Below are 261,955 nucleotides of genomic sequence, written 5' to 3' on the forward strand. Positions count from 1 at the left end.
ATCTTCTGTTAGTGGACACAGGTTGCTTCCAGAGTTTGGCTATTGTGAATAGAGCTACAATGAACACAGGAATGCAAATACCTTTTCTGATTAGAGTTTTAGAGTATCCCTAAGAATTGTATTGAGTAACAACTTGTGTGAGTAACTAGATGCTGACTTGTCGAAGATAAGCAACACAATCTTTCTTCCTAAGGAACTTAAAGTCACTGAAGCAAATCCGTCTAAAGCAGAGCTTGTAGAAGCCCAGAGGACGGGCAGCCTGGGAAACCTAAGGAGTCATAGGTGACCTGAGCATTGGTCAGAGACAAGAACTCTATGGAGATCTCATGGGTAAATTAGCATGAGAGCTGGAAGGATAACCCAGAAAGTAGAGAATGTCAGAAGAACCTGGCAAGCTGCAGTAGAGTTTGTGTCCCAGCCTACAGATGAGACCAGTGCTATAGAATCATCACTGCTCTCTATTTAGAAAAGGGGAGGAAGCATTTATAGTTTTGCTATTTTTTCCGTCCCCAGCGTGTATTCTTCCTTTTGGTAACAGCATTTCAATTTTCCTATGAGAATTATCTCTACCTGCATTGCATGAAGATTTGATGGGACCAGTTCATCAAGGTACCTGCCCTTCCCATTGTACAATCAAGCACAAGGGGGAAAAAAAGAGACTTTCTCAAGCACTGTTTTAAATGGCAGAAGTCAAAACACAGTTACCAAAAAGCAACAGGAGTTGAAACTCATTATTTTTACAGCTGAATCCCAGTGAGTTCCCCAAATAAAATTTGCTTCCCCTTCCCTGCGAACTGCCTGGTTTCTGACTTCACTGCATCAGGTTCTCAAGTCTTCTCTTGAATTCTGTGCATCCTTTCCCTGCAGTTAGTCTTGATGGGGGTATAACTAGGTTATAGAGCATTTGACTGCCTTAAGCAGCCATTTTTCATTCCTTTAAATCAGTCCTGTAGTTGGGTTTTGTTTTTATTTTTGTTTTTAAAATATAATCAAGGCAGGTAAGGACAGAATAAGATCAGTGACCCTAGAGCAGTTGGAGAATCAAAAGAATGTACAGAGAATCCAGACTGTCAAAGCCATGGGCTGCTAAGTATCCTGTGAAGGTAGTGGTATTTGCTTTTTGAGAATAGGAAGGAATTTAGCATAATCTTGGACAAAGGGGAGAGAGAAAGAGATAGCAAAGTTGAAACACAGAAAATGAGATTTTGTTGTAAAGTCTCAGAGATGACTGGCAGAGAGGCAGGAGAGTTGGAATATAATGACACTTTCCTATGGAACTAACTCATTCCCACTCTGAATAATGCTTAAGAATCTTGTTTCAAATAAGCATATACCTGGACATTGCTTGCTTTAAGATTAAGGTACCAGATGGGAGCTCAATTTCTAATTTTTTGAGAGTCGTCCATACTGTTTTCCAAAAGGGCTGAACCAGTCGGCTTTCCCACCAGCAGTGAAGGAGGGTCCCTTTCTCGCCACATCCGCGCCAGCACTGGTTGCTTTTGTTCTTTTGGATGTAGAGGCAAAAAAGTATAGTCGAAGTGACACCTGCACTTGTTTGTTCATTGCAGCACTCTTTACAATAGCCAGAATCTGGAAAAAACCTGAGTGCCCGAGAACAGATGACTGGTTAAACTTTGGTACATCTACACAATGGAGTACTATGTAGCTGTTAGAAAAGATGAAGTCATGAAATTTACATACAAGTGGTACAATATGGAAAGTATCATGCTAAGCGAAATGACTCAGAAAGGTAGGAACATAGAAAGATTACATTCATCGGGGGAACATAAAGTAACAAAATAGGAGGCTAACACCCAAGAATAGGCGAGATACGTACCAGGAGGTTTACTTCATGGCTTGGAGGCCAGCCACACATGCTAGGGGAAATGGCAGCTCAGATAGAGAAGGGAGCACCAAGTAAAGGATGGGAGACGCATGCTGAAAGTAGACTATAGACCAAACATGATTGCCACTCAATGCCTCTCTTGCAAACCACAATACCCAAAAGGAGAGAAAGAGAATAAAAGGGAATGCCCTGCCACAGAGGCAGGGTGAGATGGGGGGATGGGGGTGGGAGGGATACTGGGATCCGTGGTGGTGGAAAATGGGCACTGGTGGAGGGATGGGTACTCGATCATTGTATAACTGAAACCCAAGCACAAAAATTTATAAGTCTATAACTGTACCTCATGGTGTTTCACTAATAATAATAATAATAATAATAAGATTAAGGTACCAGAGACTCATTATAATTCTCTCAGAAGAGATATAAAACAACTCACCATAGCCAAGTTGTCAGACCCTGCCCCAGGCTGTTTCATTCAGGACACCACTAAGGAGGGCGGGTGAGAACCTTCTCCACCCCAAAGACCCAGCCCCAGTAGCCGAGAACCTCCAGAACTCCACCACTGCCAAAGACCCAGCCCCAGTAACCAAATCCCTCCAGAATTCAACCACTGCCACGCTCACAGCCACTCTACATCAGCTCAAGTTGATTCACCCAAGAGTGAACCCATTCCTGGACATCTCATACCTCACAACTCCACTCATATTCCAAGAGTAGCACACCACATTTGATGGGGTTTAAAGTAGAAGGTAACCAATCTTAGAGGGAAATATATTTTTACAGATATCTGTAAAATTGAAATGCAGTTACGAGGCTTTGACAACATGCTAGTGATCTCTTATAGAAGGACTTAATGGACCCTAGATGAAATACAACAATCTTCACAACTTTCCTCTAAGGAAACATTTTTGGAACATTTTCAGTAGTTTTTTCATAACAAACAATACAAAATAAATTATTTTGGTTCTGCTTTGGGGCATGGTTGGGGTTCAGGATGGAAATATCTGAAATATGGTGGTGTAAAGGTGTAATGGTGGTGGAATTGATGTTTGAATATTAAATGTAGTCAAATACTGTGAACTACTGTACAAAAATAAAATTTTAAAAAATTCATGTGCCATTCTAGTCCCTCTGGCACCAGTGCCTAAAAATAATGTGAAAAGATCAGGTTCTGGTTAGGAGGGACACACTTAGGAGATGTTTGAATCTAAGGGGAGCAGAACTGAGGTGTTCATGGCCTAGCTCCCAGAAATAGCGACTTTTATCTTACCTGGCTAAAAAGATTCCATGTATGTGCTTAAATCAAACTATCCTGATTACACAGAGGGGCCTAATGAAACCAAAAGATTCTAGGCATGAGGGTCAGAGTCAAGGATGGTGAAGTCACAAGCAGAGGTTGAGCATGAGAGAGAAATTTGAAGATAGTACCCAATGGGGTTTGAGGAATGAGAAAGTGTCACAAGACAAAGGATAAAAGCAGACTCTATACGTTCAAAAGATACGGAAATAATTTCTCTCTGAGAGCTTCTGAGGGACCTCAGTTCTGCTGATACCTTAATTTTAGATCAGGGAGAATAAGTTCAGACTTCTTGTGGTCAGCAACTATGAGTTTCAAAAGAAGCATAGGCACACACAGGACAAGAGCATTCAGTGGCCGAGAAATGTTCTCCTGGCAGGCCCAGGGCAACAGATGGACGAAGGGTCAGAGGAACGGAGAAATGGGACCCCAGGCTGGTTGGTAGTCAATTTATTTCTCTCTCTTCCCCAGCATATTTCGATCTCTCTCCGTAATTACAGCATAGTAATTTCTTCTCCTTTCTCTCCAGCATAGTAATTTTTCCTCCTTCCATTTCCTTGTGCAAAGGATCTCGCACAAGAAAATGGAAGGACTCAGGAAGTTTAGTGCCACTGAATTCTCTCTGGGTAGCTTTACTGAATAAGAATGCAATACAGTGCTCCCAAGATAATTTGACCTTTTCCTTGGCAACATAATAATTTCTCCTCTTTTCCCTGTCATCATCCTTTCTCTTCCCTTTTCCCTTGTCTCCTTTCATCTCTTCCTCTTACAGAATAGTTATATGGAAATTATGAAGAGTGGGGATACACATAGGTGGGGTTGTACATTGTCAAACAACAAACAGATATCGAGCCTTCAGGGGAAGTTCTAGGGAACTAACTCAAGGACAAGATCTCGTCTGAGGTTCAGCACTCCAGATTACTAGGAAATCTGCTCAAGGGCGGAATCCCATCTAGGGCGTATTGCTTTCTCCTTTCCTCAGCTACTAACCTAGTTAAACAATCATAGTAAATTTACTTTTTACTAATATTGTGGGTTGGAGCGATAGCACAGTGGGTAGGGCATTTGCCTTGCAAGCAGCCGACCCAGCAGACCCGGGTTCGATTCCTCCGCCCCTCTCAGAGAGCCCAGCAAGCTACCGAGAGTATCTCACCCACACAGCAAAGCCTGGCAAGCTACCCGTGACATATTTGACATGCCAAACACAGTAACAAGTGTCACAATGCAAACGTTACTGGGCTTGCTTGAACAAATCGATGAACAATGGGGAGTACAGTGCAACAGTGCTACTAATATAGTACAGTGGGTAGGACGTTTGCCTTGCGTGGCCGACCCGGATTTGATTCCTCTGTCCTTCTCAGAGAGCCCGGCAAGCTACCGAGAGTATCTTACCTGCATGGCAAAGCCTTGCAAGCTCCCCATGACGTATTCGATATGCCAAAAACAGTAACAAGTTTCACAATGGAGATGTTACTGGTGCCCCCTTGAGCAAATAGATGAACAATGGGAGGACAGTGCTAAGGTGCTATTTCATATAAGCACAGAGATGTTTTAAGCTTGAAGGCTGGCTCTTTCTGGAGACATCTAGCTATATATCCCAGACCTCAAGCCAGGTTAGTCTTTCTTAACTCCAGGAGGGTCCTTATTCAGTTACTTCTTTTTGGGTCATGACAGAGCTTGTTCCATGACTATACTCTTAACTTATTATACTTCTTATGGCATTTAGCTTGTCCTCTTTCAATGCCAGAGAAGCTTGCAGCTTGCCCTGGGTCCATCCTGTCCCTTGCTGGGAGCCTCCTTTTGGGGGTATTAGGAAGTAAGGGCAACTGAGGCTTATGTCAAGAAAATATGCAGGATGCCTAGGAGTAAATATTATTTGGAGTCAATTGACTCCCATGTTACAAAAGCATAGCATCAACTGTCTTCCTGTGTCTATACAAAAAGAACGTTGCTAATAAACCATGCAAAAGACATAAAGGAAAGAGAAAAGCAATATAGGATTATTAGTGCTTGATGGAATTGGGTGTGCCTCAGGGGCACTGTTGTGGGAGTAACTCAATAAGCCTAAGCTCCCTGAGGAAGGAGCAAGAATAAACTAATGTTATGCAACAGAAATAAGTTTGCATTGTTTTACTATACTAAGTTGGAAGCAATTTATTACAGATTTAATATGAAACTAGCTTAGAATCTTTCCCTGGTACCAGTTGGAAGACCTATTGTGCATACATGTATTTCCCAGGAATCTTGGCACCTGGAAGGGAAAGGCTATAAGGAAAAGCCACACTAAGTTCTGCAGGTTCTCACAGCTGTGTAAGTTAGCAGATACTAATAGTAATGGAACACCACACGAATTAACGAAAATTTAAAAGAAACTAAATTTTGTTTTGTGGGTTTGGGAGTTATACCTGCTGGTGCTTGGGGGCTACTCCCAGCCTCCATAATCAAGAGTTACACCCAGTGATTCTTCGGGGACCATGCAATAGTGGGTATTACATCTGCAGTTCCTGCTTCAAAGCAAACAACTTCTATACACTGAGTTATTTCTCTGGCAAAGAAATGATATTCTAAACCCAAATTAGACATAGAATTGTACTATTTTGCAATCAATCCCCAGTGTTCCCAGAAATTAAATTTGGCACAATTTTCTGTTTTTGAGAATTGTCCTCTGATGATACCAGTTGGACTAACCCCTTTCTCATCTCTAAGTGATCAGAGACCAACAATGCACTATGGATTGGTTTCTCTTCTCAAGAGCTTTTGAATAAATGGTGACTAAATGGTTAAAACCCTAGTACTTATTTCTCTTCTTCCACCTCTTTCTTCTCCTCCTCCTTTAACAAGAAAAGTGCATTTTTTTTCTGTAGAGCTCAAAGCAGCTAGAACAGAGGTTACCAAAAATTTTGCTTCTAGCTGGCGTACAAAACAGTGTGGAAAGCTACAGATCACCCCCAAATTTATACCTCCTCATCTTCAAGTTTCCTATTCAATTACCTCATAAGATAAGGGTAAAATATTTGAAATATACTAAATGGATTATTTTGCAAAGTGATCTCCTTCAGAAATTCTGGGAGGTTGGCAGCAATGATGCCAGAATGATTTGGGGGTTTTCCAAAACCACAAGTCAATAGAGAGTAACTCAAGAGAAGAACTAAAAAAATCATAGGAATTACAACAAAAAATGGCCAATAAAACATCTCCTTGAGACTCAAAATACAAAACACAAACAGCCACACAAACAACTCACTATCAGAAAGATGCAGGGGGAAACAGCAGGAAGTGATGTTGCAGATGGTGAACATACAGAACCTCAACATCACCAACAGGCCAATTTGAAGGAATTGGAATAGGAGGCTTTTCCCACACTATCGGGAGTGAAAGCAATGGATCTCTCACAAGGAAATGGAAGGACTCAGGGAAGTTCAGTGCCATTGAATTCTCTCTGGGTAGCTTTACTGAATAAGAATGCAATACAGAGCACCCAATCACAAAAAAAAAAAAAATATGTGTTTTTACCTAGTCATAGAGTTGGGCAACCATCATTTCAATCAAATTTACAAAGATTTCTCTTCCTCGTCAATAATCCCTAGGGCTAGAATGATAGTACAGTAGGCAGGATAGTACAGTACGCCTTGTAGACAACTGACCTGGGTTTGATGCCTGGCAGCACATGTGATTTCCTGAGCACTGCCAGGAGTGATTCCTGACACATAGCCAGGAGAAAGCCCTGAGCACTGCCAGGTGTGCCTCCAAAACAAAATTAATTAACTTAAAAATCTTATCCACTAGCACTAGGAAATAGAAAACAATTTCTTCCCTGCCTCAAAATCTGGCAACCACAAATTTACTTTCAGATTTGCTTATTCTGATCTTTCATGCAATTGCCTTCATATAATTGATCTTTTTTCTCTGGCTTCTTTTACCTAAAATGTTTTCAATGGTCAATGCTATTTTGTAGTATGTACAGGACCTCATTCCCCCTTTAGACCAAATAATTTGTCCATAAATAAAACACCTTTTACTTACTGGAGTCCATTAATAAGCAATAATGAATGAAGATTCTAATTTCTCCTTATCCTTGAAAACACTTGCTATTGTCTAAAATTTTTAGTATTGCTATCTGAATAAAGAGGTGATACCATGTGTGGTTTTGATTTTCATTCTCTGATGCAATTCTTAGAATAGAACACTATTCGGATCTCCCAAAGAGGAATTGAAAGAGCTATGCTTGGAATATCACGTTTCACTCAAATGAGAGAAAGAATCCGGAGTTCCGACCTCCGTTGACGATCAAGAATCAGGGACGCTGTCTCGTTTGCCAAGGCATCGAAAATCAGATGGGCTGGACATGTAATGAGATTTAAAGATGACCGCTGGACTAGAGCTGTTACCGACTGGATTCCACAGGATGTCAAAAGACCACGTGACCACCCACCTACCAGATGGTCAGACTTCTTCATCAAGATCATGAACGATGGGTTTGAGACTCTTCGTGTTCCTAGAGCGAACAGACGCCATTGGGCTACACTAGCATGCAACAGGAACAAATGGAGACGTTACTGGCGCCCGCTCGAGCAAATCGACGATTAACAGGAAGTCAAGTGATCAAGTGATCAAGTGATGAAATTCTTATTCAAATTTCAAATCCTTTGCTCAGTTTTAATTGGGTTGTTGATTTTTTAACTATTGAGTTGTAAGTGTTCTTTGTAAAGTCTTTTTTTTTTAACTACAAGCACATTTATTTGTTAATCAAAACAATGATCCTGATTAAACCAATATTTTTTTGGAACCCAAACCAAATATATTATTTTTTAATTTTTATTAGTACATGAGGAACAGTTGTAGACTTACAAATTTTTGTGCTTGGATTTCAGTTATACAGTGATCAAGTACCCATCCCTCCACCAGTGCCCATTTCCCACCACCACTAATCCTAGTATCCCTTCCACCCCCCAGCCCCCCCAGCCCACTCCACCTCTGTGGCTGGGCATTACCTTTTGTTCTCTCTCTCCTCTTGGGTGCTATGGTTTGCAAAAGAGGCATTGAGTGGCAATCATGTTCAGTCTATAGTCTACTTTCAGCATGCATCTCCCATACTGGGAGGATCCTCCCAACATCCCTGATTTGGTGCTCCCTTCTCTATCTGAGCTGCCATTTCCCCTAGCATGTGTGGCTGGCCTCCAAGCCATGAAGGAAACCTCCTGGTACTTATCTCCGCTATTCTTGGGTGTTAGTCTCCTATTTTGTTACTTTTTGTTCCCCCGTCGAATGCAATATTTCTATGTCTGTCCCTGTCTTTCTGACTCATTTCACTTAGCATGATACTTTCCATGTAGTACCACTTGTATGTAAATTTTATGACTTCATCTTTTCTAACAGCTACATAGTACTCCATTGTGTAGATGTACCAAAGTTTCTTTAACCAGTCATCTGTTCTTGGGCATTCAGGTTTCTTCTAGTTTCTGGCTATTGTAAAGAGTGCTGCAATGAACAAACAAGTGCAGATGTCACTTTGACTATACTTTTTTGCCTCTCTGGGATATATTCCCAGGAGTGATATTGCTGGGTCAAAAGGGAGCTCAATTTCTAATATCTTCTTTGAGAAAGTTTCTGTTCATTTCGTCACCCCATTTTTTGATGGGGTTGGATGTTTTCTTCTTGTGGAGTTCAACCAGTAGTTTGTATATCCTTGATATCAACCCCTTGTTGGATGGGTATTGGGCGAATATCCTTTCCCATTCTGTAGACTGTCTTTGTATTTTAGTCACTGTTTCTTTTGAGGTGCAGAAGCTTCTTAGTTTAAGATAGTCCCATTTGTCTATCTCTGTTTTCACTTGCTTGGCCAGTGGAGTGACATCTTTGAAGATACCGTTAGCTTCAATGTCGTGGAGGGTTTTGCCAAGCTTTTCTTCAATGTACCTTATGGATTCCGGTCTGATGTTGAGGTCTTTAATCCATTTTGATCTTACTTTTGCACATGGTGTTAGGCAGAGATCTGAACCCATTTTTTGCATGTAGCTGTTCAGTTTTGCCAGCACAATTTGTTAAAGAGGCTTTCCTTGCTCCACTTCACGTTTCTTGCTCCCTTGTCAAAGATTAGATGATCATATGTTTGGGGGGAGATGTCAGTATATTCAGCATTGTTGTATTGGTCTTCAGCTCTGCCTTTGTTCCAGTACCATGCTGTTTTAATTATTACTGCTTTGTAGTAGAGTTTGAAGTTAGGGAGGTTGATTCCCCCTTTTTTCTTTTTCCCAAGAATTGCTTTAGCTATTCATGGGGGCTTATCGTTCCATATGAGTTTCAGGAGTGTTTGCTCCAATTCTTTGAAGAATGTCATGGGTATCATTAGGGGATCACATTGAATTTGTACAATGCTTTGGGAAGTATTACCATTTTGACAATGTTATTTCACCCAATCCATGAGCAGGGAATATCTTTCCATTTCCTCATGTCCTCTTTTATTTCATGAAGTTGCCTTTTGTAGTTTTCTTTGTACAGGCCTTTCATTTCCTAAGTTAAGCTGATTCCTAGGTACTTGATTTTCTGGGGTACAATTGTGAACAGGATTGTTTTTTTCATGTAGCTTTCTTCTCTCTTACTGTTTGCGTATAGGAAAGCCATGGACTTTTAGGTATTGATTTTATAGCCTGCAACTTTACTATACAAGCCTATTGTTTTCAGGAGTTTCTTGGTAGAGTAAACCAATATTTTAAAATAGATTCATGCAAAATATTTGTGATAAAGATCACAGACTAATGAAGAAAAAGAAACACAACCTATAACAACATCTTAGTAATGTCTTATAAAAGGACTTAATGGCTACGTGGTGAGAAAAAGCAACTTTCACCAACTTTCTTCTAAAGAAACAGTTTTTGGGCATTCTTTTAGCAAATTATAACAATCAATATAAAATAATTTATTGAGGGCCTGCTATCAGAGCGGGCTTAAAGAATGGTTGGGAAAAGTGGAAATAATGGTGATGGGAAGGTGCAATGGTGGTGGAATTGGTGTTATAATATTTAATGTCTGTAATAACAAATCATCATGAACAACTTTGTAAAACATAGTGGTATATAAAGTGTTAGGGGGAAATAAATTTTTTTTTGCTTTTTGGGTCACACCCAGCGATGCACAGGGGTTATTCCTGGCTCATACACTCAGAAATTACTCCTGGCGGTGCTCGGGGGACCATATGGGATGCTGGGAATCGAACTCGGGTCGGCTGCGTGCAAGGCAAACACCCTACCCGCTGTGCTATCACTCCAGCCCCGGGAAATAAAATTTTTAAAAAATTTTAAAAAAGAAGAAAAAAACAGCCTGGAGATTTATTTGCTCATTGAACCAAGCTTGTTAATCCTTGAAGATAATTTCAGTCCAAAAAGATTTTATTCAACTTTTTCATAGACATGAGTGCAGGTGATATTCTTTGTAATGCATTCCACCACTAACTTTCCATTTTTCAATCTTTAACTGTGCTTTTCTTTCCATCCCATTTCTGGTGTTAAACCAATACGCCATCCATAAAACTGCAGACAGCCTGAGTTTTTCTGGCATCCGTTTCCTCAAACTTCTCTCCCAGATTACATGAAAACTGTGTTGTTTTCAAAAAGCTCTCAGTTTTTACAGCGAGATTATTGCCAGCTAAAATAATGACACACTCTAGCTTGGCCATTACACCATTTTTTGAAGAGCGAGTCACACTTCTAGTTCCTTCAAATATTTGTCAAAACTTTTTTCTGTCCACCAAGTGTCATCTTCCTACCAGATCCTGAATGCTGGCCATGGTGGGCATTGGTGGATGAGCAAAGGGTTCTTGGGATGACCGGGTATAGGTAGCAGAGTGAGGCCAGATGCAGTCTCTTTTCTTTTCTTTTTTAAACTTCTGGAGAGGTTCTTTAATTTTTTCTAAATTAAATTACTTTATGTTCCCCAGTTGAGTGCAATCTTTCTAGGTCTGTCCCTCTCTTCCTGAGTCATTTCGCTTAGCATGATACGTTCCATGATTACTTGTATGTAAATTTCATGACTTCATTTTTTTCTAACAGTTACATAGTATTCCATTGTGTAGATGTACCAAAGTTTCTTAACCAGTCATCTGTTCTCGGGTACTCAGGTTTTTTTCCAGATTCTGGCTATTGTAAAGAGTGCTGCAATGAACAAACAAGTGCAGATGTCACTTCGACTATACTTTTTTGCCTCTCTGGGATATATTCCCAGGAGTGGTATTGCTGGGTCAAATGGGAGCTCAATTTCTGATTTTTTGAGAATCGTCCATACTGTTTTCCAAAAGGGCTGAACCAGTCAGCATTCCCACCAGCAACAAAGGAGGATCCTTATCTCACCACATCCGTGCACCCAAGAATAGCCGAGATAAGTACCAGGAGGTTTACTCCATGGTTTGGAGGCCAGCCGCACACGCTAGGGGAAAAGGCAGCTCAGATAGAGAAGGGAGCACCAAATAAAGGGTGTTGGGAGGATTCTCCCAGGATGGGAGAAGCATGCTGAAAGTAGATTATAGACCGAACATTATTGCCACTCAATGCCTCTTTTTTAAACCACAGCACCCAAAAGGAAAGAGAGAACAAAAGGGAATGCCCTACCAAAGAGGCAAGGTTGGGGGGGGATATGGAAGGTGGGAGGAATACTGGGATTAGTGGTGGTGGGGAATGGGCACTGGTGGAGGGATGGGTACTCGATCACTGTGTAACTGAAACCCACGCACAAAAATTTGTAAGTCTAACTGTACCTCATGGTGTTTCGCTAATAAAATTTTTTTTTAAATGCATCACAGCAAGGAGTATGTGTACCAATAAAACATTATTTAAAAGAAATAAATTAAATTACTATAAGATACACATTTACAAAGCTGTTCATGGTCAAATTTCAGTCATACAATGTTCCAGCACCCATCCCTCCACCAGTGCACATTTCCCACCATCAATATCCCTAGTTCCCTCCCCCACAACAGTCTATGTGGCAGGCACTTTCCTTCTCTCTCTCTTTCTCTCTCATACACACACAGACACACACATTTTTAAAACAGTATTTTAGATTCTGTAGAATCTCATATTAGACTTATTTTCTCCCATTCCTTGGGTTATCCTTTCATTCTCTTGATAATATCCTCTAAAGCACAGAAAATGCAAATGAAGTCCAATGCATCTATTTTTAACTTGGGTTGCTTGTGCCTGTGGTGTTAACTTTAAGAATTCATTGTCAATTCAAAGTCACAAACATTTAAATGAATTTGGTCAAGAATGAGGGCAAATCAATCCAACAAAACCTAAGGTAGAAAAAGGACCCTATTTTCTACACACCATAAGTCAATACATATAACAGAGTTAAGCCAAAAGCACCATTAGAATCAGCCCAGAAAGCACCCAAAGCAAAAGTCATCCCATGCCCACAGCCCTCTAATAGCAATACAACCCCTCATCACATGGTTGGCTTAGCAGTCAGAGAAGACAGAGGAATACAAGAAAAATACCATCAAGAGCAGAGTTATTTCTGGCCTTGTTTTTCACATCTTAAGGAAAAACGTGGGAATTCTAACTGAAGGGTTAGGAGAGTGAGACCCATCATTGTTACTGTTATTTGGCATAGAGGCAATCGACGAACAACAGGATGATCGTGATCATTCTAACTGATCGTTCTAACCCAAAAGCTTCTGAGTATGGTCCATTTTCTCTGCTTTGATCAAAATCAAAACCAGGAAACTGGTATTTGTGAATTCATATTGCATTACCTGGTCTGTGTATGTCCACATTACAAGCTTAGTAAAACTTAGGGCTAACAGCCCACTCTGCAGAGGTAAGCAGGGTGGCCCTTCAGTAGAGGTAGCAGTTGCGTTAGCTACCTGCCCTGCACTTGGTTGTTGCCTCTGGGTCTGAGACCACCCGAGGAGGTGTGGCACGAGCAGCCAGAGATCAACGGTCTTTAATGTTTAACTTGGATCTATTTGCTTGCTGCTGAGCCCAAACACTTTTTCATGTCTGTATTGATCTAATCATAAATTCAGTCTGCTCATTCTGCACGTGACACTTTATTCTGAAAAGTTGAAATATATAGCAGTGTTGAAAGAATTTTGAGGGACCCAACCCCAGTGAGCAGGCACTAGCTGCTTGCAAAGAAAGCACCTTCCCCCCTGTACTATCTCTTTGACCCCAAAGTGAAAAGAATTTTAAAGTGTACACCTAGATTGTATCCATTAATGTTTTATTATACTTTCTATCCACATTTTGAATTTTGCTTTCCTGGTTTTTTTTTTTTCACTCTGGTATTCTAGGTCCTTGTTTGAAAGATGTCCCCATTTCTGCCATTTCAATATCTCTGTTCCACCCTTCTGGACACCTTTTTCCCTTCTGGTTGGTTCACTTTTCTGCTGGCAAAATTCAGGGTCCCCTTGACCTTCTATCATTGTAACTTCTTGTGGATTGTAAGATTTTTTTTTTATTTTCTGTGAAACAACATACCACAAAAATGCAAAAATTACTTAGTCTGCTCCTGAGATGAGCATTGGTCTATTTATGAGGGTCACAGGGGGTGGGGGCCGAGTATGATTTTGGGCTACATCTTATAGGCCTCATTCACTAACTATCTAAAAAGCAAGGAAGCAGAATAAAAGCCTGTTTTAATCTGCTAGTCTGTAACATTATCACAGAAAAGGCTAGAATAACACTGAGATTACATTTTTTTGGCGGGATTAAATTTCAAGATCAGACCAAAAATGGAAAATTAGTTCAGTTGCCCCTCAAAAACCCATTGTCACCCCCAAAGAATAATACAAAGCATAATTAAAGTGTCTCTTGAGAGATTTATGATGTCAATGGCCACAGTTACATGTTTGCCTAGAATCTTAGAAACTACATGTAAAATAATATTATCTGACATATATGCTACTTCCCAATTTGGATACCTTTAATTAATTTATTCTTAATTGCTATGGCTGTAATTAAGGTGAACAGAAGGTGGTGAAAGTGGGCCCCTTAACTCATAATTACCTTATTTTATGGGAGCGGCTTTCAAATGTTTCCCATTTAACATGATATTAGCTGTAGGTTTATCACCAGTGCCTTTTATTCTGAGGATGTTCCTTTTTAATCCTATTTTATTGAGTGTTTTACCTTGAAAGGCTGTTAGATTTGTCAAACACATTTTTTATATGTAAGTATACTTTTTTAAAAAAATTGATACAAGGTAGATTTTGCTGAATGAAACTTGTTTAGGAAGATGTGAGGGGAGAGAAAGAGGAAAAATATGTGTTCAAGAATGAACACAGACTACTCCAGGGTGGAAATAACCAAGCAAAGAAGCATAGAGACCAGCAAGTGAGATACATATTCAAGAGAGAACAAGAAGAGCAAGCCTACATTTAAGCATATTTTTAAATAATTAGAAACAACACCGGGCTGGAGCGATAGCACAGCGGTAGGACGTTCGCCTTACAAGCGGCCAACATGGCTGACCCGAGTTCGATTCCTCCACCCCTCTCGGAGAGCCTGGCAAGCTACCGAGAGTATTCGATATGCCAGACACAGTAACAACAAAGTCTCCAATGGAGACGTTACTGGGCCCGCTCGAGCAAATCGACGATCAACGGGAGGGCCTTTACCTTTACCAACACCAAGAGATTATCTTGTCCTTGGCTGGAGCGATAGCACAGCAGGTAGGGCATTTGCTTTGCACATAGCCAACCCAGGTTCGATCCCCTGGTATCCCATACAGTCCCCCCAGCACCGCCAGGACTAATTCCTGAGTGCAGAGCCAGTAGTAATCTCTTAGCATCGCTGAGTGTGACCCAAAAAGAAAAAAGAGAGAGAGATTATCTTGTCCCATACCCCTATTTCTTATATAAGCAAACCAGAGAGAGAGAGAGAGAGAGAGAGAGAAAGAGAGAGAAGGAAAATAAAGTTTTGTTTTCCACTGTGATTGATATCATCAATCCTTTCTAATATTATTGTTAGAAATAACGTCTGTGGAACTTCTTAGAGAAAGATAATCTAAGGATTCCCAGAATTTGTCAATCCTGAAAGGGGAGGAAGTGGAGGTAGTTGCATTGCCTTCCATAACCTGTACCATTTCACCCTCAATAAAGAGCGCTGTGATATTCAAAGCTTCTCACCCAGTTGTCTTGTTCTCAAAACTTTGTTCTTTTGTGGATTATTTAAATTTAATGTGTTTAAAATTTTTATAATAAAACCAATGAAACCCTACAAGAGGCATTAAAATCATTGCAAAATAAGATGTGATAAATAAGCAAAAATAATTTCTGCAATGAACTACGAAGAGATACCACCTCATCCCTGCTACAATAGTTATGATTCAAAAACTGAAAAAATAATGAGTGTTGCTGTGGATATGGAGAGAAAGTAACTGTCACTTATGGCAAGGGAAATGCAAAGTGGTTTGGTCAATAGGTTGAGCAATGGTGCAAAGCAATTTACTGAGCCCTCAATAAGTTAGGCATAACATTATGATCCAGCAATTCCACATATTCATGTGCCTGGAATATGTGAAAAGCAAATTCCACAATAATCAAAACTTCACAAATTTGTGGCCCTTCTTTCCTTCCTCCCCCCACCCCAACTTAGAAGGATTTTCTGGGGTCAGGAAAAAGTAGAATAGTCTGGCCCAAGGCTTTATAGTTTGGAGGATGTGAGGACTCTCCTCTCTGCAAGAGTCAACCACTCAATGCCTCTTTTGCAAACCACAGCACCCAAAAGGAGAGAGAGAACAAAAGGGAATGCCCTGCCACAGAGGCAGAGTGGGATGGGGGCTGGGGTGAGGGAGGGATACTGGGATCCGTGGTGGTGGGAAATGGGCACTGGTGAAGGGATGGGTATTCGATCATTGTACAACGGACACCCAAGCACAAAAATTTGTAAGTCTACAACTGTACCTCATGGTGTTTCACTAAGTAAAGTAAGTGAAGTAAAGGCCCTCCCGTTGATCGTCGATTTGCTCGAGCGGGCCCAGTAACGTCTCCATTGGAGACTTTTGTTGTTACTGTGTCTGGCATATCGAATACTCTCGGTAGCTTGCCGGGCTCTCCGAGAGGGGCGGAGGAATCGAACTCGGTCGACCGGCCATGTTGGCTGCGTGCAAGGCAGACGCCTTACCCGCTGTGCTATCGCTTTGGTTGAGTGCTATCGCTTCCGTGTTTCACTAATAATAAAAAAAAGAGTCAATCTTGTTTCATTCTTTGTTGATTCCGGTTGGGTCCAGATAGAACTTTAGGAATAGCTTTGTACCATTATGTACCATTATGTATCACTGGTGAAATGATCCAAACAGAGCAATGGAGATCTCCTTCACCTATCACCTCATTGTCACCTTTCTCCTCATTAGCATACTAAAGAACACAAATGGGGCTGGAGCAATAGCACAGTGGGTAGGGCGTTTGCCTTGCACTGATGGCAATTCCCAGCATCCCATATGGTCCCCCACCCCCAGCACTGCCAGGAGTAATCCCTGAGTGCATGAGCCAGGAGTAAGCCCTGTGTATCGCTGGGTGTGACCAAAATAAATAAATAAATAAATAAAATAAAAAATAAAAAAATGAACACAAGCCTGGTGACATTTTCCTGACCATTTTCTCTGCACATGATACACAACTATGTATATTCATTGCATATTCAACAGTGTGCGTATCTACCTTTCCCCTCATAAATACACAGGAGTTCTCTGAAAAACTACTATATATGTATAGGTTGGGCTGGAGCGATAGCACAGTGGTAGGGCGTTTGCCTTGCACACAGCCAACATGGCCGACCCGAGTTTGATTCCTCCGCCCCTCTCGGAGAGCCCGGCAAGCTACCGAGAGTATTCGATATGCCAGACACAGTAACAACAAAGTCTCCAATGGAGACGTTACTGGGCCCACTCGAGCAAATCGATGAACGACGGGAGGACAGTGATCGGTGCTGTATAGGTTGTTCTGTCTCCCTAACCTTCAACAGCCCCCATTTGCTCAATAGCCTATTTTGGCTAGACTAGTTTCCTAGCATAAGTTGTTTTCTTGCTAGTAAGCCCTCCTTTCTGTTGTGCTCCAAGGCTTTTAGATGACACCAGAGAAGAGAAAGATGGAGAGAGGAGCTGGCAGGAAGAAGAAAGCAAGTGGGCTGGTGAGTTCAGGGGGTGTGATCTAGGGAACTTAATAGTGTTATTTCCTGCTCTCCTACAGTGCTCGCACCAAAGAAATATGACCCAACTGCAGTTCAAGAATTTGAATTCATAGAGGAGGGATGAAAGTTTAAGACTTCCAGAAGTCACATTGTCTTCTGTCCCCAGGGATCAGAGGCAGAACCTTGGGATGGAAAGGAGGCAGTGAATAAGGGATTTTCCTTAGACTCTTTTTTATTCCCTGTCTTTTTCAAAGATTTTAAATTTTACAGTAGAAATTTAACAACAAGCAGCACAGTGGAAGGATACTTTCTTTTTTTGGTTTTGTCTTTGGGCCACACCTGGAAATGCTCAGTATTCACTTCTGGCAGTGCTCAGGGGAACATCTTTGGTGCTGGGGATAGAACCAGGACCAGCTGCACGGAAGACAAGTGCTTTACCTCCTGTATTATCCTCCAGTCTCTGAAAGAATAGTTCTTGATTGTTCATTATATTCAACCATTAAAATTATAGCATTAACTTATCAAGTATCATCTTGTCCGGATTTGTTTTTCTAATCTATATTTCTCTCAGTGAGGTATTCTCCAAGTTGGCCTTTCCAAATGAAGATCTTTGCAGTTCTTTTAGTTAATGGTTAGCACTTTTCTGTTTTCCTAGAGTTAGGAATTGCAAATATCAGTCCTTCGAGAACTAATGTTTCAGTTACAGGATTAGGGCTAAATCTCTGGTCCCTGCAGCTCGGAGTGGGTGTGGAGAAGAGAATTCAACTGCAAGAAAGATCAGGGTAAATCCAGACCTCATTGTAGACCTCCTCCGTAAATTTGCCTTTCCGTGAAATGCTTAAGATACAGAAAAGTTCTGCTGAGACACGTACTCTTCCTTGAGCCCTTCTCCTTCCCCGCCTTATTCTGCTCATATTCTCCCTCACGTCTCCTGAGGGTCCAACAAGAGGCAAAATGAGCCAGAGAGGGAAGAGATGAGGCAGGTAGGCACAGAGTCTTAACAGTATTGGACTGGGTTGAGTCCACAGCTGCCCATATGTGTCAGGTCCTGCAGTCATTACATGGCCTTCATTTTCTCCACTGAGATCACGATCACGACCACCCTGTTGTTCGTCGATTGCCTCGAGCAGGTGCCAGTAACGTCTTCTTCGTCCTAGCCCTGAGATTTTTTTTTAAAGTGCCATATTCAAGGCTTTTTCAGGGTTAGGAGAATGAGACCCATCATTGTTACTGGTATTTGGCATATTGGGTATACCACAGGGAGTTTGCCAGACTCTGCCGTGTGGGCAGGTTACATTTGGTAGCCTGCCAGTTTGTCCAAAGTAGGAATGAGTTGATAAGATGTCGCGCGGCCTAGGAGACTCTGCATTGTTCTCTCCCGGGAGCTGAGTGTGATAAACTCTGGATCCTGGCCGTTGTTGGAGTTACACGGCACTTGGTGGGTGTAACTGTCTAGTTACTGGCAGGTCCAGTCCCAAACCGTGCAGGCTTGGAGATCTCAGCCCCGGGTCCCACACACCTGGGTTCCTCTGCCAGTTCTTTTATGCGTGAGGCTCATCCAAGTGTGATTATCCACTGAGATAAAACTTACTATTCTATATCAGGCATTTATACCCAGGTCTTTGCTTTAATGCAAATGCAGGCGTTCGAAAAGGCTGAGGTTCAAATACATGATAATTTTAAAAAATAACTTTGGTCTTATGAGAGCAGCTTGGTGAGGGAGGGGGTACAAAAGAGCCCATCTGCTCATTAAAATTCCAAGAGTAGGAGGAGGAACAATTACTTTAGGGCACTATCTCTCCCCCACATCCCTGCAAACAAATTAGCTTCAAAACCCACACAACGGGGAAAAACAAACACCAATAATGCCTAGATGTTTTATCGAACATGTTTTATCTGCTTAATACTATCTGATCACTACCACTTTCCTAGTGTGTTGGAGATCAGCCTACAGCTTATCTAAAGATGTTATTTCTGCCCACTTTCATTACTAAAAAATAAAAATTCTAGCTCAGGTAGCACAGTTTAAGTGTATATACCGATAGCATAGCGGGTAGGGCGTTCGCCTTACACGCGGCCAACATGGCCGACCCGAGTTCGATTCCTCCGCCCCTCTCGGAGAGCCCGGCAAGCTACTGAGAGTATTCGATATGCCAGACACAGTAACAACAAAGTCTCCAATGGAGACGTTACTGGGCCCGCTCGAGCAAATCGACGATCAACGGGAGGGCCTTTACCTTTACCTTTTTACCTTTACTTTACGAATATCCAGGCACCCAAGATCCTCCACCAATGCCTTTGTGTTACTTCAAGTCCACCTTCTCATACCCTCCTCATCCCCTCTCCCGCCACACACACACCTTGGATGGGACTGGAAGGCATCATGTTAAGTGAAGAAAGTGAAAAAATCGGAGGGTGGACAGATGCTGAATGATCTCACTCTTGTGTGGTAATTTCAATTCCCTACCTTGTTTTGGTGTCAGGGTTTACACTCAGCAAGTTGGGTTGGTGCTGGGGTTCAAATCCAAGACCTCACACATGCAAGGGATGCATCCAACTCCGGGGTTACACCCCCAGAGAACCTTTCCTCCCTCTTACTGATGTCTTTATACACTCTCAGGTTCACTGTGCTCAGGGAATTGATCTTGGTTCTTTTCATAGCTGTCTTTATTCATTCATGAAGATTTTACTGAGTTGCATCAGGAACTCTGGACGCCTGGAAGAGTCGAACAGCCCAGCTACATCTTCAGGTCTGCGGCCATATATTGGAGACACAACAACTTCCCCTACACTGGCTTTAGGCACCAGCTAGGACACTGTACTCTGAGGTCTGGGTGTTTGTGAAAAGATGTGAGGGTAAGGATCAGCCTTTCAAACACTTGTTCTGAGATAATGGATCAACAAGAGATCTGCTAAAATCAGGTGGAAGAAAACACAAGTAATATCATCAAAAAGGGAAAGATTTTGATGATAGGCAAAAAATAAATGAATAGAAAATCATCAAAGATATAGGGAAGCAGTAAATAGAGATATTAACTGACCAATGATGATCGAAATACTCTGCTTTTATTTTCTTTAAAAACATAACTAGCAACCCAGAGGTGAGCACTAATATTTAGTCAACATCAGGCATCTTCAGATTCTCCTCTGCTGGTGCGACTGCTTTGTTTTGTCCTTCTTGTACTTCCAAATCTTTGATCCTACCAGGGAAAAGTGTGAGCAAGGGTTTGTCTATCTATCAATAAAAACCTTCTCATCAGTTGATGTCCAGCCCTTCTCTGCAGTTCTCTACTAGAGGGACTTCTTTCTTCCAATAACATCAAAAACCTTGTTCATATTTTGAACCTGCAACCATCACATTTATCTGCATTATGGTTACTGGATAGAAATTCTTTTTTGTTTTGTTTGTTTGTTTTGTTTTGGGGCCACATGTGATGGTACCTCAGGGGTTACTCCTGGCTCTGAACTCAGGGATCACTCCCTGAGTTCAGAGCCAGGACCATAGTGCTTGAGGGACCATATGGGATGCCAGGATTGAAACTGGGTGGGCAGCGTACAAGGCAAGCACCCTATCCACTGCAGTATCATTCCAACCCAGGTTACTAGGTAGAAAATCTGTTCTCCGATACATAAAAGATCCTACAAACAAGACCAACATCTTGCCTTGCTTGCCTTTTTTATTATTTTTTTAACTTTGCTTCATCTTTTTATCTGAGTAAGAAGAAGAATACTTTCTTCATTCAGGAGATTTTTGATGTTATAATAATTACCTGAAAGAACATAAAATGAGTCTCCTGTTGTTATTATATAAGGTGTTTCATGTAAGGTACATAAAAGGTCACCAAAGTTAATATAAAAAAATATATCTGAGCCAACATGCTGCTCCCCCTTTTCTTGATTTGGTCCTAATACCAATTTTCCAGTGGAAAAAAGGTGTGTCCAATGTTTTATATACTTTTGACTCACTATGTTGAACTAAAAATGGATAAGAATCTCGTTGCCTTATAAGATTGTGAGGTTCGGATGCATTTCTGCCAAAAGCCGCTGGGTTTCGAGATTTGTTTCTGAGTCTCTGGGATCATGGCCATTAAAAAGCCAGAGAGACTATTTATGGGTGGCAACTCGGGGTCTCGTTGGGGCAGGGAGGAAAGCGGGGGGTGAAGCCATGAGACCTGGAGTTGTCTTGTCACTGCGGGCCCAAATCTGACTGTCCAATGGCCTCTGAAGGATGGTGGCCACCGAGCCATCAGGGGGAACAGGCCAAGGCACGAAACCTATTCCCACCTGGGGTAGCCTGGCGCCGGTAACCTATTGCAGGAACTGGACGCATTTCTGCCAAAAGCCACTGGGTTCCAAGATTTGTTTCTGAGTCTTTGGGATCATAGCCATTAAACATCTTTATCAGGAACCAGAGAGACCATTCGTGGGCAGCAACTTGGGGTCTCGTTAGGGTGGGGAGGAAAGGGCCGGCTCCAGCCCCATCCTGTGAGGCCCAACATGTCTCATCACTGTGGGCCGAAACCTGACTGTCCAATGGCCTCTGGAAGATGGCGGCCACCAAGCTACCAAGGGGGAGCGGTGGAGGTACAACACCCTTTCCCCCCTGGGGTGGTCCAGCACCAGTAACCCATTGCGGGGACCAGACGCATCTTTGCCAAAAGCTGCTGGGTTCCAAGATTTGTCTCTGAGTTTCTGGGATCATGGCTGTTAAGCAGTTTGATCAGGAACCAGAGAGACCCTACCTCCAATTATATAGCTGAACCAGAGGTGGTTTGTGGGTGTGTCTCCACATACCTAATTTTTGGCCGTTTGCTTTCTTGGTAAACTTGGCCCCAAGTTTTTGGGTCTGGCCAAAGGCACAGCAGCAATTTTGGGGTATGTGGAAGTCTGAAAGCACCATCAGGCTACTGATGCACTCGCCTCACAGGTACAGATTGATCTGCTGGTGGCACCATACCCCTGGCCTTGCTTGCCTTTGCACCTCCATAATGTCCTGTCCTTTGTGATCAGTCTAAGCTTCCCTGGGTAGGTCTGCACCCAGCATTGGAGTAGGAAGCACCATGTCCTGTGACATCACACATAGCAAAGAGCCTAGAAGAACGAGTTAGTGCTTTAATCTGTTCAAAGAGCTTAATAACAGAATTAAAGGGCAGGAATGCAATTTATAATAGCAGAGTAAATATAGGATATCAAGAGAGACAAGATCAGTGTATTCTAGGGCCAGAGCAATAGTACAGCAGGTAGGGCATTTGGCTTGCATATGGTAGACCCAGGTTCAATCCCTGGCATCCCATTTAGTCCCCCAAGCACCGTCAAAGAGTAATACCTGAGTGCAGAGCCAGGAGGAACCCTTGACCATGGCTGAGTGTGACCCTCTCCCCCCAAAACACATAAAAATATCAATGAATTCTAATATATATATATATATATATATAAGAAATTACTTGACAAAATGTAAACAGAACAAATGCAAAGACAGGAGTGACAGAGAAAGCAGTATGTGATAGCAGCACTGACATGAATCTGTTCTCTAATTCTATTAAAATCAATTAATAGTCACAAGGTCAGTGCCTAGATTTCTGTGAAAAGTAGTTAAAGGAGAACAAAGAGCCTTTGGAGGGATATAAAGATAGTAAATTACCAGATAGTAAAGCATGGCCTTTTTAGCCACTAAAGAAATGCAAATTAGAGCTGTTAAATCTCATTAGACAACAATTAATTTTTTATAATTATAAGAAATTAATTTTGGACAGGCAGTCTTTCTTGTTTCTCCAAAGCCAGGGCCAAGAAAGCAGTGAATGCATTTGATCTCTCTGAGATACATTTGGAAAATATGTGACAAGAATAATCATAGTTTCCCTGTATTTTCACTCAGCCGTAACTTTGATAGCAGGTGTATGAAAGAAACTGGGGCTGGAAAGATAGTACAGTGGGAAGGGGTTTGTCTTCCATGTGGCCAACCTGGGTTCAATTCCCAGGATCCCGTCTGGTCCCCTAAGGACCACCAAGAGTAATTGCTGAGTGAAGAGTCAGGAGTAAGTCCTGAATGTTACTGGGTGTGGCCCCAAAACAAAACAAAAAAGTGAAGAAAATGCATCAAAGAAATAATGGCAAGAGGGAAAAATAATCCTGCTGACTGTAACGTTAAAAATCAGCAATGCATCCTGTGCAGACTGAAACTCTGAAACATTTACAAGCTGACAAGTTACCTGGTTACTGTTTCCTAGATGCAGTAGGAAGATGTTAGACTCCCTAATTAGTGTCAAAGGATTTTCGTACTTTGGGCAAAAAAAATTGCAGCCAGTGTTCCACGTTCATTTGTGTCAGCTCCCCCTGATTTCTAGGGGTGATGGAAAGAGGCCATGGTGGACATCGCATTCTGTGGGCTGTGCTACAGAGTGGGAGCATCCAATTGGGGGAAGGGGGCCAAGCACTTCTGCTTTAAACGGAAGCAATGGAGAGACTGGCTCATCTTTAAAGGGTGTTTGTTGCTCACACGTCTCTGACAAATGAGCAGGGTTGAAGGAAGTCAATGTTTCTCTTTCCTCCCAGAAAAAGAAACAATGTTGCTTTTTAGGGATTGTAGTCATGACTGAGTTACTTAGTGAAGAGGTTGCAGCCACACCAGGAGGTGCTCAGGGACTTCTCCTGGCTCTGTGTTTAGGGGATCTTGTGATGCAGGGGATGGAACTTGGGTCCTCACTCGAGCACCTTAATTCCTATACCATATCTGCTGTCCCGGAACTGCGATTGAGGAATGTAAGAGACAGACAGGAGGCAGGAGGCGGTGGAGAGTGAAGGAAATGTTCCCTTGCTGGCGGGTGTTTTTCCCTTTGTCCCAAAGATCAAAAGTAAATAACCTGGATCAGGAGAACTGGGACGCTTGTAAGAGGTAGACTCAGGGTAGTGAGCAACTGAAGAGAAGGGGAGGTGAGAAATGAGTGTCTGACGGGGATGGGAAAGAAGTTGTGCAGCCTGAGGAACCAAGTTCTTTCTGCAGAGCCGCAACCCTCCCCGCAGGGCTCCTGGCGCTCCCAGTTTTGTTCTGTTCTGTTTTTCTAATTTGGGGGGAGCAGGGGGACACACCCAGGAGCGCTCTGGATTTACTCCTGGCTCTGCAGTCAGGGATCACTCTGGGCCGACCTGGAGGACCAAATCGTGTACCGGTGATGGATGGAACCCTGGTCGGTCGCGAGCAACGCAAGGGAGCGTCTTACCGCTGTACTACCGCGCGGTCCTCGCGCGTCCTATTTTATGCCCCTTTTCTTTCGGGTACCTGTAGGACCCAGGGCCGGAAACAAGAGTGCTCAAGAGCGGAGAGGGTCGACCCTTCTGTATCCGGAGTCAAACGGCTCCAGCAGGCGGGTGCTAGGGGTCAGAGGAGGAGGAGGAGGAGGAGGTGGAGGAGGAGGAGGACAGGGAGGAGGAGGAGGACAGGGAGGAGGAGGAGGACAGGGAGGAGGAGGAGGAGGACAGGAGCAGGAGGAGGAGGAGGAGGAGGACAGGGAGGAGGAGGAGGAGAGGGAAGAGGAGGAGGAGGACAGGAGGAGGAGGAGGAGGATAGGGAAGAGGAGGAGGAGGAGGAGGAGGGGGAGGAGGAGGAGGGGGAGGAGGAGGAGGAGGGGGAGGAGGAAGAGGGGGAGGAGGAGGAGGGGGAGGAGGGGGGAGGAGGAGGAGGGGGAGGAGGAGGGGGAGGAGGAGGAGGAGGAATCCCCACGCGGTGGGGACGCGGTGTCTAGACTCCCGCAGCTCGGGCCCTCTCGGTCCGGCGCGCCGGGGAGCTAGCTGCGGGGCAGCGCGCGGGCAGCTGACTCGGGCGCCGCAGGTCTGCTCCAGGGCCGCCGAGAGGGGGGTGGGGGTGGGAGCGAGGCAACGCTCCCCGCCGGGCCGGCGGCCGACTCCCGGCTGCGCTCTCGGATGCGCAGCCCGGTGACAGCCGGTCGCCGCGGGGACCGCGACGAGAGGTGGGCGGGCGCGGCGCACCGAGCCGACCTCCGGAGGGGACTCACCCTGGCCCTCTCCTCTCCTGGACGAGAGGCCCAGGCGGAGGTGGCCAGAAGAGGGCTGGAGCGAGGCCCGCGCTTTCCCGGCCGCTGCCTGCGCTCCCACCCGCCACCTGGAGCGTCCGCCGAGCGCCCGCGCCGCGCGCATCCCCGGGCAGGGGAGCGGGTCCCCAGACCGCCGCGCGCATCACCCGGGCAGGGGAGCTGGTACCCGGAGCGCCGCGCGCATCCCCCTGGCAGGGGAGCTGGTACCCGGAGCGCCGCGCGCATCCCCCTGGCAGGGGAGCTGGTACCCGGAGCGCCGCGCGCATCACCCGGGCAGGGGAGCGGGTCCCCGGAGCGCCGCGCGCATCCCCCTGGCAGGGGAGCTGGTACCCGGAGCGCCGCGCGCATCCTCCGGGCAGGGCAGCGGGTCCCCGGAGCGCCGCGCCATGGACGCAGCGAACCTCTCCCGCGCCGCTGCGGGCGTCGCTCTCTCCCCGGGCCCCGCAGCGAGCAGCAGCAGCCCGGGTCCGGGCGGGGAGGCCCCGACGGCGCCGGCCCGAGACCCGCCCTCCTCCGTCTTCACCGTGCTGGTGGTGGCACTGCTGGTGCTGCTGATCGCGGCCACTTTCCTGTGGAACCTGCTGGTGCTCGTCACCATCCTGCGCGTCCGCGCCTTCCACCGCGTGCCGCATAACCTGGTGGCCTCGACGGCCGTGTCGGACGTGCTGGTGGCCGCCCTGGTGATGCCCCTGAGCCTGGTGAGCGAGCTGTCGGCGGGGCGCCGCTGGCGCCTGGGCCGGAGCCTGTGCCACGCGTGGATCTCCTTCGACGTGCTGTGCTGCACCGCCAGCATCTGGAACGTGGCGGCCATCGCCCTGGACCGCTACTGGACCATCACGCGCCACCTGCAGTACACGCTGCGCGCCCGCAGCCGCGCCTCGGCGCTCATGATCGCGCTGACCTGGGCGCTCTCGGCGCTCATCGCCCTGGCGCCGCTGCTCTTCGGCTGGGGCGAGGCCTACGACGCGCGGCTGCTGCGCTGCCAGGTGAGCCAGGAACCCGCCTACGCCGTCGTCTCCACCTGCGGCGCCTTCTACCTGCCCCTGGCCGTGGTCCTCTTCGTCTACTGGAAGATCTACAAGGCGGCCAAGTTGCGCTTCGGCCGCCGCCGCCGGGCTGTGCTGCCGTTGCCGGCGACGAGCGCGCAGGTGAACGCGGGTTGAGGAATGCGGGTCCTTCGGGTGCGGGTGGCGAGGGGAAGGGACTCGTCGGCAGGGAAGGTTGGCAGGCCTCTCTTGCACTCTCGGGTCGGTCGGCAGCGAGCTGTGAGTTCTCCGGGAGCTTCGGGTCAGCTCCCCAAAAAGCTCCCCAGAAGGGGCGCGTGAGAGCGCACGCCAAGAACTCTGCTCCCGGCCCCGCGAGGCTCCCGGGGAGGGTTTCAGTACTGGTGCTCAAAGGTGGAACCTGGTTGCTTGAAGCTGGCAGCCTTTCCACTGCCCGACTGGTGGGGACCGGCTGGTGCGAGTATCTGCCCCTTCTCCCCTTTCCACTCAAGAGTGTGTGTTGGGGGGTGGGGGGTCTGGGAGCGCCGCAGCCACCAGCTTCCTAGTCCCTGCCAGACGGAGTGGGGCTGCAGTGGGCTGGGAATTCGTCCTGCACATGAAGACCTTTCTGTACCCACTTACTATCTCCATTTGTTTCCTCCTCAACTCAAGAACAAACTGGCAGGCTACCGCGCGGCAGAGTCTGGCAAACTCCCCGTGGCGCACCCAATATGCCAAATACCAGTAACAATGATGGGTCTCATTCTCCTAAAGAGCCTTGAATATAATCTCAGGGCTAGGATGAAGGAGGCGTTACTGGGGCCTGCTCGAGGCAGTCAACGAATAACAACTCAAGACCAAGTGAGTTCTTCTTCTGGCATCCGGAAAGGGTATCCCCCAGTTCTATGCCCTGGCTTCCTTTAAGGGAGTGAGAGTTCATGAGTGATGAGTAAAATTAGTGTGCCTAATCATCCTTTTTACTTCCCCTGGCCTCTCTAGCCCTGAGTTGGAAGCAGATGGAGCTCAGGCCCGGGCAGCAGTTGCTTCCTCTCTGTGGGCCTTATTTACTCTTCTTGTTACAATAAATTTCTCTGTCCTAAGTCAAGATGCATGAGATGAACCAGGGGAAACTTTGGTCCCAGGGCCTGACCAGCTGGCTGGAATAAGAAAAAAGATGGAGGTGGGACATTTCCTGACAATCTAAACAATGACCTGAAGATACCCCTGGGCATCTAATGAACTGGAGACACCACCTTGCCCAGAATTTCTCTGCTTTGCATTTATTATTCCATGCAGAGCTTTAGACCTTTTGGCTAGGCCCTAATAGGTGTCAGCTCTAGCCTTGCCTTGGAAACCCGCGGTGTTTCCTTCCGGATTTTCACATATCCAAACTGCAAGTGAATAGTCCTGGGAAATTTTAGGATTCATCACCTTTTGCCGACACAGCATGTGGGCAAAGGAGGGGGAAACAATATGGGGAGAAAAAAGGCTTTTTATTTTTTAATTGTTTCCCGTTGGCTTTAGTTTCTGAAAGCGAACTCACACATGTACTTAGGCTACTCAGTTATATGTGGTGGTTTGGGGGTGGGGGTGGGAGGCAGTGCACACCCTTTAGTGCTTAGGGCTGACTACTGGCTCTGCCGAGCGCTCAAGGATCTCTCCTGGTGGGGCTGGGGGGGACCATATTTTGTGCCAGAATCAAATCCAGGTAAGCTGTGTGCAAGGCAAGCACCCCACCCACTGTACTATCTCTCCAGCCCATCTGTTATATATATATATATATATATATATATATATATGTATGTATATGTGTATATATATATGTTTTAAAATGTCAGGCTTCCCCCTTCTCTCCATTAAATGGCAGAGGAACTTTGCAGCATAAAATAGGAACATCAAGACTATAATTAGAAGTGTTGGTAGGGAAGTGCTGTTTTCAGAATGAATGATGTTCTTTTAAAGGCCCCTTAGAAATGCCTGGGGATGATTATAGCTTTTCTGTCTGATTGTTGAGGTAGGGCTGACTTTTAATAGCTACATCACTCCAATGTGCATCCAGAGAAATCCTCGGGAAATGTATGCCAGAAAGCCTTGCCAAGACTGAGTTTAGTGCTCATTTTCCCCCAACTTTTTTATACCAGACAGGAAATATAAAGGATCTGGGACTGAACCAGAATCGGGCCAATCCAGCAGCCCAAATGAAAGTTGAAATAGCTCTGGGAAGAAGGGACAGTTTCCTGAATTAGCCCTTTCCCAACAGTGGGACCTGTGTGTGGGAACAGGCAAAGCTGCTTCTGTATTAGAACCCTCAGGTTATTAGGTTTTCATCCTTCTTTTCATCTTTCTTTCTTTCTTTTCTTTCTCTTTCTCTCCCTTTCTTCTTTCCTTCCTTTCCTTTCCTTTCCTTTCCTTTCCTTTCCTTTCCTTTCCTTTCCTTTCCTTCTTTCCTTTCCTTTCCTTTCCTTTCCTTTCCTTTCCTTTCCTTTCCTTTCCTTTCCTTTCCTTTCCCTTTTCTTTTCTTGGTTTTTGGGCAACACCCAAACAGCCAGCTGGCTCAGAGCTTACTTCTGGTCTGGCTCTGTGCTCAAGGATCACCCTGGGAAAGTGAGCTCAAGAGAGCATATAAGATAGAACTTGGGGTTGTCCGCTGTGTGGAAGGCAAACACCTAACCAGGTATATTATCTTTCCAGCCCCTTAAGTTTTCCTTTCTAATCTGCATTATTGCTCTAAGCTATGTCTTAAAGTTTTAACCAGAGGAGGCTGATTATTGGAGCTAGTTCCTGGGTGTATTTTCTTTTCTTTTTTTCTTTTTCCTCTTTATTTGGTGGGCATTTGAACCTTCCCCTCCCCACCCCACACACATAGATGTCCAGTTCTGGGGTGAGGCTACTACTGAGTCTTTGGAAGTTGCTCCCAGAGGTGCTCAGAAACCAATCTGAGCCAGGGCCTCCCACAAGCAAAACATGTAACCAGCCCTTTGAGCTGTCTCCTGGCTGGAGCATTCTTTATGAATAACAGCATGCTCTCATGAAAATTTCTGGGAAACATTACCAAATCAGCTTCTGCAAACTTGCTGGCCATCGACCGCCAAAATAAAAAAACAAAAAACTAAATAGTATCTCCCTAACACTCTCTTTTTCCTAGAGTCTAGGGGATGGGAGTTGATTTTCAGTCCTGCAGACACTCCGCACTACTGTCTGTGGGTGATAGAAGCCCTCTGGGTTTCTGAAGGCCTCCAGTGGCCTGACTGTGTGTGAATCCTGCCTCTCTTAAATTTCCATGTGAAGATGTTATCATAAAGGGGTTTTAAACAGTTCCTGGATGGGAATTCTTTCAGCCAAGACCCAGTCAGTGAAAATAGAGAAGAAAACAAATATTTCCTGGGAAACAAATATTTTTTTCCTCCTCTAGGCACCGTCTTTCAATGTTTTCATCCGCCATCTTATTTAATCCTATCATTCAGCCAAGGTGGTTTTATAGTTTCTAACAGTCATGATAAGTTAATGTACACTCAGTAACATATAACCCCCAATTGATTGTTTATTTCATTCTCACCCACAGCACATCCTGGGTTGGCCTCCTACCCTGTGTCCTTCTCAAGGTCATGGACCAGGGCCACATGTCATGTTCAGTTGTGCTGTCTGGAGCACATAGCTTCTAAGTTCTCTGTGGAAAGTGGAGGAGTGGGGAGGGAGAGCGGGAGGGAGGGAGGGAGAGAGAGAGAGGGAGGGAGATATATATATATATATATAGAGAGAGAGAGAGAGAGAGAGAGAAAGAGAGAGAGAGAGAGCGCAGCTTTTAACTTGTTTACCCTGAGGTGAACATAAGTCTACTTCCTGGAGTTTGGGGGATACACCTGGCTCTTTGCTCAGGGGGCTCACTCCCATGGTGCTCTGAGGACTATGAGATATTGGGGCTCAAGCCTACACCTCTTGTGTGCGTAGTATATGTTCTGCCCATTGAACTACCTCTCCAGCTTACGTGTCACTTCAGTTCATGGTGTATTAGCAGCCACTGGCTGAAACATCCAAGGGATTATGGCTATAAGTGCTGCCTGCCTTTGCCACTCTGTACTTGTTTTCTGAAAATTAATTCTTTCAGAGTCACCCCATTATTGATTGGAGAAATTGAACCGTGTACCACCTCTAAAATTCCTTTCTTCTCATCACTGTTTTTCATAATTCCCTCATGTCTCCAGGAATTTGAATTATTTTTCTTTTGGAGGAGAAAGTTGGAACACACTCAGCAGAGCTCAGGGACTACTCCAAGCTTGATACTTGGTGGTGGTCGGGGGGGGGGGGGTCACTCCTGCCTAGAGTTCTAGGAGCCCGTGTAGTGCCAGGGATTGAACGTGGGCTTACTATATGCCAAGTACGTGCCAGCCTTTTGAACTGTCTCTGAAGCTCGGGAGCTTAACTTTTCAGCTTCATCCCCCTATTGCTCAGGGGTACCTCAGGCTTCACCAGACCAAGCCCACCGTCACCCTGTCAGGGTCGGCCCTAATTATAGGTCTCAAAGCCACGCACTTGGTTTAGAGAGATAGTGCAAGTAACAGAGCTCACACCTACCGTCTGTGAGGCCTAGAGCCTGATCCCTGCCACCTCCAACACCACTGGATGTGGCCCCTAAATCAAAACAAAACAAAAAAGGTGTGTGAGAACTCACCTTCCAGAAGGGCTGGATCCAGATATGCACAGAGGCATTTCTGTCAGTCTTGCTCGGGAGGGCAGGAAATTCCTACCTGCCCTGCTTTAGTTCCACCACAAAGATTGCATGCCTTCTAAACCTGTAGTCCGCTCCCCATCCACTCCAGACAACACCACCACACTTGGTGCAACTGCTTTTCACTCCCCTGTGTACTTTACTGATGACTAGGAGGAAGAAAAAACAGTCAGTAGAGATTATCATTTTTTTTTTTTGTGAGGGAGATGAGCCATACCCATCAATGTTCAGAGCTTACTCCTGGGTCTACACTCACCAGTCATTCCTGAGTGGTGCTTGGGGGACCGTGTATAGCTTTTGGGGATTGAACTTGAGATGGCTACGTACAAGGCCAATGCTCTGCCCACTATACTATATCTCCAGCTCTGAGATGATTTGCTTTAAAAAAAAAATGTAACATCCAGGGGCTGGAGCGATAGTACAGAGGGTAGGGCACTCGCCTCGCAAGTGGCTGACCTGGGTTTGATTGCCAGCATCCCGCCTGGTCCCACGAGCACTGCTAGGAGTGATCCCTGAGTGCAAAGTCAGGAGTAACCCTGGAACAATACCGGATATGGCCACAAAACACCAAAAATGAACATTAAAGGTTTTACCCCACATTCTCAATGACTTGATGGATTTCTATGTGTGAGTGGTACTGGGGGCTCCTTAATTCTGAGCAAAGGAGGCCCAGTCCTGAGAACAGTTTTAGATGATTTTGTAGTTGCTACAGTTTTGGACCTGGCAGGGAGAAGGGTCGGGGCAAGGGTGATGGTACTTTTGGCCATGCCAGTGGTGGCAAAGGGATTGTACATGTTGCTGTGGTTCTAGGAGTCTCACAGGGTGATAGTCTGGTGGAGATGCTGGTGATCCACGTCAGGGCCTCTCACCTGCCAGGCAAGCATTCAATCACTAAATCACATGGTCCTGGAAATGGTTTGATTTTCATTTCCTTTGAAATTAGAGGATAAATGAACTTAGTGGTAATGAATATGTAATAATGAAACCAGACGTGCTTATATTAGTCTTCCTAATAATCTGCTCATAAAATATCATTTTTAATATTTTTTAATGGAGAAAGGGGTCTGCAGAGGCAGGATGCCTAGGGCTCTTGAAAGCCATCCAGCAGCCGTGATGGATACGCTTCGCTCACTCGCTCTCTCCAGAAACATGTGCTGGGAGACGCCCGCACAGCGGGTAAGAGCGTGGGGCCCGGAAACAAGGAGGTGGAGGTTTCAATTCTTTTTCTGCCCCTTATTAGCACTTCAGCCAAGTGATTTGATTTTCATCTGCATTTCCCTAAGGCAAATGGAAATATTGCCATCTGCCCCGTAATGTTCTTGTGAAAAGTAAACGAGACACAAGTGTATATGCAATGTCTGAAACAATAAACCGAGGCTGGGTGATTGTTCAAGTGCTGGAGCTCATCCCTGGCATGTTCAAGGCCTTAGATTCTGTCCCTGGCACCACATGGGCCCCAAGAACCACTGAGTACAGCACTGGTGGTGTCTGAGCTCCACTGGGCCCAAGCATCACTGAGAGGGCGGATCCCAGCACACCGCCACCTCTTGCCCCGAGCATGGCTGGGTATGGCTCCTAAAAAGATAATTAATAAACCATAACTTATAGCCACTGTCCTATTTTTACAATAATTGTTTAATTCTTTCCAGCAAATTACCAATAAAATGTATTATTTTTTCCCTCTAGTTGCTATGGCTCATTGTCGTAAGGGGATGGGTTATGTATTGCTTGCATCGCATCTTTTTAAAAAACTTAGTGGCTTAAAGAAACAGATTTATTTTTTGTGCTGGGGACATGACACCTCTTTACAGGTAATAGAACAATAAATGTTAACACACATGTCTGTGTATTGGAAATGGCCAAATGGGTGCTTCTGGCCTGGGGTGATGCATGAGAGGGAGGGGTACCAAGATATCACGTGGTGCTAAGACTTGTCTGGGCTGGACACTATTTCTACAGTTTCTCTACAGGAGACCTCTGGCTCTGGGTCAAAAGCCTCCAATGAACTGCTGGACGGGCATTACAACATGGCATCAGACTTTCCACAATCCACGAGAGTGAAGCAGTGGGGAAACTATAGTGCTTTCTGATGGACCTGTGTCAGAAGTCTTATATGACCACTTTCCCTATATCTACATCATAGGCCATAACACAGACAGGGCTCAAGGGAAAAAGAGTTAGGCTCCACTTTTGAAGGAATGTCAGTGGACCCATGGATACATTTCATATCCATTCTAATTAGACACTCCGATAGTGTTTTAAATTCCTTTCTGGTCTTTTCCTGTCCTTGTCTGTGTCAGATAATACGACCATGTTTCAGGTTTCAAACACTGAACAAGCCGAGCTCTGATTTCCACAGATTCATTTTTGTAGAACACAATGATAGAACTATAAATACAACAGAAGGCTTCTAGATGCTTCTGCTAGAAGTGATAGCCAAGAAAGACAAAATGGTGTATTAGGAAGTGTGTGTGTGGCAGAATAAATAAAATAAATATTGTGTCATAATATATGTGACCATTTGGATCTAAATTTTTTTCCATTTATTTATTTACTCATTGGGCTGGAGCGATAGCACAGCGGGTAGGGCGTTCGCCTTACAAGTGGCCAACATGGCCGACCCGAGTTCGATTCCTGCGCCCCTCTCGGAGAGCCCGGCAAGCTACCGAGAGTATTCGATATGCCAGACACAGTAACAACAAAGTCTCCAATGGAGACGTTACTGGGCCCGCTCGAGCAAATCGACGATCAACGGGAGGGCCTTTACCTTTACCTTTACCTATTTACTCATTGATTTTTTGGGGGGGAGAGGGCAGGGCTACACCCAGTGATGCTCAGGGCTAACTCCTAGCTGTGCGATCAGGGACCACTTCATCACTCCTGGTGAAGTTCAGGTGATCATATGTGGTACTGAGAATCAAACTTAGGTCAGCTTCATGCAAGGCAAGTGCCCCACTGCTGTACTAGCTCTCCAGCCTGGATTTAAGTTTTAAGTGATGCTATTTTAGAAATATTTGGCTCCTAAGCTAATATTTATTAACACTAAAGATTTGTGTGTGGTTAGCAGACAGTATATAATCCCAGAGCAACATGTATAAAGTCCTTTATGTTCTGTCACTTGTTCAATGTTTTGTTCTCTTTATTCCAACGACTAAGCAGTAGTGGGCTTGTGGGTGGAATCTTGTATGGGACCTGGGTTCAGTGTGAACTCAGATGTGGGGGAGAGGGTCTGGAAAATCATTACCCTCATTCTGTCTTTTGCTGAAGGATTCATGGTTCAGATGCATTCCCATGCCAGGATGCAAGGCTATTTTGTCTGAGTTAAATTGTGTCATTAGAAACAATATCTGGAACATGGTTTGGTTCAAGGTTGACAACCTAACTGAGAGTTTCCAGAAGAAGTAGGGTGAAGATGTAGGGTTTTCTAGAAACCGCTCCTGACTGCCTCCTCCTTATAAACTCCTTATCTATCCTTTTACACTATTATATTATTCTGTCTCTTCACCTCTACTTTCATTTCTCTTTTCTCTCTGACTGGGTTGTTGTGGATGAGTGGAAGCAAGGTGAAATGAAGGGGAGGTAGACCAGGATGGTGCAAGAACTGGACATTATCATACTTGATCTTGCAAGTCACTGCGTCTTAAATCCCTGTTGTTCTTAGAGAACATTGAACTTCTTGGCAAAAGAATGTGACCCAAACTTCATGGCTCTGACTTTTTGGTAGGTCTCAGAATTCTTTCACAATTGAATAGAAGTTGGACCAGGTGCCCAGAGACATATATAGTTGCTGCCTGAAACATTCCAGCTTGCCAGGGTATTCTGGACACCAGTTGCTGGGGATACCAGCTTTCCTCCCACACTGGGTAACCTGATGGGTGGAGCCCATAGCACCTAGTAAGCTGGGTTCTCTAAAGCTGGGTAATTTTCTTCCAGAGAGTCACAGTCCCCGGGAGGGCAAACAAATGATACCGATGTGAAGGGCAAAATTCTTCTTGCTTTGGTGCACCCCACTCTAATCTAGGACCCCAGGGAGATGAACCTAAGGATGTTGAGGTCAAAAGGTGACCTTCCAGTGGCCAATCACTTCTTAAAAGGAATAATTTTATTTGAATTTTATTTTTGCTCGAGCTTGAGCGGGCCCAGTAACGTCTCCATTGGAGACTTTGTTGTTACTGTGTTTGGCAAAGCCTGGCAAGCTACCTGTGACATATTCGATATGCCAAACACAGTAACAACAAGTCTCACAATGAAGACATTACTGGGCCCGCTGGAGCGATAGCACAGCGGTAGGGCGTTTCCTTTGCACACAGCCACATGGCCGACCCGAGTTCGATTCCTCCGCCCCTCTCGGAGAGCCCGGCAAGCTACCGAGAGTATCTCGCCCGCACGGCAGAGCCTGGCAAGCTCCCTGTGACATATTCGATATGCCAAACACAAGCTACCGAGAGTATTCGATATGCCAGACACAGTAACAACAAAGTCTCCAATGGAGACGTTACTGGGCCCGCTCGAGCAAATCGATGATCAACGGGAGGGCCTTTACTTTACTTGACTTTTTTTATTTTAAATTTTACTTTTTTGTATAAAATTGTTCATGATGATTTATTGCATTCAATATTCCAACACCAATCTCACCATCATTATACCTTCCCACCACCATATTTCCAATTTTTCTCAACCATCACCCAAGCCTGCTTTGATAGCAAGTCCTAAATAATTTATTTTATATTCTTGTTATGAATAATTCACTAAAAATGATCAAAAAGGTTTCCTTCGAAGAAAGTGTGTAAATATTGTTGTATCTCACCCTGGAGCCATTAAGCCCTTGCATAAGAGATTACTAAAATGTTGTTGCAGATTATGCCTTGTGTGTTAGTATTTTCTTACTTGAGATTGGTTGCCTTCTGCTTTACATCCCATCCAATGTAGTGTGCTACTCCTGGTATATCAGTGGTGTAGAGTTTAAGATGTCTACATTTGTATCCACATGCTCCAGAAATTCTATTGAATGGGGTGACATAGTTGGAATTACATTTTAACTGGATGGTGACTTTGGGGTCCTGAGTCATCTCTGCAGTTTGTGATCTCTTTTGAAATTTATTTGTGTGTCTCTGGATTATGACTGGTTAGTGAGTTTGTATGGTGCCAGAGGCAATTCATGGGCATATCTGCCAGGCTCCAGTAAGAACAAGGGAATGGGGGGAGGTAGCCCATTCCTGACTTCTTGAGAGCCTGGAGATTTTGGTCACAAAACCTGCATACCTGAGTTTTTTCAACAGATTCATTCCTGTATGAAGCTCATCCCAAACCTGTGGAGTCCAACCATGAGGATGGTGGCAAGGGAATGATTTTAGATCAGATGATATTAGAGCTGAACACACAAATGTAGCCTACTTTTAATGATCACACTGGGTTACCTTTTCATCATTAATTCCATGTGGGTCTTTAGGCATCCCATAAGCAAATAGATGTTTCCAAATACAAAAATGATATGCCCGAGGCTTTAGCAAAGCTGTATTCTGCTGTGTGTATACATGCGATTAAAGGAAAAATAATTGGTTGCTTTGACTTTTGTTTTTGTTTTCAAGCCACACCTGGAAATGCTCAGGGCTTACTTCCTGGCTTTGTGCTCAGGAACCTCAAGGAACCATGTAGGGGCCAGGGACTGAAATTGAGTCGGTCTTGTGCAAGGCAAGCACCTTACCCACTGTACTATCTCTCCATCCCCAGAAAAATAATTTTTCTCAAGCCTAGCAGTGCCCTGAGCTTTATTCTTTTGTGAGAAAACTTTTTTTTAGGGGGTTTGTTTCTTTTGCACACAAGAAATAGCTGAGAAAATTTCCTGTTCTAATTTGTCCGACAAGCAAGGCAGCTTCTTTTTACTTTGAGGGTTATTTTGCTTAGTTGTCTCTTTAAGGCGCTTTAGAGAAATATGCCTTGGATCTGGGTGATGTTTGTAAACCTTGGGCAGAGAACATATTTCTCAGGTAATCCCAGTATTGACCAGCCGAGCTCTAGTTAGAACTGGGGAAATCCAGTTACAGTCCAGATTGTCTTTGACCATTACAAGAAATTTCAGTACCCTCTGTCCTCCTCTAGCTGTTGTTAGAAATTGATGATTCAGAACCAGAGCACTATGGAAATAGGCAGAATATTTGAAATGGGGACTTGATGTGGGCGTCCCAATGCATATTACCTAGAGCACAGTAGGTGATTAATAGATGTTGAAACATATATTTTATGAAAGATTTGGTCTTTAATTAATTTTTTTTCTTATTGGGTCACACCCAGCATCGCACAGGGCTAACTCCTGGCTCATGCACTCAGGAATTACTCCTGGAAGTGCTCAGGGGACCGTATGGGATGCTGGGAATCGAACCTGGGTCAGCTGCATGCAAGGCAAATGCCCTAACTGCTGTGCTATCACTCCAGCCCCTTTAATCTATTTTTAAAACATTTTTATTCAGGCACCAGGAATTGCAGTTATACTTTCTATAGATACATCATTCCAATGCTACCCCCATCACCAAAGTGCCCACTTCCCTCCACTAGTGTTCCAAGGACCCCTCTCAACCTTCCCACCCCTACCAATGAAAGCTCAGTTCTATAGACAAAATCTTTAGTTCTTATGACTTTGAGTATCTGTTGTTCCTTTACTATGTTTTTCTTTTTTCAGGGGAGGGCAGGGGCACACTTGGTGATGCTCAGGGGTAGTCCTAGCTCAACACTTAGAAATTAGTCCTGGCAGGATCCAGAAACCATATGGGATGCTGGGGATTGAACTTAGGTCTGCTTCATGCAAGGCAATTGCCCTACCTGGCCCCTCTGTTTCTTTCATCATATTTTGGGTAGCGCTCTCTCTCTCTCTCTCTCTCTCTTTTATTTTGGAGTGGTAACACCTACATATATAAATGAATAGAGCTAATTTCCTGGAATTCTACAAAACCATAAATACATGATAAACACAATAAAGTAAAAAATTTTTTTATAAAACTATCTTTTTCAAGTATGCAGGATTTCCAGATATATATTATGAATAATTTTGTGCTAATATTTTTAAGATTTTAAGCTACTAATCTTAAATATTCTTAAAATTTCTCTTATTCTTAAATTTTTAAGATTTATATAAAATAGATTACTGTCACTGTCACTGTCCTCCCGTTGTTCATCGATTGGCTCGAGCGGGCCCAGTAACATCTCCATTGTGAGACTTGTTACTGTGTTTTGCATATCGAATACGTCACAGGTAACTTGCCAGGCTTTGCTGTGCAGGCGAGATACTCTTGGTAGCTTGCCGGGCTCTCCTTGAGGGGCGAAGAAATCGAACTCGAGTTGGCAATGTCGGCCACGTGCAAGGCAAATGCCCTACCGCTGTGCTATCACTCCAGCCCATGGAATAAATCCTACAAATGTAAATTTAGTAAGAATGAAGGAGTAAATTAAAATATAAGGGAATAGACCTATACAAGTAAAAAAGTGTTTTTATCCTAAGAAAGGAATATAGCGTTTATGTTAGGAAACATTACAAATGTTGTTAGGTATTTGCACTAATAATTAAAGGATTTTAATAAAAATACCTATGGGTTTAAAAACTGATCAGATGTATAACAATCAATAAAAATGAAATGTTAATTCATTATTGCAAATGTATACTATCCCTTAGCAGGATAACAGTAAACAAACCTTTCCCACTCTCCTATGGCAACTATAAGTGTTATGAGCCGATGCCATGCTTGATGCCAAGTGCTGAGGAGTTTATCTTGTCTTTGAAAGAAGCTCCTCTAATATTTTTTGCAAGACTGGTTTCAAGGCTGTGAATTTCCTAAGCTGTTGCCTGTCCCTGAAACTCTATTATTCCTCCAGATCTGAAAGATAATATAGCTGGACAGAGTATTCTCAGTGAGGTATTCATTTAATTGAATTTTTGTACTGTATCTCTCTGTTCTCTTCTGGCTTGAAGAGCATCATTTGGTAGATCTTCTATGAATCTGATAAGCTTTCCTTTGTAAGTTCTGTTTTTTTTGATCTTGTCACTTTCAATATTCTGTCCCTGTTAATGCATTTTGTCATTCTGAGCACAACGTGTCTTGGAGGTTTCATGTTTGAGTCTATTTTCACAGGAACTCTTTGGACCTCTTGAATCTTAGTGCCTGTATTTCTCAACTCTGGGAAAATTTTAATCAATGATTTCTTTATTGTTTCTTCATAAAACTTATCTTTCTGGTCTCCAGAGACTTCGATGATTCTTATATTGTTCCTCTTGAACTCATCCCATAATTCTCTTGTGTACTGTTAAATTCTTTTCGAACTATTTTTTGTTTTCTGTTGTTTTCTATAAGTTTCCTGCACCTCCTCTTGGATGCCTTGAATTTTCAGTTTCTTAGAGCTTCTATCGAGTTTTTTTTTATATCACCTCTTAATTTCTGCTTGTGATTTTCTCATTTCAGTACTCATACTTTTTGTGCTTTGTTGACTACTTGTGCTATAATTTCTTTGAGCTCATTAAACTTCCTCACCATGGTTTCACTGAAGTCATTGTCTGAGGATTTGTACTGATTGGTGCTGGTTGAGACTTATGTGTATTGTTTTTGCTCATTGAGCTTGATAGGCTTCTACATGTCTTCCCATTTGGGTTTGCAGTATGCCGGCTGTGCTTTGGGTAGATTTTTTGTAGTTAGCACGCCCAGGACACTCTGAGGAATTAGGTTGGGAATGTCACTTTTCCTTCCCTGCCCATCTTCACTCAGTGATAGTAAGTCTAACTGTTAGCAGCGTGAAATTTGTTGAGGAGCTGTCATGTGGCCACATATGCAGCCATGGCAGAGGCTGGGTATGGAAGCTGGGAAGAATCTCACCTGAGTGTGCAGTGAGCAGAGGTTCTGGTCTTTAATTTGAGACATAAAGGCTCAGACCCTATGGATCTTTTTAGTAAACTTACTTTCTAGGTTCCATCCCCACAAGCCAGGGATATAGAACCAGGCCTTCTGAGCAGGCACCTTGGTTCTATTTCTGTTCTGGTGGCCTAGACTGGAGCATTTGGTGCTTCCAGCCTTGGGTATCTCACAAAAATTATAACAGAGTTGGGGGCTGGGGCTATAGCACAGTGGGTAGGGTGTGTGCCTTGCACGCGGCTGACCGGGGTTTGATTCCCACCATCCCATATGGTCCCCTGAGCACCACCAGGGGTAATTTCTGAGTGCAGAGCCAGGAGTAACCCCTGTGCATCACTGGGTGTGACCCAAAAAGCAACTATATATAGGTATATATATACACACACAAAAAAAACAGTAAATCTGTATATGATCACTTTTATGTATTCAACAGTGTATATTCTTGCCACCAAATTATCAGATTTTGATTCAGTGATAGAGGTCTCCTAGGCTGGAGAGGTAGTCAGAGAAGTATGCAAAGGGAAGTCAGGATGAAGAAACCAGGGAGAGATATAGGACCAAAGGGAAAAGACGGGGGGACTCAGGAATGCCTCCAGAGTTAGGCTAGAAGACTAGAAATTTCCCAGAAAGCCAGAAATGTCTGGACTAAAAGAATACCAAGCATAAACATGATCCTTAAACTTCAGTTTGTGGGAACCCATTCAGGTCAGTTCTATTGTTGAAGGGTGCAAAACAGCACAGAAGAGTGAAGAACATGCTCTGAGGTTCAAATGACTCAAGTTCTATGCAACTGGATAGCCTTGGAGAAGGCAGTTCGTCTTCATCATTTGTTCTTTATTCCAGCTATAAAAAGGGGGACATAATAATAGTATCAAGAGTTTGGTGTAAGGATGAATTAAAACAATTCCTCACAAGCGCTGGCATAGTACAATAGTCACATGGGACTTCTTTTTCTTGTTTTCTTTTGATTTTCTACGGAATATTACATTTTGAGTGGAATATAACCACAAACCAAAAAACCAGGACTGTCCCTGACTGATGTATTTTCCTTGAGGCTGTTTCTGAAGAGGCTCCTGTCTTCCAACATCACTATATATGGGGTGCAGTAGGCTCAAGGGACAGTTTGAGAAATAGAAGCTTCTGGCAAACAGTCTATGGAGAAAACTGAAAGCTCCTGGTACCACAGTAGTGGGGCCTGAATTTGAAACCATATTAATCAGTGTACTCAAAAAAAAAATCAGTGGACTCACCTTTTCTATTTCTCTTCCCCCAGGTTACCTTGAAACTTAATGTATTCCATTTCCTTACTTCAACAGCAAAAAAAAAAAAAAAAACAAAAAAAAAAAAACGACCAGCAATTCACAGTGCTCAACAGAATTCAGGAGCTTGGGTGGTCATTTAGGTCAACTGGAAAAAGGGGGAAGTGCTATTAATGAGCTTAATAGGAGGAAGACTACACATCACCTTTAATTCTTCTCACGCCTTGATAGTATTTCTCCCTTCCAATAACATACTCTAAATATTCATGAGGCAACTTCAGGGTGCCATATTTTATCACCTGGACTTCCTTTGACATTCTGGAAGGAAATAATTGGTGGGTATCATTTCCACTTAAAGGAAAAGCCTGTGTGTGGGCACCAGACACTGAGAGGCCTTTCTGGGGTGCAGTTTATTCTCTATTTGGCACCACTGTCCTTTTCTTTCTCTCTTGTGGTGGGCAGTGCAATGATGGGGTGTATTCTCATTGAAGGATGGCTCTTCTTTGACTGCATCTCCATGATCTGTTTTCACATTAATTAGTGATTTTCCAAATAAAGAGACTTAGGGGCAGGGGAAGGGGAGCAGGTGTCAGAAGGTACAGAATTGGAAGGTGATGTTGGGTAAGACGGGGCTTGAGTTAGCCTGAGTCAGGTCAGCTGAGAACATCCCTGTGAGGGTCGACAGTGGTGAGGCCTCAGGACAGGTGCGAGGGGTGGTGGTGGTTTGCTTCCACTGGCATTTTAAAAAAATTTTTATTAGTGAAACACCATGTGGTACAGTTGTAGATTTATAAATTTTTGTGCTTGTGTTTCAGTTATACAATGATCAAGTACCCATCCCCCCACCAGTGCCCATTTTCTACCACCACTGATCCCAGTATCCCTCCCACCCCCCTATCCCCGCCATCCCACTCTGCCTCTGTGGCAGAGCATTCCCCTTTGTTCTCTCTCTCTCCATTTGGGTGTTGTGGTTTGCAAAAGAGGCATTGAGAGGCAATCATGTTCGGTCTATAGTCTACTTTCAGCATGCATCTCCCATCCTGGGAGGATCCTCCCAACACCCTTTACTTGGTGCTCTCTTCTCTCTCTGAGCTGCCTTTTCCCCCAGCATGTGCGGCTGGCCTTTAAGCCATGGAGTGAACCTCCTGGTACTTATCTCAACTATTCTTGGATGTTAGTCTCCTATTTTGTTACTTTATGTTCCCCCGATGAATGCAATCTTTCTATGTCTGTGCCTCTCTTTCTGACTCATTTCACTTAGCATGATACTTTCCATGTCTGTAAATTTCATGACTTCATCTTTTCTAACTCCACTGGCATTTTGAGGTAGAGGAGGAATGGGAGATAATCCTTGTCTAGGAGCCTTTTGCCTCTACATTTTCAGCAGCATCTGGGCTCTGACTGGCAGCTCCCGGAGAAGGCGCAAGAAGGCCAGTCTGAGGGGTTTGGGGAGACCTTTCAGCTATAGAGAAGTGAACCCCAAGAGGGGCCAGAGAGGATGCTGAGTGCCAGAGGCTCTTTAGGTGGGGCTTATGAGTATTGCTCATGAGTATTTTTTTTTTTGAGAAAAACTTTGTTTTTTCTCAAAGTGAGGCAATACCGCCCTCTTTCAGCCAAGCATCATCAATCTCCCCATAATTGAAATGGCATCAAGTCAGCACATAAAATTATATAAGAAATTATATAATTTCTTGCAATATTCATGTTTTCAGGCTGCTTTCCCAGCTGTAAACCCTGTAAGGATCATGGCTGGATCTGTTCTCCCCAGCCCAACCCCCCTGTCCCAGCCACCTCAAGGGAGTGAATGGGTGTGTGCGGGTACCAGGGTTTTGCGTTAGGCTCCAACACACACCCCCAACTCATTGCCATGGTGGGCCAGGGGATGCTGGTCCCCCGCCTTCATGGATGGGAAAAGGGTTCAGTCAAGGAAGCCTGAATCTGGTCTGATGCCACCAAAGCTGATCTCTTCACTGCCTCCCTCCCTGTCAGGATCATATTATTTGCACAGCAGGGACTTCCCTTTTCGTTCCTTCCAGAATGGCCAGAATGTGTTTTAACCCTCAGCTCAGAAATGTTCGTATCTAGTATTTGTGGATAGTATGGGCTGGGGTGATAGCACAGCAGATAGGGCTTATCCTTGCATGCGGCTGACACGGGTTCGATTCCTCCGTCCCTCTCAGAGAACCTGGCAAGCTACCGAGAGTATCTCACTCGCACGGCAAAGCCTGGCAAGCTCCCCGTGATGTATTCGATATGCCAAACAGTAACCAGAAGTCTCACAGTGGAGACGTTACTGGGCCCATTGGAGCAAATCGATGAACAACGGGAGGACAGTGCAGTGCTACAGTCATGGTATAAATGCATCCTGAATAAAACTAGAGGTTGGTATCATTGACCAAGACTTGGAATAGCCACATCACTCTATTAGCCGAGGTTACACTTGAATATTTATTTATGTTTATTCCCTGTCATCTACTTATTTTGTGGCGCCCAGCTCTGTCTTAGGGCCTCAGACACGCCAAGGCTGCATTGTACTGCTGAATCACACTGCTGATTTGTAATTGTCTTGCTCCCAGGTGAGGGAGACGCCTCGTGAAGCTGAGGTGGTGTTCACGGTCCGCCGCCCAACCGTGGCCTTCCAGGCGAGCGAGGAGTCGTGGCGGGAGCAGAAGGAGAAGCGGGCAGCGGTGATGGTGGGCATTCTCATCGGGGTCTTTGTGCTGTGCTGGATCCCCTTCTTCCTGGCGGAGCTCATCACCCCCCTGTGTGCCTGCAGTCTGCCCCCCATCTGGAAAAGCATATTCCTGTGGCTTGGCTACTCCAACTCCTTCTTCAACCCCCTGATTTACACAGCGTTTAACAAGAACTACAACAATGCCTTCAAGAATCTCTTCACCAAACAGCGATAAACACAGTGCCCACGGAGAGTAGTGGAGAGACATGTCTGCCTGCGTCCTGTACTAGTGATCAGCATCTCGGACCTCGATTTTTTTTTAATTTTATTTTTTAGTTTTTACTGAATCACCGTGAGGTACAGTTACAGACTTACAAGCTTTTGTGCTTACATTTCAGTCATACAATAATCGAGTACCCATCCCTCCACCAGTGCCAATTCTCCATCACCAATGTTCCCAGTATCCCTCCCACCCCCCCCCCCCATCTCCTCACTGCCCCCCCCACCTCTATGGCAGGCACATTCCCTTTTGCTCTCTCTCTCCTTTAGGGTATGTGGTTTGCAATACAGGTATTAAGTGACCATCATGCTCAGTCTATAGTCTAGTTTCAGCACACATCTCCCCTCCTGAGTGGGCCCTCCAAACATCCCTTACGTGGTGGTCCTTTCTCTATATGAGCTGCCTTTTCCCCCAACATGTGAGGCCAGTTTCCAAACCATAGAGCAATCCTCCTAGTCCTTATCTCCAGTATCCTTGGGTGTTAGTCTCCCATTCTGTTGCTTTATATTCCACAAATAAGTGCAGTCCTTCTGTGTCTGTCCCTCTCTTTCTGACTCATTTCACTTAGCATGATACTCTTCATGTATCCACTTGATCCACTTATATGCAAATTTCACGACTTCATCTTTTCTAACAACTGCATAGTATACCATTGTGTAAGATGTACCAAAGTTTCTTTAATCTGTCATCTGTTCTTGGGCACTTGTGTTCTTTCCAGATTCTAGTTATTGTAAACAGTGCTGCAATGAACATACAAGTGCAGATGTCATTTCTACTATATTTTTTTGCACCTCTGGGATATATTCTCAGAAGTGGTATTGCTGGGTCAAATGAGAACTCAATTTCTAATTTTTTGAGAAACATCGGACCTGCATTCTTAACCCCTTTCTCATGCAAGAACCGCAGCGCAGGTGGACATTGCCAGAAACACCTCAGATTCAGATGTGGTTGATGTCGAATGAACTTTTAGTTGTTGCACATTCAGAAAACCTTCACTGTTACCAAAGTTTTTTGCAACCCCATGTTCAGTGATGAGATTCCGCCAACCCCCGCCCCCCATGAAGTCATGACACACAATTTTTAAAAGAATGCTGGGGGTCTAGGGCCTTCCAGTGCTGAGTCTTTAATTATTTGCAGCCCATATTTCTGGGCTCTTAGAATGAGAGTCATACAGCCAGACTGTTGGAGCAGCAATGCCCAAGGGTCCCTAAAATGATGTGGCAGTAAATGTGTGGCAAGCCTGTAGGTGGTCCTGGCCTCACGCATGTGGCAGACATTACTAATCAATCCCAGATCACAGCATGTTTCTCCACAGAGCAGGAGCACTACTCCAAAATCCTTCATTGCAGTTACTGCTAATTGGTTATCACTGACATAACACTTGAAGGTTACTTACTTTTCCTTTGTCTAACGCCATCTTCCTCTGAGGGTCTCTCATCTCAAGATCCTAGGGGCCCGTTTTATTCTACCTGGGAGATCATCTGCCTTGTGCAGCAGCTCTCACTCACCCCTTTATGGACCTAATTTAACTTAGGTTCCCCAGTCTCCAAGCAGGGGACCCCACATTGTAAGAAAAGGGTGGTGTGAAGTGTGACTTAGAACAACAACACTAGACCCATCTCTAGTGAATCAGAGGTTCAAAGAAGTAGTCTGGTAATTTATGTAGATTTTCTGTCAGGAGGGACACTCTGGAGTGCGTGGCTTGCTCATTAGACTAATCAAATGGGCATTTCTGGGGGTGAGGTGAGACCCAATAAACAGGTTTTTAAGCTCTTCCCAGGGGATTCTAGCGTGCAACCAGCATTGAGAAACCCTAGTGAGGTGATTTCTCTGCTTCTGTACCACAGGATAAGCCTTTCCCCGAATACATTACTATATTGGACCTGTCTAAAAAAATGTTTTGGAAGCATTTTCAGACTCAAGAGAATCTCTTTCTCTCCTCTCTGTCTCTGTCTCTCTGTCTCTGTCTGTCTGTCTGTCTCTCCTCCCACACCTACCACAGTGAATCTTGGCTTCCCCAAATTTATAAAGAAAATGCAGTCCAGGAATATAGGAACCCTTGTACCTGCATGAGAGGATCACTGATCTAGTTAATCCCGGCTACAGTCTCCCTGATTTAGGAGGCAGGCTGGCAACTTATTAGGCGTTTAAATTTAGAGGAACTATCTTTGCCACTAGGGCTCCTTATCAATGCCTGAGCCTGCACAAAAGAGCACCTGAAATTTATGGGTTATCAGAGAATATAAGTCCACAGCACATTTTCCAAACGTAAGGAAACCAGACGGGTTTCAGAAATTAGATTTTCTTAAAAAATACATTTCAGAAAGAAAAAAAATGATGCATAATCCATAAATGAGGTAACAACCTCAGCTATGGCTGGGGCTGTAGCTTCTAATCAAACATGATGTTCCTGCAGAGGAACGTATGAATATTTACACCACGAGGAAGGGATTGAAATGGCTTCATGATGGTGCCAGCCAACTGGGTTACATCAGATTTTATCATCAGTGAGGTAAAAAAAAAAAAAACTCGTTCCCCTTGAAAGTATGTTTGAAACCATGGGTAGGGCTCTGTCTATGTGTGTGGCTCCATCTCTGACTATGACAGGAGGTGCTTTGAGGGGGCCGGGATAGCCTCAGTGGCTTAGGCCTAACCCCAAGGTAGCTCTCTGGGAGTTATGTTTTAGAATTAGAATTTTGTTTTATTGAAAAATGCTTCAAGAAAAATCTGAAACCAACGTATGCATTTCATGAATAAAGGTAATCTAAGCATCTATTTGTTTGTGGAGATAAAAGTCTCTCTCTCTCTTTCTTTCTCTCTCTCTCTCTCTCGTGGGTGGGGTGATTGTCACACAGATCTCAAGGGGTCCCAGAGGACAGATATTATTCTAGATTTGATCAGTGGCCCTGCTGGCTTCAACTGCAGACCCTAAGATAAGCACACGTAGGGTCTTGTGAACCACTAGGACACACTTGGTGGCATTTAGGGGCCCATTAGATGTGGAGAATTGAAATAGGGTCCCACACATGCAAAGCATGTACCCCTGTTCTATCACCCTGGCACGAAGATACATTTCTTAAGTCTGAGTCTATATTGACTGTCCTCCCGTTGTTCATCGATTTGCTCGAGTGGGCCCAGTAACGTCTCCATTTTGAGACTTGTTGTTACTGTGTTTGGCATACTGAATACGTCACGGGTAGCTTGCCAGGCTTTGCCGTGAGGGCGAGATCCTCTCGGTAGCTTGCTGGGCTCTCCGAGAGGGGTGGAGGAATTGAACCCGGCTCGGCTGGGCTGGCTGCACGCAAGGCAAATTCCATAAACCTATTTTGAAGGGAAAGTGGGTTTTGGTCACACACCCAACTGTGCTCAGGGCTTGTTCCTGACTCTGTGCTCAAGGATCACTCCTATTAGGGCTCAAGGGACCATATTGGTGCCAGGATTCAAACCAGGGTGGCTATCTGCAAGGCAAATCCCTTAATTTACTTACTATCTCTTTGGTCCTTTCATTATCATTTACTTTGCTGTTGGTTTGGGGCACCATCTGATGATGCCTTGGGGTTATTCCCTATGAAGCTTGGGAAAGCTTGTGGTGCTATGAATGGAACCTGCTTTTCCATATACAAAGCGCCTTGCTCCTCTGAGTTGTATTTCTGGAGTTCTATTCTCATTGTGATCAGGGGAAAAAAAAACAGAACCAAATTTCTGTCTTCTCTGGAATCTCTGTGGGACCCGTAACCTGCTTATTTGTGTTTAATGTTGCTGGCCAGTCTGTAGTCTGGCTCTTTGTTTTTAGTTTTGTTTTGGGGCTGCGCTCAGCTCCGGGCTTACTCTTGGCTCTACACTCAGGGATTACCCCTGATGGGGTTCAAGGGACATGTCAGCTTTGTGCAAGGCAAGCACCTTAACCCCCTGTACTATCTCTCTGGCCCTAACTCCAGATTTTATATAGATTTTCTCTCTCCCAGAGTTTGGTATTGATGATATACTTTATTATCATATTCTATGTATTTGCTACAAGCCCTTTCAAATGCTCTGTGCACTCAAGACTGGGGAGAAAGAAATCAGGAGATTCAGGACAACCTGGAGGAAGTAGAGCAGGCAGGTAATTATCCGTCATCAGTGGGTTCTTGCCACCCAGCGCTGAATTTTAAGTGCATGGGGCTTTGGGGGATTCTCTCTTGACTGCGAGAAAACACTAGATGGTGTTAATGATCTTCTCTGTGCCTCCCTCATAAAAGACACAATCTGGAATACATTTTGTGAGTATTCCTTATGTGCCCATCGTGTGCAACGTTTGTACTCACTCGAAGATATGAATGTTCACTGACTCCTCCATCTACCCTGCAGGATGGCTTTGTCCTCAGTTAAAAAAAACACCTAAAAGCCAGAGGCTGTGGCTCTGTGGTAGAAGATATGTCTGGATAAATAAGGCTCCAGGTTGAATTGCCAGTACTAAAAACTAGACCAAACCCCCGAAAAAGATTATATTCCAAAAGAGTAAGTGGCTTGTCTAGGATTTCACAGTGAATTCAAAGCAGAATAGGACCCGAGATTAAAGTCAGCTGGTGTCCCAATGTGGGAAAGGTGAAGGGATCTAATAGATAAGTGACTGGCCCCAGCTTGGCAGTATTTGCTTGCATTCTGCAGCACAAGACCTTTAAGCATAACTTTGGGCCTGCTCCATCCACTTGTTATTCTAAATGGATTCCAGACAGAAGACAGGGAGAGGTTGGGTGTGGTGGTGATGCTGTGTGTGTGTGTGTGTGTGTGTGTGTGTGTAGCCCAAAAAATTCGCCCCCCCAATTAAAAAATATACACCTAAAACAAACATGTGAGACAATGGTTATACTCCGCTTTTTCCTGCTCTTAGCTTTGTAAAAATACTATATAGGGGCCAGAGAGATATTACCAGGATGAATGTACATGCCTTTCATGCTGATTCTGTTCAATCCCTGGCACCACGTATAGTTCCCTGAGTACCAACATGAGTGATTTCTGAGCACAGAGTCAGGAGCAAGCCCTGAATACTACCACTTGTGGCGCTAACATTAAAAAAAAAAAGAGAAAGAAAATGAATACAAATGGTGAACATGGCCACTGAATACAGTGCAGCATGTGGCTGACCCTGATTCAATCCCTGGCATCCCATATGATCCCCTGAGTACCATCAAGAGTGACTCCTGAGAGCAGAGCCAGGAGTAATCCCTGAGCATTGCTAGGTGTGGCCCAAGAATCCCCCACCCCCAACACACACACACACACACACACACACACACACACACACACACACACACATGCTGAACATGAAATTATTGACTTCCAGTCTTCACTGCCCCTGAGCAGATGCTTTTACTTAGTGGGTGGAATGTTTGTCCCTTTCCCTTGACCGTGGAAGTTTGCTCTTCTGTGGATAGTTGGCAGAGCTCCATCTGAATGAAGGTGTGAAATGTGCTTGTGTGGTTGGACTCACCCTCTTCCACTTCTCTCCTGAGAAGAATACACCCTGTTGTCCCACAGATGAGGGATACAAGGAAACACTAACCAACTTGCAGCTTGAGGCCAAGCTCTAAAAAGCTCAATTTGAATTCCAGCCAACAGACATTTTTGCAAGAATAAAGACTTGTCCTATAGATCACCCAAATGTTGTATTAATTCTGTCATCATTGAGATCATAGTCGAGACTAGCCCCTTACTGATTTTTATGATAGTGACCTAGGATTTCAGAAATACTCAGGTACTATCCTTGACTCTGTGCTCAGGGATGATCCCTAGTGGTGCTCAAGGGGTCATATGTGGTGCTGGGAATTCGAGCCAGGGCCATAGTTGAAGTAGCATAAAAGGCAAGTGCCCTACCCACTGTGCAATCTCCCCAACCCCAGTTTCAGGTATATTGCTAACTGGATTATTACAATAGTTAGTTGAGATTTTTCATTTATGGGGGTAGGGTTACACCTGGTGGTGCTCAGGGGTGATTCCTGGCTCAGTGCCTAGGGATCACTTCTGGCAGGCTTGGGAGACTGTATGGGATGCTGGGGATCAAATCTGGGTTAGCTACATTCCTACAAGGCAAGTGTCGAACCTGCTGCATTCTCTCTCCAGCCCTATTGAGTTCTTTTCTTCTTCTTTTTTAAAATTTTTATTAGTGAAATACCATGAGGTACAGTTGTAGACTTACAAATTTTTGTGCTAGAGTTTCAATTATACAATGATCAAGTACCCATCCCTCCACCGGTGCCCATTTTCCACCACCATGGATCCCAGTATTCCCCCCCCCCCCCTTCCTCCCCACCCCCGTCCCACCCAGCCTCTGTGGCAGGGCATTCCCTTTTGTTTTCTCTCTCCTTTTGGGTGCTGTGGTTTGCAGAAGAGCCACTGAGTGGCAATCATGTTCGGTCCATAGTCTACTTTCAGCATGCATCTCCCATCCTGGGAGGATCCTCCCAACACCCTTTGTTTGGTGCTCCCTTCTCTAGAGCTCTTTTCTTTTCACCCTTGCCTCTGTAGGCAATCGATGTGCCACCAGGGTTCCCTATTCCTTTATTAAAACCCTCCAGTGGCTTCCCAGGCAGGTCTGCTTCTGCTCAAACTCACCTGCTGAGATGCTCCTTCCCCTCGGCCCTTACCTTGCTCCTCCCTCTGCCGACTCCCAGTGTGCTCCCACAAGATCCCTATGACCCACTCCCCATCTGCGAGAGGGCCCCGACCTCCTCATAAAATTGGGACCACCAGGGCCTGGAGCAACAGCACAGCAGGTAGGGCGTTTGCCTTGCACAGTCGACCTAGGTTCGATTCCCAGCATCCCATATGGTCCCCCGAACACCGCCAAGGGTAATTCCTGAGTGCATGAACCAGGTGTACCTCCTCTGCATCGCCGGGTGTGACCCAAAAAGCAAAAAAAAAAAAAATTGGCATCACCAGGGGCTGAGCAATAGTACAGTGGGTAGGGCGTTTGCCTTGCACGCGGCCGACCTGGGTTCAATTCCCAGCACCCCATATGGTCCCCTGAACACCGCCAGGAGTAATTCCTGAGTGTAAAGCCAAGAGCATTTGTGCCCAATCCATGTCCCTTGCTTCATCATCACTTTGAAGCATGCCATGACACAATTCGCTTATTTACCTTGTGTGGATGTTTCCCCCCGGATGTCCATGCAGCTCTGGATAAGAGGATTCTTTTCTCTGGTTATTGCCACAGCCTGACTCACTAGTAGAAGTTCAAATATGTTTCTGTAGTCGAATCAACAGGGTCACAGATTTCCCTCCCACCCCCCAGGAATAAAATTATGGAGGCAGTGGTCTCCATCACACCTTCAGCTCTTCCCTTCTCATGGTCAAGCTCATCATATCAGGAAGCTTTTCCTCACAGTTTCAAAACGGCTACGGTGGCCCCACCCGCTCATCCTTCCTTCCCCACCAACTTGTCCAATCCGGAGCTCCCTCAACTGTGTTTCATTTCTCAAGTCTCAGCAGCAGGCAAACCCTCCCTGGTGGCCAGAACGGGCTTCAGCGTTCACGCTTGTAAACCAGTGGCACACAAGAACTGGACTCCTGTGATTCCTTCACCGAATATGCAACAATTCCTCTGGAGTCCGGGCACAAGCCCTAGAGCTGCAGAGTCAGTTCTGCTGATCAGAAAGGCCCCCACCTGCCACCCCCCACAGCACATATAACAGGCAAAGCTCCTGGAGAATAGGGATGCTCGCCTTGGACCATGGCTCAGGTGGATCCCCATCTTTTGTGTCTAGAAAGTCAGAGGAACCCGGATGGATCCTCACAGGATAGGACAGCCGTGCAGCAGCCCGGGCCTGTGTACCATACCAAGTCCAATTCTCCATCCCATCAGCTCCCTGATGCCCCTACTCTCCCAGTCAACTGCAGCAGCTCATCCACACCGCTGTATCCCCGAAGCTGTTCCGACACCAAACAGCCCCCTTCTCACGTCCGTATTTCCCCCAAGACCCAACGAGAATTTAACAGAATTTGAATCTGACGGAAGGGCTTTAAATCTCAAAGGAAAACATATCCCTAGTTCCAAGAATCTTCTGTATTATTCTTTTTGAGAAAAGAAAACTAATTTAAAATTTAAAATCTTTATTTTTCAGATAATACATGTACATGGTACAAAATTCAAAAGGTACAAAAGGTATACAGTGAAAAGTTAAATCCCAACCCTCTTTCCAGAGGCAAGCACGGCCGCCTGGTTCCTAAGTATCTTCCCAGAGATATTGTGAGCATAAACAAGCAAGTATGTTTGATATACTTACATGGGTGCAAACAAAGAGACACACGAACACACCCCAGACATACCCCTCTCCATTCCCTTCCTTTACAGACAAGTCTTAGTTTTCCAAATCTCTTTCCCGCCCTTCCCTTAATCATGCATCTTGGGGCTCATGCCATGGCCATACGTACACAACAATTCCTGATGTCCTGAGAGCTAACACACACACATGATCTAATCTCTGAAACCACACATGATCTAATCTCTGAAACCCTTCTCTTAGCTCTTCCTCTTCCTGGGGAACAAAACATCTGTTAAGTGTACTTTCCCTGAAAGGCTGGAACCTTCTGGTTCCTTTCTGATTTCAATATTCAAGGTTAGAGTGTAAGACACCCACTTTGAGGGAGATTTTTCTACAACTGCTGAATGAAATTGCCTACTTATTGTCAAATTAAGTTAGGTGAAAGATTTACTCAAAATTTTGGTCCTCCAGGGATGCAAAGTTACAATCTGGGGACTTCTCTTTTTAATCCAGCCAGAATTTTCTGATTATCCACCCTATTTACTGAGAGTCAGAAAGGCATCTGCTTTTGTTGTTATAATCAGAGAGAAGGGCAAGAATAAACTTTGCAGAGGATTGAGAAATTCAAAACAATGAGATGTGCTATTAAGACACGCAGCAGAGAAAGGCAGGCCACGGTCAGGGCTGTTGCTGGCCTGGTCTGGTATGAGAAACAAGGTCAGTGCCCAGGCTCTTGGAGAAAGTGGCCCAGGCAGAGGAGACAGCAAGGGTCATGCCAAGGGCAGATGTGAGCTTAGCATGTTGGAAGAACAGACATAGGGACAGGGAAAGCTCCTCATACTCCCACACTGTCAAAGGGGCTGCAGACGTCCCCCCTCCAATGCTTCTAAATATTTATTGTAGGGGACCATTAGGACAATTTTAGGGAGTGTTTTCAGCCCCCACCGTGTGCTGTTAAGAATGACTGAAGAAAAAGGAACCAAAAGCCGGCCTGAGAGACTTGGAAGATGCATCAGACATTTTGACTGGCCAGTGCCCTGCCTGAGGGACTACGGGGACGTAGAGACCACATCCCTGAGGCCTTCCTGGGACTGCTCTGAAGTGCAATGTCCTGTCGTGAGGCCAACACTGGGCATGAAGCCCTCATACAGCACGTCCTTAACGTGCTCTTCCTCAAAGTCTGTTTCAAGCCGACTGTCTGCATCTTGGGCTTGGGCTCGTTCTAAGTGACTGTTCAACTTCTCTTTGACACTCATCATCAGTCACCTAGAGGGCAGGGCAAGGCCCTGCTAAGCGGAGAGAAATCAAGGGGGCAAAGATGAGCAGGCCATGGCATGCTATTCAGAGTGCCCTTTCAGGCAGGCCTTACTGGTCACTGCATAATTGAGGGGTCCTCAGTGCGAGAGCTGAGGTCACAGCGAGGGCTTTGGTGAGGTAGTAAGAGAGCTGCAAGGCTTCCCTGCCTTCTGCTTCTGTTTCAGGAGGCCCACAGGTGTTTGCCTGGAGAAGGTGTCCTTTATATATTAGACCCCTTGTTCTGCTGTCAGGCTCCCAATGGAGACTGGCAGGATTTACTTTCCACTGAACATGGGCTATGCATGGGTCAGAACCCGGATCCACCATATACTTCAGACTCACCCAAACGCTCAGGTGTGACAGACCTGGACTCTGTTCACTCCGGGAGAAAGGGATGAGCCCCCCTGGGTATGACTGTGACAGCTGTTCTCTAATAGCTGACCCTGTCACCATGAGCCACTGAGGCCAGGCTAAGGACATAGGTCCCCAGTGTCTTCTCAGATATCTCGTCATCCTCTACTCTTGCTCTGCTCAAGGCAGATGTGGTTACGGTTCTCACTAAAGCAGCTCCTTGTGCTTAGAAGTAGCACAGAGGAAAGAGGGATGCTCGGGACCAGGGCTGGAGGGTGGGGGAGAGGTGGTGACCCTACTGACAAGGGCCTGAGCAGCTTACACTGAGCAGGGCTACGGTTTTGCTTCTGGGGAAACCTCATTCCTCCAGAAGTGCACGTTTTACACAAGTTAAGGATTCTGGTCCACCCCCATGCCTCCCTCGCTTTTTAGATCTGGAAAAGCAGAATACACAGTACTCAGGAGGCACAATGATGTGATGCTGGGAGGCACCCCGTGGCGGGGGGTTCTGAGATAATCAGGGTCTGACTGACCTCTCCTCAGCCTATAAGGCCTGACGGAATCATACTTGGTGTGGTGACAACATATGAAGGCACCGTCGGATCTGTGGGTGATCTGTGGCAGATGGGGAAAACCCAGACTGCCCTCTAGGGGGATTCAGGATGTGTTCAGGGAATGGACAGTAATGGATTATCCGTATTAGGCCTCTTGGATCAAAATAAAGGCAAAATACATCTGCTGGCATCTCTCTCCACTAAACCCAAACGGAACTCCTTAGAAACACGGCCCCAACTCCATGCCTTTCCTTTCCCAGGAAACAGGATTGGATTCATCTCGCCCAACACAGAGCGGTGAACAGTACTCCAGATCGTCTATGACTTGTCCCTGAATCTCTGGGCAAAACCCTGCATCCTCCTATCTACTCATGGAGTACTTAGACAGGGAGCGGGTCTCTGAGCGACTGACTCCACAAGGTCACAATGGATTTTTGCCTGAGCTGGAAGTGATCTGCAGTCAGACTTCTGAGGCTTCTCCTGGCCCCCTGTTCTCTGGCAATCAGTCACCAAATTCACCTTCACAGATCCCTTTCAAAGCCCTCACGTGACCTAGGCCCAGGAAGGAGTCTAAGAAGAAGAGGGTCCTGGCCCAGGAACAGCTCTCAAAGCCTCCCAGAAAGAGGGGGAAAGAGAACTACCGGCCCCCATGGCTGCTTTCAATCCAGCATCTTTGTTTATTTTTTTGCTTTTCGGGTCACACCCGGAGATGCACAGGGGTTACTCCTGGCTCATGCACTCAGGAATTTACTCCTGGCTCGGGGGACCATATGGGATGCTGGGAATCGAACCTGGGTCGGCCACATGCAAGGCAAACGCTTACCCGCTGTGCTATTGCTTCAGCCCCCAGCATCACTTTTCAAGTTCCTCTGTTCAGCCCTATGGAATCCCATGCATTAGGGAACTGGTAACTGGTGACTGCTTTGCTTTTTCTGGTCTGACACGTTCAAGCTTCTGTTTTATGGTCCAAACCTGCCGAGTGCTATGTGCGCGGTTTGTGGAGAATGAGAGGCAAAGGCCGGAGCGGGAATTTGGTGAACACGACTCCTGGGGGGCGTCGGGGGGAGGGCTGTCAAGGCCCCTTGAAGCCTAGTCCCAGTCATCTCTCACACTGCTCTCCAGAGCCCCTGATAGAGAACCGGTCAGCCACACCTCTCCCTAGAGCAAGCCTGGCCCACACCCAATTTCCTTTGTCTATTTTGTGCAGCTGGGCATGGGACCCACAGCCCCAGGCCCCCGAGCTCCTATCTTGAACCCCTTTTGAGCTTTTCACTCCTAATCATCTCTTCATCCCAACTGGAACTTCTCACCGACTTCTGCCTATACTGACCCTTTCTCGGTCAGGGGGAGCCCAAATCCTGCCTCCCGGGGGAAGGCTCCTGCTGCCCAGCTCTGCTGTCCCCGCCCCTCGACTGCAGTGACTGCCCACGTGCCACATCCCTGCCCTTCCACAGGGCCTGGCCATGGGAGACACACAGCTCCTGCGCCACGTGGCTGTGACACAAACAAGAACCAGAGCATTTAGGGGCCGTCCTTACCCAAAGGCCCTCAGCATGAAGCCCTGTTTTCAACTTTTTTTGGGGGGGATGCTGTGCTCGGGGCTTACTCCTGGCTCTGTGTTCAGGAACCACTCCTGGCGGGGCTCGGGGTGGGAGGGTCAGATGCAGTGCCGTGAATCCTGCTGTAGCATGGAAGGCAAGTGCCGTCCCTCTGCACTCTTTCCCTGGCCCTGTGTTCAACATTTGATGACGGGGAACTTGAAGGGTTTGCAAGGATCTAGCCAACAGCACTGAGCTTGCGTTGCAGTGGCTACCCCGGGGAGGCTCCCTGAGTCGGGACCTCAGGGAGCCAGAATGAAAGGCACTGTAGGCGAGTGAAAGCCCCACAACCAGCACTCGTATGCCCGGTCTTTCAGCGAGAAGAGTCCCAGGTGGCCAAGTTCTGGGGTCAAGTGGGCTCTCTCTGCCCCCACCAGGACACTTGCTGAGTGGGCACCTGGGAGAGGGGTGGGTGGGCAGGGGCTAAGTTTTACCTCCCTTAGTAAGTATTTCTCGGTGGGCTGCTCAATTAATAGTTGCTGAACAAATGAATTTCTCTTTATTCAAAGAGTCCATACAAATACAGGTACCTTCATATACGCAAACGTTTCCGGAGAAGTAGAAGCTGGATGGACACAGACAAGAAACACCCCTTCCCCGGCTTTTCCTGATAGGAGGATGGGTATTCTCCGAGCCTCCTCCCCAAATTTACACCGTTGGACTCCACCCACCGGCATGGAGATGCAGCGGGAGCAAATGGGAGAGAGAAAACATCCAGGGCTGTGAGCTCTTTCCACCTGTATCTCACTCTGGAAGCAACGCTGGACCACTATGCGGTCTGGGAGTTGGTATGTGGCATCTGGAAAGAAACTCAAGGATGTGTGTGACGACGGCCGGGAATGTTCAGGAGGCCATGGCCTTCACCTTGGCAAGCAGCACCTCATTCTTGCGGCCCTCCTGAAGGGGGAGCAGAAAAAAAATGCTGAGAGGTGATGGCACGGGCATCCATACGAGACCCCAGTCCCACAGGAGAGAGAGAGGTTTTTGTTTGGGGGGGTTGTACTTGGCAGTGCCCTGCAATCAACACTGCTGCGTGAATATTCTTTGGGTTGGGGGCACTGAGATAAGAGACGCAAGAGGAGTAAGATTTGCTGGAGAGGCTCCTAGCTCGATCTGGTGGAGAAGCATAGAGAAGCATCCCTCAGCCCCTTTTATTCACTATCCTACAGACACATGGCAGAGACTGTCAAGTTACCCATGGCGTATTCAATATGCCAAAAACAGTAACAATAACGGGTCTCATTCCCCTGACCCTGAAAGAACCTCCAATATGGCAGAGTTGGGAAGGACGAGTAAGGAGAGGCTCCTAAAATCTCAGGGCTGGGACGAATGGAGACGTTATGGGCGCCCGCTCGAGCAAATCGATGAACAACGGGACGATAGCGATACGGTGATATGTACACACATCTAATGCGCTCAGGACAGAGAAATCATTCACGGGGAAAAGGGGTTACAGGAGGGACATGAAGGCATCAAAGCATACATTGTTCTGTCACATCTGCAAGCCCAACAGTCACAGCCTCCAGAGAGGAGTGCAAGGCCGGCCAAGCGATCCGGCACCATGAGCTACAGCTCCTTGCATCTGGAGTGATAAAGGGGGTGTAAGAATGTCTGTGTTTCAAAGACAAGCTGGGTCTGGGATCTGTGAGAAAGGGAAGATGGCGTCTATGTAATACTAAGAGCTAAAAGGCAGCTTAAGGAAGAGATGTTAACCCTTCCCAAACCAGTCCAATCACACGAGTGATGGCTCGCCCATTTTCATGGGGCCTGTGTTCCTGCCCGCTTGTGGGTCAGTCTCCGGGGCTCATCCTAACAGTTCTGGTTGGGCACCAGCACAACGCTCAGGGATCCCTCGTGGTAAGGGGTCTGGGGACCATATTGGGTGCCGGGAACAGAACCTGGGTTGGTCATTCAACCGGCAAATGCTTTACTCGCTGTACTATTTGTCATGCTGGTCTCAGGAAAAGCTTCTGACCAGCAAACTCCCTTCCCGTTTGCTCACTGCTGCCTGCGTGGTGAAAGGTGTCATTAAGACACCCTGGCTTCCCATGACCACAAAGCTATCGTGACGCTTCGTTCTGGACCATAAGACTGGTGGCAGGGGAGGAGGAGAAGGTGCTGCTCTCTCAAAGATGTTCAGGAAACCTCGATCGTCTTCAGGGAGACAGACAGAAGCAGAAAGCAGATTTCTGCCAGATTTGGGTCATCGTGGAGACAGTCTGAGGAGTGATAAAGGCAGCCCCAGGAGACAGGATACAGAACAGTGCTAACCAGCTAACACTGAAGGTTAGGAATAGCCTGAGCTTTAAGCACTGTAGGACTGTCCTCCCGTTGTTCATCGATTTGCTCGATTGGGCACAGTAACGTCTCCATTGTGAGACTTGTTGTTACTGTGTTTGCATATCCAGTAGGTCACGGGTAGCTTGCCAGGCTTTGCGGTGCGGGTGAGATACTCTCGGTAGCTTGTGAGGCTCTCCCAGAGGGGCAGAGGAATCGAACCTGGCTCGGCGGGGCTGGCCGTGCACAAGGCAAACACTCTACCGCTGTGCTATCGCTCCAGCCTGAGCTTTAAGAGAAAAAGAAAACTTGACTGGAGCAATGATACAAGTGCAAGAGCACTCGCCTTGCACGTGGCTGGCCCAGACTTAATCTCTGGCACTTCATATGCTCCCAAGTCCACCAAGAGTGATCCCTGAGTAGGCCTTGAGCACTACTGTATGTGTGTGTGTGTGTGTGGGGGGGGGGTGCTCCCATCTTGTTTTTCTCGGAAGTGGGAAAACAAAGAGAACTTGATAGCATTTTGTTCTATTAGGAAAGTAAAACAAACAAACAAAAAAATATTTTAAAAGTGAGTTCCTAAGCACAGATCTTGCCTGTGTGAGGCTCTGGGTAAGATTCCCAGCAATGTTCGTCCTCTGAACACTAGCAGATATGGCCCTGGTTATCGGTGACCCCCAGTAGTACTGCACTGCCAGGCACACAGGGTTGAGCGTGCTTCCCACAGTGAAAAATAATAGATTTCTTTAGGGACAAAAAAACCCCCTACAGCCCCTATCTCTGTCGTGTGTGTGTGTGTGTGTGTGTGTGTGTGTGTGTGTGTGTGTGTGTGTATTTAGAGATGACTTAGAATAAGGCAGGTAAGTTAGCCTATTCTATTGCTGTATTATGTTTTTTGTTTTGTTTTGTTTTTGAGCTGCACCCAGCATTGCTCACACTTACTCCTGCCTCTGTACTCAGGGACTACTCCTGGCAGGCTCAGGGGACCAGACAGGATGCTGGGCATCAAACCTGGGTCAGCCCAGGTCATGCAAGGCAGGAACCTTGACCCCTGTACTCTCTCCAGGAACTGCTATACTACTTCCTAACCCCTCTCTTTTTCAAACTTTACAAAAACGGAACAATAAGATGTCAATAAATCATTTCAATCATTACTGCACCTCATGTCTTAAAGGAGGCCAGAACGGTCAAAACAGCTGAGAGGCACCAGGCCACATCTGTGTAAAGTGCCTTAGGGGTAAGCAGGGAGGTCACGGCAGCGCAAGGCCCTGAGGATGCTCTGAGCATCCTCTCAACCCACGAGGGCTCATTACATTTTCTGGAATCTCCCAGGGAGCCTTTCAGGAGATTACAGGATGATATCGTCTTCCTGTCCAAAAGAAATACAGAGAGGGCTGTTTCGGCATTTCTTCTAAGAGAAAGGGGGAAAGGTGGCTTTGCTGGCTTCCCTGCCTGCTAATGCCCGCTCAGTGCCCACTAAGGTGCTCATGCAGCCCTGGTGGTGAGCTCAGCTGGCTGGTGCTTATATAACCACAGTCAGCTTCACAGAAATGTACCACTGGCGTCCGTCAGTGCTGGGCGGGAGACTTTCTGAGAACTGTGCTTCCGAGCACCGTCAGTGGGCTGGCGACTGAGATTTGGGTGATTTCAGATGCTGCTTCCTGAGGTACATTTGTGAGTACCAGAATCCCCCTGGGGGCAAGCCAGTCAATAGGATGTTGTATCCTGGTGTTTGGCTTACAGAGATCCTCCAATGGCTCTAACCAAAGAGGAGGCTGGGAGTCAGGAATGAGAACATGACGTGGCACCTACAAGGAGCCCCTAGACATCAACGAATATGGGGGGTCTGGTAACCCACCAAAGGGAATTGCTGAGTTGCTAGATACCAGGGCCCGGACAAAGGTGCTGTGCTAGGCATTGAGAATGGTTAGGCCTGGGGACCAGGCTGCGGTGAGAATTCAGGGTTTGGGGAGCAGATGCAGCAGGTGGGAGGGCAAGCAGGGGTGGCAGCAGAGGCTTCTGGGAGAAGACCTTCCTCTGGGATGGGGGTGCTCCTGTCACTTTTTTTTTTTCTGCCACCTGGGACTGCAACAGCACAGCAGCAGAACGGCTCTGGCAGAAGGTCTGAGGTGAGGACTTGAGGGGCAGTAGGCAAACTCTGTCACCAGCATGTCCGTCAACGTCCATGATGGCCCCAGGTTACCCCAGAAAAGCTTGTAGAAGAAATGTCAGGTTTGGGGATGCTGACACATGGCTGTTAGTTTAAAATTTTCTGCCAGGTAAAATGTAAAAACAAACAAACAAACAAAAAAACCTGAAGAAGCTACAGGACCACTCACTACCACCCTGTGTGATTTTCTTTCTTTTTCTTCTTCTTCTTTTTTTTTTTGCTTTGCTTTTTGGGTCATACCTGGTAATGCACAGGGGTTACTCCTGGCTCTGCACTCAGGAATTACTCCTGGCGGCGCTCAGGGGACCATATGGGATGCTGGGGATCGAACCTGGGTAGGCCGCGTGCAAGGCAAACGCCCTACCTGCTGTACTATTGCTCCAGCCCCTTTTTCCCCTTTTTAAAAAGTGAATTCTTTTCAAGGAACTCTATCTAGCTGCCTGAAGAACATAGTACATCCCTTCTCCCCTTTCTTCTGATTTGCTTGGGAGTGAAGGAAACTTAGGCATGGGCAAGCTCCTGGTCCTGCCTCTGATGTGACTTTCCTGGTGGGGCAGACACCCAGGAATCCAGATATGAAGACATCTGAGGGAGTGCTGCCCTGGGCAGGGAGGTGTGGGGTGGGGTGTCCCTCAGCCTTCTGCTTGAGATGAGCTCTCCCAGCCTACCCTATGCTCAAAGGGGGACAGCTATACTATCCTCCTCAACTTAACTGGCTTTTGTTTCTTCTTCTAAAAGGGCAGTGCTGACATGTCCAACTGTATCTGACCTGTCATTCTCTCCTCTGGACCCTTTCTCTTCATGAGTTATTTAGATTAAAGGGGGAGAGGGCGGGAGCAAGGGGTCGTAGTTTGCTCCTTGCCAGCTCACTCAATAAACTTTCCAACTACTTAGCCCTAATCCTTGCCAGAAGAAGGAACAGAGAAGCAGAAAAGATAAGGAAGGCAAGCCAAAAAAAAAAAAAAGTCTTGAAAATATATATAGGAACAAAAGTATTGGTATGGAATGATTGTTGTTTATTCTGTAAGCCAAACACCAGGATACAAACTATCTCTAAGTTCTCCTCTATTTTACTTTATTCATTTGTCTTGGGCCACACCCAGTGGTGCTCAGGAGTTACTCCTGGCTCTGCACTCAGGAATCACTCTTGGTGGGCTCCGGGCGAGGTGGAGGGGAACCATACGGGATACCAAGGATTGGCTGCGTGCCAGGCAAACACTCCACTCCCTGTATTATCACTCTGTCTCCATAAGTCACTTATATTTTTAGCAACCTCTAAGCTCACTTAATACCACATGGATTCATGATGCCCAAAAGGAGAGACACTAAGAAGGAAGGTTCCAACCACGGAGGCAGGGGGTGGGGGTGGTGGGAGGGATACTGGGGACATTGGTGGTGGAAAATGCACACTGGGGGAGGGATGGGTGTTTGATTACTGCATGACAGACACTCAATCATGGAAGCTTTATAAATGTATCTCATGGAGATTCAATGAAAAAAGAAAAGAAAAACCCATGTGGATTTAGGGGAGGAAAAGGAAAAGGATTCTTGAAAATAAAGCTTCTGAGATCTTAGTAGCATTATAGCACTGTCCTCCCACTGTTCATCAATTTGCTCGAGCAGGCCAGTAATGTCTCCATTGTAAGACTTGTTGTTACTGTGTTTGGAATGTCAAATACATCAGGGGGAGCATGCCAGGCTTTGCCATGTGGGCAAGATACTCTCGGTAGCTTGCCGGGCTCTCCGAGAGAGGCAGAGGAATCGAACCTGGGTTGGCCAGGCCAGCCTTAGTAAGTGACCAAATAAAGTCCAAGTACAGATTTCTGAAAAATCTGTTAAGGGGCAACAATTCAATCAGCCTAATCAATGGCCGAATAAATAGCAATACTACTACAAAGAAAAAGAGAAAAAAAAATAAAGTGGGAACTTTGCCAAGTTAAAAAAAAAAATGAATGTACAGAATTGTGTACCTTCATGGATTGAGCGTATGGATTGAATTATGTTCTCCTCCTAAAGAAATGATTGAAATCCTAACCGAAACGTGGGCTTGTTTGGAAGTCGGGTTGTTGCATATGCCATTAAATAAGATGCATTAGTTAATCATTAAAAAAAAAAAAGAAAAAGACAGGGGCAAGCACAGTTCTGGGAGAGTCACTGTGAGAGTCACTCACAGAAGAGTGTCACTCTGCCCCAAAGCAGAAAGGAGAGACAGGTAGAGACAAGATTCTGCCACCTCACAGGTGCCAGTTGCAGGACTAGATGCTTTCACTCCTCACCTGACTCCACAAAGCCCTTGAGGAACCTGAGGCCGGGCGGATGGAAGACGGCTACCAACTGCACGGGTGGCAGGTGGTGACGCAGGGTTCCCCCCCCCCCCCCCCCCCAGACCTGCCAGCCACTGAGGTGGTTCTCCCACCCCAAAGGCCTCCCCAGGGACCTCCCCATCCTGTGTCCGGGGAAGGCGAACGTTCACATCTGAATGGATGGCAAATGCTCTTTCTGGGAGGCCCTTGTCATAAAGAGATGGCACCAAGTTTCATGTGCGATTAAACGTTAAGAACATGAAAACCAAGATGTTACATCCTTCAGCACACTCAACGAGAGACCCCCAGAGCAGAGCAGTCCTCAACTCTCCACCTAGAAGCCCGGCTCTGGCGTCAGATCCGACTGCTCTTCCCCGCCAGGCCAACGGGGGAACCAAGAACTGCTCTGGTTACCTGCCGCGGCTGGTTCCTCTTTAGGGGAACGAATTTCAACCGCGAGTCCACGCTGCGCTTTCCAGACCTGCCCAAGCTTCCCCTTACCTCCTTGAACTCTTTCACAGTCTTAAAGTATAGCCTCTGCTTCTCTAACAATTCCAAGTACTGGTCATTCAGCTGGTCTCTTCTCATCTTGTTCTCTTGCTTCTTCTTTTCCATCTGTCGAAAGACGCAGAAAAGGCATGTTCTGACCAAAGGCGGTTGGCAACGTCAAAAAAGTAACTAATTATTGATATTTTCATAGACTTCCTTTATGGTACTTTCCATCTGTGCATCTTTTTCTGAGTCTGGTTTATTTCCTTGCATGATGTTGCACGGAAGTACTATAATTTATTAAGCAATTCTCCTACCATTACTAGATTCTATTTTGCTTATTTATTCATTAAATACTTACTTATTTTTTGGGAATGAGTGGTCACTTCTAGTAGACAGTACAGCTGTTGCTAAACATCCCACAGCATACAGGGAAGCCCCATACGAGGAATGATTTGATCCAAAATGCTAATGATATTGACCTCGAGAAACTCTAACTGAAAGAGAGACTGAGCTAGCGGTAGGGCGTTTGCCTTGCACGCAGCCAACATAGCCCACCTGAGTTCGATTCCTCCGCCCCTCTCGGAGAGCCCGGCAAGCTACCAAGAGTATCTCGCCCGCACGGCAGAGCCTGGCAAGCTCCCCGTGACGTATTCGATATGCCAGACACAGTAACAACAAAGTCTCCAATGGAGACGTTACTGGGCCCGCTCCAGCAAATCGATGATCAACGGGAGGGCCTTTTGGGCTGGAGCGATAGCACAGCGGTAGGGCGTCTGCCTTGCACACAGCCAACATGGCCGACCCGAGTTCGATTCCTCCGCCCCTCTCGGAGAGCCCGGCAAGCTACCAAGAGTATCTCGCCCGCACGGCAGAGCCTGGCAAGCTCCCCGTGACGTATTCGATATGCCAGACACAGTAACAACAAAGTCTCCAATGGAGACGTTACTGGGCCCGCTCGAGCAAATCGACGAACAACGGGAGGGCCTTTACCTTAACCTTTTACTGAAGCAAAAATATTTTTATTTTTTACTTTTAATTTTTTAATTTTAAGTTTCTTTAAAATTTTATTTATTTTTTTGCTTCTTTTTGGATCACACCCAGGGATGCACAGGGGTTACTCTTGGCTCTGCACTCAGGAATCACTCTTGGCAGTGCTCAGGTGACCACATGGGATGCTGGGAATCGAACCCGGGTTGGCTGCGTGCAAGGCAGATGCCCTACCTGCTGTGCTATCGCTCCAGCCCCTTAATTTTTATTTTTTAAAAGAAATTAAAAAAAAAACTTAAAAGAAATTTACTTAGAGAAATATGAGGGAAGAGAGAGACAGAGATCCATGTTCAAGAGAGGTCAGGAAGGTCAGACTTTGATTAAAGACACCTCCCAAGGTATCTAAGTGCTTATTAATTCAACAAATGTTGAGTGAGTAGCCTGCGGCCCAAAGGTGGTACTAGCCGGCAGCTTCCCTTCTCCCAGAGTGGGCACCTTCTGGAGAGAGAACTAAGCATCCAAGGAGCCCCGTCTGTCATCAGTCCTGGGAGGAAGGCGGACAGGGCGGGGTGACTGGAAGAACATGTTCTCTTCCAGCCGGAGGAGCTCTGCAGAAGCTCCCTGGGAGAATGACCCCGCCAGGAAGTGCCCAGGAGCATGTTGGAGGAAATCACAAGCAATGCTTGGCCTTGACTCACTGCTCTGTTGACGCCTAGACTCTCTTTCTGAGTTACACTTTGGAAGGGATTTCAGAGTCAGAAAACACAAGTTGAAGCTGGACTGGCTCTCCCTAGGAGTGGGTCTCTCCTTGCTCCAGGCCACGCACCTCCGCTGATAACGCGGTTGCAACCTGGTCCCCCTAAGTCCCCCTAAGTCTCATTCCATGCATGTGGCATGGTTTTCTCTAGACAAACACAAGTCATCCATTCCTATGCGTGCTACTCTGCAAAGCAGACAGGTTATTCCATTCGAGGCACCCCTCAACACTCACAATCTATCTGGAATCCCCTTGAAGGAAGAGTCTACTGCATGGGTTTATTTAGCCAGAAGTTGCGGAGTGCCCACCCTGCACCAGGTGCTGTGGGAGCCATGGGTGACAAAGACATAGATATGAGGGTCTGCTTGGTCCTGACTATCTCCCATTTGATGCACCAAGCAAAAGTGTTGGAGAAGAGAGAGACTATACGGGCCAGGTCTGTGTCCCCCCCAGAACTGATTTCCCAGTAAACAGGAAAAGGAAATCAAAGGGAAGAGCCCAATATACTCCTGTTGTTCTTTTTCTTTCTTTTTGGGTTATGAGTGAAGCCGCATGGAACCCAGGTAATGAGGCATTTTGTGGACTGGACTCTGGGCCCAACTGGACCCGGGAACAGAGATCCCTTGCCTGCTTCCCCGTCTCTGGAGAACCAGGGGTCATACCCAGATGCCACTCCCTGCTGGTGCCAGGTGATCTCCTCATTGCCACCCTCCAGAACTCACGGCTGCTTTTCCGGGAAGGGAGCACAAAATGGGGCTTCCGTAGCTATGCCGCTGGACTCCACGCCAGGCTGTTTTCACTTGGGGTGCCCCGGGGGGTGGGGGGGTGAGAGCCGTCCCCGCCCCAAGGGACCCAGCCCTGGCAGTTGACCTCGACTACCCACCTGCCACCACACTCCAGGCCGCTTTCTGGACTGTGGCCGCTTTGCGGCTGTGTGACACATTTTAAGACACTTTCTACCCTTTTGCCATGATTACCACACCATGTTTGATGGGGTTCAGACAGTAGACAATAAATTTAGAGAAAAAATATATATATGCCTTTCGGAGAGCCTGGCAGGCTACCGAGGGTGTTCTGCCCACAAAGACAGAGCCTGGCAAGCTCCCCATGGCGTGTTCGATGTGCCAAAAACAGTAACTATAACAGGTCTCATTCCCCTGACCCTGAAAGAGCTTCCAATCATTGGGAAAAATGAGTTAGGAGTGACTGCTAAAATATCAGGGCTGGGATGAACAGAGACATTACTGGCACCCGCTTGAGTAAATTGAGGAACAACAGGATTACAGTGATTCCATGATTGGGTCACTCCCAGCGATGTTCAGGGGTTGCTCCTGGCTCTGCACTCAGAAATCACTTCTGGCAGTGCTCGGGGGACCATATGCAATGCTGGGAATTGAACCCAAGTCAGCTGCATGCAAGGCAAATGCCCTACCCACTGTTCTATCGCTCCAGTTCCTCCTGTTGTTCTTTACCACAAAGGAGAACAGCTCCCTGAGAATCGGTGGTGGTGGTGGTGGGGTGTGTGTGTGTGTGTGTGTGTGTGTGTAGGGGTGGTGTCTTGAGATTTGGGCTGTTCAAGGTTTGCGCTGAGCCAGGTCCTCCGGCTGCCCAATGGCCCCGATTATCAGGAAGTGATTCCAACTGCTCCCCACCAGGGGCTGCCCGGCCGGGCACCCGATAATGCGCACCAACCAGGTATGCACGGCTGCCATCTAACTGCGCTGCTGTGTGCTAATGGTCTTGTCACCTGTGACACAACGTTTCCTCCCTGTTCCTCTGACATCAAGTCCCTCATGGGGAGACGAATGCTTTCCTTCGGGGGAAGGGATAGGCTGAACGCCTGCCCTCCATTTATCTTTCGTGAGTGAGACTGCAGGCAGCTTGACTATTTGTTTTGCCTTTGGCGAGTGGGCTTGTAGAGTGACAGGCCTCTGTTACAGGTCATTCTTTACGTGTTTACAGCCTGGCACCACTCGCTGCACCTCTGGGCCAAAGACTGTGAGTGGAGAGACCTTCGGTTCCCAGAAAGCTTTCACTACTTAACCTCAGCTGAGGAGTCCTCTGGTGTGATGCGTTTTATAAACAGGGCTGAAAGCAAGACACATCTGCCTGTTAGGAGAGATGAAGTCATGAAATTTGCTCATAAATGGATAGACGTGGAGAGTATCATGCTCAGTGAAATGAGTCATAAAGAGAGTCATAAAGAGAGGGACGGACATAGAAGGACTGCACTCATTTGTGAAGTACAGAATAACATAACATGAGGCTGACACTCAAGGAAAGTAGATACAAGCGCCAGGAGGACTGCCCCATAGCTGGACGCCTGTCTCATGAGCGGAGGGGAGAAGGCAGCTGGAATAGAGAAGGGATCACTAAGACAACGATGCCTCGAGGAATCAGACGGGATGGGAGATGTGCTGAAAGTAGATAATGGACCAAACATGATGACCTCTCAGTGCTTGTACTACCCAAAAGTAGAGAGTATGGGGAATACTGTCCGCCATGGAGGCAGGAGGAGGGTGAGAAGGGGGGTATACCAGGGATATTGGTGGTGCGGAATGTGCAGGTGGAGGGATGGGTGTGTGACCATTGTGTGATTGTACCCAAACATGAAAGCTTGTAACTATCTCACGGTGATTCAATAAAATTAAAAAAAAAAAGACATCTGCCATGATTGGCTAGGATTTCTCCGGTTATGGCAACAGGAAACTGTACCCTCTCTGGCTCATGACAGTTGGTGGCTTTCCATCACTACTGATACACTGCCCGAGGTAGGAGTCACCATGGGAAGGAAAATCCACATTGCCCCCGGGAGGAAGGATGCACTGTAAAGCTATTTCTACAGTTCCTACACCCCCTTCCAGTCTTTCTCTTTTCTCCTCTGACTTCTGAGGGCGAAAGCCTCTGAGCTGAGCAGAATTCAGCACAGCAATTATTTATACTGTCCGTTGTAGGAGCTTCCTGAGAACAACAACAACAAAATACCTTCAAGATCCTAAGGGATAAAAGTCAGGAACCAGTGAAGAAGTGGTCTGGGCTAGAAGACGAAGCCTGGGAGAAAGCTGGTTTCCTCAGCGACCAACAGGGGTGCACCACTCTCCCCTGGACCCCTGCAGGAGGTGCAGCACGGTGCTTGGCACATAGTTAGTATTCTAATCCATGGAAACAGCTGCTCAGAGCAGAGGCTGAGCCACAGTGTACACAGCTGTGGAGAGGGGCTCAGCCTGGCTTTTGTCCTCCAGACTTTGAGCTTGTTCCCAGAACCCCTAGAAGCCTGCTCCTTCCTTGGCCGTGGCCATCACCCACCGGAAACGCATGGGACAGGTATAGAAAAACAGTCAGCTGACCTTCATTCTGCTCTGCTTGATTCCTTCTACGATCTGTTCCATCTGACGTAAAAACTGGTCCCGGGCAGCAGGGGACGCCATGGCCCTGGAAGAAAAACCAGCAGAGGTGAGATCAGCGCATGGGACTCGGAGAAGGAGCAGGCACCAAGGAATCAGCCCCGAGGGACGAGAAGGCACAGGGACCCAGGAGAGACAGAGTCTAAACTCCCAGGAAGGCCAGAAAATGAGATTGGTCTTATAATTTTTTTCCCTCCTGTCTTCCTATAAATTTCTTTTTTTTTTTTCTTTTTGGGTCACACACTGGCTATGCCTAGGAGTTACTCCTGGCTTTGCACTCAGGAATTACTCCTGGCGGTGCTTGGGGACCATATGGGATGCTGGGAATCGAACCCAGGTTGGCCACGTGCAAGGGAAACGCCTTACCCACTGTGCTATTGCTCCAGTCCCCTCCTATAAATTTCTTAAGTAATAAATATTTTTGGAGAGTCAAGGAAGAAGTAACTCATAGTAGCAAAAGTATTTCTCTTCTGGGGTGCTGTGGATGGAACCCAGTACCTCGTCCATATAAGGCATGCATATTTATCGGTAACTGCCTTCCAGGCATCAACATCTACATTGAAAGGTGGCACGCTTCATTACTGCTTCAGAAATGAATTCCATTTACAACTTCAAAATCTGAGGATTTGAAGCCATGGAGGAAGGACAGGAGGTAAGGCTTCTGCTCTGCATGCAGGACCGAACATGGTCCCCTGAACATGGCCAGGGGTCACCCCCTGAGCACCCCGGGTGTGGGCCAAACAACTCCCACCTCTTCAACCAAATCTGAGGATTTGGAGATACTGTGAAACACAGGCAGATTATCTCTGGTTTTCCTAATGCCAGGTTGAGAGACCATATGAGAAGTGGCAGCTCAACCAGCAGCTACTCCACCATCCTAACATGCTCTCTCCTCCTCCAGTAGCCGCCGAGGGGCACATGGCAGACAAAAACCATGGCAGGGCTAGAGTGATAGCACAGTGGGTAGGGCGCTTGCCTGGCATGCAGCTGACCCGGGTTCAATTCCCAGCATCCCATATGGCCCACCAAGCACCGCCATGAGTAATTTTTCCAATTTTTTTTTTTTTTTTTTTGCTTTTTGGGTCACACCCGGCGATGCTCAGGGGTTAATCCTGGCTCATGCACTCAGGAATCACTCCTGGCGGTGCTCGGGGGACCATATGGGATGCTGGGAATCGAACCTGTGTCGGCCATGTTGGCTGCGTGCAAGGCAAACGCTCTACCTGCTGTGCTATCGCTCCAGCCCCCATGAGTAATTCTTGAGTGCATGAGCCAGGAGTAATCCCTGTGCATTGCCGGGTGTGACCCAAAAAGTCGAAAAAAAAAAAAAAAACCCACAAAAAAAAAAAACCACCATGGCATGCCAGAAGTCAGGACTGAGACTTTCAGGAGATGCACCAAGAGAGGAGAGGGGCGATCTCATTGCGACAGCATTCCTGCCACAGATTCTCTCAGTTACCCAGAGGAAAAAGCAGGAGGACCATTTTCAGAAATGTCAAGGGGTCATATGTCACTAATTGAAGCTGAATCTCATCAGGGAGCTGCGGGCTTTCTGTTTGATTTTCATTAGAAATGGAGCTTAAAAATCTAGAGCTTGTAATCCATTAAGATTGCAGTCCCTGGACACCTCCCAGGGGACAGCTGAGATGGGTGTTCAGGAAAAGTCAGTTCCTCAGCGAGCAGGCCGGGGCCTCCCCAGGCAGTGGGAGAAGGGGGTCGCGCCTCAGGAGGCCTGGCAGGACTTGGGCACAGATGAACTTGCTATTCCATCTTTTTGAGAAATGAATTCGTATTGAAATTAGGCCAACTCGTGGAAGACAAAACGTACCATGAGATTAAAAAAGAAAAAAAATTCCCCCCCGTCCTGGGTCTTAGGCCCTACCTAGCACTCCTCAGGCTCAACACTCAGTGATGGCTCCTGGCAGGCTTGGGGGACCATACAGGATGCTGGGGATCAAATCTAGGTTGGCTGGGTGCCAGGCAAGCGCCCTACCTGCTGTATTAATGCTCCAGCCCTGAGATTTTAAAAATCTTTAAGGAATTATAAAGAAAGGACAGAAGAGAGTACAGTACGGAGGGCACTTGCTTAGACAGAGCAAACTCCATTCTGATCCTTGGTACCGCTGATGGCCTCCTGAGCCCACTGGGATTGATCCCCGAGCCTAGAGCCAGGAGTAAGCCCGGAGCACAGCTGGGTGTCACCCAACCCTCTTACCTCAACCCCAATGAGTTTATTTTGTCTAAATTTTATTTTTTAAATTCATTTTTTGGTCTTTGGGCCACACTGGCAGTGCTCAAGGGTTTCTCCTGGCTCTGTACTCAGGAATCACTCCTGGCTGTGCTTGGGGAGGGGGAGGGGGAACGACCTTCTGGGATGCTGGGGATCAAACTTCAATCAGCCACATGCCAGGCAAGTGCCCTGCCTGATATATACTCTCTCTCTGGCCCCTAGTATCAAAATTTTAAAATATTGCTACATGCTCAACAACAAATAATATTAACCTGATTTTAGCAAGACAAAAGTAATAAAGGTATTTTTGATAGTTTGGCCAAGTGAATCATTTGTATGCTATTCCCCTCCCCACCACCCCCAAGGTAATTTCTTGGTGCATTTAAAGTTCACTCTAATATCACTGTATATTTGCAAGAACGCAAGGAGCAGGGACAGCAAGCTGCGTATGTACTTGGCAGTGGGGGTCTTCGTCACAGACCACCAAGTCCCCATACACCTCACACTGAAGGGAGGACTGACAGTACTTACTGAGAGAAGTTCTCATGAATTGAGTTCAGCAGGCTAATCTGGGAAGAGGCAAGAAAACAAAGGTAAGCCAAGTTGGAAAGATCCCTCAGCTACTCATCCACCAAACGCTGATCTCTGGAGACAGTTTCTGGAAGGTGCACGTGCGTTCTCAGTCCCATCATGGTCACGGTCCTGTTGTTCACAAATTTGCTCAAGCGGGCCCAATAACATTGTTAGACTTGTTACTGTGTTTGGCATATCAAATATGTCACGGGGAGCTTGCCAGGCTTTGCTGCGCGGGGGAGATACTCTCGATAGCTTGCCGGGCTCTCCGAGAGGGGCGGAGGAATCGAACTCGGTAGGCCATGCAAGACAAACGCCCTACCAGCTGTGCTATCACTCCAGCCCCTCAGTCCCATAATTTTCTTTTTTCTTTTAAATTTTATTGAATCACCGTGAGATAGTTATAAGCTTTCCTGTTTGGGTTATAATCGCACAATGATCAAACACCCATCCCTCCACCAGTGCACATTCCCCACCACCAATATCCCCGGTATACCCCCCCTTTCCCACCCTCCCCCTGCCTCCATGGCAGACATGATTCCCCATAATCTTGCTCTACTTTTTTTTTGCTTTTTTGGATCACACCCAGCGATGCACAGGGGCTACTCCTGGCTCTGCGCTCAGGAATTACCCCTGGCGGTGCTCAGGGGACCATATGGGATGCTGGAAATTGAACCCGGGGCGGCCGCGTGCAAGGCAAACGCCCTACCTGCTGTGCTATCACTCCAGCCCCTCTTGCTCTACTTTTGAGTCCCGTAATTTCCCACACAGCATCCTACCTGCTGACAACCCATGGCCATGGAAAGCAGGGAAGAGGGTTTCTGAGTCTAAATCCCAAGAGAGGACCGAGTGGGACTGGCAGCTTAGAGGGTCAGTCAGGGACAGAAGAAAGAACGCGGTGCCCATCCCACTCCTCCCCACACGATCTTCTTTGTCAGAGTGGCCAGCTACAGGGTAGATCTGGATTCCAGGCCGTTCCTCTGGAAACTGCCCGAGCCCACCGAGCAGGAGCCTTTATCAGCCCTGGTGGCCAAGTCCAGGGCAAGGCACGGAGTCGAGAGTGCAGAAACCCAGCTCCTCTTCCTGTGTCAATTTGTAAGCCAAGGGCTAATAAATTATAGCTCTGTATATGTGAGAGTTAGACTCAGTCTATAACTGAGAAATGATATTCTTTCAAAAACAATGATTTACTTATTCTTTTTTCATTGAGGCACCCTGGTTTACAACAGGACTGAAGAAGCCATTGTGGGGTGCCCGCAGTGTCCACACTAACCCCCTTCCAAGGCGTCAAGACCCTTTCAACACTGTCCCAGGAGCCCTGCCTCCTTCGGTTGTTTCTTCTGATTTTAGGCCACAGCTGGCAATGCTGAGGGGTTACTCCCAGCTCTGGGCTCAGGGATCACTCCTGGCAGTGCTCAGAGGACCATGTAGGGTGCTGGGGAGATAATCTTGGTTGGCCAGGTGCAAGGTACATGCCCTCCCTGAGGAGTTAGCTCTCTGGCCCCTCCTTGCCCCCTCTGTTCCCAGCCCCGTTGGCCACATCTCAGTGCTGTTTCCGTTGAGATGGTCTAATCCCTTTCCTTAGACTCCACATAGACGCGAGATCATCCTATGTTGGTCTTCTGTTCTCTGACTAACTTCACTTAGCAGGACATCTTCCAATTCTAGGCATGCTGCAGAACACTGCAAAGTTTCCATTTTTCTAGCATTTCACAAACCTGGGTTGGAGCGATAGCACAGCAGGTAGGGCGTTTGCCTTGCATGCAGCTGACCCGGGTTCAATTCCTCTGTCACTCAGCCTGGCAAGCTCCCCGTGGCATATTCGATATGCCAAAAACAGTATCAACAAATCTCACAATGGAGACATTACTGGTGCCCGCTCAAGCAAATTGATGACCAACAGGAGGACTGTGCTACTTCACAAACCACCGAAAAAAAAAAGAAAAAAAAAAGAAATACCATTCTTATCCCTACGGGGGTGTTTGAAAGTAAAATACTGCAGCCATACGTGATTTTGGAATAAAATGCACAGTGTATTTTGAATCAGATTTCTAACTGTGCTAAGGTGGCATAAAACTAAGAGGCTCCCACTGCCGAGATGCTCTTTTTTGAGAGGACGTCTACAACTTGAAACATTGCTGATGAAGGAGGGTCGATGACATTCACAGCTTTCTCAGAAGGGCCTGGCCTGACCCTAAGTTAGAGTGGGCAAGTTTTTTCCCCCTCATCAGGGAGAACCCAAGGCCAGGGAGAGTAGCAGAACTCTGTCCTAGGTCTGACGGAAATTACTAACCATGATTAAGTCATTTAGCAAACTCCTCTTCTGTGCCCATTGTAGCGTAAGCCTCTGGATAGGAAAAATAACCAAAATTCAATTCCTCCCTCGAGGAATGACCTCCGGGAGGAAAGAGATTGGTCTAGCTTGACTGACAAGAGGCAATAAAGGTGACAATAATTACAGATGCCTCCATCTGGACTCAGGTAGAAGATCCATGCAATACTGTTCTTGATTACTGGAGAGATTATTAAGAGCACTGTTGCAAAGTGACAAAACGAAATTAATTTGTCAATCCCTGGTGAGGGGGCAGGCTGGAACTCATATGTATTGAGAATTGCTATATTCAAGGGACTATCAAGTCACTCTCTCCACCATAATCCTACGAAGCAGGCTGTTAAGTCCGTTTCATCCATCTGTGGGAGACACGGTGAGACTAAAATTCCAGGGCTCTGCCTGATTCCTAAGTTCCAGCTCTCCTTACCGCACTGTGCTGTGCAAACACCGAGTTGCATACTTCACCCCAATCAATTGCCTTGCAATGCGGGGGAGCTCCAGATAGTAACTGGGTTTGAGCTGAGGTTCAGTAGAATAATAAGGGGAGGGGGCCAATCCCACATGTTCACCTCTTTTCACCCCTGCTTTGAATTTCCCATTTCTTTTAGTTCAGGCCTACGTGGGCCACTGGTGACCACAGAGTATTTGTCCAGGGAAACTACTAGCCCTACTTCATTTTTGCTAGTTCCTTCCTTCCTTTGAAAGGCAAACCAAAGTCTCGTGGACAACTCCAGCACCGACTCACTGTGAATGAGGTGTTTCTCACAGGGCACTAGAAAACAGCTGCCCAGGGGCCTGCTGTCCCCTGAGGCTCTCCAGCATCCAAGGAATCTGCCACTTCCTGACTTGTGTCTCAGAGCTGGGCAGATGTGTCTAGGACTTAAAGTGAATGTAGCCCAGAGGCCAACGTCACTTGAAATTCCAGGGTCAACAGCGCTGGTAGTGGTTCATCTGATTAATTTTTGGGGATGGTGGTGGTGGGCTTTATAGTCTCTGGGTCTTGGCCGTTGATGGGATTACACAGTGCTGGGGGGCAGTTGGTGGGTGTGATCCCCGCCTACTGGAAGATGGAGGATCTGGGTGGAGGATGCTCAGCCCCAACTGAGCAGTCTTGGAGATCTCAGCCCTGGGACCCGCATGTCCCCCAGTGCCCTGTAATCCCACCAATGGCCAAGATGCAGAGACTATAAAACCCAGCTCCTGGAAGAGAACAGCGCAGAGTCTCCTGCCCCCATGCCTGGCTGTCCTTGCTGGGGCCCCTTGGAGGGGGCGAGTTGAGTTTCCCTCCCCACCCCGACCAGAGCCCCGGCAGCCGAAGATCTCCAGAACCAGCCCCCACCATGCTGAGACCACTCTCCACACGCATGAAGGTACCGGCAGAGGAGCAAAGGCCTGCGGGTCCTGGGGCCGAGATCTCCAAGCCTACTCGGATTGGGGCTGAGCATCCTCCACCCAGATCCTCCAAATTCCAGTAGGCGGGGGTCACACCCACCAACTGGCCCCCTGGTGCTGTGTAATCCCATCAACGGCCAAGACCCAGAGACTATAAAAACCAGCTCCTGGAAGCGCAGCCGGCCGCATTTGCAGCCACACGTTATCTTTTTTTTTTTTTTTAATTTATTTTTTTCTATTAGTGAGACACCACGAGGTACAGTTGTAGACTTACAAATTTGTGTGCTTGGGTTTTAATTATACAATGATCAAATACCCATCCCTCCACCAGTGCCCATTTCCCACCACCACGGATCCCAGTATCCCTCCCACCCCCCCTCCCCTCCCATCCCACCCTGCCTCTGTGGCAGGGCATAACCTTTTGTTCTCTTTCTCTTCTTGGGTGTTGTGGTTTGCAAAAGAGGCAATGGGTGACAATCATGTTTGGTCTATAGTCTACTCTCAGCATGCTTCTCCCAAGCCACACGTTATCTTATTATCTCATTCTTGCTTTGGACAACCTGGCAGGCTACCGAATGTAACCTTCCCACATGGTAGAGTCTGGCAAACTCCCCATGGCATAACCAATATGCCAAATACCAATAACAATGATGGGTCTTATTCCCCTAACCCTGAAAGAGCCTTGAATGTGGCTCTTTAGAATCTCAGGGTAGGACGAAGGAGACGTTACTGGTGCCTGCTCGAGGCAATCGACGAACAACAGGATGGTCGTGATCGTGCTGGGCTTGGGCCACACCCACACAGTGATTAGGGATTACTCCTGGCTTTAGGCCCGGTGGGGTTATGCCTGGCTGTGCTTGGGGCACCATCTGTGGTGCTGGCAACCAAGCCTGGGCCGGCTGTGTGCAAGTACCCTCACCCCTGTACATATGTATCTCCGGTCCCCTGATTAGGTTTCACATATTTTAAAAACTCTCACAGGAGCTCTTACCTCTTTTTCCAAGTACACTTTTTTATCGTCCAGGGTATTATACAAAGTGAAGAACTGCTTGGTTTCTTTGTGCACTGCTGAAACTGTAAACGCAAAGATATCAGCACGCAAGTAAGAACATGTGGAAGGAAGGAACACAGTGACTACAGAGGGTTCTCAAAGCTGAAAATCGCTCTCATTCACAGCCTAGTCCTGCTTCAGCTTTACTGCCCAGAAATCTGTCTTTCTTCCCACAGAGCCCCAAGGACTACAGATTGCTGATACTGGGTGATAAATAAAAGAGATATGTTTTGGAACAACTCCTTAGTAACATCTATTTGGTATAAAGTTATCCTATTAAAATGTTGGGCTGGAGCGACAGCACAGCGGGTAGGGCATTTGCCTTGCAAGCAGCCAACATGGCTGACCTGAGTTCGACTCCTCCGCCCCTCTCAGAGAGCCCGGCAAGCTACCGAGAATATCTCGCCCGCAGGGCAGAGCCTGGCAAGCTACCCGTGACGTATTCGATATGCCAAACACAAAGTCTCACGATGGAGACATTACTGGGCCCTCTCGAGCAAATTGATGAACAATGGGAAGACAGCGACAGATTAAAATGTCAGGCATGAGTGATATTTACTCTGAGAAATATGCAAGTATGACATTACTTGCTATTGTTTAAAGCTTTGCAATAGGCAGATGCAGAAGATTAAGAGGCTTAACTTATAGGCGGAAACTATTTTCTGCTTAGAAATGGAAACACTGACAAGGAACCGAGGGGCGGGGGTGTTGGGGAGGGCAGGGGGACGAAGACTGGGGACCCTGATCACCTGACTCAAATGTGTGGTCTGTTTCAGACAACCTGATGGTTGGTATGTAAAGACATGTTAAGGAAATTATAACTCTGGACTAAGGTAAGGGTCCTAGTCTAGCTAGAACCAGCAAGAATTCCCAAGAGGCCAAGAGTTGATGGAAAAGTCTGAGATGGGTATTTTGTTGCTGTCGCCACACCCACCAGACTTACTCCTGGCTCTGAGCTCAAGATCACTCCTGGTGAGACTCAGGGGACCATAGGGGATGCCAGGGATTGAACCTGGGATGGTGGCGAGCCAGGCCAGCGCCCTACACGCTGTACTATCTCTTTGCCCCCACGGTGGATTTTGGAGAGCTGGAATCTGTCAGGTAAGAATCAGAGCACAGTGGCATTCTGGACTTGGGGACGAGCTCCCAGGCCAAGACACTGGGGACATTGGTGGAAGGTATTCAGGGAGACATGGTGAGTGGGAGCTCAGAGGAGGGGGTGCTGGATTAGGAGACTTGTTTTTTGTTTTTTTTTTTGGCTTTTTGAGTCACACCCGGTGATGCACAGGGGTTACTCCTGGCTCTGCACTCAGGAATTACTCCTGGCAGTGCTCAGGGGACCATATGGGATGCTGGGAAATCAAACCAGGGTTGGCTGCATGCAAGGCCAACGCCCTACCCGCTGTGCTATCGCTCCAGCCCCTGGATTAGGGCCTGTTTATAGAGCGTATAGGGCTGGAGTGATAGCACAGTGGTAAGGCGTTTGCCTTGCATGCAACCAACATGGCCTACCCAAGTTCGATTCCTCCGCCCCTCTCGGAGAGCCCGGCAAGCTACCGAGCGTATTCGATATGCCAGACACAGTAACAACAAAGTCTCCAATGGAGACGTTACTGGGCCCGCTCGAGCAAATCGATGATCAACGGGAGGGCCTTTACTTTACAGAGCGTATCTGAACTGGGTCTTGCGGGACTTTGTCTAACAGAACAGGGGTCCTGGGTGTTGGGAAGAAGAATGAGGAGGGGTGAAAGCACACGGTGTGGGGGCGAAGGAGATAGCTTACAGGGCCGGGGTTCAAGCTCTGAACGTGGAACGCCTGGGCTTGATCTCCTGTACCACATGGTCCCCTGAGCCCTGCTGGGGTGACCTCCCAGCTCTCAGCGCTGGGTGTGGCCTGTAGGACATATGCGCTCCCCTTGACCGCTGTCCCCCAGAGTCCAGGGTATGTTCAGAGGTCACGTGTGGGTGCTGAGGGCCAGAGACTGGGCTCAGAGTAGGAATGGGGCTTCCAGGAAGACACGACACTCTGGGCATAAGGAGGAGGAGCCTCCACCAGTACAGCCCAAAGATGTGGGACTCCTACAAGTTTGGCACTCATCAGCTAAGGGAGGGTGGCGCAGTCAGGAAGAGGGCTCTGGGGAAGGGGCCCTGACCAGCTAACGGTCATTGAGTGGAGCGGGCAGTAAGGCAGTGACTGCCCTGAGGGGCCAGCTGGGTCTGACAGCAGCTGGGAGTCCATGCTGGAGTGATGCTCAGAGTCTGGCGTGGCACATGCAGCACTGGGCCCTGGAGGGGGAGGGCCCTGGGGTTTATTGGTGGCCGCCCCCAACCCCGCACCTCCCCGCCCTGACCAGCCCCAGAGCTTGTTTGCGGTTGAGGCACGTACTCTGGCGGTAGAGTTCAATAAATCTCTTCTGATACTGTATTAGCTCGGCTCGGCTGGGCACTTCATCAATCTTGCGATGCAAAATGGCGATTTCTCGATTCCTCCGGGCCTGCAACGCAGAAGGCAGGGGCGACAAGATTACTTGGAGAGAGGCACTGTGTATTCTCCGGGGAGGCGAAATACCACCCCCTTCGGCCTACGGAGCCCAGACACGCAGCCCGGAATGCAGATACGAACCGATGCTGCTAGCCTGAGATTCTGTAGCCCCCAGAATGGGTCCAGCCACAGAGGCACGACATGTAAGGGTCCAGAAGGAAGATTCTGTGTGGGAAGAGTTCTGCAGACAGCTCCTGTCAGCTCAGTGGGCCCCTAAGGACACTTGAGCAGGGGGGAACAGGGAACTAGAAAGGTGTTTCCACTGGTGGAGGGATGAGTGTTTGATCACTGCATGACTAACTCAAACATGAAAGTTTTGTAACTGTATCTCACGGCGATTCAATAGAAAGAAAAGAAAAGCATTTCTGATGATAAGATGCCATGCCATCCTGCTGCCTCCAAAATCCTCTTCCCCTCCCCAGTCAAATGTCAGCGAGCCAGATGCCCTCTCTGCCTCTCACCCCGCCTCACTGACCCTTTCCTGATTCCTTTAACCCATCAGCGGGGCTTCCCCAACACCTGCAAGAAGCTGCTCTTCACCAAATAAAGGGTGCTGGGAGGATCCTCCCAGGATGGGAGATGCCTGCTGAAAGTAGACTATAGACCGAACATGATTGCCACTCAATGCCTCTTTTGCAAACCACAACACCCAAAAGGAGAGAGAGAACAAAAGGGAATGCCCTGCCACAGAGGCAGGGTGAGATGGGGGGGATGGGGGGCCAGAGGGATACTGGGATCCGAGGTGGTGGGAAATGGGCACTGGTGGAGGGATGCGCACTTGATCATTGTATAACTGAAACCCAAGCACAAAAATTTGTAAGTCTACAACTGTACCTCATGGTGTTTCACTAATAAAAATTAAAAAAAAAAAAAAAAGAAGCTGCTCTTGCCAACGTCACCACAGACCTTCTCTAAGAAACAGCTAAGGGGCAATTCTCAGCTTCCCCCCATTTCAACTCCAGCCTGACTTCCAGTAATATCTCCTGTCCCTTGACAGAGCCCCCAAGCTCCTCCCTTCCCAATTCCTGCCACTGCGACCCAGCCACTCTGTCACTGTAGATTCCTCCTTTCCGCTGCCCATCCTTCCGTGTACAATGACATGTGTCCATTTTTGTCACTGTCCACGTATCCTTACAAAGATCACTGGTTTTTATCAACCTGCATTTTCATGTGCTCACTTACAATCACGGAGGGCTAACTCCCAACCCTCACAATCTTGATACTCCAGCATCAGACCCAATACCTAGTCAGTCCGTGGTCATTGACAAATTAACTTTCTAAAAGGCCCTGGACACATTTATTTATTTAACTCATTATTATCATATTATTATTATTATTATCTTGGATTTTGGGCCACACCTAGTGATGTTCAGGAGTTACTCCTGGCTCTGCACTCAGAAATTCTTCCTTGGTGATGCTTGGGGGACCTTATAGGATACCAGGGATTGAACCTGGGTTGTCTGCATGCATGGCAAACATTCCACTCTGGCCCCAAACAATTTTTAAATTTTTGGCAGCTCTCTGGACTTTTTCTCATTCTGTGTTCAGGGAACACTTCTGGCTGTGCTTGATGGACCATACTTGCTGTCAGGGACTGAACTGGGGCAGGCTGTGGAAAGGTAAATACCTTATCTACAATACTATCTCTTTGAAACCTAACTCATTTTTTTTTCCCCCTTCCTGGACACACACCTAGAGTGTCAAAGGTCTTACATGAGATAAAATCCAGACCCTAAACACTACCATTTTCAAATTCAGGGCCTTAAAGTGGGGGAAATTTGTTAAAAATGCCTGACTTCAAATGACTTCATCAGAAGGGATTAATCTTCTAAGATTAATACAGTGTGCTAGTATCAAGTCAAAATTTGTCTCACCAGAATTGACTCAAACAACTCACCAAAATAAGCAGGATACAGAGATGAGAAAAACAGAATCTCGCTGACTCCCATAGCCGTATGACCATTTTTACTTGCTACCCAGGGAAGAGAACGGGCCAAAGGCAAAATTCAAGGTAAGTTAACTGTGGGTTTCTGAGCTGGCATGAGTCAGACCCTGGCAATGTAAGAAGTTTACAGTATCATTCTGACCCTGTGAATTTAGTGTTAACTTAAAAGTCGAATACTCCAGGGCCAGGGATGCTCACAGGGATGGCGCAAGTGTCTGCCTATGTGAGAACTGAGCACCGGGCAGAATACTGTCTGGCGAGGTCCTCCCAAATGCCAATGGGGAAACTTTTATTCCACCCCCCTCAAAAGTTATCAAATAAGACAGAATGGGCCCTAAATTTCAGAGAAAAGATACCAGACAAGAACATCAGAACTTGAATCCTGGTGCTTTCACTTATCAGCTGTTTGACGCTGGGCAAATGTCCAGACCGATTTCTTCCACAAGAAGAATCTTCCTAAAGAAAAGGGAGTAACACCTGTGCCCCAACTGAGACAAATGATCGTGTAAGAAGTGTACCAGTGTTATGATGAGCCTCTTGAAGCACCGAGCTCTACCTCAGAGAGAAGACTGGTGAGCAGCAGCCCTGGTGACAAGTCTCGTGCTTCAATACTGACACTGGGCGGTTCTGCTGCTGCCTCTCACATTTGGTCAGAAATACTTCAGTGCTCTTGTGATTACTAACAGCTTTCACTCACCTGTAGCAACCGGATCTTATAAAGCTTCTCTTTCTCCATGTTGTACCGTCTGTCTAGGTCTTCCTGAAAATCGGAAAAGAACATGATTATCTGGGAATAGAAAACTTTTATCTTTTGACCAAGTCATTTAAAGTCAGGTATTTTTTAAATCAAATCCCCCCATTTTAAGGCCCTGGATTTGAAACTGGTAGTGTTTAGGGTCTGGGTTCTATCTCATGTAAGACCTTTGACACTTTTTCTCATCACTTGAAAACAATGGCCTTAGGGTATCATGACTGAATCCAGCAATCTTTTCAAAAATTTGTTTGTTTCTGGGTCATACCCAGTGGTACTTGGGATCACTCCTGGTGATGCTCAGGGGACCATAGATACTGCCAGGGATTGAAACCAGGATCAGCAGTGTGCAAGTGCCCTAAACTATCTCATTGGTCCCTAAATCCAGCTTTTCTTAATTTGGGGGTAGGTGTGTCACATCCTGTCATGTTCAGGACTCACAACTGGCTCTGTGCTCAGGGGTCTTCTGGTGGTGCTCAGGGAACCATATGGGGTGCCGGAGTTTGAACCCAGGTTCAAGGCAAGCTGCATGCAAGGCAAGCACACCACCTGCTGTCCTACTGCTCCCTGAATCTAGCATTCTTAAGTGAACCATCCTCTGAGTCTACCTGCCTTTCCTTCTCCTCCCCAATGTGGCCCCAAAATATTACGGTGAGGAGATAAACATTGCTGCAACAATCTGTTCCACGCCTCTGGGTTTGGAGATAGCAATTCGCCAGGGCGAACATTAAGTGGGCGCGAGAAGGCAAGGTGGGAGACCCCAGCCCGGGGGACAACCAGCGCGAAGAGAGTGGCGGCTACTTACATTATGGGTCAAGGGCCTTTGGCGGCCCTGCGGCTCTCCGCTGGAGGGCGCCTGAAATGGTGAAAAGTAACACAGGTTCACTGAGTCAGGGCAACGAAACAGAAGCAGAGGGCCTCGATGCCAAAGGGGCGAGAGTCACTAACCCTGTCTGAACACGGACCAGAAGGGGAACGGCTCTGAGGGAAGCCCCAGGTTTTCATTTGCTCGGAGATGTCAGCTACACACAAGCCAGACTGTGACTGTGTTTGGATGTCAGGAATGATTTCCCTAACAAGATGCGACTGCTGACAGACAGGACAGTAAAGTGAGTCGACTGGCTAGAAAATTCCCAGTTGGGAAACCACGCACACAGTTCCTGCAAATGCTCTTTTCCAAAGTGATAGCTTGGTCCTGTCAGTCTGGGACACGGTCAGTCAATTCCCCTGCGGCCTTTTACCAGCAGAGGAAGCAAAGGGCAGAGATGCGGATCCAGTAAAGCTGCGTATTAAAAAAAAAAAAAAAAAAGAAGCCCTCCCGTTGATCACTGATTTGCTCGAGCGGGCCCAGTAACGTCTCCATTGGAGACTTTGTTGTTACTGTGTCTGGCATATCGAATATGTCATGGGGAGCTTGCCAGGCCCTGCCGTGCGGGCGAGATACTCTCGGTAGCTTGCCGGGCTCTCCGAGAGGGGCGGAGGAATCGAACTCGGGGTGGCCATGTGGGCTGCGTGCAAGGCAAACGCCCTACCGATGTGCTATCGCTCCAGCCCAAAGCTGTGTAATAGAGAGCTGAGAAACGTGTGAGGGGAAAGGTGCCAGTCCTGGTCAGAGCCCCCCGACTCTGGTTAGTCCTCGAGCAACCTCCCGTGGCGCCAGTGGCACAGCGACCAGTCATGCCAAGGGCTCCTTCGGGGCCTTCACCTTTTCATCTCCGCCTGGTCCCCGCTCAGCTTTCAGCTTTTCAATTTCCCGTTGCAGCCGTGTCATTTCCTCCTTTAAAGGCAACAGATTTTTGTCAAAAACAGAAACACTTACCAAGCTTGGGCAAAGGAGTAGGTGAATACAGTGATCTAACTTAATCCAGGGTCTATTTTCCACATTTTGTGAGTTTATGCTTGACAAAGTTCATGAGGACTGACCCCAAATACTCAGCCTGAGAAAAATCGCTCCACCCATTGTTCTGGTCCCTCAGTCTGGAGAGCTTAAAAAGACAGAGGAATTTTGCTCCATGGCTTGGAGGCCAGCCACACATGCTAGGGGGAAAGGGAGCTCAGATAGAGAAGGGAGCACCAAATACAGGGTGTTGGGAGGATCCTCCCAGGATGGGAGAAGCATGCTGAAAGTAGACTACAGACCGAACATGATTGCCACTCCATGCCTCTTATGCAAACCACAGCACCCAAAAGGAGAGAGAGAACAAAAAACAGAGGCAGGGTGGGATGGGGGGATGGGGGGTGGGAGGGATGCTGGGACCCGTGGTGGTGGAGGATGGGCACTGGTGAAGGGATGGGTACTTGATCATTGTATAAATGAAACCCAAGCACAAAAATTTATAAGTCTACAACTGTACCTCATGATGTCTCACTAATAAAAAAAAAAAGGCAGAGGCAGCACAGGAGTCTCCAGGATTATGAGAATAGCTCCAAACCTTGTTTCTACCCTTCCTTGTCTAGGTTTATCCACCTTCTGTGGGACCTGCTAGCCTGGAGGTCCCCTCGCCCCTCCTCCACGTGCCCTGAAGGAAGGTCAAGCTTCTGGATGGTTCCAGTGCCAGAGTGACTCTTCCTTCCTTGCTGTTCATACACAGCAGGCAATATCTTATCAGGAGAGCCAGAGCTTCCCGGCCAGCAGGAACTCAGGCTATGGACATGTCACACAGACATCCTGGGTGTTCAGGACTGTGCTGCTATCACATGTGATTTTTTTCTCATTATGTAAGATAGTTACATACCCTAAAACTCTTAGTGTGTGCTCTCAATTTGGGTGCATGGCACACAGGGTTACTAACCTAACTCACGTATGATATCCTGGAGGGTCCCAACCACAGGCTCCAGTCAGCTGACTCAGCTCCTCGACGTCTTACGTTTCCTGACTACCCCTGGACAGGATGCCCCAGCAGGACAAAGGGAAGCAAAGCAAGAGATTTTTCTAGGAGCCCCAATGGAATGTCTGTTCCCACCACGCGACACTTACTCGGCAATGCGCTTTAAACTCCTGCTCCTGACTTTTCAGATTTTCATTCATGGCTACAAGTGCTCTCAAGCTCTGCAGGATACTGAAAGGAAAACAGTCCAAAGAGAACACGTCAGGCCGCTGTGATTTTATGCATCATAGCCAACACCAGCACCCCCATGCTAGGAAGGGACTATCTTTTAAATTTCTGTTATTGGGGCTGGAGAGGCAGTACAGCGGGTAAGGCACTTGCCTTGTACATGGATGAGCTATGTTCGATCTCTGGCACTGCATATGGTCCCCCAAGTACCTCCAGGAGTGATCCCTAGTGTAGAGTCTGAGCTACCCCTGGCCATTGCCAGGTGTGGCTCCCCCCAAAATATTTCCACTGTATCTCCCAAATACATCTTATCGGGTACCCACACGTGGTAATGATGACCCGTTCACCGATACTATTCATTTACGTGCATGAAGCCAGAAACTATATCCAAACCGATATTACAGAGTCAAATGCAGACACTTAAGGAGCTTCAAGTTCCAAGGATGCGTTCAGTAATAACATTGACTCAATGGTACTCAAGGGTTTCGAGAGTATCTTTAGCCATTTTAAATTTCCAATCTAAAAAAGAAAGAAGCTGCTGAGGGTTGTTCAAAGCTCTTACTTAAAAATCAAAAGTTCAGGGGTTATGACAGTACTTAATACAGTATTTGCTTAATGCGGGATCAGGGGTTTTTAAAGTATAATTCTTCCTCCAAAATCTGTAGGTGTATCTTTGCTAAAAATGTCCATCCAGCCCACAGCTGCCAATTCTGCGCCTGAAACTATTCATGATTTCACAACCTCATTCAAGCAAGTGACACAGGAAATTTTGTCAAAGAGGCTGGCACTAAAACAGTTTAAAACTGAGTGATTCTTATACAATAATCATGTGTATTTAATTTAAATTGGAAAAGAAAATTGTTTAAAATGGCAAAACACAGCTACCAGCCAGCAACTGTTCCTCTGCAAAGAAAAAGAAAGACTGTATTTTTCAACCCAAGAAGTCATGGCTAAAATGTGTGTGTGTGTGTGTGTGTGTGTGTGTGTGTGTATGTGTGCGTGTGTGTATTGTGTGCATGAGAGAGAGAGAGAGAGAGAGAGAGAGAAGCATGATAACTTTTACTGAACAAACTTTTTGATAACTTTTCACAGCGGGTAGGGTGTTTGCCTTACACGCGGCCAACATGGCCGACCCGAGTTCGATTCCTCCGCCCCTCTCGGAGAGCCCGGCAAGCTACCGAGAGTATTCGATATGCCAGACACAATAACAACAAAGTCTCCAATGGAGACGTTACTGGGCCTGCTCGAGCAAATCGACGATCAACGGGAGGGCCTTTACCTTTTCTTAGGAAGATGTGAAGAGAAAGAGAGGGAGCACATTTCGAGAGAGAAAGACTCTCCAGAGTGAAAAAGCAAGCAAAGAGATAGAGGCAAGCAAGCAAGCAAGAAACCTGTTCAAGGGAGAACATGGGCTTGAAGAGCCAGCCTTAAATGTGTGCTTTAAAAATGCAGAAAGAGGGGGCTAGAGCAGTAGTACAGCGGGTAGGGCATTTGCCTTGCATGCGGCCGACCCAGGTTCGATTCCCAGCACCCCATATGGCCCCCCAAGCACCACCAGGAGTAATTCCTGAGTGCAGGCCAGAAGCAACCCCTGTGCATCACCGGGTGTGACCCAAAAAGCAAAAGCAAAAAAAAAAAAAATTGCAGAAAGGCATGGTTAACTCCAAAGAGATCTGGGGTGTGTGTGTGTGTGTGTGTGTGTGTATTTTACCACAGTCCCTTTAGTGCTTGAACAGGTTATTATTATTATTTATTATTATTATAATTTTTGGGCCACATCTTGCAGTGTTTAGGGCTTACTCCTGGTTCGACACTCAGAATCATTCCTGATGGGGTTTTGGGGACCATGTGCCATGCTAGGGATTAAATCTGGGTCAGCCACTTGCAAGACAAGCTTTGTACCCACTGTGCTATCTCTCTGATTCCTTACTTTGTTTTTAAAAAACTAGAAAGACTCAACAAGACACCAAAATCAGGTTGTCCCTGATGCCAAGGGGGCCTCGGAGACGGGTATTCACAGCTCAGCACGGGGGTGATATGGGGCGTGTTCTGACTCAGCGGGTGAAAGTGACCTGCTTGGGGCCAGAGGGATGACGGCTGGCTCTGTAGTTCTGTGTTCAAGCCCCAGGAACTGGCAAAATCACCTTCTTGAAGGAAACGTACGGAGAAAAACCCTTACCTTGGGTCGGCTTTGGATTCTATCTTCTCGAGGGCGGCTTGCTCTTTGTCCAGTTTCTCACTGTAACTCTTCAACTAGAAGAGAATGGAGACGTCACTGCCAGAGTCCCGGGAGCGAAAAAGCGTGACGTGTTTCCGCTCTCCTTCCCACCTGGCTCATATCTGTGCCCCACATCTGACAGACTGAATTCAGTTGTACATGGAAACGACAGACAATGGATACAGGAAGTGGCCGAGGAACCCCACAGAAAGGTGAAACACATCCTGCTGGCTCATGACATCCTGGCAACGGCCTGAAGTCACAGAAGCAAGTGGGTAGAAGTCAACAGTAAGGCTAAAAGCAGGCGTCTTCCGGAAGGAAGGGGAAAACCAAGTGTGGCTATTGAGAGACAGACCTCCAGTGTTTCAGGTCCTGCTGTGGCAATGTGCAGGAGCAGGGACAATCTCCCTTCTGCATGAATATTTAGTGCGTTTTCTGAGTCAGTGCAGTTTAAATCTATTATGTTTTGCTTTTTTGGGGGTGCACCCGGCATTGCTCAGGGGTTACTCCTGGCTCTTCCCTCAGGAATTACTTCTGGTAGTGCTTGGGGGACCACATGGAATGCCAGGAATTGAATCCAGGCTGGCTGTGTGCAAGGCAAATGCCCTAACCACTGTGCTACTGCTCTGGTCCTGTCAGTACAGTTTAACTTTTAAGAAACTTTCAGCTTAGTTTATAAAGCTTGTAGTTAAATGATATAAATAGAATGTAGAGCTTCCTTTAGAAAAATGTAAGACTAAACTTCTAGGGGGCTGGAGAGATAATTCATGTGGTAATTCATACTCAACATACGTGTGGCCCAAAGTTAGGACCCCAGCACCTCATGGTCCCCTGAGCGCTTCCAGGTGTCAACCTGGTAGCCCCGAGTGTCTCCAGGCTTGAGCACTGAACTGGCAGGTCAGTACTCAGCATCACAATATGTAAAAATATTTTGTTTCTTTTTTTAAAAGAAGATGGGCTGGAGCATAGTACATCAGGTAAGACATTTGTCTTGCATGTGGCTAACCTGGGTGCGATTCCTGGCATCCCATATAGTCCCCTGAGCATGACCAGGAGTGATTCCTGAGTGCAGAGCCAGGAGTAAGTCCTGAGCATCACTGTGTACGGCCCAAAAAGCCAACCAAACAAAAACCAAAACAAAAAGAAGGAACCGCCACTTTTATGTTGACTGCTAATACCTGCTAGGTAAGGAAAACAAGGGGCAAAACTGTAAGCTTAGTGTCCCTCCGATGTGTTTAAACAATGTATACATTGAATGTATAAAAATATGTGGAATGCCAGGAACCGATGCATACTTGGTGACTTGCATATGCATCAAATCTTTCTGAAAAGATTCATAAGAAACTGATTACACTGTTAACCCCTAGGGAGGGCAGCTATGTGGCTGGGTAAGGCAGTGCATTCTTTGTACTTGCTGATTTCTGGGCCATGTGAACGTGTTATCCATTTAAAAGAATATGGTAAAATAAAGTTCCAGAGGACTGGAAAGATAGTACAGCACTAAAGGAGTTTGCCTTGTACGGGACTGACCCAGGTTTAATCCCGGTAGCCCCTGGGAGAAACGGGGTGACTCGGAATATCCGTTCCCGGAGGCTGATCCCACCAATCAGTGGCGCCTGCCCTTCCAGAACCACCCCAAGAAGCAGGTCGCATAAAATGGGCCAGAAGCCCCACATATCTGACAGGCAGAGACGTTAGGATCAAAGACGGTCCAATGATTAAAACCAAACACAAACACAAACAAACAAAAAAACCAATATGAAACTAATATCCAAGGCCAGGGAAAACGGGCCAGGCGGACTGACTGGTCAATGATTAGTCAACGATATAGGAGATGGAGGGTAGTTAAGACAGAGGAGGGTCCATTATGACCATACTAGTTGGCAATGATCACTCTGGACAAGAACTGAGTGTTGAAAGTAGTTAAAGGGATATACATGATAACCTTTCAGAATCTGTATCGCAAACCATCATGCCTGAAATGAGAGAGAGAGAGAGAGAGAGAGAGAGAGGAGAGGTGCCAGCTCTAGAGGCAGGCAGGGGTGGAGGGTGGCCTGAAGGGATGAGAGGGAAACTGGGGGCACCGGTGCTGGGCAATTACACTGGTGGATGGATGGGTGTTGGAACACTGTATGACTGAAATGCAATCGAGAACAATCTTGTAAATGCTCTACCTCATGGTGACTCAATAAAATAAAATAAATAAAAAGATAAGCCCACCACCAAGAATGAAAGAGTAAATAAGAGAGGATGCAGACTCAACAAATGAATTTTGATGTGGAGAAAGAGTTCACAGATCAAGAAAAACTTTAGGCACCATGTGTTTAGCGTGACATAAGAGGATACTGAAATTGTTTTTGCTGGTTTAAAGAGTCAACCTCCCGCAGGCCTGACTCAAACTGTGACCGCCAGAACTCTGGAGTGGATTGGCGAGAGGCCGGGGCTTGAGGTCTGACCTCTGGAGCACAGCAGGCAGCCTCCCTAACATGTGTCCTCAGCTGTTCTGGGTCTTCTTCCCATCCGTGTCCTGATCCGCTTGTTTGCCCTGAGTTGTCTTGGAAGGGCAGGTTTTGTTGACAAGGTTTTGTCGACAAAACCTGTTAACAAGGTAAAGTCTGGGAGCACTGCAATGAAATGTTCAACTGTTTTTTTTTTTGGGGGGGGGGTGGAGCACGCCTGACAGTGTTCAGGGCTTTTTCCTGGCTCTGTGCTCAGGGATCATGCCTGGCAGGCTCGGGTGTCCATTTGGGGTGCGGGGGACTGAACCCAGGACAGCCCTGTGCAAGGGTCAGTGACCTACCCGCTGGACTATCGCTCTGGCCCCTCAGAAGTGTTTTTTTCAGTTGCTTCGGGAATCGCCTTGGAAGGCTGAAGCTCAGAGATGAAGTTTGTTACCGATTCAGGAGCCGGGTCTTCAGTTACTAGGACCGAATCAAGCTGCTGTGTAAATTGTTCAGCACTCTGCCTCACACAGCTCCCCGCTATTCTAGCTGGGAATTGGCCAGGCTGGGGATGAGCTCTCTGAGAGCTTTCTGGAGCCTGAGGGCCAGCCCTGGAAGCCTGGCACTGCTCTGCCCGGCTTCTCCGCCTTGGTTTCCTCATCTGCAGAACAGAGATGGTCACTGCCATGCCAAGGTTACTATGAAGAGCCAAAGAAACTAATCCCAGTGACCTGCCCGGCGCATGCCCAGAGAACAACGCCAGCTGCTACTGCTATCTGTGGACGCACGGGGAAGCTGCCCCTGAGGGACCCTTGACTTTTCAAGCACATGAAAGGGCCTCCACAAAGACTTGATTTAGTGTTTGGCACAAAAGGAGACTTTACGGCCACCTAGGATTTATATCCGAAGGCATATAAGTGTCTCAGGAAATTGATAACTAGACGCCGGCTCTCTAATCTCTTCCAGATTCTTGTCCAAGGACTGATCCCTGACTTGGCAAACGTCATGCCAGGGTCTCTGCAGCACTGAAATTCACAGAGCAGCAGGGATCCCCCCCCCCCCCCCCACCCCCAGGAGCCCACCATCTGATACACAGGAATGCAGTGCCGGAATAAAGCAAAGAAAGCTGATCTGCCCAAATGCAATACAGGCATCTTTGGAAAGAAGGAGAAAAAAAAAATTTTTTTTTTAAAACTCTAATTGTCATTCTTATGCCTGCCCTTTCAAGTATGCTGACAATAACCGATGAGAGGAGGTCAGAATCCAAAAGCCTTGTCAAGTTTACAGCAAGGCAGGAAACTAAACACACACGACAGAAATCAGAATTTTTTTAAAATGGGCAAACTTCAGATAAAATTAAAATAACAATAGGGCCGGGCTGGGTTTGGGAGAAAAATGAGAAGTGCTTTGACATGACCCCGAAGCATTAGATGCGACCCAGGCAGGGAGGCCTTCCTGAGCACAGACCCTCTCCCCTCTACTCAAACCCTGACATGACACGAGAGTCACAATGAAGAGAGTGTTCAGATTCCAAGGAGGGTGGCGCCCTACAGACGCGAACAGGAGGGAAGCATTGAAACTCCCCTCACAACAGCACTGGGAGCAAGGCCTGGGGTCCTTCACCTGGTTTCCTAGGCGATCAGCAGTGAAAGGCAAAGAACGCTACGATGCGAAGGGACAAGGCATTCTCACCAACCGGGTCAGAAAACGAAGCCACGGCTCAGAAGATGCCCACAAGCCCCTTTCCCCTGGGTGATCCCCTCCCCAGCACCCAAGGACAAAACTAGTCACGGTAAACAGCAATTTGTAGTCAGCCATCCTGTCTGTGCCCACACCCCGTCTGTGGATTCAACTAGCCAGAGACTAAAAAAGATATATGACACAGTTGTGGGCTGGAGCGACAGCACAGCGGTAGGGCGTTTGCCTTGCACGCAGCCAACATGGCCGACACAGGTTCGATTCCTCCGCCCCTCTCGGAGAGCCCGGCAAGCTACCGAGAGTATTCGATATGCCAGACACAGTAACAACAAAGTCTCCAATGGAGACGTTACTGGGCCCCCTCGAGCAAATCGATGAACAACGGGAGGACCGTGACCGTGACCGGGACACAGTTGTAGTTTGGTGGTTGTAGCAATACTGAACACGTTCAGACTTCTTGTTAACATCCCTTCAATAATAAATACAGCATTTCAACAACTTTCATAGTACCTACACCGTCTAATTGGATATTACAAATACGCTACCCATTTAAAGGATTTAAAGTGTGCAGGGAGGAAGTGGGTTCTCCATGCAAACACTCTACTATTTTATAAAGGGGATGTGGTCATTCAGGGTGGGGCATTCTGGGTGGGGGCTGGGAGGGTGCACAACCCCCCCCACCTCCTTGGATACTGGGGAAGAAATGTTTATCACTCTGCAGCTGTCTCATTTTACAAGACGAAACCCAACTCTCAAGGAATTCAGTATTTTGGACCTAGGCAAGCAATCTGCTTGAGGGGTAGTGCCCCTTTTTGTAAATGACCGTTCACATTCTCCTATGTGGACTTCCCCTTGCCCATTTCTTTTCATTTATTTATTTATTTATTTATTTATTTATTTGCTTTTTGGGTCACACCCGTCTATGTACAGGGGTTACTCCTGGCTCTTCACCCAGGAACTACTCCTGGCAGTGCTTGGGGGACCATATAGGATGCTGGGAACTGAACCCGGGTCGGCTGCGTGCAAATGCCCTACCCACTGTACTATCACTCCAGCCTTTCAGACCCACTTCTTGCAGGAAGAAATTTTCAACCCTCCCAGCCCACAGAGATCTCTCCACCAAAATCGCCAAGGGTTTGAATGCCTGGATGGCTCGGGGACACGTACTCCTGAGGGACTGTCTCCATCTACAAAGGGAGGGCACTCTGACTCCCCACCAGACTGTGGTCCCCGGCACTGCATTCTTTATGGAGGATAAAACAAAAGAATTTGGGGGAACGCCCCAAGAGGGAGGTGGTGCTGCTCACCTCTGTCAGGGTTTTCTTCGATTCGCTGTATCTAGCCTGCAAGTCACTGTGATTTGTCCGCAGCTGGAAAGATAAAAGCAAACAAATAAACAAATGAAAAACACAACAGGGTCTCTCAAAGCTGAGTAGTACTGTACGGTGCATATATACCATAGCTTCTTTATCCAGTCATCTGTTCTTGGACACTTGGGTTGTTCCTAGATTTGGGCTGTTGTGCTGCAATGAACACAAGGAGTTTAATGTCTTGTTCTGGATAGTTTTTCGTCCTTCGGGATTAAATATCACGAAGTAAAACTGCTGGATAATTTGGAAGATGAACTTTTTTTTTTATTTTTGGGGGTAAAGTGCTACCAGTGCTTTATGGATCTTGGACATTAGCCCCTTGTCGAATGAGGGCAGGACTATGGGGAGTATCATGCCGAATGCAGTTAGTCAGAAAGAGACGGACAGACACAGTGATCTCCCTCATACGTGGGATATAAGAAAACACGGTAAGGAGACAATGAACGCCCAAAGGCAACAACAGAAACTGGGAACAGGTCTTTAGTAGGAAGCGTATCATTCATTCTATGGGGGATGGGGAGGTGGAGGGGAACAGGAAGGGTGGACAATGGGACAGTGGTGGGGGAAGTGGACATGCTGTTGAAGAGTGTGGTGTTGGAATATCTCATGCACGAAACCCCGCCAGTATCAATACTGTAAATCATGGTGCCTGAAATGAAACTGAAAATCACAACAACACCAACAAACATGCTCTCATTGGAGCCTTACAAACAACCCAGAAATAAATGGCGTCACTATTTTACAGATAAGAAAACTCAGGAAGATTTAAAGTAAGTGTGGAAATTTCTGAGGGGTTACCAACAATCAGTGAAGGAGAAAGCCCTCATTTATTTTAAGTACCAACTCCATGCCAGGTGATATGGTACTAATCTGCATAAGTATTATCACTGAATCCCTGCAGTCAGTAGAAGATGGTGTTCTTCTTTATACATGAGGAAATAAAAAACTGAGAGGGGTTAAGTTGCTTGACTGAAATTTCACAGCTGCGTAGCTGGCAATTAAGAAAGCCAAGGTTCAAATTCAGGTTTAACATCTCTGTCCGTCTACCCTCAATGCAGCTGCCCCCATGCTTGTTTGCAGAACACAATTGCATTTCAGCCTTCAGAACTCTAGCCCAGACCATGGCTAGTTGGCAAACAATGCCAGAGAGAAGAAAGGATTCAGAATTTCAAAACCCAGAGAAAGAAGATGAATTTCCTTTCCTCTTCCAAGTTACATACATGAAAATGTGCCTCCTGAAAAAGTTATTTCCCTGCTCCTCACTGAAATGGTTCATACCCTAGGCAGAGGGGTAAGGGTGGAGTACGTTGGGATGGGAGATGTTTGCTGAAAGTAGATAAAGGACCAAACATGATAACCTCTCAGTAGTGCAAACCATAATGCCCCAAAGTAGAGAGAGAGAGAGAGAGAGAGAGAGAGAGAGAGAGAGAGAGAGAGAGAGAGAGAGAATGGGGAATATTGTATGCCACGGAGGCAGGGGGAGGGTGGGAAAGGGGGGGTATGCTGGGGATATTGGTGGTGGGAAATGTCCACTGGTGGAGGGTTGGGTGTTTGAACATTGTATGACTATAACTCAAACATGAAAGCTTGCAACTCTATCTCACAGTGATTCAATTAAAAAAAAGGGGGAAAAAGGCTGTGCACACTCCTGGCAGGCCCGCTGGGAGTCAAGAGAAGCTGAGGGAGAGGTGATGCGGAGGGCAGGAGGGAGGGCCTGGGTACCTCCCTTCCCCAAGGCAGCAATCTGGACAACGCAACGCAGACCTTCATGCAGCCGCAGACCTTCATCAAGCTGTTTGTGTAATTGGTAGGTGAGAGCATTTCAGTACAAAGTTTGTTTTTCTCCTGAAATCCTGGTGACCAAACTCCTAAAGCTCATTTGAGTTTCCTCAAAGAGCCCTTGGCAACTTCACTCCTGTACTCAACCCCACACTGACATCTGCCTCACGATCTGCTCAAACGACGTGCGTGGGAGCAGACGACAAACAAACATGACAGTGACTTTTCCTCTAAGAGCTGGCCGGGGACACGGTGGACTGGATTGTGAGTGGAGTTTCCCGGGCAAAGACAGGCCCCGGAAAGCATCAACTTGTTTACAAGGGGGTTTAAGGCAAGTTTCTCTGACCAAGACATGAGTAGGATCCTGGCTGTACGAAGTAGAACTTGGCGAAAAAGGGAAGACTTACTCCTTTTAATTTGACTCGTAAGAGCTCTCCACATTTGACTATTTTTCATAAATCAAAGTCCCACTCAGAAGCTTAGTGTAGTCCACCCACCTCCACCTCCAATTCTTTTGCCTCCATTTTTTCCTTCACCATGGAAGATGATGAGGTCTAGGGAGACATATACCCCCAAATTCAGTTGCTTAAGATCTTTGATTCTGTTGTGGATTCCTCTTTCCTTCCTCAGCCTCAGGGTTCTTCTCAGAACCCTCTCATCAGTTCCAGGTCTCTGCAGCACAGGCTCCCGTCGGACCCTGGGCTGTTCTTTCCTGCTGTGTGTGCTTTTACTCATTCTCCTGTGGTTCTTCAGGACTAACATCCTCACCATGATTCTGACAGCTAGCACCACCGGGGCATCTGGGCTGTTTTCTACCACCTTGTAAGACAGGTCCTTGTATTTAGAGAGTCTGGGTTCTAAAAGAATCCAGAAGACACCCCAAGAGCGTAAGCCACGTGCCTGACAAGAGCAAAACTGCAAGTTCAAACCCCAGTGCCATCTGCAAGCACTGAGGTGATCCTGGTGGCCTTGCCATTAGGGTTCCCCAGGAAGGATTGGCTGCAAGATGGCTTGGTGACTTAGGGGGTCCTCTGGCCAAGTATGAAGTTCTGAGGTTCTTAGTTCCCACTGCAGTGCATGATAGAAGATCTGAGCGAGAAACAAAATAAGGTCTGTATTCTCTCAAATACTAGTGTTAGATGTTAGGATGAAGGAGACGTTACTGGGGCCTGCTCGAGGTAATTGACGAATAACAGGATGATCTGTGATCTGTGACTAGGGTTAGATGTATAAACTCATAAAATGGTGATTAACTTGACAGTCTCTAGCAAAACTGAAACTGCATATTTTTTTGATCTAGAAATTCTACACAAAGAAGCCAAGCATAAATTGAAACTAGAAGAAAACTGGAAAAAACTACAAAACTCTAACAAAGGGCAAGTCAGAGAAATTAAGATATACACAGTGATGAGAAAGAAGAGTAATGAGAAAGAATGAAGTAGGTTTACAGAGTTTATGAAAATGTGAAGGCGGTTTATTTATTTTTATAAAGTTGTTCACAATATTTGATTACATTTCATATTCGAAACCAATCCCACCACCATTACACCTTCCTACTACCGTATTCCGAATGTTTCCATCCCAAACCCCAAATCCTGCCCCCAAAGCAGAACCAAAATAATTTATTTCATATTGCTTATTAAGAATAATCTGCTAAAAAATTATCCAAAAAAGGTTTCTTCGAGGAGAGTGTGTGAAGATTGTTATACTTCACCCAGGAGCCATGAAGCCCTTCTATAAGAGATTAATAACATGCTAAAGGTCGAGTCTTGTGCGTCTGTCTGTCTATCTATCTGAATAAATATATTTCTCCCTAGGACTGGTTGCCTTCTACTTTAAACCCCATCACATGTGTTGTGCTACTCCTGGTATATTAGTGGTTTAATGTATGAGATGTCCAGGAATAGATTCACTCGTGGGCGAGGCTGGTCCGAACATGTGGAAAGTAGCCGTGAGCAAGAGGCTGATTGAGTTCTGGAGGTTTTCGGCTGCCAGGGCGGGTTCCGTTGGGGCGGGGAGAGGAACTCACCCACTTCCCTCCAAGTTGCCCCGAATGAAACAGAAGCCTGTTTATTTAAAGTTTAATAAATGCTAATCTTGCCCCGTGACCATTCTTCAGATGTTTTTCATAAAGGGTCAGAGAGTAGCTGTTTCTATGTTCTATGGTCTCACTATAACCCCTCAATGCTGCCACGGGAGCTTGAAAGCAACCACAGAAAATATGTAAACAAGAGGTGTGCATACATATTCCAATGAAACTTCATAAATAAAAATAAGCTGTAGTTGGATCCAAGCCCCTGGGTCCAAGCATGCTGACCCCTGTTCTAAGACCAGCTTGGACTAGTGTAGACCGACCACAGAACTCTTAACTCCTTTCCCAGGCCTTTCCATTTTGAAATGTGGTTTTATTTTACTTGAGTTAAATGATTAAATAATAATAATAATAATAATAATAATAATAAAGACCATACCAACCTCTTCCAGATGTTTGGTCTTCTGCAGAATCTGCTTGTTCAAGGAAATGACTTTCCGACGATGCAGCTGGGAAGCTCCTAATTTTTCTGGACTTTCTTCAGCTGACAGTTCAGACTGCTGTGGGAAAGAGCCAAGGACACCCCGATAATTTCATGAGTCCACCTTAGTTCATGTAAGACAGATCCCTCCTGCTCTGACCACACAGGTCACCGCTGGGCAGCTAGTGACTAGTAAGCCAGGAAACCTGTATAAAACCCAGCTCCGGAGACGAGTCAGACACAATAACTGAAAGCCCTATGAAGAGAATCTGCATTTCATTCAGAGGCACAGGGTTCCGGTGATGTGACATAGGCCACAGGGCATTATCAAAGCGCCTCAGAGCAAGGAACACCATGAATATATGCGGATCTACATCAGGTCATTCCGCAGTTATCAAGATTGAACAGATTCACTTTGCTCAAAGCATACTGAATATATGATTAGAATGTTTAACCCAACCTCCAACTTATTTCTCCCTAACCACAGACCCGTTCTCTTTGAACAATTTGTTTCTATTCTTTTGTTCACAGAGGATGGATCTGAGAAGAAAGGAAGTTGTTGAGAGGCCAGTTACTGATCTGTGATAATGAGGAGGGCACGGAGAAGACAGGCTGACAGCTTGCAGAGACTGCCAGAACCACACAATGTACAGTTAGGAGTATGGAGATGACTTCCACATGGGCTAACTGTGACAAGAAGGAGGGCACAGAGAAGACAGGCTGACAGCTCGTAGAGACTCATAGAACCGGACGATGTACAGTTAGGGTATGGAGATGACTTCCACATGGGCTAACTGTGACAAGAAGGAGGGCACAGAGAAGACAGGCTGACAGCTCGTAGAGACTCATAGAACCGGACGATGTACAGTTAGGAGTACGGAAATGATTTCAACATGGGATAAAGTTAATGCAACAACATTATTGAGAAACCTTGTTAAAAAAGGAGAGTCTTACTGGACATATTGAGTACAATCTTGAGAACCAAGAACCAAGTCTCAGGCAAAAGAAATATGGCTTGCAGGATAACTGTGTTTACTTCGCTGCAATACTAGACTTGAAACTTTTTTGGGCAAGTGGAAGTAGATTACAGTTAACTACTCATTATGGTCATATTTTCTTTTATATTGCAGTATATCAAGTATTCCAAGACTATTTGGTGATGCACCTTTCTTTGCATTGTTGGGGGGTGGGGTGGGGGAAGGGGATTTTTCTCCAGGTAATAGCACAAGCACCTTAATCCCTGTACTCTTATCTTTCTGATCCCTACTCAGAGTGTTTTTTGTTTGTTTGTTTTGTTTGCTTTTGGTCAAGTTCTCACAGTGGAGACATTACTGGTACCTGCTCGAGCAAATCGATGAACAATGGGAGGACAGTGCTACAGTGCTGTGCTTTTGATCTTGTTTGGGGGTCACACTAAGTGGCACTCAGGGCTAACTCCTGGCTCTGAGATTAAGGACCATTCCTGATACCCAGAGTATCTACTTTACTATCTTCTGGTCCTCTCTGTAATTATTATTATTATTATTATTTTGCTTTTTTGGGCCACACCTGGTGATGCTCAGGGGTTACTCCTGGCTCTGCACTCAGGAATTACTCCTGGCAGTACTCAGGGATGCTGGGATGCTGGGAATCAAACCTGGGTTGGTCCCGTGCAAGGCAATCACCCTACCCAGTGTGCTATCGTTCCAGCCCCCCTCTCTGTAATTTTAACAGTTTAGATTTAGGGCTGGAGAGACAGTCCAGGTCAAACCCTGGTTTGACCTCCAGTACAACATACGGTTGCCTGAACTCACCATGAATGATCCCGAAACACTACTAGGTCGGCCCAAACGTCTACCCCTCCCTTCAACGACCCCCCTCCCGCCACATAAGTCTGAAGTCTGAAAGATTTACTCATAGGTAAAAGTGAAGGAAAGTGAGGGGGGAGGAGAAATCTGGTGGTATAATCACCTTTATGTTGGTTAAAAATTTTCTTGAGCATTTCAGCAGCTTTGCTAACAGATAATGAGGTTTTGCTGCTCAGTAACTCTGGAGGTAAGGGGACAATCAGAAAAATAAAGCTGCATAAAATGGTGAAGAACATCGATTTCTATCTCTGGGCTGGTTGGTGGAAATGGACGGATACAGACAAAGGATGCATTTGGTATTCCAACAAAGCTAGCCTTGAAACCTGGGATTTTGGAAAATGTCAACCAGTGTCCTTTAGCTTGGCTAGATTTCTGGAATTTGAAATCAACCTTTAAAAATGCAACTGATTTCAGACATAAGGTAATTATAACCTTTAATCTGAAGAAAGAGAACTGTTTCTGGTTCCCTTTATTTAGAGTTAAATAAAGGGATTTATTGTATAATTACAAAATTATTTAAGAGTAGTGGGAAAAAAACAGTGATAAGGTAAAGTTCACTTCATTTCAATTTACAAATCTCTTGTCAAAACAGAGTAATGCCAACTGATTATATGCCCTCTATTTTGAATGTATCAACTGCACTGCACTGCACTCCTATTGTTCATCGATTTGCTTGAGCAGGCATCAGTAACATCTTCATTGTGAGACTTGTTGTTACTGTTTTTGGCATATCGAATATGCCACAGGGAGCTTGCCAGGCTCTGCCGTGCGGGCGGGATACTCTCGGTAGCTTGCTGGGCTCTGAGAGGAACAGAGGAATCGAACTCGGGTCGGCCGCGTGCAAGGCAAACACCCTACCCGCTGTGCTATAACTCCAGCCCATCAACTGAACTATAGTATAAATTTGGCCACTTTTGATTTCTATATATTTAACGGCTTACTTCCCCCCCTCCCCTCCCCCGTCTCTCTCTCTCTGCCCAAACACACACCTTAAGAGTTACTTTCAGATGTAGATTTAATGTTCATCCCAAGTTTGGTTTATGTGTTACCTAAAGGACCTTGGCATTTGTTCCCAAAGAGTCACTGGCTTATCCTCAGCGCATTTTAGTTTATGTTCAGACTTACACAAGTTTTCGATCTCACAATTTATTGACACCTGAAATAGAACAAATACCCCAGACACCCCTTACAGTTTGTCTCTATTAGATGTCCAGATTTTTAAGACATGGGGCTGAGTGCTTGCTCCTTCTCTCTCCTCTCTCCCCACCCCACCTCCTGGGTCTCTCTGTCTCTGTCTCTGTCTCCCCCCCACCCCTTCCTTCCCTCTCCATTCCTCTGGCATGGGGCTGATGGTTCCCCAATCGAGGTTTCCCCACCAATCAACTCGTTTTGTAGACAAGTTCCCAAGAGCATTTCCCACCCAGCTTCCAGAGCCTTTTACCAAAGAACATAGTAGTCAGACACCCAGTTTGTTTTAAAACTGGAAGTCTGCACATTCTCTTTACCTTCCAATATCTGAGTGGACATGAGCACTTAAGCTTGGGTTTCTACTCTGTAAGTGGAAAAACAACAATGACAACAAAAACTGAACTTATAACTTCACTTCTGGGATCTTTCTTTCAAGAAAACCAGCAACTCTCTTGATATTTGGAAATATATGGCTCATATGCTCTCATCACCACTACTCCCTACCACTGCATATTATATGACTACCTGTCTGCCTACTTAGGTACCTACCAACCTACATACCCACCGGCCGACCAACCTACCATCTTTCTTCTCCCTCTTTCATTTCTCTCTCAATTAAAATCTTACCTAGGTGGTCCTCAAGACCCTTTCTGGACGTCTCTGGGGCCAAAATCTCATTCATAACAAAACTAAGATGTCATCCTTTTCTCTTTGTTTGGGTGGGGTGCGCACCTGGCAATTCTCAGTGCTCTTGGCTCTGTGCTCAGGGATCATTCCTGGTGCGCTTGAGGAACCATATGGAATGTTAGGGATCAAATCTAGGTTGGTCACTTGCAACGCAAGTGCCCTATCTATTGTACTGCTACTCCGGTTCCAAGATGTCATTTTAAAACCTTTCACTCTCATTACTGAGTAGTGATAATTTCATGTGACATTAATGCTAGTATGTGATGCATTGAATTTCATTGCTATTATTTAAAAACAATTAAAACTACTGGGACCCCGTAATTTTTAGGAGTTCTTAAAAGGTACTAAAACTGTAACACTTTGTGAACTACTACTTTAAAGACACAGGATCACCTGGAAATCTACTTACTTATCCGGACAGTCCAAGTGATGAGTCGGCCTACCAATCCTTTGCCAACACTGACAGGAAAAGTTCTCTCAGACTGCACATTTGAACTGGACAGCTGATTCAAAGAACCACAGAACCACACAGAGAAAAAAAAATGCCTGCAGTGCACGGGAAGACTCTTCGAGTCTCTATACAAGCTTGCTAGTACATCTACCAAGTTCCATACATACGGGACCTTGAAAAAGTCCTTTTTGGAAAAATGAAGCCAAGCTGCTGAATCGTCCCAGGTCGATCAATCTCGGGGCAGAAAACTCTGAGGCATCTTGAAAGGGAATCTGCCTGCCCCCATCCTGAGAAGGCTTCAGAGTTCTCAACCCACCTTGGATGATTTGGTGGCTTAGCCATATATATATATATATTTTTCAAGATTAGTCGTGGAGCTGGACCTTTTATCTATTAAGAAGGCAGAGTATGACTGCTCTAGGCTTTGGAAGGGAGAGAAATCCACCTGACCCCCGTTCCAAGATGCCTCAACCATCACCAAGTTTAAATCTCCAAACAATGACTCGAGTAACACCATTGTGAGATGACAGTGATCACAAACTGACTTACAGGGAGGTCTGAGCAACAGTACAGTAGGCAGGAAACTTGTCTTCCAGGAGGCCGACCCAGGTTTGATCCCTGGAATACCAGAAGCTTCCCTGAGCCTGTCAGGAGTGATCCCTGAACGCAGAGCAAGGAGTAAACCCAGAATACTGCTTGTGTAACCAAAACAAACAAAAATCTATCTGTCTCTCACTGCTAGGTAAAGGTAAAGGTAAAGGCCCTCCCGTTGTTCATCGATTTGCTCGAGCGGGCCCAGTAACGTCTCCATCGGAGACTTTGTATTCGATCCTTATCACGGAGTCCCTTACATTTGTGGCCGCATAAGCATTAATAGGCACTAGTATCAAGTGGGTGACCATTCCATTAATTGACATTTTCCCAGTTCAATAAACTTGAATAAGAGGCACATGAAAAGACCTACTTTCTCTCCCTCTACTGTTTCACATCCTGTATTTGTTTTAGTCTGAAAGTACTGCCATGCAAGTTTCATTTCTTTTTTTCCAAAATGGGAAGCTATTTTTGTACACAGAAGATTATTCTAGATCTGAATATAATACTGAGGGGGAGACACTCCTGGCTTGGTGGCAGGGAGGCCCTCCATTCAGTGTTGGCTCTCCACCTGGACCTCCAGCCTCCAAAGCATGTGCTCCTGCCTAGTGAACTCTCTGACCCAAAGAGGATTCTGAGCTTAGTCAACAGAAAGCTGAAGGCTGTTTCTCAAACAGACTTGTAAAATCTACCAATCTCTATTTTTAATTACCCTCCCCAAAGCCAAAAGAACTAGGAATGATGACGGCAGACACGGTTCCTGAAAACAGTACGGTCCAGCTGACATTCTGTTCACTAACGGTCATAAAAAAAAAATGGCCAGGTTGGATCTTGTTAAGGATACGATGTGACAAAAGTTAGAACAGTGGAAAACAGACGGTACTTTGCATTAAATCCATGACAGGAAATAAGAAAAAAGGATAAATCCTCGGGGCATTTAAAATTGATTTTTTGCTTAAAAAGTGCATCTGTCTTAAGAATGATAACCATCTATAAATAAGCCATTGGTGTTTACACTGGAGCCAGGGCTAGAGTGTTCATCGGATTATGTTCAACAATTTCAGATGAAGAACGTGCTTCCAAAACCACAGTGTTTGATGACCACAGTAAGATGACTTCAACCGCGGATCTAATGTTTTCTAATAATTGACACATATTCGTAACTCCTATTCTTCGGGGAGCCAGATTTAAATGTCACTTGGTAACATTAATCTGGTCCAAAATAGGAGAAACGAACTACGATTACACTTAAACTAAAACTATGTACTTTTATAATGAAAGAGACCCAAAAGGTTATTCAGCTATCGTTCTGCCCAATATAGGAATCTCTCCTCTATCACCCCAACCCCCCAACAGGATATGGTCACTAAACTGTCAAAAATGAAGGATTCCTGGGGCTTGCGATGGGGCTCAGAAATCAAGTGCGTGCCTTGCATGCAGGAGACCTGGACTTCATTTCTGGCACTGCAAGAAGAAAAGAGTCAAGAAAGACAAAAGGACCCATAGTTCATAAGAAAACAAGAAGTTCCTTATACTGAACAGATAGGAATTTAGCTTTTGGCATCTTGATAAACCCTCCCTCTGAAAAGAACCACTTCTACAGTAATTCAAATCCCACATAGGAGCGAAACATCTCATAACGACCTTCCCTTTCTTCCTTCACTGCCTCAGGTTGACAGCTCCCTCTCTCTTCAGTCTGTCATTATTATTATTATATTATTAATTATTATTATTATTTCATTATTTTTCACTAACCCTACCCCTCAGAACTTAGAAAATCTTGAAATAAGCGTATTGGAGACCTTATACCTTCCTGGCTTATGGGAGTCCCTCCACACCTACATTCTGATTCCAGTTTGAAGTCTCTGTGTTTCCTTTGTTCCTTTTAACTCACCTTTATTCAAACCCTACTGAGCACACGGGAAGCACTGGGGATGTGGAGAAAGTGAAAGATCTGATCCCAGTAGCCTCTGATTGGGATTCGGAGATAAAGGTTCTCTGTTCTCTGAGCTTTCAGTCTGTCAAGAAAAACCACTGTCACTCAGAAGATGGGATCTCCTCCACATTCTCCCCAAGTTTAACTTGGGGGAGAAAGGAAGAGGGAGGGGGAATTCGGAAAGCCCTTCTTGCTCCTTCTCCTCCATCCCTTCCTTCAACAAATGGTTACGGAAACTCCACCTCAGTAAGCACTGAGGATATACACCAACCCCAGTGCTCTCAGACAGCAGTCAATCTAGTCCTGGGAGGTTGACAGAGATTAGTGAAATCCTGCCTCCTTAGCAGTGCTATGAAAAAGACACCCCAAAGGGCCTTTCACGGAAGGGAAGTCACCCTCAATGGATAGCAGGGGATCCACGATCTGCCGGCATCATCAGCCTCTGACTGGGATTCAGAGATTAAAGGTTCCTGTTGGGGCTGGAGCAATAGCACAGCAGGTAGGGTGTTTGCCTTGCATGCTGCCGGCCGATTCGGGTCTGATTCCCAACATCCCATATGGTCCCCCGAGCACCACCAGGAGTAATCCCTGAGTGCATGAGCCAGGAGTAACCCCTGTACATAGCCAGGTGTGACCCAAAAAACAAACAAAAATAGTTCTCTGTTGTAGAGAAGTTTATGAGTTCAGAATGTGACTTGTCTGAAACCCATGGCTTTACATAACCCGAGAGCTAAGAAGGGAGGATTATGAAAATGTACCAAGTTTCCTCACCCTCCTGATGCCAGCCTGAGTTTCTCGACAGGTAGGCCACAGGTAGGAGGTTCCCAGAGGGCAATTCGTTCCTTGCACCACACTGCTTCATCCACTGCACATGCCAACTCCAGTGCAGCTAGAGAATGGTGAAATAAAAAAGCTGTGGAGGATTTGGAGTCAAGCTGACCGAAACCACCTGGTTCCACTCAGGCCTGAGTCCCTCATGAAACAGACAGATCTTTTGGCGGCTAACCTTCCAGGACCTTCTAACTTAGCTGAGGCCCTCAAGTGCGAGGTTTTCGCTCAGTCTCCAGCTTTCTTAAGCTCTTCTTTTCCCCTTCCCTTTAAGTGAGAATAGGTTTTAAAAAATCATCCATTCTACTAATGACTGGCAGCTTGCCGGGCTCTCTGAGAGGGGTGGAGGAATCAAACCTGGGTCAGCTCGGGTTGACCCTGTCCGAGGCAAACGCCCTACCCACTATGCTAACAATTTAAAATCACACAAATTCTATGACTGGGATGTATCTTTATCTTGATGGACTGACTCCTAACTGTAGGCTGCTATGGACAGCATGTATGGCGGGAGGGAGGGAGGGAGGGAGGGAGGGAAAAGTGGTGGCTGGGGGGGTGGAGAGGAGACAGGGGAGATGGAAAGAGGGAGACAGAGAAAGAGGGGGAAGAGAAAGGGAGAAAGACAGGGAGAGGGGGAGAGAGAGAGAGAGGAGAGGGAAGAGGGAGAGGGAAAGGTGGGGGAGGGAGGGTAGGAGAGAGTGAGGGAGGGAGACAGAAAGAGAAAGACGGAGGGGGAGAGAGTGTGTGAGAGAGAGAGAAAGAGAAGGGGAGAGAGAGAGAGAGAGAGAGAGAGAGAGAGAGAGAGAGAGAAAGTCCGGGGCGACTGGAGACACCATCCCGTCTAAGGTGTCAGCTCGAGCAGAAAAGAACTCAAGCAGGCGGCACAAAGTTTCTCCCAAATTTTGGCACTTTTCTTCATGCATGACAATTCTTTACAACAGAAACTGGAAATACCAAAACACAGGGAAGGGAAACACAGCAGAAAGGCTTTCACCTCAAGAGGAGAAGTGGACGAGTAGCCACTGATTCTTTGGGACCAGTTCCACTCAATTCAGTAAGATGAGTTTCATAAGCAAAGGCTTTATGAGGACTTCAAACAGCCTCCTGCGCCCCCTGGCTTGGGAATAGTGACCCCTTCATCTGGGGCACTGCCATCTTTCTATGATTTCTTGTTTCACAGGGCTGACAAGCAGGAGGCCCCCTACCTCCAGGTCAGAACGACAGGCCCAGGTAGGAATACATGACACGAACCATGTGGAACACAGGATAGTTTGCTCCTTTAGACTTCAAACACAGATATGGTGAGAGCCTGTGACCCTGAAAGAGGCTGAGGCTTTTTTTTTTTTGCATATGAAAGACCCTTTAATTCACACTAGCACTTCTTAACATCTTAGCACTTCTTAGCATCAGGCACTTGGATTTCTTAATTCTTTCTTTCTTTTTTTTAATTGAATCGCCATGAGCTACATTTACAAAGCTTTCATGTTTGAGTTTCAGTCATATAATGATGAAACACCCATTCCTACTGGAGGCAGGTTTTTTTTTTTTTTAAATTGATGAAAGAGGGACAAATTAGAGTCAGGGTCAAAGAGACATGACAACACAGGTACCCATGACCTGCACAGTCACAGACACCCACTTGCATCCCTCCCCTGCTCTTCCCCTCAGAGAAAGCTAGGAAGGCTCCTTCTGCTGATAACACTATCCGGGTAGTATCAATCACTAACAACCAAAAATCTCCTATAAAGCAGGAATGTCTGGGTTAATAAGTGACTAAATTTAAGGGAGATTTTTTTCTGCTTCCTGAGTCATGAAGTGGAATAAAATTTATCATTGTAGAGGGGGATAAAAAACCTATGCCAATCAAGTGGCTGTCTGAATTCTCTAGACTGACTCTCTCTTGTGTTTGTACATGAGCATCCTGAATCAGACCCTCACCACTGTCTCTTTGAAGCTATAATCACCCAGCTTTAATCACCCAATGAGATCCCCAGGTATTTTTGAAAGATATGATTTCAGGATAGCGCAGAGGCTTCTAATTAATTGCCAGAGAATGCTTCTCAGACTCAAAAGGTCAGATGCAACAGAGCTAGAACTTAACTGGTAGATAGGAAATTTCTTCAAAACCTGTTAAGAAAAAAAAATTAATTCCTTCCCATGATGACCCCCAAGTTTATCCACTATGGAAATAAGATCATGATGTTAGCAGTGTTTTACCTAGGAAGCTATGCTCTAAAGAGTCTGATGAATAACGTATTTGTTCTGAAGCCACGCCCAGCAGTGCTCAGGGCTTACTCCTGGCTCTGCCATCAGGGATCACCCCTGGCAGGCTGAGGGGAACAGATGGGGTGCTAGGGACTGAGGTGGACCTGGGTCAGCCCTGTGCATGGCAAGCACCCTGCCTGCTGTACTCTCTCTCCAGCCCCCGATGAGAACATTTGAAAGTAATTACTCTGCAGTTATAAAAAGTCACTTCCACAACCCACGTAAAAACATTCATAGCTTTCAGCAGCGTAGGTGTGAATGAGTGAGAGTGGCTGGATCACACTATTTTTGGCTTATTCCTATGGATAGTTCCTAACATGCCTTGGACTCTTGTTTCTACTTACCCCGTGGGAGGCAGTGGGCAGAGTCTAAACAGGCCCATATCACTGAAAGCCCCGAGGCAGACAATAAAGATGCTAAAGGAGGTTACACCTGTGGCCACCCGCAGACACTCCACCTTGCCCAGGAGACAAGTTTCCAGATCAGACAGTCCTGGAACTTATCAGCTCTGTGGTACTGGACAGGCTACTTAACCCCTCCCATCTTTGGCATCCTCAGCTGCAAAATGGATATGATGCCACACTGCTTTGCCCATCACGACGCAGTATTTTGTGACGCTCCAGCAGTACAGAGAAGAGTATATTGTTGTCGACAGCACAGCAAGGAAACGGAGATTCAGCTGCATATGAATAAAGAGAATGGTGGAGGAATGCAGGGAACACTAAGCAAAAGGACTGTGCATGGTTTGGGAGTTAAATAAAATATTGGAATACAAAGCACCACAGCACTTGGTAGATTTCTCCTGATTTCCCCCTAACACGAGGATGTCTCTAGGTTTATAAAACGTCCTCAGGTCAAGGACATGTTAACCAGTAATAATTTAGCTGACAAATACTAAGGTCATAAAAGTGGTGTGTGACTGTTTAGTCCTGTGCCCTTACTCTTTCTTGCCCGTCTAATGGCACCTGGACTTGCCTCAGCCCAACCTCCCTCCTTTCCTTCTAGTTCCTTAGAGAAGAGGAACAGATTATCAGTATTTTGCTTTTTTGCAGTCAGCCTTTTTTTACTTATCGGCAAATCACAGTAAGAGATACTTCTCTGTAAAAATGAAGGCTCAGATGCAGGATGCAAGGTAGAGACCAACTCTTAAACGGACCGTGGCTCACCCAGCACATTTGGGACGAGTCCTACATTTTTGGAAACAAAGGGAGATAAAGCTGGTGCTCTTTGGCCCAAAGCCCACCACACTCATGAATTATATATCTGGAAGCTTCTCCACATTCCTCTTCCCTGCTGCTTTACAGGAACCATATTAAATTGAGTTACATATCTTGGAGACTTGCTTTGAAACACATATTATTTATCAAGTTACACTGGCTAAAAGAACTTGTGAACTTGAAATGAAAGAAGAGCCTACATATGTTTTTTACTTCATTTTTATATCCCAATGCCTTTGGATTTTCCAAAACCAGGCAGGATATCTAATTCATTCATTGGTCACAAAATCACTTTCACATTTTCATCCTCTAAAGCCATCCTTATTCCATTTCTCCATGAAGCAAAAATGCACTCTCTGATCTGCGTCTGACCTGGGTTCTTTTCACACACCACCAATGGCTTCCCTCCTGAGTATGACTCCATCCACCCAATCTCTTCTTTCAAGGGTAACATTACTAATACCCCGAGGACAGGGACGTGAATTTCAGAATTTAACCACAATAAGATGAAAGAAGAAAACAAACACGCTTGGGGCGGGTAGGCGTTTGCCTTGCAGGTGGCAGACCAGGGTTCAATTCCCAGCATCCCAGATGGTCCCCTGAGCACCACCAGGAGTCATTCCTCAGTACAGAGCCAGGAATAACCCCTGTGCATCACCAGGTGTGACCCAAAAAGAAAAAAGCAAATAAAAAAAAAATACATGTTGTGGTGGACACCGCCCTCCCTCCCCCCCCACAAGCAGCCTCGTGAGTTCGGCCACTAGCACTCAGATCTTCATGTGACCCCTCCTCTGAAAGGTGGGCAAGGCCAGCAGACAACAGTAAAGGTGATGGGGTGTATGTGAAGTGGATATACGATTGCGTTATCCTAGACTGAAACCCCTGTCTTGGGAGGAGGCGTCCAGTCTGGTGAGAAGGACTCCCCCTGACAGGTTTGGAAGGCACAAGTCATCATGAACAAGCCAGCAGGAACTGCTGAACTCAGTCCCAACCCAGGGTAAGGAACTGAAAGCTGAGAACGATGACGGGAGCTCAGAAACCGGTCCTTCCCCGCTGAGCCTCAGAGGAGACCTGGCAGCCTGGGCACGCGCCCCCCCTGGAGCCCATGTGAGTCAAACCATGCTCCCCGTTGTGCTGCATCCAACTGCTGACCCACGGGGGCCATGAGGCAGTGCAGGTGTGTGGCTTACTGCCCTGGCCTCTACGACAACGCTGCCAAGCAGCACCGGATAATCAACCACCAAAACACACCATGAAAGGAAAAGCAGCCCCTGGCATCTGGGTCCTGTGTCTCTTAATAAGGTCTTGAGACGCTGCCAGGAGTTCACCTGCTCTCGATCTTGGGGTTAGCCAATTCCAAAGATCATCAAGGCTGTAGCACTGTCCTCCCGTGGTTCATCGATTTGCTCGAGCGGGCACCAGGAACGTCTCCATGGTGAGGCTTGTTGTTACTGTTTTTGGCATATCAATACACCACGGGGAGCTTGCCAGGCTCTGCCGTGCAGGCAGGATACTCTTGGTAGCTTGCTGGGCTCTCCAAGAGGGACAGAGGAATCAAACCCGGGTCAGCCGCGTGCAAGGCAAACGCCCTCCCCGCTGTGCTATCACTGCAGCCCATCATCAAGGCCAGAGATGCAAGATGTATGAGCACACTATGATTATGAGAAAATATGGAGAAAGAGCCTGAGTAGTGTTCATTGTGCCAATGACTCAACATCCTAAGATGGCAACTTGCACAGCTGATTTAAATGTCAATTTCCCTGTTGTAAAGAGATTTATTCAGCAATCCATTCATTGCATATTACCTCCCTAAAGCATTCAGCAAAAAGCAAAGTCCCACTTTTTTCTTTTTCTTTTTTTTTTAAAGCCCCACTTTCTTGACCCTTCCCCTAAATTACCAAAGACAAAAGCAAATCTTTTAAGTCTTTTTAAAACGCCTCCTTATAGAGATGCCCTCTGGCTTCCCTCACTACAAGTAGCAATAAACTCAGCTTACTCAACTACAGGTCTACTCCTAGGGTCTCTGGCTTGAGTGCTTCGTAAAACAATAGGAAGCAAAGCCATTGACAATAACACGGTAAAATGACACAACTCGGTCACAGAGCTTACATAAAAATGCAAGCTTGATTTAGACAGGAAACACAAAAATACAATTTCTTCAAAGGAGTAATGAAATCATCTGATAAATGGTCTGAAGAGAACTGAATAGGAAGAGGAAAAAACAGGCTGGAACCACACTTCAGACATAAAAATTGGCTCTCCAGAGGGTAAAGATTTAAAACTTTCTGTGATTCGAGAATAAAACCCAAATTAAGCTAGCACACATCAAAAAAAAAAAAAAAGATTTAAAACTAATTACTAAAAAGGTAAGTAAAAAAGCTAGTTACTTCAATGATCTGCCCTGTCATTTGAAAACAATAATAAAGAAAAAGACGGACCATTTTAGTCATAAAATCTTCGGATATAAGAGACACCTTGTCAGAACTTTTTTTTTAAGACATCATATTGTATCATTCCTATTTTGGACAAACTTGCAGGCTATCGAATGTAGCCTGCCCACAGGGCAGAGTCTGGCAAACTCCCCGTGGCGTACCAAATATGCCAAATACCAGTAACAATGATGGGTCTCATTCTCCTAAAGAGCCTTAAATATAATCTCAGGGCTAGGACGAAAGAGACGTTACTGGGGCCTGCTCGAGGCAATCGACGAATAACAGGATGATGAAATGAAATGAAAATAAGAGACATCACACAAAAAGGGAGAAAAGACTGAGCAATACTTGCATTACAGTGACAAAATACTTGAAGCTAAAACAGAGTATTCCTGTTTGCAAGAGAAATGCATATTCAAAAAGTAAATAAGTCATGACAAATGAGTCACATAGAGGGAAACAAAAGTATTAAACAAAATTATGGAAGCGCGTTCAATCTTCTCAGTGGACTGAAGAGGTGCCACTTTAATAGGTGACACCAGGGCAAATAAAGATGAAAAACATTGATCAAGATGACACAGCTGGGAAATACCGGAAACAGTTATAAACCAAGGTATGACTCTACAATGCTGTAGTGTCCTCTGTTAGAGATATATGATGACAGCAAGTAGCACAGTGATGGATATATGGAGATGAGCACTGAAGACAATATACAAATATAAAGTAATTGCAATATAGGAATGGGATTAAAGGCGTTTTAACGTTGAAAAATCATCATCTTGGGGAACCAGAAAAAATAGTACTGTGGGTAAGGTGCCTGCCTTGCATGTGGCCAACCCGGGTTTGACCTGTGGAACCACATATGGTTCCCTGCACTCCAACAGAAGTTATCCCTGTGCATAGAGACAGGAATAAACCTCAACTACAGCTGAATGTGACCCCCCCTAAAAAAAAACACAAACAAATAAAAACACCCTCATCTTGGGGCCCTGAGGAGGAGTACCTCAGTGGCTCCGAGCATATAGCTGCCCAGCAAGCATATGGCCACAAGTCCAGTTCCAGTGCCATCCCGTAATGAGCGGGATCCTGGCAGCGCTGTGCACTGTGGTGCCCATCACTACAAGTTTCCGGCTTCACTGCAGCCAGATGTGGGTAAGGGTGCAATAAAGGGGTGCAACCTCTATGGTACATATCTTTAATTAAAGATATGCAAGCACTCACCAACCCCAGACAAGAGCTCATGTGTGAGCCCCTCAGGGACCCCCAAAAGGGACTACAACTGGACCGTGTGTGTGAGCACCGTGACCAAAAGAGCACTGACAATGCTCAGTGAGAAATCTAGCCAAGTATAAGAGCATTCCAACCTGCTATGTGATTCCCCAGTTGCATCATGACAATAAAGGGGGGGGGGGGGTGAAATAAATAAAACAAAAAATTCAAAAGATGACCAGTCAACGCGAATGACAAACTCTCAACCTCCAATTCCTGAGAATAGACAGCTGCTCGGAAGGAAAGCATCTAAAACTACTTCTAACGCTACCCTTTTCTGGCAGAATGTCATTGAGTGGGTAGCGATCTAGGTAGAGTCAAGAAGGCCTGAGATGCCTGGAATACCCATGAGCATGTCAATACTAGGTATCACTGTAGCACTGTCCTCCCGTTGTTCATCGATCTGCTCGAATGGGCCCAGTAACTTCTCCATCGTGAGACTTGTTACTGTGTCTGGCATATCGAATACGTCGCGGGGAGCTTGCCAGGCTCTGCCGTGCGGGCGAGATACTCTCGGTAGCTTGCCGGGCTCTCGCAGAGGGGTGAGGAATCGAACTCGGGTCGGCCATTTGGCTGCGTGCAAGGCAAACGCCCTACCGCTGTGCTATCGCTCCCTAGGTGAGAAAGGGAAAGTTCAAGGGACTAAAGGCTCCGAAAGAGAGTCAGAAATGTAATGCTAACTGGAGAACAGAGGTAGCAAGCTCTGGGCTCCCAGGCAAAGGAGAAGGCTGGGAAGTTAAAAGCGTTATGAGTGACCACAGGAAGTGCTCCGAGCCCGCCCTCTCTTACCAGCACCGCAGCCACTCCGAGCTGTCGACACCGGGTGCGAGGTAAAACCCAGCTATGTCTCCACGAGATTCTAAGTCCCAAGGACAGATCACATCCCTTCCTCAACAGCCACGCACCTTTAAGCCTTTCAGCATTGGGGCTGGAGAGATGGTACAGCAGGTGGGGCGCTTGCCTTCCAAACATTCCATCTGGGTCCCCCCCAGCATCACACATGTTCCTACAAGCCCCTCCAGGAGTGATCATGAGTGCAGAGCAGGAGTAAGCCCTGAGCACTGCTGGGTGTGACCACACCTCCCACCTCCAACGCCTGGGGGGGGAAAGAAATGTTTCTGAAGAGCACTGAAAGGAAGGCTGGAGAAGAGTTAACACGCTCAGAAGTTTCTTGAGACAGGGAAGGCAAAGCTGGCCGTTTCAACAGACCTCAACATTTTAGGGGGGCAAACTAGTTTGGCGGGGGAAGGAGGGATGTGAAAAAAAGGCTCTGTAAATCTAGCTTTACTGATTCTCTCTCTCAGCCAGACGAGAATCAGTTATGTGCAAAATGATTAATCGCCGTCTCCCTGAAATATTCAAGGTCCTGCTACCTATTCTTAGGGTGGAAAAAAGAGAAAAAAAGAAAGCACACTGAAATATGACTTTTGGGTTTTTGCTCATTCTATGCCCTTTTAATAAAGCAGAACGAAAAATTTTGCCTTGGGCTTGGCTGAGTTATGGGGTTTATCTCCTAGGTGGCAAAGCTTCATTCCTCACCCCAATCAGTGTACTGGGCACAAGTCATAAGAAGTCTGAGAGAAAAGGAAAAATGTCTGTGCTGTACCTCAGGCATCAATTTATCCAACGCAGTAATTGCTCCGAGAGACAGGTCTTCTCTTCATATTTATAGAAAAATAGGCACCACAGAACAAAATTAATGTAGCTAATGGGCAAATGCTGAGGGCAGAGCACGGCAAAGCCTGGCAGGTGTGTCTGGCCCATGCAGTCGATGCAGGACCATCGGATTCCATCACTGTGAGGGGCAGCTGGCGGGTGGCATGGTGAAAAATCTCTGAGGCATTGCCTGCAGCGCAGACTCTAGCCGAGTCCCCACGTACCTTCTCTGCGTACTCAGACACGATCTGCTTGATCTCGGCGGAGCAGAGTCCCACGATTTGGCCCACGGAGCTGGCGGTGAGTCGGCTCTGCAATCACAGAGAGGGGTGGGTGCTCGGCCCTGCACCCTGGGCAGGGCAGCCCAAGAGACCACTGTCTCCAGTGGGGGCCTAACTGCACTCTGGCTCAGGTACTCACCCAAGAGACAGGAAAAAAAAAAAAAAACAAGTCTTGGGGTGAAAGTTAAGCTACCGCTGAATCTCCTGAACCTCTACTGATTGTATGGGTTCTGCTCCGACTGTGGATACTGCTGGAAAATATTTCTCCTTTTTTTTTTTTTTTTTGGTTTTTGGGTCAGACCTGGTGATGCTCAGGGGACCAGAAGGGATGCCGGGTATCGAATCTGCATTAGCTGCATGCGAAGCAAGCTCCCTACTCACTGTACTATTGCTTCAGCCCAAAATATCCTTTTTCAACTTTGATATACACCCCAATGCTTCTCTCCCTGACAGTCACTAAACTCTATTTTTGGGAAATGTGGTGGGCACAGAATTCAAAGAGAAATGGGCAAACAGGAGAAAAAGAACTCCCAAATGCTGAAATCTCTCTTCAGTCTCCCTGTTCTAAAAAGAAACTAACCTTTCAAAGCACTAGTTTCAGCCTTTTGGACCAGCCTTGAGCTGGTCCGAAAGCAAATGAAATGTGAGGCGTTTTAATTTCTATCTAGCAAGTTCCCAGGAAGACAGAAGACCAGGGCTCTGTGGTATAAGTGTAGCTGGGGGTCTGGGGAAGATGTTCCACACAGGCCCGTGATACACACCCAGCGGGAACATCTGCTCCCCCGGGGCCCTGCCAGTTTCTCTCTGAGAGGAACACTGGGACAACGGCAACACTGGGCAACCAGAAAAAGCTTCCCACAAGAAAGGGCCCAAGGAAGCGGAGCACTGAGTGCTCCCTCTGGGAGGCGCCTCTGCAGAACAGAGCAGGGTGGTTCTGGGTGGCTCTCTTCACCTCACCCCCTCCCTTCCATCACTTCCACCTTACCTCTTCACTCGCCATGGCGGTCATCTTGGTCATTAGTGACTGAATCTGCTGCTGAAAAAGGAACAAGGAGGAGAACAGGTGAGCAGAGCTGGCCAGTATGTATGAATCAGTTTTTTTTTTTTCCTTTTTGGGTCACACCCGGCCATGCACAGGCGTTACTCCTGGCTCTGCACTCAAGAATTACCCCTGGCAGTGCTCAGGGGATCATATGGGATGCTGGGAATCGAACCCGGGTTGGCTGTGTGCAAGGCAAATGCCCTCCCTGCTGTGCTATCGCTCCAGCCCCCTGAATCAGTCTTAAGGATTGTCTTAGTGGATCTCCTTTGATAGAGGGCCTAACGGGAGGGGACAAAAGGAAACCGAGGAAGAGGATGACAGGCCAGTTAACAGCAGCCGGTAGTGGGAGGCCAATGGGCTATGCTGGGAAGTTGGGATGGAGGTGAAACTGCCCCCCCGAATGACTGAAAGAGAAATGCAAGGGGACGGCCGTGGCCACACACCTCTTCTGCAGCCCGAAGCTCATCTTCATCCTGGGCATCGGCTTTCTCTGGAACCGTGGGAAGGGCCGCTGCTTTCCTGTCTTCGGCCTGGAAGAAAAGAAGATGACCCACGCACTAGAGCACAGGTGTGGGAGAGAGACAGAGCAAGGACACCCATGCCGAGAGGCCAAGTCTCTGACTCAAGTCCCTGAGAGACCGAGTGGATCTCCTGGCCCACGCCCGTCTCTCCTTCTGACAGAATCTATCGATCGGTTCCCACGTACTAGCGAGACTCACCTCACACACTCTGATAAGGCCTTCTCCCTATTTAAGCCTCTTCAAATACAGGCAACTGGCTGAAGGTGAGTCCTTTCAAACTACCAGCAGAGACTAGCTTATATGTGAGTTAAATAAACATTACAGGGGGCTGGAGTGATCGGACAGCAGGTAGGGCATTTGCCCTGCACACAGCTGACCTGGGTTCGATCCCCGGCATCCATGCGATCTCCTAAGCACCGCCAGGAGTGATTCCTGAGTGCAGAGCCAGGAGTAACCCCTGAGCATCGCTGGGTGTGACCCCAAAAGCCAAAAATATAAAAATAAACAAACAAACATCACAAATAAGGACGAATTAGTTTTCTTCACACATCTAGAAAAGGTTATGCAGTCGGTGATGTGTGTGTGTGTGTGTGTGTGTGTGTATGTGTGTGTGTGTGTACTGCATCTTAAATGAAAACAGAATTCTTGCTGCCCAAAGTTTGAAAGCCACTGGTTTGAAAATTGAAAATATAAATGGTTTCATCTGGCAACTAAGCTCCTTATTCTAGAGCCTGTCTCGGGCTTCAGATGCGACCGCTGCCCCTAGTCTGTCACAGCTCCTGTTTCCACCCCCTCCCTACAGTCAAATAGCCGTGACATCAGAGTATGCTACGACATCTTTCTCAGACTACCCCAACTGTAGGATGCGTCTGTAGAATCTTTTATTATTGACTCGTGAACAACCAAAGTGTCTTACTGCAGGTAATTTGTATAGGGGACAACAGGGCCATCTCAAATGTGCCATCTGAGCTCAGAAAGAGGACAACTCCAAAGTGAAAACCATTTCAGGATTTTTTACAATTACAATTGCGTGGATGTATTTCAAAAAAGAAACACATGTGTATATGTGTGTGTGTGTGTGTGTGTGTGTGTGTATAGGTATATATACATGAGTATATAGATGTGTGTGTGTGGCGTTTTCAGACTGAAATTTGTGTGTATGTGTGTGTTTGAGCCACACACAGCAATTGCTCAAGGATCATACTTGGCTTTGAGCTCAGGGGACCAGATATGGGGCTGGGGGTTGAGCTCGGGCCAGCTGTGTGCATAGCAAGTGTTTTCAATGCCCTGTGCTACCTCACCAACTTCAGGCTTAACTTTTACATCAGGTTAAAACTATTTGATATAGCACATTCTTACTACGTGAATTCAAATGATCAAATGTCACATGACTCACTCCAATTCAGAAAGCACTTTGCTTTAGCGGAAATGACCATTAGGTTTCAAAGGACTAAAACATAAACATAGGGGAAAACAATGAGAAAGCAAAAAAAAAGAGGAAGTTATCCTAGTCAGCACACGGCTGCCTGCCTGCCATGAGCCGATAATACTATTAATAAAGATGCTTAGTAGATGTCTGCTACACGATGAATCATTCTCCATCCTTTACATTTTGTTCTTCACAACAAGAGCCACATGAACAATCATCTTATCCACTGAGAGCATCTCCCTAGCAGGAGAGGGATGCTGATCACCCTCCCCCCTGACTCCTGGGACTTGGGATAACAGGAGGAGACTCATGGGTGGTATCTGCAGTGGAAGGTTAAGGAGGTGACAATAAGGTTTTCAAGCCAAAGGCCGACAGAGAGCAGGCGAGCTTCCCTCCTGCACCAGTAATGCATTACTCCAACGGCAGCGGCTAAGAACGCGGCCTTTGATGCCACGTGCACCCCGGAGCAGATTCTTATTGCACCTTGGGAGCTATGTGATGTAGACAAATCACCGGGTCTCTTGGAGTTTCACATTTCTATTTTTTTTCTTTTTTTCCAGTTTGAGTCACACCGGGCAGTGCTCAGGGGTTACTCCTGACTCTGCACTCAGGAATTACTTCTGGTGCTACTTGGGGGACCATACAGGATGCTGGGCAAGGCAAACGCCCTCCCTGCTGTACTATATCACTCCAGGCTGAGCTTCAGCTTTCTGATTTGAAAAGCAGTCATAGGGCTCTTACAGAACTGTTCAGAGAAGTGAAAAAAAAGAAAGGAAAATCAGCATGCAGAGGCAGAGGCCTAAACAAAGGACCAGGAACACAGCAAAGGTCTGGCACAACAGGACTTGTATGTCTGCCCTGTTGTCTTAAATCAAGGGTCAATGATAAACAGGAATTGGTAAGTTTCCAATGAACAGGTCAGCAATAACGAATCCATGAAAGGAACCACGGAGACTCCTGTGTGATGCTTGAAGCACCCCACTCTGACCTGGCTGATGTGCTACCCTCGCACCTGCTAGGGTCTCTCACCAGACGGAGCATGTTCCAGGCCCTGGGGATAAACCTTCCATTCCTACCTGCACAGTGGTATGAAACTGTGCACCAAGCCTTGCAGTCACCCTTTGCTTCTGACCATGTGCTGAGGCTGCGTGGTGGTGGACATGTGCCGCTGTCCTGGGCTACCTGACACCAGAGCCTGGAGGATCCCTGACCACTGCACTGGGTATTGCCCCTTCTTCCCCAGCTGCTCCGTGTTGGGCAGAGGAGAAGGAAATGGGCCTTCCCATCTCTCTAACACTCTCCTCCATTACCAACGTTTTTGTGTATGTATGTATGTATGTATGTATGTATGTATTGAGTCACCGTGAGAAAACACAGTTACAAAGCTGTTCATGACTAGGTTTCAGTCGTACAATGACCCAACACTCATCCCTCCACCAGTGTTCATTTCCCACCACCAATGACCACAACTCCTCTCCTGCCACACACCCCCTCCCCCAGCCTGCCCCCACGGCTCTATGGCAGGCACTTTTCTTCTCTCTCTCTCTCTCTCTCTCTCTCTCTCTCTCTCTCTCTCTCTCTCTCTCTCTCCCCCCTCCCTCTTTACTTATGAGCATCATGGTCTGCAACACAGATACAGAGAAGTTATCATGTTTGTTCCTTTCTTACCTTCTCAGCTTTGCTCGGGCGACTAAATCCATACCTCCTGCAGGCCAGAAATAAAAAAGGAGTTTCATTACTATTACAAAACCACATGCATTTGGTCCAGCATCTTTTGGTTGGATTTTTGACATGAAGCGTACCAAGGACAATGCTGCCTGTCTGGTGACTTGAGAAAATGTTTTAAGCGTCTGGGCCATAACCATAGTCCACTGCCTGTGAATTCAAAGCCAGTCTACTTGCCATATAAACACCGTTAATGGAAACGCAGATAACGCAGAGTGCAACATCTCCTTTAAAAGCCATCATTAGTCTTTGAATCGGAAACTGCACTTCACACCTACAGTTTAAGCTAAAAGGCTTAAAAAATGTCGATATAAACACAGGCGGATGTGTTTACTCAAGCTAAGCACGCTCCCTAGGGAGTAGATTCAGCATCAAGTCTAGTCCATTTGAAAATTTCCAAACATAATTCAAGTGTGATGCCAATAATGATGTGTGCTCACTTCAAGCGGTCTTAAATTCGAAGAAATCCACAAATGTGCTTTAGTTTAAATAGTTCTTTCGGGTTCTAATTAATATCAACACTTTTTTTTTTCCAAAAAAAAAAAAAAAAGAAGAAGCAAGGAGAGCAACACAAAAACCATTCAATCTTGAGCTAAAGCATAAAGCTGAACACCCAGACTCACTTACCTTTTAAATCAAGTTTAAATGCAACCAGGAAATAAGAAAATCAGGAACAAGAAAAAGAAATGAAAGATGGCATGACCTTCGCTTACTGGGCCATGAAGCTGCCTCCTATGCGGAAGCTGCCTCCTACCTGGCCCCACACCCCCATCCCCCAATGCTTCTCCCCATTCCTGAACTGCCTTTCCACTGGTCTGTCTGACCTGTACTGAGGAAACTTGCCCCATGAGGAAACAAGGCTTCCTCTACACTCACCTTCCAACCTGCTTGGCACACACCAGGCATTTCTTCTTCCTTTTCGACTCACTGCTCAGCACTAAAGCTGCCTCCTTTCCAAAGCAGCTGCCCCCACCCCAACTCCCACAGTGGGCCTATTCATCCCTGCATTTGAACACGTCCTGTCTCCGCCCTCCCCTCTTCCCATCCCCCCATCTCCCCAGGAGACAAGCAAGTCCAATGGCCTATTTGGATGTCTGCACACCAAGCGCCCTGAGCCAACTTTCTCACATCTTCTATTTCCAAAGGATATGAAATAAGTAAACTGAAAGATGAGAGAAAATGCAGAGTTCCAGCAGCCAAACGTACCGACTGGCCTTGCTGTACACTGTCATCTCAACGGAGAAATCAGGAGAAAAAAACAAAACAAAACAAAACAAAACAATACAAAACAACAAATGACAAAAACAACAACCAGCTGCCACACAGGCTTATCTGCAGGACCAGAGTCCAGCAGAGGGAGCTTAAAACAGGAGAATCCACAGACATCCAGTGATGGATCTTAAGGCAGATCCTGAGAACTGGATTAGACAGTATCAATTTGATTTTCCTAGAGTGGAAAGACTGGAAACAAACCACACCAAACCACCGGCACCAACAGCAAAACCCCACAGCAACCCCTTCTTCTCTGCACCAAGGGTGCTGAATGCCAGTTAGGTCTCCCCCATCACACAGGCGCGTGCTGGGTTTTCGCTGGCACAGCAGCTTAGATAAGGAGATGGAGGACAGAAAGGATCTATGTGCCAGTGGGAGAATCACTGTAGATGTGGCCTGTTTCTGGAGCCAGCAGCTGTGACCGAGGGGTCCTGATTTCAGCAGGAGTGGCCTGGCCTCTGCCTCCCCATTCCACAGACCTCCGGCCCTTCTGCTGACCGTGGAGGGAGCCCGCGCCACGAGGTCTGGGGGAGCATCCCTGGGAAGGGATCCCTGAGGTCAGTCATCCTCAGGTTGGTCCCTGTCGGGGGAGAAACTACCATCGATGGCATGGACCAAACAGCCACCTCCCAATTCAGAAATCTCTTTTATTTGGGGAAGGAGAGGATGGGAGCACACCCAGTGATGTTCAGGGCTCACGCCTGGCTCTGTGTTCAGGAGTCGTGCCAGGGATTGAACCTGGGTTGTCTGTGTGCTAGGCAAGTGCCTTCCCTGCTGTACTACCATTCTCGTCCCCAAAGTTAGAACTTCTAAACCAAGAAAAAAACTGAACTGTTACCAGGCCCTGGTCTTGGAGAGGGAGCTGCTGTGTTAAACATCTAACCCTTCCTCACCTCCAGGGATGTGAGTTTGCACAACAAGGAAAAAGGAAGGTACGGACATCATAAACCAGAAAACCCCACAACATTCTCCTTAAGGGAGCTGGCCCTGAAATGTGGCTATATTTGGGCCATTTATGTGACCCGCATATAAGGGTCTCCGTAGCCCCACTTCACTGAGAACAATACAGGCTCCCCACCGTCCCACTTCTAGCGGGGGCTCCGTTGGAAAGAACCCATTGCTGTGTCCAGAGAATGCAACCTAGCGCTCCATACTCAGAAGATGCCCATCTGAGGTTGTTGTTGCTGTCTTGAAACTCTTAATCAATCAATCAATCAATCATTACTTACTGGTTCTTACCCAGGAGCCCCAGAGCTTTCATTTGGTACTGCTCCCAATAAGTTGTCTAGCCAGTTAGGTGATTCCTGATTCAGTAGAAGAATCCAATTCACAGTGGCAACCAGGTGTTGCCATGCCACTAGCTGATGGTGAGAACTAACAACCTCCTTTGAATAAGGTAGGCTACATGTTTTCAGGAAGGGCCTGACCCCACACTACAACTCAAGACCAAAAACACAAAACCATGCGACTGTTGTGTTTCCATTTTGAAGATCGAACAGGGGCTGGAGTGATAGTACAGTAGGTGGGACACCTGCCTTGTGTGCGGATGAGCCGGGTTCAATTCCCTGAATCCCATATGGTCCCCTGCATACTGCTAGGAGTGATTCCTGGGCTCAGGGCCAAGACGGCTGGGTGTGCCCACCCATCCCCACCCCATCGCCAAACAAAAACAAATCGTTTAAAAAAATAAATGATGGAATGATGAGCTGAGTAACTTAATTTCCTCCTGGTTCTCTCTAAACACCCAGCGGCGAGATGCTGTGGGATGCTGCTGCAGGGAGCGGTGAGCAGCGAGGCTGTTAGTTCCAGCTGCCCACCACAGCTGGGGTGAGGAGGCAGAGCAGCACACAGCACACAGCCCCCGCCCGAAGGGAAGCCCCAGGAGACATACTCACATCAAGGAACCAGTGACCCTACGTAGGAAATGCAGGACATCAATGACCCATTCATACCCAGGTGCAACCAAAACATTCGAAAGTATGTTCTCCCGTGGTCTTAAGTAGAAACGGAGGAGGAGGAAGATAGCTTTTCAGACATTCTTAGGAAGTAACAGAACTGTTAAATTCTTCCTGTCCCTGCCCAGGCCAGTACTTCACAGGAAACTAAAACTATCACCGTAACAAGTAAAACTGCGGTACCTTCTTGCAAGGTGTTAAGACTTCCTAGCGAGTAACAGGGACACTGAGGGCAGGCCAGACTTAAATGCCCAAACACTCGGACTCCAAGAGGAGGGCAGTAGTGCCAGGGCTCTGTTCCAGGCTTCCGGGGAGAGACTTCAAAGGCCAGGCAGCTCTGCCACTACCCGGACGGTGACCCACAAGGAGAGAAGCGGGAAGACGCTCCTGCTGTGGAGAGGTCTGGCCGCAAACGTCTCAGGTGGGTCAGCACCCAGTTAATCTCAACGGAGCAACTGGGACCCACTGTCCTTTTCAATGGCTGCACAACACTGACCCTTGGGTCTTGGGTCTCGCTCATTACCTGCCATATTCTAAAAGCGTAGCGTGGATTCGAGATCCTTCGTCCAGCAGCTCCTCTGCTCCCTGCTGGCGCTTGTATTTCCGACGGGGTTTGTAAACGTCCTAAGAGAGTGAGGAAGAGAGGTGACTGAGTGTGAGAAGGTTCTCTGTCCTCTAGGACTGCTGGACACAGTTTCCGACAGGGTTTGTAAACGTCTTAAGAGAGTGAAGAAGATTGGGCTGGATTGATAGCACAGCGGGTAGGGCGTTTGCCTTGCACGCGGCCAACCCGGGTTCGATTCCCAGCATCCCATATGGTCCCCTGAGCACCGCCAGGAGTGATTCCTGAGTGCAGAGCCAGGAGTAAACCCTGTGCATCGCCAGGTGTGACCCGAGAAAAGCAAAAAAAAAAAAAAAAAAAAAAAAGAGAGAGAGAGAGAGTGAAGAAGAGAGGTGACTGAGTGTGAGAAGGTTCTCTGTCCTCTAGGACTGCTGGACACAGTTCTGGGTCAAGGCTTTTCCCATCAAGGTGCGGGAGTCAACGCCTCTGACTTTCAGAGACCGAGGAAAATATTTCCACCCTACCTATAGCTTGTCAAGTTTATTTAAACGAGGTATTTTGTTGTTGCTGTTCAATGACACTTAAATATTTGATACAGATTAAAGGTACTGAGGGGTGTATAGTTTAAATGTCAGTCTTTGGTTTTTGGATTACACCCAGCTGGGCTCAGCATTCATTCCTGGCTCTGAAAAAGTGTTAAGTTTTCCCTGAGAAAAATTTATAAAAATATAAAACGGATAAACCTTCACTGACTTGCTAAAACGTAATTTAGTTATAATCACAGAAGCAAATTTTGTCATAAACAGAGAACATGAACAAAGATACACACACACACACACACACACACACACACACACATCTCTAAAACAAATTCCATAGCAGGGATGAAGCAGGTGCTCAATAAATGTAGATCTATACACCAGATGACTTAGCCATTCTACTCAAATAAAAATCCTTCTTGACTGCCAACTTGGCAGTCAGGTATCTCCTCAGAGTTTAGGGTGTTAAGAAGACACTATTAGGGCCGGAGCAATAGTATAGCGGGTAGGGCATCTGCCTTGCATATGGCTGACCTGGGTTCGATCCCCTGCATTCCATATAGTACCCTCAGCACCGCCAGGAGTAACTCCGGAGTTCAGAGCCAGGAGTAACCCCTGAGTATTGCTGGGTGTGACCCAAAAGGCAAAAAAAAAAAGACACTATTAAGTTACCATTATTATTAAATTACTTATTATTAATAGCTGCAGGTCATAGCTAATAAGGTATTTTATGCTATACCTTTATGCTAATAAGGTATTTTAACTGTTTGACTCTAAATCAAGTCTTTCCTACTACCAGAGTTCAACACATCTCATTTTTTTTATTTATTTATTTTTATTAGTGGGACATCATGAAGTACAGTTGCAGTCTTACAAATTTTTGTGCTTGGGTTTCAATTATACAATGATCAAATACCCATCCATTTTTACCTGGACATCACAAGCATCAGTATTACTACCAGATATCTCCAGACAGAGACATACTTAATTCAATCAGAACTGTTCTCATTCTAAATAATGTGGATAAACTTTATCATTTACTCTTGTAACAAAAGATTTCAAACATATAAAAATAACCTCTCTGCAAAACATACTACCTAATCTCAACCACTCTGTGGAAAGATGCCACAGGGATGTTTTTATATGAAGTACTGCCCCCAAGTGTTCCCTAGTTGTCACTAGTGTCTCCATGAACAGAAGCTATAAATAACGACAGATTTAGAGGGAAATGAGAAACATAATGAACCCACATGACGTCAGCTGCTGCGTATGATTTGATTTCCACCGAGCACTACTATTAAAGCAGGACTATAAAATCGAACTTAACTGCTATCTTCTCAAGTTACCATTGATAGTGTCAAGAACCCAAGGCAGGAAATTGGATTCTTCTAAAAAAAGAACGAACTCCAAAACAGTAACACAGCGAAGACAACAGCTACAAGGACCTTTTATTCTGTCAGACACGACAGTGCTGGCCTTTGTGTAATTATTTCTCAGAGTTCAAAGCACCTCAGGTGTGATTTAACCTTTCTCATTTCCTGAGGAAGTGACCAGGCAGAAGCAAGGCAGATGCTACTATCTCCACTTTACTACAGAAACTGAAAAGAAATCATTTGTCTAGGATCATTAGGAATGCCCTGTCCTCAAGCACCACTCCCGGCAGAGCCTGGGGACCCTATGTGGTTCCGGGGATGCTACCCGGGTCTGGAGTGCGCAGGGCTAGCACCCCATCCTCTCGCAGGCATTTAGTCACTGCCCAGCCATTCCAGCACGGCCCTCTCTTCTGACTCACTACACAATCTGATGTTGCCCTGTATCACTGCGATGAAAAGTAGGTCATTAAACGTCAACTATAAAGAACCGAAGAACCTATTTACTCTCCTACTCTCTAAGTAAAGAACCTATTTACTCTCCTACTTTCTAAGTAGGAGAGTAAATAGGAATTGTGAACACTAAAACCTGTTTATGTCTCTGCTTTTCAATGTTACCCAGGCATATGATCGTGAGAAAGAATTTTTTCATCATTTCATTTCATCATCCTGTTATTCGTCGATTGCCTCGAGCAGGCCCCAGTAACGTCTCTTTCATCCTAGCCCTGAGGTTATATTCAAGGCTCTTTAGGAGAATAAGACCCATCATTGTTACTGGTATTTGGCATATTGGGTACGCCACGGGGAGTTTGCCAGACTCTGCCCTGTGGGCAGGCTACATTCGATAGCCTGCAAGTTTGTCCAAAGTAGGAATGACGAGTAGGAGGGCCGCTGCGGTGAGCCTTGAAGCCTAGGGCGCGGGCCCGGGTGGAGCCGCTGCAGGTGCAGATCTTGGTGGTAGTAGCAAATATTCAAACGAGAACTTTGAAGGCCGAAGTGGAGAAGGGTTCCATGTGAGAAAGAATGAGAGAAAGAATCCGGAGTTCTGACATCCGTCGACAGTCAAGAATCAGGGACGCTGTCTCATTTGCCAAGGTGTCGAAAATCAGATGGGCTGGTCACGTAATGAGATTTAAAGACGACCGCTGGACCAGAGCTGTTACCGACTGGATTCCACGGGATGTCAAAAGACCGCGTGGCCGCCCACCTACCAGATGGTCAGACTTCTTCGTCAAGATCATGAATGATCAGTTTGAGGCCCTTCATGTTCCCGGAGCGAACAGATGCCATTGGGCTACACTAGCACGTGACAGGGACAAATGGAGACGTTACTGGCGCCCGCTCGAGCAAATCGATGACTAACGGGAAGTTAAGTGATTAAGTGATTAAGTGATGATCGTGAGAGAAGCTGTTTCCCTCAATGGACTTACTTCCCTATCTGTAAGATGAGGGTTGGATCAACAGGTCTTGGAGGACACTCCTACTCTCTCAACCCATGTTCTTCTAATCCCTCAAAGAGGGGGCCAGGGAGGAAGCTCAATGGGCTGAGCTGAAGCTTTACGTGCAGGCGGCCTGAGCACTGTCATATACTCGTAGGAGTAACCTATAAGCACCGAACAACAAACCAAGCCCAAGCCCCCACCCCAAAGGGAAAAAAGCAAAACAACAACAAAAAAAAAATCTAATCTGGCAACTTAATTCCATCAATTAATCTGAAACTAGTCTAAAAACAAACATTTCGTGCTTAGACATGATGTACTCGTAAAAAGATATACAGGGGCTGGGGAGGCAGGACAACAGGTAGGATGCTGGACCTGTACATGGCTGACCTGGAACCACATAAGGTGGTTAAGCCCTTAACCACCTCAAGCCCTGTCAGGAATGGATGTTCAGGAGTAAATCCTGAGCACAGCCAGGCATGTTCCCCAAACAAAAATGCTACACAAAACAAACACTTTTTTCCTCGTTAGTCGGGACAGAAATAATTAATGACTAAGACTTAATGCTAGGCAGGTGCGAGGCATATTCTGCCTAACATACAGAACTGCCTGTCTGACCATCGCACCTTTGGAACTATCCTTGATCTCCTGAACAGAGGACGCTTTGTTTAAGCAAAGGTTTAAATACCTGGCCCACGGGTACAAATACAGTAAGAGCTGTGAGAGGACTCCTGAGTGATCTGTTCAGAGGGCTTAGAATCCTGCTGGATTTGGATCCTGGACCTCAGCAGGAACAATGCTCAAACATCAAGGTGATCCTCTTGTAGTCACAGATGCCTACACGGGTCTGGATACAAGCCAGGCTCATCTGTCAAAACAACTCCTCTGGCACATACCGTGGTGCCAGGGTGGGCAGCCGAAGGGTGCAGCCCTGCAGAGTTCTGTAGCAAGGCCCAGAGAGCTGGCCCCACAGGGTACCTCTCTGAGCAAACGGAGCAGGAAGAAAGAGCCACTGCCAATGTGTCACCCTAAACTCATTCCCACGGGGCAGACCACACCCAGTTCAGCAGGAAGTAGCCTCCACTGACTCTGAAAACTTGCTACAAGAACCATGTCCCGAGGTCCCCAAGAAAATGTCATAATTATGACAAGGACAAGGACATAATGAGGGGTGGCGACTGGTGATCATTTCTGTCGGGAACAACATGCCTCACAAATACGGCAGTGAGTTGGGGAGCGCAATTTTCCCGAGAGACAAGCCCAGATCTTGAACCTCCTCTACTTTCATTTACATGACTGCAGGGGGGCCAAGTCATCTACTCCAGGAGGGCTGCTACAAATCCCACCTAAGGCCTTCGTCATCTGTGCCGAACAGTGTTAATAAAAGGATGTCAACGTGCCATGCAGCTTTATCCCTTCTCGTCCCACTCTCCCTCTACCCCCAATTTATTTTTCTTTCATTCATTCATTCATCATCCTGTTATTCGTCGATTGCCTCGAGCAGGCCCCAGTAACGTCTTCTTCATCCTAGCCCTGAGATTATATTCAAGGCTCTTTAGGAGAATGAGACCCATCATTGTTACTGGTATTTGGCATATTTGGTACGCCACGGGGAGTTTGCCAGACTCTGCCGTGTGGGCAGGCTACATTCGATAGCCTGCAAGTTTGTCCAGAGTAGGAATGAGATAATAAGATGTCATAAAAAGATGTCCTGATAAGATGCTGCGCGGCTGCAAATGCGGCCGCGCGGTTCCGGGAGCTGGATTTTATAGTCTCTGAGTCTTGGCCGTTGATGGGATTACACGGCGCCAGGGGGCCAGGTGGTGGGTGTGACCCCCGCCTACTGGGTTCCAGGGCCGAGATCTCCAAGCCTACTCAGATTGGAGTCGAGCATCCTCCACCCAGATCCTCCAAATTATTTTTCTTAGTGAAGGAAAATGGTTTTTATTGTGTGTGTGTGTGTGTGTGTGTTGGAGAGAGAGAGAGAGGGAGAGAAAGAGAGAGAGAGTGTGTTCAAGAGAGAACATGGGCCTCTTCAAAGAGGGAAAAGAGAGTCCCTCCATTTAACATTTGGATGGGCTCTCTGGAGTGTAAAAAAAAAAAAAAAAAAAACCTAACACAGACTGGTCTGAGCGTATGTGAGGTCACAGGATTGACCTCTGAGAGAAGCTGCTATTCTATTCTCTTGGCTCAAATCACGCCAAGATAGAACTTTTGTATGGCTCAGGAACGAGGGTCTGAAGTTGGCCAGTACTGGTCAGCGGGGACTGCCCATCGGAGCCCTTCTCAACCTCGAGCCTCCTGGACCTTCATCACCATACTGAAAAAACACACCAAGGACACTTCTCCATTTTCTGTTATCTGCAGTATGTGTCCCTTGCATTTCCTCAATTGGGAGAGCTCACCATTCTCCCTCATGAATATGCATGAGATTCCCGAAAAACTACTAGAAAATGTGAAAGCTGTTATGTCATTCTAACTCTGCGAAAGACTGGAGCATTTCTTCAAGGACGGGTAAAGCTAAGAAGTCAATCTGAAGACTGTTCAAATGTTGACTGATTTTCACTATTATTTTTCTTTTGGCGCCAGACCTGGCTGAGCTCCGGGTTTACCCCTGGCTCTGCACTCAGGGATCATTTCTGGCAGGGCCTGGGGGACCATATGGACTGCCGGGGATCAAACCCAGGTCAGTCATGTGCAAGCCAAGTGTCCTACCCACTGTACTATCTCCCCAGCCGTGTGTGTGTGTGTGTGTGTGTGTGTGTGTATTTAAAACTATTTTTAAGGTAAAGGTAAAGGCCCTCCCATTGATCGTCGATTTGCTCGAGCGGGCCCAGTAACGTCTCCATTGGAGACTTTGTTGTTACTGTGTCTGGCATATCGAATACTCTCGGTAGCTTGCCGGGCTCTCCGAGAGGGGCGGAGGAATCGAACTCGGGTCGGCCATGTTGGCCGCTTGTAAGGCGAACGCCCTACCACTGTGCTATCGCTCCAGCCCAAAACTATTTTTAAAAGAGGAAATATCTAAGCAAAACAAAGTAAAGACATTGTGGTGGACACAACGGTATCAAGTAAATACATGAGAAAGGACGGTCACGGTCCTCCCGTTGTTCATCGATTTGCTCGAGCGGGCCCAGTAACATCTCCATCATGAGACTTGTTGTTACTGTGTTTGGCATATCGAGTACGATACATGAGAAAGGAAGACTAGCAATTTCCATCTATTCTCCAATTGGACAAAAAAAAAAGATCTTCCAATGGTCAAAAATCACAGTGGATATTCTCAGGAATGGCTGACTAAGAGAGAGTTCCAGCCATTCACACGCGTCTGCACCTCTGGGATTCGGATAAAAACCGGCCCGGTCCTGAAATAAGTCAGGGATATAACTGCAAAACTGGTTCCAGGATCACGACCATGATCATCCTGTTGTTCGTCGATTTCCTCGAGCAGGCACCAGTAACGTCTCCTTCTTCCTAGCCCTGAGATTTTAAAAGAGCCATTTAATTGCTCTTTCAGGATTAGGAGAATGAGACCCATCATTGTTACTGCTATCTGGCATATTGAGTATGACACAGGAAGTTTGCCAGACTCTGCCGTGTGGGCAGGATACTTTTGGTAGCCTGCCAGGTTCTCCAAAGAAAAAACAAGGTAATAAGATGTTGCGCGGCCACATCCGGGAGCTGGGTTTTCTAGTCTCTGCGTCTTGGCCGTTGATGGGACCAACCTGGTGCTGGCAGCAGCTGGTGGGTGTGACGCCTATCTACTGGAAGATGGAGGGTCTAGGTGGAGAAGGCCCAGTCCCAATCCGAGTAGGCTTGGAGACCTCAGCCCCGGGACCCACATGCCTGGGTTCCTCTGTCAGTTCTTTCATGCATGAGGCCCGTCCGGACGTGTGGAGAGTGGTCCAGCATGGCCGTGGCTGGCTCTGGAGGTCCTCAGCTGCTGGGGCTCTGCTCAGGGCTGGGGTGGGGGGAGAGAAACTCAACCCTCCCCCCTCCAAAGGGCCCCGGTGAGGACAGCCAGGCAGGGGGACAGGAGACTCTACGCTGTTCTCCCCTGGGAGCTGGGTTTTCTAGTCTCTGCGTCTTGGCCGTTGATGGGACCAACCTGGCGCTGGCGGCAGCTGGTGGGTGTGACGCCTACCTACTGGAAGATGGAGGGTCTAGGTTCCAGGAACAGGTGGAAAATCAGAGACCAGGTGAGGAGAAAAGACTAGAGAAGCAGCAAGCCCTGCTGTGTCCGAAGAGTCCCATGTACCATCAAAATCCGGCCACCTCTTCCTAGCTGTGCAACTCTGAAGGGAATTTATGAACCTGTCCGGGCCTCGACTTGCTGATTTATAAAACGGAAATAATGATATTTAACTGGCTGAGTGTTGTTAAAGGGTAAATGGGGATTATGCTCGTAAAATGACTAAGTGGCTGCTACGAACAGAGGACTCTCAGTCAACACATAGGTTATATGCCCTGTTGTTGAACCTCCCAAGTGGTGTTCAGGAGGCCTCAGGTCCTAGTGAAACTTGGGCAAGAGTTCCAGTGGTTCAGTGCTCAGGCCCAAGCAGGCGGTGCTGCCTGGAGTCTGTGATGCTCAGGGGTCCCCAGGGGTACACACAGCCCACACCTGAGAGGCCATGGGGTTCTGGGGAGCAAACACAGGCTGGTTTCCTCCCACACTATCTTCCCAGCCCCCTACATTATTTCCTAAAAGGCTGTACTGAGGAATCTGGATTCTATTAGTCTGACCTATTTTATTTATAATTTATGATTCACTCTTCACACACACACACACAATTGGGATTCTTACTAAAATAAATAAACACTGTGAGATCAGGCTGGAGAGAGTACAGTGGGCAGGGAATTTGCTCTGCACGCCTCGGCCTCTGACTCTGGTTTGATCTCTGGTACCCTCAGCCTGTCAGAAGCGATTTCTGAGTGCAGAGACTGGAAGATGAAACTTCCTTCAGAACCGGAGACTTGTACAGAGTCAGAGCCTGTGGTCACTGAAGAAAGACTATTTTTCCTTTTACTCAGGGAGGGATTTTCCTGAGGAGGAGTGACAAAACCCCCCGACCAGTGGGCAGTTCTTTGACTGACTCACATGAGTAAGCGAAAATGCACTGCGACTCTGCAATCTCTCACATGCTTCCAGAATTCTTCTCTCAAGGCAGCAAGAAAGCACTTGAAGAAGAGGTGGGAGGAAAGGATGGAAGTCAGTGGCTAGAACTCAGAGACCCAAGAAGACAGCATCTGAATGTGAGGAAGTGTTTTCGGCAGAAAGGGAAAAGGAAAACAAGACAAACCCAAAGGTCAACTCTTGACATCCGTACGTATTTTCTATTATTCCTACTAAAGACGTGTTGGTTGTTAAGCGAGGACTATGTTCATGATTAAAATGACAAATACGCTAAGATGGACTATTCTGAAAGAGAATTTTTTTTCCATCTTCCTTTATCTCCACATTACGTTCCAAGCAGCTGCAAACATCATTTCTGTCTAGAGGCTCACCCAGCTGGCTACAAGGTCGGGTCTGTGTCCTGCCTCCAGCTCCACAGTGTGACCTTGAGCAATTTGCATGACCTATCTGTGTGTCAGTTTCCACATCTCTGAAGGCAGCAATACTTCGTATGGTTTTTGTGAAGACCAGGAGGTTACGTGTAAGTGCTTGGAACAGAGTCTAGGCAAAACGCATTTTCCATCATCACTATCTCCTTAAAGTCTATGCAATCACATCACCAACCAGAGGTTGACAAAAACAACAACAACAAAATACAACAACCTTCATTACAAACAAAAGGAGACTGGAAATGTTTAATGGGCACAGAGAGGCCAGTCCCAGCCTCACTGTAGGATGATCAACAGCTACACTGGAATTTTACTCTGGGTGATAAAGCAAAAAACTGCATTTTGGGGGAGCTAGTGAGAAAACACACAGGTCAGAGCACTGGTCTTGCACATGGTCCACCCTGGTCTGGTTCTCAGAACTGCATATGGTCTCCTGAGCACTGCCAAGAGTGACCCTTGAATGCAGAGGTAGGATTAAGTCCTTAGTGCTACTAGGTGTGCCCTACCTCAAACTTTTTTTTTTTTAACTTTCTATCCAAGTGAGGTTTATATCAGATAATGAACTAAACATGCTACTTCCCCTTGTATTTATTGTTTTCGAATAGGTAGTACACAATATCAAATTCAAATAATTCAGGGTTTATAAGGTAATGAGAAATCCCTCTCCCTGAGGCTCCTCAGTGCTCTGTGTCAGAGGTAAGACTGTCACCTGGTCCTTGAATGATCTCAGCGCTTAGGACCAAAGACACACTGCAGCAGATAGGATGCTTGTTTTATACATAGCTGACCTGGGTTCAACCACTGGCTCCTGAGTCCTGCAGGAGTGACCCTTGAACACAGAGCCAGAGGAAAGGAAGGGAAGGGAACAGGGAAGGGAGGGGAGGGCAGAGAGTGGAGAGGGAGAGGAAGAGAGAGGAAAGGGGGAACAGAGAGGGAGGGGAAGGAAGGTGAAAGGAGAGGAGGGGAGGGGAAAGGAGGAAGAGGAGAGGACAAGAGGCGAGAGGGGAGGGGTAGAAGGGGAAGGGCGCGGGAAGGAGAGGAGAGGAGACACACAGCCGAGCACGTAGGCTAGAGTATTGGTGTCCCTGCTGGTGCAGGTGAGGCCTGCAGGACTTCCCTCACACACACCCGAGGTCAGCTCAGGGGCAGCCCCAGGGGATGGAGCGCCCAGGGTGGGTCTGAGGTTGTTGAGCTTGGTTCTCCGAACAGGAACTTACCCAGAGGTCAACGACTGTCTTGATGGCTTTTTCTTTTCTCTTTAGGAAGTCATCATCCTGCAAGACAAAACAAATCCTGTCTGCAGACTGGAAACTCAATGAGAATGCTCAGAAATCAGCCGTCTAAATGGACTTCTCAACACTGAGGGTGCTCTGTGGAAGAAGTCTCGGTTTTCTAACCGATCCAAATACAGCCAGCGTGGGCAAAAGCTGGGATTTCTTTGTGCCAAGAGATCCTGATGGCTGGCGAGAAAAGGGGAGCATAGAGTGCCATGGTGAAAACTGGTGTTCTCATTTCAAATCCTTAGGAACTCTCGCCTTGAAAATGCATCCTCACCTCTTTAAGCTTTAGCTTCTTCATTGGTTAAGGTGGAGACATCACCACCCTATTTTAGGGGCAGTCTAAGAATTACTAAGAACACCAAAAATGGGACCAGGGAAGTAATTCAGTGGCGGAGACATGCTTAGTGTCTATCAGGCCCTGAGTTGGATCCGTGGCATCACAGGCCACCTGACTACTACTAGAGATAGCCCTGGTGGTCCCCAACACTGCTGGGCTAAGTACTGAGCTGTCAGGTCCACATTTCCAGGACAAGCATTGCCAGGAGTGGCACCAGGGTCCTGCATCACCAGTGGAAGTGGTCCCTTAAAAAAAAAAAAAAACAGAAGAAACAAACAAACAAAAAAAACATATTTGTGGGGCTGGAGAGATAGCACAGCGGGTAGGGCGTTTGCCTTGCACACGGCTGACCCGGGTTCGATCCCCAGCATCCCATATGGTCCCCTGAGCACCGCCAGGAGTAACTCCTGAGTGTAGAGCCAGGAGTAACCCCTGTGCATCGCCAGGTGTGATCCAAAAAGGAAAAAAAAACATATTTGTGTGTGCATGTGAATATACACATATATTTACATACACACATATACTTACAGTGTTGCATTATTTTTTTAACTGGGGGTGGGGAAAGGGGTACCACCCGGTCTCCGCACTGAGGAATTACTCCTGTTGGTGCTTGGGGGACCATACAGGATCCCAGGGATTGAACCCAGGCCAGCTGCGTGCAAGGTAAGTGCCCAACCCACTGTACTATCCCTCCAGTCCCCAAAGTCTTACTGTCATTTAATTACAATTCTAGATTTCCAAAACTGAGAGAAAAAAAATTTAATTGCAGCCCATTTAAAGGGGTAGCTATGAGCTGCAACAAGCCTGGAGGTCCAGTTTCCGTGTTGACCAGGGACAGGTCAGAGATGTTAAGAGAGTATACTGGGAGTATACGAATCGGTGGTTGTACGCTGCTCCTTCTCTCCTCTCCTGCTGGGGAACCCAAGAGTGGACTCTTGGTTGGAAAACAAGAGAAAAGCAGAACACTGACCTCAGGAAGACTGTAGGTTTTCTGGAACTGGGATATGGAATACGAGCGGATATAGTCGCCCATCTCTTCTTTCGTTTCTATAGCTCTCTTTACCAGCCACTAAGGAAGAAAGACAGAAAATACGGGTTAACAGGAGTGACACATCATCGTGTGAAGGCCAACTCAAAGTTGACACAACTTGTCAGTCCAAGTCACCAAAACTGAGCCTACCAGTGATGAGAAACTATCAACACATACTCTCCGTGGGAACGACAACCAGCTAGGAGGCTTGAGATGCGAGGGGCCAGTGGGACCTCGATCTGAGCCACTGGGCTGAAGCTTTAAAGCCTCCCTCCGGATTCTCAGGCCTCAGTTCCCTCTCTCTGTAAAATGGAAGCAAGATTATCAATTCCTTTCACCTCACCCATGAAACCACAAATACGAGAATGCTTTCCATACCTCTTAATACGAGCATAACACAAACATAGCCTTTCCCCCATAAACACCTGATTCTACTAGCAAATCTTTTTTGTTTTGTTTGCGGTAGGGGAGGTTCTGGGGACTACTTCCAGGTCTGAGTTCAGGGGTTCTTCCCAGTGGTGCTCAGGGGACCATGCTCTTCTGGGGCTTGAACCCAGCCCTTCGCTCCATATAAGCATGCACTCAGCCTTTTGACCTATCTGTCCTCCACTAGCAAATAATAATCAGAGTCCGGCAAGCTACCGAGAGTATCTTGCCCACACGGCAGAGCCTGGCAAGCCACCCGTGATGTATTCGATATGCCAAACACAGTAAGAACAGTAATGTAATTATTTAAAAAAATTTTTGGAGGTAATATAATGTAATATAGGTCCCAGATATTATATTTGATTCCTGTATCTACTACATTAGGATCACCACTGAAAGTCTAGCTTTGATCTCTACCACACGAATGATCCTTTTACGAACACTTTAGAATCTTACCTCCCACACTTTTCTGCTCTGGAAATCAACATTTTGTTGACATAATCTAAGAGTCTATTTTTTTTTTTAAGTTTGCTGTTCTCTTTTTGCACTGTGCCTCGAGACAGGATCCAAAGAGGAATTTAAAATTTTCTCTTTTATGGAGTTTTATGGAGACTTACTTTGTCCTCCTGGGCAAGCCTCTTACAGCATGACATCAGCCTTAAAAGGGCACAGGAAAGGGTGCAAAAGTCTGTACTCATTTGATTTTTTTATTTTCCCCTTGGGTGAATACAGAATTTGTCTCTCTCTGTTCGACTTATTTCACTGAGTATAATGCCCACCACACCCAGCCATGCTCCTACAAATGGGAAGATCTTACAAGTAGTCATGTTTCACTCGACAATGTTATGGGTAACAATGACCACCTACAATGGTCAGTAATTCCAACCAGGCTACACCATTCAGCCTAGGTATAGTTACTGCATAGTAGGCAATAACAACTAGACCTGTGTGTAACTATATTCTGTGATGTTCATACAAAGATGAAACTATTTAAAGGTGCCCCCGTGCCTGACTGTTCTTGCCGCCAGGGCCCCTTGGAGGGGAGCGGGTTGAGCTTTCCTCCCCGCCCCGACCAGGGCTCCGGCAGCCAAAGACCTCGAGGACCAGCCACCACCATGCTGAGACCACTCTCTGCACACATGAAGGTACTGGCAGAGGGACAAAGTCACGCGGGTTCCGGGGCCGAGATCTCCAAGCCTACTCGGATTTGGGCCGAGCATCCTCCACCCAGATCCTCCAAATTCCAGTAGGCGGGGGTCACACCCACCACCTGGCCCCCTGGCGCCGTGTAATCCCATCAGTGACCAAGACTCAGAGACTATAAAATCCAGGTCCTGGAATCGTGTGGCCACATTCGTAGCCGCGTGACATCTTATCAGGACATCTTTTTATGATATCTTATTATCTCATTCCTACTTTGGACAAACTGGCAGGCTACCGAATGTAGCCTGCCCACACGGCAGAGTCTGGCAAACTCCCCGTGGCGTACCCAATATGCCAAATACCAGTAACAATGATGGGTCTCATTCTCCTAAAGAGCCTTGAATATAATCTCAGGGCTAGGATGAAGGAGATGTTACTGGGGCCTGCTCGATGCAATCGACGATTAACAGGATGATTTGCGACTGTGATTTGTCACAGAATGCATCCCTGTCATTAAGCAATACATAGTTATATATACATACATTGCATGTAATGTGGTGTGTGTGTGTGTGTGTGTGTACAGAGAGAGAGAAAAAAATATATATCTCACAGTTTTATCCATTCATCTATTAAGTGAACAATTAGACTGGTTGCAAATCTTTTATGTTGAAAATAACGGCAATGAACACTGGGGTACAAATTCTACTTGAATAAAAGCTTTTGTAGCCTTCAAATAAATAGGCTGAAGTGGAACTGCTAGACCATAAGGTATTTCTAGACTAAATTTAAAAATAGTTTTCATACTATTTCCTTTTATAGCCACACAAATTTAATTGTAAGCTGTAATTTGATCTCCTACACAGCTTTCATCACATTTTAAAGGGGAGAGAACTACAGAGAACACCTAGTGTAAGACCTCATAGACAGCAAAACCCTCTGAATTCAGACTCAAGAACTGAATGTACCGGTAAACAGTCTGAGGCTTCAAGTTCGCATGACATGTTTTCTCTCATAACAAGGACAAGCTTACGAAATAATTTGTATTGACCTTGTTTTACAGAAGCTGGAACTCACAAGTACATTATTTGCCCAGAGATCTATTGCTAGCGAGGCAAGAATAATCTGTGTCACAACTTTTTTCTGTACCAGCAGGGCACTGGTCAAATAGGTTTTAGAGGATGTTTCTCAGCTCCCTCACTTGATCACTTGACATCCTGTCACTCAATAGATTTGCTCGAGCAGGCACCAGTAATGTCTCCATTCATCCTGTCACATGGTAGTGCAGCGCAATGGTGTCTGCTCACTCCAGGAACAAGGAGAGCCTCAAACCGTTTGTATAGGATCTCGACAAAGAAGTCTGACCATCTTGTAGGTGGGTGGCCACACATTCTTTCTACATCCCGTGGAATCCAGCTGGTAAAGGCTCTAGTCCAGCAGTTGTCTTCGAATCACATTACATGTCCAGCCCATCTGATTTTTGACACCTTGGCAAACGAGACAGCGTCCCTGATTCTCGATCGTCAAAGGAGGTTGGAACTCTGGATTCTTTCTCTCACTTGAGTGAAGCGTGATACTCCAAGTATAGCTCTTTCAATTCCTCTTTGGGAGATCCGAATAGCGTTCTCATCCTGTTTTAGTAGGGCCCAGGTCTCTGAGGTGTATGTTAGTACAGGAAGAATGGTGGAGTCGAAGAGATGTGCCCAGAGCTGGAGGTTCTTCGTCCTCCTAGCTATTTCTTTGATGCTCTTGAAGGTGTTCCATGCCACTCCCTTCCTCCTGCACAACTCAGGTGCCAGGTTGTTTGTTGTGTTGAGTTCTCGACCTAGGTACACGTAACTGCTGCATTCGGAGATGAATGCTCTGTTGAGAGCAAATGGAACACCAGGAACTAGTCTACTTTTCATGAACACTGTCTTTGTGAGATTCAGCTGCAGTCCAACCTTTCCACACTCACGGTCAAAATTGGCCAGCATTTGTGCCACTTGGCTAATGTTTGGTGTTATTAGAATGATGTCATCAGTGATGCGGAGGTGGTGTAGTTGCTGACCATCTATCTTCACTCCCATTCCTTCCCATTCCAGTTGTTGCATGACGTTCTCGAGGTGGCACTGAAGAGTTTCGGTGAAATGGTATCGCTCTGCTGAACCCCTCTCTTTACACAGATGATCACTTCCTTGTAGAATGGTGAGAACCTGGTAGTGAATCTGTAATACAGTTCACGGAGGATCCTGATGTACTGAGTTTGAACGCCCTGCCTGGCTAGGGCTTTGAGGACTGCTTCAGTCTCAACAGAATCAATTCTTTAAATCGATGAATGTTAGACAGAGCGGTATCTTGAAATCCCGAGAAACCTCAATGAGCTTGGTCACCGTGTGGATATGTTTGATCGTGCTGAATCCTTTGCAGAACCCAGCTTGCTCACATGGTTGTCCTTCATCTAGTGTTCTGCCAATCTTATTCAGGATGACTCGAGTGAACAGCTTGCACATGACGGACAACAGGCAGATACGGCAATAGTTGCCAATATTGTGGATGTCTCCTTCTTGTACAGTAGAACGGTCCTGCTGGTTTTCCATTGAGACAGAACCCTGCATTCAGAACAGGTAGCGTGTGAAGAGCCAAGCCAGTGTATTGATGAGTACTGACGGCAGAATCTTCAGGTGTTCGGGTCTGACCTTGTCTGGGCCGGGAGCTGTTTGATTCTTTACCAATGAAACGGCGTGTCAGATTTCGGAAGAGAGAAATGACATGTCCTTTCTGCAGAATTTGGTATGTGGGCAGGTGGACGTGGCTATCGAAGAGATCTGAGTAGAAGTCATGGATAATCTTCTCCATTGCCCTTCTGGAAGATGTGATAGATCCATCAGGATGTCGGAGGGCAGTCATCTTGGTCTTGTTATTGGTGAAGGACAGGTGGGTGTTGCGAATACTTTCCCCAGCTTCTGCCGCATCTGCCAGCACTGCTGCTCTTCTCTCTTTGAGGTGTCCCTTTATTGTTTCTCTGCACTGCTTTGCGACCTCGAACAGGACATTAGCTTGTGGTTGCCTGAGGCTCGCGCCAAGCCACACTGGCCAATGAGCTTGAGAGTTCCTGAACACAGACGTCTTTTTGTGGCTTTCTCTCTCTCTCTCTCGGCATTCCTCGCACAATGGAGGTGCTGAACCAGTCGACTGTATTCTTCGTCAGTGTTGTCAACGATGGCATCTTCCCATGCTGCCGCAATAATGCCAAAGAGCTCCCAGTTGGTGGTCATTCTGGGAGTTCTCTTCTTAAACTTTGCAGTCCCTTCTCTCCACTCTGTGAAGTAGAATTTTGCACGAAGGAGATGGTGGTCCAATCCCATTTGGAATTTTGGGACAACAGTGACTTTGGTCAGGTGGTGACTGAATATGATGTGGTCAATTTCATGGTGGAACTGTCCACTGGAAGACTCCCATGTCCAACATTTAGATTCAGCCTTCTGGAACTGTGAGTTAAGATGGATGGTCTTGGTCAACATGATGAACTCAGACAGTCTCTCATCCTGTTCATTCCATTCTAGGTCATGAGTCCCAATACGGATTTCTTTGGGCGATCTTCTCAGTTCTATCTTGGCATTAAAATCACCCTCTTGGAGAGCCCGGCAAGCTACCAAGAGTATCTCAGCTCTATAGGGCTGATAATATGTAGAAGTAGCTGATCTTCATTTGCGATTACTTGAAACTCTGATCAGTGAGATGATGGACAGAGAGAAATGCACCCTGCAGCCTTGTGAAAGTTTCAAAAGCTCAGAAAGCAAAGTACAAAAAGAATATTCATTTCTCCTCCCTGACTTTTCATTCATTCCCTTTATGCCTGAGAAACATGATGGAAGGGGATGCCACTGCTTAGGGCTGAGACTGTCTCTCCAGAGGAAGCTACCCCAGTTCAAATGCAGATGGGGGACAGTCACTTGGCTTCCCTGAGAGCACTGCCATACTTGGCAGAACACAGCTACATAGAAAAGCGAACACATGGCACATAGCAGGGTGTCCACTCAGTGACACAAATAAATGCTTTCCCTGGAGGGCATCACGCTTGGGTAAAGATGTGTTTAGAACGTAGCTGTCGAGAATAAAGGTGGCTGCAAATATAAGCTGCAGAATATTCTGGTTTTTTTTATTTTATTTTTTTTTTATTTTCTTCGGGAGCTGTGGATCCCGCCCTCCATGTGGTCCTTCTCTTCGGCTGTATGCTGTAAAGATCAGAATATTCTCCTGTTGTGAGTATCTTTCATTCATTATCGTAATACCTTGCCACATCACTTCCAAACAATGATCTCAGGCACTCATTAAAATCCAGAAATAGCAAAAAATAAATAAATAATAATAATAATAATACAACCCAGAAACAGGGGAAGACAGTCAGACAGCAATTCCAAGAGTACTTGCTCCTCCCTGCATTTCACCCACCACCACTTCCCAGGGTAACTAAGGAGGCTGGCATGCTTCTCAATTCAATTTATTGACAGTCTCCTTTGGATCAGCAGATCTAGCTTCCAGTCTTCCACACTGTTCGCTTTCTCACTTACGCCTGTGTTAACAGTATTCACACTGAGAGATGCCTGGGCTGATCCTGAAGGGTGTGATTTGCAAAGTGACTTCTGCTCAGTCACTGGATTCTCTGAGAGAACTATTGGGGAGTTACCAGCATGAAGGCTGGGAGAGATTGCCACAGGTCTCTAACATTCAAGAAAAACATCTACCTTCCCCAAGTCACGTGTCAGGCATGAGAGAAAAAGCTGTGACCGCGATCTAACAGGGAAGGGAAGTGAGATTCATTTGTCTCTTGGCTGGCACTCAGACACCAGTGCTGACACTCTGCATGAGGGTGCGGATGGAAGCGGCCAGCAAGGGGAATTCACAAGTTCCTAACTGAGCCCATGATTTTTCTTTCACTGATTTCCAGAGAAACAGGAAAAGGCTGTGGGCAGGCTGAGATGTACTCAATTTGAAGAACTTCCCTTTATGTTAAGATGGGGGGCTGGACACCAGTTCTTTCAGGAACACACAGAGAAAGCATGATAGTAGTTCCCGTTTTTTTTTCTTTTTTCCTCTTTTTTTTCCTTCTATAGGGGTCATACTGAGAATGCTTGGGAGCTGTCAGGGTCCAGTCTGGTGGTGTTGGGTGGGGGCCCTGTGGTTACAAGGGATCAAATTCCGGGTCATGTGCTTTCCCACTTAAGAGCAATATTCCCTGCCCAGTAGTTTCCTTTTAAAACATCAATGCCTGGGGTCCAGAGTGAATGCATAGCGGGTGGAGCGTTTGCCTTGCACTCATGGCAGACCTGGGTTTGATCCTCGGCATCCCATATGGTCCCCTGAGCACCACCAGGAGTAATTCCTTAGTGCAGAGTCAGGAGTAACCCCTGAGCACTGCCGGGTATGACCCAAAAAGCAATAAATAAATAAATCATCAATGCCTGGGGTGGGCAAAACAAAAGAGACCAACTGTAGGTCGGCTTCCATTTTTGTTTTTAATTTTTACAGGTCCAAGAAACTAAGAAATCTGGGCTGGAGCAGGTAGGGTGTATGCTTTGATCCCTGGCATCCCATATGGTTCCCGAGCACAGCCAGGAGTATTCCTGAGTGCAGAGCCAGGAGTAACCCCTGACCCAGTGTGACCCACAAAGATTAAAAAAAGAGAGAGAGAGAGAGAGAGAGAAAATAAGAAATCTGATAAACACTACTCCATACTCTCACAAATGAACAGGACACCCTACTGCATTCCATTCATAACAGGAAATGTCACAGACAGTCAAAATGTCTCAATGAACTACACAGAGTTTCTCTTCCCTTTCATCGCCTTTGTACAAGTGAACTAGATGCTTGCCCGAAAGTTCTAGCAAGAGGTGAAGTGAGGTCTAATTACCAGAGACCCAGGCCTGGGGTGAGGGGAGGATGTAATTGCACAGTGTGACAGTATACAGGTTTCTATAATAATCAGGACAGCCTCCCACTTCACACTGTGACATAAAAAAAAGATCTGATGTCATCCACCCTCCCACCATGCACCACATCAGAGAGTCTAACAACCACAGAAACCGTTTATAAATTTCATTTATAAATTTATAAGTTCCATGGTACACAATTCAAAGGTCTTGCCCAGGAGTAGATTACCAGTTTCAGTGATGAGAAAAACAGACACATGGATATAAAGAGAATTTAATAAAATGTGCCAATGCTTCAACTAAGTAACACACCAATTTAATTTTCATTTGATCTGGCATATGCTTTTACTTATCATCATTATTATTATTATGAGTTTGGGGCCACACCTATCAGTGCTCAAGAGTTGCCTTGGTGGTGCTCTGGGGACCATGTGGTGTGAGGAATCAGACCCAGGCTTCCAGCATGCAGAGCAATGCACTCCATCCACTCAACTGGCTCTCCAAGCTGGTACTACTACTTGAGAAGTTATTTGTGCAACATCACACAATACACACAGTTGAAAGACTTCCAGAAAGACTCTAGGGCTTCTGCTTTTAACTCCCACACTAGGTACTTGTAACCCAGAAGAGCGGTTCAAACCTTCTTCTTGGGGGCTGCATAAATGGTGGAAAAAAGTGCAAAGCTGGTGAATTTAGAGTGGAATTTCTGCTTCCCCCTCGCTAGCTCTCCACTCTGACAAACCAATACCCTCTGAATTTCGCTTTCCTCGGAGCTAAGACTGAGATTAGAACAGGTGCTTTGAAGAAGTCTATTGGAAAATTCAATGAAAAGTGCTGCAGAGCAGGCAACACACGTGGGTACCTGGGCTCTTCTTTCCAAGAGGAGAGGAGGGAGGGAAGCTCCTGGAGAAGAGGCTCAGAATACAGAAAATCATAACGCAAGAGTCTCTTAATCACAGACCCCTTGGGGAGCGGGAACTGGGGGTAGGGTGGGGGGCTGAGGTGGCACTACAGCTCTCCCGGTAGATATCTAGTCATCCAATAAGACCCGGATCTTAAACACTCTGGAAGATGCTGGAAGGAAGCCACAGGACCAGCTTCATGGCTTTTATAGTCAGACAGAAGAGGCTGATGATAAGCCACACAACTGGAAAATCGAGGGCTATAATCTGAAGGAAGATTCCCGGTAAGTAAGTAGAACCCAAGCAGCCAAAAACCCTCCAGAACCCAGACACAGCTATGTTCCAAGCCACTCTCCACACACTCGGACAAGGCTCACCCATGAATGAATGAACCGTCAGAGGAACCCAGGTATGCGGGACCCGAGGTTGAGATCTCCAAGCTCCAAGCCTGCTCGGGTCAGGACTGGGCCTCCTCCACCCAGACCCCCAGTTTTCCAGTAGCTTGGCAGCCTTTACAATATGCTCCCGGCGCCATGTAATCTCATCAAAGGCCAAGATCCAGAGACTATAAAACAAAGCTCCCGGAAGAGAGCAACACAGTTTTTCCTGGAACAACCTCTTATACTCTTGCCCACTGATGTACCTCCTCTTGGAGAGCCCGGCAAGCTACTGAGAGTATCCCACCCGCGCGGCAGAGCCTGGAAAGCTACCCATAGCGTATTCGATATGCCAACAACAGTAACAACAATGGGCTTCATTCTCTGACCCTGAAGGAACCCCCAGTATGCCACTGGGCTACGCTAACACGCAACAGGGACGGATGGAGTTGTTACTGGCACACGCTAGAGCATATTGATGATCAATGGAATAACAAGTGACAAGGAAGATTCCAATGTAGGAAGGGACACGGTCATCTGAGTAGAAACCATAAGAAGCCTGTTTCCAAATAAGGGAGGGTTAGAGGCAGCGTTCTCAAGAAGGTTTAAAGATAGATGTGAAACAAGCAGATGTAATTTAAAAAAAAAAAGGGGGGGGGGGAAGCTCCAGTCTGTAGGAATGGCTCCAGGATAAGAAGTAACATAAGTATGAGGGGCAAACGCCCTACCACTGTGCTATCGCTCCAGCCCTGGGCGATAGCACAGCGGTAGGGTGTTTGCCTTGCACGCAGCCAACATGGCCCACCCGAGTTCGATTCCTCCGCCCCTCTCGGAGAGCCCGGCAAGCTACCGAGAGTATCTCGCCCGCACGGCAGAGCCTGGCAAGCTCCCCGTGACGTATTCGATATGCCAGACACAGTAACAACAAAGTCTCCAGTGGAGACGTTACTGGGCCCGCTCGAGCAAATCGATGATCAATGGGAGGGCCTTACTTACTTACTTTAAGTATGAGGGGAGTTTAAATGGTCGATACATATAAAATGAGGCTGACTAACCAGGAAGGCAGGGAGGCTATGGAGTTCCATTTTACTAAAAGAGCAACAGAAATCAAGTAATGGGAACATTTCAAAAGGCACAATTGGTGATGGCAGGAAAGACACGAGATACAGACCAGGTAACTATTTGGGGTTGTTGGTTTTGGTTTTGGGGCCATCCCTGGCTATGTTCAGGACCTTACGACTAGCTCTGCACTCAGGGATCCCTTGTGGCAGGACTTGAGGATTGAGGGACCAAACTGGGTGCTGAGGATGGAACCTGGGTCACGCGCTGTACCACCACTTCCGTTTCTTGCCCGTACCAGTAATTTTTTTGAGGACAGCATCAGAAAATGGAATCTTGTTCTGCTGCCCCCCTCCTCCACCCCACATTCCACACCATACCCTTCAGAAGCAGGATCTAGGCTAGGAGGCACACGAGCTCATCAGACCTGTGACAGGAGACACCACGTGGAGGCTCTCACCTGGATAACAGGAAATATGTGTATGAAATCCATGCCCTGGATCTGGTGGGGCTCCAGCTGGTGCGGGCACTTCATCCTTGGCAGGACTGAGACGATTTTTTCTGACAAAGCTCTGTTTGGGAGAGGGAAAAAGAAACCAAGAGTGAGAAAATGCTAAGTGGTTCCTAAGGTTCCCCTGAGCCCGGTGCTTCTTTCAACTATCACAGGCCCAGCTCCCTGACCAAGTTTCTCCCAGCTGCCTTATGAAAAGAGAAGAAGAAGCAGGATCCAGAGCTGTGTGCACGTGCAAGGCCGCAAAAGTGACTTCATTTCCTTTATTTTGACGGTCTTTATATGTTGCTAGTTCCAGGTTGTAGTTCTTATTATGTTTAACATCTTCACAGGGTAGAATGAAAGGGATCTGTGCTCCAAATCCATTTCCATTTCACCAACCTACTTTTCATCAAAGTTTGAGAATCACTAAGTTATAAATTTAAAAAAAATTTACAAATTGTTCTAAAGATCATTTAAGCAACAAATAATTACCAAATATTATGCAGAATACTAAGACAAAACATTGACCTCCTCTCAAAAGAACAAATTGGAGTCCTCTATTCTGGTTCAAAAGCAGTTCTTCTTGCTGGAGAGTATCAGGCTGAATAAAGTGAGTCAGAAGGAGAGGGACAGACACAGAATGATCTCTCTCTTATGTGGGATATAAAGAAGCCTAGGAAGGAAACAACAAATGCCCAAAGGGAAGAGAAACTGAGAACTGATCTTTAATAGGAAAGGCATCACTATGGGGGGGGGGGGGGGTGCGTGTCAGGAGTAAGGAGGAAACTGGACACTCCCTCCACATGGTAGAGGAAAATGGGCACTCTGGTGGTGGAGGGTGTGCTGCTTGGAATGTTTTATGCATAAAACCATGCCATCATTATTGCAAATCATGGTGCCTAAAATAACACTGAAGAAGAAAAGAAAGTAACCCCCTTTAAAAGATACTTTGGGAGGCTAGAGAGACAGTCTGATAAGGCTCTTGCCTTGCATATAGTTGATGTGGATTTGATCCCCAGCACCTCGTGTGGTCCCCCATGCCCTACCAGGAGTGAGTCCTGAGTGCAGAGCCCGGAGGAAGCCCTGAGACTCACCAAAATAGCAAACAAAAAATTTTCAACTGTTGATAACATTCTATTATTTGGGAAACAGAGTTGAACACCTCCGTGAACGTACAGAGGGTTGATTGCAGCCACCAACAAAGTTAGTGCCACCCACACAATGAAGACTTTTCAGCCCACTCCTCTCCACTGCCCACCCTTACCAGCTGTTAAAAATGAGTTTTTGCCACAGCTACGAGTTACACTTTAATGTTTGTTTTCGTCTTTCTGCCAACTCATTTGCTTTAGATATTTATGCATGCAAGTAAAACCATCAGGTAATTTGTCTTTCACTTATTTCACTTAGCATAATCACCTCAAGTTCCATTTACTTTGTCCCAGATGGCACAATTTTGCCTTTCGAAATGGCGCAGTATTCCACTGAATATAGATACCCCAGTTTCTTCTGTTGCTGGGCTTTCACGTTGATTCCACGTTTGGGCTACTGTGAATAATGCTGCTAATAACTGTGGGGTATAAATATCCTTCAGAATTACTGTTTCTGAGCCTTCAGATAAATGCCTGGGAGTGGTTATCACTGGAACAGATAGAATTTCTCTGCATTTTGAAAAGTAATCTCCAGGCATCGAGATGGCACTAATTTACATTCAAATAACAAGGTAGCAAGTTTTTCTTTTTCTACACACTCACAACAAGTAGTACTTCCAATCTTTCTGAGACAGACCTTCCCAGAGATCTGAGGAGAGATCGCATTGTGGTTGACTTGCACTTTCCTAAGAACCAGCGATGCTGGGGCTTTCTCCTGACTTTGCACTCAAGGATCATTTCTGGTGATGCTCAAGGGACCAAATACAGCGACAGGGTCAGCTGTGTGCAAAGCAAGAACTTTAGCCCTGTACTAGCGCTGGTCCCATTTCTTCTCTCTAAAATGGATCAGATTCAAGAGAAGATAGATAAAAGAGCTTATGCAATGGGCCTGATAAACCCAAAGTGATGGTTTGTATATCAGCAACGATAAGAAACGACCCTCTGGGGCCACACTGAGAAAGAACAGCTGGCTAAGTCTACAAGAGCACTTCGACGGCAGCCTCATGCTGCTGGCAGGTCCCACTAGAGGTCTGAAACTGAGCAAAGTTGGGGTCTATCACAAGTGCTCCCTTTCAAAGACATCTATCCATTTTATTAATACTCTTTCCTAGGAACTTGATGCCCTTAAGACCAATATCTAATTCAGGCATGGGTGAGAACTATTACTGTCTTATCTGTTTTCCTACATAGGTTTCACTCCTGCAGTCTTAGTGGGAACAACGTAACCTAGAGACAAATGGTCTAAACTGATCCCCAAGAAATGGTCTCCAGAGAAGACTACAAATTTCTGCGACACGCAGACAGAACTTTACAAGGTGGGGACAAGGTTAAAAATGCTTGAGTGAATAATCACATCCCCAGCTCCACTGATCAGATGTCAGATACCAAGCCCAACAGGTTAAGACAAAAACACAGTGAAGGGGAAGACTGGTGCCCAGGGCACCCATGTGTGTACAAGGAAGGACCATTCACATCTCAGGAGGGAAGGACACGCAACTTTTCTCCTTAACAGAGGACACGGTGGGTGACAGATGTGTAAGGTCTAAGAGGTAGAAGGAAACTCTTTTGGTGTCTCTCAAAACTCCTGCGGTCCTTTCTTCCCCTTTCTGAGCAGCCTTCAGGATCCGTGTCTCTTCTTTTTGATTTTGGGGACATACCCAGCGGTGCTCAGGAGTTACTCCTAGCTTTTCACTCAGGGATCACTCCTGGTGGGCTTAGGGGACCGTATGTGATGCTAGGGATCGAACCCAGGTCATTTGCATTCGAGGCATATGCCTTACCAGCTGAACTATCACTCTCGCCCCAAATTTTATTTTGATTTCTTTTGATTTGGAAGGGACACGGGCAAAACTCTGAGGTTACAGCTGACTGTGCACTCAGGATTCATTTCTGGTGGTGCTTGTGGACCATATGGAATGCCGGAGATTGAACCTGGGTCAGCTACAAGCAAGGCCAGTGCCTTATCCCTGTATCTCACTATACTATCTCCCAGCCTAGGACACATGTCATTTCTGCCACGAGAGGCATACCCGCTGCACTGGGGAAACCAGAGGTTGCCAGACGCCTCCCGGAGCTCAAATGAGACAGTTTGACGGGGTGGTATTGGCCAATGCACCTTGCAATGCCAGCTCTTACAGTTTCATTTTTAACTTTGTTTTGGTTTTATTTCCTTTGGGGGCCACACCCAGTTGTGCAACAGAATCACACCTGGCTCTGTGTTCAGGGATCACAGCTTGCAGACATGCTTGAGAGACACATCTGCAGTTCTGGGGATAAAGCCGGAGTCAGACGCGTGCAAGGCAAGTGCCTTACCCACTGTACTATCTCTCTGGCCCCTCATTTCTTTATTTTTAATTTTGATCGCCGTCAGACTCTCATGCTCTATTTAATTCCTGGATTGCGAGTGAAGGGAAGAGATGGAAGTCTATTCTTCTGCTCCCCTCTCTCCAATTTTTAGTGAATGAAAATCATCTGTCATTCCTGGTTTTGTGCTCTTGCTGGGTGCAGTCATAACTATAGGTGCAGGGAGGTGTGGGGTTGATGAGAGTAAGAGGTGGAGGGCCACAGGACATCAAATACATTTTGGTTTGGCAGGGGGGAAGCTCCCTCTAGCGGCTACAAGTCTGCAGGGGGGGGTACTGATTTGTCTAGAACAAGAGGCTATGTTTCTCAATAGGGAAACTTTATAGAAGTCCCTTCAGTATCTCTTGCTAACTTAAGTGATAATAAAATCCCTTAAACTTTGTTTTCATGTAAAGCTCTTTACCACTCGTTCAATTCTAAGTGATAAGCCAGTAAGGTAGAATATTCTTGATGGAAACCCCTTTCTCTTCACATTTTAAATAGAACATGGTGCTCCCTTCTAGTCTAAATTGTGTTTGCCCCAAAAGATGCAGTTTTATAAGGCTTTCCTTGGATATGATTTTTTTCTCTAGCTGCTTTTAGAATTCTCTATCCTTAAAACACTACTTTTAATAAACATAAGACGGCAATTTTATCTTGCCTGTTTGGGTTGGTTTTGTTTGTAACTCTTTAAGCTTCCTGGGGCTCAACGCCTGTCCTCTTTCCTAATACCTGGGGGATGTGGGGTTGATAAGAGTAAGAAGTGGTATTATTAGAAAGAACTCAAGAGCCTGATAGGTCCTAGAAAGTATCGTGTAAATATCATGGAACACTAAGCAAAAATTCATACAAGAAGTTAAAAAGGGAAGTCAAATATACTTTAGTTTCCCTCCTGTTTTTTGGCCATGGGGTGTAGGGGGGCAACACCCTACAGTGCTCAGGGCTTACTACTAGCAGTGCTTAAAACCTGGGTCAGACACATGCAAGGCATACGCCCTACCAATGCCTTTAATAAACATAAAATACTCCAATAGGGAGGAACTGAAACAAACACAACCCAAACAACAAACTGGCAATAAATATTTATACTTCAACAACTGTCTAACTGTTAAAGGTCTGAACCCACCAATCAAAGTGAGAGAATGACTGGAAAGATTATAAAAGACAATTCAACCTTTTGCTGCCTAGAGGAACTACATCTATCTCTAAAGACAAATACAGGTTCACGTTAAATGGAAGACAAGACTATAAGCAAACTGAAAGCTAAAAAGACAAGGACAGCCCTACATATAGCAAATAAAACAGACTTCCAGTAAAAAAAAAAAGAAAAGAAAAAAAGAGTACTGGATATTCTAATAACTAAGAGCTTAACACAATAGGAAAAAGAAACACTTATTAGCATACACTTATTATCATACAAATGATGAAACATAAAAATTAAGTGAGACAATTTACGGGAGACATTGACAGAAACATAGTAATAGTGGAGGACTTCTACTCTACTGACAACAATGGTCAGAGAGAGAATAAACAAGGAAATGAGAGCTCACAGCTATGGACTAGACCAGATGGGCTTCACAGACATTTATAGAACACTCCATCCCCAAACTGCAGAATTTACATTTTCCTCAAGTGAACACAGAACATTTTTAAAGACAGACCATCTCTGAGACAGAAAATGACTGTAGTAAACGTCTGAAGACTGAAACCATACCGAGGATCTCCTCTAATAACAATATAAAATTAGTAATCTGTCAAAAAAAGAAAACTGGGAGCGATAGCACGGTGGTAGGGCGTTTGCCTTGCACGCAGCCGACTAGGCTGACCAGAGTTCGATTCCTCCGCCCCTCTCGGAGAGCCCGGCAAGCTACCGAGAGGATCTCGCCCGCACGGCAGAGCCTGGCAAGCTCCCCGTGACGTATTCGATATGCCAGACACAGTCACAACAAAGTCTCCAATGGAGACGTTACTGGGCCCGCTCGAGCAAATCGACGAACAACGGGAGGGCCTTTACTTTACTTTCCAAACATGTGGAGACTGAATAATATGTTTACAAGTTATTACTGAGTTAGTGAAGAAATTAAAGCATATTTAATTTCTTCATGGTATATTAGAAATTATTGGATGCAGTGAAAGTAGTACTAAGAAAGAAGTTAATAGCATTATAGGTTTATATCAAGAAACAAGAAAAATCTCTAACAATTTATCTCACACCTGTTCACTGAAAAAAGAATAAAACTGAAAGTAGAAGAGTAACAAACCACAGTGAACATGAAATGAAAAGATCAACATGGTTAAGAGCTGTTTTTTTCCCTCTTTTTAATGTGGGAGTACCGCCACATTTCTTCAGCCATTGATTAAGCTGAGTTGAGCAAGAACTCCACATTGCTTTTTTTAAAATTTTGTTTTGACTGTATATCCGTGAGACAGACATTGCAAAGCTGTTCATAATTGGGTTTCAGTCATACAACGATCCAGCACCCACCCCCCACCAGAGCACTTTTCCCACCACCAATGCCCCCCGCCTCCCCACCCTCATCCCTCAACCCCTCATCCCCACCCCCAGCCTCCCTCTATGGCAGGTACTTTCCTTCTTGCTTTCTCCCTCCTGTTCTTTTTGTGCATTATGGTTTGCCATACAGGTGCTAAGAGGTCACGGTGTTTGTTCAGGGCATTTGGTATTTTTATCGGGATGGTACGGCTGGAATAGCTTTTCAACTGGATGGCTGCTTCGGGGTGTGGATGTGACCGCCAAGGCTTCTGGAAGTACAGGGAGGTGGGGGAAACAGCCCATCCCGGCACCGAGAAAGCCAGGAGATTTCAGTCACAAAACCTGCGTCCCAGAATTTTCAGCAGATTGCATCTTGGCGAGATTTATCCTGAGATGGTGGAGTTAGGCCGGAGGTACGGCGGAGATTTAGGACTGTGGAAGCAAGCAGCTACTGGGGGCTCTGCCTGGGTGGGCCCCAACAGGCCAACCTGTCCACCTCCGATCTACCCTGGTCTGTTCAGCCATGTAGGGTTCCGAATTAACTGTGGCTCCTAATCTCTTTCAACATACAGTTATGGTTCTCTGACGCAAGGCCAGTAGTAGAGCTTACAAGGTGGCGCCAGAGTTGATTCATGGGGGTGACCGCCAGTGCTTTCATGAGCACTGGTAAGTGGGGCAAGATAGCTCATTCCGGCACTGAGAAAGCCTGGAGATCTCAGTCACAAAACCTGCATACCAGAATTTTCAGCAGATTGTATCTTGATGAGGTCCGGCCAGAGATGGTGGAGTTAGGCCAGGCATACTGTAGCAAATTTGGATTGTGGAAACAAGAAGCTGCCAGGGGCTCTGTTTGGGTGGGCCCCAGGGCAACCTGCCCCCTCTCCAACTTATCCTGGTCTCTTCAGCACTGCACGGATCTGAGATTAACTGTGGCTTTTGATCTCTTTCGAGATTTATTTATGGGTCTCTGAAGCAAGGCCAGTAATAGAGCTTACAGGGTGGGGCTGGAGTTGGTTCGTGGGGGTGACTTCCAAGCCTTCCAGGAGTATTGGGAAGTGGGGGTAGGGAGGACATCCCAATTCCAAGAAAGCATGGAGATTTTAGTCACAAAACCTGCATACTAGAACTAAGAGCTGTTTCTTTTCAAAGGTAAACATTGCTAAACCTAGGCTGAACATGGGGAAAAAAGAGGAAAAACTCAAACAGAACATAATGAATATAACTTCCACACAACCCAACGGTTCATTCCTGGGAATCTACTACAAGAACACAAAAACATGAATCCACATATTTATTTTGAGAAGAACATTTTTATAATGACTATGACTCTATGTCTTTTGTTTTTGTCTTTTGTTCTTAAGGAGCAACAGAAACTAGAATGAACAACTACATGCCAAATTAGTTCAGTAATCTAGAAGAAATGCATACGTTTTTGGAACTATGCAGTTCAATGCAGTTCAAAGCACCAAGCTGGAAATAGCCCCTGCACTGCTGGGTGCAGAAGCAAAGAAGGGAAGGAAGAAGGGAAAGGAAAAAAGGATCAAGTATGAAAGGAGGGAACAAAAGTCACGAAAATATGGAAAGAATAAGATTTCATGAATAAGATTTAATGAATAATATTTCATGAATAAGATTTAATATTGTTAAAATAGCTATCTCGAGTAAAATAATATATGGATTCACCCCATCCTTATTAAAAATCCAGTGACATTTTTAAAGAAAAATAATAGAATACCAAAATTTATATGGAAACACAACAGGCTACGTACAAATAAACCTTGAGAAAAAAATACATATGTCATACTACCCATTTTTAACCTAAACTACAAAGCAACAGCAGTTGAAAAGAATAAAATACTAAAATATAGATACATGGATCAATGGGATAGAATTAAGAGCCCAGAAATAAATATATACATATGTTCACAGTTAATCTATGGCAAAGGAGTCATGACCACATAATATAAAAATAAAATTAACTTCAAATCAGCAATTAATGTAAAGGATGAAACTGAATCATCCTTTAACTCTAGACGTGAAAACAAATTCCAAATGGATTAAAGACTTGGATACAAGACCTGAAACCATAACATACACAGAAAAATACATAGGCAGTGCGTTCCATAACAAATTCCTTTGGGAATTTGACCTCAATAAGGGAAACAAATGCAGACACAAACAAATGGGGCAACATCAAATTATCTAGTTAAACACTTTTGCAAGCAAAAAAAAAGCACCAGTAGAATATCTATGTACACTGAGAAAGTATTTGTGCATCATACTCTCTACAAAGTATCAATCACAATCACAAATCATCCTGTTAATCGTCGATTGCCTCGAGCAGGCCCCAGTAACGTCTCCTTCGTCCTAGCCCTGAGATTATATCCAAGGCTCTTTAGGAGAATGAGACCCATCATTGTTACTGGTATTTGGCATATTGGGTACGCCACGGGGAGTTTGCCAGACTCTGCCGTGTGGGCAGGCTACGTTTGGTAGCCTACCAGTTTGTCCAAAGTAGGAATGAGATAATACGATGTTATAATAAGATGTCGCAAAGTATAAAAGCCCATATAATTCAACAACAAAAACAAAGACAAACAAGAGGCCTACAAAGAGACTTCACCAAAGAGAACACAAAGACGGGCAAGCAAGACCTCAAACAAATCCTGAACTTCACTTATTATCAGGGAAAGGAAAACCAAAGCCACAATGATCTATCCTCTCACATCTGTGAGAATGGCTTACTTCAAACAGACAGTAATGAACTGTGAGAAGCAAAAGGACGCTTTGTACATTCTTGGCGGAAATGTAAATTGGTGGCACCACTCTGAAAAAGAGCATGGAGACGCTGCACAAAAACCTGAAGACAGACTCCGTGAGTCAGCAATCCCGTTTCTGAGTAGCTGTCAAAAGGGCACAGAATCATTAAGTGGAAGAACTATGTGCCTTCCTATTACTGTATTATACTCCTATTACAGTATTTAAACTAAGGCATGAAAACAACCTACGCGCCCACGGGCAAATGACTAGATAAAAATGTCGTGGAAGCCTTAAAATACTTATTATAAAAAAAATGTATTTTTCCATTTGCAGCAAAGTGGAAGAAATTCAAGATACTGTGCTGGTGAAATAAATGAGAATTGCAAAGACAAATATCAAACGATACGACCTATCTGTGAAGTAGAAATAAAGAAATCAAGTAAATGAATAAGTAAAACAAACCAGGACTCTGACAACAGACTTAAGATAACCAGAAAAGAAAACGAGCAGGAGCAAAGTAGGGGTACAACGGGGGGTGGAATCTTGTTTACGTACTAAAAAATTAAAATTAAAAGAAGAATCTGGGACCCTGAGACCATAAACCTCTACCTTCAGACAAGCTTGTCCCGGGCTATTCCACTATTCCTTAGAACAGCCTCCTTTCCCTGCGGCAAGTTGCCAAGGGTGATCTCAGGGTTTATAATCCTTTTAAACTGACAGCCCAGGGCTGAAGCGATAGTATGTCCTGCACATGGTCGGCCTGGGTTCAATCCCCAGCATCCCTTACGGTCCCCAAGCCTGCCAGGAGTGACTTCTGAGTACAGAGCCGGGAGGCGTAAGCACTGCTGAGCACCATCAGGTGCGACCCAATACCAAACCAAACCAAACCAAAGCCCAGTCCATAGTCCAGAAATTACTGCCAGAGGCTGAAGAGTTCCAGCAGCACACGCAAGCATCTGAAGGCACAAATATTTCTGGGGTGTAAGGGAATGAGAGAAGCGAGAAGGCAAAGGGTCAGTAATCTTGCGCACACCCACCATTCCCCAATCAGCTTCTCTTAGGAGCCCAAAGATCCTGGGCCTCTCTGCAAATCAAAGGAATTGATGATTGCAGAGGTCACCAGACAGGTTTCCTGCCTTAGGTTCTAACATGCCCATTAGTCATAAAGGGGGATGAGTTTGATTCCTTCCGTTTTCAAAAGCATATTATTTCTTCACTGGAAGCAGTTCGAAAAGAGTTCGTTAAACAGGGTCTGTTTTCCCTTCCATCACTTTCTTTGGGACTTTGGCAAGTCACTCGATCACCTGGGACCCAATATTCCCATCATAAAACAAAGGCAAATCCCTGTCCTACGTCTTCAAAGGTTGTTGTAGGAATAAACTACCTTCTATTATTCTAATAAAATCAATATGCGAGTACTCAGCATGCAGGTATCTTATAAAGTGCATGCTGCTGAAATGAACTCAGGTATCAAGTGTAATAATTCACTAAAGGTGTCTGAGTGTAAGACCATTCTAACGGGGCTTTACAGTAACCTAAGAATAGATGACAGAAGCCAATTGGAACCTTCTAGAAAAAAAAATTTAAAAAGATCTTCCGCCTTTTTCCCCCCTGGCAGCAAGGTGGCCGCCACCTCAAAGCTTATAGGAAAGCCAGGTACAAGCCAGCAGTGACGGGGCAACTGCAGTCTCATGGGAAGGAGGGCAGTACTGGCTTGTCCTTCACGCCCTACCAAGGTCACAAGTGGCTCTCCGGCACAACCATAACACCAGACACACAGAAACCAATCTCGTAATTATCTGGCTCTTTGCAGAAATCCAAAATCGTGGCCACGTGACATTATATGATTCTCATAACCAGCTATAGAAAACAAAATATTTCACAATGCCTTTTCAGCGATTCTGATTGTTGGGGCGGGGGGGGGGGGGGAATTCTAAACAATAATGGTGCATCTTTTGTCGAAATAATGAATGTAATCAATGTAGAGAAGAGTTAAGTGAAAATCATCTGCCTCACAGGCATCTGTAGGGTTGGGAGGGGGGTATACTGGGGTACTTGGTGGTGAAAAATGAGTACTGGTGAAGGGAAAGGTGTTTGATCATTGTATGACTGAGGAAAGCTTAGTGACTTTTCCCACAGTGATTCAATAAATAAATATAAAAAGAAAATAAATAAAAAAATTAAGGTGGAGTTAATGCCCAAATCAATCGGCTAATCAATGGCTGAATAAGTAGCAGTACTCCTACAAAAAAAAAATTTAAAAAGATCAAAACGGAGAACAAGGTCCCAACTGCGCCTATCCAGAGAGCAGCCTGAGAGATAATCATTTCCTCACCAGACAGCGCGTTCCTCAGAAGGTGCTGTCTGGCCACCCACCAAACCAGTGAGGATAGAGATCTTATATATATATATATATATATATATATATATATATATATATATGTAGAGAGAGAGAGAGAGAGAGAGGCATCACAAATATAATGCAGCATTAGTGTGAACTGCACCTAACCAGTAGTGTTGTGGTGAAGCATCCTCAACACAATATATTCAAAAACCAAACTGAAAAGACTTCTTGGACAATTCGGTACCCAGTGACTGTGACATTTTCCTTACATACAATAAAGACGTAATTGCTTCACATACTGTTATGAATGTGGTGGGCCCTATCCCCGGCTTTGCTCACAATTATGGTTCATGACTCTGCACTTTAAAGATACAAACCAAGCATCTCCCTGAGAACTTAATAGAGCCTTGATCATTTACCAAAGCCCTTAGAGGTTAGATGTGTTTCCGAATTCAGAACTTTTTAGAAGTGTGTACTGTAGTATACCGAAGAGATACAAACTATGTATTATGAAGAATCCCACAGAAATATAGAAGTACCCTCTACTTTATAGGAGTATCCTAAAATTTCTATAGAAAAACAAAGAAAGACTCATATTGATGGAATCAATAAAGACTTTAAATAATCTTTAGTCAGTTCAGGTCATGTTGTTCTTCCAAATAAGCTCTGAAAGGAGGATCAATAAAGACTATAAATACTAAAGTCATTTTAGGTTATGTTTGCTTTCAAATGAGTCTTGTAGCCCTACTTAATAAATACTTAAAAATCTATTTTTTAGATTTTATAAATCACTTAATCACTTAACTTCCCGTTAGTCGTCGATTTGCTCGAGCGGGCGCCAGTAACGTCTCCATTTGTCCCTGTCGCGTGCTAGTGTAGCCCAATGGCATCTTTTCGCTCCGGGAACATGGAGGGCCTCAAACCGATCGTTCATGACCTTGACAAAGAAGTCTGACCATCTGGTAGGTGGGCGGCCACGCGGTCTCTTGACATCCCGTGGAATCCAATCAGTAACAGCTCTAGTCCAACGGTCGTCTTTAAATCTCATTACGTGACCAGCCCATCTGATTTTAGACACCTTGGCAAATGAGACAGCGTCCCTGATCCTTGATCGTCGACGGATGTCAGAACTCCGGATTCGTTCTCTCATTTGAGTGAAACGTGATATTCCAAGCATAGCTCTTTCTATTCTTCTTTGGGAGACCTGAATGGCGTTCTCATCTTGTTTGCGTAGGGCCCAGGTCTCTGAGGCATATGTTAATGCAGGAAGAACAGTGGAATCAAAGAGATGTGCCCGGAGCCGGAGGTTCTTCGTCCTCTTAGCTATTTCTTCGACGTTCTTGAAGGCGTTCCAAGCCGCTCTCTTCCTCCTGCGCAGCTCGGGTGCCAGGTCATTTGTCATGTTGACCTCTCGACCTAGGTACACATAGCTGTTGCATTCGGAGATGGTCGTTCCATTGAGAGCGAATGGGGCGTCAGGAACAAGGCTGTTTCTCATAAACATTGTCTTCGTAAGATTCAGCTGTAGTCCTACCTTTCCACACTCACGGTCAAAGTCGGCCAGCATTTGTGCCGCTTGGCTGATGTTTGGTGTTATTAAAACAATGTCATCAGCAAAGCGGAGGTGGTGTAGTTGCCGACCATCTATCTTCACTCCCATTCCTTCCCATTCCAGTCGTCGCATGATGTTCTCGAGGGTGGCACTGAAGAGTTTTGGTGAAATGGTATCACCCTGCCGCACCCCTCTCTTGACATCAACGATTTTATAAATAAAGATTTTATAAATAAAGATAAACAATTAAGAATCTGTACACAAGAACATTATATTTCAATATCTATTGAGTACGATCGCTGGGCCAGAGAGAAAGTACAGTGGATGGGGTGCTTGCCTTGCATGCAGTCAACCTTGATTTGGTCCCCGGCATTTATCTTTGATGGCAATACATTATAATCCCAAGGACATCAAGGGAAAAGGGTGTTAAGAATCACGATCAGACTGAAAAGTTATTTAGAAGAGAATTATAGAATCTAAGACATGGTGAGACTGGCCTAAAAGAAATTTCAGGATGGAAGAGGAGCCACAGGCATAAGATATCAGCACAAAGGCGAAGAGACGGATGTTTTAGATAGGCGTCTCCTCAAGAATTCAAGCGAACAGATTCACAGATGAGGCACCTACAGAGCTCCAAAGCCAACTCTAGTATGACCATGATGCATAAAGACCATCTCCAACCGCTGGGGCTAACGACCTCATCTGGCATCCCCGCCTGCCCTAATTTAACACCCCAAATCCAATCCATCAGGAAATCGACATGGGTCTACCTTCAGAGTAGACCCAGAATTCCATTTCTGCTAGACCAATGTCCAAGCCGCAATCAAAGGGCAGGACTAGAAAAATACAGTGAAACCATCTCCCTACTTTCACCCTCCCTCCCTCAACTCAGCACTGAGAGGGTTCCTTCTAAGACACAGTCCAGACTACCCTCCTCCTCTGCTCACACCCTCCCAGCAATCTAACCTACATGGTTCCAAGTGACCTCCTGCACACTTAGCGCCTATGCTCTCCTCCTCACTCCACCCCGGCAAGTCTCTGAGTCTCTGCCTGGTCTTCACACTGTTTTAGCCGTTGCAGGGACCCCTCTTCCTTCTGTCTTGGCTCTCGTGTGTTCTTCTCAAAACTACACTGATTTAAAAGTACAGAGGTCTCAACCCTTCATTCTTCCTCTAATCCCTTTCTCGCTTTAATTCTTTTTCTACAACACATCATACTTTTGTAATTAACTTCTTAAATTCATTGCTAACAGTCTGTATGCACCAAAAGACTGTCAGTTCAGCTCCCTAAGAACAGGGCATTTTTCACTGCTGTACCTCAAGAACTCAGAACAATGGCGCATCCACAGGAGCAGCTCATCAATATCTGCACCGTGAACAAATAAAAAGAGATTCTTTCTGCCTGTGGTATTTTGCATATTCTTCTTTAAACAAATATTATGGTGCAGAAGATTATATTTCCTTTCCTCTGGCCCCATCACACTTCAAATTTCTTTTGTAAACACTATGCGTGTATTTACTTTTAGAACCTGTCTGTCGATAAAGCACGGACAATTAAATCGCTATTATAGAACAAACTGTAAGTACTATGCCCTGGACATTATAATAGAAATGTGATGATGGCAGCTGGACACGGAAAGGAAGAAGGCAAAATGGAAATCTTGAAATGTCTGCCTTACGGTGTTAGGAATCAGAAGCAACCTTGTGTTACTGGTTCAAGCAACAGCAGCTTAAGCAGATTAAAATTAGAGAAGTGACCACAGAAAAAACATATATTAAAAGATTGGGAAAGGAGGACCTTGAAAGGGATGTAGTGAATAGTAAAAGTGAGGTAATTTCCTAGTCTCACAGACTTGAGACAGAATTATACAAAGGTGACTCTTGCAATGAATAAAATCAGAGTTGTAGAATTGGAAGGAGGAGCAATATCAGGTGCATATTTTATTCCCTTTGGCGGTGTTTCATTTTAAACTTCATAGATGTAACACCTAAATAACAGGGAGGAAGGGAAGGAGGGAGGGAGGGAGGGAGAGAGGGAGGGGAAAAAAGGAAAGAAAGGAAAGGAACAGAACAGAACAAAATCATCAATAAAAGCCTACCTCTGGACTGTCTAGCCAACAGAGAGCAGAGGCCCAAACCTGGATGCCACCAGCCCGCCTGCCAGTGAAGGACAGCTCACTCCACACTGCCATTGTCACAGAGTGACAGATGTCAGGGATACTAATGAGAACAGTAAGACCGTGGTAACAGTATTGGGCGCCCTAATGAGTAGTTGAGAGCTGGCCTTCACACTTAAGAATTTCGGTAATTCTAAGGGACCAAGTTTTCCTCTAATATGTGGAAACCATGAATTGGGCAATCTGTCACGTCTTCCTCTTGACCGCTGGCTGCCAGAAAACGTTAAGAGTCATCTTCATGAGACACACCTCGCCATTGTGTGGCCCATCACACGTGCGGTGATCTTATCCCCAGCTCTACTTTTTGTTTCTCTCCTTTCCCACCTTGTGCTTCACTTTACCTTTCCACTATCACTGCTTCTTGTGTGATCTGCCTTCGATCTTTGAGAGTTTTTCGGTGGGAGAGGACGGGTTAAAAAAAAAAAAACCACACACACACACACACACACACACACACACACACACACACACAAAGAGAAAAAGAAGTCATATAGAAGTCCTAGACACATACAGATCTGTGGTCACAAATATCTCTCTTATGAATAAGAGACATGACGTTTGCCTAAGGACACAGAACTGCTGCTGACAAGACTGGGCACAACTGGAATCCCAAATGACCTAATGAAATCACCAAGGCCTTTGCAGAGCTGTGGAAGACAGGGAGGGTACTTTTTGGTAAAAACAGGAGAGCAGAGAGACAGTGGGGTGCGGACAGAGGCAAAGGGGAGGAGATACGCCCCTATCAGAATTTGCTACGTTTAGAAAGAGACACACTTTGGCCAGGAAAAGTATTAGGAGGACACTTATCATTACATAATTCTTAGATGATAGCTCTGTGACACCGACTTCTTTCAGTGTCAGTTTTACAACCTGTAAAAGCATGATAAAACCTGTTGTAATGAATATTCAAATAGGCTTATTGGCAGTAACAGGCACTCAAAAGCAAGCCTCTTCTCCTATTTTTCTGCTCATCCATGGCAAAACCTGTAACTTACATTTTTTGGCCAATTGTAGAATTTTCCTGAAAGAGCAAATCAACATCCACATCAAAGTTGCAAGTGGTAATGCACCAAGTCATTCCTCCTACTACCTGAAAGATACAAATATTTATTTCACTTTTAGATTGGGGAGAAGAAAAAAATATTTAAGATTTTGTGTGTTTAAAACGAATATTTTAGGGCTGGAGCGATAGCACAATTGGTAGGGCGTTTGTTTGCCTTGCACACAGCCCGACCCGGGTTCGATTCCCAGCTTTCCATATGGTCCCCCAAGTACTGCCAGGAGTAATTCCTGAGTGCAGAGCCAGGAGTAACCCCTCAGCATCACCGGTTGTGACCCAAAGAACAAACAAACAAACAAAAAAACCCCAACTAAATAAAAAAATAAAACAGGGGCTGGAGCAATAGCACAGCGGCTAGGGCATTTGCCTTGCACGCAGCCAACCTGGGTTCGATTCCCAACATCCCATATGGGCCCCCGAGCACCGCTAGGAGTAATTCCTGAGTGCATGAACCAGGAGTAACTCCTGTGCATTGCCGGGTGTGACCCCAAAAAAAGAGAAAAAAAAATAAAACATATATTTTATTATTGTTTAGGTGGCATGGTTATAAAAGTGTTAACGGTTTATGGTATTGATGTGCATAGTTACTGTAACTTATTAACAGCAAAGTGCCTAATAATTTCAACCAATGTCCTTATGCTACTTCTAGTAGTGTGAGGTTTTCATTTGTTTTTGGGGGTCACACCTGGAAGCACTTGGGGAACCACGTAGCATGGGGAACAGAACCCAGGTGCAAAAGAAAAAAATGCATTCTAGCCCTTTGAGTCATCTGCCCAACCCAAATCATAAATAGCTTTCACAGAAACAGAAACATAAAAAACTAGGTATCTTTAGAGACTCTGTACCCTGACTTCACTAACTATAAGCCATCTAAATTAGCACTTATGAGTAAAACTTTTTGCAGTAGTGAAAATGTTTTGTGTCTACACTGTTCAGTGTAGACTTGGTTATCTGGTACTAGAACTGTGGTCCATGTGACCAAAAGACCAACTTTTATTTTATTTATTTTTTTTTACTTTTGGGGTCACACCTGGTGATGTACAGGGATTACTCCTGGCTCTGCATTCAAGAATCACCCCTGGCGGTGCTCAGGGAACGATATGGGATGCTGGGAATTGAACCCGGGTCAGCCGTGTGCAAGGCAAATGCCCTACCTGCTGTGCTATCACTCCAGCCCCAAGGCCAACTTTTATTACTGAAAAGGATATAAACCCATAATGTTGGGGGTTGACATTAATTCGTAACCAAAATTAAGTATTAACTCAGCTTCGGGCAAGGAAGAGTTAGCAGTTTTGTGAACTGAACTAGTAGTAAGTTTGCCACATTCTAGCTCATTATTTCCATATTTTTAAAATATACATATACCTATAGAAGATATACAGTCAGCTGAAGACCTCCGGAACCCAGCCACAGTCATGCTCAAGGCCACTCTCCACACACTCAGAAGAGCCTCATGCATGAAGGAACCGGCAGAGGAACCCAGGTGTGAGAGACCCGGGGCTGAGATTTCCAAGCTGCTCGGACTGGGACTGGGCCCCCCTACCCAGATCCCCCATCTTCCGTAGCCAGACAGATACACCCACCAACTGCCCTGGCGCCCTGTAATCCCATCAACGGCCAAGATCCAGAGACTATAAAACCTAGCTCCCGGAAGACCTATTGTTGTCTAATTCTCGCTCTCAGAGAACCCGGCAGGCTACTAAACGTATCCTGCCTACACGGCAGAGTCTGGCAAGCTCCTCTGGCGTATTCGATATGCCAAAACTCAGTAACAACGATGGTTCCTATTCCCCTGACCCTGAAGGAGCCTCCAATGTGGCACTTGCTAAAATCTCGGGGCTAAGACGAATGGAGACCTTACTGGTGCCTGCTCGAGGAAATCGATGACCAACGGGATGACAGTGATACAGTGACACCTATAGAAGATAAGAACACCTGGACTGTATGATCTCCAGGCGGCCGGAGAAAGCCCCCGCGGCCCTCCTCTTGCCGCCCAGGGCTTGGCGGACTCGGGCCACGGGGCAGATGAAGGAGGACACGAGGGCCAAGCTGGCTGATGACCAGTTTCCAATTTTTCCATTCTCCCCACGTGCCTGTTCCAGTCTCACCAAGCTCCCCGTTCTAGCCTCACACTGCCCCTCCTCCCTGCCTCCTCCTGTCTTTCCACACTCCATCGCGCGGCCCGGTCTCTCTTTCCCCATGAGCCTGCTCCTTATTCTTCCCCTGCATTCTTCTCCCTCTGACCCCCTTGCTAGTCTCTATGAGCTCCGTCTTGCTGCCCTTCTCTCTCTCATCTCTCTCCCACTCCCTGTATCGGGGGCAGCAAAATCAACATAAGAAAGCCCTTCCTTTGCTCACCAGCAAAATACTTAAGGTGTTCTTCCCTAGTCCAATAACTTAATCGACATCTTACTTCTACTTCTGAATATTAGTTATTTTGTATGGACACAGTAAGAGATACACTGAGCTTGTAGGATGACTCTCCTGGGGACATCTTACCACAGATTCAGTCTACAGTGCTCAGGCCAAATTAGTCTTTCCTAACCTTAGCAGGGTCCAAATCAGGTTATTACTTTTTGGATCATGACAGCATTTGTCTCCATGACCATGCTCTTAACTTATAGTTAAGCATTATGGCACTTTGGCCAGGCCCATTTCGATGCCAGGGTAGCACAAAGCTCACAGCTTGGCCTGGGTCTCCATCCAGTCCCTCTTCGGGACCTTGCTTTTGGGGATCTAGGAAGTAAGGGCAACTGAGACTTAAGTTGAGAGAACAAATGCCCAGGGGATAAATATCATTCAGAATCAACTAAGTTACAAAAGCATAGCATTAACTGTCTTCTTGTGCCCATACAAAAAAGACATTGCTCTGAAATAACCATGCAAAGGACTGAAGGAGAAGAGAAAAACAATATTTTGTTAGTCAGTCAACAGAGCACAAAGAAAGAGGTTACAAATAAATCCAGAGAAATAGGAGCACTGTGATGGGAGTAACCCAATAAACCTAAGCTCCCTGTGGCAAGGCGGAAGGGACAAACCAATGTTATCTTACACTAGACTACTTTTCTCTCAAGGATTTCCCTGAGATGCAAGAGACTACAGTTGCATTTTTCAGACATGACCTGATTTTAGGGAAAACAACAACACCAACAACAACAAAACAAGAGTGGATCTTATCTCCATCTGTTCTATACAATCAAGTGAGATGCCTGTTAAAAGTAGGGATTCTAGGTCTAAGCCCAGACCTAACTAACGGGAGTATCACTGGGTGAGGCCTAGATACCTGTCTTGTAATACAGCCTACAATGATCCTTTTATGCATAGCCTGGGCCAGGCCCACTGGTGCACTCAGCACTTTACTACACCAGGAAGACTTCTTGGCCTACCCTGCCTGATGAAGGCTCTTCATTTTTGTGCAGTTAAAGGCAATGCTTAGTATGCTGTGCCATTTAGATCACATGTGCTCATTTGTCTTTCCTCCACAGAAGTTGGGTTGTTTGAGTACAAGGCCTTCAAGAACTATTATGACTATGTCTTGTATATAATAATTGTTGAAGGACCTGCTGAATTCAAGGAATTTATGTCATATGGTCTTCTCTCTCCTCCAAAGTCAGAATTTGACATCAGGGGCTGGAGCAATGGTACAGAGGGTAGGGCATTTGCCTTGCATGTGGCCAACCCAGACTGAATTCCCAGCATCCCATATGGTCCCCTGAGTACCGCCAGGAGTAATTCCTGAGTGCAAAGTCAGGAGTAGCCGCTGTGCATCACTGGGTACGACCCAAAAAGCAAAACAAAACAAAACAAAACAAAAAAAACAGTTTGACATCAACAGACCAAGTGACCACTGTCTGTACACACATTGACTTTCTAGAGCTCCTCATTAAAAGAAATCTTTTAACTTATGGTAGCTTTATTTCACCACCCAAATTGTACGTTCCTTGAAAGATAGAACTATCTCTTTTGCGTCTTTGCATCTCCAAAGCTTCATGCAGAGAAAAGGAATTCAAGGCTTAACTAATGACAGACTATTTCCTTTTTCGTAGGAAAAATCACACACTTCCATAATGAATTTGAATTAGAGAGAAACAGAACATGGTCACGATGAAAGTTAAAATACATTATCTCCTTTCCTCTCCTGGGTGACCAGTCTGCCCACGATTTATAAAGATTTCCTCCTACCTTGTCAAAGGGTGACAAGCCTTTAATTCTGGCTCTGAAATACCCAGCGGCCACCAAAAGCTCCAAAATTTCAGTTAACTTCACACTTTGTTCTTCATCCTCTCTTGTCTCTACCTAAAATGAAACAAAAGGTAAAAGTTAGGCCAATCAGTGCTACCTTCAAAAAAGAAATAGTCCCTGATGTCGCACTATCTTACTGCTGAGGCAAATGAATGCCACTGCTTGATCACTGCAGATAGGCTGGGGGGTGGGGATACTGTGCTCTACAGTCAAAAAGATCAGGGTCCCTAATCTTCTATGGGCTATGAATTGTCACAGATGTGGCGGGGGAGACACACGTGAGCAGCACAGGTTACTTACCGGGAGGTAAGGAATGGAGAGAACAGAATATTACAGAATACTACCTTCCTGTTCACTAATGCAAGGTTTACTTGGTAGGCTTTTTTCCCCTTTCTTTTAATGTAGGAGTACTGCTATTTATTCAGCCATTGATTGCTCGAGCGGGCCCAGTAACGTCTCCATTGGAGACTTTGTTGTTACTGTGTCTGGCATATCGAATACTCTCGGTAGCTTGCCGGGCTCTCTGAGAGGGGCGGAGGAATCGAACTCGAGCCATTGATTAAGCTGATTGAATTGGGCATGAGCTCCACATTCTTTCTTTTTTCAAATTTTTTTAATTGAGACGGTGGATTCAGGCCAGGGGTATGGCGGTGATTTTGGATTGCAGAAGCAAGCAGCTTCTAGGGGCTCTGCTTAGGTGGGCCACAGACTAACCCGCCTCCCTCTAATTTACCCCAGTCTGTTCAGCCATGAGCGGGTCTGAGATTAACTGTGATTTTTTTTTAATCTCTTCTGAGATTTGACTATGGGTCTCTGAGATAAGACCAATAAATGAGCTCGTATAGCTGAACTGGAGGTCGTCTGTGGGCATGGCTCCCACATACCTAACATTTGGCCATTTAACTTCTTGGTAAAGTTGGTCCCAAGTTATTGGGGTCCAGCCAAAGGCACAGCTGTGATTTTGGGGTGTCAGGAAGCCCGAAGGCACCATCAGATTGCTTATGCACTCACTCACTCTCCACAGGTACAGGCTGACCTGTTGCCGGCACCATACCCCCATACTGGTAGGCTTCTTGATTAGACTGAAAACCCCTTATATACAGAAAAAGGTGGTTTGGGTTTTTTATTTGTTTAGCACTTTTATTTATTTATAGTTTGGGGGCCATTCTTGGCTGTGCTCAGTGTTTACTTCTAGCTTGATGTTCAGTGATCACGCCCAGCAAGGTTTAGGGAACATATGGGGTGCCAAGGATTGAGCCCAGTTTGGGTGTGCGTAAGGCAAATGTCCCACGCACTGAACCATCCTTCCGACCCGTTTTATTTTGCGGGGGAAGAGGGCGTTGGGTCACAGCTGCTGATACGCATGGGTTACTCCTGGCCCTGCATGCAGGAATCACTCCTGGTGGTGCTCAGGGGAACCGATGGGATGTGGGGGACTGAACCCGGATCAGGGGTATGCCAGGCAAGCACCTTAGCTGCTGTACTATTTCTCCAGCCCCATGTCAACATTTCTGAACTATATATTTATCTTGGGCTGGAGCGATAGCACATCGGTAGGGCGTTTGCCTTGCACGCAGCCAACATAGTTCGATTCCTCCACCCCTCTCGGAGAGCCCGGCAAGCTCCCGAGAGTATCTCGCCCGCACGGCAGAGCCTGGCCAGCTCCCCGTGACGTATTCGATATGCCAAATACAGTAACAGCAAGTCTCATGATGGAGATGTTACTGGGCCTGCTCAAGCAAATTGAGGAACAACGGGAGGACCGTGACTGTGACCATATTTATCTTAGTTCCAGAAGTTACTGAGAGGCGGGCAAGGCCAAAGAAGGTTTTTAAAATTTCCCTCGGTTCTCACTCTACTCTTTGGTTTTAGAGACCATCAGTGCACGGGTTGTACTCCCTCTAGGAGCCAGGTGTGTTGCTACTGGCAATGTTTGGGCCTAAACTCTGAGTCCCCAGAGCAGAGCATTCTAGCCCTCTGAGCTGTTTCCCTGATTCCAAACTTCCCCTTAATATAAGCAAATATAAAGAAGGCTTTCAACCCATATATATTAAAAAGAAGACAACTGCCAAATGACAGGGTAGCTGTAAAAATAACAAATTCGATTCAAATAATCATTGAAGGAATTTAAACAAAGGAATTGTATTTTTAAAAAATGTAATTTATATCCTAACTTATTCTGGTGTGTCTAATCTTCAACTTAAATTGCTCTGGCACTTTCTCCTCTATTTATTTCCAGGAACCTTCACCTATCTTTTCCTCCATTACTGCAAAAAATTTCTTTAAAAATCACTTCTCCTTGGGCTGGAGAGATAGCACAGCGGGTAGGGTGTTCGCCTTGCACGTGGCCAACCCGGGTTCGATTCCCAGCATCCCATATGGTCCCCTGAGCACCGCCAGGAGTAACTCCTGAGTGCAGAGCCAGAAGTAATCCCTGCGCATCACCGGGTGTGACACAAAAAAGCAAAAAAAATCACCTCTCCTGGGGATGGAGAAGTAATATAGCGGGTTGAGTGTTTGCCTTGCACATGGCTGACCAGGATTTGATTCTCGTCACCCCATATGGTCCCCTGAGCCTGCCAGCAGTAACACCTGAGCACTGCCAGGTGGGGTACCCAAACCAAAAATTAATATATAAAAATTAAAAATTACCCACCCTCTAAAAAGCATCATCCAAGTACCCTGGTTCAAGTTCTTAAAACACACCTTTAGTTTCTCCCTAACCATCATTGTCTGCAAATATATGATGGTACATCTCCCACGTGTCCTCTTTTATTTACACTTCAGGTCAAGGCACTGCAATTGCCTCTTAATCTTTCCTCCTTGTTAATTTAGCTTGTTCACTACTTTCTAAATCACAGCTTTCACCTCACCTCTCTTTGGTCGTGTCATTAGTGCATTTAAAAAAAAATCAAATGTTATCATTAATTATAAGATAAATCCAAATTTCTTTGGGTGTTACCCAGACCTCTGGCTACAATCTTTCCCTTCAGTTTCCTCCTTTACCTTGTTGCAGAACAATGAAGACATTAACTTGCATCAGACCTGCACATTCCTATTTCTTCACTGTACTCATCACTTCGCTTCTCCCAATATTTTAACTATTCAGAAACCATCTTCAATGCCTACCAATTCAATGCCGGCCCTGGCAAAGGAAAGCTGAAAGAGTCATTCCTGTCATTTCAATTTTATTCAGCACAGCGGTAGGGCGTTTGCCTTGCACGCAGCCAACATGGGTGACCGGAGTTCGATTCCTCCGCCCCTCTCGGAGAGCCCGGCAAGCTACCGAGAGTATCTCGCCCGCACGGCAGAGCCTGGCCAGCTCCCCGTGACATATTCGATATGCCAAACACAGTAACAACAAAGTCTCAATGGAGACGTTACTGGGCCCGCCCGAGCAAATCGATGATCAACGGGAGGACCGTGACCGTGACTGTGACAAAAGATCTGGGATGGCTGAGAATTATCCACAAATGCAGAGACTCTAGGAAAATAAAGTGCATGGCTCACAAAAAGAACAAGAAAAGGGGACAATACAACTCCTTCATTTGTACCGCTGATCATGGAGACACTCCAAGATGACAATATATACAGGAGGTCCAGCTCTGCCTCAGTCTGCACCTCAGGGGCACCTGCCAGTGACTCCATGACAGATGTATGGCCCATGCTTCTGTACAATGACCCCCCAGAATAGAGAAGTTAACTTCTGCAAAATAAATTATGAACAAACATATTGGCAAAAGAAACTTAACGCGTAAAGTCTGGGATTCAAGGGGTTAAGGAATCTGCCTGACGTACAGCTGGCTGACCCAAATCTGATCCCCAGCACCACATGGTCCCCTGAAGACCACGGAGAGTGACCCTCCTGGAGTACAGAGCTGGAAGCAGGTCCCAAGCATGGCTAGATATGGTTCAAACTGTCCTTCCAATTAGACGCTTAATGGAGAATTCTAATAATATTCCAAATTCACTTTACAGATTATCAGTGAAACAAAAGGGGAGAGGGTTACTGGTGAATGAGAATGGACCGCACTCTTGAAGTCACCAGGCTGAGTCCGACTTCCAATTCTTAAAATGAAATGGTCTCTTAAACCAGGCTCACCAAGTTTTCAATTGTACTACAGCCTGTATGAGTAAGACAGCAGGATTAGATTTCGTTACCTGCTAACCTTTCACATATATGCAGTAAAAGGCTTTTAAAAAAAATTTAATTTAGGGGCAAGGGACATAGCACCAAGGTCTGGAAATCGTGTTTTAAATGTGAAGCCCAGGTTCAATCCCCAGCACCAATATGGTACCCCCAAGAACTGCGGACTATGCCTCCAAACAAAATAAAACAAAATGAAATTATGCCAGATGTGGGCCCATGGGCTGGAGCGATAGCACAGCGGCAGGGCGTTTGCCTTGCAAGTGGCCAACCCGGCTGACCCGAGTTCGATTCCCTCACCCCTCTTGAAGAGCCTGGCAAGCTACAGAGAGTATCTGGCCCGCATGGCAAAGCCTGGCAAGCTACCTGTGACGTCTTCGATATGCCCAAAACAGTAACAACAGGTCTCACAATGGAGACGTTACTGGTCCCGCTCAAGCAAATCGATGAAAAATGGGAGGACAGTGGGACAGTGGGACAGTGCTACAGTGGTTCCATGGTAAACACCTGCCGTGCATGTGCAAGGCCCTGGGTTCAATTCACAGTACCACCTTCCCCCCAAATGTTTTTTGAGCTAATCACACAGACTATCCATACTCATACTCTGTGATCTGAGTGACAATAATTTAATTATATACACCCGTCTGTCTCCTAATTGCCAGAAACGACCCTCTTGGAACAGTGGCAAATCAGACACATCCTCCTAACAGCCAGAGAAGGATCAAACAGAACACAGAAGACTATAACTTAGTTTCAGAAAGTATTCCCCACTGGGAAAACTGTGAGAGAACAAACTGGAGGGATTTAAGGCAGAACAAGGAGACTGGACAAGGGAAGAAGGAAAAAAAAAAACCAGACAAAACCTTGATGAGTGGGAAAGACAGCCCAAGTGGCAGAGCACGTGCCTGGCTGGTGTAGATGCTTGGTTCCATGCCCAGCACCAATGACCTCCTAAGCAGCTTCCCTGGCAGCAGGTACTGGACGTGGACTCCCGGCCCCCAGCACTTCTACTGCCCTCATGATCCTAGAACTGGCCCCCATAAGGATCTGGGACTGGAGAGGGCAGCAGAGCAGGACTGGGGTGACCCTGCAGGCGGCCGCTCTAGGTTTGAGCCTCAGCACCCCATGAGGTCCCCAGGGCCCCACCAAGAATAATCCCTGAGCACAGAGTCAGGAGTAAAGCCTGAGCACTACTGGGCGTGGCCCTCAAGCCAAAACCTCAAACCTAAATAAAAGTCTGATGAATGCTAGCATAAGTTGCAAGAAAAAGTAAATACATAAAATAAAAGCAAACCAAATAAGTGATCACAGGACAGATTCTAGTCTTCACCATTGCCGACCCCACCGAAACAACAACTGCGAAGGTTTTTACCCAGAGCAAGATTCTGGCATTGCACTTAAACTAAACTGCCGTAACACTTCAATCAATCAATCAAATCATCCTGTTATTCGTCGATTGCCCCGAGCAGGCCCCAGCAACGTCTCCTTCATCCTAGCCCTGAGATTATATTCAAGGCTCTTTTGGAGAATGAGGCCCATCATTGTTACTGGCATTTGGCATATTGGGATCTGGCATACTGGTATTTGGCATATTCTCTTTAGGAGCGATAGCACAGCGGGTAGGGCGTTCGCCTTACAAGTGGTCAGCATGGCCGACCCGAGTTCGATTCCTCCGCCCCTCTCGGAGAGCCCGGCAAGCTACCGAGAGTATTCGATATGCCAGACACAGTAACAACAAAGTCTCCAATGGAGACGTTACTGGGCCCGCTCGAGCAAATCGACGATCAACGGGAGGGCCTTTACCTTTACCTTTACCTCTTTAGGAGAATGAGACCCATCACTGTTACTGGTATTTGGCATATTGGGCACGCCACGGGGAGTTTGCCAGACTCTGCCCTGTGGGCAGGCTACGTTCGGTAACACTCATGACAACAAAATGTGTCTCAAGCCCACTGTCTCCGATACCTCAGTGAGTGGGCACTTGGGGGTGGGAAGAGCTGAGGGTCTTGGATGGTGGAAAGGTCCAGAAGCAAGACTGGGCACAAGGCTGCTAGCAGTAAAAGTGAAGGGCCCATTCACCAGAAGCACAGAAGTGCTGCAGGGATCCAAGAACTTTCAAAAACCGAGTACGCTAGCCTCGCTGCGGGGGGCGGGGGTGGACAGCGTCCACTGGAGGCGAAGGCAGATGCAATGCCCCTGGCTCAGGTCACATCTGCAGCCAGGGGACACGCAGCCCCGCATTCATGCCCTGCAAGTCAGACAGCCCCGACTGCAGACCCCGCCCTCGGTGGAGACCCCAGACGGAAATCACCCGGAATAACGAAGACCCCTGGCAGGAAAGGGGCTGCAAGGAGCCACGTTTCCGCCGGGCGCCCAGCGGCGGCCACGCAGGTCCCCTGCCGCCGGGAGAGGCCACCCCCGCCCCGCTGGACACCAACGGGCTGCAAACTTCCTCCGCTGCCCCGTCGGGGGGCACGGCTGGGGGGTGGGCACGGCGAAAGCAAGCGAGGCGGGGCTTCCCTCCGGACCACCGGGGGGCCGGGGCGGACGGCCGCGACCCCCAGGGCCCCGCTGCGGACGCCGCAAGGTCACCGCCCCGGGCCCCTCCGCGCCCGGCCGGCCCGAGCGCGCGTCCGTCCCGTGACTCCGAGGGTCCCGCCCGGGTCAAGCGGCCGCAGGGGGCGGCGGGGGTGGGGGAGCCGGGCCGGGCCGGGCCCGCGCCGGGAAGCCCCCCGGGGACCCGGGGGCGCGCGTGGCCGGCGCCCCCCGCCCGGCACCTGCCCGGCCCGCGCCCACCCGGCCGGGGCGCCCCTCGGCCCGCACCCCTGGGCCAGGGGGCGGGGCGCCCCGAGCACCCTCCCCCGAGCCCCCAGCTCCGCCCCCCCCCCCCCCCCCCCCCGGCGGACCCCGCCGCGTCCCGGGATTTGGGGACTGACCTCCGGGAGGTCCTGGCCCTCCGGCGCCTTGGGCAAGCCCATGGTCCGAGGGCACCGCGGAGCCCCCGGGAAGCGCTGCTGGGCCGCGGAGCTGCTGCCGGGGTGGAGCGCGGAGCGGAAACTTCCTCCTCCCCCTCCTCCTCCTCCTCCTCCTCCTCCTCCTCTTGCTGCTGCTGCTCCTCCTGCGCCGCCGCCGCCGCCGCCGCCGCCGCACGGAGCATGCGCGCAGTCCCGAGCGCGCAGGGCGACTGCGCATGCGCGGGGCGCGAGGCGGGGGCCGGCCCCGGGCGAGACCGGAACCGCCCGGCCCCGGAGCGGGTCCCCGAGGCGCTGCTGCACCCCCCGGTGGGTGGGTGGCGGCCCGGGCAGGGCAGTGGCGCGTCGGGGTGCCCAAGGCTCCCAGGGGCGCTGCCTGCGTCGCCTTCGGGCTCCCTCCGCGCTCCTGTCGGCGTGGGGTGACCCCCCCCACCCGGAGGAGCCGCCCTGCGAAGTGCTCCCAGCGGATCCCGAGCTTGGGAGCTCCAGGCTGAGACCTGGTGCAAGGAGTTGTCTGTGCTCGGGTCCACGCACACGTGGGCAGACTTCTTGATGATGTAGGGCGTGCAATCGAGAAAAAAAAGAGTCTTTTTTTCTTTTTTTTTTTTGCTGGACAATAATTTTTTTTGGCTTTTTTTTTTTTTTATTTATTGAATCACTGTGGGAAAAGTTACAAAGCTTTCAGGTTTAGGTCTCAGTCATGCAAATATCACATTTCCCTTTACCAATACTTATTTTTTTACCACTCAGACTCAGAAACTATGAAATCCGGTTCCCGGAACCGTGCGGCCGCGGGACAACTTATCAGGACATCTTTTTATGACATCTTATTATCTCATTCCTACTTTGGACAAACTGGCAGGCTACCGAATGTACCTGCCCACAGGGCAGAGTCTGGCAAACTCCCCGTGTCGTACCCAATATGCCAAATACCAGTAGCAATGATGGGTCTCATTCTCCTAAAGAGCCTTGAATGTAATCTCAGGGCTAGGATGAAGGAGACGTTACTGGGGCCTGCTCGAGGCAATCGACGAATAATAGGATGATGAAATGAAATGAATGAATGAATTTTTTACCATGAAGAACCCCAATAAAACCCCACCCCCACCCCCCACCCGAAAAGAGTCTTTTTAAAAAAAAAATTTTGATTCCGTTTTTCTTGAATCGCCATAAAATTACAAAATTATTTTAGATTAGGTTTCAGGTATACAATTTCACAACACTGATGCTTTCGCCAGTGTGCATTTCCCTCCACCAATATCCGCACCCCTACCCCAACCGCATTTGCCTCCCTGCCATCATCTGCTTCAACTGGAGATATAAATATATATATTATATATACATACATAGGTGTGTAAGTAAAGTAAAGTAAAGGCCCTCCCGTTGTTCATCGATTTGCTCGAGTGGGCCCAGTAACGTCTCCATTGGAGACTTTGTTGTTACTGTGTCTGGCATATCGAATACGTCACGGGGAGCTTGCCAGGCTCTGCCGTGCGGGCAAGATACTCTCTGTAGCTTGCCGGGCTCTCCGATGTAAACATAAGTTTATACATACAATTATATAGAATATATAAACATATATATTTGCATTTTTACAATGCTGTTACTGATAGAGTTTCATACATAATACTGAACCACCTGAGAAAGGATTTTTCATACCCATCTTCCCTCCCAGGTCCTACATATATAGTATATATATGGCCTATATATATAATATGGTCTGTAAATACGTGGCCTCTATATATGACCTATATATGGTGTATATATATGTATATGTATATGTATACATATATGGAAATTTAATGAGTTTCTCAGAAACCCATTCTATCGTCCTCTGGCTCAGGACATGGCCCCATCCCCACCCCTACTCCACTATGCATAGTTATTCTCCATAGAGATTAATTTTCTCATTTATGCGCTAATTTTATTGTGCTTTATTGACTACCGCGGGCTAGAGCGATAGTACAGCGGTAGGGCGTTTGCCTTGCATGCGGCCGAGATGGCCCGCCGAGTTTCATTCTTCCACCCCTCTCGGAGAGCCCGGCAAGCTACTGAGAGTACCTCGCCACACGGCAAAGCTTGGCAAGCTCCCCGTGGCATATTCGATACGCCAAACACAGTAACAACAAGTCTCATGCTGGAGACGTTACTGGGCCCGCTCGAGCAAATCGATGAACAATGGGAGGACAGCGACAGTGACTACCTGTATCATTGTTAATTTGCACCCATTAAACATCCTCAACATTTTCCTTCTAAAGTCCGTATCTGAGAGGTTATAGAGTGATTTCGTACTGGTTGAATCTTCCACGCTACTCTCTTTACTCACAAAGCGTGGTGGGGTGCTATACTGCTTCACTGGTATGACTGTGGGGTTCTGGCAGTAAGTCTACTTCACCACTGGTGCTCCCTATCCCCACCAGAGAGTTCTCTGGGAGTTCTCTGAGAGTTCTCTGGGAGAAGCACTACTCTGGGTGTTGCTCTCTTCCTTCCCTTCGAAGCTATCCTCACCGTATTTGTTGTTACTAGTCATTTAGAGTTTTACGTGAGGGTTCCAGGAAGACTTTCGGTGTTACTGACCCTGCCACTACTTTAGCTGTAATTCCATATGATTCCCTGATCCTGCCAGGAGTGATCCCTGAATGCAGACGCAAGAGTAACCCCTGAACTTCGCCAGGTGTGGCTCCAAACCCAACAATAATAACAACAACAGTAATAGCAACAATTTACTGTTCTATGATTTCTTGCTACCATGGCTACCTTTGTGTATTTTTAATTTCTTTGTTTGTTTGTTTGTTTGTATGTTTGTTTTGGGTCACACCCGGCAGTGCACAGGGGTTACTCCTGGTTCTGCACTCAGGAATTACTCCTGGCGGTGCTCAGAGGATCGTATGGGATGCTGGGAATCGAACCCGGGTTGTCTGCATGCAAGGCAAACGCCCTACCCGCTGTGCTATCCGCTCCAGCCCCATCCTTTGTGTGTTTTTGTGAGAAGAGGTGACTGGAGCTAGGGTCAAGTTAACATCGGAACAGTGTGGTTGGGGCGGGGGGGGGGGGGAATAGCCAAATTGCTCCAGAGTGAGAACTCAGCACACAAGTTCAACATATGTTCACCAGGGACATGAAGGAGTGAAATACTGAAGTTTCTTGGAAACATGAGGTGGGGGAGTCAAGTTGGCAACTTTGTCAGGGTTCATGTGTAGGCTTCCTCTGATAGCCTGGGAGTTTGGGGGCAGATGGAAGACCTGCTAAGGCATTTGTTAAAGCCTCAGCTTTTTCTAACCAGCTCCTTCAAGAAAGGCCTCCTACTCTCTCTTTCACGTGGGATTGTCTTTTCCACAGTGAGAATCAGACAAGTGTTATGTGTCTCCATTGAGATTAAAGACCAGTCTGTCCTGCTCTGCACATCTGGCACAGAGGTGTGTGAAGCTCTTCTAAAAGTGATATTTTCAAAATTTCACAAATGCTTTCCTTTCCTGGGCAGAAGGGTGCCCCAGTAAGGAGCTTCCTGATAGGATTATCTTTATCCTGCAGGGAGTTTCTTTTATAAAGTCCCCGTCATGTTCTTACTTGTCCCAGCATTTCTACGCTGGATTTTACTTAGCCAAGGGAAATTATGAAGTCTTGAGGCAGGAATAAAACTTAGAAGACAACTAGTACAACACTCGGACTTTAGGAAAGTAGACTTACCCCATTTAGATCACATACCATGTTAAGTGACAGTTTAGGATCAAGCCCCGAATTTCTGAGTCCCATTGTCCTTTAGATAATTCATCATCCATCCAACAATAGACTTTGTTAATAGTTTTCAGTTTTTTCTATGTGAGTATATCTCAAGGTTGACTGCATACGGGGATCATGCAGGGAGTGTTAAAAGCAGTTAAAAGCTGGGACCCCCAGATATTCTGCCTCAGTTGGTCTGGTGAGAAGCATGCATACTACATTTTGCACCATGGGATATATTGTTTTGGGGACCACCCTCAGCCACGCCAGGGATTGAAGGTAGGCCTCCTTCAAACAAAGCATGTGCCTAGATCTGCTCTGACCCCCCCCCCCCATAGAATGTGTTGGTTTGTATGCAACACAGTAGTGAGGAGTTATTTCATTATAATTATCTTTATAGTTCACTGTTGTGAGTTCACAAAGTAAAACGAGGGGGAGGCCTGCTAAGGCATTTGGCAAAACCTCAGCGTTTCTAACCAGCTCCTGCTTCTAGCACAGCTGCTGCTCAGTGCCTTAGTGATCCAGAACCTCCTCCCCACCTCTCCAGGCCTCCCCAATAGAGAGACAGAGACAGGGAGACGGGACCACAGACTGACAGTGAAAATGACCTGTTTAATGCAGAACTACTAGCACACTTATAGGACGTCTGAGGTGGGGTTGAGGTAAGGACATAGGTGTGATTGATCATTTACCTAGATAACATTTAGCAGAGGAAATTCTCTTGGGGAGATTAACTCAAGGAGACACTGTCTCCCAGGTATATCTACAGGGCTTTTCTCTTTTCCTCTAGTTGTATAAGTCATCAATACTTGCTGTTGTTCGGATAAAAGCAGTAAGAGACGAAGATCCCAACACTTAACTCTCTGGGCTGAGAGCAAGCAAGGCTTTTGACACTTGGTTCTCTGGGCTCTGAGTGTCAGCAAGGCTTTTACCATAAATCCCAGACTAAGTCCTCAGGCCAGTGAAGCTTGTCCTTTCCCATGGGTGTCCTGTCTCTTAAGTCATACCGGGTTGCATCAAGACCATGCATTTGTGCTTTCTAGACTGTCCCATATCGATGTCAGGGTAGCTTTGTCACTCGCCCCGTGTCCATCCCAGTCCCACGGCAGGACCTCCCCTTTGGGGTATTAGGAACTACAGCAACTGAAGCCTGAGTCAAGTAATTCACTTAATCACTTAACTTCCCGTTAGTCGTCGATTTGCTCGAGCGGGCGCCAGTAACGTCTCCATTTGTCCCTGTCGCGTGCTAGTGTAGCCCAATGGCATCTCTTCGCTCCGGGAACATGGAGGGCCTCAAACCGATCGTTCATGACCTTGACAAAGAAGTCTGACCATCTGGTAGGTGGGCGGCCACGCGGTCTCTTGACATCCCGTGGAATCCAATCAGTAACAGCTCTAGTCCAACGGTCGTCTTTAAATCTCATTACGTGACCAGCCCATCTGATTTTCGACACCTTGGCATATGAGACAGCGTCCCTGATCCTTGATCAAGTAATTATGACCAAGTAATTATGCCCAGGAGTAGATACATTTCAGAGTCAATCAACTCCCAAATTTTAGGAGCACAGCATTAATGGTCTTTCTGTGTTTAAGCAAAGAACATTGCTCTATAGTAAAATATAAAAAGGTCATAGGGGACATAAAAAAGCAGGTACAAATACAAAGCACTTCAAATACAAAGCAGTACAAATAAAAGTTCAGAATCACCAGAAAGTTTTGGCTTATAAGTAATCAAGACTGACTTGGGAAACTGAGACAATGAGAAGTAAAATACAAAGGAAAGGTTAAAGATAAACTTTAACTTAATTAGGGATGCTGGCAGGGGCACGATAAGCTTCTTTGGGAGGAGGAAAAGGGGCTATTCACAGATGAAGCCTAAAACACTTTGGGTTAATATCCAACACATGGTGACACACACAAACTTTAAGATTCATATGTATGAGTTCATTCTGAAAATTCTTAAATATCTGCTGGTATATTCTACAAAGAAGTGATCATTGATGTCAAGAGAGGGGTGCGGCAGGGTGATACCATTTCACCAAAACTCTTCAGTGCCACCCTCGAGAACATCATGCGACGACTGGAATGGGAAGGAATGGGAGTGAAGATAGATGGTCGGCAACTACACCACCTCCGCTTTGCTGATGACATTGTTTTAATAACACCAAACATCAGCCAAGCGGCACAAATGCTGGCCGACTTTGACCGTGAGTGTGGAAAGGTAGGACTACAGCTGAATCTTACGAAGACAATGTTTATGAGAAACAGCCTTGTTCCTGACGCCCCATTCGCTCTCAATGGAACGACCATCTCCGAATGCAACAGCTATGTGTACCTAGGTCGAGAGGTCAACATGACAAATGACCTGGCACCCGAGCTGCGCAGGAGGAAGAGAGCGGCTTGGAACGCCTTCAAGAACGTCGAAGAAATAGCTAAGAGGACGAAGAACCTCCGGCTCCGGGCACATCTCTTTGACTCCACTGTTCTTCCTGCATTAACATATGCCTCAGAGACCTGGGCCCTACGCAAACAAGATGAGAACGCCATTCAGGTCTCCCAAAGAAGAATAGAAAGAGCTATGCTTGGAATATCACGTTTCACTCAAATGAGAGAACGAATCCGGAGTTCTGACATCCGTCGACGATCAAGGATCAGGGACGCTGTCTCATTTGCCAAGGTGTCGAAAATCAGATGGGCTGGTCACGTAATGAGATTTAAAGACGACCGTTGGACTAGAGCTGTTACTGATTGGATTCCACGGGATGTCAAGAGACCGCGTGGCCGCCCACCTACCAGATGGTCAGACTTCTTTGTCAAGGTCATGAACGATCGGTTTGAGGCCCTCCATGTTCCCGGAGCGAAGAGATGCCATTGGGCTACACTAGCACGCGACAGGGACAAATGGAGACGTTACTGGCGCCCGCTCGAGCAAATCGACGACTAACGGGAAGTTAAGTGATTAAGTGATTCTCAAGCACTAAAATTTTACGATTCTTCTTCCTGTATTGAGTATGTTACATTTCTATAGTAAAACCTAGAGGGACAGGTAATCTTAGAAAACCCAAACACCTTTCTTGACATAGCTTAGTGGGTGAATATAACTCACATTTAGACAAGTTCTTCTAGTTAATTTTTCAGAGTAATATTTTTATTAAAGAATTTCAATAACTTCCTTTGTTGTCATTATATCACTCTATTAGAAAGAATTTGACAAGAGTCCAACTACCCAGGAGTAAATAAACTTGCTTGGATATAAAACTTGCTGGTTATAAAATCTGTTCAGTTGTATAGCTCCTCAAGTAACTGATACTCAACATTTTCTTGGTAAAAGTGACTTAATCATTAAGCATTTTTATATTGGAGGGCCTGTATGTATTAAAAACTTTGCAAATGATTCCACTGAGCTAATCTGAAACCATACTTCATGGTGCCAGAAAATAGTCCTTGGTTCTGGAGATATTGCAATTAGGAAACCAGAACAAGTAATTACTGGAAGAAATTAGACATATAAATCAATAAGACAATATTGGGAAAACTAAGTGCTTTCAGAAAATAGAAAGTGTAATGAGATAGCGAGTACCTGAAATTGTAAGGTCTTCTAGAGGAAGAGGTCGTATTAGGTGCCATTTTGAGCACTCACAAAGCCATTTGAGGAAAGACCTAATTCTCAAGTAGATGCTATGGGGAAAATCACACGAGAAAGCATCATAGGCAGAAAGAACTTCTGGGGAATTTTTTTTTTGGACAACCTTTTTTTTTGCCTCTCCACACCTTCCCTGGCCCCTATAAAAATGGGATGAAGCGCTTAACACTTTCTTAAACAAGACACACAGCTGTCTAACAGGCATAAGAAAAAAATTCACAATTGGTTATCAGGGAAATACAAGTCAAAACAACAATGAAGTATCACCTCACACCAGGGAGAATGGCCTATATAGAAAAGTAAGAGGGTGGACATGCAGCCAACACAGGTAAGATCTTGGCACCCATGTAGAACTCAGAACACCACCAGGAATAATTCCTGAGTGCAGTTCCAGGAGTGACTTCTGAGCATCACCAGGTGTCACTGCTCCCCAAAAATCCAAAACCAAAACAAAACATAAAAGAAACAAAAAGTCAGAAAACACCGGTATTTGTGGCCTGTGATTACAAGGATCCCTCATTCACTGTTGTTGGAAATGCCATCTGGTTCAGCCTCTAAGGAAACTGTTAAGGTCTCAAAGAATGAAAACTAGAATTCCTAAATGATCTAACATTTCCACTTTTTTTTGCACATAACCCAAGAACTGTCACTGTCACTGTCCTCCCGTTGTTCATCGATTTGCTTGAGCAGACCCAGTAACGTCTCCACTGGAGACTTTGTTGTTACTGTGTCTGGCATATCGAATACGTCATGGGGAGCTTGCCAGGCTCTGCCGTGCGGGCGAGATACTCTCAGTAGCTTGCCGGGCTCTCCGAGAGGGGCGGAGGAATCGAACTCGGGTCGGCCATGTTGGCTGCGTGCAAGGCAAATGCCCTACCGCTGTGCTATCACTCCAACCCAAGAACATAAAAATTAACTAAAAATATAAGCACATCTAAATTCATTGTAATACTATTTATTTATTTATTTGGTTTGAGGGCCACACTTAATGGTGCTGAGGCTTACCCTTGGCTATGCACCCAGGTATCATGCCTGGTGGGCACAGGGGATCATATAGGGTGCTGTGGATCAAACCTGGGTTGGCTGTGTGTAGGGCAAACACCCTACCTGTTGTACTATTGCTCCAACACCAGAAGCAACTGCTTAAAAGAAAAATGAACAAAGTACTAGAATAGACAATTACTAAAAGAATAGTCTCTTTCTCAATATGAGTGTGAAAGAAAGAGGAAAGGAGGGAGAGGGGGAGGAGGGGGAGGAGAGAGAGAGATAATGGGGGAGAAAGAATGAATTCCTAGCTTTACATAGAGAAAGTTAAAATAAAGTATCTTTGCATGGAAAACACAATATTTTAGGACCTTAAGTTAATGTCATGGTACTTCTCAGTCATTAAATACATTTTTACAAGAGTTATATAGGAGATTTTAGAAAATTCTTCACCACGCATGTATTGTGTGTCTACAGTGTGCCAGACAATAAGAAGGATTCCCACAGAAATGAGGGACTGATTCAGCACCCTGAGCAGACTTAGAGTGCTCACAGTAACCTACTGTTTAACACCTGCCTGTTACTGATGTCTGGAGCGATAGCACAGCAGGTAGGACATTTGCCTTGCTGACCTGGGTTTGATTCCTCCCCGCCTTTCAGAGAGCCCGGCAAGCTACCAAGAGTATCTCACCTGCACGGCAAAGCCTGGCAAGCTACCCGTGATGCATTCGATATGCCAAAAACAGTAACAAGTCTCACAATGGAGATGTAACTGGGGCCTGCTTGAGCAAATCGATGAACAGTGGGAGAACAGTGCAGACAGTGTTACTGATGTCAAACATCCTACATGACTTTGGGTCCTAAGCCTTGCTTCAACTAGGGGAATGTGAGAAGACTCTTCCAGTCCTGGAGGGGAGTGCTGACAACTACTTCATGGTTCCTTCACCCTCTCAAGTTTTGTCCCTCTAAGACCAAATGCTCAGCAGCTACTGCTCCTTTCTTTGGGGTCCCTAAAGGGGAAATTGAAAGGAACAAACCTGAAACCCCACAGTGTAGATAAACCAGTAAGTCAGAGCAGTGTTCGATGTGAGCACTGAAGTTGGTCAATGTTTGTGGGGAGTCATCACCTTGGCAAAGCCTGACAAGTATATGGTGCAAGAGAGAACTGACCTTTCAGAGTCTTAAGTAATGGGATCAGAGGATAGCAAGGCACTTACCTTGCTCATGGCAGATTAGGGTTCAATTCCTGGCATTCCATATGGTTGCCCAACCCAGAAGTAAGTCCTGTGTATCCCTGGGTGTGGCCAGAAAAAAAAAAAAGGTCTTAAGCATCATCCTACCCTTTCCTTGAAAAAACAGTGGGCACTGAAACTAGACAAAATGGGGCAAAAGATGAACATATAGTTAACAAATAATTACATTCAAAAACATGTAATAGCGTGTGGAAATAATAGCCATAAATTGCAAGTTGAAAGAGAAGGTTAAAAAATTGCAGACAAATGATTTTGAGTCAGAAGCCAGTGAAGGTTTCTCCACAGATATAACGTTTAAGATCATAGTTTGAGAGAGAATGAGACATTCTCCCAAAATAGAGGAAGCTCTTGAGCTGTAGGTCCTGAGATTGAGTGGGAAGGAGCCTGAAGTGTCTGATTCACACGTGCAGAGAAGATAAGGGGCAGTGGGTCAGGAGGATGGCGGCAGCCTGAGCAGGAACCTGAGGACCACTGGTTGGATATCACTTCCGCATGACGAAAGTGGTCAAAGGGTGGTAAAAGTATTGGCTGAGCATGTTAGTCCAATATTTGGAGTCAATTTAATCTTTGTTCTTTGCAAATAAGGTTTACTTTTCAGATATCTTAACAGCAAAATTGTTAGTGTAAAATTCCTTCTACCATTCACGTCATGGGAACTTGGCGAACAAAAATAAAGCAATGAGAAAATGGAAGCTGTTGATTCAAGAAATCCACTTTAAAAACAGGACTTACTTAATATTATATAAATATAATTCTCTTAAGCTTTCACTTGAAACTAAATAAGAGTAATGCCAAAATTACCGTAGAAGAAAAAACTGAAAAATGTGGTTTATTTTTTCCCGACCAATAGGAGAGATTTTTGCTCAAGAACAGATACTGCATAAAGAAACTGTGCTAGTCTACTGGGCTATAAGAAAAGATGAAGACGTGCAATTTGCTACTGCATGGGTGGATCTGGAGAGTGTCATGCTTAGTGAAGTTAGAGGGAGAGCTGGTATGTGGGAGATAAAAAAATTATGGTAAGGGAATTAGCAAACGGCTAAAAACTACAGAACGTGAGAGCAGGTCTACTAAACTGAGTTAAGTACAGAGAAAGGACAGGGGATTAAAATGGGGACAGAGAAAATGGTGGAGAAAAGTGACACTGGTAGAAAGTGTAGTGTTGGAATTTTGTATGCATTAAACCCAATCATGAATGGTGTTGTAAGTCACAGTACTGCAAATAAAATTTAAAATAAAGAACACGGTCACGGTCCTCCCGTTGTTCATCGATTTGCTCGAGCGGGCCCAGTAACGTCTCCATTGCGAGACTTGTTACTCTGTTTGGCATATCGAATACATCATGGGTAGCTTGCCAGGCTTTGCCGTATGGGCGAGATACTCTCGGTAGCTTGCTGGGGTGGAGGAATCGAAATCAGGTCGGCCATGTTGGCCTTGTGCAAAGCAAATGCCCTACCTGCTGTACTATCAGTCCTATCACTATCACTATCCTCCCATTGTTCATCGATTTTCTTGAGCAGGCCCTGTAACGTCTCCATTGGAGACTTTGTTGTTACTGTGTCTGGCATGTCGAATACGTCACGGGGAGCTTGCCAGGCTCTGCCGTGCGGGCGAGATACTCTCGGTAGCTTGCCGGGCTCTCCGAGAGGGGCGGAGGAATCGAACTCGGGTCGGCCGTGTTGGCTGTGTGCAAGGCAAACGCCCTGCCACTGTGCTATCGCTCCAGTCTCCTTAGCGTGGTAGGCAGCGCGTCAGTCTCATAATCTGAAGGTCCTGAGTTCGAACCTCAGAGGGGGCAACGTATAGTACTATCACTCCAGCCCAAATAAATAACATAAAAACAAAAATAAAAACTATGGGTATATTGTATTTTACTGTCTCAAAATAGAATAAGATGGAAGTAATTTGCTAATAATATCTACACATACCTTGTAGATTTAAAAGTGTTTTTCTACAAATGGGACTATCTTAAACTAAGAAGCTTCTGCACCTCAAAAGAAAGTGACCAAAATACAAAGACAGTCTACAGAATGGGAAAGGATATTCGCCAAATACACATCCAACAAGGGGTTGATATCAAGGATATACAAAGTACTGGTTGAACTCCACAAGAAGAAATCACCCAACCCCATCAAAAAATGGGGCGAGGAAATGAACAGAAACTTTCACAAATAAGAAATCCAAATGGCAAAAAGGCACATGAGAAAATGCTCTACATCATTAATCATCAGAGAGATGCAGATCAAAACAACAATGAGATACTATCTCACACCTCAGAGACTGGCCCACATCCACAAGAACAAAAGCAACCAATGCTGGCGCGGATGTGGCGAGAAAGGGACCCTCCTTCACTGCTGGTGGGAATGCCGGCTGGTCCAACCCTTTTGGAAAACAGTATGGACGATTCTCAAAAAATTAGAAATTGAGCTCACATTGACCCAGCAATACCACTCCTGGGAATATATCCCAGAGAGGCAAAAAGGTATAGTCGAAGTGACATCTGCAATTGTTTGTTCATTGCAGCACTCTTTACAATAGCCAGAATCTGGAAAAAACCTGAGTGCCCAAGAACAGATGACTGGTTAAAGAAACTTTGGTACATTTACACAATGGAGTACTATGTAGCTGTTAGAAAAGATGAAGTTATGGAATTTACATACAAGTGGTACTACATGGAAAGTATCATGTTAAGCGAAATGAGTCAGAAAGAGCGGGATAGACACAGAAAGATTGCATTCATCTGGGGAACATAAAGCAACAAAACGGGAGACTAACACCCAGGAATGGCTCAGATTAGTACCAGGAATTTTGCTCCATGACTTGAAGGCCAGCCACACGTGCTAGGTGAAAAGGAAGCTCAGATGGAGAAGAGAGCACCAAATAAAGGGTGTTGTGAGGACCCTCCCAGGGTGGGAGAGGCATGCTGAAAGTGGTCTATAGACCAAACATGATTGCCACTCAATGCCTCTCTTGCAAAACACAGTACCCAAAAGAAGAGAGAGAGAACAAGGGGGAATACCCTGCCACAGAGGCAGGATGGGATGGGGGGGGGATGAGGGGTGGGGGGGGATGCTAGGACCCGTGGTGGTGGAGGATGGGCACTGGTGGAGGGATGGGTACTTGATCATTGTATAACTTAAACCCAAGCACAAAATTTGTAAGTCTATAACTGTACCTCATGGTGTTTCACTAATAAAAATTTTTTTAAAAAAGTGTTTTTCTAAGACCTTTCACATTCTTGATAAAGACAAAAAATCATTTCAGTATGTTTGGATAGTTAGGACTATTCTATTGAACTTGTTAGCAGCAATAGCACTCAACCAATAATTACTCCACCTACAGAATCTCCTGCCTTCGTGCCAGGCTGTCTTCAGTGGGGCCCCTCGGAGGGGGGCCCCAAGCAGAGACCCGGCAGCCAAAAACCTCCAGAACCCAGCCACAGCCATGCTCAAAGCCACTCTCCACACGGTTGGACGAGCCTCATGCATGAAGGAACCAGCAGAGGAACCCAGGTGTGCGGGACCCGGGGCTGAAATCTTCAAGCCTGCTCTGATGGGGGGTGGGCCTCCTCCACCCAGATCCCCCATTTTCCAGTAGCTTGGCAGTCACACCCATAAACTACCCTCAGTGCCATGTAATCCCATCAACAACCAAGATCTAGAGACTTTAAAACAAAGCTCCCAGAAGTGCTCGGCCTCTTATAGTCTAACACACTGGTGTGCCTAAAGCAGCACACATGCGTTTGCTTTTAACATACCTGCTTGTATTATCTTATATACATTCTCCATCCCTCTCGGAGAGTCTGGTAAACTACTGCGAGTATCCCGCCCGAGCGGCAGAGCCTGGCAAGCTCCCTGTGGCATATCCAATATGTCAAAAATGGTAACAATAATGGGTCTCATTCCGCTGACCTTGAAAGAGCTTCCAATATGGCACTGTTGGGAAGGACGAGTAAGGAGAGGCAGCTAAAATCTCAGGGTTGGGACGAATGGAGACGTTACTGGCACCCACTCTAGTAAGTCGATGAACAACGGGATGACAGTGATACAGTGATACAAATATAATTAAAAGGAAGTAATCTTTAAAGAGTGACACCTAAATAATATAAAATTAAAAACACCATCCTAAGGATTATAATCCTAACAGGCTTCTGTTCAAAGCACTGTATCTTCACTTCATAGCAGTAAAAGTCAAGAGGAAAAGAAATCAGAAATACATTAGCAGATAAAGAAAAAGGGTCTTGATGCAATTACAGAGCCCCAGAGTGGACTCATTGAAAGGGAAGTCAATTTGGAAAGATGATGCACTCCCGTTCTCTGGTTGTGTGGTCAGAGGAAGCGATTTCCTCTCAGTGAGGGTGTGATGGGTTAGAGAAGACCCTGGGTAGGGAAAATGCCTGGGGAGGTTCCTCTTCACTTTGCATGATGAAAAGGTCGGAGGGTTTTCTTTTCAAAAACTACACATGTGGACAAGGACATGTGCACAAAACTTGCTGGAAAATTTTGAGGTATAAAAATACCAATAACCTAAATACTTTTGACAAAAAGTTCATTTTTATTCGTCGATTGCCTCGAGCAGGCCCCAGTAACGTCTCTTTCATCCTAGCCCTGAGATTATATTCAAGGCTCTTTAGGAGAATGAGACCCATCATTGTTACTGGTATTTGGCATATTGGGTACGCCACGGGGAGTTTGCCAGACTCTGCCCTGTGGGCAGGCTACATTCGATAGTCTGCAAGTTTGTCCAAAGTAGGTTCTGATAAGATGTCGCGCGGCCGCGAATGCAGCCGCGCGGTTCCGGGATCTGGATTTTATAGTCTCTGAGTCTTGACCGCTGATGGGATTACACGGCGCCAGGGGGCCAGGTGGTGGGTGTGACCCCCGCCTACTGGAATTTGGAGGATCTGGGTGGAAGATGCTCGACTCCAAATCGAGTAGGCTTGGAGGTCTCGGCCCCGGAACCCGCGTGGCTTTGTCCCTCTGCCAGTACCTTCATGTGTGCGGAGAGTGGTCTCAGCATGGTGGTGGCTGGTCCTGGAGGTCTTCGGCTGCCGGAGCCCTGGTCGGGGCGGGAGGAAAGCTCAACCCGCTCCCCTCCAAGGGGCTCCGGGAAGGAACACCCAGGCGCGGGGGCAGAAGACTGCCAAAAAGTTAGATAGAAAATTTGTGATCTTTTCATTCATTGACTCATGACAATGAGTCTACATATTTGAATAAGGGTAATAACACCACATGGGCATATCACATAGATACTGTGATTTTCTGTCCAGACTATCACAAAGAAGTGACGATTGTAATGAATGGAGTCACATGTTGTTTTGGTTCCCAAGAGCATACCAAAGTTATGGGTCTTGTATGAACAAAATCGGCGAAACTCATAAAAGGAAAGTGCAATAAGATGAGGACACCCCTGTAAATATATAAAATTCAGGTTAAAAATATTTTTTATTATGGCACCATAATTTAAAGTTGAATTTAAAAAAATATTCATAATTTATTTTACAAAATAAGTTTACAAACACTGTCACTGTCCTCCCGTTGTTCATCGATTTGCTCTTGCGGGCCCAGTAACGTCTTCAGTGTGAGACTTCGTTGTTACTGTGTCTGGCATATCAAATACATCATGGGTAGCTTGCCAGACTCTGCCGAGCGGGCGAGATACTCTCGGTGGCTGGCCGGGCTCTCCGAGAGGGGCGGAGGAATCGAACTCGGGTCGGCCATGTTGGCTGCGTGCAAGGCAAACGTCCTACCCGCTGTGCTATTGCTCCAGCCTTAAGTTCACAAGCACTAAAAGTAATTTTAGTGAATGCTTGTGAATACAGAAATGTCTTATGAAAGTATGAATACATGCATGGGACTTATGCTCACTAATGATCAGGATTTTCTCTTGGGAGAAATGCAGGAAGATGTAGGAAGGAAGCTCAAAGGAAGATCAGAGAGCATCAGCTAAGACATAATGTTTTATTTCTTAGCAAAAGAGGAGCTAAGGCAAATATAGCACAATGTCAATATTTGATGAAAGTGGGTAATATATACTTATTTCTTTCTTTCTATTTCCTGCATATTTCAATTTCAATCATTTTATAACAAAGCTGAAATTTTAAAATGACCACCCAAATGAATTTGAGGTAAACAAGAGAAGATTGAGTGTTCTTTTGGGAGAAATCTGGCTATTAATTGAAGGAAAGAAGGCAGATGGTTGGAGTAATGTAATCAGCAAGGGTGTTTTCTTATTCTTTTTTTCTAAACAGAAAATACTTAAGTATCTTTTATTAAATTGCAAGAAAGGCTTTAAATGAGGAGGGAAATGTTTAAAACAGAGATTTGGAATCTACATTATTAATTCTTAAATTTCTCTTTAAAATGTGTTTTTTCCCCCTCCCATTAGATCATCAGTTCTTCAAGGAAGGGCAAAGACTGTTCTGTTTATCTGCTTGCCCAGAGCTTGACTTAAGCAAGTGCATTATGGAAGAATGGTGGATGTGAGAGTGGATGGGAATGTGCAGAAGGATGGACATATGGATGGGTGGATGGATGATGTAAGGGTGCGTGGATGGAAGAATGGATGGTGGGTGGAGGAGTAAGTGTAGGTAGTGTGGTAACATTAGCATAAAGTAATCATCAGGGCAACAGAGTGGCCACCAGGTGGCAGATGTGACAGTCAGTGATAATCCTGAGAAAACTACAGAAAAAAAAAAAAGAAAAAGAAAAAACCTCAAAACACCAAAAAACCTGAAAAGCAAAAAAATGAGCCACTGAGGTTGGAGTGATAGTACAGTGGGTAGGACTTTTCCCTTGCACTCGGCCGACTTGGGTTCGATTCCCAGCATCCCATATGGTCCCCGAGCACCGCCAGGAGTAATTAAGAAAAAAAAAAAGAGCCACAGTAATAACTTATTAATTTTTTATTAATTTTTTAAATTGAATCACAATGAGATAAACAGTTGCAAAGTTGTTCATGATGGGTTTCAGTTATATAATGTTCTATCACCAGTCCCTTAACCAGTAATTTTCCACCAGTGACTACCCAGTTTCTCTCCTGCCTGCCTCTATGGCAGGCATTTTTCTTCTTTCTCTCTCTCTCTCTCTCAGTTCATAACCTCTTTCAAGTTAAGTTAACAAAGGCAAAATGCATACGGTATTTAAGTGGAAAACTGGAACTATATTATCATCTGTTGGGTTCTTATTTCAAATATGAATCAACTTGGTCTTTCATGGAAAAGGAACAACAAACACCATTATAACAACAACAACAAAATGGCGGGGTTTGGTTTGAAAGGAAATGTAATGTCTACCTTCTCTTTCTAATAAACAAATGAGAATCCAGGGAACTAGCTCAGGATCAAGGATGCATGCTTTGCATACTCAATGACCCAACTTCAGCCTCCAGCACTGCGTGTGTCTCCTTGAGCAATTCAGGGTGTAGCTCCAGAGACCAATGAACACTGCAAAATTCGCTGTCATGCCCCCCAGAACTGCGGTGCCTGAGAAATAACCCTTCACAGGTCCAGGCGTTGAACCATCAGTCCTGGATCACTGAGTACTGCTGGGTCTTAATGCCTGGGTTCCCTGAGCAAGACCTGGGTGACTCTGTAATAAAAAAAAAAAAACACATTGTCAGAGACGTAGTTTGACAGGTGAGCTGCTTGTGTTGCCTGTGGCTGACCTGGGTTCAACCCTTGGCATCCCACGTGGTCCCCAGAGCCCTGCCAGAAGTGATTCCTGAGCACAGACCCAGGAGTAACCCCTGACACTCCGGGTGTGCTCTCCCCCAATAAAATACAAATGAAACAATGGGAAAAGTATGGCCCCATATACTTTGGGGGCATAGCAAAGAAAATGGAAAAGAAATGGAAAACTACCATTAGAACCAGTTTATTCAGTGGATTTTAGTTGGTGAGGTGAAAGCAGGAAATTTTCTGTTTTTCCTCTCACGCATCTTCTTTAAAGTTGCTCTGCAGATTTCTCTTCCCTCATAATTGGGTGAGGTTTGTACAGATTCTAGGTTCTTCTAGATACTTAGATTAGAAATGTCTTTTCTCGGGTAGTAACAGTCTAATATAATTTTTGAATTTCCACCCAACTCATGCCTTTTCCTTTTCCTTCTCTTGATTACGATCCTAAATTTTACAAAATGCAATTGAAGTTCATCACTTATTATTACCTATAACCTCTATTATTTCTCCCATTCATAAACTGATGCCTTTGTTCCATTTCCAGTATCATTCCCAAAAGGAACAAGAATTTGAAGAGTTAAATTGGGGCTGTCGTACCTGACGTTGAGGCCGGTGTCCTAGTTGCCCCCAAACTGATCTTTTCTGATGGAGGTGTTTGGGCAGGAGTGTCTTTGTTTGTTTGTTTGGTTGGTTGGTTTTTGTCTACTAGCTCATGGACCTTTCAATCCTACACTGTTTTCTGCACAATTCATTGAGTGAAGGCCATGCAGCTGATATGATTGGTTCGGAAGTACACCCCTCCAGGTACCCCTACTGCAAGCTCATTCTGCCAGAGCAAAACTCTTCTTGAGTAGGGTCTTTTCAAGCTTATTTTCACTTGCTCCTTTCCTGCTTAGTTCTTGGGAAAGCTTATGGATCTCTCTCCAAGTTTTTGAAAGTTTAGACCATTTAGAATCTATTCTCATCTACGTAAGTGTTTTAAACAGACTCAAATGATGAGAAGACAGTGAAATTTCTGCCTTTCATTCCCTCCCCCAAACCCCCTCACTCCAGAAGCCATGAGTTCAGTTTTCCCCCACACACTCCTTCCCCCAAATTTCGCAGACCACTGCTTAAGGCATGCCCATAGGTTTCTGCAACTCAGCAGAAGCTGACTGGGTTTAAAATGACCAATTCTGGGGTTTTGAATACGTATCATAAAGACTCCCTTTTCTTGGCCCAAGGAATGAAGAGAAACATCAACTTCAAATACTTATACAACTGTACATAGATCTTGAAAAAAAAATCCTGACTTGCTCTGAATAATCTCTTGAGTTTAATTAAATCAATTAATTTGCCTTCAAATTTTAGTTCTAGTTCTAGTGTTTTGAGGTGGGTTAAGAGTATAGGAGAATCTGTTTTACTGTTTCTTAATGAGTCCTATATGAATTCCCAGCATTTTTCTTTGGAATATAAGGGAAAATCACATTTCGGGCCTTGCACCTAGGCCCAAAAATCCTAGTTTATTTTTGAACCCTCATTTAATACTCTTGAATAATATAATCACATAATACTAACAATAGATGTTGTTAATTACACTTGGCAATAATTAAGTATAAAAGAACAATTTAAAAAGACCAGTGAAATAATAAAGATTTCAACAGAAGGGTTGGTAGATAGAGTTAAAGAAACATCCAGAGGATTAGATTCCCTTTTTCGTTTTGTTTTTGGGCAACAACCATCTGTGCTTAAGTTTACTCCTGGTTTTGTGCTCAGGGATCACTCCTGGCAGAACTCAAGGAACCATCTATCACCACTGTGTCACTGTTTCTCCACTAGTCCCTCAAGAACAATCGACCACTACCATGTCTTCTGCTCCCCCAACTTTCCTTGAAAATTCATTAGAATAAGAAAAATTTTAATTATATTTTGGCATGCATGCTCACGATAGTGTTAATGCTTATGGTTTTGATGTACATAATTTGTTAACCTAGTTATCCTTTCTACTGCCAAAGTCTGGCTCCTTAACCAATGTCCTGGGGTTACTTCTAGTTTGCTCAATCAGACCCCACCTCTCCTCCATTAAAAAGAGGCATGGTATTTTGTTGTTGTTATTGTTGTTGTTTACTTATTTTTGAATCACACCCGGATATGCTCAGAGGTAACTCCTAGCTCTGCGCTCTGCACTTTAGAATTATTCTTGGTGGGGCTGGGTTCCATATGGGATGCTGGTGATCAAATCCAGGATTGGCTGTGTGCAAGGCGAGTGCCCTATCCACTGCATGATCCCTCCTAATGGCATGATTTCCTAAGAAACTAGTATGACACAGAGCAATGCTTTCAGAATTTTGAAGAGAAATTATTTTAACCTAAAATTAGTCTATACTCCAGTAATATTTGAATCAATTAGGAGGAGAGAATAAAGGCATTTTAATTTGCCAGTTCCCTCTGCAATGTTTGTTTTTCCTTGTTTCCTTTCTATGGGCATAGAAATATTTAAAGGTTTTTTTTCATAGGCATAAACAATGTAGAAATAAAATATAAGTAGATTTTTTGGGGGAAAATTCCTTTAAAGAAGGTACAATACAGAGTACATATAGTCTTTTTCCGTTCTTGTCTTCCTCCTTAGAAAAGTCAAATGAAACTCAGGTTGGAGGCACTTGATTTTTTGCTTCATTTCTTTCCATTATCCTATTTACCTATGCTTTATCCTGAATCCTGTGCCTTCCTACTTTCTAGTTACACAACTAACCTTGAAACCTTTCCATGACTAATTCCCCCTTTAATCAAAGCTGCTGACTTAATATGTCTTATTGATGTCTGTGTCAAAGTGGCCAGTGAGGTAGGTTCTCAATTATAGGGTTTTGAATGAATAAATGAACCAATGACTGAAGAAACATCCTCTCCTCCATCACCTTCCAAGATACTCCCACCCTCCTTCAGGACCTTAGCACTTAATTCATAGTTTTTTTTTTTCACCATGTCTTATTCACAGTCTCCATAACATCAGTACCCACATGATCCTTCCAACCTCTGATCTCAGTGTAACTTGACTTCTAAAGGGATGAAATAAGTTGTCCCCAAGTTCTGTTTCTTCTTGCACCCATAGTTTTCTCTTCTACAGTTTTTTATTGCCTCTTATCAGGACAATACCTTTCAGGATTCTTTAATCCTATGATGTTGCTACCAGATTAAATCATTTGAGTGACACAGCCCACTGACTTAAATTTTTTTTTATTAAAAATTGACTGTAGGCTTTAAATTTCTCCTTGAAAAACATGCCCTCCTCTCCTAACCTTTCATAGTCTTCCTTTAGTTTTCAACTCTTCTCAAGTGCACCTGAAATTTTCTGTCCTTTGGGATTGTTTACGCTGTTATTTCTGTCTGGAGTTGTTCTTGCCATCCTCCCAGACCCTTGTCCTCTTATTAATCATCTGAAAATGTATGCATTGTCTTAAGACCAGTGCCAATGCCATTTTCTTCCATGAAGCATTCACAATGATTTAAGTGGAATTAATGTCTAGAGCCTCGATGACAGAAAAGCATATTTTCCACAAAGTCCATTATAGTATTTATCAGAACAATTAATATTATACATGGTTACCTTCTTAAGCATATTCATGGAGGATTCCTTTGACACCTACAAACCTAGCACACAGTGCCTGGCAAGAAGTATAGGCTTGAAAATTGTTAGATGAACTGAATTGAGATTCAAGAAGCTAGCCCTGACTCTGATTTAAGTCTGGTGTCTTGTGGAAATAGGCAAAGGGAATGCATATCTGCTCCCCTAGGAATGCTGCCTCATAATTATTTTAAAAGTTTTCTATTTTATCAAAGAGTCTTAGAAACTGCTCCTTTTCAAAGCTCCACCAAAGTATTATTTTCCCAATTAATTATTGCAGAGGGATAACTATTGCATAAATCAATTTTCAACTTAGTTTGATCATGATCACTAATGGAATAGATTGGAGATCTGAAGCCCCAAAGAGAATGTTTTCAGATGAATAATATATTTTATTTGTCAGCAGTCCTCAGGCTCAATTTATGGTGAAATTAACTGAAAGTGGATTGCAAATAATTGTCAGTTCATTGTCAGTCTGTATTTCCAAGGCCCTGAATAGATAGAATGACGAAAGGTAATTTCATTTTTCTTTGTAATTGCTTCTGGATAATACCAGAGCCTTTGAAAAAGAGCACGAGGCTGTGCATTTTGAAAATTGTAAAGAAAATGCAAAGCTTGGGTTGAATACCAAAAATCCTCAATATATCAGAGGGAACAGAATTAACATTTCTAGGGTTCTTTGCAGTCTGTTCCACTAAAATTTTCTACAACAACTAACATGATTTCAAACTTAAGATATGAGAAACATTTTACCTATCAACAGTGATAGTTGGGATGGAGATCTGAATCCAATTAGCTTTATGGTAATTTCTGAAAGGGTTTAAAAATCAACAAAGCATCTTTCAAGTGATATAAGGAGTTAGGAGAAGTTGTTTGAAGCACTGAAATTAGCAGAGAAGAGAAAAGCCCATAATCAATGTCTGTGAATGAGCTTCCAAAGAACAATGTTAAGAGACGAAATAATGGTAAAGAGATAAATTAAACCTTAGGTGAAAGACAAAAAAAGTGAAAGACCAAAAACAACAACAATAAAAAAGGCCTTTCTGCTTTTTGTCATTTACTTATATTTGTTTAAAAATAAATTAAAATAAGTAAGATTGTTGTTTGTCAGAATGCCTATAAATCATCAACAAAAAGTACCCAAGCACTGTTCTAACAGGCTTTGCATTTCTTACACTGTATTACATAGATACTCTGAATTGCTCATCTTGTTCAGCTAAGATAGTTTTCCACTTTCCATGGGGTGGGGTTTGGAGGGCACATTCCAAGACCTGCAAGAATGCCTGAAACCATGCAGTATCAGGTTTTATATAGTTCATTTCCCCTAAACATACAGACCAGTGATAATGCTTATAGATTGATTAGGCATGGTAAAAGATTTACAACAAAAATAAAAATATAGAACAGTTACAGCAATATGCTTCAATGAAATCATGTGAATGTGACTTTTCTCAAAACATCTTATTTTGTATTCTAACATGTGAGAATGTTGTTACCTGTGGATAATGGAAATTTCAGAAAGTGAAGTCATGATTAAGAGGGCTTACTATATTTCACAAGCTTATTTGACTATGGGTATCAATCAATGCCTCATGGAATGCTGATGTTGGAAGCTGTCTGAGTTCTGGTATACCAGATGACCATGTTACTAAAGACAGAATAGTCTAGGTATGAATACGTAAGTGTAGTGCCTCTCCAACAGTCATATCAGAAGGAGATGTATAAGCACAATTCTATTGCATGTTTGAGACTCAGTGGCTCTGTTACTTTATACGGGAAAGGCAGAAAAATGAGAAGAGAGGTTATGGGTCTCTATTAAACGAGTGAATCTTCTAAATGCAATTTGAAAAATGAAATATTGCTGCAAAGAGACCCCCAGCTGTTAACTCTGCCGGGATACAAAGTTCTTAAATCTAATACCCACACTTTTCTCAGGGACCTATGATGTGTCTCGTTCTTAAAAGCTTTTCCATTGGTTGCGGAGCTGTGTGCAATGTCCACAACTCAGAGTACTTAGCCTTATCTCATGCCACTCCCTCTTGTTACTTCCTGTGCCCGAGTCTTTCTAGAGTTTGTTCAGGCCTTCCAGGGAAGGAAGTTATTTTTACCGGATGTTCTCCCACAGACTTCTCTTTGAATGAGCAGCTCTTCAATTATTTTTTACTTCCTTAAGGGAGCTCTCCTGGATTTTCCTGATTAGATCAGATCTTCTTATAAAATCCTGATGAGTAACACTTATTGCAAATAGCAGCTGAGCTGTATAGGTTATTCGTTAACATTGTATTAAGGCACAATATGCATCCAGTGAATTGCCTAATCCTGAAGAAGTCTTACATGCTTGTAAATCAAAAAACCACTATCACAATGAGCAATAAAAATGTATCCAATGGTTTGGAGGATCCTCCCAGGAGGGGAGATGCATGTCGAAAGTAGACTATGGACTGAACATGTTTGCCACTCAATGCCTCTCTTGCAGACCACAACACCCAAAAGGAGAGAGAGAACACAGGGGATTGCCCTGCCACAGAGACAGGGGGGATGGGGGGATGGGGGTGGGAGGGATATTATCCATGGTGGTGGAAAATGGGCACTGGTGGAGGGATGGGTATCTGATCATTGTATAATCAAACCAAAGCACAAAAAATTGTAAATCTACAACTGTAAAAAAAAAATAAAATAAAGGGGAAAAAAATGTGTCCAATGTTCTGCAAGGCTGTGTCTCTCCCTCTACAAATGATTCTCTTTCCTGACTTTTACCACCTTTGGATTGTTTCCCTGTATTGAACTTTTTGCAGATGCTCATCATTGTGATTAAGATGTACCCATACTGCTCTGAGCATTAGTATTTTATATTTATGGCTATTGTATCCCACTGTATTGTTTTACAATATATTTATTCTGAATATTTCTTATACTCATCTTCTTGATACGGAAAACTTATTGAAGCTACAGAGAATGTATCTATGCGGTTGACTAGAACATTCTTGGACTTTGTACTATGGCTGGCAAAGAGAAGAAACCCAGATTTTTTTTTTTTTTGGGCTGGAAAATGGAGAGAGAGAGAGAGCGAGAGAGAGAGAGCGAGAGAGAGTGTGTGTCTTATTGGTATTGGGTTAATCCTTTAATAAGCTAACACAATCATCTCATTTTCTTGATGAAGAATTTGCTTGAGCTGGCCCAGTAACGTCTCCATCATGAGACTTGTTTTACTGTGTTACTTGTTGTTACTTGTTGTTACTTGTTGTTACTGTTGTTACTTGTTGCTACTTGTTGTTACTGTGTTACTTGCTGTTACTTGCTGTTACTTGTTGTTACTGTTGTTACTTGTTGTTACTTGTTGTTACTGTTGTTACTTGTTGTTACTGTGTTACTTGCTGTTACTTGTTGTTACTTGTTGTTACTGTTGTTACTTGTTGCTACTTGTTGTTACTGTGTTACTTGCTGTTACTTGTTGTTACTTGTTGTTACTGTTGTTACTTGTTGTTACTGTTGTTACTTGTTGTTACTTGTTGTTACTGTGTTACTTGCTGTTACTTGTTGTTACTTGTTGTTACTGTTGTTACTTGTTGTTACTTGTTGTTACTGTTGTTACTTGTTGTTACTTGTTGTTACTGTGTTACTTGCTGTTACTTGTTGTTACTTGTTGTTACTGTTGTTACTTGTTGTTACTTGTTGTTACTGTTGTTACTTGTTGCTACTTGTTACTGTGTTACTTGCTGTTACTTGTTGTTACTTGTTGTTACTGTTGTTACTTGTTGTTACTTGTTGTTACTGTTGTTACTTGTTGTTACTGTGTTACTTGCTGTTACTTGTTGTTACTTGTTGTTACTGTTGTTACTTGTTGTTACTTGTTGTTACTGTTGTTACTTGTTGTTACTGTGTTACTTGCTGTTACTTGTTGTTACTTGTTGTTACTTGTTGTTACTGTTGTTACTTGTTGTTACTTGTTGTACTGTTGTTACTTGTTGTTACTGTGTGTTGAAGAATTAAAACCTATAAATAAAGAAATGAAGCTACTCTGAAAGTAAATCCTTAGCTCAACCACATATTGCTTATACTGTTCTACATCAGCAAGTGTAAGAGCAAACCAAAAGAAACAAAGAAGAGGCAAGGAAGGGAAATATGGGAAGCACGGTCTTATGAAAACTTGTTCTTAGATTTATGGCTTCTAGAACCAAGACAAAAATTATCTGTTATTTCACCCAAAAGGAGAGCGAGAACAAAAGGGATCGCCCTGCCACAGAGGCAGGGTGGGATGGGGGGATGGGGGTGGGAGGGATATTATCCATGGTGGTGGAAAATGGGCACTGGTGGAGGGATGGGTATTTGATCATTGTATAACAGAAACCCAAGCACAAAAATTTGTAAATCTACAACTGTACCTCATGGTGTTTCACTAATCACTTAAATCACTTAAATCACTTAACTTCCCGTTAGTCGTCGATTTGCTCGAGCGGGCGCCAGTAACGTCTCCATTTGTCCCTGTCGCGTGCTAGTGTAGCCCAATGGCATCTGTTCGCTCCGGGAACATGAAGGGCCTCAAACCGATCGTTCATGATCTTTACGAAGAAGTCTGACCATCTGGTAGGTGGGCGGCCACGCGGTCTTTTGACATCCCGTGGAATCCAGTCAGTAACAGCTCTAGTCCAGCGGTCGTCTTTAAATCTTTTTTCACTAATAAAAATTTTAAAAAAATATTGAATGTAATCAAAGTAGAGAGAGAGTAATGTGGAAATCATCTCCTCCACAGGTAGGGAGAAGGTGTGGGATGGGGGTATACTGGGGTTTTTGGTGGTGGAGAATGGGCACTGGTTAAGGTACGGGTGTTTCATTGTATGACCAAGACATTATCCCAAAAGCTTTGTAACTGCTCTCATGGTGATTCAATAAATAAAATTATAAAAAATGAAAAAAAATTATCTGTTGTTTAAAGTCAGCTAGTCTCTTCTTCCCCTCCCAGGTCAGTTAAGCCGCCAGTACTCGAACTTAGGACCCTGGGTCGCCCACCAGCCCTAAGCCTCTTCCTGTTCATCCCCAACACTGTGTGCCCCCCCCCCACACACACCAGGTACCTGTGGGGGCGTGGCCTCTTCAGAAGCGGGTGTGGCTTTGGCAGAAGTGGGCGTGGCCTAATATTAGGCAGGCCAACACTCATGGGGCTGCAGGTAGTTTAGTCATACCAAGAAATCTAGAGTAATCAGGGACAAGACAATGGTGCCCACTATCACCACTTCTGTTTAACATAATGCTGGAAGTACTTGCAATAGTGCTTAGGCCAGAAAAAGACATTAAAGGCATCCAGATAGCAAAGGAAGAAATCAAGCTCTCACTATTTGCAGATGATATGATACTATATCTCGAGACTCCTAAATCCTCTACCAAGAAATTCCTAGAAGCAATAGACTTGTACAGTAAAGTCGCAGGCTGTAAAATCAATGCCCCAAAAATCCATGGCCTTCCTATACGCAAATAATCAGAGAGAGGAAAGTGACATGAAAAAAATAATCCCATTCACAATCGTGCCTCAGAAAATCAAATACCTTGGAATAAGCCTAACTAAAGAGGTAAAGGACCTCTACAATGAAAACTACAAAATGCTACTCCATGAAATAAAAAAGGACACGAAGAAATGGAAACACATCGCCTGCTCATGGATAGGAAGAATTAACATCGTCAAAATGGCAATACATCCAAAAGCATTATACAGATTCAACGCGATCCTTATAAGGATACCCATGAAATTCTTCAAAGAAATATATGAAGCACTCCTGAAATTCATATGGAACAAGAAACACCCATGAATAGCTAAAGCAATTCTTGGGAAAAAAGATGTGGGGAAGCATCACCCTCTCCAACCTCAAACTCTACTACAAAGTGGTAACAATTAAAACAGCATGGTACTGGAACAAAGGCAGGGCCACAGACTAATGAAACAGGCTGGAATATCTGTACACACAACCCCAAATGTATGATCATCTAATCTTTGATAAGGGAGCAAGAAATGTGAAGTGGAGCAAGGAAAGTCTCTTTAACAAATGGTGCTGGCATAACTGGACAACCACATGCAAAAAAATGGGCTTAGACCTCAAGTTAACACCACGCACAAAAGTCAGATCAAAATGGATTAAATATTTCAACATCCGGCCAAAATACATAAGGTACACTGAAGACAAGGTCGGCAAAACCCTCCATGATATTGAGGCTAACGGTATCTTCAAAGATGACACTCCACTGACCAACCAAGTGGAAGCAGAGATAAACAAATGGGACTATCTTAAATTAAGAAGCTTCTGCACCTCAAAACATACAGTGACCAGAATACAAAGATAATCAAAAGAATGGGAAAGGATATTTACCGAACCCATCAGATAAGGGGTTGATATCAAGGATATACAAAGCACTGATTGAACTCTACAAGAAGAAAACATCTAACCACATCAAAAAATGGGGTGATTAAATGAACAGAAATTTTTCCAAAGAAGAAATCCGAATGGGAAAAAGGCAAAAAGGCACATGAGAAAATGCTCTACATCACTAATCATCAGGGAGATGCAGATCAAAATAACAATGAGATATCATCTCATACCATAGAGACTGGCCCACATCTAAAAGAACAAAAGCAACCTGCGTTGGCGTGGATGTGGCAAGAAAGGGACTCCCCTTCATTGCTGGTGGGAATGCCGACTGGTTCAGCCCTTTTGGAAAACAGTATGGACAATTCTCAAAAAACTAAAAATTGAGCTCCCATTTGACCTAGCTATACCACTCCTGGGAATATATCCTGGAGAGGTAAAAAAGTACAGTCGAGATGAAATTTTCACTTCTATGTTCATTGCTGCACTATTCACATTAGCCAAATTCTGGAAAAAACCCGAGTGTCCGAGAACAGATGACTGGTTAAAGAAACTTTGGTACATATACACAATGAAGTACTATGTAGCTGTTAGAAAAGATGAAGTCATGAAATTTACATACAAGTGGTACTACATAGAAAGTATCATGTTAAGCGAAATGAGTCAGAAAGAGCGGGATAGACAAAGAAAGATTGCATTCATCTGGGGAACATAAAGCAATAAAATGGGAGATTAACACCCAGGAGTGGCTGAGATTAGTACCAGAAATTTTGCTCCCTGACTTGAAGGCTAGCCACACGTACTGGGGAAAAGGAAGCTCATATAGAGAAGAGAGCACTAAATAAAGGGTGTTGTGAGGATCCTCCCAGGGTGGGAGAAGCATGCTGAAAGTAGACTATAGACCAAACAGGATTGCCACTCACTGCCTCTCTTGCAAACCACAGAACCCAAAAGGAGACAGAAAATAGAAGGGAATGTTCTGCCACAGTGGTGGGGTGGGATGGGGGGCGTGGGAGAGATACTGGAAGCACTGGAGGTGAAGAATGGGCACTGGTGGAGGAATGGGTACTCAATCAATGTATAACTGAAACCCAAGCACAAAAAATTGTAAGTCTACAACTGTACCACATGGTGTTTCACTAATAAAAATAATTTATAAAAAAAGAAATCTAGTGTAACATTTCAGTCCCCATTCCTCCACACCAACATGAAGAAACAATGCAAATCCCCACCACGTGGGGAGGATGATTAAAAGAGTCCAGAAGCCTCAGTAGATGTTACTCACCTAAAAGAACTCTCTGAGAAAGAATTCAGATATGAAGTCATGAAGATGTTCAATGAACTCAATGAAACAGTCAGACAGATATCCAGCAACATGACAGAAACAATCGAGAAATTATGGGAAGAAATGAGAGCAGAAATTGGAAAGTTACACACAGAAATGTCACGAATAAAAGATTTTGTAGATGAAATAAAAAACTCAATCTGTGCCCTCAACAGAAGAATGGCCACAGCTGAAGACAGAATCTGTTAGCTCAAAGATCAGCTGCACCAAACCAATAGGCAACAACAAACAATGGCAAGAGACCTCAAAATAGCTCAAGAGCAAACCAGAGTCCTAGGAGATGATTCCATAATGAACGACATTAGAATCACTGGAGTCCCAGAAGCTTAGGGAAACAATCCCAATGAAAAAGACATGGTCAAACAAATCATTGCTGAAAAATTCCCAGAGCTGGACAATGCAGCCATTCAGATTCAAGGAGACTGAAGGGTACCAGCTAAAAGAGACCCTAACAAAACACTCCAAGACATATCATAGTTAGAATGATGGATGCTGCCGATAGAGATACAATAAGCAGCAAGGTAAAAGAAGGAAATCACATACAAAGGAGCACCCCCTAGATTCACAGCAGACTTATCAGAGGAAACCCTATCAGAAGGCAATGGTGGGATATGCGAAAAAACTCACTGAAATGAACGTTTCACCAAGAATACTCTATCTGTCTAAACCCTCACTCAAACTCGAAGGAACGGTACACTATTTTCTAGATAAACAGCAGCTCAGGATCTTCATAGACTCAAAACCAAACCTAAAAGAAGGACTAAAGGGACTACTGTAAGACAAGATAAACCCTACAAGCACAACAGACCCTTACAGAAAGATGACACAAACCCCATAACAATAATCTCTTTCAATGTCAATGGTCTAAATTCACCAATTAAGAGACAAAGAGTGGCAAAATCCAGATTCAGTGATTTACAATGCCAAAAAAAATTGCAAGTAACTAGCCATTGTTCAAATAACAGTGGTGCTATTTCTCTTTTGGGGCCTTTTAGACTTTCGTTGCACTCAAATTCCATTTTATTGGGAACCCAGTTTCCACCTGGTCTTTCCTGACAGGGTTTTTTCTATTTAAACAGTTTCTAAATAAAATTCTGTATTTCAAGAGAGAACAAAAAAGAGACACAGAGTGGCAAAATGGAGTCAGAGAGAGAACCCAACATTCTGCTGCCTACAAGAAACTCATCTCAACAGTCAGAGCAAACACAGACTCAAAGATAATGGATGGAAAACAATCCTGCAAGCAAACAGCTCTCTCACAAAAGCTGGGGTGGCCATACTAGTATCCGACAACATAAATTTCAGGTTCAAAAAGATTAGAAGGGACAGCAAAGGCCATTTTCTATTTATCAAGAGATAAGTAAAAGAGGAAGAAATCACACTCTTAAATGAATATGCACCTAATGAGGGAACAGCTAAATATTTAAAACAACTGCTAACAGATTTTAAGGAGGACATTGCTAGCAACACAATAGTAGCCGGAGACTTCAACATAGCTTTATCACCTCTGGGTAGATCGATAAGAACAAAACTCAGCAAGAAAACATTGGCTTTGAAGGAAGAAATAGAAGAGAGAGGGCTTATAGACCTATACAGGGCTTTACACCCCAAAAATAAAGAATACACATTCTTTTCCAGTGCACACAAAACATTTTCCAAAATAGGCCATGTGCTAGGACACAAAACATACCTCAAGAGAATCAGGAAGATAGAAATAGTATCAACAATCTTTTCAGAACACGATGCACTGAGAATAGAAGTGAATCACACACAAACACGGAGAACAAACTCAAACATCTGAAAATTAAACAACTCAATGTTGAACAATGAGTGGGTCAGGAAGTCAAGGACGAAATCAAAATATACTTGGAAACAAATGAGAATGAAGACACGTGCTACCAGAACCTATGAGATGCAGCTAAAGTCGTGTTAAGGGGAAAATTTATAGCTCTGCAAGCATTTCTCAGGAAGGAAGAAAGGGCCCACATAAACAACTTGACTTCACAGTTTAAGATCTTAGAAAAGAATCAACAATAGGAGTCCAAATAAGGCAGAAGGAAAGAGAACATAAAACTTAGAGCAGAAATCAACGACATGGAAACCAAAAAAACAATCCGAAAGATCAATAAAACCAAGAGCTGGTTCTTTGAGAAAATAAATAAGATAGATAAACCACTAGCAAGACTCACAAAGAAAGAGAGAGAGAACCCTAATAAGCCAAATCAGAAATGAGATGGAGGATATCACAACAGAAACCAAAGAAACTCAAAACATCATCAGAGACTACTTTGAAAGTCTGTATGGCCCGAAACAAGAGAACCTGGAGGAAATGGATAAATTCTTGGATTGCTATAATCTCCCAAGGCTGAATCAAGAAGATCTAGAGTTCTCGAATAGACCTATTAACATCAAGGAAATTGAACCTGTAATCAAAAGTCTTCCCAAAAACAAAAACCCAGGTTCAGATGGATTCACTAGCGAATTTTTCCAAACATCTAAAGAGGAGCTATTGCCAGTCCTTCTCAAGCTTTTCCAAGAAATTGAAGAAACAGAAACTCTCCCAAACAGTTTCTATGAAGCCCATATCTCTCTAATACCAAAAGGAAATAAAGACACCACAAGAAAAGAAAACTACAGGCCGATATCCCTGATGAACACGGGTGCAAAGATTCTCAACAAAATACTAGCAAATAGAATTCAACAACTCATCAAAAAGATCATACACCATGACCAAGTAGGATTCATCTGGGGGTTGCAAGGATGGTTTAACATTTGGAAATCAATCAACATAATCCATCACATCAACAAAAGAAAAGATAAAAACCATATGATCATATCAATAGATGCAGAGAAAGCATTTGACAAGATGCAGCACCCGTTTATGATGAAAACCCTCGCCAAAATGGGGATAGAGAGGACTTTCCTCAATATAGTTAAAGCCATCTACCACAAGCCTACAGCAAGCATCACCCTCAATGGGGAAAAACTGAGAGCCTTCCCTCTAAGATCAGGGATGAGACAAGGATGCCCACTCTCTCCACTGCTGTTCAATGTAGTACTGGAAGTACTTGCATTAGTGGTTAGGAAAGAAAAAGATATTAAGAGCATCCAGGTAGCAAAGGAAGAAATCAAGCTCTCACTATTCGCAGATGATATGATACTATACTTAGAGAACCCGAAAACCTCTACCAAGAAACTCCTAGAAACGATAGACTTGTATAGTAAAGTTGCAGGCTATAAAATCAATACCCGAAAGTCCATGGCTTTCCTATATGCAAATAGTGAGAGAGAAGAAAGTGACATGAAAAAAACAATCCATTCATAATTGTGCCCCAGAAAATCGATTACCTAGGAATCAGCTTAGCTAAGGAAGTAAAGGACCTGTAAAAAGAAAACTACAAGATACTACTTCAGGAAATAAAAGAGGACATGAGAAAATGAAAAGATATCCCCTGCTCATGAATCAGGAGAATTAACATTGTCAAAATGGCAATATTTCCCAAAGCATTCTACAAATTCAATGTAATCCCTATAACAATACCCATGACATTCTTCAACGAAATGGAGCAAACACTCCTGAAATTCATATGGAACAATAAGCCCCCACGAATAGCTAAAGCAATTCTTGGAAAAAAGAAAATGAGAGGAATCCATCTCCCTAACTTCAAACTCTACTACAAAGCAGTAATAATTAAAACAGCATGGTGCTGGAACAAAGGCAAAGCTGAAGACCAATAGAACAATGCTGAATATACTGACATCTTCCCACAAACATATGATCATCTAATCTTTGATAAGGGAGCAAGAAATGTGAAGTGGAGCAAGGAAAGCCTCTTTAACAAATTGTGCTGGCAATACATGCAATAAATGGGCTCAGATCTCTGCATAATACCATGTACAAATGCCAGATCAAAATAGATTAAAGATCTCAACATCAGACCGGAATCCATAAGATACATAAGCTAATGGTATCTTCAAAGATGTCACGCCACTGGCCAAGCAAGTGAAAATGGAGATAGACAAATGGGACTATCTTAAACTAAGAAGCTTCTGCACCTCAAAAGAAACAGTGACCAAAATACAAAGACAGCCTACAGAATGGGAAAGGATATTCACCGAATACACATCCAACAAGGGGTTGATATCAAGGATATACAAAGTACTGGTAGAATTCCACAAGAAGAAAACATCGAACCCCATCAAAAAATGGGGCGACGAAATGAACAGAAACTTTCTCAAAGAAGAAATCTGAAAGGCAAAAAGACACATGAGAAAATGCTCTACATCATTAATCATCAGGGAAATGCAGATCAAAACAACAATGAGATATCATCTCACACCACAGAGACTGGCCCATATCCAAGAGAACAAAAGCAACATGTGTTGGTGTGGATGTGGCGAGAAAGGAACCCTCCTCACTGCTGGTGGGAATGCTGACTGGTTCAGCCCTTTTGGAAAAAGTATAGTCGAAGTGACATCTGCACTTGTTTGTTCATTGCAGCACTGTTTACAATAGCCAGAATCTGGAAAAAACCTGAGTGCCCGAGAACAGATGACTGGTTAAAGAAACTTTGGTACATCTACACAATGGAGTACTATGTAGCTGTTAGAAAAGATGAAGTCATGAAATTTACATACAAGTAGTTACTACATGGAAAGTATCATGCTAAGCGGAATGAGTCCAAAAGAGAGGGACAGACATAGAAAGATTGCATTCATCTGGGGAACATAAAGCAATAATATAGGAGACTAATACCCAAGAATAGCAAGATAAATACGAGGAGGTTCACTCCATGGCATGGAGGCCAGCCGCATGTGCTAGGGGAAAAGGCAGCTTCAGATAGAGAAGGGAGCACCAAGTAAAGGATGTTGGGAGGATCCTCCCAGGATGGGAGATGCAAGCTGAAAGTAGACTATAGACTGAACATGATTGCCACTCAATGCCTCTTTTGCAAACCACAATGCCCAAAAGGAGAGAGAGAACAAAAGGGAATGCCCTGCCACAGAGGCAGGGTGGGATGGGGGGATAGGGGGCGAAGGGGTACTGGTATCAGTGGGTGAGAAATATGGGCACTGGTGGAGGGAGGGGTACTCGATCATTTTATAATTGAAACCCAAGCACAAAAAATTTGTAAGTCTACAACTGAATCTCAAGGTTTTTCACTAATAAAAATTTAAAAAAAAACCCACAGGCTTCTCTCCCTTCCACTACTACTTGTCCTCATTTTTCATGGTTATTTCAGATTACCCTTTTGTTCAGCACAAGCCCTGAAAGAAAAATGTTGCCAGCATACTACAATTTATTAAAATCTCTTAATGAACAAACAAACAAATAAATAAATAAATAAAGTCAGCTAGTCTGCTCTACTTTGTTTTGTGAGCCAAAACAAAAATAATTTCAAGAGAAATTAAGAAGGAAAACCACAGTTCTCCTTTTTTGAAACCCTAAGACTTGTGTGAAGGCACAAGGTCTCCCAGGGGAATGAGTGCAAAAGGCTCATGACCACAGGCACCAAGTTTTCTTCCATTGTTTTATTAGCAAGGGCTGTGTGTGGGAGCAATTGCCTAGACTAATATGAGCAACTTTGACTTGAGAATTCTTTTCTCTGTTATCTCTCTAATTTCCTCTGAGCTGGAGTGAGTAGAAAAAATACTTGCAATGAGCTTTTGTAATCACATCAATTTCAGTGACCAACCAAATGCATGTGACCGACCCAAACAGTTAGGGCATTGCAGAACTGGTTACATGTCTGATTCAGAATGGACTCAGAATGTGGAGAGGCGGAAGGAAATCTTGGGGTGGGAGAGGTTTAGCCAGATGGAGGAGCTGCCCCGTACCAGAGTGAGCTAGGATCAGCATGTCTGGTGCCCTATATCAATCTGCATAACGGTTGCTGCTTCCTTATTTCTCATTCTGAATTTGATACAATTTCCTCTTGTCACTTTAACCCAGAACCACATAGTGAAAAATGTTCTGCTAAATATAGCTCACACTTGGTTAAAATGCTGTGTACCAACCACCACTGTTTGACCTCTGCACTGCTCCTGCAGAGAAATTCTTTCAATGTTCTGCTTGGGGCATACACTGTCTTGTTGGTGTCCTGGTAAACACCAGGAGACAGCAGAGTGCTCAGGCCATGAGTCATTAGCCATTAGCACTAGCCATTCCCTAACTTTTGCTTCTGGCACACAGAAACCCACTCACAAAGCCCCTCTTTTAGGGAGTTCTGAGGCTTTTGGCTCTTTCACTGCCTCCTGAATATCATTCCCTGATTTCTTGTGGTAATCAGGGGATTAGTGAATCAACTGTAAAAGATGGTGAACAAACAAACAACTCCATCAAAAATGAACAAACATTTCATCAAAAAGACATACAAATGGCAAACAGGAAGATGACAAGAATATTTGTCATCAATTATTATCAGGGAAATGTAAACCTAAATGAAAAGGAGATATCATTTCACACAGAAGAGAATGGCCTGTATCAAAAAGTCAGGATGTAACCCGTGCTATAGGGTGAGGTGAAAAGAGAACCTCCATTTACTGTTCGTGGGATTGTAAGCTGATTTAGCCTCTATGAAAGGCAGTATGGGACTTCTCAAAAAATTAAAAATAAAACTCCCCTATGAGCAAGCAATTCCACTTATTGACATCTATCCCAAGAACAACAACAACAGCAAAATGTTGATTAAAATAGAGATATGGAGGGCCAGAGACATCGCACAAGGGCTAAGGTGCTTGACTTGCATGAAATCAACCCTTTTCTATTCCCACAAGGATCTGAGCAGTGCTAGGAATGGTCCATGAGCACAGAGCCAGGAGTAAGCACTGAGTACTGGTAGGTGTGTTCTGAGCCCCTCAATAACTGTCACTCCCGTTGTTCATCGATTTGCTCAAGCGGGCCCAGTAACGTCTCCATTGTGACACTTGTTACTGTGTTTGGCATATTGAATACATCACGGGTAGCTTGCCAGGCTTTGCCGTGTGGGTGAGATACTCTCAGTAGCTTGCTGGGCTCTCTGAGAGGGGTGGAGGAATCGAACTTGGGTCAGCCAGGTCGGCCGCATGCAAGGCAAACGCCCTACCCGCTGTGTTATCGCTCCAGCCAGAGTCCCTCAATAAAGACAATGAAAAATAAATAAGAAACAACTTTATATTATGGTGTGTGTGTGTGTGTGTGTGTGTGTGTGTGTAGCGATAGCACAGTGGGTAGGGCGTTTGCCTTGCATGTGGCTGACCCGGGTTCAATTCCTCTGTCCCTCTTGGAGAGCCTGGCAAGCTACTGAGAGCATCCCACCTGCACGGCAAAGCCTGGCAAGCTCCCCGTGACGTATTCGATATGCCAAAAACAGTAACAAGAAGTCTCACAATGGAGATGTTCCTGGTGCCCGCTCTAGGAAATCGATAAACAACAGGAGGACAGTTCTCCAGTGCTCCAGTGTCTGTGGAGCAAGGTAGGTTTTGTTGAAACGTATTTAGAAAGATTTGAGTGGAGAGGGAGAAGCACACGTTTGAGAGAACGCAGGCTTCTGTAGAGTTGAAATAGGCAAGCAAAAGAGTATTGAAACAAGAAAACGAGATAAGTGTTCAAGGGAGACAAATGCATGAGAAGCACGCCACAACTTTGTATTTTTAAAAAAAGTTTATGTACACACTTACGTTCATTGCAACACTATTCATAATGGCCGAGACATGGAAACAAGTCAAGTGCCCAAAGACAGATGAGTGGAAAAAGATACTGTGTTCTAGGGTGCTTGCTCAAAGGGGCTTTCAGACTGTTGTCAGTTGTGATCTTTACACATGGGTCATTGCCTCTCAGGTTTTCAGAATGCTAATGGAAATCATTCCCTTTGAGGTGTCCATTTGCCTTTTTATTTAATTTTAACTTTATTTTAGTTTAGTTGAGGTAACCTGGTTACCATTATACACTAACAGTAATGGTTTTGCACCAAAGTGTCCAAGACCCTATACCACAATTCTGATGTTAACTCTAATCTGCCTCTTCCTTTCCCACAACTCCATCACTTGGTTGTCTCAGTTCTGTAATTCAACGCCATGGATTTGTCTTTGTTCAATAGTCTATTCCCTTGTTCTGTTTCTCTAGTTATTACAGAGGAGTGAGACACTCTGGTATTTGTTCTTCTCCTTCTGAATTCATTGATTCAATTTTTCTTTACAGCTGAGTAGTATTCCAGTGTATATATATACCATAACTTCTTTATTCATTCATCTTTCACTAGATATTTTGTATTGTTCTAAGATTTTACTTAGCACTGCAATGAGCACATGTGTGCATTTGTTGTTTTGAATTAATTTTTTAAAATCTATTTTGGGGTAGATGTCAAGGAGGGAATTTAATAAGTCATATTGGAGTTTTTCCCTTTTTTGGGTTTTGTGTTTGTGTGTATGCGTGCATTTTGTTTTGGGGAGCCACGCCAGGAGTTGCTCAGGTTTTGCTCTAGGATCTAAACTCAGGGATCACTTCTGGAGAGACTTGGGAGAGCATATTGAGTGCTGGGGATCAAACCCAGGTCAGCTGTGTGCAAGAGAAGCTCCCTACTTGCTGTTTTTTTCTCTCCAGACCCTGGAGTTTTCTTTTTAATTTTTTTGGAAACCTCCATACTCTTTTCCATAGAGGTTGAACCAGAAAACAGTCCTACCAGCAGTGAGAAGGAAAGTCTTTTCCACCACATCCGCCAGTACTGGTGGTTTCCTGAGTTTTTGACATGGGCCATTCTCCCTGATGTGAGCTACTACCTTATTGTCACTTTGACTTGCATTTCCCTGAAAATCACTGACGATTTCATTTTTTCATACGCTTTTTGGTCGCCTATGTCTTCTTCAGGGAAGTACCTGTTCATGTGTTTTCTCAATTTAAAAAAATTAAATGCCTTTGTGTTATTGAGTTATGTGAAAACATCATACAACTTTGATAATAGTACTTTATCTGACATGTGGTATGTAAATATTTACTCTCATCTTGTAGGGTCTCTTTTTATTTTAGTAGTAATTTATTTCACCATGAAAAAACTTTAGCTTAATGTAGTCACTTAGAAATTTTGTTTGCTTTAGCTTTCTTTTTCAGTTGAGTCAAGTCATTAAAGATACCTGTGATATTAATATAATGGAGAGTTTGCCTATGTTTTTCTTTATATATTTTATGGATTCTGTAGATAGGTATAGATTCTCTGCTTGGTTTTCTGATTCTTTTTTTTTTTAAATATATTTCCCTCTAAGATCAGTTGCCTCCTACTTTATTTATTTATTTATTTATTTATTTTGCTTTTTGGGTCACACCCGGCGATGCTCAGGAGTTACTCCTGGCTCATGCACTCAGGAATTACTCCTGGAGGTGCTCGGGGGACCATAGGGGATGCTGGGAATCGAACCTGGGTTGGCCATGTTGGCTGCATGCAAGGCAAACGCCCCACCCGCTGTGCTATCGCTCCAGCCCTGGTTTTCTGATTCTTAACATTTGCTGACCTTTTTTTTTTTTTTATTAGTGAGACATATGAGGTACAGTTGCAGACTTGCAAATTTTTGTGCATGGGTTTCAATTATACAATGATCAAATGCCCATCCTCCACCAGTGCCCATTTCCCACCACCACGGTTCCCAGTATCCCTCCCATCCCCCATCCCCCCAATCCCACCCTGCCTCTGGGGCGGGGCCTTCCGTTTTGTTCTCTCTCTCTTATTGGGTGTTGTGGTTTGCAAAAGAGCAATGGGTGACAATCATGTTTGGTCTGTAGTTTACTTTCAGCATGCTTCTCCCATCCTGGGAGGATCCTCCCAACACCTTTATTTGGCGTTCCCTTCTCTATCAGAGCTCCCTTTTCCCCCTAGCATGTGTGGTTGGCCTCCAAGCCATGGAGTAAAATTCCTGGTACTAATTTTGGCCATTCTTGAGTGTTAGTCTCCTATTTTGTTGCTTTTGTTCCTCAGATGAATGCAATCTTTCTATGTCTATCCCTTTCTTTCTGAGTCATTTCGCTTAACACGATACTTTCCATGTAGTGCCACTTGTATGTAAATTTCATGACTTCATCTTTTCTAACAGCTACATAGTACTCCATTGTGTAGATGTACCAAAGTTTCTTTAACCAGTCATCTGTTCTCGGGCACTCAGGTTTTTTCCAGATTCTGGCTATTGTAAAGAATGCTGCAATGAACAAACAAGTGCAGATGTCACTTCAACTATACTTTTTTGCCTCTCTGGGATATATTCCCAGGAGTGGTATTGCTGGGTCAAATGTGAGCTCAATTTTTAATTTTTTGAGAATCGTCCATACTGTTTTCCAAAAGGGCTGAACCAGTCGGCATTCCCACCAACAGTGAAGGAGGGTTCCTTTCTCGCCACATTCACACCAGCACCAGTTGCTTTTGTTCTTGTGGATATGGGCCAGTCTCTGTGATGTGAAATGATATCTCGTTGTGGTTTTGATCTGCATCTCCCTGATGATTAATGATGTGGAGCATTTTCTCTTGTGCGTTTTAGCCATTCGGATTTCTTCTTTGTGAAAGTTTCTGTTCATTTCATCTCCCCATTTTTTGATGGGGTTGGATGTTTTCTTCTTGTGGAGTTCAACCAGTACTTTGTATATCTTTGATATCAACCCTTTGTCGGATGTGTATTTGGCGAATATCCTTTCCCATTCTGTAGACTGTCTTTGTATTTTGGTCACTGTTTCTTTGGAGGTGCAGAAGCTTCTTAGTTTAAGATAGTCCCATTTGTCTAACTCTGTTTTCACTTGCTTGGCCAGTGGCGTGACATCTTTGAAGATACCTTTAGCTTCGATGTCATGGAGGGTTTTGCCAATTTTTTCCTCAATATACCTTATGGATTCCGGTGTGATGTTGAGGTCTTTAATCTACTTTGTTCTTACTTTTGTAAATGGAGTTAGGCAAAGATCTGAGCCCACTTTTTTGCATGTAGCCATCCAGTTTTGCCAGCACAATTTGTTAAAGAGGCTTTCCCTGCTCCACTTCACTTTTCTTGCCCCTTTATCGAAGATTAGATGCTCGTATGCTTGGGGGGAGATGTCAGTATATTCAACCCTGTTCCATTGGTCTACAGCTCTGCCTTTGTTCCAATACCATGCTGTTTTAATTATTACTGCTTTGTAGCATTTGCTGACATTTTTTATTTTCAATTTTCTATCACTGTTGTCTCTCCTGCTCCCTTTGTCCTTGTAGTTTAAACCTAGAGGAAATAAATTTCTTCCCAGTTTTGCTGTGATTCGAGAGGAGGTTGTGATCAATATGTGCTCAGCCTATCATTTTAAAGACATTATTTTCCCATTCTTTTCTTAACTCCCATTCTGCTAGTCTTGTTTCCTACCACCAAAGAATCGCCTGGCATGAATCTCCAAACTTTCTCTAACAGTCAGAATTGAAAGCAAGGGACAAGAAAGCAAATGATGGGAATGGTGGGGAGTTGAGGCTTTGTTTAGGGAGATGTAAGGAGGGGAAAGGAATGCAGGGAAGTTTCCAGGTGATGAGAGTGGTCTCTTAAAGTAGGATTCTGAAGAAAGCCTGAAGCCTTCTCCTTTTTAACAAAGGTGGGTGGGCCAGAGTTCTTTATTATACGTTAAAAGTGTGGGCTATTTAACAAGGAAGAGGATGTTGAGATGATTATCTTCTGGTGTCCTATCCAGCAATGTCTAGGTCATCCAGATTATCAGGTACCATGAAGGTCATCCTTGTGACCATTCAGACTGGGTGATGCCCTTTCTTAAGGGCCATCATCCGAATCGTGCCCTGTTCCCCTTTTCTCTACTATTCCCCCTCTTCATGGGAGCTCCAACTACCGAAGGGTGAAAGGGGCAAAGAAATCATCTGCATGCTTCCTGTTGAAAGTGGTCAAAGTTTCGGGTCATCGGTGAAGCCTTCTAAGAAAAGGCGTCCATCCATATGTTCTCTGTGGAAGTTGGATGGAATGCCTAATCCCGACTGCATCTGCATCTATAATTTATGGGAGAACAGAAACAACTTGACTCCATATGACCTGAGCTCTCTCCTCTCAATTCAGAGTGGGTGGAACTTGGCTCCTCTGCTGTTTCACTGAGAGTGTACTTATTCTTATTTTAGGTTTTAGTTTAGGGGCCACACCTGGCTGTGCTGACTTCCTCCTGGCTCTGTGGGTCAAAGATCACTTCTGGCTTCCTATGTGGGACCAGGGATGGGATGATCCCCAGGTTGGCTGTGTGCAAAATAGGCATACAATAGGTAGGCTCCCTACTTATTGTACTATCTGCTGGCCCCGTACATTTTCCTTTTAAAGTCAAGACAGTCTAGCCAAAGGCCACATATCTTCTGATTATCTTTTTAATGATCCAGTTATTCTTTTTAAAACATGTTTTATGGAGTAAAGTGGGTGATGATGACAAAACATAAAAAATTAATGTAGAGGTAAGAAAGTAATCCCTTTCCTAATTCCAACAATTTGACTTGTAACTTCTGTATCTTTTCTTCATGCCAATTTATTATTCCATTTACTGATATCAATTTATTGGGTGGAGTGATAGCACACAGGGTATGGTGTTTGCCTTGCATGCAGCTGACCCAGGTTTGATTCCTCTGCCCCTCTTGGAGAGCCCTGAAAGCTACAGAGAGCATCCGCCCACATGGCAAAGCCTGGCAAGCTACCTGTGACATATTCAATATGCCAAAAACAGTAACAAGTCTCACAATGGAGACATTACAGGTGTCCAATCAAGCAAATCGATGAACAATGGGAGGATAATGTTACAGTGTTCATGGGTCAAGTATTTTAATGTGAGTGAAAAATGAAAGACCCAAAACCATATTTAATGCTAGCTAGTCCATCCTTTAAGTAGTTCTTCATTGGGTGCTAGAGAGATTGTACAGCAGGTAGGGCACTTGCCTTGCATGTCTGAGTTTGATCCCTCACATGCCGGATGGTCCCCTGAGTTTGACAGAAGTGGGATCCCTGAGCACAGAGGTAGGAGTAAGCCCCAAGCACCACTGGGTATGCCCCCCAAAGAAACAAATAATAACAAAAAAGAAATAGATTTTCATTCGACCCTCTGATTGGCGCAGTCAGATCCTAGTAGTTGAGAGTATTTGAGCGATAGCACAGTGGGTAGGATGTTTGCCTTGCATGCGGCTGACCAGGTTTGGTTCCTCTATCCCCCTCAGAGAGGCCGGCAAGCTATGAGTATTCCACCTGCATGGGAAAGCCTGGCAAGCTCCCTGTGGAGTATTCAATATGCCAAAAACAGTAACAAGTCTCACAATGGAGATATTACTGGTGTCTGTTCCAGCAAATCGACGAACAACGGGAGGACAGTGCTACAGTGCTATCCTCCTGTTGTGTGGCTTAGAGAGGGGTCCAAGGGCATGGACATCCCCTTAGCTGTGTGGACTCTTTTTCAATTCTCTTTTTATTTTAGCCTGCTGCATCACTTGCCTTTATCCATATCTCTTTCCTACATCTGCCTGGTAAACAATTTCTCTTATGCTCGGTCTTCTAATTGTTCTCATTATTCCTTTGCCAGCTTGCCTTCTTCTGCTCTTTTTTTCCAATGAAATTCCTTAAACTATATCTTTTGGTCTCTTTTTACTTCACTTTTACCATAGTTTCAGTGACTATTTTATATGATGATTCTCAAATCTCTGTCTTTGTTTCTGTGTTAGATCAGGACTCCTTGCTTGTTGCATGTAACAACAACAAAAAAAACCCAACAAATTAAATTCATTTCAGAATAAGAGGAATTTCTTAGCTCATTTATGTCTCCTATTACTCAGCCACGATGTTTCAAAGCTATATTAATCTAGGAATTTGTTTCTTTCTGTATCTCTCAGCTCTGCTTCTTTTCCCCACAACGATCTTGTTCTCTGACAATCCTCTTCATGATTCCAGTTGACCTCTGAGTGTTTCTTGATTTAATAGAGCGTGTATCTTGAGATCCCTGAGGAACAGGGCATCTCATTTCCTACATTTGTAAGTGAGACTCTTGGGGAACATGTGTCTTTAATCGGCCTGACAACATACCCTACTCTGCAGCCTTAGAGAGGTACCCTCCAAATCCAAAAATACAGGACCGGGCAAGATTGCTTTGGGTAGGAAAGGAAAAGGGGGTCACCAAAGTTACCCCATAATCTTTAATTCTATGATCAATGGAAAGATAAACTTGAACCTTTTTGAAGCATGGAAGGGGCACAGAGAATGATGATTAAGACTATGCGGTAAGGATTCTGATCCCCTGAGTTCTGTGTCTATCCAACACCCCTGTGATTGCTTTGTGGTGTGTTATCTGTGCAGTCGCACAAGGTACCAAATGCAGTGAGTCTCACTTTCTGCTAATGTGCTGCTCCTGTCACTGTCTTGAAAAGAGTCTTAATATTTTTTGCCTTTGAACTATGTTTTTTAAGTGAAGTTCAACAAGTCAAGTTGTTGCAAGAATGATCACTGGCTGTACTCAACAAATAGAAGATTTCATTGTAAAGTGAGTTAGTAGAGAGTAAATCTCTAGGAGACTTGATACTCAATCTTAGCTCCCTCTCAATTATGACTTAATGTAATATAAAGCAAGTTGGTCAGCTAATTCCCTCTTCTAGAGTTCACCTTTGTTGGATATTTTGAATATTTAAAAGTAGTTTTATCGCTGGAGCGATAGCACAGCGGGTAGGGCGTTTGCCTTACAAGCGGCCAACACGGCCGACCCGAGTTCGATTCCCCCGCCCCTCTCAGAGAGCCCGGCAAGCTACCGAGAGTATTCGATATGCCAGACACAGTAACAACAAAGTCTCCAATGGAGACGTTACTGGGCCCGCTCGAGCAAATCGATGATCAACGGGAGGGCCTTTACTTTACTTACTTTAAAAGCAGTTTGTTAGTGAGTTCATAGTGAGTTCACTTCATTCACCACTTAGATGATGTCATTGATATTAGAGAGTAGAATACTTTTCTTAGTGGCAGGACAAATCAACTCAAAAAGAATATTTTGGGCTGCTGGAGTGATAGCACAGCGGGTAGGGTGTTTGCCTTGCACACGGCCAACCCGGGTTTGATTCCCAGCATCTCATATGGTCCCCTGAGCACCGCCAGGAGTAATTCCTGAGTGCAGAACCAGGAGTAACCCCTGAGCATCGCCAGGTGTGACCCAAAAAGCAAAAAAAAAAAAAAAAAAAAAAAAGAATATTTTGGGAAGATGACGTTGTGGATAAAACTTTTCATTTCCAAATAAATGGAGGTAAGGAGGAAGCTTATATGTGATAAAAGTAGAGAAAACTAAGAAGGAAGTGTGTGTGTGTGTGTGTGTGTGTGTGTGTGAGAGAGAGAGAGAGAGCGAGAGAGAGAGAGAGAGAGAGAGAGAGAGAGAGAGAGAGAGATTATGATGGTGGGGGGAGCCAGAGACAGAAAAAAGACATTTCCTACTTCTCAACAACAGATGGCGATATCGCAAAGCTAATGGAGAACAATGTTCCTTGTGAGAGAAATTCTGTGATCCAGTGTGTGAAAGCAAGCTGTAAACAACATAGGAAAAACAATGAATATTTTAATTAGATGTTAATAACTGAATATCGAATCCTTGTCTTCCACCTAAGTCACAACAGTGTTATGACAGCTAATTAATAAGTGATTGTAAAGGAAATGATTAATTATTTACAGTAATAATTAGAATAGCTTACATGCTTGTAATCATAAAATGGTTTGGAGAATAGATGAATGCAAAAGCAAGTTATTGTTCTGCTGCTGCAGGAATATTGTGGTGCATCTTCGGGGATGATTTCTATTATCATTCCACGGTCTGTATTTATGGGACAGGCTCCGTTTGTTCCATCAGGTTTCGTTTCAGCCAGGGAACGTTATATCATACATATATATGTGCATGGGTATACATTTATGTGTGTGTATAGATGCATATGTGTTTTTAAACGGGCCTTCCATCATATTTGTTTAAAATTAGGTACATAAGCGTAAATGTGAAAGCTTCCTTGTGTATGGAAAATTTTTTGGAAATATATCAACCACCAAATAAACCAAAAAAACAAACAAACAAAAAACCCTGGACCAGAAAAATAAAGCCTCTCCCTAGAGTTTCTGGTTTGAGCGTTCTAGTGTCTGAGTCTTATATATAAAAAATTAAACTAAAGCGCAAGTACATAGCCCAAACTTTTCCTCTTCCTCCTCCTCCTTCTCATTTCATATTTCAAATCTCTTTGAAGTGCCTCATGTCTTTAGGATATAATGAAATCCCTTTCTCTGGAAGGAAGCCACAAAAGATAGATTTCAAGACCATTCCCTTTCCTCCATGCTACTAGCAGAGCTAACGCAGTTTACTTATTAGATGAGTCACCATGGATACTGATACACTCACGCCAAGTCTACCCGAGTGAGGGGAATTGGAGAATTGAGGCAATTATCCTCATAATTTAAATAAACAAAATTCCCCTTCATTTTTTGTTTTGGTTACCTGGATTTTTCAAGCAATTGTCTAATTTTAGGTCTGAATTATTACAGCGGGTTCTTGCCTCAACTCATTAAATTAGTTAGCAGAGATCTGCACTCCTTTAATGTGAAGAATGTGTACCCATGGGAAATTTATTCCTGTCTTCTCCATTTTATCATCCCAAACATTCTACTTGGCATTTGGGTAAGCCAGGGGTGCAACTCAGATGTAGGATGAAACACTTTTGGAGTGTAGATAACATCAGGTCTATAAATAATTGCTTGGAGAATTCAGACATTTTTAAACAAAAACATTCATGGTACAATTTTCTTCTTGACAGTACCACCCCCAACACACCCTGCATATACCCTGTATTTCTCCACCAAGTCCAGTCCAAGCCACAACCTATTTGGCATTTCCAATTGGGATTTTATGCTTGGTCTTAGACGCTCCTTTTTATCATCCTCTCTACTCATACTATGCCTCAATTTTGCCAGTTTGAATTTCCCCATCTTTTTACTCCTAACTTAATGCTGGTGTGCCCTCCAGGCCATCAGAGAACTTCATGACTATGATCTCCAAATAAGAAGGCAGCGTATTCATGTTTCAGTGTTCATATTCAATATCTTATTTAGCACCTTTGTCCTTAAGTTAACAATGATGGGTCTCATTCTCCTAAAGAGCCTTGAATATAATCTCAGGGCTAGGATGAAGGAGACGTTATTGGGGCCTGCTCGAGGCAATCGACGATTAACAGGATGATTTGTGATTTGTGTGTGATTTTGTCCTTAAGTTACTGTAGTTAGGATTCAGAGAGAACTTTGGTGATGATAATTGCTAAGGCATGAACCTGAAGTGACTGTGTTGCTTTTCTTTTCAAACTGTGCAATTTTTGAAGTCTGGCTCTCAACCTTTAGCCTTTGTTGCTGTCTGCCAGACATTTGGTTGGTACTCAGCAATAAGGTTCCCATGACTCCCTTATCTCCAATTTCTGGGCCCTGCTCACCACCAGGAGGTGGCTATATTGTTTGGTCAGGGGATAAGAATCTGTCTGATTGGGACAGTCTTTTGTGGGCAGAAGGGTAAATGATGGAAATGGACATTGGCCACTAAGAGATCTGGATTTGAATCTCATACTTTTGCTTTGAGACTTTATCCCTTATGAGTATATCTTCTCTTCTCTGAACTTCGATTTTTGTTTTTGTACAGCAGGGATCTTAACACTTACTCTATGGACCAGTCATTAGAAATAGTACATAAAGTACTATAGTGCATAAAGTATGAGAAATAGTACGTAAAGTATGAGGTGTTTAATAGTGGCAGCAGTTATTTGAACTGCCCTGCATGCAACATGCAGGGTTATTTTTTATTTTTGGTGGGGAGGCATGCTTTTTTGGGTCACATGGGCATGCTCAGAGATTACTCCTTCTGCTAGTTTTGCATTCAGGAATTACTCCTGGCGGTGCTCCAAGGGCTCAGAGGGGATGCCAGGAATCAAATTTGGGTCTGCTGCATGCAAGGCAAACAGCCTACCTACTATACTATAATTCTGGCCCCACTATTTTTATTCTACTATTATTACACTTATTTGTAAAAATACAGTGGGAGCCCAACACTGTAAGGAATACAGTGATATGTGCTGTGACTGTATTTATGACTCTGCCTTTAATAACTTTAATAATTTTTCTTATAAAGAAAAGACATAATGAGCTGAGGAGATAGCACAAGGGTTAAGTCCTTGCACGTGGAAGACCTGGGTTTGATCCCCAAGACCGTATATGATCCCATGAGCACTGCTGTGAATGATCCTGGAGAGTCTGGAGAAAGGCCTGAGCACCACTAGGTGTGGCTCATAAAACAAGCAAATAACAAAAGAAAAAGCTGATGGCAGAGTAATAATAAGAGTAATAATAATAGAAATAATAATAATAATGATGATGATGATGATAATAATACCTAATACAGGCTGAGAATTCGCTGTGACAATTTTTGCTAAATGTTTTACAAATCAGATTTCACTAATGAATAAATCATTTAAACAAGTCCTATTGTTGCCACTCCTATATAACACGAGTGGAAAATGAGGCTCAGAGAAGTTATGTCACACAGCAGTACTTGGGAGAAAATCAAGTGAGGCAGTACCAGGACTTAAATGTAGGTCATCTAGAATCGCAGCCTGGAACTACTTTGCTCATACAAATGGTATTAAGTGGTGCAAAGAGCTATTCATTCTGAAAGAACGGAGAGACCTTCGTAGGGTGGGTTACTTTTGGAGGGAAGACCCTTTCCCTGAGTCTCAGAAGGCTATCTTCAATAGGCATTTGTCAACAGTGTAATGTAATAACCATAAGAAAGTGAGTTACAAGTGCCCCCATGAAGCCATCTGTCCATCAATTTTTCCTTTTTTGGTTTTATGCCAGACTCTATCTCAACCAAAGAACTCATGGCTATGGAGGTGTCACGTGTATTCTGTGATCTCATTTCTCCAACATCAATCATTGAGACCTCATTGTTTAAAGAACCAAGGGATTTTCTTTTTCATTTTTTTTTTTTTTTTTTGGCTATACCTGGATATCTCAGGCCTTTCTCCTGGCTCCAGGGATCTTATGTGATACCGCAGAATCAAACCTGGGTTGGCAGGGTGTGACACAAATGCCCTAGTCCTGTACTAAGGCTCAGCCCATAAAGAACGAAGGGATTTTTGAGCATCAGGGGAGGCCAGAAGTCCCACTGTGAGCTCCAGAGATTGGTCGTGAGTTGCCCAAGAGTTCACAGTTGGCCTAGCTGGAAATTGTGTCTCCTGACTGCCTGTTTGGTTTTCCTTCCAGGCTGCTGCATTGGCATCAAGGATGAGTTATAGGCTTCTCAAAAATTCTTCCATCTCAAGTGCTTAGTATATTATGAATTTTCTCACAGATCATTTTCTTGTCTTCATTAGGTTGGTAAATATCTACCAATTGGTCAGTCTGCATTTCCCCAATCCAATGCTACTCAATTGTCTGGCTGAGAACCAAACATAGTGTGCCTGAGGACCCCTTTCTCTTGCTAAGAGGTCATGCCATATCCCAAACTGGAAGCAAAGAGTGCTTACACATTCTGAGGGTTTGATTACATTTTGGAGTTGGCTGACCACCCTATTCTGCATCTCAATATATTATCTGTTCAGCTGCAGACTCTTTTGTTTTGAAATAATGTCTTTATTTAAAACAAAAACTCGAAACCTGGTTAGACAAATGCATAAACAGGTATCCAGTTTGGAGTGTTTTTTTCCAAGAGACAGCCTCTCGCTTGCTGTCAGTGGGTCCCTGCTGAGTTGTTTGATGCATTCACTGCATTTTATATTACTTAATGTGGCTTATGTATCTGCCAATAAATCTGAAATACAGGTCACAGAATATGCAACTCAAGGAAATCCATAAAAGTAGTAGAGAGGGGCTTCACTCACTGCATCAGATTGCCAAAAGCTGAGGTCATTTCCTCCTGCTAAAATTGTAGAGCATCATAAATTATTTTTATCACCTCCAGAGGCAAGCAAACAGTTTTGCACAAATGCCAAAAAAGGGTTCATTGCTTCTTTTTCTCTCATTTTAAGCTAAGACATTATTCTCAAGTTGTCTGCCGAATTATTGTGCTTTTTTTCTTTTACAAGTAGTATTTACCACCTTACATATTGCATATAAATCCAGGAAGAAAAGCACAATGGCATCATGTCAGGGTCTTCAGTGAAAGTGGCACAAGTACCTGTATGCCAAAGATGGTTTTGACCTGGGTTTAATCACTCCACATGTTGGGGACTTGATATTGTTTCCCTTTAAACATTTTTAAGGAGATGTTGGGTATGCAGAAATGGTAGAAATGAGCAGTGAACATTCAGGGAAGAACTTTATAGAAAACACTACTGAATTAACTTACAGTACATTTGTTAAACATGAGCACCTCTAATAATGACATTTCATTTAACAATGCCCTTTGTCTTTTCAGTTCATCAGTTACCTATTTCAGTAATGAACTGCAGTCATACCATTCTGATTTTCTCCTAATGTAAAGGCTCAGCTCACTTCACTGCCAGTGAAGCATGAGGCTATTATTCAGTTCCTGGCTTAGGAAAAAGCTATAGACTATATCACAATTCTAATTGGCTAACAAATATTAAACCCTTTGATTGTTAAGGGTACCCAATGATTCTCTTTGGCTTTTTGATGGGGCTAAGTACTATTTTTTTTAAAAAAAAGGAGGGGGAAAGAGTTTGAAAGGGGGGGTGGAAAGGTTAGTGTGTATACTTTATGAACAGTAACCTGAGTATTCATTGAAAAAAATGAGCAGACATTATATTTAATAGCTCGAACGTTATCTTAATTCTTTATCAACAGTTCATGCAGATAGCTTAATACCAAATATTTTAGTTAGGATTAACAACCTGTGAAACAGAAGGTTTAGCAAATGAGAGATGGAATTTGTTCGACCTGCAGCTCTAAGAGGAGGCAAGTGTATGCTCCTGGAAGGCTGAACTGTGCACGAGACATTCATTTTCTGCCAAGTAAGTGCAGGCAGATTTGGAAAATATTATGTCTATTGTAGTCCTGATTTATATCTCCCATGGAAGGTAATGAGGCCTGTGTCCAAACTTATTTTTGTCCCTTTGCAGAGCTTCCCTGGGCATGAAAGATAGGTGTCTTCCTTGTTTTCCGTTTTCCACGTGGCCGAATCCCGACAGCCTCTGCCCCCCGCCCTACCCCTGTTTGAACTCACCAAAACATCTCATTAGTAAAAGCAAGATTCAGCTCACCATAATCTTTCCCCCAGCTGAGGCAAGCGGCACAATTTACAATAGATCTTTGGAAAACTGCTTTTCACCGGGCGCTGCTTCATCTATAGATCTCTCTCAATTACCCACAGTAAATTTAGGCATTGTACAAGAGCAAATTTTACAGTCCATGAAGAGATGAAGTGAAATCTAGATGAAATTCATTGTGACAGATTCCCAGTTAGTGCTCTGATGTGTCTGTATTACAGAAGATAGACATTCTATTAGCATGGAAGCTCCCATAATGGACTGTGAATCATCTCAGGTAATAGAGATGCCAAGCAGAATGACTGAAAAGCACTATTGAATTCCATTAGAGCTCTTTGTTTTTAAATCAGTCATTTCTTGTGAATAACCAACTATACACTTCTTGACCCTATCTCCAAGTGATAATTGTGGACTAATATTACAATACATTAATCTGACTTACTGTGCAATTAGCGCTTCAGTCACGGGCTGATTTTGGATTTCCTAAATGCAAAGGCCCACTCCTATGGACAGTGAAGCTTATACTAGAAATACACAGTTTTCAGACCTCTTCTACAATTCCATTTAAGTTCTGTTTCAACCTCGCTTGCAAAAGGTTCCTGGGGTGTAAGGTATACGGGGATTTTGTATTGTGACTTTGTAACTTTCTGTGTCCTTCCCATTCAAGATTTATTTCCATCAAGTCAGGGCATAGGTTAGTGGTAAAATAATTATCACCAAGGGAACTATCAGAAAATTGTTTTTAAAAAACCAGAGTAGCAAATATATAATTTAAAATTTTAGATGGATAACTAGGAAGTCATTAGGAAATAAAATAACATAATAGTCTGGTACATAAACAGATTTACCAAATCCATCAATCAAATGTGATTGATCAGATATAGTAATTACGTGGATAATTAGTATGGGTTTAGATTTGAAGTACTCTCCAAGCCTGTAGGATGTCTGCATAATTGCCACTTGTCCAGTAGATCGAATTATGTGAATTATTCCTTTCAATTATAATATAAATATGAAGCACTTAGAATTGGCAAGCCAAATAACACATATTTCTTAATTCATTGCATTTGATACAAATGCAGCAGTTTGGCACAAGGCAGAGCTTTCCTTGGCTCTGAGTTAACATAAACATATAAACATTAAAAACAAAACAAATGCCTTCCTGCATCTTGTGACTTCCACCTGATTTATAAGGCAGGATAAAGGTAATTTTGAAAGGTGGCTATAGTTTCCAAAGTCCTGCAACTTCATTTGAGTCAGTTCTGCTGGCTCCCATAAATCCCTTGGGAAGACTTTAAAAAGAGTCGACTTCCCATCTTCTGTCTACGATCATCTATTTTCACATCAGGATGAACAACATTATCCTCATGGCGGGAGGACCTGAGTCTAGTTCCTCAACACAAGGCTCTCTCCTTAATGTTGTAATGACAGGTGTAAGATTAACTTGGTTAGGTGTCTAGCCACTCATGCAAACTAAATTAAATTAATGGAACAAATTTCTCTCATAATTAAGATAAAAATTCATGTCAGCTGTAACCTTGCTGTACACTAATTATATACAAATGATTTATCATCTGCTTCGCCCAGAATATTAATCCTTACCTCATTGATAACTGCAGCCAGTGTTAAGAGATGAGAGTTGATTAACTATGACAGATTGGGCAACCACAGCCCTTAGTGCCGGCACTACCAATGAAACCAATAACACTCAAGTAGCTCTCTGTGTTTAAGATGCATTCCCATGGAAACAGATGCATGCTTAATGAAGGATACTGAGATTATTTTCAATAATGACTGATATTGGAACAGTGGGCAGAGCTGATCAATAACAATTAACCACTTAGTCTGCTAAAGACATGGTTAGAGAAAGCAGGTTATTTACACATTAGTAGAACCTTATTCGCAGGCGAGTACTCCATAATGTCTCTAGGCTGCACGGTTTCTCTTTTCTCCTGCCTGGGAGGGTTACATGGTAGAGACATGGTAATGTGCCAAGTGCCCTCCTCTGGCCTCTTAGCTCCTTCTTAAGAAATGAGTGATTGATGCTGCCGGCAGTTCTTTGGATGCTCTCAAGATAGCTGCCAAATGTATCAGGGAAAGTCCAAAAGCAACTGTGACCATGAAACTAATATTGCTTTGTAGGGATTTGGTTTGGTGGAAAACTTTACTGCCAAGGCCTAACTCAATTGTACAGAAAATTCTTTTGATCTTTCATTGTATGCTCTTTTATTTAATTTTAAAGAGTTCAAGACGAGTTCTGCAGATATTTAAGGAAACTCTCTGCTTTGGACTCCTGTCATACTGGCTGGGAAGGGCTTTAATAACATAAATTTAATAATAGATATGGCTTTCAAAGCTATTTGGAAATTTGCACTTTTATTTTGTATTAATTTGAATCACCCCAGGAGTCAAGATCTTGTAATGCTAATTGCTAATATAGTCTCCCAGAATCCCTGTCCTGACAGTCAGCTTGGAGAAATCCCAACTCCCTGGGCCAAAAAGTGTTAATAAAAAGTGATTAGCTACTTAGGCCAACTCATATTATAATAATGCATTATATTTCCATTGAATGGGTTTCGAGCATTTCATTTCTCTGAGTGAAGAAAATGGTTGCGGGAGATGAAAATCGGGCATTGTTGCTGGCATTGTTACTAAATGGATCGAGCCTTTTTTTTAAAAAAAAAAGTAGAATGCGTCTTTTATCATACTTCTTAGATGTGAAGACTCTAGATTTGAAGATGCAAATAAACAGAAACATACTCTGCATCATTGCCAGATTAATTCATTGGTTTGTTCTGTTATGCAGATCTTTGTGTGAACTGAGGCTAGCAGGGAATGCCACTTCTGACATCTACGAGTGTTAGAAGTTTTTAGGGAAAGAAAATACATGACCTATTGTCGCCTTTGGTCTTGTGGGACAATCATTTCCCACTTAAATCATCAGCCATGGGGTATCTGTAGCTGGGACTCCACAGAGACGCTAGTGAATCCAAACAACATTTATCTGACTACACGAAGATGGAGGCTAAAAACTCCAAGTCAAGGGCAGCAAAAAAGAAATAGTCTAACACATTTCTACCAGAAAGACAAACAGAATGTTAAACTCTTGAATGATACCGAGAGATCTCAACTCTGTTTTTATCATCTTAGTAAATAATTCTGAAGTTGGTAAGCAACCATAAATACCTACAAAAAATTCTCCCTAAAAATAAATCGGAAATGTGCTTCTCAAATCCCTCCCATATCACTGCTCTTCCCCCAAACCTTTCGCTAAATATCCAGGTGGAAAATAGAATTATATTTATCACAAAGGTAAGGATAATCAAATTATGCTTGCTGCATACAGAGATCAGAGTACCGAAAGGGAATAAAACAACATCCACAGACTACAGACTCATTAATTTATTTAGCTGTTATGACTTGGGTATCTATTTACTATCTTTCTGGAAACACCAAGATTTTATCCCAGTATAGAAGTCTTCGATCCTCAATACAACTAAAACTGTATCCCTCCCCTATCCTGACTGGAAATGCAGGAGAGGCAATTACCTTTCCCATCGTCTGAACAACACAATTATTGGGAAGATAATAAGATTATCCAGGCTTTTGCTTCTTAAAATTAGACTGAGAAACACCGACTGAAGACTGTTTCTTATACATTCATCTTTAAAACAAATAAGGAAGGTAAAAACATACCGCTGAGCTAATGAGGACCACGAGACAGAGCCATAGACACATTTTCTCACTTGCCTAATGAGCAAAGTGACAGACAGTGAAACAGTTCACACTTGAGTAATTCTCCAGTCATCAGCAACCGCAGCGAGGGCCCCTCCTGCTATGGCTTTGGAGAGGGGTGGTCTGGGGATGTAATACATGGGACCCCGCTCTGCTAAACCCGAGTAAGTTATCACAAGAGAGAGGTCTTGGGGTACACTCCCTAAGGATATTTAGCCAGAAAAAACGGGAGTCCATTTACCCTCTCTGTAACCTTGCATTTAATCAGAATGAATTTAAAATAATGGGGGGTGGGGGAGAAGGAATCATCTGTTCTTCATCAGGCCAGATACCCTGGAAGGAACACTTCACATCATTATCAGAAATCTGAACACTGTTTTTGCTTTTTATTTAAAAGAAACATTTTTTTTAAAGGAGTGCTTTTAAAGCAGTGCTGAGGAAGAGGTGGTCAGTGGTCACTCCCTGCTTAGGGTAGTTCCATGCTTGACCTCAACCATCGCGGTGGTTCTCAGAGACCTATACACACACACATACAAGCAGACACATGCACATGCACACATGCATACATGATGCTCAGGGATCATGTGGAGCTGGGGATTGAGTGCAGGACTGTGCATGTGTCTAGTACTTGAGCGATCTCCCTGTCCCCTAAACATGGTTTTTAAATCCTCTGTTGTCAAGGCCCCCCTCTCATGCAGGCCTCATTTCCAGGGAACTTAGGGACGGAATTGGGTAAATACAGTTCTAATGGCTAGTTGGGTGAGATGTGTGCATGTAAATGACAGCTGAAACTTACCTTTTTACTGATTATATCAGGAGTCTAAGAAAAAATTCATGGCGCCCTTGAAAATCTATATCTCCTGTTTGATAATTGGAAATAGAAGAGCTAAAATTTACTCCATATCATCTATGTTAGGCTAACTTGTGTCAAGCAGTTTGTGTTACCATAAAAATAGGAGCACCCGGGTTCATATTTAGGTCTACCTGGATCTAAAACCTTGTTTTTTCCAATCCAGATTTCATCATTTCTCTCACTTGAAAGGTAAGGAAGGAGGAAGAGTTGAGGAAGAAAACAGAAAGAAATGTGTGGAAAGAGGGATTCCTCTTTAAATCATTCAAACTTTCTGTCTAGAAGTCGAATGCTTGGAGCAAGGACCAAGGGGTCACATTTTTTTAGTTTATTTATATGATGATGATAGTCTCCATTGTATTACTATTATTATTTGAGGGAGTAAGGGGATGGAGAGATGGAGGTATGGTGTTGCCCACAACTGGTGGTGCTCAGGGCATATCACAGGCTCAGTGCTCATAACTGACAACCTAGCAGAGCTTGGAGGTATTGTTTGCTTGGGGGTATTACTGGAGATCAAACCTGGGTGAATGGCATACAAAGCAAACAGCTTATCCCTGTGTGTAGGCAAGTAGACTGGAAATGGCCTGCATGGTAATGCAATTCCTAGGTTGTAATAAAACCAATAGCCCTTAGGCCTTCAGGACCCACACTGTGAGCATAGAAACTAAGGCCTGATAAGACCCTCATCTGGTGCCAATAGTAGACCCAGAGAAGGCTAAATCCCCCTCTGAAAGAAGCTCCAGCAGGAACAAAAGGCCAAGAAAGGAATTTCAAACTTCTTTGAAACTTCCCTTCCCTACCTCCTAACTAACGCACCTTGGCAACTACCCTAGCAGTGAATTTTTACCTAGGTAGAAGCCCCAGGTGGGGCAGGTTGAAGATACCCTATAAAAGCCACCTTGAAGGAAGGAAGGGTGCACGTCTGCTGCCTGAGCCCATGTGCTGCCTGAGCCCATGTGGCCGAGCATATGTTGCGCTCACATCTCCTCTTGAGAGCTGTGCTTTCATGCTCCCATACCTAATGGTGGAGTGCAGGGGGGTTTTATGTAGGGGTTTTCTGCATCTGTGGAGAATCCCGTCTTCTCTCTTGAGCGCATTACTTTCTTTCCCTTTGCTCTCCCTCCCTGCCCTTCCTCAAAGACTCCAAATAAAATCTGTTTTTTACTTCACTGCTTGTCTACTCCTGAAATTCTTTTCTGCGAGAAGGACAAAGTAACTGGAAACACTGGGTAAGGCCTAGTACTGACTTTCAGTCCTAGTCTTCAGTCCTAGTCTTCCCAGCTGGTCCGGGGTAGCAGAGGTGAATCAGGAGAAAGTGACCATCTCTGTCCTCTCCACCTCACATAAGACACCACGGGGACTCACCAACTTCACCTGTATTATCTCTCTGACCAAAGACAGTGCTGTGCAGAGAGGGAAACCGAGTCCCAGGCCTCACGGGTGGGGATGATGGAGCCAGGATCCCCTGGACTTTTCCATATTCTCACTCACTCCCTTGCTGGGCATAGAAGTTGCAGCTTTGTTGTTATGCTAAGAGTACCTTAAGCTGCTTCAGTGTGATGGAAAAAAAACGACGTCCTAAAAATTGTGGTCTAAAATGCTCCGTGGCTTATACTTTTTGTTTGTGAAAATTATTGGCAAGGAAGTAACACTTGGAACTTTTCTGAGTGCACTTATGCTAGGGGAAATTGTACACAGAAGACAGGGACTCCACCTTGTTTTATTGAGATAGCTGTCATAAGTCCAAGAAGTCTGGACTGGATCAAAGGAAAAAGACAAGTGATGTCTTGAAATATTTGATTCAGTCGACAAAGGAAGGGCTGATCTTGATTCTACAGCAGTATTGGTGATCAGCCTAGTTGGATCCACCATGGGTTAAGTGAAACACAAATGTTCTTTTTCTTGTAGTGACAACCCCACAGGAAGGGCGATTATTGCCATTTTACGAATGAGGAAAATGAAATTCAGATGGGATGTTTCTTGCTCATCCCTGCCACTTGATCTCTGGCAAATTGCGGATGGTGTAAAGGTCAAAGTTCAACCTGGTGACTCCCAGGACACACCTGATATGCAATATGTTCAGTCTTCAGCCATTTGTTTCTATGCCATTTATATCACACATATGTATGACTTAAAACCTTTTTGAAATATATAGCACATTCTCTTCTTATCTCAGTGGTTTGATGACCACAGTCCCTTGGAAACCAGAGGGCGCCAATTCCAGCACTTAGAAGAGAAGCCTGCTTAACATGAGCGAGCACTTCATCTTCTGGAGGTTCTTTACTTTATTCAAATTACTAATCATTTAAAGCATCACTAAAAGCCTTTCTCCCTCGCTCCCCATGCATGCTTAACCTAATTAACTATAAATGAGAAAAACGCTATCCACATTAAAAGAAAATGTTAACCTATAAATTATCCCACTCTTTCTGGTTAGGCTAAGGGCTCCTTTAGAAAGCTCAGCCATGGAGGCAGACTCTGTTCATGAGCTCAAGCTGCCACAGAATCTTCAAATCTTCAGCTCATGTTAGGTCCCTTTCTCTGCATTGATGTAGAAGCTCTCTAAGAGACCCCTACTGTTTTTGCTTAAATGCCCTCAACAGACTATAATAATAAAGTAGAAAATCTCTAAAATCACCTCATGAGTTTTCACGGGATAGAAAAAATTCCACGTGACAGCTTAAATTCAGGAACCCTTTTCTCCTTCTTCTTTTTACTTTTTTCAAATTTGAAGGCATATCTAATGATACTCAGGAGCTACTCTCAGCTCTGTGTTTGGGAGTTGGCTTCCAGCTGTACTCAGGGGACCGTGTGGTGCTGGGGATTGAACCCAGGTCTCATCTACTCATAGCAGGGACTTAAACCCATTGGGGTCTCTCTTCAATCCCAACCACAGGAACTCGACCATCATCCATCTCTATAGATAGACAAGTTTAGCCACAGAAATCCAGAAGTGTCTTAAGAGCCCCAGTTTACAGATACCACTTTTCCCACCCTCTGGCAATCATTCTCCTCAGTCAGACTGAACCTAGCCCCACTCCTTGCTACCTTCCTTCTGAGCTGCTCCATTAGGCCCTTGTTTCTTGAACTGTGAGTTAATACTCTGTATGTGTGTGTGTGTGTGTGTGTGTGTGTGTGTGTGTGTGTGCGTGTGGTGGGGGCGGGGGGAGGCAGGTGTCACTGAATGTGAGCATCACGAAACATTTGTTTTAAAACAAATTTAAAATCTATTATCTAAGTGCTTGGTGTGCAAACCTAATATTCCCAGGGTTGCACACAAATTTCTTGGGTGAAAAGGGGTCACGCGTATAAAAAGTTTAAGAAGTCCAGTCTGGGAGAACCATATAAAGGGAGAGAGGGCCCATGAAAACTCTTGTAAGAGTGCCTGTAACCACAATAATCTGAAAGACCAGATTAATTTTTCAAATTATCCTAGCTTCAGTTTTTGAGAGCTGAGGCCAGACCTCTGGCAGAACAGACAGGGGGCAGGCGAGATGGAACAGAGAGATTCCCAAAGGCAGCTGTCTGAGGAGACATTGAACAGTTAATAGAATGAAGGGGGGGGGGGCAAGTGCCACTGACTAGGTAATGAGGAAAACGGGCAGCTGTGACCAATGCAAAATTCCCCACTCTTCAACTTAGCTCAGAGCTGTCCAGTTTTGAATACATGTGATTTACTAGGAGAGACAATTCTGAGTTTGTTATACTGAGGATAAGGAAGTTGACATGGACAAGTCCCAAGTCTTTCTCACATGTCTTCACTCCTGTCAAGCTGTTCTAGTTTAAAATTGGGCCTACTTCCTTTCTGTGGCTCTAGATGAAACTTATTGAGTATAGTTGTAGGAGGCCCCGCTCCCCATCAAATCTTGCTCTGGATTTACACCTTCAGTCCTGCTCTGCACTCTGCGTGGCGGGGAATGCTGGGGGCTGTGCTCAGGCCACTGTTAGACGCCAGAGTCCGAGTAGGATGAACAGCCACATGTGCAGTCAATTCTTGATTATCTACACCAATGGTCTGTGACACAGGTCCAAGTAATCCCAAATCATTGACAACCCAAGAGGAATTTGGGTTTGGAATATTCTCATGTTTTTCCAGCAGCGAATTCCCTTCTTCCATTTCTGCTTTCATTGGTAGGAGATTAAGAATCATTCATGTTCCTTTAGCTGGCACTTGGTCTGAGCAATGGCTTGAAGTCAGCTTCAGATAGAAAATTTGCCTGCTCCATGGACAAATGATTCCCTTGCAGGCAGTTGAATTTGACAGTATCATATATTGCGTGAAGAATAATCTGTCCAGGCTACTGCGATTCATTCATTCATTCATTCACCCGTTAGACATATATGCATTGAGTTCCTAGAACTGTGTTCTAGGGACTCTATATTGAATTAGGGATGAGATGAAAGATTGAGTTCAACTCTTGGGGTATATACCTTCTCCTGGGGTTTAGTGGAACAGACTTTAATATCTTTCTCTTGATCTACAGCTGCCTAGAGCACATACACTTCGCATAATCATTTTTAGCTTAGTTTCCTTCTAGCTCCTTCTGTTTAAGAAATTTTAATATTCGAGTGATAACAAAGGCAGCATGGGCCAACCAGAATGCCCCACTCTTTAAGTTTACTGGTAACTGTCCCTGTTCTAAATATTTGCTCTGAATTTACTGGTGTAGATAATTCTGAGGCTGTATTAACCAGGTTAATGCAACTGGCATGGATTATTCTTTCATGATATCCTCACTCCCGTCAGTCTTTGTGCTGGTTGCAGAGATCCCAATTAATTACTGCAGCTCTGGGGAAAACTCAAATCTGTACCAGGCCTCTGTTCTGCAACCTTGCTGTGGATTAGCGTCTCCATTCATGGGAAGAATTGTGGGTGGTGGCTGGATGGGCAAGGAACGCCAGAGATAGACAGAAACCAGACCACTTCTCTCATTACCACAACACCCCTTTTCAGTTTGGGGGTTACACCAGGCTTGCACTTAGGACTTACTCTTGGCTCTGTGCTGAGAAATCACTCCTATCAGTGCTCAGGGAAATTATATGTTGCTCTGGGGAATACTGTGTCCATTGATTGCAAGGCAGGCACTTTATCTGCAGTAATATCTCTCTAGCCTCCAGTTCACTCCCTTTCTTGGAGAATCCAGACAATGAAATTTTAAGAGATGCCAAATACGTGGCACAGGAAGTACAAAGAAAATCTGAAATGTTTATAATTTTAGCACTTCCAAAGTAAAGTGTTTAACGTTATTTGGAAAAAAAATGTCAAAAACCTTCATTTCAGGCCTTCTATGAATGGGAGATCTGATTCTCATTCCCTACTTCCCTTTCCCTACTGCCAAGGAAACCGTGCACAGCTGGAAAGGGGTTTAAATGGGGGCGAGGAGGTCAACGTGATTGCAGACATTTTAATGCTCAGTGAAACCTCGAAAAATAAGAAGCACAGTTGGTCCATGGCTCTGTGCCCTGTGGTCACAAGGGATAGTTCTCATCAAGGCAAACACATCTTCAGCACTTTGGCTCAAAAGGGATAAGTCTATTTCTTTCTGTAAAGTCTGTCTGTTTTCATAATATTGAAGAGATCCTGGCTACTGGCTCCCACTGTGTAAACCCCACTCCTTCCTACTGTCATTTCCTTCACCTTGGGCCCCCCCCAACACACACAGGCACTAATCCCAAATATTGATACTCTTTAAAACCTCATTGAAGATAAGTAACTTCTCAGAGTGTGGAAATAGGCATGAAGGATCGCAGGTTGTTATTTGTCATATACCTCATGGTGATGGTTGTGGTAGTAGTTCAAGGGGTTGAGGGGGGAAGATAAGGGGGTCACGCACTTAGGTAGGACTCGAAAGAACCAGGAATGAAACTCACAGCCTCACAGGTGTGGTCAGAAGCTCTAGCTTCATATTCTGTTCCATTCTCCTAAACCACTCACCTTCTAGTTTTATATTTACAAAGGTAAAATAGTAAAGAGTATACAATAAATAAATGTCCAGTGCCATTGTACCCATTTGAATTAGTTACATGGGTGCTGCAGAGTTCATCTTATTTTAATGATCAGACATTTTAGTGACTAAGGAATTACTTCCCAGGGAAGATCAATGAAATATCTTTAAATTGTTTTTGTACATATAAGCAAGCTGGAAGCATACTCCCTATGTCTGATCCTTTTCCAACATCCAATATTTGTTAATTTTATGACCCAGGTTTATTAATTCACACCTCCAAGATCCTGGATTTCCTGTAAGTTCAGAAATTTAGCGTGATTTATTTGGGTAGCTGTAGTTGAAAAAATCCTGCAGGTACATTCATAGCCAATTTGGTGTATTGGAACTCTCTGTCCTAGTTACTATCATTGCTTCATCTTTGCACTTGGTCTTGCTCATACATAGCTAAGTCTATGCTTCTTGGCAAAAGCAAGCATCTCTCGCTTGTTGTTTTCTTTCCGTTTCTTTCCCCTTGCTTCATTACAGAATCACGATTCCTCTTTTGTCTCTCCTTACATTTTTTTCTGTTCTCAACACCTAGGTCTCACTTTCCTCTAGTTATTTCCAACAAAAGTGATTCACATGTCACGCAAATTGGAACTGAAATTTTTGTGGTTTGAAAGAAAAAACCAACCTAGAAGTGGATCGTTTAATACTCACATTTCCCATAAGAGACCTTGTGGTTTAGAGGCTTTATCTTGTGTGTCTGTGTGAGTGTATTCAGGCTTGTGTGTGTACAAGTGAAGGTTTGTAGGTCAAATTGTGAGAAGCTGAGGTTGGAAACCACAGCTTGACCAACAGGAACAGACTTGTGGTTATGAAATAGCAGAGATGAGGGAAGACGCTCCACTGGTCCTGCGTGTTGGGAAGAATGAAGTGAGCACAAAGTGTTAGGAAGTCAAACTCAGAGTGATTTTATAAAGAAAAGAGGATTTGGGTTGGGAAGACAGTACAGGGGTTAAGGGCTCCTAAATCCACTTGAGAGGCAAGAAGGGAAGGAAAGAAGGGAGGAAGGAAGGAAAGGAAGGGAAAGGAAAGGAAGGAAGAAAGGTAGGAAGGAAGAATGAAAGAAAGAAAGAAAGAAAGAAAGAAAGAAAGAAAGAAAGAAAGGAAGGAAGAAAGGAAGGAAGGAAGGAGAGAAAGAAAGAAATAAGAAAGAAAGAAAGAAAGAAAGAAAGAAAGGAAGGAAGGAAGAAAGGAAGGAAGGAGAAGGAGAGAGAGAGAAAGAAAGAAAGGAAGGAAGGAAGAAAGGAAGAAAGGAAGGAAGGAGAGAGAGAGAAAGAAAGAAAGAGAGAAAGAAGAAAGAAAGAAAGAAAGAAGAAAGAAAGAAAGAAAGAAAGAAAGAAAGAAAGAAAGAAAGAAAGAAAGAGGGAGGAAGGGAGGGAGGGAGGGAGGGAGGGAGGGAGGAAGGAAGGAAGGAAGGAAGGAGAGAGAAAGAAAGAAAGAAATAAGAAAGAAGGAAAGAAAGAGAGAGAGAGGGAGAAAGAGAGGGAGGAAGAGAGAAAGAAAGAAAGTGGGACACGAGTTGCCGCTCACGAATGGCCTCTCTGGATCAAGCTACTTAATGGCCATGATCCCAGAGACTCAGAAACAAAACTCGAAACCTAGTGGCTTTTGGCAGAAATGCGTCCGGACTGCGCAGTAGTTTACTGTCGCAGGGCCACCCCAGGGGGGAAAGGGTGTTGTCCCTCCATCTGCTCCCCCTAGGCGGCTCGGTGGCCGCCATCTTCCAGAGGCCATTGGACAGTCAGGTTTGGGCCCGCAGTGACGAGACACGCAGGGCCTCACAGGATGGGGTTGGAGCCAGCCCTTTCCTCCCCACCCCAAGGAGACCCCGAGTCGCCGCCAACAAACGGCCTCTCTGGCTCCTGATCAAGCTGCTTAATGGCCATGATCCCAGAGACTCAGAAACAAATCTCAAAACCCAACAGCTTTTGGCAGAAATGCGTCCGGTCCCTGCAGTAGGTTACCGGCACTGGGCCACCCCAGGTGGGAATAGGTTTTGTGCTTTGGCCTGTTCCCCCTGGCGGCCTGGTGGCTGCCATCCTCCAGAGGCCACTGGATATTCAGGTTTGGGCCCTCAGCGATGAGACACATGGGGCCTCACAGGATGGTGGTGGGGTAGGCTCTTTCGTCCCCATTCCAAAATTAAATTGAACTTAAATTGAGTCACCATGAGATATACAGTTACAAAGTTGTAATGTATGTACAGTTGAATCCACTTCAGGATGGGGCTGGAGATGGCTCTTTCCTCCCCACCCCAATGAGACCTCGAGTTGCCGCCCACGAATGGCCTCTCTGGCTCCTGATCAAGCTGCTTAATGTCCATGGTCCCAGAGACTCAGGAACAAATCTCAGAACCCAGCAGGTTTTGGCAAGAAATCTCTCCAGATTTAAGTGTTAAAATTTTGGAATTTCAAAATCGCGTGGCCACTACTGCAGCCATGCAACATCATACGTTATTCATAACCAGCAACAGAAAACAAATTGTCTACGGTTGCCTTTTCGGCAGATCTGTGTGTTGGGGTAAAATCCCAAATAATAATGGTGGGAGTGGTGTTGAAATGTTGAATATATTCAAAGTATAGAGAGAGTAATTTGGAAATCATCTGCCTCACAGGTAGGGGGAGGGTGTGGGATGGGGGTACACTGGGGATTTTGGTGCTGGATAATGGGCACTGGTGAAGGGATGGGTGTTTCATTGTATGACCGAGACTTAAACCCAAAAGCTTTGTATCTGCTCTCACGGTGCTTCAAGAAATAAAATTATAAAAAATGGGGAAAAAAAGTGAGGTGAAGTTCATGCACAATTCAATCAGCCTAATCAGTGGCTGAACAAATAGCAGTACTCCTACATAAAAAAGAGGGACAAAGTAAGAGAGAGAAAGAAAGAGAAAAAGATAGAGAAAGGGAAGGAAGGAAGGAAGGAAGGAAGGAAGGAAGGAAGGAAGAAAGGAAGGAAGGGAGGGAGGGAGGGAGGGAGGGAGGAAGGAAGGCAGAAAGAAAGATGGGAGTTTTTTTTATCTTTGAGAAAACTCAGTTTAGATAAAATTAACATGTAGCAAGTATTTGTTGTGCCAGGTACTGAGCGTGTAATTGCTCTGCATAAATGTATCTTGCACAACTTTACGTAACATTTAAAAAATGCAACCTTCAAACATCCTTTATTTTGTACAGCTAGGAAGGAAAGAAATGAGGATTTGAATTTGGGTCTGTATAAGACCAAAATTTGAGGATCATCAAATTTCATGACTGGGAGCAGGCCACTGAAACAATATGGAGCAAGTGTGTATTATGAAGAGCAAATCATCTAAAACTTACATCTCACAGTATTTCATTATTCTGGGATGCAGAATTGAGTCAAAATTCACTCCATTGTACATTCTGGCTCCAAGCCATTTTGACTCAGGTCATTCAATGATACTCAGTTGGGGTATGGACTGGTCCAGACTCCAATATGTACTTAATGTATGTTAAGTACTCCAATATGTACTGTTTCTTGTTGGGGGTAAGTTAAAGGCTAGACTTAGTTGAGATGGTGATCACAGGATGGTTGGCCTAGGGCTTCTTATATGGCTACCTGGGACTCCTGGAGATAGTAGCTCAAGATAGAAAATGTAGAAGCTTTCACCCTGGCCCAAAGTTTGTACAACATCACTCCTACAATATTCTCAAGCTTACTGAGAGTTTATGCTTATTCATCCAATGCCATTCATCTGTTAATAATCCCCTTCAGGCTTCTGTCTCTTTCTCCTCTAGCTCTCAGAAACTTTCTTCTCTGGGATCACCAGAAAGCCCCTCATTACCAAATCAAATAATTCTTTTAAGTCCATAACTTATGTAACTTCTTTGGAATTGTTAATTCTCTCAGCAATTTCTATCTTGCAATTCTCTTCTCTTGGTTATTGTCAATAGATTTTTTTTAATTACTTTGACTGCATTTTCACTGCTGGTGAATCTCAGGTTTAGTTCTTCTTTTCTTAAATTGAATCACCATGAGATACACAGTTATAAAGTTGTTAACCATTGGGTTTCAGTCATACAACGTTCCAACATCCATCCCTTCATCAGTGTACATTTTCCACCCCCAATATTTCCAGTTTCCCTCCCACCACTCCACACCCTTCAGCCTGCCTCTGTGGCAATGGCAAGCAATTTTCTTCTCTCTCTCTCTCTCTCTCTCTCTCTCTCTCTCTGTTTCCTTTTGGGCATTATGGTTTGCAATACAGGTAATGAAAGGTTTTCATGTTTATCGTCTCCTTACTTACTTTCATTACTAAGTTCTTGTCCAGAGTGATCACTTCCAGCTATTACTGTCATAGTGGATTTCCCTCTCCTAACCGCCCTTCCCACTCAACCACTTGTAGCAAGCTTTGAACCATGGTTTAGTCCTCCTGGCCTTTGTTTCTACTGCCCTTGGGTATTATCCGCCTACTCTGTTTTTTTATACATCCCAAACATAAGTGCAATAATTCTACATCTATTCCTCTCCTTCTCAGTCATTTAACTCAGCATGACATTCTCCATGTCCATCCATGTATAAGCAAATTTCATTACGTCATTTCTCCCAGTGGCTGTATAGTATTCCACCATGTAGATGTACCATAATTTTTAAAAATTTTTTATTGAATCACCATGAGTTACACTTAGAAAGCTTTCATGTTTGAGTTTTACTCATACAATGATGAACACTCATCATTCCATCAGTGTACATTTTCCACCACTAGTGTCCCCAGTATCTTTCTCCCCCACTCAATCCCACCGTACCCCTTGCATCCATGACAGACAATTTCCTTCTTACTCTCTCTCTCTACTTTGGGGAATTAATGCACCATAGTTTCTTAATCCAGTCATCTGTTCTCAGGCACTCAGGTTGTTTTCAAATTCTGACTATTGCGAATAGTGCTGCAATGAACTTCCATAGTGCAGATGGCTTTTCTGTAGTATATTTTTGGGACCCCGGGGGTATATCCCCAGATGTGGTATTGATGGGTTGTGTAAAAGCACACTTTCTAGGTTTTTGAGGAACACTCATATTATTTTCCAAAAGGGCTGGACCAATTGGCATTCCCACCAACAATGAATGAGAGTCCCTTTCTCGCTGCATCAGCATCAGTATTGGTTATTCTTTTTTTTTTTTTTTCACATCTGCCAGTCCTTAGTTTCTGACCTTTGTTATCAATCAGGAATGGCTTTGTTCCTTAGAGACATTTGGAAAGTTTAGGGGCAGATTTAGTCACCACAACTATAGTATTAATACATTCAGTAGACAGAGGACAGGCATATTGTTGAACATGCTACAGTGCACAGAACAGTCCCACACAACAAAAACTACCTAGTACCAAATGCCAGTGGTTTTGAAATTCAGAAACTAAGCTGTGCTTTCAAAAGGGCACAGGAGAGAAAGTGTGCCTTGGCAGTTTTCCCTCCTTAGGGAATATCTCTGGAAAAGGATTTTATTTTAGTGAATTGCATGTTTGAATGGAAGGGATTTATGTCAATTGAGCTAGGTTCAAATCCCAAGTACCCTAAAGTGGAGACCATAATTTCTATTTTGTGGAGTTGTCTTGATGGCCAAGTGAGATAAATACACAAAGTGCCAATTATGTATGTTGACCCTTCCCTTTAAATCTCATGTCTTCTAGATGACCCAGAAATTTCACTGCTTGGCATTACTCCATGAACATAAAAACATTACCTTGAAAATATATATGCACACAAACAGCACATCGGGGAGTAGTCCCTGAGCACAGCTAGATGTGATCACCCAAAACAAAATAAAATAGAAAATTGTTGTATTTTATTTTATTTATGGTAGGGTATGCCATATACAATGGAATACCACTCAGCTGTAAGAAAAGATGAAATCTCCTGGTCTGTTGCATTTAGATAGAACTGGAAAGTATCATGCTGAGAAAAATAAGTCAGAGTGAGAACAACAAATACTGGATGATCTCACTCAGTCATCTGTAGTATGTAGAGAAATAAAACAAGAGACCAGGAACCATCAAATGATGACAAACTCTTGGTCTTGATTTACGAAATTGAGATTACCAAGCAGTGGAGGTAAAGAGGTTTGTCAGGGAAGGAAAGACAAACCAGGACAGCAGTGGAGGGTTATAGATAATTTGGTGGTACTGAAGGTGCAGTGACCTCATATATCAAAACTATAAACATTAATACTATTGTGATGTAAGCTACAAAAATATGCATATATATGTATATATGTTTATATATATTCGTTTTGTTGCACTTGGTGCTACTCAGGGGCTACTCCTTGCTCTGTGCTCAGATTATTCCTGTCCAGAACTTGAGTCAACAGCATGCAAGGCAAGTGCCTAATACTTGTCCTATCTCTCCAGCACTAAAAGTACCTTTAAAAATCCCATGACATAGCAAATGTACCTTTCAAGGTTGTACTCAGTGTACTTTTTAATACATAGAAGAAAGCTGTTAAATAATAAGAGTTAAATAAACATCTGCAGGAGGAAATATGAATAAACTAGCCACCTTGCCTCTGAAGAAGTTGATTGCCACGAGCACTCTCAAGTTAAAGGTGTTCGCTTTCTTCTGTCCTTGTTAGGCCTCAGGTTGAGAGGTGAGTTTCATAACTCTTAATTGCATTATACTGATCCCCATCAGTATAACTACTGGGTTTTTATGAGGCTAGGTCATTGGTTTGGCATGCAACCTTCCAATTAGAGGGCATGTGACTGCCCATCATATAAGGCAATAAACACAAACAGCCTTAGTCTCTTGTGGTTGCAGCGAAAAAAATAGCTGAGTACCACAAACTCAGAGGACTCTGTGGTATGTCTTGATCCTTAACATTAATACGTAGTGTGAAAAATAAGGTTTAAAGGACTAGAACTTTCTCTTCTTCAACCATTTTTTGTTCCTGCAAAGAGTTATGAATCTAACTTTTTTTCTAAGATGCAAAGAAAAAGAATCATGATGGTGAGCAGCACCATAGCATTTTATATACTATACATCATTTGCATTGAATTTAAATATATTTTAATTTAAATGTATTTAATTAATAAAATATATTTACATTTAACATCTCCTCAATGTTCCTGTATCATTTTTTAAAAAATTTATTTTTATTTTATTTTATTTTATTTTGCTTTTCTGGTCATACCTGGCAATACTCAGTTACTCCTGGCCTTGCATTCAAGTATTACTCCTGGTGATGCTCAGGGGACCATATGGGATGCCAAGGATTGAACCTGGGTCAGCTGTGTGCAAGGCAGGTACCCTACCCACGGTACTATTGCTCTCGCTCCCCCTGTCTCGTTCCGATTTACTCTAGTGATCATTAAGGTGAGCTTTTGAAAACACAGATCTTATCATACATGATTTAGTACTTCCTAATAGCTTTCGGATAAAAATAAAAAATTGTAGTATAACATGGAAATCTTCATAAGTCTTCATCCCATGCTATGCCTTCCTCAGATTTCCACTCAATTCACTGAACCCCCTCTCTCCCACAGAGTTGAATCTCTCTACTTCATGATCCTTGGCAAAGCTATACCATTGTTCATTTATTGGACTTCTTTAATCTCTTTGCTCTATAAAAGCAAGCATTGTGTGTCTTATAGCTTCTTGTTATCTTAACCCCAGAGCTTGAGACGTAAGATCTTCGCAGAGAATATTTCTTAAATAAGTGAAATACTAAACAAATAAATGATATGTGAGATAGAAGTAGAACAAGTCCATTGATGATAGATAATACAGTAATATTTTATAGTTAAGTAATAGGATAAATGAATACAATAATAAAATCCTAGTATATTTTGAATGCTAACTAGACGCTGGCTACAATGCTTGGTAAAGAGAATAAAACACGCAACGAAATATGACAGGGCACTTTTGATGCGTTAACCATTTAATCGATCTATAGTTAAATATGGTTGTTTTCTAGACTTCTGTATGTGAGAAATGGTAAAAGTTAAGTAACTTGTTCTTGATGGTACAGTTGGTAAAGTGCTGATAGTGTAAGTAACCCTGCACTGTGGCACTGTCCTGCCATTGTTCATCGATTTGCTCGAGCGGGCACCAGTAATGTCTCCATTGTGAGACTTGTTACTGTTTTGGCATATCAAATATGTCACGGGGAGCTTGCCAGGCTCTGCCATGTGGGCGGGATACTCTTGGTAGTTTGCCGGGCTCTCAGAGAGGGACAGAGGAATTGAACCCGGGTCAGCCATGTGCAAGGAAAATGCCCTACCCGCTGTGCTTCCCCTCCAGCCCAATAGAGTAAGCATGGCTCCAAAATCGTTAACCATCAAATAGTACAATTTAGGAAGAAAAAGATTTCATTTGTCTGGGGCATCAGCCAAGGTGGTGATATCAAATGGCAGATGATGCAGATGCAAATAGATTCACCAGTATCCACAATAAATTGAACCTCAATATATGCCAGACAACATTATAGGTGCCATCAGTACCTTTTCTTTAATCTTCAAAGTAATTCTATTGATAGGCATTATTATCATTACTATTATCATTCCAGCTTCTAAAATATTCACAATATAACTTTAAGAAAATATATTTTTGGTAGAAAGTAGATTTATTAATAGGCATGATTAAAGAAGAGGCTCTCATGAGATCAAGGTCCACCATTTATCTAAGAAGTCACAACGAAGGAGGCCTTTGACCTATAGTCATCTGGGATGAGTCACTTTTCAGCTACCATGTCTTCAGATTGATGTTCATTAAACTTGTCAAAGCAACACTTCCTAGAGATGCATATCTGCTGGTTGCCAGGGAACTTGAACTTGGTCAGGCATGGGGCTTTAATCACAGACTCCAAGTTCAGCAACTTGGTGTGGATGGACATAATGGCTTGGCCAATGGTCTGGGGACTTCCTGGAAGCACCCAAGATATCTGATGAAGTCTATGATTGGGGACTACATAGTTCTGGCATTAATGTTCACTGTGAAGAAGTGATTCTTGACACAGTTATACCATACTAAGCCCCTAGGATCCTGAAGGCCCCCCAGAGAAGCAACAGGCTGCATATGCCACAGTGATGCTGCGGTTTGCAGCCTGTGCACAATGTATCCAGTGGGTGTGAAGAGACAGGGAAGAGAGCAGAGTAGACTTAACTGACTACTGTTAAATTGACAGAAAATGCTTTCACATTCAGATTTGATAAAAACCAGCATTTGGAATATTGAGACACTGAGTTGTAACTGAGGACGATCAGAGCAATCATGCAGTCTAAGACTGTCGTGGGACTTTCAATTGAGTACAAAGTCTGAAAGCCTTTGGTCGCTCCAATATTTGTTTCATTCATATGATGTTACAACATATAGGATAATCATAATTTTCCAGTTTGTTTTTATTGTTTTGCTTTTGTGGTGCAGGCAATGGAACTAGGGCCTAGGCAATTGCTCTACAACTATGAGCCACACCCTGGTCCACAACTTAACCATTTTCATTTTTATTTTATTTATTTGTCTTTTAAAAACATTAACGCAGGCATTTTCAGAGATGCACAAGGCAAGAGAATAACATAATAAACCCCTTTGTCCCCCATGTCTGATATTGCACAGGGCAACTTCTAGCTTGATTTGCCATTTTTAAAGATCTCCTCTATCAAAATGGGTCAGCAGCTGGTTCGATCCTTATAACTGTATTTGTATGTAAGAAATGCGTGTTTCATTAGAAATGTTTTACTTTTGTAGTACTAACTGATTCACGTAGGTACCCATCTTCTAAGATTCCTCAGGAGATACAAATGGTGGTTTGTGTTTAGAGAAATCCCTTTGTTATCCAAAGAAATTCTTTGTTATTCAACGAAATTTCTGGACCTTAAGCACACTTATTATAGAGTAAGTAGAAAAGCACTTTCAAGAAAAGACTCCTCAAAGATGAAAAGGCTTCCCTCCTTTACTCCTCTCTCCTCTCCTCTCCCCTCCCCTTCTTTCTCTTTTCTTCTCCACTGTCCTCCACTGTTTATCCTTCCCCTCTATCATCCTCTCCCTTTTCTTTCCCTTTCCCTCCCCCCTTTCCCTCCCCCTCCCTTCCCCTCCTCCTCTCTTCCCCTTCCTCTCCCCTCCCCCTCTCCTCCCCTCCCCTCCCCTCCCCTCCTATCCTCCTCTCCTCTCCTCTCTCCTCTCCTCTCCTCTCCTCTCCTCTCCTCTCCTCTCCTCTCCTCTCCTCTCCTCTCCTCTCCTCTCCTCTCCTCTCCTCTCCTCTCCTCTCCTCTCCTCTCCTCTCCTCTCCTCTCCTCTCTCCTTCTTTCCCCTTTCCTCCTGTCCTCTCTCCTCCACCTCTCCTTCTCCCTCTATGCCACTGTGGTACCTCATTGTTTTAAACAAGGGAGGCAAATTTATATATTAAAAGTCTATCCTCTGGTTATCACAATATCTAGTGTATTTCTGACTCCTCAGGCCATTTGAAAGGAACAAGTTTAGATTGAAAAGATGACATCATTGGTGAAATTAAAAGCTCACTGAGAGTTTACTTTATAGAGGTGAAGGGGGGGCAATTCTCCAGGGGGAAATGTCTGCAAGGATATCACGAGGAACTCAGAGGAAAATATTATGTTCTAACCTTTTAAAAATTAATCCAACTATTAGCAGGGATCCCGACTGTATTTCAGCCAAGCCATAATCTGAAAGGTATGATGATTAAACCAAGACAAATGCAGTGTCATAAGCAAATGTCATGCCATAGATTTACCTACCAACAAGACACTGGCATGGTTCAGGTCAGAGGTTAATTAAAGACATTGAAAGGTCACTATGTGATTAGGTGAAAGCAGAGTTTTAATAGGGCATCAGTCCGACCTACTCTGACAGAAGATTTATGCCAGCCGCGATGACACTGCCTCGAATCCTGCTGATAACAAGAGCCTCAATATTGGACTGAACAGAATGATGAATGGAGCACATATCTCCTCACACTTCTCATTACAAGCTCTTTCACTCCTGGTGGCACTTAGCAGCGTTTATTTACTGGGGTTTGAAGGTGTTGGGACAGCAGAACAGTATATCTAATACTTTTAAATGTAGACTTGTGATATAAAAATGAAACAAGAGATAAGATTAGGTCTTTGAATAATTGTGCAGCTTTTCTTCCAAGATTATATTCACTAGTACTAACATTATTTTTCCTTCCTAATGTTCTGGTGTGTGAACAGTTCAAGAAAATTAATTGTCTGAGGCAGAAGGTCAGAGGGAAAAAAATTACTGATAAGCATTAAACATGTTATAAAATAGCACCTCACCACATTTTGCCTTCAGCCCTCAGGACCGAACAAAAGATAATATAAAAGAAAAGGATATACACATTTCCCACTGCGCCATATTTAAGATTGCTTAAATATCCTCCTTATTTGGATTCGATTAGGTAAAGGATCTAGAAAGAAAGCCAAATTAATGAAAAATAAATAAAGATAAAACAAACAACTTATAATATTGTGCAGCCGAAAGCAAATATAAGAGAAACTAAACCCCTGATGAATAATGTTTACTTTTCCATGAAACTCCTTCTCAACATGTTATATATTTATCAAACCACTAGAGTGTAAATTCTATGAAAAAGTCCTATCATCTCTCAACCAGTAGACACCACAGAAATTATAACTACAGAAAAGTGTATTATAAAAAGGCTACAGTGGTTTTTTTCTTCAAACATAGCTTCTGAAGAAATATCACAATAGAAAAATCAGGTTCTTTCTGCTTGGGCCACTAACCAGGGCCAGGCCATGGGAGAATCATATCACATCTAACCCCAAGTAGTCAGTCCCCACATTGATTTTGAAACTAGTGAATGGCACTGGTGGAGCTGGAAACTTGCTGAAGGGGGGCTAAGAATATTTCTTTGCCTTCTCTCAGTCAACTGCATTAGTGGGCAGAGAACAAATTTAAGGTAGGCTTTTGTAAATGAATAATCCATCTCAGCCCCCACAAACCTGTGGAGACATGAGAATGCAGATTCTGTCAGAATGGCATCTATCACTTAAACCATTAGGACTCACTTTTTGGGCACTGAGCAATTCTGAGTGGCGGATTCAACCCCACCTGGGTGTATAAAAGCTGCTAATAAGGAGGAGGATTTCTTTGTTGGCTTTGCAAAGAGCCTTCTTTCAATCATTTTCAACTTGGGATTTCCATTTACCCTGATAAATGTTATCTAGAAAAGTCTTCAGAATAGGTAATATGGCCCTGCAAAGAGCTTCACATTCATTCCAGTCTAAACCATTGAAGGCTTGTCTATTAGGCAACTTCCAGTATAATAGTTCAAAAAGTGCCCAGCAATCTTGCTCAGGGCCATCGGTCTTGGTCAAGACACTAATTTCACTCATATGTAGAGGCCAAGGGACCCTTCGGAGGACTGGATGAATGACCATCAGAGATTACAGTCACCCGTTTTTGCTAGACCCCATTATGTTAGCACTCAGAGCCTTCAGTAATGTGTATACCTCAGTGTGCTTTTCAAGTGTTTGGACTCAGCATACTGAGTGTTGGGAATAGTAGATTGGAATTGTATTAAGATGATATAAGTTGTGTCTAGAGAGGAAATATTTTCTGAGTTATCCGGAAGAAATACATGGTGGTTCTCCTGAGGCTTATTTTACTGGCAGAGAAAATTGGAAGATAACCTATAAAATCTTATTTTTGTTTCTCATTTCAAATTACTAGACTAAAATGGTACATAAATAAAATAACATTTTCTATTTTCTCAGCTTTGGTATCACAAATATCTTAAAGAGAATTTTTGGGAAAATTGTGCTCTTAGAAAATCAATGCTTGGGACATTGGTGGAGGGATGTGACAGTGCTAGTGGATTTGGAGCTGGAACATTGAATGCCTAAAAGTTTTGTAAATCATGATGACTAAATAAAAAATCAATAAAAATTGGTTGATTAATTATCTAATGTTTATTGATAACCCAATCTGTACTAGGTATTATGAAATATTTTAAGAAGAAAAAATCATAGAACTTACATTTAGAGGACTTAAAATTCATTGAGAAGACATACAAAAACATAAAAGTCAGAGTCTTAGCACCAAACAAGAGGACATCTAAGTATGAAAGAAATGATATAGCCCGAAGTTTTGCAATTTTTTGGTAAAGAATAAATTGTAATTATGTTATATTTGTCTGCTAGGTCACTTATCCAACTATTCAGTTCTGCCCTTGTAGAGATAAAGGAATTAGAGATTATATATAAATGAATGGGTATAGTTATGTTTCAATAAAATTGTATTTATAAAATTGATAGTAGACTGAATTTGGATGGACATCCATGCATTACTGACCTGAGTATAGACACTGTATATTGCAATACTTAAGGGCATAAGGGAGTGTTTCAGTGAGTGAAAAGGGACATCTTCACATAGTAACAGTAATTTAAGAGTACACGGGAATCAGGATATTATAATTAGAGGAGGTATTCTTGTAATAACACTGTAAACAAATCTTTGGGTAAGGTTGAAGTAGGGATAAACATAGAAAAGACATCTTGTCTATGAAATATTCCAAGAGGAGGGAATAGTCTCGTTTTTGACAAACATGGCCAAGAGATTAAATGCATAAATTAAATCCTGAGATTAGATCCAAAAACTATGGTGCATGAGGTACTTATTAACTTCCGCCCTCCTACAAAGTTATTTTCCAGCGCATTTCTTTCTGCAGGTTTGTGTTTTTTCCTATTTGTAAAAAATGGTTTGGGGGCCCCACACGGATGTGCTCAGAGCTGATTCCTGCCTCTTTGCTCAAGGATCACTCCTCGGGTGCTCTGGGGACCATCTGGAGTACCTGGGATCGAACCCAGGTTGGACACAAGCTAAGCAAGTACTCTACTCACTGAGCTACCTCTCTAGCCCAGGATTCTTTTTTCAAGTTCTATGGCACAGAGATGACATCCCATAGAAAAAATAAACAAACTATGGGTATTATAACGTTTTTGGGGGGAGGTGCTATTTCCTTTGTCTTGTTAATAGCTACACACCAATTCAAATGTTGGAAGTAGTAGCTCTGAAAGTCTGTGTGTCTGATGACAAAAGCTCTTAGTCAAACCCTTATGTAAACAAAAAAGGTGGCAATTAAAAACTTCTTAACCCAATTTAAATTTAAAACTTTTTAAAATTAAGGTAACATTGATTTACAAATTGTGTTTATTTTAGGGACATTATTTTATACCTCTTTAAAATGTTACCATACCACATCCACCACAGTTCACTGGGTCCCTTCCTGATTTGATCGCTCCCATCTCTGGCCATACTGGTAATCTTTGTTCTGCTGGCTGAGTACAAGGGTTTGTTTCCGTTGTACATACTATTCTCTTTGCTTTGCTTCTCTATATAAGAGAATGAGTCAGATCTTTTGGCATTTGTTTTTATAATTTTGACTTATTCTACTTAGAATGATGCCCTCGAGATTCATCCATGTTGTTGCAAGACAAGATTTCAATTTTTCATGATTCAGTGTACATCCTTGTGATAAATGTCATATCTTCTTTATCCACTCCTCTTTTTTCAAATTTTTAAAATTTATTTATTTATTTTTTTAAAATCACCATGAGATACAGTTACAAAGCTTTCATGTTTGAGTTTCAGTCATACAATAATTGAACACCCATCCCTCCACCATGTTTGAGTTTCAGTCATACAATAATTGAACACCCATCCCTCCACCATGTTTGAGTTTCAGTCATACAATAATTGAACACCCATCCCTCCACCAGTGTACATTCTCCACCACCAATGTCCTCAGTATCCTTTTCATCCCCCATTCCACCCCTTCCCCTGCATCTATGGCAGACAATTTCCCTCTTACTCTCTCTCTACTTTTGGGCATTAAGGTTTGCAATACAGATACTGATAGGTCATCATGTTTGGTCCTTTATCTACTTTCAGCACACATCTCCCATCCTGAACTATCCCCCCAACCATCACTGACTTAATAATCCCTTCTCCATTCCAGCTGCCTTCTCCCCCAGCTCATGAGGGAGGTCTCCAACGTGGAGCAATCTTCCTAGCCCTGTCTTTACTGTCTTTGGGTGTTATCAACTCCTCTTTTGTTGGACACTTGGATTGTTTCCAAATCTTATCTATTGAAACTAATGAGATAATGAACATAGGTGTACATTTATCTTCCATGTTAGTAATTTTGTGTTCTGTAGACAGATACATAGTTGAATTACTAGACCATATTGCAGATCCACTTTTTATTCCTTTGGGTTTGGGGGGGTTACACCCAGCCATGCTCAGGAATTACTCTTGACTCTACACTCAAGGTTTATTCCTGGCAGTGTGCAAGGTATTATTTGTGTGCTGGGAATCGAACGTGGGTCAGTCAAATGCCTGGTAAGTGACCTACCTGCTGTACTGCTACACTATCTCTCTGGTACCATCAGATCTACTTTTAAGAAGATGTAGATTCCTTCTTTTTGTTTTTTGGTTGTTTATTTTTGTACCACATCTGACAGTGCTCAGGAGTTACTCCTGGAAAACATGGAGGGCCATATGGGATGAGGACGATCAAACCTAGGCAGCTGCATGTGAGGCAAATGTCCTTTCAGCTTATACTATTGCTCTGACCCCAGAAGATGTATCTTGAGAAATCTGTGTACTATTTTCCATAGAGCCTGAGCCAATTTGAATTCTCACCAAGAGTTTATGAAGGTTCCCTTTTCTCAAAGGGTGGTCATGTTTAAGTTAAAAATTTGATTTCCGTAGGCAAGAAAGTAATATTTTTCAGCAGCTGAGTGTATATTTGCTCAAGCGGGCCCAGTAACGTCTCCATTGGAGACTTTGTTGTTACTGTGTCTGGCATATCGAATACTCTCGGTAGCTTGCTGGGCTCTCCTAGAGGGGCGGAGGAATCGAACTCGGGTTGGCCATGTTGGCCGCTTGTAAGGCAAATGCCCTACCGCTGTGCTATCGCTATTTTATTGTAGTTGAGGCAATGTGGTTGTAATGGTGTTAATGTTTATGTTTTAGTTGTACAAAGCCACTTCACCAACACTGAAAGATAAAATGTCCATGACCACTGTCCTTGTGTCAATTATAACCCACCTTTTTTCCCTGGAAACCTTTGTTTTGTTTTTAAAGTTCCCCAAACAGCAAACTTTGCTCTGTCTTTAAGGTTCAAGGATTGTTATAATTTAATACTATCTATTCCATTGCTTCGTTTCTTTATATGCTTGACATTATCTGGTATTTTAGTGACTTACTTCACTTAATATGGTACCCTCTAGCTCTAGTCTCATTGTAGCAAAAGACAAGATTTCATATTTCTCTACAGCTGAGTAATGTTACACTGTTACACATAACACAACTTTTTTATCCACTCATCTTTCATTGGATATTTGAGTTGTTTTCATATCTTGGATATTGTAAATAAGCAACAGAAGGAACATAGCTATGCATATATATTTTTTGAGTACACATTTTTGCATATTTGGAATAGATACCAAGGAATAGGGCTTGAGTGATAGCACAGTGGGTAGAGCATTTCCCTTGCATGTGGCTGACCTGAGTGACCCAGGTTTGATTCCCTGGCCTCTCTCGGAGAGCCCGCCTAGCTACTGGGAGTATCTTGCCTGCTGGGCAAAGCTTGGCAAGCTACCCATGACATATCTGATATGCCAAACACAGTAACAGCAAGTCTCACAATGGAGACATTACTGGGCCTGCTTGAGCAAATGGATAAACAACAGGAGGACAGTGCAGTACAGTGCTACCAAGGAATAGGATTTCTTGGTCATGTGGAGTTCCATTTAAAAGCTGAACCAGTTTGTATTCCCACTGACAGTAAGCTGGAGTTCCTTTTCCATTACTCCCCCACCCCTGCAGGTTATTTCTGGCCCTTTTCGACATATGCTGTTTTCAGTGGTGTGAGATAATATCTCACTGTTTTAATTTGCTTTTCCTTAATAATAAGGAAAGATGAGCACTTTTTCATATGCTTATCAGGTTTCATTATGTCTTCTTCTGGGGAAGTATCTGTTAATGAGCTCTCCTGATTATTTGATGGGGTTGTTTTTCTGTTGTTGTTTTGAACTTTGTTGACTTTAGGTTGACCTTGTGACCACTCACTACCGAGAGTATCTCGCCCACACAGCAAAGCCTGGCAAGCTATCCATTACCTATTCCATATGCCAAACACAGTAACAACAAGTCTCACAATGGAGATGTTGCTGGGCCCGCTCGGGCAAATTGATGAACAGGGGGAGGACAGTGACAGTTCTGAACTTTGTAAGAGATGATATTTTTTGATGTGTATCACTTAAAACTCTAATCTGTCAAATTACTTCCAAAAGAAAGGATGCTGTGCTATAAGTTAAGCTTCCTCTTGGAAATCAATCAGATATATCTGTAAATTAAAGAACATGGGAAGGTCTGAAGCTGTTGCAAATGTATTTATTTCTATTTATTTATTTATTTATTTTTGCTTTTGGGGTCACACCCAGCGATGCACAGGGGTTACTCCTGGTTCTACACTCAGGAATTACCCCTGGCAGTGCTCAGGGGACCATATGGAATGCTGGGAATAGAACCCGGGTTGGCTGCGTGCAAGGCAAATGCCCTACCCACTGTGCTATTGCTCCAGCCCCAAAAAGTATATATATATATATATATTTTTTAACTAGTATAACCATATGTTTCCCAAACATTTGGCCACAGAGCCTTTCTTTCCATGGAGTATCTATGAGTAGTTTATGGAATTCATTTTGAAAAACAATGTGTGAATACAAATATGGAAATAAATATTGCTATTAGTAGTTGTGGCTTCCTGTTGGGGAAATGAAAATGAGAAAGAAATATTTTTTTAAAAAATAATGACTCTGGGATGTAAGTATATAGGAATTGATCCTTCTTATTTATTGCAGCTATTTAAAGTCTACTTGTCCCATCCAATTCCCTATGTTCCAATTTCATCTGGAAAGGAGTCCTAAAAACGCTCATATAGGATAGGAAAAAATAGGAAGCCAAATATTTAAACTTATTTTCATCTTTTGCCTTGTTGGTGTTAAACTTCTGGCTTTGTTCCCTTCTTCCACGTCCTTCTGGAGTCATTGTTTGACTGAAAGCATGAAAATGATTGTCATCTTGAGCTGTTCTTGGCAGGCAGAACTGAGCTTAGAGGGAAAACAAATGTATGATTAACAAGCGCACAAACATCCCCATTCTGGTCTAACTCCCCTTCTCTGTAGCAGAGGAAGAGCTGTGCAGAGGAGCGAAGCAACCAAGAATTCAGTTGCAGTATCTGGAGAATTCACAGAGAAATTCTATGCAATATGCTATAAACAAGTCAAACATAACAGTATAATTAAACATAATCCTATGATGAAGAGCTCTAGTTAGCATTTTATAGTGTACTCTTCTTTTTCTTTTTCTCTCTCTTAGTCTCCCCTCCCCCTGCCCCATGCACTCTCAGGACATTATTTATTATGTTCTGAATTGCTGGCTACTTCTGTCAGTCCATTCAGTTCTTGGTATTTATCAAGGACCTATTCTATGACATGAATTAGCAAATCAATAAGGAATATGATGTAATCCGTGACTTTGAGAGGGTGATAGTTTAACTGGAGAGAGACACAGATGCTAATAAGTGTAATTGAGTGTTGCAGATGTTATACTAGATCTGGAAAGGGACAGGGGAATCCAAAGGGAGCGCTTGTTAATTGCACTTAGAAACACTGAGGAAATTTCATGATTAGATGACCTTAGAACCAAATATTAAAAATAATAAACAAGTGGGCTTGCACTAGACATATATGCATCCTCCTGAAATATTTTGCTGGACACTAGTACACTAAGTACATTTAGATGCTCAGCAAATCCTTTAGCCTATTTTGTTCCTAGCATATCTCATAGTTAAGAATATTATAGCTAAGAATATTATATTATTAGGGATTCTCAAAGTGAAGTGAGTGAACCCTGGATCAGGGGTTTGCAAGATGATTCACTAGAAGAACGTGGAAGGAAGAAAAACACCGAAACTCTAAACATTCTTACATAATTTGGGAATTTCTGTTGGGTTATGTAATGTGCGTACAAGTTCAGATTTGTTTAGTTTTGGGACCGGACCCTGCAATGCTCAGGGGTCACGCCTAACTCTGTACTCAGGGATTTACTCCTTGCAGTGCTTGGGGACCATATGGGATGTTGGGGATTGAATCCAGATCAGCCACTGCAAGGCAAATGTCCTCCTTGCTATGCTATCATTCTGGTTGCAGCTTTTTTTTTTAATTTTTATTAGTGAAACACCATGAGGTACAGTTGTCGACTTACAAATTGTTGTGCTTGGGTTTCTCCCTCTGGTTGCAGCCTTAAAGGGAGCCACCAGGGTCATTTTCAGTAGGCCTTGGGGATCAGGCAGTGCTGAAGGTTAAACTCAGGATCTCATACGTAGCAGGTATCGGCTCAACCATTTGTGCTATCTCAATTAAGTACCTTAGGGTTATACTCTTTATTAAATATTAACTATTCCTCAGTATTTTGTCAGACAATTTAAAAGTTTTTCTTTAGTAGTCGTCACACCCTAGTTTATGCCACAACTATGTTCCAGTTTCTGTATTAGGCATTTGCATAAACTTTCAGTTCACTTTTATAATAGTCCTAATGACATGGAGACAATATATGAATGGAAAAAATGGAAGTTTAACAGTCTCCTCTAGCTGATTAAGGTGGCAGAACGAGGGATGGAATTAAATGTACCCTGACTCAACAATTAACGACCGCCCTTCCAAAGTAAGTGAAAATAAATGACTAATTTACTTCCTTGTTTTGCTGGAGATGTTACAGGTTAAGTATTCTTAGCCTGTTGCAGGTATAATTTGCCAGAACATGTGTATGTCTATGAACAAAGGTGAACTCTGATTCTTGCTAGATTTCTTTCAGACTGATAATTGCCGTTTTTTTTAAAAAAAAAAAACACCTTTGATGTATAAATATTTTTTCTCTGGTGTTTATGATAAAACTATTTATTAGTTCATATTATAAGTAAGGCTTTAACAATCTGTCTTTAGAAGTTTTCAATGAAGTTACTAGCCAAGGTAGTAAGTGACGAAGCCAAAATTCCTCTTCACAAGGCACTTCACAGAGCTTACTCCTGGTTCTATGCTCAGGAATTACTTCTGGCTTGGCTCAAGGAACCATATGCAGTGACAGAGGTCAAACATTGGTAGGTCACGTACAAGAGAAGAACCTTACCTTTTGGCCCCAGTAGCCAAAAATCTAACTCAGGCAGTCATACTTTGATTTTAGAGCACATTAAGACCTAGTAATACCACTTCTTGGCATCTATCCCCCAAACACAAAAGCATTAATTTGAGAGAATATATATATATATATATATATATATATATATATATATATATATCCCTTTTGTTCATAGAAGTGCTTAGTATAATATACAAGATAAGAAAAGAGTCCAAATCTCCAACTATAAATGAATGGATCAAGAAATGATATATATATATACACAATGCAATACTATGCAGTGCTAAGAAAGAACGAACAAAAACTTGCAATTTTCCATAACATGAATGGAACTAGAGGATGTTACATTGAGTGAAGTCAGTGAGAAGGAAAGGGACACAGTGATCTCTCTTGTATATGGGACTGAAAGTATACAACAAAGGGCCAAAAGCAATACAACAGAACAACTGATCCACACAACTGAGTTGGTGGGGGGAGGAGTAGAAAGGTAGGGCATTGGGATATTTAGGGGAGGGATCAACAAAAAGATGTTTAAAAAATAAATGAATGCTAAGTGATGGAGAGATAATAAAAAAAAAGCTGAAGTGCTTGCCTTGCATGCAGCCAACCTGCATTTGAAGTTCCACAACCTCATATATGGTTCCCTGAGCAATACCAGGAGCACTCCTGGAGTTCAGACCTAGGAGTACCCCTTGAGAACAGCCAGGAGTCGACTCCAAACCAAAATAAATAATAAAAAATTAAAAACAAAAATATATATTAGAGCCTTATAATTGCTTATGTTTAAGGCAGATTTCCTCTTACATGGGTTTTTTTTTTAATTTGTTGCAGTCTGTTTTTCTCAAAATACTACTAGTTATGCTGTTTCCATAAATGATTTGGATGTGATTGTTTTCTCTGATTGCTCTCTCTGTTGGTAAAGATCCAATGGCTTGAGATGTTCAGATTAATTTTATCATCACCTTTATAATTAAATTTTTGTTTTGCATCATGAAGAAAACACTCTGGGAGATTCTTAAAATTCAGAATAATATTGAAAATGTTAACATGCCCTGGTAGTCTTACATTACTATGAGGTTCCTACCAAACTGAGAACTCTCTGAGGGCACAAAGTGGGTCTTCGTTTTACTCTCTGCCTAGCACCCACTTGACACACAGCATTCACTAGAGCTTGATTCTATGGCTTCCAAGAGAAGAGCGGGCAGAGGAACTATTAGTGTTCTCCTTCTGAGTATGCAAATGACAATGTTCAGGGAATGTTGTGAGGTGCCTGGGATTGAACTCAGGTTGGCCACAGGCAATATAAATGCTTCACTCACTGCTATACTCTCACTTGGGTGCTCACACACATTTTTGGGATGAGTTCTGGAAGCAGCAAACCTATCCTAGGCCCCTCAACCCGAACCACAGCATGTCCTACCCCATCAATCCAGGGAAAAGTATTATGACTGATACTATGTATTATTTGGTGAGTGTGTGGTGAGAGGAGATTCTGGGGACAACCAGAGCCGTAAATGGACTCAGGGTTTTAGGAAGACAGAGACTATGAGGAGCCCAAAGGAACTTGAGTTTACACAACCGGGGAAGCTACTTCCTCCGTGCTATCTTAAGCAGCAACAGTAATCTTAAACACACAGGAAATGCTCTTTCCCATCTCCTGACTACACAAAAGATTGAGAGAGCCAAGGCGAAGTGAACATTCATTTTGTGATTACTGGCATGACTGAACTTAGTATTATTTCAGCAATCGACTCTCTGTGAAAACAGGCAATATTGGCTAGAAAGGAGTACAGATCATTGGGTAGCTTCATCCAGAAACAGTCTTTAGGATAATATCAGGAGCGGAACATACCTTTCTCCTAGAAGAATAAAAAAGAAGAGAAAGCAGCTGAGTCAACTGAAGTGTTAAATAACTAAACAACATTCTGCATAATTATTGGAGCAAGAAGAAATGCCTGTGTTTGTATAGTTTATGCCTCAAAGAAGAGATGCTTAAAGTACCCTATTAACACAGATGTAAATTTGTTTCAAGATTCCCAGCTGACTGATAGATTTTTTTAAAGAGATGTTTCTTAAAAAGTGAAATGCAATCTTATTACAAAACTAGCAAAATTGCAAAGGAGGGGAGAAAAGTAGCTTCAAATTTCTGAGAAAGATCAATCTTCAAAGTCCATTATCCAAAGACCTTGTACATCAATACTTGATTTGAATTATGGAGCTGGGTTGTACCTTCATTTACATGGTATTTCCCCAAGTAGCCAGATAATATCAATATCTTGCATTTATGCGATGATCATCTTCCCAGATGGCTTCATTAAATTGTATGTTTTATGAGACCCACTTTCTGAAATGTGGTCATCTCTGAATGAGAATGATGCTCTTGGGTAACTCAGGGCAAGGGAAAAACCGTGTTTTGCATTTATGCTGTCTTTCTATCTGTGATCATAAAAATTTTCAGTTAGCAACCATTTCATGAGCATCTGCGTGGGCAGAGCCCTAAATGAGACTCTATATTGTAACATATGGAAGATTAAAAAGTGTGGTTCCCAACCCTCCAATACCTTGGTTTCTATTAAGAATGCTTTTTTCTGTTTCACAAACTTGTGGCAAGAGAAGTTCAGAAAATTGGTGAAGGTTATGTGGTACATTTGTTCCAGAAATAGGAACCCTCATCTCCATGTTTTTATATGAGTGACTTCGATAACATCTACAAATGTTAAAAATATTCAAGAAATATGGTTAAGTGTAAAGGTTAAAACTATGGTTTTAGTTACAGATGAATAGATCAGGCCCCTCAAAAAACAAAACTATAAGAATCCTTTGTAGATTTATAAATACTACTAAGTACCTAAGATTATGATAACCTGTGTGAGAGCATCAAAGAATGACATCTTTCAATTCTGCAGAGTTTGGCTGACTTTTGAAGCGAACTTCTGTTCACATGTGTTGATTTTGAGGAAATGGAAATCTCACTTATCTCTTGAATAAAGATTTGATTTGTTGGCTTATCATCAATTTCAACCTTGTAAAGTTGCATGTCCTCTTGGGAAAAGTAACACACCAAGCTATGCTTAACATTCCCACAATATTGGGCACACAGCGGTAACTTGTGAGGACAAGACTTATGAGGACATTGCATTATGTGGATAAATTATTCGTAGCCTCTCAAGTTTTAATGAATTTGAAGAGGAAGAAGAAAAGAAGAGAGGGTGACAGGTACAAAGAAAGGGAAGAGGAGTTAGTCAAAACTGAAAAGAAGGGGCTGGAGCGATAGCACAGTGGGTAGGGCGTTTGCCTTGCACGCAGCCGACCTGGGTTCGAATCCCAGCATCCCATATGGTCCCCTGAGTACCACCAGGAGTAATTCCTGAGTGCAGAGCCAGGAGTAACCCCTGTGCATCGCCGGGTGTGACCCATAAAACAAAACAAAAAAAACTGAAAAGAAATAAATAAAGGAGAGCTCATGACACTGGGAAAAAACATAGCTTCTCTATAATCTTTATTAGGGACTGCTCTCAATTACAGTATATCACATATAGGGAAATATGGGAATACAACAACTTTATATTTAAAATATCTACAAGATCATACATCATAGCAGAAAGTGCATTTTTAATACAAATCTTGGGGTCTGCGAAGAGTCATTCTATTTAACCATGATCTTTAAGAAAACTCCCAACTGTGTGCTGAAAACAGGAAAAGGAACAAACAGGATAACCTCTTAGCACCTGTATTGCAAACCACAATGCCTCAAAGAGGGGGGAAGGTGGGGGGGGGGGGAGAGAGAGAGAGAGAGAGAGAGAGAGAGAGAGAGAGAGAGAGAGAGAGAGAAACAAAGACAGGGACACACAGAGACAGAGAGAGAAGGAAAGTGCCTGCCATAAACACAGAGACACAGGTGGGGGGAGGGGTGCAGGAGGGAAACTGGGGACATTGTTGGTGGGAAATGTACACTGATGGAGGGATGGGTGTTGGAACACTGTATGACTGAAATCCGACCATGATCAGCTTTGTAACTCTGTACCTCATGATGACTCAATAAAAACAAAACAAAAAAACAAAAAACTTTCAATTGCATAATATTCAACTATTCTGTTTAACTGGTAGTATGAGAGAGACTATTTGGAACAAGAAGTGTAGTGATTGTTATGCAGTTTGTTTAGTTTGGTGGACCAAGGGGATAGCATTAAATCAAATGTCAAGTGACTCTTCCTTAATATCTATAAAAGCATTTTAAACACATCAGCCTACTAATCAAAATATACGGGATTCTATACCACCAACTGTAAAACGTTGCAGCCAATTTCAGTTTGAAAAACTGATGAAGTATTTTGTAAAACAAATAATTCACCCCTGTTTTAGATGTTTATTTCTTTTTTCCTAAACTAGGATTTTATCCAGAGATGTTTAATTTGTGGCGCTTTTGGTGATAATGAAACCTTTAAAAACGTTTTTAGTTAAAAATAAAATTGTTATCTACAAAATATTCTAAGTGCTAAATATTTTACCTACAAATTAAAAATACTAGATTATAAATGAAATGTGTTAATGTTATAAGAAATCAGAGTAGTTAGATAATTATGGTCATAGATAACCGGGAAAAGCTTCAGTGTAGACCTGGGGTTTAAAGTTTGGCCTTCAGCCGGATATCCTAGAGGAAAGGGCAGTTCAGATAGAGAAGGGAGCACCAAATAAAGGATGTTTGGAGGATCCTCCCAGGAGGGGAGATGCATGTCGAAAGTAGACTATGGACTGAACATGTTTGCCACTCAATGCCTCTTTTGCAGACCACAACACCGCAAAGGAGAGAGAGAACACAGGGGATTGCCCTGCCACAGAGACAGGGGGGATGGGGGGAGGGGGGTGGGGGGCATATTATCCATGGTGGTGGAAAATGGGCACTGAAGGAGGGATGGGTATCTGATCATTGTATAATTGAAACCAAAGCACAAAAAATTGTAAATCTACAACTGTAAAAAAAAAATAAAATAAAATAAAGGGGAAAAAAAAGTTTGGCCTTGAGGAAACTTAAGATTGGAATTAATAAAGAATGACTTTCAAGTTCTCAGAGTATTTTCAGGATTTTTCAAATACAGCTCTAAGAACCATTTTGGCCCAAGATGAAATTTTCGTGATCGTTGACTATTAGGAAAAGTAAAGGACAATACGGTGAATATGTCTGAAATCTAAATGTAGGCAATTTCAAAGGACTTTGAAATATTATCCTTCCTTTTAGTGTTAAAATATACTTTTACAAAATGATAGTAGTTGTGGGCGGTAGGTGACATCTTTGTTTTGTGAAGTAATGGTCTCAAAAGTGGCCTTCAGGTCTCTTTCATTCCCCCATTTTTAAAAAATTTTATTTATTTATTTATTTAGCTTTTTTTGGGTCACACCTGGCGATGCATAGGGGATACTCCTGGCTCTTCACTCAGGAATTATTCCTGGCAGTGCTGAGGGGACCATATGGGATGCTGGGAATTGAACCCAGGTTGGCCGTGTGCAAGGCAAACGCCCTACCCGCTGTGCTATCACTCCAGCCCCCTCTTTCATTCCCTTTGTTTTTTTTTTGGTTTTGTTTGTTGCTGTTTTTTTTTTTTTATTAGCACTGTAGCACTGTCCTCCCGTTGTTCATCGATTTGCTCGAGCAGGCACCAGTAACATCTCCATTGTGAGACTTGTCACTGTTTTTGGCATATTGAATATGTCACGGGGACCTTGCCAGGCTCTGCCGTGTGGGTAGGATACTCTCCGTAGCTTGTCAGGCTCTCTGAGAGGGACGGAGGAATCGAACCCGGGTAGGCTGAGTGCAAGGCAAATGTCCTACCCGGTGTGCTATTGCTCCACCCATTTATTTAGTAGACACAAAAATTCAAAAATCTGAACCCTATCAATTATTCCTGGCTATTACTTCAGCCTCCACCCATGTCAACCCTCAGGTTGTTCACAGCCTTTAAACAAAGAAAAGGATCATGGTCCTTCAGAATTTTTTTTCACTTTGTTTCTGTGATGGGGTTCTGGCAGTACATGCCAATGAGAGTTAGCTGTCATGTTATAGTGTTAAGCCCAATATACTGGACCTAGGATGTGTCCTAACCTTTCAATGATATAGCATCCTAGAAATACCATCTGCCTTGTAGGTTTTTACTTTATTTTCAAGCTACATGTCACATTGGCAGCAAAGCTACCAGTCTGTTTAACAAAGTTCCTGCTTTGTACTAATTGAATAAAGGCTCTCTTTCACAATCCCTGTTTATTCTATTGATGTAGAATGACTAGACTGCTGGATTTTTATTTTAGTACAGGCGTGTTGAGTTCTTCTCAGAAGTCATTCTTGGGTATTTCGAGTGCTACTTACATCCTCTGAAATAACCAGCCCTCCAAGACATTCTGTTAGCACTGAACTCCTCCTCTTGGAGCCAACAAGTGTGGAACACAGTGCCACAAACCAATGCTTTCTGTTTCTATGGTTCCCCTTGTGTGTCCTGGCTCCCTTCCTTAGAATTTTAAGGAAACTAATGGTGGTATTAGAGTCAGAACCTGGGGGGTGGGGTTGGGGCGGAGACCATAATAAGCTCTCCATATTTTATAAACTATTTTAAACATGTTTTTATCAACTCGTTATGATCTTGGTGTTGCTGTGAGAAGAAAAGAGAGTTTTAGAAACACAAAGTCTGATTTCTTCTTTTTCAACTCAGAGATTAAGAAAATGAAGGCCCCAAGGAGAGGGAGTGACTTTCTCAAGGTCACCTGGCTAGTTAGTTCAAGTGCAAAGACTTGAATTTGATCTAGAGTCCTGTCTCCTACCTCCCTCTGATATCCCACCGGAATTGAAATCATTGCAATAGCCACTGGCAAGTACTTAACAATGGATATTTGATGGTGGTCCTTTAAGTCTGTACCAGGGTGGTTTTTAGTTTTTCCCTTCATCAGCACAGGGAGACAAGGACATTGCATGGGCTCTAATATTTCACGCTTACCTCTGGATTCCCTTGGTTTTATATTTCTGACTCTTCCCTCAGTTTCTTGTAGGGCTTTATGATTTAATTTAATTTCAGTTTATGGCTGGCTTTGGTACCCAGAAGAGTGGCAATTTGTCCCTTAAATTATTCACCCAGGGGAGTCGGTGTTCTTAGAAAGTGAAGGAGGAGAACCTATAAGCCCCATTCCCTCAGAGGGATACATGACACACTCTGATACCTCACTCACTTGTTCTCACTCTATAATACCTTATCTCCTGTGCTCAGCCCTGGTGCCTATAATACCTTGTATTTCTGCAGAGCTTTTCACATTCACAAATAAAGCAATTTACAGAGTATTTACACAATGACTAGTGACTAATTATACACCTGCAAGCTCGGCAATCATTCTGGACAAGCAGCATTCCTTTACATTAGGTTCGCTGTAGGAAAAGGATCTTGGAGTTATTTACAGAGAGAAAAATAGGGCAACAGTGTTGGATCTGTCAGCCAATTGTTCAATACAAGGGACAGGTTAGTCAATGTAGAGTGGTTTGCAGCTGGACTTCATAGCTCGGATCTGAGGAAGGGACTAATAGAAGGGTTATAAACGACGAGATTGAGTGAATGTGACCCTAGAGGATCTTCCTAAATTTGCTGAAAAAGCTAGGCAGAAATATGGTGTTAAATAGTCACTTGGCAGGGAGTTAGGAACAGACCTAGGTGGACTGTTGGAATACTGAAATGAGGCGGTTGCTGTATTCATGCTGGAATGCTCAGGCTGGATTGCACTCACACTGGAGTACTCAGAAGAGAGGGGATTGTTGCAGTGTCCAACGAAAAGATAATAAGGATAAGAGATTAATAATAGCACGAACTACTGCTCAATAAGTGCCAGATACAGGCTAAATTCTTTACATTCTTCTTTGACTTTAATCCTACTGTCATCCCCATGTATAGCAATAAAAGTTAATTTTTTTTAAAGAAGCAAAACAATGTGTTCACTTTACACACAGAGCTAGTAAGGGTGAGCAGGAATTAAAACCACGGTCTGTTTACATTTTCACAGGGTTTTTATATTCTCCTTGCCCAAAGAAATGGATGACAAGCAGTAACAAGAAGCAAATCTCTAGTGTGTTCATTGTATGCAGACAGAAGAAGAAAAGGATTGGAAGCATTCCATTTATGGGGACACTAAAAAAATATTTTCAAAGTTTTTTTTTCCTGTACAGTAGAGTGGGAGGAACGGCAGAGCTAATATGCTGGTAAGGTTTCAGAGGGTTTTCTCTGATGAATCCAAACAGAAAGTAGACAAGAGATTCATTCAAAGAGAAATCAGCAGGGTAACAGCATTCAAGACTACTGTTCAGAGTAAAAGAAGACAGATTTTAAAAAAAATCTAAAGGTAAACTAAGTCATCTAAGAGGGATTACATAATTCTGTGTAGAAAATACAAGAAGCAAATACCTTTGCTGTGTGGTGGTTGGGTTCTGAACCCTGCGAAGTCTTTTTTTTTAAACCCTGTGAGTTAAAAAAAAATTGTCAGCAATTTTCTCTGGTACTCCTTTCTTTTTTTTTTTTTTTTTCTGGTACTCCTTTCATCGAGGGGTGGAACCAATGCCCTCTTCTTGAATCTGGGCTGAGCTTAGTAATCAGTCGACCCACAGAATTGACAAAGTGATGTTTTGTGATTTAAAGATAAGGCAGAAGCTACTTGGTTTGAACCACAATAATGAGTAACTAGAACAGCTGATGAGACCCAAAAGTATCACCCAAAGGTAAGAACTTATTTGCTGAGGAGGGACATTTATCCTTGATAGTATAATGCATATAATACTACCAAGGTTAAAGAAGCAATGCAAAAAATAAAGAGAAGTGTCACGTGTAAGAAGAATAGTAGAAGTAAAAGATAGAAATGTCATAGGGTAAGACTGGAAACAGGCCCAGGTGTGTGTGTGTGTGTGTGTGTGTGTGTGTGTGTGTGTGTGTTCAGGTCTGAAATGATTTGCAACACAAATGCACGTGGTTCAGGACTTTTGGGGGAAGTGATACAGGCATACTTTCATAGGTGGTACCTCACTATGTCCAAAGTTTAAGAAACCTAGACGATGAGGATACTTAGAATGTTAAAAGAGAGAGGAGGAAAGTAAAACCAGTTAACTACTTTAATTGCTATGATCTTTCCAGCTGAAAGATTGTCAGAGAGGAAGAACAGTTTGAACACCAGTTTTCAAAAGAAAAGACAGATAAAGGACCTCTAAGGCAACAGCAAGTGTTCAGATGTCCATAGGTCTCAGATACTGTAATGATGTACATTTCTTGGATAATGCTAGAAATTTGAGATAAAATGGAGAAACTCATCTTAGAAATTTTTGAAGATCTTGAGAAATACTGAAAACGGTCAAATGTCATATTCTGAAAACAAAGATAAATATTGTGAGCTTTCAGAAATAGGCAAGAAAATCTTCCAGAGAAAACGACTAAAGGATGACTTGCAAACCCCTAGAAGAGAAGTCAACATAAGACTGTGAATCTAAGGTAGCTAGCTTGAATTTCTAAATGAATTTCCCAATATCTAAAGTTATCAGTTTGAATATGATGTGGCTGTGTAATAAGCAAAGAATTCTTTCTGATGAAGGATGAAGTCATGAAATTTACACACAAGTGGTACTACATGGAAAGTATCATGCTAAGTGAAATGAGTCAGAGAGAGAGGGATAGACATAGAAAGATTGCATTCATCTGGGGAAAATAAAGTAACAAAATAGGAGACTAACACCCAAGAATAGCCGAGATAAGTACCAGGAGGATTACTCCATGGCCTTGAGGACAACCGCACATGCTAGGGGAAAAGGCAGCTCAGATAGAGAAGGGAGAACCATATAAAGGGTGTTGGGAGGTTCCTCTCAGGATGGGAAATGCGTGATGAGAGTAGACTCTAGTCCGAACAAGATTGCCACTCAATGTCTCTTTTGCAAACCACAGCGCTCAAAAGGAGAGAGATAACAAAAGGGAATGCCCTGCCACAGTGGTAGGGTGGAATGGGGGGAAGAGGGGGTGGGAGGGATACCGGGATTGGTGGTGGTGGAGAATGGGCACTGGTGGAGGGAATGGGTATTCGATCATTGTAAAAATGAAACCCAAGCACAAAAATTTGTAAGTCTACAACTGTACCTCATGGTGTTTCACTAATAAAAATTTAAAGAAAAAAAAAGAAAGCATACCTTAGAATTAAACTAAAAATTAAAACTAAAATACTTTACAAAATCAAAAGAACTCAAAGAAAACCCAAGATTCCAGAGTGAAGTCATTCTAAAAACTACTAAGAAGATAGCAAACAGGGTTTTCTGCTGAACGTGGGCCTAACAACGCAGGGAAGAAGCAAGCTTACATAAGTGGACGGTCATGGAGCGTGTCATGCTAAGTGAAATGAGTCAGAAGGAGAGGGACAGACATAGAACGACTGCACTCATCTGTGGACTATAAGATAAAATAATATGAGACTGATACCCAGGGACAGTAGAGACAAGGGCCAGGAAGATTGCTCCCGGGTTGGAAGTCTGCCTCATGAGCTAGGGGAGAAGGCAGCTGGAACAGAGAAGGGATCACTAAGTCAATAATGGTCGGAGGGATAAAGTTCAGGATGGGAGATATGTGCTGAAAGTAGACAAAAGGACCAAACGTGATAGCCTCTCAGTATCTGTATTACAAACCAAAATGCCCAAAAGTAGAGAGAGAGTATGGGGGAA

General features: G+C 44.4%; 2 protein-coding genes, 2 non-coding genes and 1 pseudogene across 6 annotated transcripts; 2 read left to right on the forward strand and 3 right to left on the reverse strand.

Moving 5' to 3' along the window:
• Positions 1-10,528: 10,528 nt before the first annotated feature.
• Positions 10,529-10,926, reverse strand: LOC130026818 (fatty acid-binding protein 5-like; annotated as a pseudogene).
• Positions 10,927-25,700: 14,774 nt separating this feature from the next.
• Positions 25,701-44,138, forward strand: LOC130026819 (5-hydroxytryptamine receptor 5B-like). Its single transcript, XM_056117530.1, has 2 exons — positions 25,701-26,462; positions 43,750-44,138. Exons 1-2 carry the CDS (start codon positions 25,701-25,703, stop codon positions 44,080-44,082), a joined length of 1,095 nt encoding a protein of 364 aa, XP_055973505.1. The 3' UTR covers positions 44,083-44,138.
• Positions 44,139-56,635: 12,497 nt separating this feature from the next.
• Positions 56,636-170,770, reverse strand: CCDC93 (coiled-coil domain containing 93). Of its 3 annotated transcripts, none has more exons than XM_056117528.1 (24): positions 170,664-170,770; positions 163,521-163,634; positions 159,274-159,368; positions 143,432-143,543; positions 133,096-133,194; positions 131,726-131,782; positions 121,560-121,660; positions 117,753-117,789; positions 114,578-114,664; positions 114,078-114,125; positions 113,036-113,122; positions 96,410-96,526; positions 92,093-92,155; positions 86,608-86,681; positions 84,350-84,431; positions 83,078-83,149; positions 82,178-82,228; positions 81,319-81,381; positions 78,521-78,629; positions 76,075-76,157; positions 71,318-71,355; positions 68,500-68,584; positions 63,418-63,531; positions 56,636-57,063 (listed from the first exon to the last, which is right to left on the reverse strand). In XM_056117528.1, exons 1-24 carry the CDS (start codon positions 170,703-170,705, stop codon positions 57,010-57,012), a joined length of 1,884 nt encoding a protein of 627 aa, XP_055973503.1. In that variant the 5' UTR covers positions 170,706-170,770; the 3' UTR covers positions 56,636-57,009. The 3 variants fall into 3 exon arrangements, with proteins under 3 accessions (XP_055973503.1, XP_055973502.1, XP_055973504.1); XM_056117527.1 differs by having other exon boundaries at positions 114,078-114,128; XM_056117529.1 differs by lacking the exons at positions 159,274-159,368; positions 170,664-170,770 and having other exon boundaries at positions 114,078-114,128.
• On the reverse strand, positions 134,127-134,251 carry LOC130027020 (small nucleolar RNA SNORA26). Its single transcript, XR_008792967.1, has one exon. It is a non-coding gene; the product is annotated as a small nucleolar RNA SNORA26 (small nucleolar RNA).
• Positions 170,771-182,024: 11,254 nt separating the features above from the next.
• On the forward strand, positions 182,025-182,097 carry TRNAM-CAU (transfer RNA methionine (anticodon CAU)). The gene has a single exon. It is a non-coding gene; the product is annotated as a tRNA-Met (tRNA).
• Positions 182,098-261,955: the final 79,858 nt, after the last annotated feature.

Source organism: Sorex fumeus, unplaced genomic scaffold (genome assembly GCF_029834395.1).
Source record: "Sorex fumeus unplaced genomic scaffold, SorFum_2.1 ptg000035l, whole genome shotgun sequence".
Classification (NCBI taxonomy): domain Eukaryota; kingdom Metazoa; phylum Chordata; class Mammalia; order Eulipotyphla; family Soricidae; genus Sorex; species Sorex fumeus.

Bases quoted from the DNA above. Each gene is read 5' to 3' on its own strand.
- CCDC93 (XM_056117527.1), bottom strand. From the start codon at position 170,705: ATGGGCTTGCCCAAGGCGCCGGAGGGCCAGGACCTCCCGGAG. The intron at 114,129-114,577 runs GTGTGTGGCCAC...TTCCTTTTTCAG, and splicing joins AGCTTCGGGCTGCAGAAGAG to CAGCAGATTCAGTCACTAAT. The intron at 63,532-68,499 runs GTCAGCTGACTG...GTCTTTCGACAG, and splicing joins TCAAGCAGAGCAGAATGAAG to ATGGAAAAGAAGAAGCAAGA.
- LOC130026819 (XM_056117530.1), top strand. From the start codon at position 25,701: ATGGACGCAGCGAACCTCTCCCGCGCCGCTGCGGGCGTCGCTCTCTCC. The intron at 26,463-43,749 runs GTGAACGCGGGT...TCTTGCTCCCAG, and splicing joins TGCCGGCGACGAGCGCGCAG to GTGAGGGAGACGCCTCGTGA.